This window comes from Pholcus phalangioides, unplaced genomic scaffold (assembly GCF_987345545.1).
Source record: "Pholcus phalangioides strain wild (caught in Gottingen) unplaced genomic scaffold, Ppha-v1.0 ptg000001l_1, whole genome shotgun sequence".
Lineage (NCBI taxonomy): Eukaryota > Metazoa > Arthropoda > Arachnida > Araneae > Pholcidae > Pholcus > Pholcus phalangioides.
In genome coordinates this window covers 1387816-1590722 of record NW_028301594.1, presented here as the reverse complement: position 1 = coordinate 1590722, position 202907 = coordinate 1387816, and the positions used below count along the sequence as shown (strand labels likewise).

General features: G+C 35.9%; 2 protein-coding genes and 1 non-coding gene across 3 annotated transcripts in view; all 3 read left to right on the top strand.

Annotated features, from left to right (window-relative positions):
* Nucleotides 1-43197: 43197 nt before the first annotated feature.
* On the top strand, nt 43198-165145 carry LOC149089642 (follicle-stimulating hormone receptor-like). The gene is made up of 15 exons (XM_089232752.1): nt 43198-43807; nt 111520-111594; nt 122168-122242; nt 125098-125175; nt 126118-126192; nt 129627-129692; nt 140457-140525; nt 141361-141435; nt 141753-142120; nt 145035-145226; nt 145823-146191; nt 149337-149727; nt 158654-159068; nt 162577-162724; nt 163065-165145. The coding sequence occupies exons 1-15, from the start codon at nt 43443-43445 to the stop codon at nt 163370-163372; spliced, it is 3069 nt and encodes a 1022-aa protein (XP_089088878.1). The 5' UTR covers nt 43198-43442; the 3' UTR covers nt 163373-165145.
* TRNAA-GGC (transfer RNA alanine (anticodon GGC)) lies at nt 115002-115073 on the top strand. The gene has a single exon. It is a non-coding gene; the product is annotated as a tRNA-Ala (tRNA).
* A 37327-nt stretch (nt 165146-202472) lies between the features above and the next one.
* Nucleotides 202473-202907, top strand: part of LOC149089641 (uncharacterized) — a 1680-nt gene continuing 1245 nt past the window's right edge. Inside the window, exon 1 of the mRNA XM_089234495.1 lies at nt 202473-202907. This exon is cut by the window's right edge and continues 214 nt beyond it. Coding sequence (XP_089090621.1) covers nt 202473-202907 — 435 coding nt within the window.

Genomic DNA, 202907 nt, shown 5'->3' with positions numbered 1-202907 from the left:
ATGTTATATGCATGAATGTATGTATTTTTTTTTTTTTTTGGTGCTTACGTATTATCCAAAACCCATTTGGTGCCACATTTGAGTGATTGTCTTTTCGAAGATTCAGGCGTTCCTTCGTACGCTCAGAAATACGCGAACGAAAGAATAGCTGACGGTACTGTGGTTGTTTTGTTGGTCAAGAGCCAAAAACCTAGTTTCAGCTGCATTTGTCAAACACGAAAAAAACTGGTTTTTGCTACATTTATCTGACGAAAGAAACCTGGTTTTAAGCTGTATTTGTGTAAAGCCAAAAAACTGGTTTTAGCTACATTTATCTAACGCAAAAAACTGGTTTTAGCTACATTTATCTAACGCAAAAAACTGGTTTTAGCTGCATTTACCTAACACCAGAAAAGCTGGTTTCAACTTCATTTGTCTAACGCGAAGAAACTGGTTCTGGAATTATTCGACAGATGATGGAAAATTGATTTTGATCAAACAATGAAGGTAATTATACGGTACCTCTATTCCAATATCGTAATACTACTGTGTTTTCGATTGCGTTTGGCTGAAGTTGGAAAACTGGTTTTTGGCGAGAAATCTCTGTATTTGTTTCAGGTTTGGATAGCATCCGTAAGTACCATTTTTATTTCTAAATTATATTTGTTAATGGTGGATGATTGTTTTGTAACTTGCATGTATGCATAAATGTGAACTTTGTGTACGCTTCAAAAGAAACAAGAGCGCGTTGGGTGAAAATTTTTCGTATCACGTGATTGTCAATTTTATTTTCTGATTTCTAAAGATTTCCTTTGCCCCCGTGACTTCTAGAAACCCGTTTAATTTTAAGATGGCTATCTCGTAGAAACACCAGACGAAAATCCCACTAGTAAATACACAAATAAACTAATAGATAATTATACAATACAAATTACAAAGATTTGCAGAAGCAATCTCTCATTGGCTCTACGTATACATAACGGCAAATTATTTTTTGCCTGGTACTGTAAACGTATCCTTCTGTTTTATCGTCATTCATGATAGATTACATTCGAAAAATGGTAGCTCTTGTTTTACGCGAGATTGGCTGAAAATCTGTTTCTCGACCTACGCCTAAAGCCAATTCCTTGTTTTGTACATATATAAGGATAAGGTTTGATTATATAAGTCTTTTTCGATATTATGACGTACTCGTACATGATTGTTTGAGTGTACTGTTCTACGATTAGTTTTTACATTTTGCTTGAATCATAGGAAATCTGAGGCTGAAGCTTTTGAGGATTAGCGTATTCAGCCATAACTTTTGGTTTTAAGAGATGAAACGCTCTATCTGCTGCAGTAGATAATGAAACATTCCAAGTGAGAAGTATCCAGAGTAGATAAAATATCTCGAAAACTGATTTATTATGTATATTTTAAAACAGACATCATGCTATTTTCTGGTCGTATAATGGAGCGTCGTCATAAAGGTTGGCGATGCTATTGGTTATTATTGTACTCTCTGAAGTTTCGAATTTCCTCAAAATAATTTTCAAAGTAGTGCTTATTTTCCGTAACAACGTGCACACGACACTAATTTGTCTTAGCTACTACCCTTATAACGTTAGATCGATCGTGTTTCAAGGAAAAAATCTTTGATGGTCTTTCATTGTGATAACTCGACATAAGATCTGGATCCATGGTTCTTAAGAACGACCAGACTTTCTATTATGTTCAAAATGTTGCTGTTTTCTAAACGGCATTGCAACTCTTCAATACTTGCATTTCTTTATGACGATAGACCAGAAGTTTCTGACTTGAGTCTATAAAAGTACAAACTCTCTGATAATGTCAACTTACGACTTTGTTTTTTCAAGTCCAAGAATCACGTTGTATTTGTATTTGTATCTCTTGTCTAGAGCAAAACGCTCCTATGAGAAAACTACAGTTTGTAAAATGGAGATCCTATAGTCTGTGTTCATAAAAGGCATACGAAGATGTATCAAAACAATTACATAACTATATAGAGAATCAACAGAGATGGCAAAAGTTGAATGTTTTGGCTGTGTTTGGGAGCTGAGACAACACCATGTATATCAGAAAGCCTTCGCGCGAAGCTCGTGATGTCAATGAAGAAGGTCATTTCACCTATAGCCATTGGATATAGCAGGTCGACGCATGCGCCATTCTTACCCTTTTTTATTGTGTTTGCAATGGCTATAGGCGAAATGGCCTTCTTCAGTGACGTCACGAGCTTGGCGTGGAGGCTTTCTGCTATAGCTGGTGTTGGCTGAGATTGCTTGCAATCAGTTCGCTAGGTGACGCTAACCTTTTGAGGACTCTCAGTTTTTGAGGGGTTGACGTGAAAATTTGAAAGCGCTAATTTCACGTATTTAATTCCAACACGAGGACCTCTGATAAAGAAGAAGCTCCATGAAGTCCGCCAAGTAATCTGTATGAAGAGAGAGTAGAGCCATTTTAACGTCAGCCCAGCCGGGTTTTTCACGTGCGTAAGTGGGAGGATGATAACATCTGATACTGTAATTTCCTAGAAGGAGGGTGCTTAACTTTTCGCGTTTCATAGACCACTTGCACTAACAAACATAAGGTCATTCCCCCCTTGTACTAACAGAATGAAAGACACAAACCCCCCTTTTATCATTAATATGAAGGAAATCGACCCCTTTTCGGAATAACACTTTCAGTATATACTTTTACAATACACAAACTCCGGTCATATATCGCTATATGGCAATTTCCAACCAACGGAGTTGGGTGGGAAATGAAGGAGCTATCTATATCGGTGGTCACCCCAGGCTCGATAGGTAAAGAATTTGTTTCTAATGTTCTTGTCTGAATTCGATCCAGTGGACCTTGACGGTAACCTTCATAGTGAAAAAGAACATCTTACCACTGCGCCACTCGGGGGCTATTCAGTATATACTGGAACTGAAGAAACCACGAGACACCCAGGCTTTGTCGCAAGAAGCAACGTAACATCGGCCCCAGGCATCTCCGGCAATACCAGAATTTATTGATATGAGAAAGATTACATATAGTGCATCGTCATTAAAATTATGTAAATTATCAGTACATACTAAAAAAAAAAATATTATTAATTATTTTCTTATCCAAGCTCATAGACCCTCTGAAGATTGCCCAAGGACCCCCGAAGAGGTAATAACCCCTCCTCTACATATGTAAATTGGCAGGCAAGTACTTCCAGCCAGATAGAAAAATTGAAGATTTACATATCAAAAGAACAAACATGGAGTTTGACAACCAATAAACGGATTAGGGTACTGTAACAAGTGTAGACATTGAACAATAAAGGATTTATTACGCAATTCTTCAATTATTGTCCAACAGAGCGACGCTTTCAGTCAAACGCACGAAGAGAGAACGCCCACAATTCCTGCTCCTATTAAAAACAGCGCATGGATCCAAGTGCTGCCATATATTATCTCTCTATGGAGATAGTTTCGGAATTTTTCGGTGTATCCTCGTACACATCCTTAACATGCATAGTAATTTAATTTTAAAATTATTTCACAAAAGTCATCAAAATCACGAAAAATTTGATTTTCCTGATACATAACACAGCAGTGCCTTCAACAAATTGGAAGAAAAAAAAATAATCGAAACCTGGTTTTTGGGAGAAATTTTTTCTTATATACAGTAATATTTAAGGGGAAAATATCGAGGGGGTGAAGGGGTAAGAAAAAAAAAGCATAATATCAAAACCACATTCCACGCATAAAATATGTATTCAAACGAGCTTCTTACACAAAATATACCGCGAGTGCTAAACAATTTCTACTTTACAATGTTTTTTCTTAATATAATCAAATACAGCTGTGAAATAATAAAAAAAAGAAAAGAAATCAATATTATACGCGAAATATTTTTGATCTATTATCGATTTTATCTTTGTCAAAAATTCCTGTCATGGAAGAAGAAATTGCGTATTGATGTATATGTAAATATGTGTATAATATGTATAATCTAAATGTCTATTCGAGGGGCCCATATTTTCTTTCATATCCCGCCTGTACAAAATGGTTCTGGATTTTTTTTAAAAGGTCTTGGTTCTTGCGCCATCTATTGAACGCGCAGGGAGATAAATGTTGTGATATCTCATCTAATCCCCCGCCTCCCAATATTTGCATGATGTTCGAATTATTGTCGATTATTCATCTTGAGACTTTTCGGATGGTCAGTTTTTTTTTGTAGAACGACAGCTGCAATTATTATTTTTTAATTGTAATTTTATGACTTGATAAGAGAGCCTACGTCATTACGTAGACCAGAGTTATTCAACCACTGAATGTGGTTGAACATTTTTTTGATAGTCCGCGAAATATTTCACCTAATTCACAGAGTCGTCAGACTGAGCCTCTGAATAATTTTGGATTTAATAAATATTATACTGTTTTTATATTTCGGTCTTAGCCGCGAGAAAGTCATTTTGCTAATCATTTCGCCCATTTATTTATTTTTTGCTGGTCTGCAAACCATCTTTAACATTCATTTTTTACCGGTCCGTAAATTATTTCTCCCACAAATTCATTTTTTTTTCTGCTTGTCCGTAAACGATTATTTCAATTTAGTTTTTTTCCCAGTTCTCAAATTATTTCTTGCACATATTTTTTTTTGGGGGGGGGGGGGAGGAGGGGTGGGGGTGTTCCAAAATCATTTCTTCCATTTATTCATTTTTGACATGCCCGCAAATTGTTTTTCCCCATTTTCATCCAAGAAATTGTTCAACCACTTTCACAACTACGCAGTTATAATAAGGTTGGAGAGTATTGGCGTAGACTACCTCCATAAAGATCACGTTCAAGGTCTGCCTGAGAGCTCATTTTGAAAAGAGGGCTCACGATGATCTTACATAACAGTTGACATGAATTTAGAGAAGCGTCATGATGCTAAGAATATATACAAGCTGTAACCTAAAACTGATGGTCAGAACTGTAAGGGGTGATATAACTTGACAAAACAAACTACTTTCACCATACATTGAGAGGAAAGCAAGTGGCAGGTAGAGAGAAGGCAACAGCGTGGTGAAACAGGGAATACAGTAAAAACGAATGGTAAAGGATAAAGAATCGTGTTATTATCGAAAACTTCACAACAAATGCTCAAATGAGCGACTACCAGCTGCATCGTTTGCTACCTGCCGCTCAGTTTGGAAAAAAGTTTCTGGTAAAGTCTCACCGCTTCTACGGCATTGCCGTTTGCAACCCCGTAAATAAGGTGCATATCGGCATTCGAATAGTGCTGCATCGTTGCCAACGAATAGCAGCTGAATGACGGGTTCTGCGAAAGGTGACGTTTCATCCACTCCAGAGAAAGCGGTGTCTCGCTGCTCACCCCGCTTGCTTTCCGATCCCACATTGAATAGTGAAAGATGTTTGTTTTGGAGACACCTATCACCCATTACAGTTTTGACCATCAGTTTAGTCGCACTCTGTATTTATCATTAATTGAATCGTCCGTTTTAAGAAGGTAATAAAGACAAAAAATACAAAATTAATTTTTGTACTACTCTAAACTATCTCCACGATCTGCACGTGAGTGGTAAGAAAAAAACCAGTCCTAACCAAGGCCCTATATCTGTCTAGGACCTTGAAAAAAAGAGGGGTCTCAAGATATAGGACATTGAAAAAAAGCGTAAGGTTTAAGAAGTTAATGTATCACTGAGGCCGGGATTACACTAGAAAAGTTTTGTAAAGGTGCTTGTATAAAACTTGAAAAATACAACATTTACAAAACTTTTACAGTGTAATCCCGTACTGATGAGGTTTTTTCTTTTCGATTTCTGGACCTATTCCCTTCTCAAAACTAACGATTCAATTGCAGAATAAGAAGGCCCAAGTACACTGCGGCGCTGTAGTTGAAGCTGAAATGATGCTATTACAATATCCGTACCTCCATGAGCTAATTACTCTCTGGAGAGAAAAACTGGATGGTAGCTTTACTCATCTCTGCTAGTTACAAAAAGTGACGGAAAAACTCGACACAAATAAACGACAATGATTCATCACGGAATGCAAATATTGGGGACCAACGTGAGAGTTCATTGTTTCTAATACAATGGATGTTCGACAGATGGCACCACAAAAAATCATAAAAGACGAAAAAAAAAATTACCCAGGGTTTTAGACGGCATATTTATGTTTCATTCGTGGTATTTGTGGCTTTGGAAATATATATATCGCATGTGTGCTCCAAATTTTTATCACTGACGCCATCTTTTTTTAGCTTTTTTTAATGATGTCACGTTTAGCAAAAAAAGTGGCGAATCGATCCAAGTTAGTGTCTTTATAGATATAACGGCAGAATTATTATTGAAGAGACTTTAGCAGATAGACATCGAAGTGTGGAAAAATATAAATAATAGTGGTGATGGAGAAGTTGGTTTACAACAATTGAAAACTGTGATAGTTTTTAGAATGGCTGAAGTTGTTCCAAGAGAGGATGCTATTATGTACACTGATTATAATTGAAGTATTGTCAATTTGTATTCAAATGTTTTTGTTTTGAAGATTATATGAGATGTAAATGTGTTGCTTGTTGATCTGTTTTTTTTATTGTTTCCTCATTGCATGCCAGATAATGTGTATTAAATGCTTATTCGTTCGTACAAATAAACACGATTTCTGTTTGATTGTAAAACTTCGTTTTTGCACTCCGTGTGTAATTTATGTTATTTTTTTATGTCAATCCCATCATAACACTTCAAGTGATTTTCCTGATCTGCATTATAACTGCTACAGTGGAAATAAGTAAATCTTCAAGAAATTTCCACCCAATTTCAAGAAGAATATTTTCACTCGACCTCGGGATCCGATAAGTGTTTTTCCCCGAATACAAAACAATAACAATAAAAATACAAGGAAAAGAGGGCGGAAAAAAACTACCGTTTTCTGTTATTTATGACTGTACGCATAAATCGTATACTACCTCGAAGGGAGAGGAAAAACATCCTTTCTCTCCCCCCCCCCCCCCTCATCTGTTATCAGACTTTTAACAAATGCTGAATCCGCCCACTTTTAGTTGTTTGATAAGACTAAATAGGACGGCGGAGGAAAACATGTTATCAAGGAAAGCTCACTGTACAGAGCTAGATCGGCTCGTGTTTGACGAAATGAGAGGGTTTTATGAAGAAGAGATACTATCTCGGGATTGCCACTGTAAGGGTTAAAACATCGCAAGATGGAGCAAATGATTTCTGTCCATCCTCACCTGACTGGAACGTGTAACTGTCTATTTCACTGTTGAAAGTTGTTGAGTGCGGCGGTGTGACGATTATACTTACTGGGAAAATGAGACAGTTTTTCAAAATCGTATTTCCTTCCGTTTGTCTAATAATTGGTGAAAAAATATACGAACAAGTAAAAGATAGAGTATTTTTCTTATATGCGGGGTGTTGATCCTTTCTAATATGCGGGGTGTTCATAACTTCTTTGACAAAGTTGATTAAAAATAGATAAACACTTTTTTCGGTACGTTTCCAGCAATGAAAAACTAATAATTTTAGTAAATCCTCAAATGACGTTGAAATGCTGAAGCCATTTTTTAAGGTGTCCGACTACTTTTCTTTGCAATTCTTCATAAAATGGTACCGCAGAGTGAACTATAGTAACAGTTTTTGATAAAATGTGTCCAAAATGTTGATAAAAATAATACAGTAGAACCTATCGGTAACGGACACTCATGGATAACAAAAAATTTTTCCGCTAACGGAGACTTTCCGCTAATGGGGAGGTGCGATATACAGTGATACACCTCATTTATATGACTTCCCCATTTATACGACTTCTGATTTATACGACGTTTTCTGTCGCAGTTGTGTGGTTCCTGTATATTTTAATGTAAAAGTGTTTTTGTCACTGAAAGTGATATGCCGATGGTTATTAACCAACGACCTCGACCTAATGACGACATGTGTGGAAAGAAGGATTCTACGGGGGAAAAAAAGTAGTTCCGAATGTCACCAATAGAGGAAAATGTGGTGCTGTACAGCGTAAAGATTCTTCGATGCTTGCAAAAAATGCTTGAATTTTATGTTAAAATTAACATGAAAATTCAAGCATTTATCATCTTTACTTTCAAATATAGCACGCATGCACGCGCGCGCACACACACACACACACAAACCATGTTCCTGCATGTACCGATTCATTAGAAATCTCGCAGAGGAATGTGTACGAGGTACATGTAAGATTAAATAGTAGTAGTATTATAAAAAGAAGTTACGAAGAACCATATAAATGGATAACAAAGACAAAATATAGACCTATCTCAATTCTCCCGATTTTTTCAAAAATTTTAGAAAAATGTATGAAATACCAACTGCTCAATTTCCTGAATCATCAAAAATTCTTTGCAGACAATCAATATGGATTCCAAAAAAAAAAAAAAAAAACCAGAAATGGCAATTATAAAATTAACGGGCTTGATAAACAATGGAATCAATAAAAATAAATATTCGGTAATAGTTTTTTTGGACCTAAAACGAGCATTTGATTATGTGGATCTAAAAATTTTAACCGAGAAATTATATACAGCCGGTATAAGAGGAAATATCTTAGAATGTTTTAAATCATACTACTACACTAGACGACAAGCTGTCATAATAGAGAAAAAAATTAGCAATTTTCAAGAAGTAAAAAAAGGCGTCCCACACGGGTCGGTCTTAGGGCCGATACTATATTTAATTTACACAAATGAACTGAGCAAACTAAATCTAAATGGTAGCATTATATCTTTTGCAGATGACACAGTTTTATATGTTGAAGATACAGAAACAGGTAGTTTGGTTAAAAGAACAGAGAAGGACCTAACAAAAATAAATCACTGGCTAATTAAACACAAATTAAAAATAAATACACAAAAAACTAAATTTATGTGCACGAAAACAAGAAATATAAATGACAGTACAGAAGTCCACGTAAAATTACACACTCACTGCCAATCTCAAACAATATCAGTATGCAATTGTGAAGAAATAGGTAGAGTGTTCAATTATGAATACTTAAGTATTGTTATACAAGATAACCTAAAATGGAACATACATAGTGAAAAAATGATAAACAAACTCAGAATGTATTAAGGAGTCATTTATAAACTTAAATACATAGTTGATAATAACTTCTTGAAAGATATCTTCTATGCGTGGGTTTATTCAAATATAAATTACGGAATATGTGTCTGGGGAGGAGCATATTATGAAAACATACGCAATCTAGACAATCTTTACAATAAATTAAGAGAACTAATAAATGTTCCAACAGAAAACAAAAACATACAGTGCCACATATCGACACTGAGACAGAACTTCATGTACAGAATTTATAAATTTATCATCAAAAACGCGAAGAATGGTTAGTAAAAAATGAAAATAGAACCTCGAATAAATATAAAAATATCTATCAAGTGCCTAAAAGTAACAAAATATCATTTCAAAAAAGTTTTTGTTACACCGCACCAAAAATAATGAACTTCATCTACTCTCGTAATTACATAAATAGTAATAAAAATACAGATTACAATGTCTTTATTTTGATCAAAAACACAGATATTAATGCAGTACTTTGAAATAAATTATTGCACCAATGCATATCTATATATATAAAATTGATTTTCTATGTGTGTGTATGTTCTCTGTACAAATCTACAATTTTAGATCGATCGTCGCCAAATTTTGCATATATACCAAATGTGACCCGACATGAACGATAGGCTACTTTAAAATTTCGTCAGACCAGGGCAAATGCCCCAAAGGGGCAAAAAACTGTCCGGCAACAATGGTTTTTGGGCCTCAACAATCACTTTCCGAACGTTTACTTTGGTTACCGTGGTTCCCTAGCGATGAGTTTCAGACGTGTTTATGTCTTTATAATGGTTTGTCACTTCTTTAATGCTGCCAGTTATGTATAATAGTTTATGCCTTTATAATGGTTTGCCACATTTTCAATACTCTCAGTAATGAGGCTTTTTTAATAGACGTCATAATCATCACCATCATCGCTTTGAGGGTCAGGAAAAGGGTGATCCTCATAGAAATCACTATTAAAATTGCCGATTTAACTGCATAAATACGGAAATTTAGTGAGGGGGGTTTCCTGCCACATCAATAATTTTAAAAATTGAATTGAATTCTCGAGTTTTGAAATATTGAATTCACTTGGAGATACGAAGCCCAGAAAATTAAAAATATGAATAATTTGCCGGATCTACTTTTGAGTTGGATATCCATGTAATAACATTGATTTCAACTTTTTATTTACATCTTCTCAATCATGAAAATTAATGTCTCCGTATTGTCTTTTGATATTTATTTGCATAAGTTCATATAGCTTAGGATGTTTTTAAAATTAGTTATGGGCCCCGTAAAGTGCATCGAAAAAATTCCACAGCTTTAATTAAGCATTTTTGGAAGCTGAAACAGGCAGAGATGGATAACTTGAAGTTCAAAAGGAGGAGGGGGAATCGAAATACCTAACACCCATTAAAAAAAGGGGGGGGGACTATTCATTTCTACGTTTCTTTAAATTTAGATTTGTTTATTTCATGAGTCGCGCAGGACGTCGCCATATTGGTTAACTTAGACACGGTTTGCATGTCCCTCAAAGAAAGAGGGAGATATCGCATGATCCAAAAAGCCTCATTGAAGAAAACCCGGGCAGCGCCGGGTATTGTAGCTAGTTAATTATAAACTAGAATACATCTAAGGAAGAAAAGAGCTGTTGCTGAGGGAGAAAATCATGTAATAAAAATCATATAGGCCTGCTGGAAGGACTTCTTAGTCCCTTGGGGATACATAGTGTATGTATTATGTGTGTGTGTGTTTTGTGTCGTATAACATATGTTTGTATTTGTATATTGTATTATATATTTGTACATTGTAATTTGCTGTTTGGTCGTTTGAATTAAAAAAAAAATTATACTGGAACGTCATGCTTTATTCGTCACGTTCACGTCCCCGGCGAAGTCATCGATCACCTATAAAGCGACTGCCATTATCATGGGTCCTCATTTGTCATCCTGCACACAACATACTCGAATGCTATTAGTACCAGCAATAGTATGTCATGGGTGATGGAGTCACAATATCTGTATAATTATCTGTTTTATAAGCTCCTCATTGTGATGTGGCATTAGTAGGAAGCACTATTGGTGAAGGTATTTTGCTTCCGACGGTGTTGTCATCACGGAAGGTGTTTTACATCACCGGCTGAAGCTTTACAAACGTTTTGGATTCTGGATACAGAAAGTATCGAAGAAAGGTTCAGATTCAATCACTTCTGCCGGACTGTCGTGAAGCGCTTTCTACCGACAAAAATTGGGGAACTTATATATATATATATATATATATATATATATATATATATATATATATATATATATATATATATATATATATATATATATATATATATATATATATATATATATAATATTTTTTTTTTTTTTGGTAAAAGAAAAATTTTCTCTTCGTGAAAATAACTTTTCGCGCAAACCGCATTCAAATACATTCGGCCCCGCTTAATCGCATGACGGTTATCTCGTGGATAAACGGATAAAATCTTCCCTCTAAACAATTTCTCCCATAGAGAATTTCTATGCTTTTCAATTTCTCCGCTTAGTATGATAAATTCATTGAACTTTTTTCCCCTCTTAATCGAATATTACACTTCTCATACCGACTGTTGATGCACATCAACCACTATACGCATAATGTTTCATTGAATGAAATATTTGGAATTAATCGAAAACATGTAATTAGGTTAAGTTTTAAAAAAGTCATTCGAGAAGTAGGTACTGGCCTTCCCCTCAAGAGTATTCAAGTTATCTTTAATAGGTACATTTAATTATTTTATGTTTATTCCTTGTTGAGTCAATAGAGGGCGCTAACAAAAATAATGCAAAAATCTAATGAAAAGTGGAAAATATTATAGGTTTTTTGATCATTGTAATTAAATAATATCTCCGTTTAATTTTTAATGCCTGGTATATTCGGGAAACTTTATTAATATTCAATCTTCGTCAGTTTTCAATATTCAAACTTTTCTAACGTTTTAAAATGGTGTTCGAATTTTTTCCCGCGTAATCGGTTGCCCCGTTTAAATCGGATATTGCGTGCTGGAATCGTTGATATCCCCTAACGCGGGGCCGAACTGTATACCTATTTCTTCAGTTGTTATGAATTTTTAAACCATTTCCGAATTAATGGGACGCCCTGTAGATCGGTATAAAAATGTTTACGAGAAATTTCAGGTCATTCCAACAATAAGCTCTTATTTCAGACCGTTTTGAAATCAGAATTTTAATTTTAATCACCCCGTATATCCATCGAGTATACGTCAACGCTATATTTGTGTGTGGGGACGGAAGAAGCAGCACTTCTGAGGTTTCTGGGGATATCGATCGATATCGCATTAATCCATCGACTCTATTTTCATCCAATTATCTACAGTTTTTATTGCTTTTGATCCTCGTGTTTTGAATTGAATTTGAATGGTTTCCAGTCTCTCTATAGTAACTACAGCAAGGCAAGCTTAAATTAGAATCGTAGTATGTCTACTGTATAATCTAATCACAAATCTGAGAAACGAGAGGATTGATCACAACTGTTTAAGGGCACAACCTCAATTGCTGAATGAATTACTGTGCATCCAATTATCACATCTCGGTCTACCATGACCCGATGACATTTCCAACAACGATGACGTTTTTGAAGGAATGATATTGAATCTTTGATTCCATTTTAACGTTCGGATGTATAAAACCACGTACATACATAACTGTAAGCTTGACAAGCATTTCATGTTGAATTTTTCCTTTCGACAAAAAAAAAAAACAACAACACCAAGCAGAGCTCACTAAAGAATGAAGACGATAAAGAAAGGGTAAGAAAATATCTCACAATGGACCAATGCAATTCTCAAAATTTACCGACATACCCGATAACGTCTTCCAGACGTTTTGTGGTTGTCATCGACATTTTGCGGTTTGTGTCAAAAAAGACATTTTATTACCATCTCCCTCCCAGTGAACGTCTCGAATGCTCTGGTGGGAGTACATCACCCCCCTCAAAAGCTACCTGCACCGTATGCATCTTCAGTTTCGCATGCGCGAACGAGGCTTTCTACAAGCATCATAATCGAAATTCATTCAATCTGGTGTACATATATTTTAAAAATATTTGCTCAAAATTTTCATACAGATGGTCAAGCGCGCTTGTAAAAGAAGATTTAATATGCATGCTTCTCGAGCTTGCAAATACGTGAGTAGCTGCATTGAGTCTCAGTGACCTGAAACCACGCAGACACTCCAAATGGATAGCTAGTTTCACATACCGAGGGAGCATGGCGTGATTTCATTTCATAGCAGTCCAGCGTTGGCAATCTAGAAAAGAATAATAATAGAAAAAAATTAGCTACCCAAAAAAGAGTGGAGTGGAGGATGGATAGGAAGAATGAAAGAGAGACCATATTTCATTGAAACCAAAGCGGGACATACAGCCAATTGTCACCAACTAATCATCAAAAAGGTCAAATTCCCTCTCATCACCAAAACCAAAGTTAGACCACACAAATAAAAATAAAAAATAGAAAAGCTGATTTGAGATACCCAAAAACAGCAAATACTGTATATGCATGTTAGTTCCAAAGGCCGAAGTGGGCCAATTCGAGACCGGGCCGGCAACTTCGCGAATTGGTCAAGAATTATGGCACAAGTCCGAATTGCAGAAGGGATTCGGACATTGGCTGGCCATTCCGCGAATTGGTAGCTGCCTTGAGTCAGCGACCAGAAACCATGCAGACACTCCAAATGGACAGCTAGTTTCACATGCCGTGATTTCATTTCATAGCAGTCCAGCGGTGGCAAGCTAGAAGAATAATAATAATGTAAAAAGAAATTAGCTAGCTGCCCTGGCCAAAGCTCGATGTGCTGATATAACACGGCCCAGTAGGAGACAAATCCATGTTTTTGAATCGTCAATGTGTCATTCATGTCTACAAATAGCAGCTGAATTGGATTAGCTCCATGTAACGAGAGAAAAAAAAAGTGAAATTTGCGAGAAAAAATATAAAAATAATTATATAAACATATAGGTTTCCTTCTAAATTTTGGAGAAAAAAATGACTACAGCATCGTGGATAAGGTTTGATGGAATGCCATATAACTGACGTGGAAATAATTATCACGAAAACATACGCCAACTCGACGATGATCCCGAATCATGCTTTTTTGTTATCGGACTACGGCACTTCGCGAACTGGCCGGCTTCGCACTTTGGCAGTAACATATATGTATCCAACGGTATAACCGCAGTCACGCAACTACAAATATTGTTTGTAGTATAAAACTACAAATATACTACAAACATTGTATTCATTGTACAACTACAGAGTATTGTTTACAAATCTTTGCAAAATGAGTGCTCATCCAGATAAAACACAAGACAATACAGTTGAAACAATAAAGGGGAAAAGTCATAAGGGGAGGGGGGGGGGGGAATTGCGGATGAAAATTGCTACCCAAAAAACCCCAAACATTCTAAAATTTTACACAATCGAGAGACACCAATCGGAGATACAAGTCAAATCCCGTTATAACGAACTCCAAGAGACCGGAGAAATCACTTCGTTATAATGAAATGTCGTTACAAAGGAATTTCGGGTTTTTGCATTGTTCCTATGTAAACTTATCTGGGGGGATTAGAAAAGTGTTCGTTAAAACGGGATTCGACTGTATTTAAATCAATACAAGATTAGATCATGCCAAAATTTTTGTGTAAACAAGTTGAGTTGGCAGTACAGATACTGTAGGACTGGCATCAGTCATATAACTATTCAAGAACGTTAGAGGAAGAAAGTCATTTTGAAGACATAATAGACACCAACAATTCTGTATTGCAATTACATCAATTTAAACATCACATGAATATGATGCATTAACTGTTCACCCAAAAAATCAAATAATCTTAATATTAACAATCAAGAATACGAAAAATAACCGTATTGCTCACATTGCAAAAAGGAGAAAATACAATTGCAAGCTATGCGCAAATAAGGCAATCCAAGAGCAAATCATCAGAAGAAACATGAATAAATGAGATAAATGCGATTAATTGCCAGAAAAATAGAGATATTACTGCCTCTGAATTTGTTTTGTAGAACTAAAGCATGCGCCTATATCGCTGCATTGCAAAATAATGGAGAAAATACACTTCCAAGCTAAAAATAATGCATGAAAAAGAGTAAGCACATGAACGCCAAAAAATTTTTTTTTAACAAATTAATTTGCATTTTGCATTTAATGCATTATTCAAATTAATTTTGCATTTTATGCAAAGTACTTTGCATGCTGATCCCTTGGTAATGCGTGGGGATCACGTTATCATCATTTATCGATACTTTTCATACGTGTACTATAAATATTTTGGTGTACCCAAATATAAATACAGGGCGTCCATAATAAAAAGACGCTATTTTAAAGTGTCCTACAGGCGGAACCAGTCACCATAAACGAGTGTGAAATTTTGTGGAGGACTTGATGAAGTGTGTGATGGGAAATTTTTTCCTGGGAAAAATTAGCTGCTGCGAATGTCTACAAGAAATTAGTTTGTGAGTTCAACGGAACTTTTGCTATTAGATGGCACTACTAACAGTAGGGAAACTTCGTGACTGTTTGTATTTGATTGAATACCCTAAAATTTCCCAGAATGTTGTACTGTACTGTTGAATTACATATATTTTGACATAAAATTAATTTATGGCAGTTAACTGCATCGAAATTTTGGACGAAACTTTCAGAAAATAGTTTTTTTATGTGTATTGTTTATCATATTGAGTTCTTTTAAGATCAACCGTAACACATAGATGGCAGCACTATCAATTCGCTTTTTTTTTTTTCTCTTTTGATCATGGTTACAGACTTTATACTGAGAAAGGACGACAACTGCGCGTGCACCCTTGATGGCGTCATTTTCCCCCAATTTCCGCAATTATGTAAGCAGATCTTCAGCCGTTTTTGACTCCCTCCCCCCGTGTCAGCAAAGGTCAGCAAAACACTGACCCCCCCCCCCATCAGCAAAACCAAAACCCCGCCCCCTTCCCCATCGATGCTGACGTAATACTTGAATGACCCCTATATATATGTTACGAAAATTTGATAAATCCGGTTATTATACATAATCACCAGCTATTATGCATAGTTGCTAATCATTTTTTCAAGTTAAAAAACTTTGTTTTCCACATTTACCGGTGATTATGCGTAATTCCCAGCTCATATTGGTAAATATATATGATAAATCGTGAATAAATTAATTCGATTTACCGGAAATTATGATGAAATTTGAGCCTAAGATGATGGATCCGATCAGTGATGTTGTTTATGTTTAAAAATATTGATAAATGTGAAGAAAATATGCAATTTTATGCATTTGTGTGTATTAATACTGGAAGAAGGTCAAAATATGTGCAAATGCACAAATGCATTAGTGCATATTGTGTATTCATTTCATTTTTTTTATAATTAAATCATGTGTAAGTGAGGAAACTGAGCAATTGAGACAAAACAATTGTTAAAATATTGGTGAAAATTTTTTCCCTATTTCAAACACATATTTATTCATTGACACGAGTGTTTTTGCGTTTTCTCCCCACAACATTCACCAATAATAACCGTTGAAAATCCCATAATTTTTTCTGTGTCCTTTTTTTTTTTGCAGTTCCAGTTTTACAGTTGAGAAATAGTGTTGTGGCTGGTTTCATTGATCACAACTTTAATGCCAGCTATTGTAAAAATCGTGATAAGTGACGTCACTAAGGGTAGGCGCGCAGGCGTGCCCTTTCTTAATTTTCAAATATGGTAACAAACTGTACATATGAATTTTGGGAAATAATCGTGCTGCCATCTATGCCCTAACTTTTATAACATAGATGGATATTTCCTAATATTTTTTCGAATCAAGTAATTTAGGTTCACAATGACGATTTTACACCACAATTAAAAACGCGTACGAATTTTACATTCATTCACCGAAAGTTTTAGAGAGAGAGAATTATTCGATTGCATTATGTAAGTTTATTTTAATTGTTCTAAACAACAAAGATAAAATTGCGAAATTTCTCCAACGCAGATATACAATCATTAGAAATACGTAAATTTCGCAAAAAAAAAAAAAAATTTAAATCTGAAATTTCGCATTTATTCGCAAAAAAATTAAAATCAGAAATTTTTTGCATTTATTCGCATTAATGAATTCCAAATTAAAAATTTCACATTCGTTCCGAGAAAAAAACCTATCGAATAGATAAAACATAGCTGAAATAAAAAATTTCGCATTTAAAAAAAAACCCCGGCCGTATTACTTTTTTGTACAACATTTATTGTATGCGGGCGATATCTTGACGCTTTTTTCACAAAAATACCTAAATTTTTTCAATAATTTTTTCATCGCCGGAATAGTTATATTTTGCGTCAACAGATGGCACGAAATAAGAAACTGTAGCGCTTTCTGTTGAGAATAAATGGAACTATTTTGGCACACACACAAAAACATTTTTGTCATTTAATAAAATCTTGTCTATGCTCAAAACTGTATCGTATATGCTTTTCGAACTATTGGATTTTTAACTTGTTTTTATTACTTTGTGATCTTTTTATTGGTGGCTTTGATTGAAGAAAATTGTAAATCAACTCGGCCACTGTTGAAAAGATTTGCTAATTCAAGTGATTGGTGTTTCAGTTGATTCAGTGATTCAGTTGATTGGTGATATAAAATTCATAGGCATCAGAGGGGTTATTTTTTCTGAAGTTTTTTCAAATTGTACAATACTGTCAACTTCAAAGGGAAAAACCGTTTGCATCTACTCGAAAAAATCATTAACGTTTCCAAAAATGTCTGCATGTTGTTGTATATCTTGCGTTTTCTAATAAATTTTCATGACTTTTCAGGTATCAATCAAAAACTATATTCATGTTATATTATTTTTATTCTAATATTACATATTTCTGTTATGTGTCGCAAAAGCTTATTTTGTTCACGACAATCTCAAAAGGACGCTATTGCTACGCAAACTAACCCCAACGCCTCGCTTATAGCGTACACGTTGATTATTACAAGCATTTCTCGAATCACAAAGTGGGCTTTGTTATAACCGAACTCGACTGTATTCTCATCTAACACAATGTCAGAGAGGAAAGAAGTGACGCTTGTGGTTTTCCTTTCAAGCACGATCACAAGCACTGACTAAAATTACGACTTTCCCACTTGAGACAGTGTAAATTACCTAGATTTCGCTGAAAAGTAGTAAGAAATCAAATTTTAGCAAGGGCGTAGCGGGGGTGGGGGACGTGGGGGTCTGCCCCCCCCCCCCCGAAATGTGAGAAAATGACCAAAAAAAGGGAAAAAGATGGCCAAATCTATTGTTATATCACTTTGGCCCTCGCGAACGAAATTTCTTTCTACGCCTCTGAATTGCAGCGTTTGTTCGTCAAAACGGGCAAATTTCGCATTTATCGCATTTATTTCGGGAATTTCGCATTTATCGCATTTATTTCGGGAATTTCGCATTTATCGCGGTATATTCGTATCCCTAACAATCATCCACACAGAAAGTATATTACCTAACTTTTTAGTCACAAAGACCATCTTAATATGTGGGTCTACGGACATGTTTGGAGGGGCCAATGGAATTGATTGGGAGGGCCCCCTGGGCGGAGATACGGAAGGGTGGGGGGGGGGGAGCAGGGGGCAATGCCCCCAGCGTCAAAGGTGGAGTGGACTGATATAATGTATATGTGTATATAAGAATTGACATCGTCATCATCATGCCCCCCCCAGTAATAATGACCGTTCCCCTCCCCAGCAGGGCCACAACTAGGGGGAGCAGGCGTGGGTCCCGTGCCCCGGGCGCTAGACACGAGGGGGCGCAAATTTCATTCTGAAACCTCTCTCAACATTACAAGGGAGCGTCAAAATGCGCGCTTGCCCCGGGTGACGGAACATCGAGTTGGGGCTCCCGTTCCCCCCCCCCCCAAATCTATTTCCGCCTATGGAGGGCCCTGTGGTACAAGAACTGTTATTTTCAAGAGAAATCGTGTAAATTGGACCTACTCCAGCCCGTCAAAAGAGTGATTCTCTTGCGCCCTGGAATATTCTTGGATGGGAAGCGGGGGTACACGGGCAAAAAACCAAGTAAAAGTGGAGGTGATCAGGGAGGGTCGCAAAGTCCCTTGGAACACACAAATTATAATGAAATATACACATGTGAGTCATTCATGTAAAACACGGGTGCTCAACATTTTTGGGAGTGTGATTATCATTGGTTCGCCAACGTGTCGAGGGTCACTTAGGTGATCTGAAAATGTGCGGCGGGTCGCTTAAAGTCTGTGAATTCATCGCGGGCTGCTCAAGTGATTCGTAAATGTGCCGGGGACCTCTTAATTGGATGGACACACTTATTTGATCTGGAAATGTGCCGTGGATCACGTAAGTGATGTGGGACTGCACCGCGGGTCAGTGCAACGATCCGGTAATGTGCACTCAGGACCGCAACTAGATGCTTGGTCACTCGGAGCAAGCGCAAATTTTGACGCTCCGTTGTAATGTTGAAGGAGAGGTTTCAGAATGAAATTTGCGTCCCCTCGTGTTTTGCCCCCCCCCGGGAACGGGACCCACCTGCCCCCCCCGTTTTGACCTTGGTACCACTTATGTTCATTTTTACTAAATTGGCTTTGAGACCGTGCCACATCAGATGATTCCGCGGGACAAATTTGGCCAACGGGCCATGGATTGATCATGTGTGATGTATAATATAGTGAGGGGGAAAAGAATAAATATTAGCATCCCCGTAATTTTTTTCCCAACATCATGGAGGCTGCCGGGTATTTAGGCCAGGGGTCCAGAGACCAACCCTTAAAGAAACCAACCCCAAAAGAAAATATTGTTTCATAAATTTGCTCAGAAATCAATTTAATAAGTAGGAAGAATCTCGATCGTAGGGGGGTCCTGGTTGACAGACCTAGTTAAGACGTAGATATTGGGGCCCATAAGGAAAAAAAAAATGTCCTGGGAAAGGGGGCACGAACGAAAATATTTTAAGAATACTACCCTGATACACCACTGATGATGGTTTGAGATATGAACTATGATGATAATTCTGATAGGGCCATAATTACCAATTAAACAGCAATATATCATGTATCAAAACCGTAACCACAGGGTAAAACCGAAAAAACACCCCACGGTCCCGTAAATGAGTCAATTATGTGTGGAAAAGTCAACAGCTGGGTCCCTCGGGCTAACAGTATGGCCCTGTAAAGTTTAAGGGTCCATTGCCAATTAATTGTGTATCTTACTAATTACTGATTAACTGAAGAGATAAGTGAGATTGATGAACAGAACAAAAAAAGAAACATATAGAAACGTTTTGTGATTAATAATGGAATAGCTTTCAGTGATGCGATACACTGATTACACGCTATCTGAAATCATTCAATCACTAAATTAACAGCGAAGGTATTTTTTCTCAATGCTCTTATATATAATTACTTTTGAATTGAGTTCCTCGAAATGGTCTGTTTCAGTAGGAATTTAGTCTAATTAGAATGCATACGGATATCATTAATTAATGTGAGGTAATTAAAGAAAACGCAAAGAAGGGACACAAAATATAATTTTAGGGAAGAAATAAAAAAACGTCCATTATCTGATCTGTTTCCCAAGACGAATCAATCGAAATTATTTATTCAATTGAAGTGCCGCCCTTACCAGACGTTGGACCCGGTCCCACAATATTAGCGGGCCCAGACGCGTTTTGATAATTTCGGGGCCCCTTAATCCAGAATTTTATATATTCTGTGGGAGAGGGGAATCGGAAATTCAGAAAACTAAAACCCATGAAGTTTCAGAATAAATGTACGAAATAATTCCAGCATCAATAAATTGATTCATTGAATATTCTTCTCCAAATTCAATCATTGCATAATAATAAAAATCTCGTATTTTTTCCCTTATACTTGAACAAACATATTCGATACCCGTTCCACTATTTTTTTTCATTACCTTTTCGGGGAATCTTCTCTCTGATTGAGCTCTGAGTTTGATGTTGGTGATTTTCCTGACACTTTATTTCCACCTGCTGGTTTTCTTCTGTCTATTGTCCTTGAGAACAGAAAATTGCTTTTCCGAATCCATTTTATTTTCTAGGGAGTATGCGTGAAAAATCCCCCAACGGTTCCGGATACAAACATGCTTGAGTGACTCCCGCTGCTGGATATAGGTTGAGATATTCATCTGGATATCGATGATATTGGACAGATATTGGAATGAATGTAAATAACGAACGATTTTTTTAAGATAGTTTTTGATATCCATTTCTTCTTAGATTACATATACAGTGATATCTCGGCTAACAGAGACGATTCGTTCCGGAATCACGTTCGTTAGCCGAAACGGGATTACCCGTAGGTTTTTAAGGAAAATCGTCTTATTTGTCCCAAGTGGTGCCCGAAATTTAAAGACATGTTAAAGACTGTTAGAGACATGTAAAAAAAAAGAAACAAAAACGGAACGAAGGCCAAAATGGACAGCTTCAAAATTCTATAAAAGTGATAAGATTCTGAAGATCTTTTCATTTTACATGATGATCACCAGCCTAACCAACACCAGCTTTAGTCTATTATAATTCGACACAGTTTACTTGACACAGTCGAGTTCATAGGTGTCCTCATCTGTTTAAGATTTGTTCAGCTCATTTCTAGTCTCTGGTACATGCAGATGGAAAATATAAGCTCCCAAAATGTCCAGACTGTTTAGTTTGATGTTAAGAGTCTTGCCCTGAAAGAACACGTGCTCTAAAAACATTTGCTCCTTTTTTTTAATGCATTTTCTATTAGCTGAATATTTATTTTACATGAAATGATTCAAAAACTTTCAGAAAGAAAAGAGGATGTGCGTATGAAGAAAGATTCCGAGGTTGACGTGAGTTAATTGGACTCGAGTGACAGTGATTCTCTGATGATGGTTTGTGCTATAATTCGCTCACGGTGCTGCTGTTTTAAGTCAGCACAAAATGTTCGTTATCAGAGGCAGAAAAATTACGAGAAAAAATCTTCGTTAGCCGAAATATTTGTCAGCCGAGGTATCACTGTATATGAATGGTTCAACTTTTCAGAGCGTTACATTAAACCAGAGGTTTCCAACGCAAAAGCTTTCGCGGAACCCCTGATTGTTATGAGGCTGTTCCAGGGAACCCAAAGATATTTTCAATATTCCTCTAACATACAGAGTGTCCCGTAAAGTTCACGTCAGTTTTGTGGTTCAAGAAAATTCACTCCTAATAAATTTATTTAAAACAAACAATCGTTTTTATTGCTTGTAGGGAAATATCCCGTAAAATGCGGGTCACATAATCACCCTCATGCTTTCACGATAAATGGAAAATAATGTTCATGGGTCTTACCGCCGCATGAAGCTGGAACCAGCTTGTCGCTTAAAAATTCGGTATCGAAAAAAATCCACCAGTTTAACATTAAACAAAAGAATGATTTGAAAGGGAAAAATTGTATTGCCATTGTCTATGGTTAATTCTTTCAATGGTTTCCATGGTCTGAAATTCGAAAAACTGTTTCGATTTATTAATAAATGTCGAATTCAAGGATGACGTAAAAACAACAACAACACTTTTGAATGTTGAATTCATTATATATGTTTATACTGAGTATGCTTAAAATTTTCTAAAATGGTCAATTCAGTATTTCGCAGATGTAACCAACTAAGATCCTGACGTGAACGCAGATCGACATTTGGAGAGGTTCGCAAGTAATCTTTTCCAGAGAATTTCGAGGTGTTTACCTCGAAAATTATTTTGAATCAACACAAATTAAGATAGCATATAAGGTATCTCTATCGATATTTAAATTTTTACAACAAATATTTTTAATTTTCTTATCGTCTTGGGAAAGAAGCACGGGAAGCACCTCTTACAGGTATATCTATCTCTAGGATGTGTTCTGGCACGGCCCCCCCCCCTATATCCCTTGACGTGTATGTCTCTGTTCTGATAAAAAATATAATTTTGGAGTGAAACTATAAAGTATAGAGTTGGGGGTCTCCCATACTAACTGCAGTATTTCACAAACACCACTTCCAACTTCCTGAGAGGCGTTTTAAGTTTTCCCAAACAAACATTATGGCTTTCGCACAACTCATATAAAATTTACCATGTACGTATAAGTACGTCATTTAGGAAAATCTGTGATGCCATTTTATTTTTCATTCATCGATCGTATCCCGAATATTCTACCCTGGAATGAAGAATCTTGGACATTCGGTCCTGGTTACTGACCTACAGGTGGTCCGGCGGTGACGTGAGTGGCACGAGCCTTTAGACGTAATAAGGATTTATGTCGATCTCTTTCCTTTTCGTGAGGTTGCACGTCCACTCTTAGTCAATTCATACAGAGGGAGAGAGTAATTGCAATCGCGCTAGCACAGGCAATAAACGCCAGGAATTCCGGAAACGGCAGCAATAAGGAAGCAAAACCGGAAGAAGTGGTCACTCGAAGAGACTAAAGAATGGGCCAAGAAGAAAGGAATAGATGCTTTTTTGACTTCGTGATGAGACATCAGTGACTGGAAACTGAAAGTTATGCCATGGATCTTTCAGTGGGGGATTTCCCTGTGGGAGTTTTATCGAAAGATATAAAGTACTGTAGTTTTCTTTCTGAAAATTAAATTTTGCCACGTGATAGCGATGAATTTTAGTTACATCTCGGTTTCAGTGAGTTTTTGAGTGTGCTGACTTTTAGTGACAGAAAAAATGAATTTTCTGTAACAAATTTCGACAGAATAATAGGATATCTTGAATTTCTAGTAACAACATTTGCAATTTAATAAACATATTTTACATGAGTATTTCATTTCCAAAAATTAGAACATCACCATGAAAACAAATTTCTATCCGTATAGTCAGGGCCGTCATTTCAACTTTTTCCGTGGGGGGGGGGGGCAAAGAGCATGTACTAAAGGTACGCATATATATATTTGTATATATATATACCATTTATAGTGTATTTTCAAAAGCCGGGGGGGGGGGCGTTGCCTCCCTGCCTCCCCTCCCAAATGACGGGCCTGCATATAGTGCTGCAAGATTTAGAAACCAATATGGGGGAACAACATATCATTTTCCCCCACCAAAAAAAGTGTGCATAATCTTCATTAGTCAGGAAAAAATCGGCGAAATTCACTTGTTTTATTTCCAACAGGTGACACCACTACAATACACGAATATTCACTTCTATTCCAGTACTATGATTATTGTTTCGTTCACATAACTTTTTTGATCATTAAAATAAAAGAAATTATAAATTATCAGTAATGCGTAAATGGGATTTGAAATTTTTGAATTTCATATTAAGGATTCAGTTTTTTTTCAATCTTTGTATTAAAATGCAGTGCATGACATTCATCTACAATTTAACACAATACTGTATATAAGAGACGTCTGATAACTGAAAAATTAATTAAAATTAACTAATAATGTAGAAAATTCTGAATCACCCGGAATGGGATATTTTTTAAAGAGAAAAATCGTTCCAAAAGTCTTATCTCTCGATGTATGGAGCTGAGATGCAATATTCAAAGCATATTTATACAAAATCACGCCATTGATATATATATATATATACGGGGTGATTATAAAAAACTATCCCGACATATGGGCCCGTAACTATCACACCATTCACAGAAACTGAATGAAATTTTGGCATAAGGTATTTTGATGTATGCACTCAAGAATGATATGGAAAACAACAGTGTCACTCTAACAGTTACGGTTACAGTGAGGAAATTTCGAAAATATCAAATGGCAACACCAAGTTTTTTGTATTGGAATGCGATCTCCATACTGAAAAACACTAAATAGCGTTGGAATGGCACCTGTAGCACGAAAATCCCCGGAGCTAGGCAAGGAAAAAGTAAAAAGGACTTTGCCGTGCACCAGAGCATTAATGTTCGTTTCATTCGTCACACCGTTTCTTCGGCTGAGATCCCAGCCTGATTAGTCCTTCACAAGGTCATGTGGAAAATTTGTGAAACACAATAAAATGCTTTATTTTATGCTGCTTCTCTGTCCTTATTGGTTGTCCTCACTTTTAGTCTATCTACCGCCGGTGATTTTCATGCTACAGTTGCCGTTCGAACGCTATTTAAGGTTTTTCACAATGGAGATCACATTCCAATACAAAAAACTTGGTGTTGCCATTTGATATTTTCGAAATTTTCTCACTGTAACCGTAACTGTTAGAGTGACACTGTTGTTTTCCATATCATTCTTGAGTGCATACATCAAAATACCTTATGCCAAAATTTCATTCAGTTTCTGTGAATGGTGTGATAGTTACGGGCCCATATGTCGGGATAGTTTTTTATAATCACCCTGTATATATATATATATATATATATATATATATATTATTGTTTTAATTTTTTTTTACATACATACAAGATGAGACAAAAAAAAATCAGCCACGGGGTCTAGAGACCCATACTGGATGATATATTGCAAGTTTATAATGAATAATGAGGAACACAGTTGCTTATTAGTGAATCTCTCTCTCTCTCTCTCTCACACACACGAAATGGAGGGTTTCAAATCAAATGCCAAAACAAAACTTTCGCATAATTTGTAGTATTTTTGGAAACAGCAAGTTATATGAGTGCAGTTATGAGATACACATTGCATGATTTTCAGATAAGTACTAATATCAAAAATAAATATAATATTGCAATAAGCATCATCAAATAGATTCATAATTTAACTGATTGAGGAACATAAGGCAAAAGAAACTCTCGATGACATTGATTGAAAAAGAGATATTGCTTCATGTGTCTTTTGAAAGGTAATTAGTAATATTAAGGATGTCAGTTGGTAAAGAGTTGCAAAATTTCGGGGTGAGGTAAGTAAAATGCTTCTTCAGAAGAGTTTTGTGAATAAGTGCTAGAGAGTATATATTGTACAATCTTTTTGAGAAACGGGAACTGTTCAAAGGCAAAGCAAATTGTCGTTTAAGAATAATTATAGTAGATTTGTAGAATTATATGGATATACCGAAGATGCATCTATATAATTCGATCTTCATTCGATGCCGGGAGACTGATTACATGAGAGTTATCAGTGTTTAGGACATGGCCTCCTTTTTTAATGTCATTTCAAGCGTCCTCCTACGTTTCGGAAAATTCACTTTTTTTTGTCTATTTTTTTTCAGGTTTCCAGAATTATTTTTCTCTCATTTCTTCTGGAGAAATTTTTTTTTTGTCCACTTTGAAATATATATTTCTTCATTGACACGAGTGTTTTAGTGTTCTTTTTTCCCCACTCGCATTCACCAATAGCTGCCGAAATTCCCAGAATTGTTTCCTGTTTCTGCATTTTTTTTTACGGGTTCTGTTTTAGAGTTGAGGAAAATTATTGTTGTGGCCGGTTTTATTGGTCGGAATAGTGGCGCTATCTATTGGGGAAGTTGGGATAAGTGACGTCACTAAGGATGCGTGCTCAGATGTCGTCCTTTATCAGTCTTCGGATCTTGGGGACCCTAAAATTATTCAGATTACTTACCCTAAGATTATAGATTACATTATCTGCTTTGTACAGTGTTTGTCAGTGCCATCTATTGTTAAATTTTTGAACCTATTTCACAATTAAAAAATTTTCCCTCTGATCCTACAATTCTGTGATGTCCGGTGAGAATATAACTTCAAAATCACATTTTTGAGAAACAACCATTTTCATTGTCATTAGAAATCAAAAATAAAGCATACACACAAATACAAATTAAAATATCATACATCAGCATGTTGTTTAGCCATACGCACGTATTTGTGCATTTATCTCTTTTCTAATTAGTTGGCAAGACTTACTTTTAGATCAAAAAACAATTTTTTGGAGATATCATGTTCTGACAAATCACCACAGAATTTTTCATCATCATTTGCTCTTTTACAATTAATTTTTAATTTTTAAGGAACTATTGACGCACCTTGCATTTTCACGATAAACCGATCCTCCTCAATATGAAGAAAATTTTGCATTATACTCGCTGGCTGCTTATTTTAAGTGTAGATAGCAGCACTTGATAAACAATCGCTAATTCTGCAGTTACTTAAAATTTGCTTTTCGAGGGTAAAACCGTTATAAAGAGTCTTTTTTTTCTCGTATTTAATGGATGATTATTTTTACGGAAGTTCCACTATAATCAGGTGATAACGCTAACCTGCAGAAGAAAATTGCAAATCATTGCAAGATCATTTGGCCTATATCGCCCAGTCTATGAATTTACTTTTTACCAGGCTATCATGGTCATCAATTGTGACTTTGGGAGAAAATTATTTCATACTTTATATAGTTTTGAGGTGTTACACTTTGAAAACTTTGACGTTGACGAAGTGTGTATAAAATACATATGGATTTTATAAAACTTAGGCTTTATGCAATGCGCTTCTAGGCATTAGTTAAAGCCACTGTAGAACAAATGCAAGTCTTGAGCCCAAAAGGAAAAAAAAATTCACACAACATATCACTTTGAATAAATTCCAATAACTTTACCACCACGAGAAAGAGGGATTCCCGTGACAAGTTAGTTCCAAAAAGCTTCTTCATTTTAACAACATGCGTAGGATAAAATAAATGACACATGGCAACGAGAAGAGATGAATGTGTTTACATGTTCGTAGAGTTAAAAATAAAAAAAAAATTCAACGGAAGCTATAAAAATTGAAATATGAAAAGAATTTTGATTTTCTCTTTTCATTGTTCAGAGTTGTCTGTCTGTGTGGGTTGATGATGCAGTTGTTAGTTCATATATCAAAGTATAATATTTTCCTGGGATTCTTTCAGACATTAAAAAAAAAAATACACCTGCTAATTTGAGAAAAACTACGGCGTTGTTTTGACAGTTTCAGGAAATGAGACAACTCATATTTTTGTAGAAGACAGGACTTTACCCGACACATGGTGATGCCAAATAAAGCAACGTTGAGTGCAAGTACACGCTATTTATTCATGTTTTATTCACTGTTTATTCAATTTATACACCCATGTTTATTCATGTGTACTTACAATCATAAAAGCTAAAAATTATATATATATATGATAAAATATTACACAATGTTCATGTAAATATTTGTGGTTGTCTTATTTCAAGTATGGATAACTTCTCGATTTACCCAAACGTGTTCGTCGTATTTATTTTTAAACGTATCGAAATTGTGTTCGAATTTATTATCTCCGGGGTAAGCTATTACATTTATTAACAACCCTATTAGAGATAAATTCTCTGCGGCAACACAAACTAGAGTTGTCCCTTAAACAATCGATACTGGTGTCCCCTTGTCGAAGTTGATTGATGATGTATTAATAATCATAGGCCATCCTATCCATCCCATTGAAAATTTTGAACACTTCGATCATATCCCTCCGAAACCTGCGTTCTTCCAATGTAAACATCTTCAAATAATGAAGACTTTTTTTCCCCCAATTAAAACGAACAAACAGCAAATTACAATATACAAATATATAATACAATATACAAATACAAACATATGTTACACGACACAAAACACACATACATATAATACATACACTACGTAGTCCCAAGGGACTATGTAGTCCTTCCAGCAGGCCTATATGATTTTAATTACATGATTTTCTCCCTCAGCAACAGCTCTTTTCTTCATTAGACGTATTTTAGTATATAATTAATATGCATTGGTGCAATAATTTATTTCAAAGTACTGCATTAATATCTGTTTTTTTGATCATAATAAAGACATTGTAATCTGTATTTTTATTACTATTTGTGTAATTACTAGAGTAGATGAAGTGCATTATTTTCGGTTGTGTGTAACAAAAACCTTTTTGAAAATGAAACCGAGCATTGTATTCAATTTTTTGACCACCGCTGAACAATGTTCAGAAAACCTAAGCCGCTCGTCAATGAGAATTCCCAAATCAGCAACCTTAGTTGTATCCGGGATAGTGACATCATTAAACTCGTAAGAGTACCGTGGGTTGTTCGAACCAAAATGAGCGACCGTGCACTTGTCAGCGCTAAACATCATGCTCCATTCATTTGCCCATGCTCCAATCCTGTTTAAGTTTTCCTGGAGCAACTCTCTATCACTTTATTCCGGACAACCCCCCATTACTTGATGTCATCTGCGAATTTGCTAACAATCCCATCGATACCCTGATAGAGTTCATCGATGAAAACGTGAAAAGTATGGGACCAAGGACACTTCCTTGAGGAACTGCACTTGTGACGCCTGTCCAATCAGAGAATTCCCTGTTCAACGTAACCCTTTGTGACCTATCTCTTAGCCACGATTCTACCCAACTCAGCAAGTTTCCGCCAATCCCATTCTCGTGCAAACACTTCAAGAGTTTACTATGTTGGGCTCGATCTAATGCCTTTTGAAATCAATGTAAATTGTTATCCGACAATTGTCGTCCATCCACTTCACTAATTGTTTTTGGTAATTTATTATTATTTTCACAATTTTCGAGAAGGAGCTTGTCAAACTCGCTGGACGGTAATCCGACACAGCTTCTCTACTACCTTCTTTAAATATCGGAAACACATTAGCATGCTTCCAATACCCCGAGAGATACCCTCAGAAACACTACTCCTGTAAATCTGTGCGGCCGGCCACTAACATTCATTAGAACATTGCCTGATGACACTAGGATAGATGTCAGGTCCTGGGGGGATTTCCTTTCCCTCTCACATTCATTTTTTAGAAGATTTAGGACCACACATCTTTTACTTCAATGTCTTTGAGGATTTTATTATCCAATGCCACATCCGTACATCGAATATTGTTTTATCTATTAAAAACGGACGCAAAAACGTCAGAGAAAACACTACACATGCCTACATTGCTGTATACCCTATTCCGTCCTATCCAGGGTGACCAACTGTCACCTTAAGTCCATTATTGACACAACTGAAAAATGGGCATTCATTACATGTGCCAAAAAGTTTGCTTACACTACCTTTATGTTAATGTACATACGTAATAGCTTTTTGTGTAATTGATTACAGGGGTATATATAAATTACTTGCGTTGAGTACACATGATTATGAGATAGTGCAATGCTTATCTTTTTCCAAAATGTTCGATATGGCTGACCTTCGAGCGACTCTTTGTTTCTGAAAAATAATTAGAGTAAATTTTTCACTAAATATGTTAATTAGTGAAGCATTAGAAACTTGAAACTTTTCGTAATCCCAACACAAGTCGCTCTATCCTCTCAAAATTTTTTTCGAAGTTGCAAAAACAATTTTTAGTCGTATGTCATTTTGAGGAAAAAAAAGGATTCGAAATTTTCGGAACATAATTTTTTTTCAAATGTTCTTTATTGGTTTTCATTTTCAATGGCTTGCTAAGATGAATCCAACGACACACTCATCTACGGTCGACACTCTCACATACGGTGGTAGTAGGTTGAGTTCCTAAAGTATACTACCAATTTTCGGTGTGCGACACGTTATTTTTCGTACTTTAAGTTTGTGATATATTGCGTTACTTGATGACGTCATACAGAGATTAAATATTTATCAATAGAACTTCTGAATCTTCATCTTTCCAACGAGACATTAACATTTCATTGCATGAGATCTCAAAAGGTATTTGTATTCAGTCTTGCAAATTTTTGTCAAATTTTTCGTAACACTTTTAGTTTGATCATTTGTTTTCGCACCACGATCATTTTCTACACACTAGGGCTCCTGCACGGAATCGGCAATAGTTTGTAAGTTCGAAACGGCGGCTTTTTTGTATACTCATTGAGAGATTGATCCGCTAATCCTTCAATGTGGGGACTCATTGCGGTAGCAATATTTTTCTGTGGTAATGTCACCGTTTCTGTTTTACTTCGCGTCAGGAAAGTTTCTGACAAGGACGAACCGGATATCGAACTCTAGACACCTTTAAACATACTTTGGTACTCTTGTTGGCCATCTTAGAGGCCCCACGCTTTTCGTGACGCTTGAAAAATCATGCCGATTTATATGACGTATTTATGTCAAAAAAAAGGCCTTCTGTGGCGGCGCATATGCAAACTTCTGCCTGTTATTTTATTATCAATGATAATATTAAAGAAATGGAAACCATCACTGGCAGTGTGTTTTGTAGAAAAACGTTGGTTCTTCCACTAACATCAACTCGCCACCAATAAAAATAAATTGTGATTAACGTTTTAAAATTAATTTTCCAGAGAGCTTGAAGAAAAATTTGGAAAGTCGTGCATATACAAGATAAGAAAAAGTCCGTAGAAACTTTAAAAATTCATAAAAACCGGAAAATTATCCAAATAGTTTATTATAGTAGCATGTGTTCCACATGACCACCACCACCACAGCGGATAACACATTGCAGGCGAGTCACAAATCCAGCAACGGTAGAGTGCAACCGTTTCGGATGTATACATGACACCTCTCGGCAGATCGCATCTTCCAATTCAGACAGATTAGATGGACCGGATCGATACACTTTTCTTTGACTTGTGTACGTCAGCGGCTATTTTTTAGGGTTTTTTTCTTGTCTTAAAAATATTCCCGTGACCTAACGATGCTAACCATGCAAACCGTTTTCTATTTTGGTTATTTTTCAGATTTTTATGCATTTTCAAAGTTTCTACGGACTTTTTGCCACTCTAAAAAATTAAAATTATTATTTTTTTTAGTTTACACATTATATACATCAAATTACGATAAACTGACTGTTTTTAAGTTTCAAATTCTAAATGTTTACGTTTAGTGTGCATAGATGTGAAAAGGTTGGAAGATACATGTTTTTAACGTAATTGGGGGGGGGGGAAATTTCAAGACTTCATTCATTTGAATGTTGCATTGGAAAAAACTTTTTTGTTTCACTCGATACATGATGCAATTTTATAACCCATTGTTTGTAACACTAGCTGTTTTTTCTTTCTTTCGTAGCCACATTAGTTTTTGCACTGTCCAGACGAATTTAAGATTTTGATGAAGAATCTACCACACTTGTCAAAACAGCTTTATCTAATAGAATGTTGAATGTTTTTCGTATCTTGGAATTTTTCCTCTCATTTGTAGAATGAACATAAAAGAGGGGAAAAAATTCACTATATTTTCGATTTCAGAGTGTTTTAATGTACCATTTACAATGACATCGTTCAAATGATAAGCCATACTTTATTACGGAAAACACGTATACCTGGTTTGAAAATATGTATTGAAGATGAGGAAGAAAATAAAAATGATAAGAATGAGAAAGTATTTAAAGATACTGGTATAAATAAAAGTATGTAGAAAACTTGGAAAAAAAGAGCTATAAAAATATATGTTGGAAAAAAGGTTATGAGAGTAAGAATAAAGAGTGAAGTACAAGTGTGAAGACGGAAAAAGAGTGGGAAGAGACATAATACTGCACGTGCGAGTAGTTAGGAAAAAAATAAAAGCAAGAAAAGGTTAAAATTATAGTATAGGAGTTGATAATCGTGAAAATAAACAAAAAGAAAAATTCAAAAATCGTGAAGTTAAAGAATTATCCAAAAAAAAAAGAACACAAAACTATTGAAAAAATAAGAAGAGCAAGACGGAAGCAACAACGGAAAATAATAGGTAGATAAGTTAAAATAAAAAGAAAATGCGGAAGAAGGGTTGTTAGTGAGAAATGAAGAGACAGGCAGAAGGAGGAAAACAAAATGGAAAAGAAAGATTAGGAAAAAAGTTAACAGAAAGAGAGTAAAGAAAAGGATTAACTAGGGAGAAAGAATGAAAGAAGTAAAATAAAGGTGACTCAAAAAAAAGAAAGGGGAAGAAAAGAAAGAAAACTATACAACAAAGAATCGAAGACCTAAATGAAGAAACGAGAAAAGCAAAGAACAGAAAAGAAAGGAGAAAGGGATAAAAGAATAATGGAAAAATCCGAATAGAAAAATATGAAAAGAAAGAAAAAGAGAAGAAAAAGAAAATACAAAGCGAAAAAAAAAAATGAAGAAATGAAAAGTAAAAGAAAAAGAAAGAAAGAGATGAGATATGAATAAGGACCAACGAAGGGTAAAGAAAAAGAAGGGGTAAAACTTAAGAAACAAGATAGGAAAAAAAGGGTGAAAAAGAAGAAAATAATAAGAAAGAAACGGGTAAAAGAAAGTGAAGAAATTGATAGAGGGACAAAGAAAAACTAAGAAAAAAATATAATTGAGAAAGAAAAACATGCGGGAAGCGAAAGAAAAAAGGGAATAAGAGAAATGAAAAAAGGAAAAGAAAGGTGCTAAAAAATCTAATAAATGAGAAAAAAATTGACATGAATATAATAATATAATATAAGGAATATATATGAGTATAAATATATAATATAAGGAGGAAAAACAAAATGTGAAAAAAGGAATCGAATGAATTAGAAGAGGAGAATAATGAATTAAAATCTCACCAACTCCTGTGTATGGCATTGCAATGTCAATATCGAACAAAAAAGAAGTTAAGAAAATTCAGATCGTAATCGTTTATCAGTTATAATCGAAAACACGTTAATGGCAATGCGACAAAAAGTGAAGAAAAGATCAAATAAAGAGAATTAAGGGAAGAACGAAAAAGAAATACCTGCGATGAAAAAAAAAGAATTAAAAAAAAGAGAATGAAAAGAAAGAGAGGACAAGAAAACAAATAACCATAAGAAGAAAATAAAAAGTTTTAGTATAGGACAACATGGCAGATCTAAAACAACACTTCCAAGAACACACAGAAAGGAGAAACAATGAAAGAAAAAAAAACAGTAGCGATCAAATAGATGAGAACAAATTTATTGAAAGAAAATGATTCTCTCACGAGTGTTCAGTAAACTTAAAAATCAAAAACGAGATGAAATTCAGTGAAAAAGTTCACTTCTATGTCCATGAATAGATTTTGTTTTTTTTTTAGATCGAAAAAGATAGATACTTTTCAACAAAAAGGATTCTGAAGATTTCGGATGCATCATTTACAATCACAACAAATATCTTCAGTGCTCTCGCATGAAACAAAACAAGATTTATTCAGGCATATTCCATTCCTAGGCATCACCGAGGAAAACATATCCATTCAAATGTCTTATTTCAAATGGCACTTATATAGATATCATTCAAACTCGATATTTTACGTTTATCAATACGTTAGTGACACAAGAAATATTCCATTATATCCCATGTCACTTGTGAAAATATCCCGGAATTATTACGGAATAAAAGTTCCACAAATATTCAATGATATATATATATAATATATATATATATAGCCCTAAGTGCGGCACATTTGCAACGGGCCCAGCCACTTCTCGAATTGGCCAAAGTCCGAATTGCAGAAATGATTCTGACATCGGCCTGGAGATCCCTGGCAAAACATCGATGTGCTGATGTACAACGGTCCGAAAGGAGCCAAATCCATTTTTTTAATCGGCAACGTGTGATACATGTCTATACAGTATATGCAGCTGCTATATTGCATTAGCTCCATATGACGAGAGAAAAAAGTGAAATTTGAGAGGAAAAAACTATAAAAATAATTATATAAATATAGTTTTTTTCTGCTAAATTTTGGAGGAAGAAAAAAAAAGAAGATTACCGCATCGTGACTGCGGTTTGTTGGGGTGCCATAAATAACGTGGGAATAATTACCACGAAAATATACGGCAACTTGACGATGAACCGGATTCACGTCTTTTGTTTTCGGACTTTTACCAGGGATCACCGGGCACTTCACGAAACTGGTGAATATTTAACGACATTTGCCAAACCCGTCGAAGTGGCTGGTCCTGTCGAGAAATGACGAATTTCGGGCTTTGGCAGTAACATATACAATACAATAAGGTAAGTTTGCAGGTCACATTTCACTGGCGTTTCTAGAGGCATAATTCCGATTTGAATAAAGTATTCAAATAACGTGTAGCTGTAGACCTTAGATACGTTATTCATATTGCAAGGGGTTGTATAGTTATTAAAATAAAAAAAAGTTAACTTTTTATTCGAACACCCTGTCTTCGAAAACCCAATTATAAAGCTGTTTCCCTGTCTCTTCTGAGGACAAAAATAAAATCCTCGTTTCAAAAAAAATACAATATTTACTGAGCTATTTGAATTCAAAAATTGGGAAAGCACAGCAACTATTAACATACAAAGCTTCTTTCCCTAATTTTTCGCTGTTCTTCCGCAATTAGTGAATTAAAATATTTCAGTGAATATTGCACATAGAAACGGGATTGTTTTTGTTGGACTCAGAAGAGACAGGACAACTATCTCTAATTGGGTTTTTGAGGATAGGTTTATGAAAATTTAGTATTTTAATTTAATAAGTATACAACTCCTTCCAATATAAATGACTTATCTAAGGTTTATGCGTACACGTTATTTGGATACTTTCTCTGATGCAAAATATGCGTCTATGATGAATGGTTTGCCAGTGAAATTTGGACTAGGGACTTTCCTTACTACTCTGTATGCCCTGAAAGTCATTCTGCTTTACATTGCTCTTTTACTTTTCCTATTCCAATGAGAAACAATTCAGAAATATTTCTCCAATAAATTTCAATATTGAACCGAAATTTATTTGAAGAGAAGTTCATCGAATTCGATTTCAAAAAAAATGGTAATCGTTAGAAAAAATAGAAATACTTGACCATTTTGGAATTTTTTAATACATTTGGAATTAAAAAGAATCTTATTATTTGTGATTGAAGTTAAATAAAAATTCCTAATTTTATAGAAAACTATCCGGATCAAGGGGATATTTAGGATTTTTAATATTACGGACTTGTAAAAATAACCTTATCCATCAATAACGAGACTATTAAAAGATATTGTTCAGAGGAAACTCTCGTTTACGAAATCCTCTTATAGAATATATCCTTTTAATCTAAATGTGAATCTTTAGATGGAAATCTAGATTCCTTTGGAAGATATTATATGAACAATTTTTAGTATTTCATAGTATATTTTTTACAATAATAGATTTATGAGTTTGGAAATGATGGTATACTAAATCGAATTTGACCACGTAATCATTATGTCAAAGGATTTCTATAATATCCACTCGTAAAAAAAAAACCTACTTAGATTTTTTAAGGTTTCCTTTGTGGAAAAAATTTGATTTTTTTTTTCAGTACATAATACTACCTTTGAAATACTTGAAACAAAATAATTATTACATTAGTATGCTACTGTAATTTTCTCGTAAGCGACATGTTAATTAACTTTTGTTGGGATAAAAAAAAAATTTTCCCCCAAAATTGAAGTTAGAAAAATCAGGAAACATCTCATGTGAATTATTTTTTTTTATCCGTGTCTAGATTGTCTTTTGTGTTGTTCGTTTAATTATCATCGTTGGTTACTATTCGTGAGTGAGTCTTTCCGCCCCCCCCCCAAAATGCTGTGTTTTTACTATTTTTTCGAAGAATTCTACTGCGCATGTCTCTACGAACATACATAAGAGATTGCCATTTTTCTTCAAATAAGTATGGAAAAACATGGGGATTGAGGATAATGCAATTTCGTTATGAAAGTGGTTCGTTCATCTTCTCCGAAAAAATAAAATAAAAATTTGAAGTGAAGTTCACAAAATGCTATTTCGAAAATCCAGTTTGTTTTCCTTTATGTAAAATATTTTTAAATCAACATCCTCTTTGCCTATCCACACGATTGTCTTAATAAAATTTTAAGGCGAAGCTGGAAGAAAATTGAGTAAAATATAGGAAAAAAACGCACTATTTTTACATTTTAAGAAAGAACACATTTTTACTTTAGTGTATACGGTGCATGCGATTTAACACAGACGATAATTTGAGGTATCTATTACGTATATATATATATATATAATGGGGTATTGAATTAAATGAAATTTCAATTTGAAATTCGTTACCGATTGTTAATATTGCATTAGCCCCCAAAGGTTACCCCCCGCAAATATGTACTGAAGAACATTTTTTTTAGAAATACGGACATAAATGGGTGTTAGCATATTTTTAATTGAAACAATAAATCAACATAGCAATTTAATAAATTAAAGTGGTATTTTTAATAGTTATAATGGCCCAATAAAGGGAAAATATACTTTTTCGTTATTTTACTGCTATCTATAAACAGATAAAATCTTGCTTATCAGAGTTGAACAGTTGTTAAATTTTGATTTTTTTTTCCATTCCCCTATAGATTTGTTTTAATTTTATATATATCTCTCTATACAAATAAACTTTTCTCGAAAAATGACACCAACAAGCAATCAACTCTTTCTAGATAAAAAGTATTATACTTATATACCCGTATTTTATACTGAAATGTCACAAGATAGAATTTCTAAACTTAGAAGAGAAACTGGTGAAATAGGTATTTGCCGCGTATATTCGAATATACACTTGGACATAGAAGGTTAACCGACTAATTATTATCACAAAAGGTGAAATATAATATATATTTATAATATCTATAATCTATCTATATCTAATCTAATCTAATCTAATCTAATCTAATCTAATCTAATCTAATCTAATCTAATCTAATCTAATCTAATCTAATCTAATCTAATCTAATCTAATCTAATCTAATCTAATCTAATCTAATCTAATCTAATCTAATCTAATCTAATCTATATCTATCTATATCTAATCTAATCTAATATATATCTATCTATATCTAATCTAATCTAATATATATCTATCTATATCTAATCTAATCTAATCTATATCTAATCTAATCTAATATATATCTATCTATATCTAATCTAATCTAATCTAATATATATCTATCTATATCTAATCTAATCGAATCTATATCTATATCTATCTATATCTATCTATATCGAATCTATATCTATATCTATCTATATCTAATCTAATCTATATCTATCTATATCTATCTATATCTAATCTATATCTATCTATATCTAATCTAATCTAATCTAATCTAATCTAATCTAATCTAATCTATATCCAATCTAATCTAATCTATATCCAATCTAATCTATATCCAATCTAATCTAATCTATATCCAATCTAATCTAATCTATATCCAATCTAATCTAATCTATATCCAATCTAATCTAATCTATATCCAATCTAATCTATATCCAATCTAATCTAATCTATATCTATAATATCTATCTATACATCTATTTCAGAATAGGGACCAGAAAGCAAATGTTTAGAAATATGTTTATATATATTTGAAAGTAAAATCTAGAGTTAGGTGAAAAATTATCACAGTATTTTACTGTATTCACTATGAAAGCATTAAAGTGTGTAATTTTTCTGGAGTTGTTTCTGTTGAGCACGACTATTATCAGTGATACTGTACCGAACAAAAGTCGGCAGAATATCTGAACATACAACTGAATATCCGTTCTTCTGAGCTGTCTACAACAGCAACTACTTATCAGAGAACTAAGAAATTTTAGAAACGTCTAATGAAGAGATTCGGAGAAAAATCGGGACTTACGTTAAAAAGCAACCGGTCTTTACATTCGCCTATGGAGGCCGTTTATTTATGCGCTTATTTTTGTTACCACGTGACCCATTTATTAAAACCTGTGAAGGCAGGAAATCCTGATATTTCCTGCAGAACCATTTCCATTCTCAGTTGTTTGCTGATGAAAATAACTAGTTTACACGACAGAGCATCTCTCTGCTGAAGGCGAAACTGTTTTAGTAATACAGATATTCTGCGCCTGAAAACTTCTCGGAAATTTCTGGTCTTTGAAAAACGACTAGAAATTCTCACCATTCCTTTGTAAGGGCGTTCCCAGAGTTTTGAAGTTTTCTGATGGATGGTTGCAACTGTATACAGCTCAGAACATAAACACTTGAATTCAGTAAACAAAAAAATTTTGAAAATGTTTGCGTCCGAAACAACTGTTATCCTTTTTTTATGTATTCGGTTTGCTGAACGAGAATTTGGAAATAAAAAAAAGTAGATTGGCAACGGTGTTTTCAGATATTGCACATTCAATACTCATATAATAAAACAATACAATATATTGAAACACAAAATCAGTAAATAAAAACAAATAAGTATAAGAAGAAAAAACTACATAGAGATATACATAGAAACTTCACCAATATAATTGACGCACGAAATTAACATGCATAAAAACACGACAAAAATACATAGAAACGCATATGAATTACAACACAATAGTTCATTTATCGGCTCTGACATGTAATTTACTTTGCATTGTGCTTGTACTTGGCCATGCCAATTTTTTTTCTCGATTTCCCGTTAATTCCCGTATTTTCAGTGGAGCTCACTTGATTTCTATTTTTTACTGAGATGGTAGTTTCAAATTATTTCACTAATTTTCGAATTATATTTTGACAGCTGTGCTATAAGCATGGGTACTAATGTTTCCGTGTCAGGCTGCCAACACGAGACAAAGTCTAAAGCGGTTATTACGGTTTTTTTAACCTAGAGAGTAATGTGTGTACGTGATATTGCATTGTCTGATTTTTGTTGAGAAGCTGCTGCTACCTATCCGCCAAAATAGAAGTTGATATTCCCAAAATGATGCAAACATTTTCAAACATAATCCATCAATATCAAAAATTGCTATAAAAAAAAGTTGAAAAAAATGTTTTTAATTCTTAAATAAATATATTTGATCCAAATAATTTAAAAAAATAAACTTGTAATATAAAAATACAGTAATATTAAATTTATTTTATATCAAATAAATTATGTTAAAGAAGTGTATCTATTTTAAAGGTAATTTAGTAGCAGGTGGTATCTATGATAACACAACGGTGAAGTTTCTGAGATCGTAACGATAATACCCATTTCTTATGCAACTCGTTGTGCTGAACATGAATTTAACCGTAGAAGATAACTGTATTGACTACGTTTCTCTCTGAAATCGCACATTTAATTCACTAATTTGTAACACAATATACTGCATGGAAACACAGTATAAATACTGTATATATATAGAAAAAAAAACAACGCAAATATATAGAAAGACAGCATAAATATGCATTAAAAACACAAATACATAGAAACGCGAATATGCTACAGCATAATAGTTAATTTATCGGCAACTGACACGTACTTCGTCTTACATTGCTCTTGTACTGGACATTTGGAGCATCTCTCACAATTGTCGAACAGTAGTGGTGTTGCGCACCTTTCGGCACACAACATAACACAGGGTCAATAACGTCAAAAAACATTCCCGTTGTGTAAACACACAAAAACCCAGGCTACCAAAGAGCAGACCCGACCTATGGGTACAGTGACTAGACTCAGTAAACAAAATCATTAGGAGTACCTAGTAAGGGTTTATTCAAATAACACAGAGCATTCTTTCAAACGTTTAACGAACATAAACATAACAACACAAACTCCAAACGTTATTGAGTCGGCTCAATACACTACTAAGCCTGTAAGCTATCCGCGCTCAATAGGCGCCGCCTGTAAACATCTCCCGTAGATCTGGTCATCCATTGCAAGGCACCTCGAGGAGCGATATCTTAGCGCAATAGGGGCAACATGATCTCGAGCATAATCGACGGACCCTTTTCGGATCTCAGAACTCTGCCACAGGAAACTGGAAAAAAATCAGCGCCTCACAAATTTCACATCTCGGTGCGCGTCCCGGCCACCGCTGTCATTCGAGGAAACAAAATTGAGAACCTCAACGAGAAAGAAAATAACTAAGCGTCTGCCAAAACTATCACGGCTCTTTTTATTCCCAAGCAAGACAAAGGGACCAATGGGGAGTTGAACCGATTTCTAATATTTGCATACTTTTAAACGTTTTTCATTTAACTTTCCCTTTCTATTTTTTTTTCTTTTTGGCTAGATGACCCACAGTCGAGCACAACAGTAGGCCAGCATCGGGCACTTTACCTGATAAGGTTGTTCTATGCTCCTTACCACTTTTTCACTATACAATAACGCTAGTAAACCACATTTTAACTGTTAGCAGGGTGATATCTAAAAAAAAACAAGAGTGAATACAACTTTTTCATGGTGATACTCGTGTTCTGCGAGTGAAAATCATTCGGAGTTGTATAATTTCCCGTCGGACGCAGTTTCATTGTTGTCCAGTGTTTTAGATACACATGGACACAAACCATAGACCAGGGGGAGCGCTAACGGATAACGAACTTTTGTAAACAAGTTTGGATGTTCTTAGTTTCGCTACGGTTAAAAATATTTTTATTTTCCCCAGGATGATGCCTAATGTTCAAACAGTAAAGGAAAATTCAAACGATAATTAAACGTGTGAAATTAAATTTAATTTAAATATTAATGTTTTATCAGACCTTGGCCGAATATGTCTAGGCCAAAGACCCCTTTTACACGCGTCAAGTAATTTAGTGTAGTTGATTAAATTTTAAGTCGTCAAGTACTTTAAGATGTATGCAGACGTTAAGAGCCGTTTACACGGGTTCAGTTGTTAAGCTGTTAAATAGACAAGCATGAGAGGATGTGGTTTGTTTCGGTTAAAATGGCCCTGTGCGCATGCACCAGTGGGCGTGGTCTCATATTATCCGAAGAGCATTCACTACTTGATTATTAAAGGCCCGTTTACAAGGCTACTTTAAAAATTCGTCAGAGCTGGGCAAATGCCCGAAATGGGCGAAAAACTGTCGGGCAACAATAGTTTTGAGGCGTCAACAATCACTTTCGGAACGTTTACTTTGGTTACCGCGGTTTACAACAATGCGTTTCAGACGTGAATATATGTCTTTACAATAGCTTGTCACACCTTTAATTATGTTAGTATAACAGTTTATTCCTTTATAACGGTTTGTCACTTTTCCCATCCTACCAGTAATTGAAGAAAACCCGGGGAGAGCGCCGGGTATTTCTGCTAGCCTATATACAGGGTATCCTTAAGTGCTAATGCGGCCTTCATCTCATCAACCGCCCATCATATAGGTATAGTTTCAATTTAAAAAATTCTTAAAAGGCGTTTGAATAATATTCGCTGCACAAGCATTTCACCGAAGAAATGCCATTCACTTTCAAGCGATTACAGTTCCCGATTCGTTTAGCTTTTGCCATGACAATCAACAAAGCGCAAGGCCAGTCCTTAGCAGTAGCAGGTATCAACCTACTTGAGCCCTGTTTTTCACACGGACACCTCTTCGTCACCTGTTCGCGTGTCGGTAATCACAAAAATTTGTACATCTACACACCAGATGGAAAAAGAAAAAATATTGTGTATTCACAAGCGATTGCCTGAAGATTTTAATTAAAATATTTAAAAATAAAAGCTATTTTTTCTTACTTGATGCAGAAATTTTTTTGATTAAGAAATAATTAATAAGCTATACATATATTAATTTTTTACGGGGCGGGCAACGTCGCCGGGTATCAGCTAGTATTCTTATAAAATGAGTTTATTTCAAAAAGACAATTTTTTAAGGCTTCCATAGGAATTCCTTTCTTGAAAGTCGATTTTTTGTCGTCCCACCACTGTCCACAAAAGAGAAACTTACTGTATGTACAGGTTCACAGACAAATAATAGCATAAAAGTCTAGACAAAAATTACACCAGATTGTAGACCTCGATACTCGTAATTTGAACGGCGAGCTTGTTATTTCTTATTGGAAGTTTATTCTGAACTATGTTTAGCAAAATAAAAACAGATTAAAAAAACTAAGGATAAATTATACCTATATTTAAGGAAGGTATGTGTGTGTATCTCAGCTCATTAAGTTTCTCCTTACAAAGCTCTTTATCTTCTAAAGCAACTTACGAAACTCCGAAGTTTCAAAGTCAAAGAAAGGTAATAAAATAGGAAAAGCAAATCTGTCAAATAAATATTCTTAAAGGGAGTTATTTGCAGGCCGGTAGTGTTTTCTAGAGTCAGGTAAGCACTTAATTTGGGCAGTTTTTTTCAAGATGGTAGAGCAGCGATACGAGACCCCCGTCGTTGCAGTGATTATTAAGATACACCAACACACATTCAAGTCCTGATCACTTCCCGTCCAGGAATTCCATTTTCTCTCTTTTTTTTATGTTCCTTTTTTTCCCCTCTATCTCCTATTCTATTCTCCTCACACACACACAAAACATACTCCTGCTGTTCCTATACGCTACTGGAGGAGTTTCGAAATGAAGGCCAGCGCCGCCACTGCACGACGATCCGATGACTCCTCAGAGAACTTGAGAGCTGAACACATGGTTTATTCTGTAGTTCACACGCGACACACACGCGCATATGCCTGACATATTGCATTAGAACACACATCACGTAATTTTATGATCAATTAATAGGGTCGTCAACAGTTCAACACTTTTACGTCCCGGTCCGTGAGCGGAACATGCATGAGAAGTTTAACACGGCCTTATATAAAAGTTTTTAACATGCGAATAAAGTTTGTTTTCGCAATATAGGTAATGTGATGTTTTCGGACGTTTGATGGTGACTTCGAAAATTTCTATCCAGAAATATGAACGTTCTGAAATGTTATGGATATCCACAGGCGTTGTGTGTCCTTGCCATGAAAAATATGTGTTCCGGCTTCATTTTGCTTTTGATTTGTATCGTGGAGAGTCGGAGCGTCACTCATCATCATTCGGGTGATTTTTCTCCTGATAGTGTCGGTTTTGTGAAGAAACCCTCAAATGTCGTAAGTGAGGAACTCGGTGATGAGATGACAGCCGACCACGTTAAGTTTGCGGCAGCTCATTTAAAGATTTCTAAGGATGATGGATGTTCGTGTTATAATGATACACCTCCATATGTGGACTGCCTTTGCTCCGGTATCGGCGTCACGGAGGTCCCTCCGGATTTGGCAGCGGGATGTACTCAAATGTAAGCAGAACTTTCTCTATCGTTACTATTATGTATTTTCATAAATATTATTTTAAAAACTACGACGCTTTATTTAATTGCCGCAGGTTTATTTATCAGTTTGTATTGTGTAAGAAATACTTTGAATTCTATTGGAAACTATATTATGTGCAAGTTAAATTTTCAGATTACAAAATGATATTTGATATTGAAATTAATTAAAGGGGTTGGTGCGCGATCTTAACTTCCCATGCTTTCCTATGAGAAAACTTTCCTTCATTTAAGGAACATTTAAAAATTTTAAATTCACTTTAGGCACTCAATTTTTTCCCCCAAATACTGTGGATGCTATTATACAATTTAACACGAGCTTTTAGGATTTTAATTGTTGGTTATTTTTTTTTCTTGAATTTTAACTTCACACAACAGCATCATGCAACTTTTTCGAATATCACCAAAATTTACCCATATTTCATGCCATAAATGTTTTTTTGTATACTTTTAGTGAACATTCCTCTTGTTAAAGTATGTAAGACTATAGTGTTGAGACATACATAAAGTTTCAAGATATTTGAAAAAAGTTCCTTATCCAACAAAAAACTTAGTTTTGAGAAAAAAAAACATTTTAGTGGAAAACATGAGCATGTACCATGTCTTCCAGCAGTTTATATTAAAATATATTTTTTAAATATTTCTAGTACAGGTAGAACAAAAACTTGAACACAGTTAGACGAAGAAAATTTTCTAATATTTGAAAATTGAAAAATTCGAGAAAATGTGTTTTTTTGGAAAATTTTCGTGCACCAACCCGCTTAAACGTTTAGTATGAATGCCACGAAATGAATTTTAGCAAAAATATTGTCTTAAAATTACTGCCTTATGAAATCTCCTAACTTCATTGTTTAAATTATTGTTGTTTATTTTGCGGCAATATGATTTATACAGGAAGCTTCCTCAATTCCCTTGGCCGCTTTTACTAGTGAACCATTGATCCCAAAAGCATACTTTCGTGTCCTACCACTTCATATACATCATTCACATTATAAGGGGTTGTACAGTCATTAAATTAAAAAAATAGCTTTTTTATACGTACACCCTATTATTAAAACCCAATTAGAAAGTAGTTGCTCTTTCTCTTCTGAGGTCAACAAAAATGTCTACCTTTTCTAAGTGCAATATTAGCTGATATATTTAAATTCAAAAAACATAGAAAAAGGGGGAAAGAACAATCACATAATTTTACATTATACAATTTCTAATTTATGTAAATGATCTACCCGACTCTATAAACTGCCGTATCAGACTCTTCACTGATGATTGTGTCATCTACAAAACAGTGTCGAATTTCCCTTTCCCCCGATCAAGAATCTCTCCAACATAACCTTAGTATAATTGCCGATTGGTGCTCAACCTGAGAATTGCCCCTGAACCCCTCAAAAACAGTTTTTATGAAAGTTACCCGTAAAAGATTTCCCTTACTCTATAAACAATTATTCGATCTCTGAGGTTCCCCATTATAAATACCTGGGCATTATAATCTCTTCCAATCTCCGCTGAAATCTTCACCTTGATTATATTTTTAGTAAATACCTCCAAAAACTCGATTTTTCCTTCGTCGTAATCTGAGAAACTCCACCCGTCATATCCGTTACCTGGGCTACCCTCCCTGCTCTCTCTCCTATGCCTGTGAAGCCTGGGATATGTGTTTTCATAGCTGTTTCCATAGCTTAGTGGGTAGAGAACTCGCCCGGCAAACAAGAGACCGCGGTTCGAGTCCCCATTGGGGCAGAAATGAATTTTCTTCCCTGTAATCTTCATCTCCACAAATAACCAGTCTTTCAATGAATGTTGCATTAACAATTGGAGAGGACATTTCTATATGCATATAGCTTTTTTAATTGAAAACATGCCCTCATATCCCAACCAGCATAGACAAATTAGAATCTATCCAAAATATAAGTCCACTCGCTTCATTTATAGCAGTTCATCTTCATCTGCCTCCATTTCGGAGCTCAAACGCCAACTCAATATCCAACCGTTTTGCTCTCAGATTTATATGCAAATACAAATACAACACCACAACAGGCAAAATGCCCAGCGAGGTGGCTGAGAAAAAGATGCCCATAACAAATATGGATGTCATATATTTTAAAAATAAAGCAACCCAATTAAAAATATCCCAATTATAAATTATCTCTCGTTTAATTTTACTTTTTAAAATCCTCCTTGGGTTCTTTAATATCGACACTTCCAACATTCTAATTAAACCCTCACATTTCTCTTGTTTGACTCAATCATCCCCAAACATTACATCCCATCTTCACTTCTTCGGATTGTCACAAATGTACCTTCTTCCCAAGAAGTATTATCGTCTGGAACATCTTACCACCAAATATTGTAGATTATATTATGATTTCCGAATTTTTCTGTATCATCAATCGTCATTTTCGTCATATATAACTTCCGCATCCTCTTGTATAGGCCTCGGCTGAACAATATTGAATAAATAAATAAATAAATATAATGAGATTGTGTGTCCGTTAGTTTATGCTATTCTTTCCCTTTTTCCTCTAGTTTTGGAATTCAAATATCTCAACGAATATTTCAGTTAGAACTGTGGAATTTTTTTTGTTGGCCTTAAGAGAGACAGGGCAGCAACTTTTTAATTTTGGTTTTTGAGGACTGGGCGTCCATATACAAATTATTATTTTTTATTTCACTAAATATACGCCCCCTTGCAATGCGAATCACGTTAAGTTCTACACACCGAGTTTTACGCGTTGTTTGTATACCCATGTATAGAGTATATATTCGATCTGTTTCCATAGCTTAGTGGGTAGAGAACTCGCCCGGCAAACGAGAGACCGGGGTTCGAGTCCCCATTGGGGCAGAAATGAATTTTCTTCCCTGTAATCTTCATCTCCACAAATAACCAGTCTTTCAATGAATCTTGCATTAACAATTGGAGAGGACATTTCTATATGCATATAGCTTTTTTAATTGAAAACATGCCCCAGGATCAACGGTTCGCCAGTAAAATGCGGCCAAGGGAATTAAGGAATCACATTATACAATACTTATAGCACATGTGGGGAAGACAACGTAACCCTCGTGGCGGCACAGCAGAAATCACTTAAACCCCTTCAAAATCCCATATCTCTTTTTTTTTCTTTTTTAAGGAAGTAGGTTCCCTTCCGATTTTCAGCAGGTGCAAATTATAGGGTCTAGGGAGAATCGCTCCATTAAGAAATCAACTTGACAAAATATCTAGGCTTGTCGATGCTTAGATAATAGGCTTTTAAGAAGATGATAGATGTCTCGAATGCTGCTTAAAGGGTTAAATTATGTCGATATGTATTACTATCATCAATATTTCGGAAATGTTATATTTTTTTTTGGGGGGGGGACCAGAAAAGCCTGTGTGGGGGAAGCTTGAAAAATTTGAGAGGGCGGGCATAAAGTGGGAAAGGGAGGATTTTTTTTCTGGATCGCTATAACTATTTGTGGAGTTTTATTGACAAAAATGCCACCTGGCAGTCGAGGTGATAGCACGCTAGCCTTCGGCTGTGCAGGTCTAGGTTTGAATCCAGGCTCGGGCAAGGATGTCTATTAACACTGACAAATTCTATGGACACATCCTACTGATCTTTTGTACGATCACATTGTGCTATTAATAATAATAATAATAAGGGAAGATTGGAGAAGGAAAACAATTTTCCCCTCTGCCTCCTGGCTCTGACATTCCTGGACAAAACGGTCTGGCCAAAGCAATTGATCAGTAATAAAACGGTCCCGAGGAACTTCTTCGAAATATTTTTTTATCCCTACATCCACGCTAGTAATTTTCAGTGGCGATGGGGAGATGAAACGGGCAGATTAGATGTTTACAAAGAGCCTCCGGGATCACATTTTGTCTCTGCTTGCACCGAAGATGGCTTGTGTAGAGGTAAACGAGAGAGAAACCACGTGGAACAATTTTCTCTGGACCATGACTGTAGAGGGTGTAAAATGTCAAATACAAATACAACGCCACAACAGGCAAAATGCCCAACGATGTGGCTGAGATCCAGTCAGTATACATCCTTTATCTTTTGAACAGTTAGTTTTAAAAACATAGTTTCAGTAGAAAAAGGATCTGAATGACATCCATTTTAAATATGTACTTTTTCCTACGGTCTTTCTTTCTTTCAAACTGAGCACAACTCAGGTCTATCACCATCTATGGACTATTTACTACCTAGTGAGTTGTGCCGGAGAAGTGTAATTGTGTGTATACCCTAACAGTCTCAGTGCGTATGCAATGTTGCGTTTGATTTTTTAGTGCCGCCATCTATATTTCAGAAGTGAAGTGAGTGATGTGCTGTGATTTAATTATATTTGCACTGTTTTTAGGTCTGTTGCTCTCTGTGGCGAGACTTTTTAAAGGAAAGATCGACTCGCATTCGCGCCTTGAAGTTGGGAACCAAATAAAACCAACTTCAACTTTTTCCTACTAATAACCATTTCTTAACTGACGAGAAAAGTATCCCAAGGTGTTCTCAAAGAATAATGAAAAACTTCAGGCGAATTTATCTTACCGAGAAACACATGAAAACCGAAAAATTAGCGGGGAAGAGCAATTAATAAATCAGCAAAAAATATCAACTCTCGAGCTTCACACTCTAGTCAACACCATCTATAGCAGATGGCCTTTGCGCGAAGATCTTGATGTCACTGAAGAAGGATATTTCACCTGAAGGACACCTCCAGGACACCCATGAGACCAAAATGTTTGTCCGCTAATGGGGAGGTACGATATACAGTGAAACCGCGTTTATACGACATTCACATCTATTCAACGTATGGCTTCGGTTGCAATTGATGCCTTTACATTTTATATAATAATGTACATGTTACATTTTAAAAGGGATACAGCGGTAGTTATGCATAGTCACCAATCGTCTCGTTAAAGAAAATTTGATTGTATTTCATTACATTTATCACTTTTACCGGTGATTATGCGTAATTACTAAATAAATTCAGAAAGTCTGATAAATATGGAAAACTTTATAAGCTATTTTCTCTACATCAAACCAATTTATTATTTTTACCTGTACATGATACGTGCACTAACACATATTTTGCAATAAAAATGTAATTAAATTAAAATAGGTATGAAGAGAAGATAAAAACATTCATAACAACATATTAGCAGTCTTATAATGTTGGCTTTCCTCACACGTATCAACAAACAAAACCAACGAATTCACATTCCTTGACCATAGTTATGTTCAGTTAACTAAGTAATTAATTGATGAATAATTAATATTTATCAACATGGTCTTGGAATTAAACATAATCTTAGTTGAATATGATAAATTCCCGTTGTTTATGACCAAAAACTAATAAATTTGCGAAAAAATTAGTTGCCTGACTTTTTACTGCTCGCTATCGAGAGTGTCGGCGAACTGAGAATGAAATATATTAAAGTCCCTATTCAACGGGACCGGGGATGAGAAAAGTGTCTGTTAACGGGGAATGTCCGTTAAGGGAGGTTCTACTGTATTATTAATTTTTTTCAAAGAAATTCGTTATATAAGTGATTGAATCAAAAATTATATATATATTAATTGTCTTCCCACACAGAACGAAATTACCGAGCGGTAAACGTAATACAAAAATAATCCGATCATAAAATATACGAAGCAAAACTTTAAATTTGACAAACTTTGTTTTTAAATTTAATTAGAACATAATATGGGCAATAAATTCCGGAAATACAAGGAGCTATTACTTATTAATAGTATAAAATTTTAGAAAAATGTATATATGTATAAATATCATTCAAATTTATTATCACATTTATATCAAACAACATCGTTCCAAAGAGGAAAGGTACCATTGCAATATCTCGATCTTTTGATCGCAAATGATAATTTTTCCTAGGAAAGCCATTGTTTATTGCCAATTTGAATGATGATTTTTAGAATTACATTATTATCACACACACACATACAGAGAAATGTGTCTTTCTAAAGTTTTGTTTCGGAATTGCTATCGAATACATTCAATGAATATTCAAATAGGAAATTCGGAGAATGTGGTTGCTATCGCTCGACTCTCGTCGCTATGCGAGATAATAGTCACAATTTATACGGATTCACACAGTTCTGAATAGCACATCATCTCATGACTACCGGTTTCATTCGTTACCAGAGATGTCCATGATTACGATGTTCCAGGAATGGAGGGGGAAAAATAACCAGGTCGGAATTACTCCGTCAAAGAAATTAAAGATCTCTTTTGTCTGAGTCACCGAAAAACATTAAGGGATGATTCGAAGTAAGAGGAATTCACTCAATCAGGAAATGAGGTAAATAACAGGAAAGGGAGTTCTTGGATGAGACGTAAGAAAGGAGGAAAAACAAAAAAAGACCGAAACTTGGAAAATAAGAGAAATGACGAAATGTGACAAAAAATTTTAAAAAGCCAGTCTTATTGAAGAAACTCGATGCCTTTCATCCAAAGAAGAACCAATTTTCTCACACGAGTACAATCAGTAAGCACACAGTCGTAATTAAGCAATCCATTGCGATGAAAAACAAGAGATAGATAAAAAACAATCTCTTGTGATAAACACCAGGGGTCACCTCAATCCAGAATAACGACAGTGTGTCCTAAAATGAACCTGACAATTGTTGAAAAGCAATATCAGAAAAACAAAACCATCAGAAAGTTCTGTCGTTATTATATTTGTGGGACAGGCCGCACAATTCATTCACAGAAGATGTCCAATTATTAGTAGAAAATTCCACCAACAGATGTTGCTTATTACCGATTGGCATATATATTCTGGCTTGGATAAATTACCAGAGATATCCAATTTTATGCAAGATGGTGCAAAGCCTTATCGGAAACGGAAACTTGAGAGATTTCACACTTTTTAACATGGTGGAAAACACTGTGCTCTGGTACAGTACAGAGGTTCCCAAATGAAGTCGAACTTGGTTAATTCGAAGTCTAAAGTCATTAAAAATTATAATTATAAAAAATTCGTATTTTCCAATTAATCTATCCTGGCTCCGTATCTACAAATTACTACTATGACTACTACTACTACTATAACACACATGGGCACCTCATCCATATTCCTCTGCGGAAGTTCTAACGAATTTGTACATGTTAGAATGTGCGTGTACGTGTAGCGAATCTAACGCGAAGTTTGTTTCCATGTAACGCTTGTTATGTTTAATGCTACCATCTACCATCGATTTTTCTAACTATGAGTGAAGACCAATATGTGATTGAATAATTGTAGCGATGTAGGCCTGTTGCTCTGTATGGAGAGACTTTTTGATGGGGATATCGGCTCGTATTTGAGCCTAGAAGTTGAAAGCGACAAAAATCAAGACTACTATGCGTGCAAATTGCTACTTAATCATCAAAATTTACAGAAGATAATAATTAACAATAATTAAAATTTTATTATCAGTTACGACAATTGTTGTCAGTTACGATCATTGATCACTTATTGCCGTTGAGCAACAAGCTCAAAAGCTCTGCACTTTGTGAAGCAGTAAGCCCAAAAGTACCACCGAAAAACACCCTAAGAAAGAGCCTATGACACCCAAGCAAAGGATGGATGTAATTGAGGCCAATAAAAAAGCTTCACACACACAAATGCTGATATTACTCCTACCGTAGAAAAGCGTGAAGCCAAAAAAGTATTGGCTAGAAAACCAATGATGGCTAAAATGAAAACTCGTGATAGAAATGTCAAGTCTCTGGACAACGACCCGGTGCCCAGTGCTAGTGGTATCACAATCGAAGAACTACAACATATTAAAAAAAAAAAGTATAAAAGGAAAAAGGCTAAAAATAAACTTTAGTGTTTAAAATTCCCTATCTACCCTAGCAAAGGAAACAATTAATACTAACGGGGCAATGAATGTGTCTCAATCACCCACTGTGGTGGATGGCGGCTCTGTGACTGAGGGCCGCTCCGGCGCCAGCGGCGTTAATCATAGTTCGAGTGGTGAACGTAAGGAAGACACTTCCTCACCTATCAACAGAGATGGAACAGAAATCACTCTTGAGAAGGATACTGATGTCAACAGGGGTTTCACTGAAGTAAATCGAAGACATAAAAAAGCCCCCCCCCCCCAACATTCCTCAAATAGTACATACAAAATGGGGAGATGATTGGATATAAAGTTTAAAAAAAAATAAGAGAACTCTGTGAATTACTCCTGTATCGAAACCGACGTACAAAAATATATTGCTTAATGTTTTTTTCAGTAAATGACCATCGTGCTACAACCAAATTTCTTAATAGTCAGGGTATGGAGCACCACGTCTATCAACTTGAGTTGGAAAGAACGTTAAAATTTGCCATCCGTGGCCTACCGGCTAATGTCAATATTGTTGAAAGAACACAAAATCTGCAAAAGAAAGCGTTCGAGTTTATCAAAATTTGTAATATAAAAAGTTATATGGCAGGAAGAATATTTCCACTCTTTCTCATTGAGGTACCCATTCGTGGTAAAGAAATAGCAAATATTGTCGACATTAATGATCTGCCAATAGAGGTTGAGTGCTACAAGGGAAATAGGTTCCCTCTACAATGCCGAAACTGTCTCTTTTTTGGACATACCTCCTATTATTGGATAACTCCTCAAGATGTGGATTCTGCTCTCTAGGACATAGTACTAGAGTTTGCCAGGACAAAGGTTATAAAGCAGAAATTAAGTGCATACTGAGGGGTGGTCCTCATATGCGCATATTTACTCGTTGTGCGGAACGACCTCTACCGAAGGGGGATAACTCAAGGGCATTTCTTTCGAAAGCCCTCCGGACTTACAAGACTTTCCAGCTCTTAATGTAGACACTGAAGAAAATTTCATGGATATACTTACATTCAGGCCTTCTACCGACAGAATAACTACGCCTGCACAAGTATTTCTATCTCAGCCCATTACAGCCTGGAAAACTAATAATGCCCACGACAATGAACAGAATACACTAGTTGAGAACGTTAGAGAGGAACTACATCTACTGTGCAGAGGAAAAGTACAGCTCTCCAAGCAATAATTACTGTATTAAACGAACTAAATACACTCAACTGTGAAGCCGAAATAATCAAACGTGCTGAATTTCAAAATAGTGATGTGGGAAGGAAATATAACGCAGTCATCCGAGAAATTCTTGAACATCAGATGCAACTAGTAGAGACTGAATATATGCAAGATTGAGGTTCAACTGTTGGAACCCTCTCTAATTACTGACAATACGGAAATATGTTGTGACACGTATATAATTGAAGAGGAAACAGGACCATCAACACCAAGACACATAATTAGAGTTCCTTCAGTGAATCAGGTAAACAGTACTTTGCCTATGGATAACTTAGTGAATATTTTAACACCACTCTTTGGCAGCATGAGCATCCCTGAAGAAAAAATTAGTATAATATTTCAACTTTTGATGGTCATCCTCAGAGCAACGCCCAATAATTAACACCACCAGATTAGCAAGATGCAAGCCACTCAAAATTTCTGAGTGGAATGCCACTAGTTTAAAACCTGATTTGCAAGAATTTAAATAATTAGTAATTGACCTAGAAACCTGTGGCATTGGCCGATCTGTGAAACTTGTAGTAAGCCTTCTCATTCTGTAAAAGTTTTTATTATAAATGTTTCCATAAAGATCGACTCCACGGAAGAGGCGGGGGATTCACCGTTTTTGTTCAGAAAGACATTTTTTTTTAAATGGATCTTCCGACATCCACTGAGATGGAGGCTGAAGCTGTAACTGTTTACATAAACAGACCGATAGTAATAAGTGTAATCTATAAACCACTGAATAATAACTTGGTCAGTAGCTTGCTTAACATCTTATTCAATTCAACAAAACGCACATTCATTGCTCGAGACTGAAACTGCAAAAGCCCGGCCTTCTATAGCAACAGGTATAACTGATGCGGACGCATTCTGGAGGAATATTGTAAGAACAAATGTCGGTGTATACCCCAGCGCTGCTCCTACTAACATCCCTGAAGGAAAAGGTGGGCCTGATATACTTGACTTTGCAATGCAATTTCTAAAAACTTTCCATACAAAATTAAACTTGGTTTAATGCCAGTGCTATATTCAACTCATAATCCACTAATCTTCACCATGGATATTTTAAGACATAAAGAGACATTCCTTATAAATTAGTAACTAATTAGTCCAATTACTGTGAAATTCTCAGCGCCGAAGAAGAACTAACCCTCGTCCAACATACTGTCAAACAAGAAGTCTCTGATATCACTTTAAAAATTAGACGTAATTGATAAATCGACAAGGGAAATTATTGCAACTGAGAACAAATTTGACATCTCCCAAGAGTTGCGAAAGAAGATCAAACTCAAAAATAAGACCAGAAAAATGTGGTAACATAACAGGAGGCGAATGGACAAAGTAGCTCTTATCAGACTGGAGAAAGAAATACGAAAAGAGACTACAGCATACGTCAACGAACGATTTTCCAACTTTATAGAAGATGCCACAGCAGCAGATGGATCACTTGGAAGGGCCTGGAAGAACTGCAAGGTCAAAGGAGGCAACATCAACAAGATCAAAAACCATAGGAATGAATTTGTCTTCTCCGAAAGTGAAATAGCCGAAGTACTGGCCAACAACTACGAGGAACAGTTCACCCTGAACTCCAATCAACCATCTATCATCCAACTTGAACATCGGAGGAAACTTCAAGATTTAATGAGCATAACGAGACCGGCTATATGTGGATTTAGTGAAGCCAAGCTAACCACCTCGGACGAGGTTAAGACACGTATTAATAAACTAGAAACTAATAAAGACCCTGGTTATGACGGAAATCTCCAATTATGCTATTAAAAACTTACCTCCACCAATTATCTCTACTCTCACGAATCTCTTCAACAGCATGCTCCGAATCAACTATTTTCCTCGCATCTGGAAGCAAAAAAGTTTTAGGCCCGTCAACCTTCTCTCTAGCATCTATAAATTATTTGAGCGTATATATATAACTCGACTTGATAATAACTATCTCAATGAATATAGCATTATTCGACCTGAGCTGGATTGGCATATGAAGGAAATTACAAGTTTGTGCTTGCGTGCCAGTAGTGTAGTGAGTGTATGTTTAGAGAAATAAATTTTAATGTCAATCCAAGTGGATGATTTACAGATCTTCGAAGTCATCGCGACAAATATTTACTATATTCTGAAGGAACATTTGTCATTAAATGGGGGGGGGGGGGAAGAAGAATGGCTGATGTTGTGTTACCCAAAAATCTCCACGGATTATATGACATAATTGAGAGATGCTAATCAGAGATTTATGTTTACAGAGCATGAACAATTTTTTTTGAAAATATCGTTCTTTCATTAAATAGTACAATAACTATACACTTTCATGGTTGCACTGTCTGTGAACACCCCTCAGTAGTCAACTCTCTTATGGGTTGTTACTAAATTGAAGACCTTGCAATAATTTACGTATACATTCATAACTATGCATGCAAGACTAATGCCGTTAACAAAATGAATACCAAAAACCAACTGTAATTTCCAGAAATAACAAAATTATAATAATTGCAATATACAACTTTGATTACAATCCACAAATGTGCACAAAATAAAAATAAGTGTTGTATCGTCTAAGTTTGCGAAAAGGAATGAATGAGAATGTATGTGAATATATGCGGTCAACATGAGTAGCCTATATATGGGAATAAATGCGATTACATATTCAAATATATGGTGTTTATCATATTTCAACAGAGTACTGAGATGGTAAAAATATAACACAGATTTTTTTTTAAGGTTCAAAGCTGGTTCATTGTTGAGGTGACATCCATAAATCTGGGATGTGTTGTGGGAACTGTATGGTCATATTCGACGATCTCACGTAAGTGAGGATGTTCGGATGATCTAAGCCTTTCGAAATATCGCGCTTGCGAGTTCTTTGATAAATTCCAAAATTAATGTTACATCCAAATCTTTTCTGATATTCTTTCCTCTCACGTGCATTGACGCTTTGGCGAATTGTCGTAGTATAATATTTTGTTGCCTTTGTAGACTCTTCATGTTTCTTCTACTGTCATATGCCCACACTGGAGCAGCATATATCAAAATGGGTCTGATGATGGTCTTAAACAAGATGACTTTGTTCTGTAGTGAAAGTCTTGCTTGAGGAAACGTAATTCGTGAAAGTATTCCTACAGCTTGTGATGCCTCATTTCTTACGTCGTTTACTTGTGGAGCAAAGGAAAGAGACTTATCCAATATGCACCCAAGATATTTAACAGTGTCGTTTCTCTTTAACGTGGAGTTTCCAATGTATACTGAGTTCCTTGGAAATTTATACCTTCTAGTGAACAAAATGTATTTACATTTTTGATGATTTAGCTTGATGTCATTTTCCTCACACCATTCCTCGACATCTTCAACTGATTCTTAAAGATTTTTGAGGCATTTGGCTCCTTTTACGTGGTTTGCCATGATGATCGCATAATCAGTAAACAATCCCAGCATACCACGCTGGGGGCTGGAAAATCATTAATATAGAGAATGAATAGCAGAGACCCCAAGACAGAGCCCTGTGGAATCGACGCTCTTAACAGCTTAGTCGAGAAAGAAAGCAAAAAGTCTGTCTTTCAAACTAAATTTACTCCTACACAAAAATCATGATGTTTTCGACTCAAACTTCGAATTATGTAAAACATTTGAAAAAATTCGAGTTAAACAAGAAATTTTAATATTAAATTAGATAGAAGACTCAAGAGGGAGTTCGTAAACGTTCGAGTTATTCAAAATTTAAATCAACTATTTCTGCTGTAATTTAGTCATGGTTTCCCGGAAATCTTGATGTCTGCCATGTCACAGCACTATCTGTAGCGTATATTCCGTAAAAAGTTGAAACATTTTATAAGCAAATTTTGTGGGCTATCCCAAAATCTGCTGTCAGAATGATTTATTACATATGAAAAATGCTGTATGCTTTTTAAAAACCGTCTGTCCATTTGAGGAAAAACTTCATGGAGCTAATTAAAAGCATTTCACCCCGAAGTCAGCTTCCGAATGAACATAATTACGGAAAGAAAAAAGAGAGACTAAGAACAGAAGGTGGCAAAAGGTAGCAAACAAAAAAAGGCGTTGTTTTTGTTACGAAAGTTCTAGAACAAATGAAAGAAATAATTCAAGGAGTTAATGAAATTCAGAAAAAAATTAATAATTTGGGAATTAATGAAAATTCAGGATTAAAAAGAAAGAATCAAGAAAAATTCAGAATAAATGAAAAAAAAAATTATATTAATCTGAGAATCAGTGGAACAGTAAATTTAAAAATTTATGAGGATTCAGAAAAAAAAAGAATTAATGTAGGTTCGGAATTAATAGAAGAAAACTATTTGAGAATTGAAAGAGAGAAAGAGATGTGTGGGAAAAGAAAATTATTTGAGAATTAAGAGAATGCCGTGTCTGAGAGAATTAATGGAAAAATAATATAAAAAATCGGAACAGAAAAGAAAAATAATTTAAAAACAATAAAAAATTAAAATTAAAGAAAAAACAATAGATTCAAGGGAATTATGAAAAAATAAAGAAGACAGTTTGAGAATTCGTGAAAATTCTCTACTAATGAAGTGTAAACGTTTGTGGTTCCTTTTTGACGTGGGAAACTGCTCCCAGGCTCGGTTTGCCAATCTGTTGAACACACCACTGAATAAATGAATGAATGAACGCCGAACGAAGTTATACACAAGCGTGTATTATCTAAAGAAAGGGCTGTGTAAAGCTCTAGAAAATTCGATCGGAAAAAGGTTCCTATGAATAAAAACTAACGGAAAGAGACACGATTTTCCTAACAAAACCACCGAAATTGACATTGAACGGAATACGAACTGAAGTACTGCTGGGTAGTTTCGTCTGACTATTGTCTGATATTGAATTCGTCCAGTGTGCTGAATACAAAGATTGAATCGGTTCCTTTTCCAGTATCGTGAAATGAATAACAATGAGTGTTCTTTCAAAATAGCCTCCCACGATGGGTATTTCCATAATTTTCGCCTGCGGAGTGTAACCATTGACTGGTTTCACCACTGACCTACTTCCTTTTCTAGATCTACACACTTTGTTTATTACCAACATAAACTTTCCAACGATGTAGGAGAATAGTATACAGCGAATACGTAAGAAGCTAGGGAAATAGGAGAATCTAACACTACAGCAAAGAGCGTCCATTTTCCGTGTCTCTGGCGTCATTTCCTTGCAGTGCCGAATGTACAGATCTAATATTGCATGTAACATGTATTCGTAAAGTAGGTATGAAGATTTGTCCATTGAATACAGAAGCTTGTTCATTAGTTTTATTTGCAATTGAAATCATTGCCTCTCTCTGTGCTGTCGTGTGGGAACAGTGCTGGACTCTCATCGTAAGGATCCAGGGTCGAACCCCGTAAGCAGCACATGGATAATGGGGTGAAATTCGTTTTTTGAGGTTTTGCAATTTCGAAGCGCTAATGTTAGCCGGGTCGCAAATTTTAACAAGTCTCTAAAGAAGGCAGGCAAACATTCAGCACGATACTTACAATACATAAAAATAAAAATTCCGACATTTGCACTTCAAAATGTAGAAGACAGACAGACAGATATGACCACTAATCTCCCAAAGAGACCATCTTGGGGTAGTATGATCTTTTTCCCAAAGGGTTGGACGGTCTCGTAGATCATTGACCTTTTTGTCGGACCACAATCATTTTCTGTTCACTAGGGCTAATTAGACCGGGACCTACCGGAAAGTTTCTGACAAGGACAAAGCGGCTATCGAACTCGCGACACCTTTAAACATCTTTCGGCACTATAGGCGAGTATCATATGCTATAGCCATGCTCTGGTTAGGAGGAGGCGAGTATCTTATCGACCTGGGCTACCGCACCTGTTCTCGGAGAGCCTGATGATGTCAGATTCGATTAATCGAACCAGAAACTTCTAGATATTCACCAAAATCTAATAAAGCAACGTACTACAAAACAAATGTCGGTTTTTTTCTGCACACCGCAACAACGCACACACATGAAAAGTCATAGCACAGATCACTTCTTCTCGTTGGCGTCTGCCATATTTTTCAATTCCTTTCTTCGCTGTAGACTTGTATAATATCTCGCTTGACGTGGTTCGACGTCGTAGTGCTGTTAGTCACGTGGTTAGACGTCGTTTGCTCGTAATGTAGACGAAAGATGGCAGCACGAGTATAACATGAAGCAAACGTAACTTTAACAACATGACTACATTAGGGGCAAACATACATATATCAATTATACACAGCCCCAATTTGTTAGCTCCCAAAATTCCTCAGAGGTATGTTTACGATTCACATGAACGGTTAAGTAATATTAGTAGCCGTTGTTCGTTCATGTAGTCATGGAGAAATAATTTGAGGTCGACAAAAAAATGAATAAATAAATAAAATAAAATAAATAGATTAATATATATATTAAAGAAAATGAATAAATGAGAGAGAAAATTTGCGATTGGCAAAAGCTGAATAGAAAAAAAATATCTGACTGTACGGTAAGCAATGATTGAGTGAGAGGAGTAATTCGCAGATCTACTGACTTTATTGCACACCATCTCTGGCTATATATTGCCATTCGTAGAGTGATCATACGTCCTGTATTTCCCGGGACAGTCACGGTTTTCTTTCTTTTTCTGGCTGTCCCGACTTTTTGGCGAAAGCATCCCGGTTTTTCCCGTTTTTTACGTGACACCTACTTGGATTTTTATTCTTTATTGAAGTCAAAGATTGAAATTATTTTTCAACTCATAAATTATATTATGATAATTACAACTACAAATAAGAACAGTAATCTCCCACATTTGTCTTGAACGTTTATTTCGTGGAATTCACTTTAATCCACTGCAATTTGCAATAACGCTTCGTTTCCCACCATTGCAATTTTTCGTGATTTCAGCAATATTTGGCAACCTTGTGCACTTTTGGCATTGTTCTTGGCGATTATTGACGATGTCTCGTATTTTGCCGTATTTGGAATTCCAATTTCCATATTTCTCTCGAGAAAATATAGTCGGCCTAGCCATTCGGCAATTTTCCTACCAGTGGAGTTTGGTGGGAAATGAAGAAGCCATCTATCGCAGGATAGATGGTGCCCGCCTCAGGCTTGGTAGGTAGAGAATTTGTTCTTCTGATGTTCTTCTCCGGATTCAATCCCGTGGATCTCGACGGTAACTTCCATAGTGGAAGATCGAGCATCTTACCACTCTGGCGCAGAGATCTACTGACTGAAAAAGCATTGCAGAAGCGGTATAATATGTATTTATTAATTATTAAGTCACAAAATGTAGATGTAGTGGCTACCGAATCTGGTGAAATACTTTGCGGACCAGCAGAAAAGTTTTTCGAACCATGGTTGAAGAATATTGTTCTAAACCACCTATCACTCATCCAAAGAATAGCCTGACCAAGGGCTGGACAAATTTACTTCTAGACGTGTCCGAGGCATGTAAAATTTCGATCGGCATGCATTTTTTTCGACCACATACCCGACGCGGGCATAAAAAAAAAAAAAGCAGCTAAAAATTTAAAAATTTTGTTATTGTTAAATATCTTAATTCCAACATTTTAATGAATTTTGGTTTTTTTAACTTTCTTATAGACGATATTTCAAGTTCCTAGAAACACGCTCCTAGAAACACGCGTGAAATTCCACAGAAATGCTTTCTATAGCAGTCATGATGAAAATGTGTAGTTAATGTATTCTGATCTATTTTTATACACGGTCCGAATATTTAACAGCCCGGTACGATGGGCTGCCCATATACTGCAACTAGGGGCTCATAGACTGAAATTTTTTTCACATTTGTTTTTCTTCATAACTTTGGAACAGGGATGCACGAATCAAAGACATTTGTTAAACATTACTACTAAATATTTGTGAGTGTGTGTGTGTCAAAAGCATGAATTATGTTGCCTTGACAATTGACGTGGGAGTTTGAAGCTTGGAATTATATTATTATAATATTAATAATTATATTATTTTTATGTTTATATTATCTTTTCCGTACCGATAATTTTTGTATGGATGAGAAAGAACTGCTTTTAAATATTTATTGAAATAAGTACTTTTGGGGTCATTCAAGTATTACGCCAGCATCGAGGGGGGGGGGGTGTTTCGGATTTTCTGACTTTTGATGACGGGGGGGGGAGGGGGGGTTTGAAGTTTGCTTACGTCATCAACCACCCTTTTTGAAGATATGAAATATTCTAAGCTGCTGACGAAATTTTGCTGACAGGGAGGGGGGGGGGTCAAATATGGCTGAAAATCTGCTTACGTAATACTTGAATGGCCCCTTTTTGTTAGGAATCTTGCTGCCGTCTATGAAATAAAATCAAAACTAACTGTTATAATTCTTGAACTGAAACGTCTGTTGGTTTTACATCGATGCGCAGTGACTGCGAAACAACATGCGATATGAAACTATATTTTTGTTTCTATGATGCATCCCGTAAATTTTACGCACCAAAATACCGGTTACTATGTTTTTATGTTTGCCACAAAATCCCTTTCTTTAAACACCAAAAAACATAGTGACCGGTATTTTGGCCCATAAAGTTTACACCGGTATGCAGCATATAGATTTCAAAAAAATTAGTTTTTTTAACTATATGTGTGTGTATTTTCATCATCCTCATTGGTTCAAATAACAACAACATTATTTTAAGAACTACAACAGATAGTTTTTTTATTCAAATGCTGGAAGTTGGTGTCCTAAGCTGCGGATCAACTGCTAAGCAACGGAGTTTCTCGCATTTACAATAGCAAAGTACATACGTATAAATATGAAATATTAATAGTTTTTATAGTTTTTATTTACAAATATTACATATCTATACGGAACATTAGGAGAAATTTTTCATCCTAATATTTTTTTTCGTCGGTTCCAAACTTATTTTTCTCAATTAACCGTTCAAGTGCCAGGCTTTTAGTGCCACTAGGTCATTTCATCTGTTGTCTTACAATTCTAGACTATAATGTTCTCAGAAATTTTTTTCTCCCCAAAATATCTAGGTTTTTATCAGGATTTGTCCCGTTTTCGTATGATCTAATCACCCTAATTCAAGCCCACGCTTGTCCAATTCCGGTTACCGTAAATTGAGCTTGATTATATAAGCGAGGTGAATTGTAACTTGGTGACTTTTCGGACGTACACAGCGCGGAAAATAGTAATTAGCATTTTGACTATTTACAGATTTTTTATCCATGATCACATTTCTGCTGGATTTTCGTATCCCTCTGAAAATTTCGATTAAAAGAAATTTATATCACTTTTGATATTACAAATAAATGAAAATAAATCTATTTATATGAGTTTTTACTTTTTAAAGCAAGTAAGTCGAGTGATGAAGTTATTCGGGCAAGTAAAATATTGATTCGGGTATCTATTATTTCAAGTTACATGCCCGAATGGTCAAGTAAGTAGCTTGGGAATTGTTATTGATGCCATCTCTATTTTACAAGTAAAAGTAGTATCTCTGTGTTAGGTATGATTCTGAAAAAGACTTGAGCAAGCTTTAAATTCAAAAAAATCAATCAAAAATGTTCAAAATATTATTTTATAAATTAGACAGAAGGTTCATCATTTATGACACCAAAACCAGCACCATCAGCTATTAATTTTGATTATTTTCTTACAATTTACAGAAAGCTATATAATATAGATTCCGGTCATAATTCTATAAGTGAATTGATCCTCATAAACTTCACGATCGCTTCATTAAGCTAGTACGTATATTCATTGATAAATAAAAAATCATTTTGATCGATTATGCTTTTAATAAAGAAATTTATAGTATAGTTCCACGTTATATTTATTACAAAGAAAAGGGAAAACGATAAAGAAATCCAGTAAAATATAAGCGAGATGAAAAATTGATTTTTTTTCCATAAAAAACTGCGTTGAACGAGAAATTCACAGAAAAAAAACATATTTTTACTCTCCACGAAACGACGCTTCATTTTCCAGGAAAAAAAATGTTGGTGAAATTAAATGGAATTTGTTTTTTCATTTTTTTCATCAAAGAGGGGATTTTTTTTGAAGAATTCTGGAAACAAAAAAAAAATTAAAATAAGTTATATATATATTCAAAATGGGCAGAATGAGAAAATAAAATTTATAAAATCAAGTAGAGGAGGGAGAGAGATTATTTCAATTAAATTAACACATTTAACTGCGAAATAATTGCGAAAATTGTATAAACCGATAGTGCGCTAATATAATCGCAGAATTAATTACTTAATGAAGAAATCTCAAATCTATTTTTATTTTTTTTCGTAAATATCATCTAACGTTCCTTGAAATGATTAAAATAATCTTTTGGGAAATATGAAATTAATGAATTTATTTCAAAAATGTATTGAAAATTGATAGGATTAAGTTATAATTAAAAAATTGAATAGTTATATTATACTAATTGTATAAAAAGTAATGAGCACATCGGAAAATATTTTCCTGTAACTATCAGTTTTTTTTGCAGGGCATTAAAAAGTATTTCATAATTATTTTCATTTTATATTATTTAAAATATATATATATAACTTGAAAAACACAAATTGAAAAAAAGGTATTAAAATTTATGTTTGCAATATAGTAGGATAATTTGTTGTGTTGCATCTACATGCAAATCGAATGATTGTATTTAATATGATATAACAATGTATATTTGATAGGCTTTATCTTATGCATGTTTTCAAAACCTGGTCCGCACTATTTTGCATTTTTCATGTACTTGAAAATTTCTTTAAGGTAATTATTTCAGAGATGATAATAAGTTCAGTAATTGATCGCGCTTGTGTTTTGAAGCTATGACGAAAATTTTATAATTGTTTTCAAGTACGTACGAAGCACGAATGCCAAAACTTCTTTTTTTATGTAATTGAATAATATGAATATTCTTTGCTTTTGGATGTCAAAAGTATGGATGCCTTGATGAACGCATTTCGAATGTCCTGACTACACTGGTGTAAGAAATTAAGAGAATTTGCAGACTTGGTCGATTATCTCTAGAACTACTGTACCGATTTTAATGAAATTTGATAGGTACATACATTGATACAATACAAAACAAATAACCATTCAATAATTGTGTAATACGCACGCATGATCGTGCATAACACTCGTTGGAGTCAGAAGGTATGAAACAGCGGTTGATGAATAAACAAAAAAAATGAGTTAATAGATTGGTTAATAGGGAGTATGGTCCCCTCTTACAGATATACAGGTCTCGCAGCGTGATTTCATACTTGAAATAAGGCAGTTTATCATTTCCTGTGGCAATCGGTCCCACTCGTTCAGCAACGCTGTTTTTATTCCCTGGATGGTTCCCGGAGGGGGATTGCGAGTTGCAATTGCCCTCCCCAGAGCGTCCCAGACATGCTCTATAGGGTTAAGGTCTGGAGATCTGGCTAGCCAATCCATCCGGTGAATATCCTCACTCTCTAGAAAATTATCGAGCAGAAGAGCTCTATGTGGCCTCGCGTTATAGTCCATTAAAATGAACTCAGAGCCAACTGCACCATTGAAAAGGCGAACATAGGGCTCCAAGACCTCATCCCTATACCTCACACCAGCCACAGTGCCTCTTTCAAAGACATGGAGCGGGGTGCGGCCATCCAACATGATGGCTGCCCAGACCATTAAACCTCCTCCGCCATAATGGTCGATTTCGCGGACACTGGAGGGTAGGTAGCGGGTCCCTGGTTCTCTCCATATAAACGTACGGCAAGAATCGGTGCTTAGGCTGAACCGGGACTCATCAGCGAAGAGAACGGTCGCCCATAGATCCATACTCCAATCTCTATGCTCTCTGCACCATGATAAACGGATTCTCCTGTTCGTAGAAGTGAGCGGGACGCAAACAGCAGGTCTTCTTGCAAACAACCCTCTCTCATGAAGTCTTTTGGAAACAGTCACCCTTGATACACGGGTTCCTGTGGCTGCATACAAGTCAGGAGAGAGCTGAGAAGCTGTAGCACTCCTGTTACGCCTCGCTATAATCGACAAATGGTGATTTTCTCTGGCCGTCGTGGCCCTTGGACGATCTTGCCCAGGCTTTCTCTCGATGGATCCGGTATCCTGGAACCGTTTCCATAAGTTACACACGACGGACAACTCTACAAATCTGGACTTGAGATTGACCAGCTTCTAGCCTCCCCACAATTCGCCACCTGATTCCATCATCTAAACGTTGGTGGTTACTCATTTTTACTGTTACAATTTGAAATTAAGCGATTGCTGCAAAATAACACCAAGAAATTCGCCGAGGTGTGCTAGCGAACGAAATGCGTCTTGACTTACGCGCGATTATAAAGCCTGTTTCTCTACTGGCTCCACCTACTTACACGCACGTGTACGCTTACGTATTCGACGTACAAGATTTGCATTTTTGTCTAGAAGCAGTGGTTTTACATTCAGTTCAGTTCTTTTCATGAAATTCGATAAAATATGCAAATTATCTTAATTTATTTCACCAGTGTATGTTACTGCGGAAATATAAAATCCAGTGATACCCGACTTACGTCAGTAATTCATTCCAAGACTGACGACGCATGTCGAGGTGAACTTTACGGATGATAATGCCTCTCCCTCCTAAGAAAGGGAAGAAAGAAAGAAAAATTTGATGATTTTATTTATCCTTTCTTACCTCTTCATATTTTTCGAGACTTTCGCGAAAAACTTTTCTGAAAACATGACGTTAAAGGCCTTCAAAGGCGTTCAATCTTTCGCTCAAAATGAATCATTTTGAAAAAAAAAATGTTAGTGTGCTGAGTCGGGGTATTACTATAGTCAATGTATTACTACGGTTATTGTATAATTTAAGTTTGAAAGTCATCACCTGTACAAACAAAACTCAATCCTGATTGGTACAATAAATTTTATCTGGGAATGATAGGAAAGAATTGTTCACCAAACTTGGAAAGAAAACAAACTTTAACCGTTTAATTGCCAAGCATTTAAATATCCAGAGGAGAAGAATTTTGAGGGGTTATAGCAAGCAAATAAGGTACTCTGAATGCTATTTAACATGACAAAATCTATTGTCAATATTTAAAAAAAAATATGGGATGTTGCACTTCAGAGTACACACTGTATTTACAGGGTGATCAGCGAATAAGCCCTTATTTCAAAATTAAATATCTCTACAACAAAGATCAATAGAATTATGCGGTAAAAGGTAGGTTTATTAACTGTAAAAATGTACAGAAATTTCGAAAATTTAATTTTTTTTTTAATTTTTCAAAATTAAAAAAAAAACAAAAAACTGGAGATTTTGGGGTTCCGAAAATCCTCATTTGTGTGAAGAGAAACCACTGCATTCGCCTAAAGTTACTGCATGGGCTGCGGTATGCGCCATGTGTGCTGACAAATTGTTCCAAAATTGTAACGTAACGTTCAGTAGTAATCGTTTCTCTCACGAAGAAGGAGCCGATAATGCCTCTGGCGCATACCGCAGCCCATGCAGTAACTTTAGGCGAATGCAGTGGTTTCTCTTCACACAAATGAGGATTTTCGGAACCCCAAAATCTCCAGTTTTGTTTTTTTTTAAATTTCAAAAAATTAAAAAATAAATAAATTTTCGAAATGTCTGTACAACATTCTTACAGTTATGCTAATAAACGTACCGTTTACCGCATAATTCTATTGATCTTTGTTGTAGAGATATTTAATTTTGAAATAAGGGCTTATTCGCGGATCACCCTGTAATATGATTTACATAGATTTGAATAGAATTAAAAACGTCATTTACTGTTTGCCAACTCACTATTCTATCATTCTTGAAGAATGCACACAGCAATATTTCTTCTCCACACATGGTATTTCCCTCTAAAATGCAAAGGTCAAAAATCGTTCTTGCTGTTTGCTTGTAAAGAAATAGGAGACGTGTGTACATTCGCGCCATTCTGCTGGTGATTATGGAAGCTTTATAAACAGCTCACAAGTGAAAATCGAATGTTTCGGAGTTGCTTAGAAGCATCAATGGCGAAACGAGCTGAAAATGTATAATGCGTTTACTTCAAAAATATAAGAATATCCATGTTGCTTTACAAGAGTAACATTCCTAAATGAATAAGTCAACAGATACATTTTGCTTATAAAAAAATTATGAAAATGGAACTACTTCGTATTGGCAGTGAACCCTCTAATTATTGATTAATAGAACTTCTCAGAAATTAGGATAGGCTATGACGATGGTCGCAGCACCTCTAAGTTGTTGGGCAAGAATTCCTGCCTTAGTTGCTTGCAATGCGATCACTGTTATTCGGAAATGTAAACACACTTGTTACTAATATGGCAAAACCTGAAAGTCCCAGTTCATATATAATAAATAATAATTATAAATTGTACAATAAAACAAAATATTATCAACATTCGACTAAAGTTTTTCAGAAGAAATAATGCGAGTGTGAGCCAATCTCCTATTTGAAAATAATCTCTCCGCTGAAAGCAATCAGGCCTAAAACAAAAAAAAAATTCGCGCATGTCACAAGCAAAAAACAACTAGCCACTCTGTCTGCTTCCCAAATCGGGAAACAGATGACAGCACTCGACAAGCAATACATGACAATCATTCCACAGAAACACACTTCACGTTAGATTCAGAACACGTACATGCAAAATTCCGACATCTGCTTATTCGTTAGAAATTCCGTAGAGGAATAAGACCGCGGTGCATGAGCGGTTCAGTAAAAGTAGTAGAAATGACAACGACCGAGCGCACTTGTGAATATTCTCTATTTAAGTGGGGAAAAAAAATCTGCTAAAAATCCTCCGAACATAGAACCGATGGAAAATATGTGTGTGTGATTTTCCAGTTCAGTAGTTATTTTTTGCATTAATGATAAGTCCAATTAATAAATTGAGAAGTCTTGAATTAATTTATTTTGAGTGAAGTGTAATGCAAATAAAAACTTATTTCATTAGATTTCTATCAAGATGAATTTTGTAAAAAGTGTCGCAAGAATTTCAATCTTTCATTTTATCCTAGTTTCAAAAATTTTGGAAAAAATACATACGCATGGTCAATTATAACAAGGAGTTTTTTTTCTTGGAGAGAATACAATTTATCTAAAAATAAATACACCAATCAATAAACATTCATAAAAAGTAAAAGCAAATAACGCTTCAACGAACAGAAAAATATAGTTGTGTACCCCCATAGTAATTATTCATCTGTGAATGCATTCAGTTCACCTTAATTCAATTCCATGAAAACTTAACGGTTCGGTGATAAATATACACCCTTTGAAGCGATCATTTATTTCATAAGGATGACTAATTATAGAAAATAGCACATAGGTCAATAGGGGAACTTGTCTTTCCCCATAATTTATGGAAACTTTAAGTTGAATAGAATGTTATTTTTCAACTACGTTTATGTTGCTTATAATGTGGAACATATGCAGAGATCGTTATACACCAATATGCTTTAAGTATTTCATGTTGGGAAGCGGATTTTCTTTCTATAAGTCGAGTGAAATAGGGGAACGCATTGGAAAGAGAATACGTATGTCAGAAATTGCGGATTTTGGTAGAGAAACTGGATAGTCGTTCAAGGAAACGATGCTGTTATTTCTTCTGGGTCGTCAAAAATACATGCGACTGGATAGAACTAAACATGCAAGAAAGATTTTTAAAAAGTCAGGGAAAAATTTCAAATCTTTATAAGCTGGATATGAAGGAAATGAAAGATATCGGATATAAAAGAGTAAATACGACTAAGGCCGATTACACTATGGAATTTTTATAAAAGCTCTTTCATAAAACTGACAAATATAACCTATAAAGGTATAGTTTACATTCGAGCTAATGTAACCAACAGGCTACTATCGAGTTGAAAATTAGGAAGCATCCACTATAACGTCAAAAAATTCTCAAAAATGCTAGTTTTTCCCTTCAAGAATGAGATAAACACGATGACTCTTATCGAGGCACATTGAACTCTTAAAGATTATTCTGAAGTACTTCTAACAGAGAATGGACACAACGTCCAATTTTTCGTTTCACTCGCCATATTTTCGGACTTTTTCGCTACACACATGGACTACGTGATGATTTTGTTAAGTTTTTGTCTCTCTTTGAAACTAAGAGAGACGGGACCGAAACTTGTGCAATTTCAAGTCGTTTCCAAATGACTGAAATACATATATATCTTACTAAAAAAAACCCCTTCCGATCTCCGTTAGCAAGCTGATTAGCTTTCCGATTAGTTGTAAACGTTTACCTCTCCTCCAAGCCTAACTAATGCCAGGATCACACTATAAAAGTTTGATAAAATATTATTGCTGAACTTGAAAAAAAAAACAACAACAACCAAAGAGCCTATTGGTTGTTTTTTTCTAGTTTTGTCAAAGAACTTTTCGAAAACTACTATAGTGTAATCCCGGCCTAAGAAACTACGGGAGATGGAACCAGAACTTGAAATTTACGTCGTTCCCCAATGCCTGAAAAAAATCTTCCAAAAAAAAAAACAACAACAACAAATAAAAGAAAACTTTACGATTAGAGAGAAAATGTAGTCTTGTGTAGTAAATGTAGCCCATGCAGCCACGGAAGTGAACAGTGATAGAATTTTTTAAGAGATTAAGATTCCATAACTGTGTCTTGGAACTGGCTGTGAGACGAAAAAACAGTTTCATGACTTGAGTTCTGTTCATTCGAAATCATATAAAAGTCGTTTTTATGCTGATAAAGCAGCAATTTCCCACAATTTTATAACCTGACAGAGCAAAAACTGTAAATTCGCTCATAACGAAAAGACCGTAATAACAATTTTCCCCGTGTTTGTGAACTTTCGTTATAACGGACTTTTACTGCAGTATTTTTTATTGCATTTTTCTTTTCTGCATGGTCTGTGCAACTTATACAGGGGGATTCAGAAAAGATGGGAAAAACTTTAAGAGGCGATAGTACACACCTATACAAACAATTGTCATTAAAGAATGCATGGGTCTACATGAAACGCAAACGCGCCAGTGTGTTTCGAAACGGCCGCTCCACAACGTTGAAACGGCATTGCTGTTGAAATTTATCGGGAGAGAAAGAACACCATACATGCAAATGTAACCTGGGGAAGAAGAGGAAACCGTACACAAATCTGCGTTACAGTGAATAAAAGGTACGGACGCCATCCCTGTGAAGTTATTCCAGCGTGCAACCGTTCCAACAGTTGTAACGTACGGGACAATGGCGCACTTTAGTAATACTGAAAAAAACAGACATGAATTTCAGTATGAAAATACTTAGCGTATCACCCTGTACACAAAAGTTCAATAAGACAACAAGAACGGGCTCTACATATGTCTGAATAAGATCAGTTTAATTATAACCACCCTGTTACTTCAAAAAGTCTTGACGAAATCTCAGTTCAAGCATGAAATCTGTAACTTGTATAAAAAAAACCTTTTCTTCAGAATTGAAAACAATCTTCTGATTCTTAGAAAAAAAAGCACTAATTCACAAAAACATTTCGCAAGAATTTCGAGTATTTCCTAAAGGAAAATCCAAAAATATATTCATTCTTTTCCATCTATTAATAAAAAAAACAATGAATAATTTTTTTTCTGTGTGATAGCTTTTAAGAACTTTCTCCCTAAAGGAAAAAAGTCAAAAAGGCTTTCAAAAATACTTTTTTGATCCTTATTCTCAAGCAAAATAAATTATAAATTATTTTGCGTAAGAAGGTTAGAACAAAAACATCAAGGAGAATACCATTGAACAATTTTTAGACTCTTAAGCAAAATCCAGTTACATTTTCTTCGTGGGCGGAAAATTCATCGCCAACAATTCACCGCTAGGCAATTTACCTCTGGGAAAATTCATCCCCACACTATTCATGACAATTCAACGTCAAGGAAATTCACCGACAAACTGACATAGCTAGTGAGTGGATAAGCTAGTAAGCAAGTGAGAAAACAAGTGAATGAGCCAGTGATAAAGTGAATGAGTATGTAAACAAGTGAGGGTAGTGTGATTTCACCAACATGGTTTAAACTATAGTCACGATTTTGGATAAGATCGACAGGATTGGTTGAAAAAACCTGAATTTAACCAATCCGTATCGATCTCCTATCTAAAAATTATGACTATAGCTTAAACCATGTCGGTGAATACCACCCTGAGTGATTGATTAATGAGTCAGGGAGTTAGTTAGTGAGCAGGTGAGCAAATGAATGAGTGAATGGGCGAGTAAGTGAGTGAGTTACTATGAGGAGTTACTTACTGAGTAAGTAAGGGGGATGAATGAGCAAGTGAATGGATGAATAGGGAAGTAGGTAAGCGAATAAGCAAGTGAGTGAGCAGGTGAGTCACTCATACTCATGTAGTCACTGACTCTGTTACTCAGGTCCGTAACTAGGCAGGTGCAACAGGTGCACCCACACAGGACCCACTTGGAAGGGAGGGGATTCCAGAATGGGCCTAAATGGGCCAGAAGGGTCTTAAATTCAAATTCTTGCACAGGGCACAGAAATGGCTAGCTACGGCCCTGCACTCACTCACTTATTCGCTCGCTCATTCATCGCCACTCACTCGGTCACTTACTCACTAACTGGTGACGAATTGTTGTCGGTAAATTTTTCTCAGCGGTGAATTATTCGTCGGTGAATTGTTAGTCCTATCGGAATTTTCCGATAGCGGCAAAGTGCGCGGTAGTGAATTCTCTGGAAATCTATTTTATTTACAATAATCTCACGTATATGTCAAGTGTAGTGAATTTTTATGGGTTTATGAATGATAAATATATTTTTCAGGATATCATAGTTTTAATTAAAATTTCAGTTCTCTGAGTGCTGCTACTTAGAAATTTCAACACAAAAAAGATTAAGAATCTTTGTGGTTGAAAATGTGGAGGAAAGATTTCTCTTTTTTATTATATTCTGAAATATATTTACTTATATGGCAAGTGGTGGCGTTACGAAAATTTTATCGTAAATATACTCGTTGAAGCTTCAAATTGACGTTCTCAACAACTCGAAAATCTCAATCAGATAGACTTAACAAAATAAAACTTAGTTAAACATCATTATTCTTTAAAAATCGACCGAACTAGTACCGTTCCGTAAATATCCGGACTGGTTTAATTTCTCCAAACAAATGCATGGAATAGGAATTACACGAACTATTTATTGACTATTTTCAAGAGTTTACTGTCCATCAGATATACAGGAAAAGAAAAGGTCTTTGAGAACTTATTTTTTAAATGTTTTAATTAAAAAATTTAATTACCTTTCGTTTTTTTTTCAAATTTTTGCATCGATGATAATTAAAGTTTCCCTACATACATGCGTGAAATTCCACAAAAACGCTTTCTTTAGCAGAGCTATAATGCAAATGTGTAGTCAACGCATTCTGATTTATTTTCAGGGTCCCTAATTAACATCCCGGAGCGATCATGAGCCTTCATTTGGTCTCATAGGCTGGAATCGTAGGCCCGCTTGGCTTTCTTGAGCAGGAATGTGCGAATAAAAGGCGTTTGTTAAAGATTACTACGAAATATTTGTGCACGTGTGTGAGTCAGAAAAATAAATTATATTGCCTGGAACATTGAATAATAGTATGGAAGGTTTCCCGTACGATAATTTTTGTATAGAAGAGAAATGCGCATAAACATTGATGGATTATATTTATGCGCATTATATTATTGATTGATTTCCATATTAAACTGGAAAAGTTTTCGTTAGAAATCCTGCTGCCATCTATCAAATAAAAACAAAACTATCTGTTATAATTCTTCGAATAAAATGGCTGTTTGTTTTAAACTTATGTGCAGCAACTACTGAACAGATGTGATGTGAAACCATATTTTTTTCTTTCTATTGCATATACCGGTGTAAATTTTATTCGAAATAATTTCCGAGCCGACGAAAAAGAGAATAGTATAATGGGGGAATATTTATACAGAAAAGGCTAGGCAATTCCCCATTATACTATTTTCTTTTTCGTCGGTTCGGAAATTATTTCCCTAAATCATGCCGTTTCGCGAAAATTTTCACCCAATTTCAGTTGTCTCCAATGACAAAAAGGTTGAAGAACTTCGAACTAAAAGATACAAAATCGAAGCTTTTTAGTGCCAATAAGTCATTTTATATACATTGCCTTACAATTTAATACTTCAGCAATGTTCTTTTGATGTGACACAGACAAGACATAATCTTTTTGCTGTTTAATGTATTACCCTTTTTTATAACATAATTTTCTTTTATAATATTTCTTTTATGACAGAACATATTGGATTTAAATTATACACACCATGTTGAATGAGCATTCTGCTCCGGTTTCTAGAGTCCGAAACATCGTCTCCGCACTTGTCGACTGTTGCCAGTCTTTGGTGAGCCGCCGCAAAACTTTAATGGCATTCTGAAATTTTTTTGTTTCAAGATGTCCAGGTTTTCATCAGAATTTCTCTCGTTTTCCTTTGAACTAGCCACCATAGTCTAGGCAAACGCTTATCCAAGTCCGATCCCATACTGTACATTGACTATTATTAGTCTGCAGGGCGTATCAGTATCAGGTTTACAAACTTCTATGAGGGATAGACTATGCCTAAACTACTTGGAATCACGTAGCAATGCATGGTGGGAAATGCTTCCCCGATGAGGTAGGGTACATAAAAAAAAATTAGAAGTGACAGGACACCACTTAAGTGAACGCGTGTTTTAATTATATATATGTATCGAAAAGTATAACAGAGGTCAAAGAAGTACTAAAAGTCATCCAGGAGCTGTAATACAGGTCTCATATTTCAGGCGCATTGAATTTCGAACATTCTGGAAGATTCCGTGCCTGTCTAGGAAATTCCTGCAATGCAGGCATTAAGTTCCTCAGTACTAACAACAGGACTGTCATACATCAATGTCTTCATATGCCTCCAGTCTGAGGCATGATAGATCCAGCGATCGAGCAGGCGAATGCACCAAACGCCCGAACCATCGCTGCCGCACAACGCCATCAATAATGCGTCGTGATTTCGAGTCGTCTAGGTGTACCCTATCCCTCACTTTGTAAACCTGATGCTGAGACACCCTGTATGAGCCAAGTGAACTGTAACTTTGTGACTTCTTTTCCGACGCCAGCAGCGTTGAAAATAATCAGAGGTTGCACTAGTTAGTTATAGGCTTATATAAGTAAAACTTTCAACTATTCTATTTTTTTAAATTCTTGGTTATGACCATACGCACATTTTATCATCCATCTTTTGGTTATCGGATTTATTTTATTTATTTACAATAACCCCAGAAGGCATGAAATGCACTTATACTGGAAGAAAAAAAAAATAATAATAGTCAGTACGGGAAGCACTTCGCATACGGAGCCAGGTCGAAATCCCCAATAGTGGAAGCAAATCTTGCGTAGGAGGCACATACAAGTTAAAATTCTTGCCACACGGCATCTATATCCTTGGAAAAAACAATCCCTTCTAGCCATTGGTATTCTTATTTGGAAGCGATTATTATTATTATCTTATTTGGGAATAGATTTTACTAAATCCAGTGTTTTTTGTTTGGGTTATTGGAATAACAATCTGGATATTTCTGATCTGACGCTATACACGTGTATGGGGATAGCCTGTCGGTCGTAACTGAAGTTTTACCTTCTCATGAAATTAATACATGCAAAGTTCCTGAGGTCTTGAAAATACCGAACGTTAACGTATTATGAATGAATAATGTTCACCTTTAAAATTAGGAACATTACATATCCATTTTTGAGCTAAATGAGATAAGAGTATGAACTTTATGACCCTAGTTTGTCAAATAGAATAATTTAAAAGGACATGACCAAGTGTAAAATGTTTAATTAATTAGCCTTTTATGTACCGACGTTTAATGAATTATTTTTTTCATTTTACAGAGTGGATATTGATGATGATGCAGTTACACACACACGCTCGCGCGCACGACCTCACTTCTTCATATTATCATTCTACCATTCCTCCATTAAGCTATGGATTTTATAAATGAATCGTTATTAAAATTGTGAAAGAAGATAATTTAAAACTCTTAAAAGTAAACTTCCCGTATTTACTTTTGCTTCAAAGCAAAATAAGTTAATTTTAGAAATTGTAGAAAGATCTGTGTTGCATCAAGGAACTGGGTATCAAACGAATTCGATGTCGAATATTTTATGAAAAGTTTCTCAATATTTAGAACATTCAATTCATGCTGCAGATAAGACAACCAATATAAAAAAACTAGATTAAGACAAAACTTTATATACAGGGTGAACGTAAAATTATAACTTGGCCACGTTGTCGCTGTCCCATTTGGAGTACGATTTTATTTCGGAACATGTCACTATAATGTTCGAGCAGTCACCAATATGGACAAAGCCTTTTAGTAATAGCTAGAGTAGTACTATTTAGCAGGAAAAAAACCCCCGAGGTTTTTCTGCTTCGAAATGAGAGGAATTCATATCTACAGGCATAAAATACCATACATCGGATTATTTTGTAATGTTTTTCCTCACAGAGAGAGAGAATCTGTATTTTACTTAACCATAACATGTACCACGTAAACATGTTCCAACAACTGCGTTCTTTGGAGAGTTTCTTACGAATTGGTACAAGTCGGAAAGTGTTGTGTATGACCATGCGTCAACAACAACAACGGATAGATCACCGTCAGACAGGACTAAGCAGTCGTGAAAGGCTACTTTTGACACTCTCCAAGAAATGGACAAATGTCCGAAATGTTCGAAAAACTGTCACGGATTCGAAGAAAACTTCCAGACTGTTTGCTCACATATAACAGGGGTGTCACATAAATTCATGAATAGTTTAAAAATTCACAAAAATTGAAGGAATTAATACATGAATGGGTTTGAGAAAAAGTTATTTTCATAAGGTAGGTTTTTTCGGTACAGAAAAGAAATTAGTTCAAAATTTTGTCGATAGAGGGCAGAGGAAACCTAAGCAAATCATGACAAGATCTGAAAAATTTTCTTAAATCTCTTCTATATCCTCAACTCTCGTAAAGCTTCAGCAGCAGATTCATAGCTAAGGTAAAACGACTTCCCCAGTAGTGCTTAAACCACTAATGTCAACAATGGGAACCTCTTGCAAGTGCCAGTAACATGAAAATTCAGAAAATAATGTTTTAATCGTACACCTTGCATTTTTATAATACTCTGATTTGCATATTCTGTGATTTGCCTTTGTGCAGTGTCGTCTACCGACAAAAATTTGAACTAATTGTGTTTAAAAAAACTCCTTTGTTGGAATAACTTTTTCCAAATTGTACTAATACAGTAAAAAATCTATTTTACGGACACCAGCGGGACAAAAAAGTTCGACTGTAAAAGAGGTGTGACCGTAAATCAGGGGTTTGAAATGCATACTTTTATCATACAAGAGGAAATTATTACTTTTTATGAATTTTTAAACTATTTGCGAATTTATGGGACACCCTGTATGTTATGTGGTTTACATACATACTCAACTAAAACATTTCAGAACTCCCTGTATTCCGAACCTTTCATGAAGTTGAACAAGTTGATTACATTTGAACGTACAAATACAACAGAGCGCAAATTAATATTCTCCGTAAGACGAAATTCAAAAGCATATTCTCATTTGAGAAAAGGTTAAAGAATTTCCCCTTTTTCAATTCTATTTTTCAAGTCTCACAACAGCCAATAACAAGTCAAGTCACAAAAGCCATACAACAAACACTCCAATTGCAGAACTCAACCATAAAAGATATTTCATCATAAAATAAGTGAAAGGGAAAAATTAATATTCTTTTGGAAACAGCTGTTCAATAAAACGAGCGGCCATTTAAACCAAATGTAAAAAAAAATACATTTTTATCTTTAAAACTTTACGTCATGAAATTTTAATACTAAAATATTCACTGAAAATTTTAAAATATCCTTTTTTCTCTGCTATTGAAAAGTGAAGAAAAATTAAATTATTAGCTTGAACATGATTGAGTGAAATGAAATATCAACAAAACAATTAAGTAATGCATTTTTGAAAAAGATGCAACAATCACGAAACAATAATGATTACAATGTTTTTTTCATAAATATAATAAATAATACAGCTTAAACGTCAGCTCATTAATAAACAATAAATTAATTAAATATGAACTTATAAGTTTTCTCCTTATATTTTATTTCTCTTGAGAAATCTGTAAATTGCGGAAAACAATTACTTTAAAAGAATTAAATGTGGAATCAGCAGATTATTGGATGAAGAAGCATTATAATTAGAATAAATTGGATGAACATTGTTTCATCAATATTGGATTTCACATTCTTTATTATTGATTATTCACAAAGAATTTTTAACACATTTAATGTTAAAAGTTCATTTCTTAAAGGCATATAAAGCTTGCTAGAATTGTGTTTTAATTGTACTAAACAATTGAAATCAGTTATATCGGTGGATCAAATCAATCCCATGGACAAAACTGATAGAAAGTAAATTTCTGTGGAGACCTCTTTTCAACCTTCACCGCACAGATGCGGCCAATCATCTTTTACTGCCAAATAATTCGGATTTTTTTTTTCTAATGGGGGGGGGGGGGGGTTGGTGCATGACTTTGGCTTCCCATGTTTTCCTATGGGAAAAATCACGTGCCTTTTAGGAACATTAACAATTTTTCTATTTCCTTTAGGGTGGTATTCACCGACATGGTTTAAACTATAGTCACACTTTTTTGATAAGAGATCGACACGGATTGGTTAAATTCAGGTTTTTAACCAATTTATGTTGATCTGTTATCCAAAAATTGTGACTACAGTTTAAACCATGTCTGTGAATACGACCCATAGGCCTTCAATTCTCCCCCTCAAATTTTGTGAATATTTTTGTACAATTTAACGAGGATTTTAGGATTTTAGTTGCTGGTTATTTTTCTTTAGAATTTTAACTTCAACAACATGGATCACTTTGAAAAATCACAGAAATTTACCCCTATTTTGTACCGTAAAAAAATTTATAAAATCAGTTTAATGAGAAATTCGTTAAAGCACGTAACACCTCATTGTTGAGAGACACACAAAGTTTCAAGACATTTGATCCTGAGGAGTTCTGAAAAACGTTCCTTTTCTGACAAAATACATAGTTTTGAGAAAAGAGCGTTCTAATGGAAAACATTAGCATATATATAATGCTTGCCAGTGGTTTATATTAAAATATTGTAAAAATATCTTTAATGTAGGTACAACGAAAAACTCGAGAGCAGTTAAACCCAGAAAATTTTGTAGTATTTAAAAATTGATTAAATGTAAAAATGTTTTTTTAGTGAATTTGCGTTCCCCAACTCCCTTAAAGCTTCAATAGCAGCCAATTCCTTTTATTTATGCTTACCCTCCAAACTTTTATGTCAAAACTCCGGCTCTTTTCCTGGCCGGATCCAGCAAAAGAGAAACTTTAATATATTCCACAGAGCAACTATAAACGCTGGCAGTAATGCATGGTTTGGCGTGACAGAACAGAATGTTGTCAGCCTGAGACACGAGTGAGGTATCCAGAGGAAAACAACTGCTCAAACTACAAGGTAACAGCGAGAAAAAACTTACTGCTGGTGATAGTGAAAAACTCACTACAATTGACAATGGTGGAAGACAAATGCGTACGAGTAAACAATGCTGAATAATTTCATTCTCATTCGAAGGAGGTTCTACAGCAAATGAAATATTTCGTCAAATGAAAATTGTGCTATTTATTTATTTATTCAATATTGCTCGGCCGAGGATTATACAAGGTAATGCGGTGGTGAAGTTAGACAGAAGAGACGGTACTGTTGTACAATAAATGTTTAATGGGAGGTTGTACCAATCGGTTATTGTTCGAGGAAAGGAACTAAATTTGAAACAATCAGTGGATGCAAAGATGGGTTTCAATTTATCGGAATGGTTAATTCTATTGGAAAAGAGAGAAAATTGAAGTGTCGATATGAAAATGATCATGAAGGAGTTTGGGAAGGAAAGTTAATCGAGAAATATGTCTACGAATGGGAAGCGGTTCACTTATAAATTAACAAGAAAAGAAGTCTCGTATTAATTTATAATTGGGTATACAGTGTGTCCCAGAAGTCTACAACAAAAATGAGAGAATCGAAAGAACGCGTATAAAGAAAAATTCAAATGGAACCACTTACTGTATGTGTGGGATACTTGCATTACTCGGCATCATGTCTCCAAAACATGGAAACCCTGCTCCCATCATGAGGAATGACAGGAAAATTTTGTACATGTGTAAGAGAAAAAAAATTCTCCCTCCACTTATTCAATTTGTCTAATGTTACAATATTCTCTGTGTGTGTGTGTGTTGGGGGTGGGGTATTTTTTTCTTCTCACTCTCAGGGTTCCTGTAGGATATTTATTTTCTGGTAGTAGTGGCCAATTGGCACCTTGGTACCAATGGGTTAAAATGCTTGTTAGGTGGGAAATGAAAGCGCCATATATCATTGGTCGCCTCAGGCTCGTTAGGTAAAGAACTTATTCCTGATATTCTTGTCGGGGACCTTGATGGTAACCTTTATAGTGGAAGACGAGCATTCTACCACTGCGCCACTGGGGCTCTTCGTGGATGCTGGTCACGCGGAATGTCCCCATGGAAACTCATCTTTATCATAATTTATCCAAAATGATGACACACACACACACACGCACGCAAGACGTTTCATCCCCGATCACAAACATGTAACCGTACACACTTCTCGGATTTAACATAACATTTCACTTGCTGAAGCACCTTTTACCAGGAATTGAATTATACTTATACGCATCCGTCATACAACATTGTTACTGAAACGTTCTCCTCCAGACAACTAATGCGTGTCTCACATTGACTACGACATGTGCTGTTACTAAAATCACCAAGCAAAGCAACGGCGCAGCCTCTTAGTCACGGAGTAAAATATTTGAGTTGTTGTCGGTTGTGTGTCTGTGCTTCCTTTGAGCAACTTCACATAGTTTTAAATTAGTAGTTTCACAAATAACGTCGGTGTGTTCAGTTAAAGCAGTTTAATAAATGCTTCTACGAAGAAAATTTTCAAAGGTAAAAACTAGTTATGTATTCTATCTCAAAGCATCATTCTGATCTTGGTACTTGGAATGGGGGAATCCTAATCCTCTTTGTCACGCACAATTATATAAACGAGTATCTGGAGGAATTCTTAAAATTTTAAAATTGTTAAATATTAAGATCTTGGAATGAGTTATTCCAGGACTTCAAACTGTTCTCTGCAGTTTGAAACATACTGCGATCGTTAAATATCATTGCCAATAAATTAAAATTCTTTCCTTTTGGAAAAATTTACGCTGTCATTTTAAGAATGTTGTCATACAGTGAGACGCATGTATATAACGATACTCAAGGGACCGGAGTTTCGTTATAGATGGCATTTATAGAGGCCAGTTTAAAAATTCGTAAATATTGAAGGATTTGGTATATTTAAATACGGTTTCCAAAAGAGTTAGCACAAACTTTCTCACGACATTAAAAAGGTCCAATTTTTGTCAATAGATAGCACTGTGCCAATCACTGGAAATATGTAAGAGTCTTATAAAATGCAGGTGTAGGATTTCCAACATCATTCCTGAATTTCCGTGAAACTGGCGATTAAATGAGGGGTTGTTATTATGATGTTAACTTAACAAAGTAAAAGAGAGGTAAAATGCTATCGGTGGTGTTGTTTTACTTCAGCCACGAATCACCAGCGTTTACAAACGTTTCGCAGACAGAAGAGGTTCAAGAAAGGTCCAGATAGGTTATTTCCTATGATGTAGCGCCCTTTATCGACAAAAAATGTAACTAACCATGGGGAAAAAAAAGCATAACCGATAAAAAAACGATACTCATTCACCTGGTGGTCAAAAATTGAACTATTTTTATTGAAACTTTCTTTCCTCCACCGGTCCATATATCAAAAATACCAAGTTTCATCAATGTACCTCCATCAGAATGAGCGCTACATACGTCTGAGTAGTGTCTGTTTATTTATGTACAATCACCATGTATATATCGAATCTCAAAGGTAAATCAGAAAAAAATGGGAGTGAAAATATATACTGTATTTAATTGATCAAACGAGCTTCTCATAGTGCATTGAAGATTTACATAAGATTGTAGTTATAAAAAAACAATTATGCGTCACTAGCGTTTCTTGATTCAATTAGATGAACATATCGACAACACGCGCGCGACGAATTTATTAGAGTAAACAAAAAAATTCCAGCGTCACTTCACAACATGTTGATGCATTTCCTTATAATACAACAATTTTTTTCTTTGTTTACGAGTTTTTCCCCAAATTTTATTTATTTTCATTTCCTCCACCATAAAAATAACATATTTTGTAAATCCGCTACACGTGACAAAATAATACATTTCTACGAATATTACGGCAAAAAATAGATCGAAGGAAACCAGGGAATATACATGAATTTTTCCGGTTTTTTCCAGTTCTTATTTGGACGCAAAAAATACCTTGGAACAGGAGTGCGTTATTATATTTTATTTCTTTATTAGACTTATTGAGTTTATCATCATGCGAGAGAGAAATTCTAAAGATTTATTTTTCGAACGCGTACGTGCTACTAAATGTATATTAACTATTTCGTTCCCGAGTGATATTTAATGCATGCTCTCCAGCGATTAATCTATTTTATAAAGCTTTTAGACGCAGGTATTTGGTTATACGTCACGTTTTATGCCAATGATTGGTTTGAATTTTATACCCCGAAGAAGAGCTTCTAGCGTAAATGGGGTGCAGCTTTTGAATTTTCAGAGAGAGAGAATCTTATTAAACTTCGCAAAAAAAATTGACGTAAATGGACGTATTTGGTTGAATCCATGTCTTTCTATACAAAGTATCCATTAAGTTCTTATTCGGCCTTTATATCTCATGAACCGTTCGTCGTAGAAGCATAGTGCTAATCTAAATAAAAATTCGTAAAATATGTTCGAAAATCTTTCTGCAGAGTTTCTAGAGTACAGTGTGGAGGGTGTGTGTGTCTGTTACTGCAAAAGTTGGCCACTTCGCGAACTGGCCAGCCCACGAGACACTGCGATGATCCCTATATATTCCTATATCGATCCTTATGATTCGGGATGATCGCCACATTGGTGTATTTTTTTGTGATAATTAGCCATAGCTAACGGACGGCAACCCTAACGATCAAAGGAATTTGAATATTGATATCTTAGAGTGATCCATACATAGTGATCGACATGAAGGGGACGGCCAAAGCCCGGTGACAACCTGAATTTTGGGCATTAGCAGGATGAACTAAGCCGGCCAGTTCGTGAAGTCGAAGCCGAACTTCGGGCTTCGACAGAAACATATACAGTGTGCTACAAAATTAAATATTGTCCTGTCTCTCCTGAGGACAAAAAAATAAAATCCGCGTTTCCAAATGGAATATTCGATGAGATATTTTAATTCCAAAATAGGAAAAGAGGTGGGAAAAAACAGCAAAATCCAATGGACAACATTTCCCAACTTTTCTCCAATTTTTGAATTCGAATATCTCAGCAAATATTGCACACAAACACATGCATTTTATTTTCTTTGCCTCAGGACAGATAGTGCAATAACTTGTTAGTTTTCAGTTAGATGACAAGGGGAGAACGTATAAAAATTTAGATTTCTTATTCCCAATGACACTTTCTTTCTTTCAAACCGAGCACAACTCAGGTCTATCGCCATGGGGACTTTGCTACCTAGTGAGTTGTGCTGTAAGTGCATGTGCTTACCTAACAGTCTGAGTGTCTATCTGGTGTTGTGTGTGATTTTTCAGTGCTGTCATCTATATATTCAGAATTGAAATGAGTGAAGTGGAACGACTAAATATTTTTATCGTTTGTACGCCTGTTCTTCTCAGTGGCGAGACTTTTTAACGGGGAGATCGACTCGCTATTCAGTGACACTGTATTTTTACTCCCGAAACTGGTACAGAGTGATTTTTGAATACATTTTCTAAGTTAGAATTATACCTCGACGACGAACGGTTGATGAGATAAATGGACGAATTAGGACTTACACGATATCCCGTATTCCATCCGAGTACGTACTGTATTCGTCCCACAAAAATCTAAGGTGAGGAGCGCCTAAACTATCAAGAGCTTTCTATTTACTCTAACCCAATGAATCTAACTTCGAATAGCGTGGTCCCGTTTATTATATTTGCAAGGTGTTGGCATTTTGAAGGGCGATTCATTCGCGTATGATTGATGAGGTTGATGGCGATTATAAATTACATCTTGACATAATGTTTCTTCAGCATCCCGTAAATGAAGTTAAGAGGGCCGGATGTTTAAATGGAATATTTTATAGATTTCTATCCATGGCTATATTTAAAACCCTTATTGAACATCGGTCAAAGGCGATGTTCGCACAGTAAAACCTCTCTTTTGCGGACACCGGTGGGACAGAAATATTCATCCGTCAAAGAGGGGTTGACCATCAATCAGGGATTCGAAATGCATGATTTTATTTTGCAAGGGGAAATTACATTATTTAGCCGTAAAAGATGGTGACCGCATCTGAGGAGTGTCCGTTAAGAGGGATTGCTTATCTTAAATTACACATGTTTACTTTTTTCATGTTTTCAAGCTGGAAAATAACTTTTAATTATTGATGGACTGACAGCTAAATTGACCAATTTATGTAGTAACCAAACGGAAATGACAACTTAATTGGCTGTGAGTTCGTGTTTTATTTTATTTTCACCTCTATTAACATAGAAAAAACGAACTTACAGTATTTCAATTATTTTTGTCATTTTCTTCGTAACCTGTTCGGAAGTAAGAATTTAAACTTTTAATTATTAAGTTAATTATCACCGTTCTGGAAGCTTCATACTCCCCGGGAGAGACAATAAACATTTACCGCTGCACATGATCTGCAAGGATAAACCTACCGTGAGACGGTTGAAAGTGGCTTTGACTTCCAGAAGTAAAAGTGACCGCAAAACAAAGCCACAACGAAAACTGTCTGGGGTGAAACATATTCTGCGAGGTCAAAGATATAACGAAGAGAATCAGATTATACAATGAGTTCGGGGAGGGGGGGGGGCTATTTTAGGGTACCTAGAAGACACTATTACAATGTGTATTCAAATACGAGGTTAAAAATAACATATTAGTATGAATATGTACACAAAAGTGCGAGACTGTACAAAATAAATGAGTGAAAATAAAAAATAAATTCACATTCAAGTGCTGATAGCACTAAAAATGTCAATCCTTGTTCCCCGACGCCTGCCAATGAAAAATGAGAAAAATATATTGAGAAAATTCATTATTTTGAAAATATACAGAGCTTCGGGTTATAAGAAAATAGAAACATGAGAAAAAATGTATATAAAATTATAAAATATACAAAAATACAGGGAAATATTACAAAAATTATAAAAATAAATTGAAAAATCCAAAATGTAGTCAAAAAATTAGTCAAAATCGCCAGACATACCTTAAGAAGGGGGATACAGTTGTGATGTTTCGAATGTGGTGGAGATCTCGTTTAAGAAGGCGTTGGGTATGCTGTCGCCAGATGCAGCTTTGGAAAGATTGAGGAGTGCTGTAGTGTGAATTCCTGCTTATTATTACATGTGGCCCACTTACAATACATAATTTTTGTTGAAGCATGTTTTTTTTCCTTAACATACAGTAGAAGCGTGGAGGAAGTTCACATAATGCTTGATAATCTTTTGGAAAAATAATTTTCGATTTAGGTGGCGATGCATCAAGAACTTTTTCATTTCACGTTTAACATTTTCCTTCTTGTGGATATCGAATTTCTGAATTATCATCATTAACTGAAATACAAATGCATATTTGCTTCACATAAAAAGCCGGGAGCTCAATATATTTCAGAGTATGCCTGTTTTTCTGCTGCAGAAATTAAACTGAATATAATTTTCATAAAAATTCACAAGGTAAAATGAGCCATAATTAGATTTCAGTTCTTTTTCCCTTCGACGAATTCATTTCTTCAATAATGTCATGAACAAACGTGACGTGAAGGGTCGTTTGCTCTTTTATCACTGAAGTAGGGTAAAAAAAACTTTCTACCCAACATTATGGCTAAGGATAGCTTTTAGAATAAATAGCAGAAAAAGAGTCTCTCATGATTAGAGAAAAAAGTGAAATAATGAGAGATAGAGTAATGAACTAGATAGGAAATTTGATTAGATATCCCTCTAAATATATCGATAAAAAATGACCGTTCAAAGAAATTATTACGATAGTATGAATATGACATCCGTATGTACACGGATAATACACGGATTTTATTTTCTGACTTGCAGATGCAAATACGATACCTTCATTTTGCATTTATATTCAAAATAATTCTACTCTAGTATCTCCACGTTTTTTTCAAATTTCACATAAAGAAAAATATATATATATAATTAAACTGGAATCGGGTGAAAAACTGAGAGATGCCTCTAAGAAGTACGGTGTTTATTCGAAAACTTGCAACAAAAATCTGATTTTTACATGAGAACTAGTTATAGATATTTGAATGTTCATTTTATGTTGAAAAAAAAACATGCGTTGCGGAAAAGAAGATTATGTATTGAACAAAAATATAGTTAAATCAAGTAATAACAAACATTAAATGAAAAATGATATTATCACAGAGTAAAAGTAATTTTTAATAACCAATAACCACCTACGCTTTGTAAATGTGGTTACAAAAACATAGTTGTTTAGTATCATCATTGATATAATTAATGCCACTCGCAAAAAGCTCTTTTGGTTCGAAAAAAAAAGTTAGCCTATCATCAAAACGCTTGATTCAAATAGAGAATCCTGATTGGTGATGACGCTGGCTTCAGCGCCCTCAAGTGGTCAGGCAATTGAACTGCTTCTGCTGATTTCATTAATATCAATAATTGAAAAAATACATTTTTCCATTTCCTGTGCATTTATTCTCAATTAAAATGAAGTAAAACGCTTTTTTTAGTCAGCGTAAATTAACCCTTTTGGGGAGAGTTTTTTTATTTTCTACAGTAGTTAATGAAATTAAACACTAGAAATATGTAATACCTGGGCCTTACAAATGTGGAATACGATAATTCAGTTTTTTTCATCCCTGAGAGGAGAGGAGTGACCATTGCCTCCGTATAACATATGATACTGATGAATTTTTTCACGATGTGACTTTCACATGAAAAGGATGAACTTTGCGATAATTGCCATTTCATTGATAAATATTAATGGAAAATGAAAATTTTCAAAATCTTTGAAATTATTCAAAAATATACAGATAAATCTAGTATTTATTCATATTCTATTTCGTTTGAATAATTTATATTAACCAATACTGAACATACAAAAAACATACGAAATAAAATCAGGACATACAGAAAGTTATCTATAATTACTCAGACTACACACACTGGTACTAAGCTTAAGGAAATCACAGAAAATGGTAAAAAAACCCCCACTTGCAAGCATATCATATCATAGTCTGGCAACAAATAAATGTCACTTCTTAGCTCTAAGTAGGCGGGGGTTTATCCATGAAACCACTTAAAAACTTTTAAAAAAAAATATAGAAAAATTACCAGTAAACATTTTTTTTCTTAGTTTTATGATTTTAGCAAATAAGGTAGCATGTAACTAAAATTATAAGCTTTGTCCAGGTTACTGATCACAATTTTTCCTGTGATAAAATGCAAAAAGATCTCCCTGCAGCTTGCATTTTGTTCACATTTAAGTCAATACAAAGAAAAAACTATTTTGTCCCGCCATATAGTAGCTTCACTGAGATTTAGAAAACGTATTTTTCTCAACGATCACTCTTAATCGAAGAGGTGGTCTTCTGAGGAAAATTTTTTCGAACAGGTGGTTTTGCAGCGATACTACCACCCTTTATAAGGTTGAGCTTGAAATTCCAATAATGCAAATGTTGAAAATGAAACAAATAAATCCACTTTATATATCTAATTTATTTTAAAGTGTTAAAAAAAGTCTTTCAGCACTGCACATGTTCCAATTCCCAAACAACCATAATCACTCTTATTCATTTTCAGTTTCCCGTTTAAAAATATCTAATTAAAGTAATTCAATGTTGTATAAAAACGATGGGGAAGAGTTTTAAAATTTCCAAAAAGATAAAGAAAATAGTAATATCACATATCTTTTCTTCAATCAATTAATTGGTAAACTAATGATAGAATAGTGTTGAACTTCAATCAAAATAACTATTTCTAAATTTAAATTCCTATTGCGTAGCATATTCAAAATAGACATTCAATGAGATTCAAGATAGTTTGTTATTTCAATAATCTTTTGGTTACAAATTGAGAAATAATTGGTACAATATCAAAGCTGTTTTTAAAGATAATTGTGTATTACAGGTAGAAAATATGATGATAATATGCTAAATTTGGCATAGTTATCATTATTAGTCATTAATGTGTATTTCGAGACTATACAGATAAGTTTATCTGCATGATCCTTTTACTATTGTAAGAGAAAAATGCGTACGGTAGGCAAATTATTTTGAAACTTTTGAAAAGTGAGGTGAATCCAATGCATTAAAAATTGATACAAGTAAATAAGTTTCTAATGTGATATTCATACCAAAGTTGTAATTTATTATAATGAATTCATCCATTCTCATTTATAGCTTTATTTTCTATCAGAAAAAAAAAGGAATTAGGAATGATTCTGGTGCACCCCTGACCCATTCCTAAGGGTATACAGGTTGAAGTTCTGTAGATTCAACGCCGGCCATCCTGCTCAGCACAGATCCCAAATCGGAAAGGAATTGGGGAAATACTTTTTAAGGATATGAAAATGATAATATTTTATTTCTCTCAAGCATAAAAAAATCTCACTTTTTATGAAAATGGAACTCTTGCGAAAGATGACTGAAGTTTTGACCTCTTGTGAAAAGATGACTGAAGTTTTGACCTCTCGTGAAAAGATGACTAATTTTAGTTTCATAATTACTAACTAATATCATTAAAGGAAAAAAAAATATTTTCAGTTTTATTGCACAAGTGTTTTCAATTTTAAAGTTATCATATAGCTTGAAGCAATCTGATGCATAGTTATTTTTTTTACTTTTTTTTTTTGATGAGGCTAATTTACAAATTTCTTTGTAGTAAAAAGATTTAAAAAATTGGAAAACGTTATCTTACATTACTTTATTATAATGAAAAGAAAAAAAATACTGTTTAATTTAGATTTTATTCATTCAATGATCATTTCAATAGTTAGGTTCATACTTCAATTTTTTTATTTATTATCTATTGCGATTGATTTATAATTTCTTTTCGCCTCATAACAAATTATTGTATTAAATTATCATAAACGTAAAGCTTTTGCAAAAATGGTTAACTGCAATCGAGCAAAAAAAAATTTAAGATCGTATTATCGTAAACAAATAATCAATATCTACGTATAAGATATAATTAAAAAAGTGGCAAAGAAATAATTTGGAATGCTATAATTGGGAGATAATTATCGAATTACAGATTGTAAATATGATAATAATAAGCTAAATTTAACATAATTATGTTCAATTAATTTATATTTGGAGACTATAAAAACAAATTTATTTGCATAATAATCATTTTGCAATTGTTGTAAAAGAAATTTACAATTTTATCCATAAAATTTCATTCCCAAAAAATGTAAGAAATGGAAATGTATTTTACCTAATTATTATTCAGTACATCTTGATGTAATTCTGAAAATGGTTCGGTCACGTGGATGCCCGTTAACGAGAGGATTCTACTGTATGTTCATGAATTTATTATTGGGATGCTCAGCCGCTTCATTGGGAGTAGGGCTCAAGTAGCGTATGTGTGTGTGTGGGATCCTCTAAGTCCCTTCACTGTAACCACTGCTTCTCAGATATATTTTAGGACACGCACGGGAATGAATCTACGACACTTGGTCTATTTTAATGTGAGACGCTCCTTATGGGTTCCCTTTGACGTTCAACGGGAACCCATACGCTGGTCTCCCATTTGAAAAAGTCTTTCCGCAGAGAGCAGGCAGGCCTACAACACGATACTGACAAAACATGAAAATTCAACCATTTCAAATTTTACTTCCGAAAATGGAAACCAGATGGCAGCATGAACACGAAGAGAGCGCAACTCAACAACATAAATACGTTAGGGCCAAGCATACACTCAGCACACACATTCCGGCATGTGCCGGTTCATTAGAAATTTTGTACAGGAATGTGTACGAGGTGCATGTTCGGTTAAGTAGTAGTAGTAGTAGGGTACAGTCCACGTTGCTTAATGTAACGACATCAAGACACGGGGTCTCTCATAAGAATAAGCGAATTATAACTATACCAGCAAAAGTTCCGTTTGCAAGTGCGGTGACGATACATCCCGTGTAGTCGAAAGGGGGCGTATGGTAAACGGGTGTCGGTAAAATGAGACAACTATTTTTCTAAACTACATAATTGGTTGTAAAATGTGTTTCAATTTTTTTTTTATTCTATTCCAAAACGGGACTTCTTTTTTTTCCTTTTAAGCAAAAATTCGGAATTTTTGTTATTCAGCCATCGTGAGGCGTTAGAATGGAACTGTCTAATGCATATCACGGATTACGATATACATATATATAATTAATGTGTCCACAATACGTTTCATAGGTCCCTTGAGAAAATTTCTCGAGAAAATGATTTGAATCTTTTGTTTTTCGTCATACATTTCCCTTCACAATAGAAAAGGCCATTGCAAAAGCAAGTCTACTCGTACATGGATTGAAGCAAATACTACGGACTGATTACGACATTATGTACGGAAATGTTTGTCAGCAGGGGGAGGGGGAAGAACACCTTCTACACACCTACATAGTCCTACAGCTTGATAACGATAATTTACAGGGGAAAAAAATTAACTTTGGTTAAACCTTAGCTTCAGAGAGAATGCGTGGAAAAAACCCTTCAAACGGAATTAATAACACTATATATATATTGGTTCGTTCTTTTCCTTGTAAAAATGATAACAATACTTAAATGTGAATGATAACATTATCTATGATTCCAATAAGTGGCGTGTTGATTGTACGCCTGTTTGGGAATCTAAGTTTAATCTAAATCTTGTTGGGAATCTAAGGTCGGGATTATACTATAACAACCAATGAGCCTATTGATTACATTCGCTAAAATGTAACCGGTACGCTTATAGGTTACATTTTTCAAGTTTTATAAAACAACTTTTCTAAAACTTTTATAGTTTAATCCTGGCCTAAGAGTCTAAATATATTACGCTTTTGTGACAAGTATTCACGTGGTACTTATCACCACTTCGGTACGTGGTACTTATCACCACGTGGTATTATTACCACTTCGCGTGGTACATACAATCACTCGTTTAATACAAACAAATAGTTCTAAACGTACGTGAACTTTTTTACATTTTTCTATAATTTACGTGGGATTTGCATATAATATAAATTTGAATCTGTCTATATAGCTTAGAATATAGAGCTGAGGTCACATATAGCAACATAATGTCGAAAGCGGATTTCATGTTCGCATGTGAAATCCGAAACTCCAGTAAAATCAGAGAAGGACATTAAAGGAGAATCGGTCGGAAATTGGGGATTTGGGTCGAGAAATGAGATATTTCCTTAAGAAACGATGCCGCAGTTCTTTGTGATTTTTTTTTTACTGGATAGTCATATATGTTGTCAAGGAAAATAATATAGGAAAGATTTGGGGGGGGGGGAAGTATGGCACAAGAGCTCCTAACGTCAAGGGAAAGTTCCAGATCTTCGAGGAAAAACTGGATGAGGTGGGATATCGGATACAGAATAGCAAACACGACAGAGAGACGTGCTTGAGAAAGAAGATACTGAAAGAAGATACAGCACTGGTCTGTTTCCTCTTCGAACTTCCACCAGGTAAGATGATGACTAAAATCCATGCAAAGAAACAGGAATAATATATAAAAATCACGATGGAACAAGACTAGAATATCAACTCAAACAAAAATGATTGCAATGTTATTTTAACCCATTATATACCATTGCTTATTTTGGGAACTTGTTTGGTCATCCTTTTTTGTGACCGTGACCACTGAACGCCAATCAGAGCACCGAGCTTAAAAGAGCCCTATTCCCCCCTTCATCTTGTAGTAACGCAATACTTTATTACATTAGCATAAAATGACAATATTTTAGGGAAAGAAAAGTAAATGGCATTTATCCACTAGTTTGTCGCACATCCGATGTCTTCGTTCGTGAGATTATCTTAAACAGTGTCTTAAAAGATGAACTAATGAATGTTTGAATACTTACAAATATATACCAGGTGCACAGCAAATAGAGCGTATGGCATTTAACTGGCGAACTGTTGAATATAAAAATTTAGTTTTTTCTTTTTTAAATTTTATGACACACTGTATTTTCAATCTCCAAACTGGTACAGGGTAGTGTTTAAACGCCTTTTGAGCAATTTTTTTAATTAGAATCTACGACGGACGGTTGATGAGATAAAACGCGCATTAGCACTCACAGGACACCCTGTATGTATAAACAATCTCTCTCTCTCATACACTCACATGCTTTTCCAAAATTCGGACACATATTCCGTATGGAGTACGTTTTAGGCCTTGGAGTTTCTCTCTCAAAAGCACGTGAGCGTCATAATTGGAGATCTTCCTCAGGTGTTGGTGGCATGACATTTTCCTTGTATTTCGATCTTTTAACTGTGATGTGTTTTACGAACTCGTCTGTTAAGAAAACAAAAATTGCACATTAAATACATTTAGTTATTTAAGTGGGGAACGTTCAAACTAATTCTGTGGTGCTTGGTCAGAACATGATAACTGAATGAATGAACGCCAGGGTCTCTGCCACCGGACTTATCCCGTTGCCGAGATCTCTTCCAGCCCAGCTTCGTGGCAAAGTCTCGGACAAAGTGAGTGTGCACCTAACAGTCTGAGTATGTAGCTAGTGTTGTGTCTGATATTTCAGTAGTGCTATCTATACTTCAAATTGTGAGTGAAGTGTAATGATTGAATATTTGTAACGTTGTAGGCCTGTTGCTCTCTGTGGCGAGACTTTTTAACGGCTCGCATTCGCGCCTTGAAGTTGGGAACCACAGAAAACCAACTTCAGCCGACCACCACTGTGGGGTTCGAACCCGGATCCTCGCATCGCGAGTCCGTCACTATAACCACTCGACCACCACAGCGGCAGAACATGGTAACTGCGAAATAACATTTTTGAGATATAAGAATTCCCCCCCCCCATTGTCATTTAAAAATTCAAAATCAAGCGTACGCACAAATACAAATGAAAATATCATACATCAGCATGTTGTTTATCCGAACGCTCGGCTCGTATTTGTGTATTTATCTCACTTTTAATTAGTTATAATTAGCTAGACTTACTTTTAGATCAAAAAGTCATTTTTTGGAGATATCATGTTCCGCCCAAACACCACAGAATTATCAGCAACAACTTTTTGTCAACTTGAATGACGCTGTCGACTTCCTTAAGAGAAATACAAAGGATGAATCACTGAAAAAATACTGAATATAAAATTCCAAGTATTAATATTTGATACGAAATTTATTTCAGATCTGGAAATGTTCCATATGCTCTTACTTTAGACAAGGGGTGTTTCAAACTCAAGTTTAGAGTGCGGGCCACTCTATCTTTTAAGTAAGTGACCTTGAAAAGCGCCGCAAGATAATTAAGGAATCTGTAAATGTGCTGCGGCTGCGGTCCACTTGAGAGATCTGGGGATGTGCCACAAGATATTCAAGTAAACTAGAACTGCGCCATGTATAGGCGCAGTTGTAACTGCTAATGTATAGCGGGCCATTCGAGTGACCTGGAGTTGTGCCGTGTGCCACTCAAGTGATCTGTAAACGTGTCATGGGTCGCTTAAGTGTTCTTGAACTTATTGCGATGATCTGTAAATCTTCTGTGGGTAACGAGTGTCTTTAGTGCTCTGGAACTGGGCCGTAGGTAACTCAAGTGCTCTGTGATATGCTGTAGGTCAATCAAATAATCTGTGAATGCATTCGGGGGCCACATCAGTGATCTGGAACACTGCCGCGAACATGTGCCTCGGGTCACTTGAGTGATTCGGGAATATGCTACGAGCCACTCAAGTTATGTTTAACTGCGCTGCGGGACACGTAAGCGATCCGGAAGAGTCATTTTGTCAAAATGCAATAAATAATTAATTAATTTTACAATATTATTTTCAATTAATTAAAATCAAGTTTTTAAAATAAAATCCGATTTATATTTTTACAAAATTAGATTTAAGGTCGTGGGGGCCACATCAGAAGACTCCAAGGGTCACATTTGGCCAGCGGGCCATGGGTTGAGCATGTATTCTTTAGACCAATTCTCTGAGTCTATTGCAGTTTGTCTCTGGAAAAAGATTTAAATTTCAGCTAAAAGTACTTCAACTCAAATTTTCTACAAATTGAAGGAAATTGGGTGAAACAGGAGTGAATACACTTTTATTTGCTTCACGTGGACGGAATTTACTTCCCGCTGGTAAAAATGCATTCCTCCCCGCTACGAAAATGTTTCCAAAAACACATCCGAGTTTTCAGTAATTTGACTTTTCTCGACACACGTTTCACCTACGCGGGGAGCGAAACACATTTATTTCATTTCTTCAACATATTTTCACCTTAAATGTCACTCTCGTCAAGACAGAGGGGGGAGACACATATTGTATCCGCGAGAGAGTGTCACTTACTTTCTATAATGAAGGTTTTGCGTTTTACAAAAATTGTCTCCGTGAGCGATTTAACTCGTTCAACTTGACTTTGACGCCTTGAAAATGGGAGACACACAAGTTCCATTCTCTGTCTTTTCTTTAACGTGTAAATATCCTGCAAATAAAATTTTCGGATGAAAATGATATTTTTCGTAAAGCAGACTCGATCCGGATTTTAAGTAAGCCTATATAATAATTAGAGGTAAGTAAATTTTACAAAAAAATCATTATTTTGCGAAAGCAAATTATCCAAATCCGAGTTTTTTGCTTTATTCGCAAACGAACGAAACTAATGATTACACTGGTAAACAAATTTCAATTTGAAACAAATTCAATTGACATTAGAAAATTTCAATTTTTTCGTGTTTCTTTGATCAAATAGGGTCATTCTTATAGTATTTTCCCCCACTGATCCCGAATCTGCTTTCAGAATTTGTGTGTCAGGCATAGTGTTTGAGTAACATGCGTTTAACATTTTGAAAAATGTATATTTTTCGCATTTGCTTACAACTTAAAATAGCTTAAATTCCAATATTAATGGCAGTTCAAAAGGTATTTTTACATGATTTTCTTCTGTATTTTGCAGCAAGAACATTTCTTTTTAATGTCCAACAGTAATCGGCCAGCGTGTTTGGGCTCCACTTGCCTTGATAATGCGATTACATGATGGATATGTCCTGGTGGAATCGCTTACCATGCTCGTCGCTGACATCACCTAGGCTTTCTGGGAAAAAATCCAAATGTGAATGAAGAAAATGCATCTTCAGTGACATATTGCCACCAAGAGCTTTATAGTTTTGAAGTAATTCCTCTACAATGTCCTTATATTTGTCCGTCTTGTTATTTCCAAGAAAGTTCTGGACTACTTTCTTGAATGACTCCCATGCTGGTGTTTCTTGCTCGTTTAGGGTGGCATCGAACTCGGCATCGTTCATTAATTCTCGAATTTGAGGGCCGACGAATATGCCTTCCTTTATTTTAGCGCCACTGACACGTGGAAATTTGTTTTTTAGAAAGCTAAAACCGTCGCCGTTTCAATTCATTCCTTTAACAAAATTTTTCATGAATCCCAGTTTAATGTATAGAGATGGCAGGTAGACTTTCTGAGGATCCACCAGGGGCTGACTGACGGCATTTTTGGTTCCCGGAACGAGCTGTCTCCTTGGTGGCCATTGTTTATTTACATAATGGTTTTGTCTATCTCTGCTGGGCCACAAGCACAAGAAACAGCAAAAAAAATTTGGTATATCCTATTTGAACACTGAGTACCAGGGCAATGACTTTCAAATCTCCGCGAAAGTGCCAGGCATGTCTTCCATACTGAACCATCCGTCATAAAACTTTCATGATTTCATATGTCTTCTTCATGTGGGCCCCGTAAACGATGCGAATGGAGGGGTTTTTTGTTACCATTGTGCAAAAGTACTGCTTTCAAGCTGGTTTTAGAGGAATCTGAATAACCCCCACTCTAGGGGATTATACTGATGCCCCAATGCAACGTACAGATCATCGACATCATTGCAATAGACTAAGTCGTCTTCCTTCGAAAAAATGTGCTCAAATTGCTTTTGTCGACGAGCAAAGCTTGGACAGTTTGGTCAGGAATTCCCTAAAAAGGGTGAAAGGGACTCGTAATTCCCTTGTCCCCATGGCTAGCACATGATCAGAGGTATCTCAAAAGAATCTTGATGTACTCTTCCATGATATTTTGTCAAATGAGGTAATTTTTTATATTCATAATACCCATTATCAGGCTAAAAATGTTGATCTTCTAAATATAGAGTATTAAGGCTGGTTAGGCTAATCCACAACAATGAAAAATTCAATTGCGGAAAGCTGGTGCCTGATGGACGATTTCTGACGACGCATTCAGAATCAGCATCGAAAAATACATACGAAACAGTACTCAGCGTCAAAGAAACAAAAACCTTGTTTACCAGTGTTATTATTGAAGTACTTGGATAATACTGATATTTTTATAGTCTACATATGTTCCTACAGTTATATTCGGGGGGGAGGGGAGACTGTTGTACCGTGACCTTAGTATACCTTGAAACACTTGAAATAATTTTAATAGAGTATTGCATTTTAGCTAATCTTTTTGGAGTGTAGGAGATAAGAAATACATTAAAAATAGCTCAGAATCGTATGTTGTTTCAGATCTTTGTCTGTGACCGTGACAGAGGTTACGCAATTGGCACATTTTAGTGAAAAAATCGGGTGCTTTGTTTTGCACAACGTTTCTTTTCAACATTGCAAGTTTAGTGAAGAATATTTAGTTTGTAGAATCTATGAACACACAATACGAAGTGCTTAATCATACCAAACATTGTGAAAAAGTTATTAATATTTTTCCCGAATGGTGGAACATCGTGTAAATTGAAACAAAACAGATCGTGTATTTCCTGAACAGTATAAAACTTGAAGTTTTCATAGTCCACCTTGAAATACTCAACTTGCAATAACTTTTAACACACACGATATTTCTTTCCTATAAAAAATTCAGCTATATTCATTTCTTCTGAAAACTGATCGAGGAAAAAAAAGTTTGAAAAATAATGTGCCAAAAAGTTATAACAGTCTGCCTTAGTTCTTCCCATAAGTGAAGGTAAAATTGTAATAACACTGATGCAGTTACTGGAATACAGGGTTTCCTCATAAATTGAACAAATATATTTGTGTATTTGAATACGATTTGTGAAAGATATTCTTACTAAGGGGGGGGGGGGTTTATATATATATATATATATCCTTTTTTTTGCAGAAGAAATAGGAATAAGTTAAAATTTTTGCCGATGGATGACAATGCACGAAAGCAAATAATCGAAGATATGCAAATCAGAGCCCTATAAAATGATGTGTGTACGATTAACAGTTCATTGATGAATTTTCTTTCACTGACGCTTAAATGAGGTTTTCATTTGTGATGTTATTGGTGGATAAAGCACTATTGGCGAAGCTTTTTTACTTCAGAAACGAAATTTAAAAATATAATTCTTTTCAGCAATTATTTTCAGCTGATTAGTTATATATAGTTTTCATGTATAGACTCTCATGTGCGTAATATATAGCTTTACAATTGCATTTTTTATAGGGTTGCTGTACTTTAGAAATATATGACATCCATATTTGTTACGGCCATCTTTTCTCTGCCACCTCGTTGGGCATTTTGCCTGCTGTGGCCTTTTTATTTGTATGAGTTCATTTTTTTTTAGTTAATTTATTTTCCTTAATGCATTGACATTGAAGTTGTATATATATTTTATGAAGAAAACATTATACATAATCATTTTTTTTCATCATTAGTTCGCTTTTTAAATGTATTGCTTAATTGTTTTGTTTATATTTAGTTTCCCTCAATCATGTCTTACCCAAAAATTCAATTTTCTGCATTTTTCAAGAGGAAAAGAAATAATTTAAAAAATTTTCAGCTATTTTTTAATTATTAAAATGAGTGACGTTTTATGACGTAAACTTTTTTTTAAAGAAATGAAAACACGTATTTTTTTATATTTGGTTAGAATAGCCGCTCGAACATCTGTTTCCAAGGAATATTAATTTTTTCCTTCATTGATTTCATGATGAAATATCTTTTATGGTGTCTTCCAGTTTGTATTTGTCGTATATATAAGTGGCTTGAAAAATATAAAAATTAAATGAGAAAATTCTTTATACCTCATTTTTAACTAAATATACTTTTGAATTTCATGACACGGAAAATATTAATTTGTGCTTTAGTGTATTTTATCTTCAAAAGTAATCAACTCTTCCAACTTGATGAACGGTTTATAACGCAGGGAGTTCTGAAATGTTTTAATTGAGTGTGTGAAACCCCAGTATATACAATGGGGTCCCATAAATTCGTAAACAGCTTGAAAATCCATAAAAATTGAAGGAATTGGTATATTTGGACGGGGTTTGCAGAAAAGTTAGTCTCACGAACGCGGATAGTTTTTGGGTACAAAAAATTAGTTAACATTTTTGTCGATAGCGGTTACTGCACGAAAATAAATTACTTGAAATATGCAAATCAGAATTATATAAAATGCAGTGAGGGCGATTAGAGAGCAGCTTATTTCCTGATTTTTTAATTTTACCGGCGCTTACATGAGGTTTCATTGTGATGTCGATATTGGTGGATAAAGCAGTATTGGTGAAGTTGTTTTACCTTAGCCGCGAAGAATTACTGACGTTTCAGACACAGAAGAGATTGAAAAAAACTTCAAATCCACTCACATCAGTTATTTGCTTTCCTGCAGGGAACTCTATCGACAAAATTTGAGCACATTTTTTTACCTACTAGGAAAAAATCCCTCTTCGTGGGAATAACTTTTTCGTTAACCATCTTCAAATGTACCGATTCCTTCAATTTTTTATGACTTTCTAAATTACTTACGAATTTATGAAAGTCTGTGTATATCAGCATCTCGCTATAAACAGTGTTGCGTGAAACATAAAATAATGCCGCATTTTGTAACTAACTAAAATTTATCGTAAAAACCAATGGTTTTGATGAATTTAAAAATGCGAGATGTGCATCGCAATGGCATTTAAAATGTCTCGAAATGTAAGATGATTATGATAAACAACTGTTTTTGCAAAATTCACGTAGGTAGCATCATTATTGCGCGCGCGCGCATCGCATTCTAAATTATGCATGACATCAACTAACGTCTCGATATATTTACCTTTCTCTGCAGTATATCCAATGACTATAAGAGATATAACTTCTTAAGTAACGTCACGAGCTGCTATAGATGGTGTTGATATGCTTGGGGTTGAATTGTTCCGTCGACAAAATGTCACGTGAAAAATAAAGTTATTTAAATTCATCTGGTGTTGTCTTCCGCAAAAAAAAAAAAAAAATGTTCTCTTCATCAATTTCACCATTCTCCTTTGTCAAAATTCTTATGTCTTTTGGCAGAAATAGTCCCCGTCTTTGTGAAAAAATTTCAAATTACTAACTCATTGTATAAATCGTGTTCGAATGGATAGTATAATCTTTCGAAATTGTCGATTAGGTTTATAATTTTCGAACAAAACTCAAAAACGGAAGTCACCTCAACTCGTATTTCACCGAGTTGCGGAATTCAAAAGGATTCTGCTCAACAAAATTGTGACCTGTTTAAAGATCGTAAATTATCGAGATATTGTGAAGAATGTCAAAATTTTTTCATTAATTCATCAAAAGTGTATTTCTCTTTCATCCCATCTGTTTCGTGAATTCGAACAATCGAACAGATTCTCATCACTTCATGAAGTCCTCCACAGAATTTCACAATTTTTTGATAACTGGTTTCGCCTGCAGGGTACTTTAAAATAGGGTCTTTTTACAATGGACGCCCTGTATTACCTAGTCCTTATTCTGATGTAGCCTATTTAAAATTTAATACCACGGGAGAACCACAGATATATAAGACGTTATGTTTAATTAGGACGAATACATAAATTCAATCGAATCATCTGTTATACACAGAAAAATATCGATAAACTTAGTCTATGGCCGTGAACAAATTTCCAGGAAGTTTTTTGTGAAACGATGTATCGAGTAAAAACACCAGAGGGAACGAATGCAGCCCCAGTAACCGTAGAATGGCTGTTTGTCCGAGAGCTGATTAATCGCAACGTTTCCGGAGAACTTCGGTATTGTCATTGTGGTCAGTGGGATGGTGAATGGGAAGAGGACAAGAAGAGCACGTTATCTCCCCATGAGCTGTCGTTTGCGCCCGATAGCACTCAGTTAATGACCTATCACATACAACATTCTGGAGAGAGGAGAGCTTATACTCCGTATGAGAGAACTTCAAGAGATTTGTTGTCTGTGATGTTATGAGACACGTGATCCAGTAGAGATCACCTTGAAAAAAGTATCAAAAACTCCATTTATATTGGGAAAAAAGTGCTCATTATTTTTACACTGCAATTACTGATTACTTATTTCTTAGAACTGGTCGATTGTGATTCGAGAGATTTCTTATAATTCCCACTGAATTCGCAGTAAAATATGCTATCTATTATTTTGCCGGGGGCGGGGGTTATTGAAATATTGCCTACCAATAGTATAGTTACATTGATTTTATTGATTATAGTAGAAGTTGTGTGTAGAAGCTGAAAGAGTAAAAAGTTATTGAACTAATTTGAGCTAAACTTGATGGGAAATATTCTCCAGACTATGTTAATTCAATTTTTATGGAGAAACAATATACAAGTGCAAATTCTAAAGCCACAACATGCAATTTGCCCAACAAGTGGACTCGAAGAAGGAAAAAAAAAATGAAAATACAAGAATAAAATATAAATATGTGCATACGTTAATAAATTATATTGAAAAAAGAAATGCTCTTAAAAAATGTGAATGTCATAGAGCCTGAATAAAGTAACATAGCCCTAATAAAGTGATATTTTGAGAAAATGAACTAAGATAAATTTAGTGATGAGTAAACACATACCATCCTTAAAAATATGGTTGTCACCATCCAATAGCCCGTTTATACGCGTCGAGTAGTTTAGTAGTCAACTAAATTTTAAGTCACCAAGTACTTCAAAATGTATGCAGACGTTGAGGGCCGTTTACACGCCGTTTAGCTGTTAAGTTGTCGAGTACACAAGTAGATAAACCGGATACTTTTGTAGGTCCTACGCGCATCATCTAATGATCATTGACTACTATTACTACTAAACCACACATGCACGTATAAACCACAATTATCATTCACTACTACTACTAAAACACACATGCACCTCGTCCATATGCGGAACATCTAACGAACTGGTACATGTTGGAACGTGCGTGTAAGTGTAGTGAAACCTGACGTGAAGTTTGTTTCTGTGTAATGCTTGCTATGTGTAAAGCTGCCATCTGCCACCAGCGTTTCTAACTATCAGTGAAATTATCATTTACTAGATTACTTACGTTGTGACAGTTTTTTTTGAGCACTTGACGACTTTAAAATTTAGTTGGCTATAAAACTACTTGAAGCGTGTAAAAACAGGCCTTCAGCATTAGTAGCTTCTCGATTTTTCTCACCATGCTGATCGAAAATAGCCTGCTTATCAAAAAAGCTTTTGAAGCTTCCACCAAGTGGCAAAAGAATACTGAATATGTGTCATGTCGTCTTTCCATGGTTTCATAAATTTTACTGATCCGCATTGTAAATGATATATTCCAATTAAAAAAAATGCTCCATCTTTTTCTACTAATAAGGAATATGCGTACAGTACGAACATTTCTCTCCTAAAGGGAAGACAAAATATGTAGACTTAAAACATTAAAGTAAATGAGATGAATCATTGCCAAAATATAGTCTTGTTAGGCAATATATCACGTAAATGCCGGGAAAAAAGATTAATATAACTATTTTCCCGCTAAGAAACGCTGAATTACGCTATTTTCTCCAAGTCCGGATTTACAACTCGTGTATGTGGAATTTTCACGAGCGTTACAGCACACAGGTGAATGCATAAAATACCAATAGTTGCCTGAATAGTAAAAGCCTCCATCTGAGCAGCATTTGATTCTGATTGGAGAGTTGCAATAAAGCCTAAATCTCACAGCTCTGTTTTAGTTGCATTTCAAAAGTTGATCCTCAATGACTTAATGCAAATACAATTACAAGAGTACAGGAGGGAAATTTCATAAGTATGGCTTCAGCAAGTTCGGCTGCTACATAAACTTTGTACACCCCCCCCCCCCAGGGGGTTGAATTTCGAAAAATCCGTTCTTAATGAGTCTACATTACAATACAAAAATGCTGACCACATTTCATATTTATATTTTCAGCGGTTTCGGTTCGGCGTGATTTCCCTATATGCTACCTTTGAACCCCCCTTTTGGGTTGAATTTCGAAAAACCCTTTCCTAGTGAATCTTTGAGTCAAAAAACAAAACTATTGACGAAATTTGATATTTATAGCTTTAATGGTTTCGGCTCGGCAATGAATGAATCAGTCAGTCAGTCAACACATGTTATTTTATATAAATAGATTTTCGGGCATTTTGAATTCTTTAAGCCTCTTCCCAATTCAAAATAATCGAAGCACATTAGATGCATAACCATTATTTTGATAACAAAGCTATACTCAAGTAGAGAGCACGATCATACTACCGTCTATCGAGTTGAATAATAATAATGCTATACTTCAATGAGCTCATAGAGGGAATGAGCTCAATGAGCTGTTGCAGCACTCCACAAAGACTACTTGATAGGAGTAAGAGTACAAGTCAAGGCAAACAATTTTCGTAATGGATCCAAGGGTCACAAGGGTGGTATTTCAGGTAAACAGCACATCAACCCACTTCAGAAAACGCACAAATGTGGCAACCCTGCTCACATTACGAGCAGCGACAGGAAAATTTTATGCAAGATCTGAAAAAGTTCTTCCTTTCAGTCTCACGGTCAAAAGTACCCCGCTATGTTCTCCTTTTCAACGGTAGTATGAGCGTTATATATAGGGGATAGTATCCCCCCTCCCTTTCCCTCTCCGGATTACTTTGGGACTTTTCCCTTCTCTATTTAGAAAGGCTTAATTGCATGTAACAAGCACTAAACAAAAAAGTCATTTGCAACCTAGATTATGTTCGGTTGAAAAATTGTTCGGCTTAGCGTGTATAAATTATCATCCCTCTAATTTTAGCGGTAGAGATCTTATGAGTTCAGTTTCCCTGAAGTTGAAGTTATTCAACATTTCTCGATGCAGATAAAGATACCAGCTGAACATTCAGCGCTATTTCATCGACTGTGGTGGATTCTCTCTCTCTAAATTTAAATCAGGTTTTTCTTTTATTATAAAAATCGAATTCCTATAGTCTGAGAAGTGAATGAACAAAATTTAACGTCATTTAACTGAAATGTTTTATCCAACAAACCCTTAAACCCTCCTCAGTAATTATGGCAACCATGTCTACACTTGGGTATGGAAACACTACACTCTGATACCTTCTGGAATACGTATTTGCATGAATACGTGCATGATATTCCGAAAAAAATTGTTCGTAAAATTTCATGGCTTAGATCGAAACATGTGTGAAACGACCCTACGAAGCGGGTTTAATTGCGTGTGTAACAAAGGAAACGACGCTTTAACTCATATCGGGAAATTGGTTGTTCTCGTGGAAATTATTTCCTGGAAAAGTTTTCGCCTTTCATCCGTCAGTTGCATTCGCTGCATGTGTGCGTGTGAATCTAACCAAACCGCCAATGTCTCGAGCTCGTAAAGAACCAAATGCAAAAGATAAAAAAAATAAGAAAGAAATTGACCGCCGAGAAACCAAAATTTATGGCTGCAATTTGGTTGCCATTCATTTTCATTGACGCGAAACACGTCGTCAGCGCTTGGAGGGATATACGTATAACAAGCAAGCAACAGTTGAATTCCTGCAGCACAAAAAAAAAGTATTTTTCGTGAGCTCTATCGTCTACCCGTTATATTAGAGGTTCATCTTCTGATGCAACACCATCGATCCTTGTTAACTATCTTTTTTTTTTTCGTACTTAGATGGTGTTGATGAGTGATGATCCCACATTCCATTACGTGACTTCAGTAATTTTTCTCCTAGAGCGTTGGCATTTACGTGCATTGGCAGTTACGCGAAAGTCCGTTCGGTGCGAAAAAATTTGCTAAAGTATGGAGTTTCCTGAAACAAAAGAAATATTCGATAACAATAATGTGTGTATGTGGTGCGAAAAGATGTCTATCTACGTAGAGATATTCCAGGCCCGTTCCATCGGGATTGCTAATAGGTACATCATGAGTTCACAAACTCCGGCCCACGTTCCAATTCAAAAACTGTTCATTTGAACTTTTTCAGTTTTTCACCTTATTTGGTCCTGCAGGAAGTAATTGAGTTTTTTTTACTGTTCTCGGGCAATTAATTCTTGATTAATTAATTTTTGAAATACGTATATGACATCCATATTTGTTATGGACATCTTTTTCTCAGCCACCTCGTTGGGCATTTTGCCTGTTGTGGCGTTGTATTTGTATTTGTGTGTATTTGTATAATTCCAATTTTTTTTAACGAATATTCGCGACGCATTTTAAAAATGAATAATGAAGTTCGAAGAAAAAAATTATGAATAAATTTTTTCAACTTGATAATTTTGAACAAGAAAATTCTCATAAAACAGTGCGGTTCGCGCCAAAATACTTATCAAGGTATCGAGATTTGTTTTTTGATAAAAATAAGAAAAGTTCAAAATTTCGCTTACTGATAGCATTGTATATATCACTTATAGCACTAATATCTAGCAATCTATGCATATATAATAACATGTCCTGACTGACAGATTCATCATCACCGAGCCGGAACCACTGAAGCTATAAATATCAAATATAGTCAATAGTTTTATTTCATAACGTAAATACTCACCAAGAAGGGGGTTCTAAAATTCGACCGCTATGAGAGTCAAAAGGGAGGGGGGGTGGTAGTTCAACGGTAACACATTGAAATCACGCCGAACCGGAACCGTAATTACGAAATTTGGTCAGTAGTTTTACTTGATGACGTAAGAACACTTTAAGAAAGCGATTTTTCAAATTCGACTCCTAAAGGGGTCAGAAGAGGGTTCCAAGGTTATGCAGCGAAATCATGCTGAGCCGAAACCGCTGAAGCTATAATTACGAAATTTGGTCAGTGTTAGTTTGTAATGTAGAGGCTCTCCAAAACGGGATGTTTCAAAATTCAACATCAAAGGGGGCTCATATGGGGGTGTTTCAAAGGTGGCGCAATATGGCGCAATCATCGTTGAGTCAGAAGCTATAAATATGAAATTTGGTGAGTATTATATTTTATAATACAGACAATCACATACTACGACGGCATTTCTGAAATTTTACCCCCGTCGTGGTGCAAATGTTATATGGGGGAAATCATTGCAGAATAATTTTCGGATAACCTAATTCAAGCGAGCGAAGTCGTCGGTTACAGCTAGTAGCAGATAAAATGTGACGCAAACAGTGTATAATTAATGTTACGATTTGCGTCACATAGCACTCTCACATTTCAATGTGAACATCCTTTTAACCGTTTAGACACAGCCAAAGCTGGAATGAATGTTCATATTGAAATAGGGTAATTTTATGTAACGCCAATTGAGTAATAAATCATAATTATGCACTGTTTGTGCCGCATTTTATATGTTATATGTAGTTATTTGTGATATAGCGCCATCTGCGAGTGAAATTTCGATCATTTTCGTCGCATCACTGCCATTTTCTGCACTCGAGGGATAATTTTGCCGGGCCCTACAGTTTAATGCCGATTCCGAACGGCATCCCTTTTTATATAATTGTATATTTTTTCTTCTTTAGGTCAATTGGCGCGCATAATCTGCGTAGTAACTTTAAACGCCAAGCGTGCGCGAAACTCTGCCACAGGACTCCCTGCGGTAGAAATCTTTTATTGTGTGTTGATGTCGCCGTTTCTGTTGTACCGCTGTGTCAGGAAGGTTTCTGACAAGGAGGCACCGGGTTTTGAACTTGCGACACCTCTAAACATCCTTTGGTACTTCCAGCGAGTATCTTATTGCCCCTGGGCCACCGCACTCGTGATATTTCGAAATTTTCTGCATATTTAAAATGAAAAATTCGACGCGTTGATAATTATTTTGATGCGTACATAATCCCCACCTTTTTTTTTATGTCGATTAGTTGATTTTTTAATATTTTTTTTTAATGTGCCCAGGACTTTTCGCCTGGACTTTTCTCAAAAATGAACTCACCGGCACATTTACAGATAGCTTAAGTGACCCGTGGCACAATTACAGAGCATTTAAGTGGTCTGTGGCGCAAATTTTCGGATCACTCAAGTAGGCGCATAGAACATTCAAAAATCACTGAAGTGTCCCGCGGCACATTTACTTGAGTGAACCACCGCACATTTACGAACACTCAAGCGGTCCGCGGTACATCTATCGATCCCTTTAGTGACGGGCACACTTTTAGAGAATTTAAGCTGTCCGTAGTGAAGTTCTACATCTCCCGATTAAAAAGTCTCGCCTTCCCCCCCCCCCCCCGAGAGGTGATGCTGTCTTTGTAGACTGCACATCGGTAAGAACCGGCACCAGTCAGCACCTCCTAGAGATAGAAGCCCTCCGCCTCGTAACGTCAGCAATTAGTCCATTTTCCCTCAGAATATCCAGGGAAAAATTCCGCTGCACGTGCCAATATCATCGTTGTTCGGGAAAGAAATGATCGGGTTCTTTGCGATTTCTAAGCCCCCACATCTAGGAAGGTTCTACGCCAAAATAACAAGAAACGAAATAGTATGCTGTGGTTCAAAATGTGGCAACTTGCAAGGTAGTCTTAATGACGTTACAATGAACTTGACAACGCATGCGGTGGCCTTCTATCTCTAGGAGGTGCTACACCAATAGGAGCTACTACTACTAAACCACACATACACCTCGTATTCCGCAGAGGAATGTGGAAAAGTCGTCCGAGCCGCAACCTATCTCTCCAATCAGAAATGCATGCTGAAATAAATATGTTATATTCTAATATTTCTATGACATTCCCTGTGGCGGTGACTAGTTTCGTGTTTGGGCGGAAATTTGATATACGAGTCATTCATGTAAATAACTGTTTCTTTTGCTGAAATTTCCAAGCAGTTATGCTTCATCACAACGTAAACGTAAACGAAAAAAAACTCAAAAAACCTACCGTAAGAATCTTAAACGTAACCATTTTCCTTTTCCTTTTTGCCTGCTATAAGAACATTTGATCCTGTTGTTCTTCATGGCATATCCTGTTTGAGGCAAAGGTCAGATCGCAAACACCTGACGGCTTTCGAAACTATTTCCGTGATCCAAAGTCATAAACACAGAAGCCTTCTACATATATATATATTTTTGTCCTTCGAGCAATTCCCGGAGTGTTTATCTACTGTAAAAAGCTTCAGGAACTCGTCCACTCTGAGACATTACCTTGAAATAGTAACATATTTTTTTCCCCTCCAAAATGACTGACATATTTTTCTCTTAAAAAAATTACGTACATAAAGTTTTTATGTAGCTATAGAATATTTATTTATATTCACATCAATGTTAAGAGACTCAGGAGAAAACTCAATTTAATTAATTGACAACTAATTAATGTAGTTATTAGATTGTCAAGTCTGGGGGGGGGGGTTAATGTTAAACACTTATCAAACTGTCTTTATGTTGGACATTAATTATGCGAAGAAAATACTCACCAAAAATGTTACTGGAAGAGGTCGTTAATGAAGTCCGTAAGTATATTTTGTCAATCTGGATACAGGATAAGTGTCCTTCATTAATTAATAACATGTTGAAAAATAAGTAAGCTTAGAGTCAATTTATATTCACTGTCGCTTGGGTTGGAAATAAGCTGATTTAATCTGATTTCGTTTTGAGATGATGATGATAATAATTTTAATGAGTATATGTTAATATTTTTCCTGCTTCAAGTCATTTTACGTCGTATTAAGGGAAGATAAATATTCTGCGGCTGCAATTGATGGTTTAATGTTATTCCTTCTGAATATTCATGAGTATATTGGTATGGCCCGTTCTCTTTTTAAACTTGCGTTTTCCTTATATCGTGGTTAGATTTAATGTACAATCGGTTTTGGAGAAAAGTGAGTAAGGATTTACGATAGATGTAAGACATCGGACCATTATCTGGACTCTACATCCTTGACCTTGGGCTAGGAGTTTTACCGGGTTTCGCCTACTTTATTTTGATAGGTAGTTTTTTCAATTTGTAACTTTTGACCTTTCACTTAGAAATTCCTGGGAATACGGTAAGGAAGAAGTGAATCTGTAAGAAACCCAGCGACTCGAGCGCAAGTGAGGTCTGTCAGACATTCTTTAACTGCTCCGTCAATTGTAAACTGCGAGTGAATGTTGCCGTGACTGCGGCGATCGCGTAGTTTATCGTCGTCCTCGAGATTGTCTTTGTCGTTACCACCTATGGCAGGCAGTCAAAATTGCAGTTAAACACTTCATTTCGTCTTCGTAGGGACCAGTAGTTGGTTCCGAGCAAACTGAAAATCAGCAAAAACGTGCATCAGATTGCCGCCATTAAATTGTTGTTTTTTTATCAAGAAAAGAATTCATGACCAAAATGTGTACGGACACGTGGTTTTTTTTAAAAGTCTGCATGCTCTCGGCGGAAATTTGGACAGCTGTGAGGTCAAACTTCAAGACTGCTATTTTTCTGCAGTTTTCTCCGACTTCAAGGAGTGATCGCGAGTATCAAAAATGTATTGCCACAACCAGAAATACATTTCGAAAATGTGTTCGTTTCAATAAAAAATAATAATAAATCATTGCTTCAATATTGGTAGTAGATAGAAGCATCAACTGTTATCAGGCGGTATGTAGGCCAGAACCAGATACATCAGTCACCTCTTCCCGGGGTAAAAAAAAACGGCACTGCATTATAGATCGAAGTTGTGAGATACCCAAAACCTCACATGACTAAAAATTCTATATGATTTATATGATAAATACCGATTATACTAGAATTATTAAACTTATCTCATTTTGTAAACTCGAGAAGAAATTGAGGACAATCATGAGTACAAAAATGATGGATTTATAATATTGCTCCGGTCAGTATTTCAAACGCCATTAACGTTCATCATTCTAAAGTATGTATAATCAATCAATATTTCCGTAATTACTTTAACCTTTCATGACCTCGACTCATAAGTCGATGTGTAGTTAATGATTAATATTCGATGTAAACTAATGCATTTTTCAAGAATTTAATTTCAGACAGGAATCCATTTTTCACGAGAATATGAAACCTAAAGATAACATCCACTAATTACCATAAAATTAATAGAAAATGTATAAATTGAGTTCAAAGCTGGTGAATCAAAAATTTTAATGGCTGTAGCTACACAAGCCTGTCTTAATCAGATATCAACGATTACAGCATACAATATCCGATTATGCGGGGAACAATTCAATTGCTATTTTACAACGTTAGTACAGTTTATATATTAAGAACTGATGAAGAATCAACATTAATAAAGCGTGTCGAATAAATCATATGTCAAAAATGAAACGAAGATAATATTCAATTACAATGATCAAATAGCCTAATAGCAATGATTTCTGTTTTTCATTAGGAAAGTTAGCGCCCTCTATTAACTCAAGAGAACAAAAATTAAATTATTAATTGTGCGTATTGAAGAAAAACTGAATAATTATAGTCCAGCACCTACTCTTAAATTTAACATATTTTTCATTCATTCCAAATGATCCATTCAATAAAAACATGTTTGTAGTGGTTGATGTGTATTAATAGTTGACGTGAGAAGCGCAATTAAGAGGGAAAAAGTCGTTCAAATTAGTATATATTTAGCGGGGAATTTTAACATTGTCTTTCTATATGAAGGAAATTTCGGTGCCGAAGGATTTTATACGTTTAAGCGGAGGAATCCGTTTATCCGTTATTCGATTAAGTGGGGCCGACTGTATATGAAAATTTTTCTTCTCCATTTATTTTTAGAACAAAACGGGGAAGACCGGGTTTGTGTGTCTGGAATGCTCTGCATATAAAATGGCTGACCATTTGAGGGAGTACAATCTGATCGAAGACAAATATGAAATTCATGAGGTATTTCTTATCTGAGAGGAAAACAAGTCGTATAAACATGTTTTCGAGAAATTTTTCTTTAGAAAATACGCATACATATTTTATAACTCGTTCATTTATATAACTCGCATACATATATTTCAGCGAGTTTTATCTGAAAAATATATTGATAAGTATTTTCCAAACTCTCAGATATTTAGATATCATGATATTGTTTTTTCCAGGGAATTTTATTAAATCATATTTCTTCGTGTGTTTTTATTTCTCTACACAGAGATTGTTATTTATATCTTTTGATGTACAGGGCGACTTAAAATTCTACAAAAATTTGGAAGGGCTAAAATTAACCATGTGCACTTATAAAAGAATAACCAGGAACTCATTTGAAAGTGTGCAGTTTGTCCTGGATTTTAGACTCACCTAAAACCGCCGTTAGGGGTAAAATTGACCCCCCACCCCTATAAGAAATTCAAGTCCTTTTAAAAGTAACTGTTGTTTCATTGATGACTTATGTTGAAATAACATATATACAGTTATAACGTTGACCACTTTTAACGTCATTTTCTCGAAGCTTTGCTTGCATAATTGACAAAAAGTTTTACGCGTTTTCAAGCAATCACTCCGCTTATGAAGTCATTTTTATTAGGTTCTAGAGATGACGTCATACCCAGGTCTGACTATAAGATTTGGCCTATTTCACGATGTGCGTGTGCACGAGTACAAATTATAATAGAGCAGAAAAGGGTGATTTGGTTTAACACATATTATAAATTAGTACGTGTCTCAGAGCGATATTATGATATGAATCCTCGATATTTTCTAAAGCTTGTTAGACATCAGCACAAGTTTGAACACTATATACACTGGACATTGGTATTCTTAGCAGCTATCAGAAGCCTTATTCTGTCTCTTGCACAGTTGAAAGGTACATTTGTTTCGTTTTTTGGTGTGTAGGAGAATTGGAGGACATTTTTTGCGCGAAGCATCACGCAAGCAGAAATCCTGGGCGTGATACTGTGAAGCCCAAGGATTTCTTGAGAAGTATTCAACCCATTGACTGTGACAATGTCAAGAACGTTGTAAAATACATAAATAGGATGCCTGCGAGTTCCGTACCTTGTAGTGTATTTCCTCGGCATCTCGTATGCCACATTTAGTACTATTGCAATAAGTGGCAGTGTTCAGTTTTTTTAGTGCTTTCATCTGCAGACGCATCGCATTCGTACAAGATGCTAAGAATTACGAAATTATTTTTACTCTTGCACCTATAAATCGTGAGTGTGTTGTTTAGTTTTCTCAATGTCACAGGACAATATTGTGGCTTTGAAGTAACACGTGCAATTGTGGTTTTCTTTACAGAATGGTTCATCTTCAAGTTCCATAAATATAAAACAGTTGGCAGTTGTGACAGTGCGTCCAGACTTTAGACGTGCTTGCAATAATACTACACACTCTAAAAATTGAGCATTTATTGTTCGCTCTTTATCTTTGCCAAAATACGGATAGTTGTTCAAGACATAGTTGAGGATATCACAACAGTTGCTAAACAGAACTTGATTATTTGAGGAACAGGGCTCATTTGCCATGCATTGGATGAATTTGAATCGTTATTTATATGGCAACAATTGCTCATCAACGGTTAATTTTGATCCAGGACTATGCTGTGTTAACAGTTTTCCGTCAGCTTGTACCGAATGTCTGAAGCGAGAACAAATCTATTTGTAGCCAGGCGATCATCTCTAATGCTTTGGACGTCAAGTCTAAGATACCACATTATTTTAAGGTACCGAATTTGGGACATTGTTTCCTTGCATTCAGGTGGCCCCCCTGCGCTTTGAGAATGGGTATCCTGCATAATGTGAGGCATAGCAAGAAAATTATAGCCATTGCCACCATTAACATCAATAATATATGCCGACCATGCATTAAAACAGAAGACCATTTTCTGAAAAACATCTGTATTTCTGGAAGGGTATAGCGAATACAGGATCCATTTTTAGAAGCAACGTCAAAGTTGTTGCTTTAAAACTATTGCTTTAAAGACAGAGGCTAATTTAGGGGCCTTATGCTGCTGTGGGCTGTATAAATTTCTCTGCTCCATCCGTGTTCTAGTCTAACATTCTTCATCATCCATTGCCCAAAATTTCTGGTCATTCGAACTTGTTGCCCTAAGGATGTAGTTCACTTCCCCTCCTCCACGAATGAATTCACCTCACGAAAAAATTGCAAATTACTCACCTCTAGCGATAACGATTGGCGTCACCTATCACTTTCAAGAGACCATTGTTGTTATCATGCTCACCTCTTGTAAAAATACTTCATTTTTATGATTTCTAGTTTCCTTTATAGTGGAATTTCCTATACATAAAACATTTTTTTTTTCTGTTTAGAACCATGCAGTTGGTAGGAATCGAAGTTATCTATAGGGATTCCCTGAAGCCATACGCAGACTCTCTGGAAGAACTGTAAGTAAATAACTCCACTAATACTTCTCGAATTTACCGTCTGAGTATAATGCTAATAATTTATATTGTTTATAATTTGTGTTATATTGTTTATAATTTGTGTTAATTGCATTTTTAATGGGGTTGCTGTATTTTTGAAACATATGACATCCATATTTTTATGGGCATCTTTTTATCAGCCACCTCGTTGGGCATTTTGCCTGTTGTGGCGTTGTATTTGTATTTGTATTTGTATTTGTATAATTGCACATAAAGTTTTCATGTTAAAAGTAATGTTGTTGAAGATAGTCTGAAAATGACGCTGTTCTAGAAACATTTCATTCAAAGGTGCCAACGTTTTCAAATTCAGACGCCAAGTCCAATTATTATCGACCAAAAAAAATCTCAAAAATTACAAAATGCACGTTAATTCTTCTAATATATTACGAAATAGTTGTTATGGTGAATGTGGTAAATCCGGTGATTATAGCTCATATCTCTCATATCAACTCATATCAAGACCGGAATTTTGCCCGGTTTAAAAGAAGTGGCATCGATGACACACCCCTGTATTTTATTTTGTTAAAAGTTCCAGCAAAAAAAATCAGTTTAATGTGCAGCACTGTTGCAAATCAGCTTGAGAGACACTCAACGAGATTGCAGAAACTAGAGTCTGCTTTTTGGAAAAAGTCTTCATGAATATTGCTCCATATGGTAATTTTTAACGAATTTTCAAAGGAAAAAAAAAACCTCCGCAAAGTATTTTCCTAAAATATTTCTTAGAAGAAACTAAACAATAGCATTTTTTAAAAGTTTTGAAAACGTTCTTAATGAAATTCAATGCGATTTTCTAGAAGGAAATAAAGAACAGTTATAACCATAAGATAGACGTGTTAATCTGCTGAGAGGATTTTAATTACAATGGAAAATTGCTGAACTTTTTTGTTTATATTTTATTTTAATAAAATAAGAAAGAATAACTGAAAAAGACGAGATGATATTATAATGGGGAAATTATAAGGTCATATTTTCATGTTTTTTTAGATCCTAAATGCTTGCATATTTTCAAGATTATTACGCCATAAAAGTCCGAGCCTAATCATCATATTAAACTCAAAGTATGATGACGTCAATGACGAAACAGTATTCTGGTCTGAGAGAAGATATGATATTTCAAAAAGACGCAAATAAATAAAATCCATGATGAAAATACACACGTGGTTTATTGCATGTTATTTGATCTCTCCATCCCGATGAAAACATTTGCGTATCAGTTTCAAAAAATGATATTGAAATAATTCATTCATTATGTAGTCGTGATTCGAACGCATCAATATCGTACTTGATCTGGAAACCTTTACATTGCATATGAATATAACTTTTAACTAAATATCAAAGTTTCTCTTCCGGCTAAGGTTTCGAGATTATAATGGCGTAAACCACATTTCTCTATACATAACCAGATTTTCATTGATATCGTCTCATGAAAGCGAACCTCTTCATCATCGAATATTCATCTCTCATCTCCTTAGATTCAATTTGAATTGAAACCAATCGTAGTATCGACATTATTAATCTCTTGTTATAAATGCACTTATATCTTATAATGAAATCAAAACATTCCACTTAAAAGGTGGAATATGAAGCTAACGACGTGTGTTAGAGAAAACTGTGGTAGCGCCTATCTGATTTCTACATAAATAGAAATATATTTTGGAAAATCAAATTTTTTAAACTTATATTTGAATTAAATCTCAATATAAGTGTCATGAATTGAGCTGGAATTCAATACTGATGGTTTACCGTTCTGCGTCACCAAATCGCGTACCTTTTTTATACAGGGTGTCCCATAAATTCGTAAATACTTTAAAAATTAATTGAAAAAAAATGGAAGAAATTGGCATATTTGAATGTGGTTTTTGAGAAAAAGTTATATTCTCACGAAAATTTTTTGTCGATAGAGGGCGCTGTACAAAAGTATATCAAATAAAATGAAGATAGGAGTCCTATAAAATGCCGGGTGTCAATTTACAGCTCATTTCTGGAGTTTCCTGCTGCTGACGCCTTACAAATACAAATACAAATACAACGCCACAACAGGCAAAATGCCCAACGAGGTGGCTGATAAAAAGATGCCCATAAAAATATGGTTGTCATATGTTTCAAAAATACAGCAACCCAATTAAAAATGCAATTAACACAAATTACAAACAATATATACACATGATAAAATATTATACAATGCCCATAAAGAATACTTATGGTTGTCTTATTCTAAGAATGGATAGCTTCTCGATTTACCCCAACATGTTTATCGTATTTCTTTTTAAACGTGTCAAGTGAGTAACTTAATAAGTCAAGAGTAACTTACATAAGATTTTCATTCTTATATGCATATTGGTAGATAAAGCACCATTGGTGTTGTTTTACCTCAGCCACGAATCGCCAGCTGAAGCTTTACGAACGTTTCGGATACAGAATATATTGGAAAAAGGTTCAGGTGTAATCAGTCCCGCCGAATTGGTTCCCCTGGCCCAAAATCAACAAAATTCGCACTATTTTTCATCCTTTTCTCAAAAAAAAATTATTTGTGTTTATGTTGTGATATAAAAAAAAATTCAGTTCGAAAATCTGGATAAAGTTTTTTCGAATTTCATTTTTTTGAAATACATAAACATACAAATTTCTCAAACAAATTTCTAAAAAAACCATTTCACTCTCTCTCCCATTATTTCCAAAAATATTCTTTTTATGCAAAAACTTGTACGATAGTTACGTGAAAGTTAAAAAAAAAACGCAATGTCAAAAATTTTGTTTGTCGTTATTTATTACAGAATTATTATTTATTATGTTATTTATTACAGAACAAGGAGGCATTGTAAATAGTTGACAAGGTTTCCACGGAATTGTATTATCAGGGGCTTTCAACACAAGTTCCGTGGCCGCATGTGGCTGTCGAAGATTTTAGCAGTGGACCGCCTACAAAGGCTCTTATATAGTTACAAAATTTATACAAATGCTGGGGAAAAAAAAAACCTTAATAAGAAATTCGTATTCCACAATTGAAGAAAGAAGCAATTTTAAAACAACTTAATGAAAAAAGTTTAGAATTAATAAAAGAAATGATTTCCTATTTGACGTGAATGTCGCTCTCCACTTGTTAATACAAGATATACTGAAGACTGGATGTTGTGAAGATATTTATTATTTGATATGTTAATTTTTTAAGGAAGGAAAAAACTCATCTCTGCCTCTACCGGGAGTCGAACCCGGTAGAGGTTCGTATTAACAAGTGGTATCTTGTATTAACAAGTGGAGAGCGACATTCATGTCATATATATAGCCCTCTGGTGGCTCGTCGTCCATGAGCTATTAGCTGATCGGTTCCGTTCGGCATATATACGCTCTAGCGAAGGGAAATCTCTATCTCCTCTGTAGCTTAGTGGTCAGAGCACTCGTCCGGCAATCGAGGGGCCCGGGTTCGACTCCCGGTAGAGGCAGAGATGAGTTTTTTCCTTCCTTAAAAAATTAACATCTCAAATAATAAATATCTTCACAACATCCAGTCTTCAGTATATCTTGGATTTCCTATTTACTGAGAAATAATTTCACAATTATAGAATGAAATAATTCCACAATTATTGAATGAAATAATTTTAAAATAATTGAAAAATAATAATTTCAAAATAATTGAAAAATAGTAATTTCAAAATAATTGAAAAATAATAATTTCAAAATAATTGAAAAATAATAATTTCGAAATAATTGAAAAATAATAAATGAAAAATATTAATTGAAAAATAAATGAAAAATAATAATTTTACAACAACTGAGAGAAATAATTTTGAAAACAACGAGAGAAATAAATTCACGATTATTGAGAGAAATAAGTTAAGAATCGGGGGAAAATTTTATTTCACAGCTCATGATAATTCATAATCAGGAAAGAAATATTTCTAGGCTCATGGAATGAAATAATTTCAGAATCATAGAATGAAATAATTTCAGAATCATAGAATGAAATAATTTCAGAATCATAGAATGAAATAATTTCAGAATCATAGAATGAAATAATTTCAGAATCATAGAATGAAATAATTTCAGAATCATAGAATGAAATAATTTCAGAATCATAGAATGAAATAATTTCAGAATCATAGAATGAAATACGTATATAAATTCAGATTGTTTATTTTGTGATACACTGTGTTCTTACTCTGAAAACTGGTGCAGGGTAATTTTTTAACGCATTTTGAGCATTTTTTAAATTCGAATCACACCTCTACGACGGAGAGTTGACGAGACAAAGGCTGCATTAGCACTTACAGCACACCCTGTATATTAATATAAATATATTAAAATTTGGGGAAATAACTTCGTAACTGATGATAACTCCTTAATATTTGATAATAATGATTAAGTTGCAAGGTTTGGTCATTTTTACGGATTCAGCATAGTTAATTGGAAAATTGTTATTTTGTATAATTTTAACTTTTTTCCAGTGACTTTGGACCTCGAATCAACAAAGTTTTGCTGTACTAGCTATTTAATAAATAACTATTTAATCGTATTTGAAAAATGATAAAAGTCATTACGCGGACGTTCTTTTCCAGGCAGGAAACGATATGAACTTTAAATTATGGCATAATATGGTAGAAAAATCATTGAAACGCAGTTCAAGGCTATTACAAATATGACACCTTGTAAGTTTCAGGAAATTCTAAACCACGGCACAGCCTTGCATAATTTGAAAGATTATTAAAGATTAATTATAAGATTATTATAAACTACATGGTTTGAGACAATTATGCTGCCGATCGCATAATGGAGACGAATGAAATGAGCGTAAATCATGACATGATATCGGGATGATCGGAATCATTAATCAAGATTGATCCTTTGTGAAAGAACATAATTGCAAATTTGGATTATTAGATTATTTAATATGATGATAGCAGGACATAAAGTGAATCGCTAATGAATGATATAACCAAATGATATCATATTTCATTCTCCCGGGATTACTTAAAACTCAGGCGGGCACCGGGCATGTCCATCAAATAGTCAGACTTTTGTAATAGCCATTCAGTTCAGAATACAAAGTGTAACCGCTTATTGTAAGCGCGTCATACATGGTTACTAACAAATTTAAGGTGCGTTCAAGAAGGAAACTCCTCAAGTTTATTTCCAGGTTAATAAAGTTTTCGACGTGAGTACCATTTGTCCAAACAGTTCTGGTGTTTGGTAGCATTTAAGGGGTTACCAAATCAACTGCTGCAGACGCTGTTTCACATGCAGGGAGCTTCACATGTGTTATTAAGTTTGTACACTGCATTTATCACGAGTTACTGATTCAAATTCAGCTAGCCTCAAGCATGTACTGAACGTTATGTTGTGATATCCACATGCTACTACTACTACTAAACCGCAAATACACATCGTAATCATTCCTCAAAGAAAAATCTACCGAATTAGTGCATGTCGAAATATGCCGTGTATGCTTTGTGCACGATTGTTAAGCTTATTTCTGAGAAATGTCAGTTATGTGTTCCAGTAGTGCTGCCATCGGCATTCTGAACTCGGCAGTTTATTTTGCCTGTATCACGTACTACGCGTGAATTTAAATGTTGTAAGCTAGATTGTGTGTGTATTCTGTGGAGATACTTTTTATGAATGGGAGATCCACTCTCCTTGCATTTATGCACCTTGAAGTTGAAAAACTTCCAAAAAACAGATCCGGCCTACCACGGCGTTTCTACGCTGGCAGTTCGTGAAAACGCTGCGATAAACATCTTAAAGTAGTTGTTGACATTGCGCATGTGCGAAAAAGTGCATATGTGCGGTGTAAAATCTGAAGAAATTCCCTATCACAGCACTTTTATAACCAAATATGTGTAGTTTTTCCAGTACAAGCCGTTACGTTTTGGCAATTTTGGCCCAGACTCCCTATATATGAGTAACTTACCCCGGCCTGGCGAATATGATTCGTCGTACGGGGGTTCCCCGGAGGGGGAATTTATTTTCTCGATGGGAAAGAAAACATCTTCCCAAGGGGAGCACCATTAACATCTCGCGAGTAGCAATTCCTTGCCCCTGGGACTTGCATTAAGTATTTTAACAGTAAACAAGAAGATTAGCATGATTAGCATATCAGCATATTGTCACACCACATATATATTTTTTGAAGGCGCCGTTCGTGGGGGGAATCCACGACAACAGAAGTGAGCTGTTCCATGCATTAACAACTCTTTCGGTGGAGGAAAAAACAACTTCATGTGACGCCACACAACATGATATGGCCGAATAAATTTGCCCCTATTTTTCCTGAAAATTTCTACATCAAGGGATTAATCATCTTCCTCTTTGAGAGGAAAATGCTGGAAACATTATTTTTACGGAAACGAACTCTTGAAAAATTATTATTTGCTTTATTCAATGTTGGGAAGTGTTTTTTAGATCCTAGTCATACTAGTGTGTTGAAGCTTATTCGTGTTTTTCTGATATAATTGCAGTTTCTTGAAAGACATGTATCAGAGAAATCGATTATTTCCCTGAGCCACTTATTTTATTCTGCAACTTCTGTTTCCTTCGTCTCTTTCAACGTACCTGCGCCATTTACTATATCAGATATATAATTAGACCACGATCACCACTCAGAGCAGATATTCAATAGAAATCATGGCCATTGATGTTCTCACAAAAACTCGAAATCGATATACACATACTCAATGCTGCTCAACGTTGTTGCTTTCGACTTAAGCACCCAAAAGTGTTTGATGCTTGGGTCTGATTTTGTGCTCTTGACCGGCATTTTAATTAAACTATCATATTTTAGCTTCATTCAAGATCTGATAATTATTTTAATGATCTTAATTTGCCAGAGTTGTCATATGAGTGATCTTTAGATGCCGTGCTTAAACGGTGCTCCTTTGAGCAGCTGTGTGCCATAAGATTGGCGAGGACTTGCAAAAGACATTTTGAGGATAGAATTACGCTGAAAATAGTAATGGATAGTAATCAGTGTTGTGCCCAGAAAATTCACCGACAACAGTTTGAAATGAGTGAGTGAGCAAATGAGCGAGTGAATGAATGAGCAATTAAGCGGGATATGAATGAGCAATTAAATGTGAATAAATGAGTGAATGAGCAATTAAGTGTGAATAAATGAGTGAATGAGCAATTAAGTGTGAATAAATGAGTGAATGAGCAATTAAGTGTGAATAAATGAGTGAATGAGCAATTAAGTGGGATATAAATGAGCAATTGAGTGTGGATAAGCGAGGGAATGAACAATTAAGTGAGAATAAATGAGTGAATGAGCAATAAAATGAGTCTATGAATCAGAAATTAAGTCTGAGTGAGCAATCAAGCGATTCTATGAATGACAGTGAGCAATTGGGCAAACGAACGGAAAAACATTGATCAAATACAACGCCACAACAGGCAAACTGCCCAACGAGGTGGCTGACTTAAGAACATAATGGATTCCCGAGCCATTTTTTGGCAGCCCTACCTGCTTCTGCTACACCACACATGCACCCCGCCCACACTCCCCTTGGAACCCCCAACGAATCGGTACATGCGGGAATGTGCGTGTACGTGTAGTGAAACCTGACGTGAAGTTTTTTGTTTCTCAGTACTGCTTGTTATGTGTAGTGCTGCCATCTGCCACCAGTTTTTCTAACTATGAGTGAAGTGTTATGATTGAATGATTTATCGTTGTAGGACTGTTGCTCTCTGTGGCGAGACTTTTTAACGGGGAGATCGGCTCGCATTTGCGCCTTGAAGTTGGGAACCACGGAAAACCAACTTCAGCCGACCACCACTGTGAGGTTCGAATCCGGATCCTCGCATTGCGAGTCCGTCACTATAACCACTCGACCACCACAGCGGCGATCAAGTGAGTTTGTGAGTGAGCAACGAAAGGAACGATTGATTGGTCGAAAGAATTTTCCTGTTACTGGTGCTCCATCACCACTGACTAACCCCTCGATCATTCGCAGACTCACTCACTAATCACTCTCATTCACAGACAGGAGCGTAGCCAGAAATTTCGTTCGGGGGGGGGGCCAAAGTGACAGAACAATGGATTTGGCACTCTTTTTCCCTTTTTTCGGTCATTTGCTTACATTTCGGGGGGGGGACCAGACCCCCAAGTCCCCGCCCCCCCTCGCTACGCCCTTGTTCACAGAGATCGAGCAGGGTGCCAAAAAGTATTTTAAAGATTCTACATTTCTGTCCACGAACATAGAAATTTTGAGAATCAACACAGCGTGTCTCAAAATTAAAATCATTGAATGTAAATACACTCATGTCCATAAATTAAGGATAACACAGAATCACACAGAAATCGAAATCTAAAGTAAAAATTTCACCTGTAGAATTATCACACACATCTGCAAGAATGACATGCAAATTTCAGGAAGCCACCAGATGCTGCCGATAGTACGTCACAATGACGAGAGTGTAAGAGGGGGGTATATAAGGAATGGTGGCAAAGAAGTAAAATTGTTCACAAGAGTTCTATAAGGCGCTCAGTGCCATAAACGAATAGCTATGACACAGAGGACGCATGTGGATGACTTTTTACGTGGTAGAATTATTGGCCGCCTGGAATGTGGGCGTACTCAGATGGAGGTATCCGAGGAACTTGAAATTGTCCAAAGTGTCATCTCTAGGCTTTGGCAACGATTCAAAGATAACGGAAATGTCAGTAGACGCTACAGTACAGCTCACCCCCGAGTTACAACGCTGAATGAAGACCGGTATTTGGGAGTAACTGCCAAAAGAAGCAGACGGAGCACAGCATCCGACTTGTCTCGTCAGCTATCTGCAGCCACGGATATTGGTCTATATGCTCGCAGGCCTGTCAGATGTGTTCCGCTCACGGCAACTCACTGTCGGCAGCGATTAGCCTGAAGTAGAGAACATGCAATGTGGACATCGTCACAGTGGGCTTGTGTGATGTTTTCCGACGAGTCCAGGTTTAGCTTGCAGTCTGATTCACGTCGGACATTCATATGGAGAACGCCAGGTACCCGTTACCACCAAGACAACATCATTGAACGACACCGTTACGGTAGTGCAGCATTGCTCGTTTGGGGTGGAATTATACTGGGTTGCAGAACAGATCTGCATGTTCAAACCGGAACCATGAAAGCCCAAATTTATCCGGACATCATTCTGGAACAACATGTACGTTTGTTTAGGGGTGCCATGAGCGCAGAATTTGTGTTTATGGATGACAACGCCCGTCCTCACCGAGTAAACGAATGCCTTGAATCTGAGGATATAACCCGTATGGAATGGCCAGCATTCTCACCTGACTCGAATCCGATAGAGCATGTGTGGGACATGCTTGGCCGACGAGTTGCAGCCCGTCAACCACCTCCTACATGTGTACCGGAACTTCGGAGAGCATTGCTTGCTGAGTGGAGTGATCTTCCCCAAGATCAGATCGATAATTTGATACTCAGCATGCCTAGGCGTTGTACGGACTGTATTTCATCGCATGGGAGACATACAATGTATTAACCATCATACCAACCATGTAATAGTAAGTTTTTGTAAAGGAGATATTTTTTACAATTGCTCCAGGGAGCAGAAATCGTAGTTTTTATGAATGGTATCATACATACACCATCGTTTTTGTTGTTTATCTTTTGTTTAATAAATGGGCTTTATGAATAAGTAACGTTTATTTTGTTTCTGAACCTTTATTTGCCGGAGCTGGCATTATCCTTAATTTATGGACATGAGTGTATTTGGTGAAAACCATTAGCGTCTATCATGCAAAGGCATTCAAACTAGATTATTCACATCCAGATTAAAATGAAGTGTAAAATTCAGCTCTGAATCCTTTTAAACCCGGTTATTCAGAAATATACTGATATTATATCCTTCTGAAATATACTATTAATAGATTTAATGATTTCAAAAATTAACTTCGAAAAGATTGTGCTTCAAAAATGTATACACAGCTTGAAGCCACCGTAATTAACTCAAATTTCAAAGAGCAGGTAAACATTAATAATTCGGAAAATACGTAGTTGGATTCGAGTATAACAGAATAGACACGTGCCGTCGTGATTGTTTATAGTTTTTTAATGATATATACTGTAAAAGTCAAATTTCAAATATTTGAAATTTTTGACAATAATGTCAGATTGTCAATTTTAAATCACAACAGCCGAATAATGTGCGTGTGTTATTATAATAATGAGAATTCAAATATTTATTTTGCATCCACACACAGTGGCATTAAAATATTTTCTTTTTTTTGGAAGTCATTGCTACTTATAATTTATGTAAATAAAAGCCTCTAATTGTTTTTGTTTTGCAAAAATAATGACAAATATTATTCGTATCCTCAAACAACATTCAAGCTTTTTTTGAGGCTTGAAAATAAAATAAAAATTTATTGTATCAGATGTATTGCTTTTTTATAATATATTTCCCTTTGTTTTTCTTTACCTTAATTTATGAGGAAGGGAAGACAATCATGTCGCTCTTTGAATCAAAAGACAACAAAAAGCGATTGTTTGTCAGACGAATCTGGTTTTATGGCATGTTTAACGGCATTTTGTTTTTCCAGGTTCTTAGATTATATGATTAAATTGAAGAAAATAGAACCCGGGGCTTTTGATGGAATCAACAAACTCAAGACTCTGTAAGTTCTTGCGTTTGTGCACTCTTCTTGTCTTTGTACACATTTAATACTTACTGTGATTTCAATACTACAATTCGTTGGTATTCCATCTATACCAGGGGTGGCCAACCCGCGGCACGCCATGGTATCAGAAGCAGCAAGCGAACGCTTTTCAGAAATTAAAGAAATTGTCTATTCACACACAATTTTTCAGAATCAAAGAAATTTTCACCAACTTTTAAACAATCCTTTTCTTATGAATGATATGGTGTTGAAGGCTGTAAAACCCCTATATTTAGTATTATCATACTAAATATAGTATTCTCTTAATACTCTTATATAATAATTGTATGATGAAATTCTGTTCAGTTTTCGTCATTGTGAACAGTTGCTAGACGTCCCATGTCTAAGAGATTCAGGATCGTCCACATAAGGGGGAGGGCCCATGAACTCTGTAGCTTATAATGCAATTACATATTGTATATCTATGAATTCTTTGGGGGGGGGGGGCGGCTAAGCCCTCTCACAAAGTTCACAGAGTATTAGGGAGGACGAGGAAGCCCAATCACACACCCTTAGTCCTCAGGTCCCGATGTCTATGCCCAACATGGTGTAAAATGAACGTCTAACGATATAATACGCAGTCTGCATTGCGATGATCGAATTTAAGATGAAAAAATAAAGACAATTTAGAATGTGTCAGTATGTTAGAATGTTAGCAATGTCAATTTTATAAACTTTAGTGACAGTTTTAAAGATACACACTCAGAAAAAACAAACAGACAGATCCAACGTTAATATTTCTCATGGGATGTTAAAGAAACTGATTATAATTTATTTTTTAATAATTTTATAATAAATCATGATTGCGAACAAGAAAACTTCGCCTGAGGATGTCATTTGCATCTTCGCTGCAAATGTATTTTTGATGTAAACGGAGTTTCATCAAAAGCACATTCTTAGATTGCCGATGTGCAAGTTGTGTATTTAAATAAAATATATGACAATATGCTAATACAATGCACGTCGTTTGATGTGATCACACTGGAACTCGGGGTTTGAGATAACTATAACCAATTGATAACTATATCCGAAAGAAACACATAAAAAGATGCGATGACCATACGTCATGTTTCGTCAAAGAGGACGTCTGAAACCGTTACAAACGGGCTATATATGATCATTTCGAGGTGGACTCGACATGGGTCCTCATCAGGAAATAGCGGTACTGAATTACTACAATGGCTCCTTACAATAATAGCAAGGACCTTGTGAAATCGGCTTCTCAATAGTTTTACGAAAATCACAAAGGGGCAAACATTCAGGGGCTTTCTTATCGCTGGGGTGGTTCTATAAAGTACGCGCTGTACCAACGAATTGCCGAAAATAACCTTTGGACCGCTAAGGGTTAATCTTGCTTTATATGCTAGAGCTCAAGCGAGGCATTTCCAGAGATAAATTTTTGATGAAAAATCGTAATTTCAACCCTTCTAATCCCACATTAAAATTTTGACATTTATTTTGTCACCCTGTACATACGAAATCCATCACATTCATCATGTCTTTTATCGTTTGTAGCTTTAGTACAATAATTTGTTTCTTTAGACATTCTTACTTTTACCGTTTATTTATCGACGAGAACATATTTTCTTTCTTGATAAGGATGCATCCATATCGGCGATAGCACTTTTTATGTTTCTCAAGAGTATAATAAGTGCTTTTTGTACCAGCAGTTTATGACTAGTATAGGTATTGTTTTCTTTAGCACTGTATCTGCGATGTAAACTGTAGGAGGAAAAATAGCAGTAAAATTTGATGACCATCATATAAGACATTTTTGGTACTTATACCGAAATGCCAATAATAATTGATTAATATCATGTATATCTTGTACAAAGGGCATATTTTTCTTCCAAAAATATCATCCACTGATTCATAAAAATCGTTCATTATTTAATGGAAGCTCATTAAAATTTAATTGGCCTGAATTTTTATAAAAATTGAACGTTATATTGACAAAGAGATTCAAAAGCTTACGTATGAATTGTTAAATACGTAATGAAACGCACATAAAGCGCAGTAATTATATTTTGATGTACGGGGTGTACCATAAATTCATAAACAGTATAAAAATTGAAGGACTTGGTATATTTGAATGCGGTACCCGAAAAAAAACTCTTCTCTGCGAAGGGGGATTTTTTTGGTACAGAAATAAAATAGTTTGAATTTTCTTCGATAGAGAGCACTGCAAAAGAAAATCACTGGAATATGCAAATCAGATTCCTATAAAATGCAGGGTGTGTGATTACCAGCTCATTTATGAATTTTCCTGTTACTGGTGTTTACATAAGGTTTTCATCGTGACATTGACATTTGTACATAAAGAACCATTGTTGAAGTTGTTATACTTGCGAGGCACGAACCGTCGGCTGCAGCTTTAAGAACGTTTCGGGCAAAGAAGAGACTGAAGAAAAAGTTCAAATCCAATCACTTCTTCCGGAACGGTTTTCCTTGTTTTAAATCGATAAAAATTTGAACTAAATTTATTTCCTGCACCAAAAAATAATTCATGGGAATAATTTTTTTCGGACACCGCATTCAAATATACCGACTGCTTCAAATTTTATGAATTTTCAAACCATTTATGAATTTATGGGACACCCTGTGAATCCATAATCTTTTTGAATATTATGGTTCAATATTTTATCCAAACAAAATTATTTTTCATGAATAAGATAATTTATTTGAAAATAAAAGAAAAAAATATTATATTCAGTACCGACTATAAATTATAGATTACTTTCTTACTTCAACAAATATTACCAATATTATACCAATTTGATTCTGAAATTCATACGAAATTTCATATACCTCAGGTACATCAAGCAAGCGCCATTTTTAGTAAGTCTTCCCGAAGGGATATTCGACGGATATTTTCCCGAATTCAGATTATTGTAAGTATTTATAAGTTATAAAAATCTAAAAACATATTACTGTAATTATAATGTTCTTTATTGTTGTATAATAATTCGTGGTTTTCGTTATTAGTATTTTAAAAGAGTAGTTATCATCAATCATAACATTTTTTTTAAACATATGACTGGAATATCGATTTTTTTTATTCATAAATTTGTCGCCAGTAACCATTTTGAACCGTACATAAAATATACAGGGTGTCCTGTAAGTGCTAATGCGGCCGTAATCTCACCAACGTTTTTCGTAGAGGTGTAGTTTCAATTTAAAAAATGCTCAAAAGGCGTTTGAAAATTACCTTGGACCAGTTTTCATAGTGAAAATACAGTGTGTCACGAAATAAAAAATTAAATTTTTTTACGGTTTCCCTGTTCTCAACTTCCAATTAGCAAGTTTTTGTCCAACAAAAAAAAATGTTCAAAGCAAAAAAGTTTCAAAGTGCAATATTCGCTGAGATATTCGAATTCAAAAATTAGGAAAAGGTTGGGAAAAGACAGCATAAATGAGGGAAAGGAGCGTTGGCCGTTAGTTTCTTGCTGTTATTTCATAACTTTTCTCTGATTTTTTTGAATGCAAATACCTCTGCGAATTTTGCACTTAGAAACTTCGAATTTTTTTAGTTGGCCTCAAGAGAAGCAGGGCAACAACTTTCGAATTGGAATTGGGACTATGGGAGGAGGGGGTATATAAAACTAAAATTCTTTTATTTTGTTGCACACTGTATTTTCACTCTCAAAATTGGTAGAGAGAAATTTTTAAAAAAACTCTTTACCATTTTTTTAAAATTGAAACCATATGTCTACGACCAAAGAATGGTGATATTAAGGTCGCGAACAACAACTTACAGGACACCCAGTGTAGTTAAAATTATGAAAATCAGGATTCTTGAAAAAAATCTGAAACATATCATTTTTAATATTTAGAAAAATTGTACATTCTGGACTGCAGATCGTGCCTCACATGGACACATTATTCTCCCAAACAATCATAACGCAAGTGTAAGTATTGAATCTGATTCTTTTTTTTTCATTTTAACGTAGTGTACAGGGAGTCAACGAATGATTGGATCGATTTAGGAGCTTATTCAAAAAAACGAAAAATTTCCAATTTTTCTTTTTCAGAATTCATTTTTCAACGGTTTCTGAATCTTTGGGATGAGCTCTATTGGATTATACAACAGGCATGTCCCCCTCCCCACACACACAATGGTGGGGCATGACACAATTACCTTTTTTTCATGCCTTAAACTCACTATAGAAAGTCCAGTGAAAAGTCTGGTTCTTCGGCCCGCTAAGATCACAAGTTAGGGACCCTGCTCTAGGATGTGGGGGACTATGGCAATTCAAGGTTTATTATAAGGAAAATATTTTTGGCAAAAATTACGATGTGAAGTTAGTCGTTTCTTGCAAAAATTTTACGTGTCATATAACACAGGTGACCGTGTTTTCAAGTTCGCTACAAAATCTCAGCAATCATTTTTACTGGGTACTGAATACAATAATTTTTAATGTCAGGCAGGAGTCTCAGACTCTAAAGAAGACGCTGGCAGGTTGTAATTTAGCGAAGTCGAGTGAGTCTGAGTGGAAACTGAATCATGGCGATGATCATGCCCATACTGTTGCTGCAGACCGCCAGATCAACTATACGTCTTCATCAGTGGCATGGGACCTGGCATGGGATCACCCGGGCACGGTCCGGGGTCCTCACGAAAATGAGATATAGTTTAAATTTTCTAAAATTTACTAGGTATGGTCTCAGAAAACCATTTGGCCCGGGGGCCCATGATGCTCTTAAGACGGCCCTGGCCTTCATGCCCTCCATTATTGGTACCGCGTAAGCGATCTATTAGCGAGTAGACATTAGACCATATCCCATATATATACTATATCCCGTATGCGACTGCGACAGGCATGTCTTAGGTTCATTTCGAGCGGGATTTGCAGAAAACACGAATAGACCGATCAAATAACTCAATTTGCATGCAACTAATCAGACCATTCCTGCAGGCTTCATGCAGGTGTTTTCCGCTAGATACTTTAAGAAGTAAAGAAAAGTCTTTGTAAAAGTTACTATTTTGCGCGACGGGTGGTTGGCATGGTTGCCGATTCAATCAAATGTGTTCGTTTAATCGACAATTAGGAAACCAGTAATGTTTCCAATTTTGCTCACCACTTAGTGCTCCCAAACGTTTTTATTTTTATTTTTTTAATCGTTAAGAGTTGTCATACAGTCAAACCTTGTTAGTGCGTGACCCAGTAAACACGTCACTCCGCTTACCGGATCTCTTTTTGGAAGTCCCAATTATCCTCATGCAGGAATTGGCACAGCTACGGCTTACTCCGTTCAACGAGTGACTCATTAACGAGGTTTGACTGTATATAACAAGGTTACCATAACATTCTGGAAAAATGTCTCCGCTGATTGGTCAGGTGTGAAGACTCTTTTTTCTCGTTAACGGCTAGTGTACTCACCTTCATTCTAACCACAGCGCCTGACTTGTTCGGTCGTACAGTAGAGATATGGTTAACAACCGGGGTGGATCCTTGGTCGGTGTGATATTGTGATAATTATTGTATTATCCAAAAAAAGTAAAACGACGGCATTTGCAGCATTATATTGAGTAAGCTGATGCAATGAAGAAAGTGTTTGCTCCTCTTTTTTATGCCAACAGGCTGTGCAGAACAGTACTAAATTAATGGTTATGTTGGAAAAATGGGTCATGCCGTGGATAGAGCGATAAGTTCAAGAACTTTTTGAATTAATGCTTGTGATAACGATAGATCGGTCGTATTGAGATCAATGACCACTATCTGCTGTAAAGGCCTCAACATGCACCCGGTTCAACCTGTGTAGCACACCAGTAGTTAAAACCAAAAAGTCACCCTTTCAAAGTGTAGGGTCTTATTTATTTATTTATTTACTTATTTATACAATATTGTTAGCCTTTTCCAAGGCCTGTACAAGAGGACGCGATAGATTATACATATGCGTTGAAACAGACAAGAAATCGGAGATCGTGAAGGAGTTGACAATAGTAGAGGGGAGTTTGTTCTATTCAGCTATGGTATTGAGAAAGAAACTGAATTTAAAACAATCTGTAGAGGCAAAAATAGGTTATAATTTTTTGGGTTGATCAAGTCTATTGGAAACATAGGAAGGGCTAGACAAAATACCGGACGCATCGAAATTTAAACTACCATGAATAATTTTGTAAAGCATGGCTGAGCGGGAGATAAGTCGGTGAGTAGCGAGTGGGTGGAGATTAAGTTCGAGTTTGAGATCGGAAACTGAACGAAAAGATGACCAGCAGTCGTGAATAAATCGGGCGGATTTATTTTATATTGATTCAAGTTTGTCGATGTTACGAGAGGTGTGGGGGGTCCCAGACCTCAGCTGCATAAGAAAGAACAAAAAACCATCTTAACTAACTTATCTATGCAAATTTTAAATCTTTTGAAACTACTTCAATCATTTGTAGACACATTCGTAATTACAATTCCTTGTATAATAGCAATAACATTCTCAAGGGAACTGATATCAAGTCCTATATTCACAGCTCCTTGTCTTACTCGAGTAAATTTATTCTGCAGTATCACGTCGACGACAGTATAAATGCTCGGCCCAAAACATTGTTACTGTTATTATCGTCAGATCTTCTTTACTCTGAATCGCATATTTCATATCGGACCAGACAGAAAGAAAATGTGGAGACACAGACTCTATACTAAATGCAAGAAAAGGGAAACCTTTGAAGCTGTCAGAGCCACTCATCGGGGAGTAATCAAATTATTTAGGGAATGTTTCATCGCACATTCTGCAGGAAATGGCCGCCGCACCGGCCGGTCACATGCCGAGTGATAATAATTAACGCTCTTTCAGAAGCAGCCTGAAGGTAATTAACAAAGCGTGACGTTTCTTCTCATTTTGTCACCACGATGTTCAAAGGGCCAAAGTAATTAAAGAGCATTCCGAGGATTAACCTTTCTTCCGGAGAACAAACACACACACACTCGACATATATACGTATAATGTACAAAATACTATGCTAGGTACGTCGTAGTTCCTACGCTCAGCATTTATAGGGAAGGAAAGTCATTCCTATCTCTCGGCAACCAATAACATTCATTCAAATGTACACAAAGAGAGAAGGCAATGATTTAATTTCCCAAGTTTGGGTCTTCTCTTAGCATTCAGTGTCAGACTTTTGAACTGACACAATTCCCTAGTTCTTACCCAAATCATTTTCTTTTCAACTATCAAGCAACAAAGGATTCGACATTGAAGTAATCTAGTTTACTTATATTATTTTTAGTCACATCAAAGATAGTAGTTTCAGTGACATCTATTGCTTATCAAATATGCATATTTAATGCTGATGCTGTTTGTTATGCAAATAGTGTTAGAAACGCAATGTTTATCTTGATTTTTCTAGAGATTTTGACAGCAACAGAATCCGGAAGCTTTCTTCACTTTCGATACGAGTTCGAGCTGAAACTATGTAAGTCGGATAACGTTATTCAATATAGTTAATTTCAGGTGCCATATATATATGGCTGAAAAGAATCAAGGTAATTTATTTTATTTCACTTTGTGTACTTATTTTACTGTGCTTCTTGACTTATCGGCCGCTGGTGCGTACGCGATGCAGTCTAAAAAAAAACACTGAGTCACAAATGCAAGTTGGTCTCTTTTAAAAAAACAAAAACAGCGAATGACAGATTTTAAAGAACATTTAAATTACAATCATAAGAATATGAATTTATTTATATTTTCATATTTCGGAGATAGATGGCCTATCCCGAATACATTATTGAAACCTATAAACGTTTAGGTAGGGCTTCTCTTTACAATAGTTGATTCTGACTCAGCAATCTCTTCGCATGCGAAATGGCAGCCAATTGACTCTGCGGGGATGCAGGATATGCCTACCAAGGAATTATCCTGTGGTTTCTCGCGAATATGACTAAGGATTTGATATATATATCTCAGAATATTCATTTCTTCCAAATATTGTCCAATAAATTTGAAGCCATATAAAAAAAAACTCATCCAAGTAAATTCCACATATCTGTAATATAGTAATACCCATTCTTCATGCTCACTCCCTCCTCTAAGGTTAGTTTAAGTTTCATTTAAAACGCTTCGATAACAATTCCCCCACCCTTTTTTATGCCACCATATAAAAAATAGACTTTTAACTATCTATCTATCTATATCTATATATATATATATATATATATATATAGTTAAAAGTATATTTTTATATATATATTTTATATACAGGGTGATTATAAAAAAACCATCCCGACATATGGGCCCCTAACTATCATACCATTCACAGAAACTGAATGAAATTTTGGCATAAGGTATTTTGATGTATGCGCTCAAGAATGATATGGAAAACAACAGTGTCACTCTAACACTGTAACCGTAACGGTTACAGTGAGAAAATTTCGAAAATATCAAATGGCAACACCAAGTTTTTTGTATGTGGAGGACTAATCAGGCTGGGATCTCAGCCGAAGAGACGGTGTGACGAATGAAACGAACATTAATGCTCTGGTGTACGGCAAAGTCCTTTTCAGTTTTTCCTTGCCTAGCTCCGGGGATTTTCGTGCTAAAGGTGCCATTCCAACGCTATTTAGTGTTTTTCAGTATGGAGATCGCATTCCAATACAAAAAACTTGGTGTTGCCATTTGATATTTTCGAAATATTCTCACTGTAACCGTAACTGTTAGAGTGACACTGTTGTTTTCCATATCATTCTTGAGCGCATACCTCAACATACCTTATGCCGAAATTTCATTCAGTTTCTGTGAATGGTATGATAGTTAGGGGCTCATATGTTGGGATAGTTTTTTTATAATCACCCCGTATATATTTTATATATATATATATATATATATATAAAGTCTATTTTTTATAAGTGAAAAACTGAAAACAAATTAATTATGTGAACTGGAAAGAAAAAAAGCAAAAAATATGAACATTGAAAATTTCAAAAAGAAACTAATTAAAGAATTCAAAAATGAAAAAAAATCATAGCCAATGTCTAGGGCTCTCATCGTGGGGGGGGGGGGGCGACACCCTGATATTGGCTTAACACAGAACGTTTCTGAGAACATTTCTTGGCCTCCATAGCCTAAATAGATGCTCGATCCCCCGACGTTCTGCTGTAGCACCATCGAATTCCAAAATCAAAAGAAAAAGCAAAACAAATGTTTTTTGTCAAGTTGAAAAAAAAAGTAAAGTTGCAGTCAATATATATTGAGTACATGTGCTTTGCTCCCCCCCCCCCCCGGGAAAAGTTGAAATGACGGTGCTGGGTGCAAGTACATACCATGTGCTAGTCCTAGTTATGGCGGTTATATTCAAAGTGAACAGTTGTAGTTATTGGTGTGAGGAAGAAGTAAGTCCCCTATGGAGGAAACCTGTTGCACTTATATACTTCCTCACCAATAATAGCGCCGATTGGCGTTAGTTTTCTAATTTTTGAGTTCGTTATGAAAAATAGTAAAATTATTTAAAAGAATTCTCTTACTCCTACAATAGGTTTACTGATGTTTAGATGACTGGTTTGTTGCTCATAATTGTACATATCACGAAATATAATGAATTGGAAAAATTTTAATCAACTGCAGTAGTCCGTGAAAAGTTTTTTTTTTGGATTTAGTGATTTTTTTGCTTGAACACCGACTTTTTTCGCCGAAATGTTGAATTTGTCTTATTTCTTTGGTGCTCACGCAAATCAGTATCGAATTATTTCTGAATTCGAGAGTATGACGAATTCCTTTACTGTCAGATGCTGCGGAGTGGCTTGATAATTCTAGAATGCTATCCGTTGGATTATCACAATCATCTGACTCAAAATCGGAAAACCCATTCGCATGACCATACCATAGATCAGTAGCGGGTCTTGGGCCGTGTTACAGGTGCGGCCGCACGGGTCGTCACTTTGGTAGGGGTGGCAAGTCTGAATAAATGAGCGCGGGGGTCACGTGAAAGTACGTATTTAATAGACTTGGGGTAAAGAGTGGGTGTCGTATAAATACGGGCCATTGTAAGTGCGTATGTTGTTTGTATCGCTTCTGCGTAGAGAGTAGTAGCAGGTTTTAACCTTTTCAATTAAGTTTTTTTATAACAATTTCACTGAATGACTGAGTTCCCGCGAAATTCACGAAAAACACCCGCTGCGCAATATACCCGCATACATTGTGTTAAAATACAAAAAAATAACTTGGTCAGGGGAACCAAAAATAGGTCCAGCACAAGTAGAGAATTCGCCAACACCAACTGAGCACTGTCAATACTGACGTATCGCTACCCCGGCCATCCATCGCGACCAATCACCAGAATTTTTATTTCCTCCTTAAATGTATAAATGTCAAGTTTCCTTATATAAACCCTGCACATATCGTACAATGATCGCGTGCGAAGCAATGCGCAATTTATCTGTATCTATCCCTTTGAATGCCTTTTCTTAGTAATGATTTCTTTCGGTTACATGACATGTGCCCTAAAGTCGATGCTCGTAAGAAAGTATCGGAAAATTATCAATTTCATCTTATCATTGTACATGCAAAAAGAAAAAAAAAAGAAGAGAAAAATACCGAATGGAAAAGAACAACGTTTATCAATTTAATTTACGAAATACAGGAAAAGTCAGAAACTCATGTTAACGTAATCTGCTCCAAATTACGTTTCGATGATTAATAATCAAATTAATCAAACAAGATCATCGATTCGGAATTTCAAATGCCTTTAAGACAAGGGGCACTCAACGTTTATTTGTGTCTTTGTCAAGAAGTTTTTCCTTATGTGTAATAAGAGACAAATATTTTCTCAAGTTAAATAAGCCCGTCAAAGTCGTATTAATATGTAATGCTAATCGATTTCTCGTGTTATAGAACTTTATAATGGAATAAGATTTTAATTCTACAATAAGTATTAATGAGCTGATGTATTTTTCTTTTGTGGAAAAGAGGATCTTCTATTGAAATTAGGAGTTGAAACACTCATTTCATTCTTTTTTCCAAATTTCTATTAACATTTTTTTTCACTTTTCTGTGTTAATACGTTTGCTCCATTCAGATATGACGCTGAAACTAAAGTTTCTGGATATAATAAATTATTATATGAATGGTAAAGCTGTATTATTAAAGCCTTTTTTCATGTTTACAAGCGGAGACGTTGCTTTCACTTTAATACGTGCGTATTTGCAGTGAAGTAATGTCATGTTTCTAATACTAATTTCTAGTATCTTCTGTATTTTATTCAATATTTGCGTGATTAGTGATGTGTTTTTCTCAGGGGTTCTTAAACTTTTTTTAGCTGCGGGCCAAAATCAACAACATGATCAACTTTATAACCCATAGTACTACTCATTTTTCGAAAGCAGTGACCGCAAAGACAACAATATGTGCCTTTGTAACAGCACTATAAGTCGATTTGTGAGACCTATTGTCAGACGATAGTCTCCTGCAAATCAAGTTTGAGCCCCGTGACCCAACATAAGTCAGTAACTCCTGGCTGTCAGTAGAGTTGTACAGCCCACTTCGGAAAACCCGACAGAATCAATTTATCAAGTTTGGACTGCGACCCTTATGATGAGAAAAACTGTCTGTAACTGGATTTGTACGACCCATATTTCGGAAGTCTTCCCCAAGTTTTGGTCGCGACCCATAGGTTAACTACTGGTCATTGCATAATCCGTAATAAATATGAATAATCGCTGTCACCTGAAATGAAAATTAGCTGATTTTTGGATTTCGTTTTTTAGAAAATTATAATGATTACATATTGAGCATATTTCAATAATTTTCCGCCTCATGACACTTTATGTCGTAATAATTGGAGCTTAATATTCTGCGGCTCGATTCGATGGTTTAATACTATTCCTTTGAATATGCATGAGAATAGGAATTTATATTTTTCCCTTTTATTTGAGATGAATTTCCACTCTATTGATTCTCAGCTTAATAATTGTGTAAGCCTTTACATCTAAAATCCTAATTAAGGGTAGGATTCTTCACTCTGTAAGATTCCGAAGGGAATTTGTAATTTATACTAAAATTCAAAATGAAATTGAGTATTCATGTCTCTCGGCAAGAAAACGTCAGCATTTTTCGGTTCACCCGCGGCACACATCGAAGACATATCAAACATATTACACGCATTACTAAACGCGCATATTCACTTTTTGGGATCCCCCATTATAATTATTTCTACTTAGCTTCATTGGAAATGAAACAGCAATGAATTTTCTTTCTTACTTCGTCGTGTATTGTATAATCCCTTTACGATCACGGACGAAATATTTCGTCTAAACGTCAGTGAAATATAAATTCAATTCATTTCTCTGTGATTTATTTCCTGTCTTCGCAACTTTAAGTTCTAATTCTTTACCATCGTGAAGGTTTATCGTAACCCTAGGAACCGAATTTGCTTTTTGCCGTTCTTCTTATGCTCCTGTTGGTGATTTTTTTACTACATATAATGTACTTTTCTACTATATACATGGAAGAGCGAAAAAGAATACGTGGGGGGGGGGGGAAGAGAAATCTACTCTCTGGTCTTATCTGGTTATACTGGTTTACCCTTTTCTATTTATTTGTTTTTCTTCCTTTTCTTCAATTTACTGTTCTTCCACTATTTTCTTCCCTTTCTTAACGTGCAGTTTGGTTAGGACCAGATTATCAGATTGTCGCTGATTCGTAAATCATCCAAATTTTTGTTGCCACAAGATTGTACGTGAAGGGGTTAGATAAAAGTTGCGATTAATAATTTAGTCAAAGGGAGTTAATACTGACAAACTAGGTTATAAGGACCTCGGTTGTTGCGATGCCTCAGCCATAATGCCAATAAATAGTAATTCCGGTTGATTCCCATAGAGCAGGTGTTCTCAAGCTTTTTCCGCACTTGGTGCCCCTTCCCCTAATCAACGCTTATCCGCGGCTTCTCCGAGCAGTTCAACAAAGAATCTCTTCGAAAAATATTTGTCGGGCGGCAGCTCCGCTGTGACCACTGACAAACGTTGGTAACGCGCAGTTTGAGAACTGTCATAGAGAATAATATTAATGGCCTTTGTTTATAACGTCGATGAGAAGCAACGATCTCTTATATAACGACAAATTTTTCGGCACTTTTGTTTTCGTTGCAATAACGTTTTTCCAAGAAATTCCCAAAATTAGAATCCAGGAAATGTCCTCCTGTTGTTCTATTTATACCTAATGTTGAGGGGAAATATATATATATTTATCGCATGTTTTGCGTTCCGACTTACTCATTAACATGGCCACCTATATGAAATATTTCCGTGTTTCGAACTTCGCGCATACTATTTTTACATAAATATCCCTTTTTTTTCAACGAAGCTAACTTTAATTCTTAATCTTTACCAGAATCAGCAATGGCTATAAATATTCATTTCACATATTTGATAAGTTCATTTTTTCCCTGTGAAATTCATTTTAACAGACCTGCTGTAGCATTGTTTCCCCCCAAGTAGTATTGGTAAACAATATTTGGTCATTTCGTCAACATTTGGCACCATGTTCGGCAAGAATCAACGAAAAGCCGCGTATTATCCCCTTTATAGCCTTTGGCCACCAATTTGTATGATCTGTATTGGAAGTATCGCGATAAAACTGGTTTCCTGGTTCGCGTGTTGGAAATAGAAGGGGCAAAAAGATTAATGGCAGTGTACTCTGCGCTTGTGTTTATATATAGGCTACACATTTCAATTTAACCCTCACCTCTCCTATTTACGCTCCTATTTACTCGGTTACAAATTGTAACATACAATTTAGATAATGATGAGAAAACAGGTTGAAAAAAATAGAGCAAACCGGAAAATGAATTTCTTCCATTTACATTTTGGACGAGATATCTTGTCCCTGATGATTAAGGGGTTAGTTAATTTCTATGAATTGGTTCCTATATAGCAATGTGGTTCGTTTTCGAGATGTTTTCTACCTTCTTCCAAATATTTTACGAGCAATTTTAAACCACGATCATATTCCTTTCTTACATTTATATAGCGTTGAATATTTTCCTTAGATTGTAAAACTGTGCTCGAAATTTTTCAAGATCCCATTTTTAACTCTCTGTATAGAAACATTTATGAACTATAAATGAGCTGTTGCTAGAACTTTAATATTTTGGTCTGCTTCACATCCTTGAAGACTGAAGTGTACTTTGTCGCTGATGAAGAATAAGAGCTCCCGAGCGAATATTAATTGCCAATGAACGAAACCCGTGGCTGGAGCTCGTCTCTTTCATCTCATTTTTGCTGTGAATGATCATTTCCACCACATCTGGTCTACTTCGAGAAATGCATGGCGGAATTCTTGTAGAACGTATGCGGAATAAGATATTCATTTATGAAATGTTGTTTCACGACATAGTTCAGCTGAAAGTTGCCAACACACTCTATAATAGCAGTTTCATTTCTGAAGCATTTTTTTCTGTATTAGATAAAGAATTTCAATAATGCATAAAATAGGCTCATCAAACAATTGAGTAAATAAAATACTTATTATGAGGAAAAAAGTGTGTTGCTTCTTTAAAGAAAGAATTAACATATTTCACTGCACTTACTTGTGTAAGCCTGAGGAGAAAGTGTGATCTCTGGTTGTTTCTGAATGTCAGGAATAGAATCAAGTTACTGAGTGTTTCAGTATTCCCAATGATTGATTACATTTGACCATCAATAGACTTCTCTGAAATCGATAGCATGTTTCAGAATGATTGTGTTAAAATAAATTTGTATCGAACTGTGAGACCTTTGTTGAAAAACACGAAATTTCGTTTGGACATTTGGCTTGTCAAGCATGAAGTTCCCTCTCAAATCTGACCGAGAGAGTATGGAACATATTGAAAGGCAGTCATTTGTCTTTATATGGATTTACAAAGGATCTTGGTGAAAACTGTTCAAATCTGGAAATAAATGTTGAAATATTGCATAACGTCATGAAAATGAGTTTCATGACAAATGCGTATTTAATTTTCGTAAACCCTTAAATTGGCCATTTGCCCTAAAAAAAGCAACACGAGTTTCTTATATTTTTCAAATAAATATATATTTTGAGTTCATTTCAGCATTAATGCTTCTAAGCAACTCCTAAGCATTCGATTTTTACATGTAGGCTGTTAATGAAGTTTTTATAATTACTAGCAGAATGACTCAAGGGTACACACGTCCCCTATTACTTGACAATATAGGTCAGAAAAATATTTAATACGTGCATTTAAGAGGGAAATACCACGTATGGAGGAGACACGTTCCTGTGCATTCTTCAATAATGATATAAAAGTAAATTTGCATTTTGCATTTTTCAAATCCATGTGAATCATAGAAATACAGTTTATTCCCTGAAGTGTAACATCCCATATTTTTTGAAATATTGACAATATTAATTTTCGCAATGCAATATCATTCATGGAGATACTTCATTTGCTTAATATAACTCCTAAAATTTTTTTCTCTTTGGGTATTTCAAGGCTTCTCAATTAAAGGGCTAAACAAACTGTGTGTTAAAGTGTGCCTGTGTGCGGCTGTTTCTTTTGGCTAGGCAGTGTACATCGAAATTCAATGCAGTGCATAAGCGGAGACTTGAAGGACTGCTAGGGGACATGATGATGACGTCAATAAGTGATGACGTCAATTCTTTGGCCAGTCACTTTGCACTTTGGCCGTGACATACACACATACGTACATACTATTAGCCCACGCATCCAGATCTTTGACGCTGGTGGGGGGGGGGGGGCGTATTGCCCCTCCATGACTTCACGTATCTCCACCTAGGCAGCAGTGTGAACTTTAGAGAGACTTGATAGGGGAGATGCTGATTCGAATAGCATTTTACGTCGCTTCTGCTTAATTCTTACAAAATCTCATTTCAACAGCGTCACTCGCGAATTTCATGTATGTACTTGCCTCATACCCCTGTTTTATGAAATGCACAAAATCCATTTGAGGATACTCTAAATTCTCTTCAATAGCGCATAACTGAACACCTTCCCCCGTAAATAAAATGTTTAGAATGGAACTGGAAACATCTCATTTGCATTTAGATGACATATTGATGGACGATTTTCAGTGAAACGAGCAGATGGTGGAACGAGAGAGATAAGCAAAAAGAGTAAATTAGGTTATACCTACAGATCGATTTTTTTCCCCCGTAATAATATGAACAGAATCAGTTTTTAGGAATATTATGAATACAAAATATATACTTATTTTTTGTATAAAAACTGGTAGCGTTGATTAGTTTCCATAATGTTGTTATAACGATGAAGTTTTCCGAAGTATACAAGGTGGCCCATAAATTCATTTACGTAAATTGTTCAAAAAGTCATAAAAATGGAAAGAATAAGAATAATAATTGGTTTTAAAGGAGGTTTGCAGTTATCCTCTCTCTAGGGGAAGGGGATTTTTTTTGTACAGAGAAATAATTTAGTTTAAATGTTTCCGATATCACATAGTTGCCAACTTTGGAGAATGAGAATTCGAGAGGTTTTCGCGTGGATCCAAATTCCGTACAAAAATAATGTAAAAGGGATCTTTTAAAACTTTTCGGGATTTTTCACTACTAAAAGGGAAATTTTTAGGTTATTTTCCCGTTGCAAAAACCAGAGCCGCTGTGGTGCTCGAGTGGTCATAGTGACGGACTCGCCTCGCGAGGATCCGGGTTCGAACTCCACAGGCGCCACAGTGGTGGTCGGCTGAAGTTGGTTTCCTGTGGTTCCCAACTTTAAGGCGTGAATGCGAGCCGTTAAAAAGTCTCGCCACGGGGAGCAACAGGCCTACAACGTTACAAATATTCAATCATTACACTTCATTCACAATTTGAAGTATAGGTAGCACTACTGAAATATCAGACACAACACTAGCTACACACTCAGACTGTTAGGTGCACACTCACTTTGTTCGAGACTTTGCCACGAAGCTGGGCTGGAAGAGATCTCAGCAGCGGGATAAGTCCGGTGGCAGAGACCCTGGCGTTCATTCATTCATTCGTTGCAAAAACCGTTACACCGTTCAAGCCATCGCCAATCATGGCCATCCAGTAGGTTAAAGTCCTTGGGTTTAAGTGTCTGTTACTATCAAAAATCAAATCTCACGAAAACCAAAAAGTCTCCCTCGGGCCCGAAACGGGACATATGGACAAGGCAGATACACGCGATGGTGCCAATTTCGGATTTCGAAAGGCCGGATTGACGGTTGCTGATTGGCGAATTTTATGTTTTCTCCCCAAAAATGAAATATTTTTTTGTGATTTGGGGGAATGGCAACAATTTACACAACGCTTATAATTAAGGTAAACTCCTTGAGAGTAATTTTTTCCTAAATGTAGGAATTTTTTACAATCATGGGCAAAATTTTTGAACATTATAAGAATTTTTCGTGAGCCCGGGAGATAGAATAGAAATTCGGGAGACTCCCGGAAAATCCAGGAGACTTGGCAGCTATACGATATAGACGGTGCTGCATGAAAGTCATGAAAGAAAGAAAAAGAATTTTGGACCTGAACTTTTCTTTAATGTCTTCTGTGTCTAAAACGTTCGTAAAACTTCAGCCTTGGATTCGTGGATGAAGTAAAATAACTTGACTAATAATGCTTTATACACCATTGTCTACATCACAGTGGAGAACGGCTTGTAAGCGACTGTAATAGGAAAATTCAGAAATGAGTTGTTAATCGTATACACACCATGCATTTTATCTCTGATTTACATATTATAAGTGATTTGCTTTCGTGTGGCATCTTCTATCGACGAAAATTTAAACTAATTCTTTTTTCGTTCCAGAAACAATTTCCCCTTCTTGAGAAATAACTTTTTTTCACACCGCATTTTTTCAAATGTATACCAATTCCTTCAATTTTCATAAGTTTTTGAATTATTCACGAATTTGTTGGACACCTTTGTATGTGTTTATTTTTTTTAAGTTTACCCTCCATTTGATTTGCTTGTAAATATAATACAATAATTTCTGATACTCTCTCTCTCCATGCTGTAGCTCAGGGGTTCTCAGACTTTATCCACCCGAGGCTGCCCTTTCTGTATTCCATGCTTATCCGCGAGCTCCGCTGGCTTCCCAGAGCTGTAACAAATAATATTTTCAAAAAACCTTTGTCACGTGGCACTCCTGACGAAGGTTGGAGGCGCACAGTTTGAGAACTCCTGTTCTAACTGATAACCGTTCAAATACTGTTAATTTCATGTTCACTGGATTTAGCTTTGTGTAATCTGTTTCAGGAACTTGGACTTCAATAGCATAGAAATCGTACAAAACTGGGCGTTTTACATGTCACAAATTGCAAGTCTGTAAGTAGATTTTTTCTATCACAATTAAAATAATTCATGCGATTATGCGAGCATTACCACGCGTTCATTACTGTATAATGAATGATGTCCTGTCAGTGTTTACACTGTATTTTTATCAAATAATCGAAATATATGTACGCATTTTTATAAATCACCCTGTACGGGCCGTCTACAGTTAAACTTCCTTGCTGTTATTGACGAGGTTAAAGTCAGAGCGGTGGTAGTGGAAGACTTCTAGTCACTAAATGTTGGTGGGATCTATTTACACCAACATTTAGTGACCATTTCACAAGTAAATCAGACAAACCTGATGTTGTAAGTCACATTTTCAACTATTATAACGTCCAGAAATGCGATGTATAAGGGGAAAATTATTAAAAAAAAAAAACGAATGAACTAAGTCTCAGCTTCAATAGTCCGCCTCTAGCTCTAGATTGTGAAATAACATCTAGAAGAAGTTTTAAACACACCAGACCCTATTCTAGTAAAACCATCTTTTTCTCAAAGTGAGGACTACCCCCCCTTGAACTCCCCCCCCCCCGAAATTACTGTATAATTGATCATCAGAAAGCTAAGAAGTGCTAGGGACGTCTTGATGAAGAAATTCGAGGAAGGAAACACTCCCAAAGCTTTCAGATTAATAGTTGTAACTGGATACATCTCAGAACAGTGGAGCTCAAATTAAAGACACCCTATATATCAATTGGTAGGAAGGGGGGGTAAAATGTCATATTGGTATATAAATTATAACATTGTATTGACACAAAGAAAAACATGGATGATACTTGGAATGACCGTGTTGTATGTCTGACACATATTCCATTTTGATTTTCAGGAGCTTAAAGGGTAATCAACGTTTGTGTATACTGGAACCTGACGCCTTTTCCGGGCTCCAGAATCTTCGGAAATTGTGAGTTTCACTCATTTTAGATTTTATTTGAAATAAAAAGGCAATTTTACGAGAATTAAGGGACAAAGAGCATTAATGTTTTTTTTTGGATAAATCTTAGAAGTAAAGTATCCAGAAATTTTCAGAAAAAAAATTTGTATTTGCATACAGATATAGCTGTTAAAATTAATTTGATTTATTGATGGCCTCGTTCTGAGCAAGCAATTTATAATAGAGTATTAAATGTAATTATTAAGTTGTTTTTGAAATACTTTTTAAATGCAATGTCGAAAAATTGAATTTCTAAAGAATTTTTATTTACAATTTCAATTTTAAAGGGATTTATCGATGACGAGCATCACGAGACTTCCAACGAGTGGACTCGAAAGCCTTGAAGTGCTTCTCATAGTGCACACTTACACGCTGCTCGAGTTCCCTTCAGTGCTGCATTTTCCTCAGATAGAAAAAGCCGAGCTGACGTACCCTTCGCACTGCTGCGCTTTCAAGCATCCGGATACTCACGATCCCATTCAGTTCGCTAAAACCAAATCCTTGTCAAACGATCTCATCCAGAAGTACTGCTCCTCTCAGGCAGAGGCTGGACTCGCTGCTGCTGCTGCAAATGCCAAACACGAAGACATGAAAGAAGCCACTGTCAAGAGAAAAACTCGTTCTTTTGGAGCTTTTCATATTTACGACAGTAACAGTTGAGTACCGATCAGATTTTATTTGGTATTTATATATAGTGGGGCCTCTGTAATCCGGACACTTCTATAACGGGAAGTTCGTTTTTTCTTTTTACCCATATCCCATTCCAAATTTTTTCGTGATACATTTTCCGGAATATTGTTAGTTTCTACCGTGACTTACACAACACGATACCGACCGACATAACATGAAAATGGAAAAATTAAATTAAGAAAAATCTTTCCTAAATATTTCTCGCATCAGCCAGCTGTTAAAAACCATCGTATATATGAGTAGAAAGAGAGATATATTCGTTGCCTTTGTAGTCTAGTGGTCTAGGTCGCTCACCCGGCAAGTGAGAGGACATTGGTTCGATTCCCCGCAAGGGCAATATTGTGTTAGAATTGATTTTATATATCTTCCTAAATATATCTTCGTATCGGCCAGCTGTTACAAACCTTCATAACATGAAGATTCAAGTTATTTCATCTTTACAGCAGAAAATGAAAGACAGATGACAGCACGAACACGGAACGAGCGCAACTCGACAATATAAATACATTAGGGCCGCACATACACTCAGAACACACATTCTGGCATGTGCTGATTCGTTAGAAATTCCGTACAGGAATGTGACGAGAGGTGCACGTTCGGTTAATTGGTGTCATCTGCGGTTTTCGAGTTCCTGGGAAAGTGGACATAATTATGACACTTGCATGTCTCAATGAATGTGATTAATCAGAAATTTCAGCTGTGGTCAAAACAACTTTTCTTTCTTTATAAAATTTCTCCAAACTGTACAGTTACCTTAAGTGTTTTAGGTCATGTCCCGCGCTCTAATATTTTCTGGGATTATCCGAGTATTCAAACATGCCGAAAAGGACAAGTAATATGGCAGGAGTCAGCTGCCGAACACAGCATAACACTTGAACTATATGTGAGGAATTGAACTTTTGAGAAAGTTAGAACGCAGCAAACCAGTTCAAATGTTGCGCGAGGGATGTAAAATAGAAGGGCGCGGTAACCCAAGTCGATAAGATACTCACCTGAAGCGCCAAAGGATGTTCGGAGGTGTCGCGAGTTCGATGCCCGGTTCGTCTTTGTCAGAAAACTTTCCTGAAGCTGGGGTACAACAGAAATGTCGACGTCACCACAGAAAAAATATTGCTACCGCAGGGAGTCCCACATCGAGGAGTTAGCGCACAATCTTCTCGGTGAGTTTATAAACTCGCTGATTAGATTGTGCGGTGAAACTAAGGCTGGAAATAAACAAATTCCGATAATTTAGCTTTTTCTGAAATTTTCAAATTTTTTTCTCCGATTTTATAACTATTGTTAAAAAATAAAAAATTCTAGCCCCCACGTATTTTTCTAAATTACACGGAAATTTACAAAAAGCAAATAACTATTTTATTTCGACTTTAAATTCTAAAAAAAAAAATAGAATGTTCATAAAATTTTAATGAACAAAAATTGTCCCACATGTCATGTAATTTTTATTCTTCTTCATCGCTTTTCCTTCATCTCAGCTGATTCTTATTTTAATTTTGTATTAAAGTAAGGAAATCCATGAGATTAATACTGTCTATTAGATTCAAAGATTTCAAAATAATGTCAGACTTCATTACTGAGAAAATATTTCGTGGCATTTTTTATCGCTTACAAAAAAAAAAATCACATTTTAGCAATTTCCATTGTGTCTGTCTTCCATTATTTTGATAATTTAAATACACGTATCAACTATTTTTGTACCACTAATTTCATTTTTTATGATGGGCATGAAATATCTGATCTGCTCAATCCTTTCAGGTAAATTAAAGAAAATATAAATTCATATGATATTCATAGAAAAACTTCAAAATCGTAGGGATGAATAAAATTCGCAAATGAGTTATCAGAGGGAAATAACTAAATAATTCTCCATTAACATGCAAAATATGGTATAAGACGTCCTGGACAGATTTTAAAAATTAATAACAAATCAACCAAATAACATAAAAAGGTGCGGTTTGCACTAAAATGTTCATTATGGCCTGAATTTTTGTTTCTTGGTAAATGACAAAGTTCAAATTTCACTCCCAAATGGCACTGTAAAACCGACGCAACACACAAAATGCAACATAATTGGTGCGTAATTAATAGCAGTAAATTTCTATAGCGATACCGCCAGAGTTGGTGTTTGGTGAAGTAGTGTTTACGGTTACCATTCTAATGCACGTGATGCACAGGAAAGTCCCTTTATTCTGGAATAACACGCGAACCGTTGATCTTAGAAACATATTTCCAGTTACAAAAATATCCAAATAACGTGTAGAGTCATACGAGAGACACCTCATTCATATTCGCAGGGATAGTATGGTTGCCAAAACATAGAAAAAACCTTTTGAGACGGACACTGTCCTCGGAAACCGATTAGAAATTTTTTGCCCTGTCTGCCAAGAGACCAACATAAAAAATCCAATGCTTTTAAGTGCAATATTCGCTGAGATATTTAAATTTTAAAACCGCTGAAAATGACGAGGAAAAACAGCATACGAAGCGTAGAATGATTTTTTCCGTATGTTTATGCGGTTCTTTTGTTCATTTTCAGCAATTTTGAAATGTAAATATCTCGAATATTGCACTTAAAATCAATTGAACCTTTTTTGTTGGTATCTTAGTACACAGGGTAAAAGCTTTCTAACTGAGCTTCAAAAATTTTTATTACACGGTGTGCGTATAAAAAGTTTTTTTTTTTTTAATTTTAATAAACATATATACTCCTTGCAATATGAATGTCGTGTCTGAGGTCTGCATGTTATTTGGATACTTTTTGGAACTGGAAGTATCTTCTAGGATGAACGACGGCTCGCGAGTTATTCCAGGAAGAAAAAAAAAGACTTTCCCATGCACCCCTGAACGTCTCTCTTGAATCACTCAAATCTGATTTTTAGGTACTGTGGACGACATTTATGGTCATTTTGTCTACACGCCACCACCTCTACATAACGACAACGCCTCCAGCATTTGGGAAGGAGAGCTCGGAAGCTTATTTGGACAGGACAGCAGCTCCATCAACTGGTCAGTTTTTCGGCCGGAATTCGTCGGGTCGAACCGAGGAACAAATTACGAGCCCAATGTGAAAGGTATGGACAAGCCTTGCCTCTTCAGCAAAAATAAAAATTACAGATTTATTGAAAGAAAGAAAAATATTATATATTTTTGTATATAAATAATATATACAGGGTGTTCTATAAGTGCTAATGCGGCCTTCATCTCATCAACCGTCCATCGTAGAGGTATAGTTTCAATTTAAAACATACTCAAAAAGCGTTCAAAAAATTATACTGTTTTGAGAGCGGAAAATACAGTGTATAACAAAATAAAAATCTAAATTTTTATACCTTCCCCTCCCTCCCGTTCTCAAATTAGCACTTAGAAACATGAATGTTTTTTTCTGTTAGCCTCAGGAGATACAGAACAACAGCTTTTAGTTGGAAGTTAGAGGACGGGGGACTGTTTAAAAATTTAGATTTTTTTTATTTTGTGATACACTGTATTTCCACTCTCAAAATTGAAATAGGGAAATTTTTGAGCGCCTTTTGAGCATTTCCTTTTAAGTATAAATTATAGCTCTACGACGAACACTTGATGAGATGGAGGCCGGAGTATCACTTATAGAACACCCTGTATATATATATATATATATATATATATGCGGTTCTTTATTTCTTCTTTCTAGGCGTGTTTCTTTCGAAGCCGGTAGATCTGAGTTCGGGGCCAGCTTTCAAGATCTATTGCGGAGAATTCGCCGAGGCTTACAGGAATGTCACGTGTCATCCGACTCCGGACGCTTTCAATCCATGCGAGGATGTCATGGGACACTGGTCGCTTCGGATAAGCGTGTGGATCGTCGCCTCGGCAGCGATGTTCGGCAATATCGCGGTCATTCTGGTCCTGATAGCGAGTCCGCGAATGACCGTCTCCAAGTTTCTGATGTGCCACCTGGCTTTCGCAGACTTCTGCATGGGGATGTATTTACTCATAATCGCTTGCGTGGACATGCATACCAAAGGCGTCTATTTCAACTACGCCATTTTCTGGCAGCAAGGTAATTTGGCCGTATTCGGAAAATTCATCGCCAACATTTCACCATTCATGCAAAACTCAATGACAACAACGGACAGCCATCTACTTCGCCGAAATAAAAATTTAGCGTTCACCGTCACACAAATCACTGACATGAAGATTTATCGATAAAATCACATAGTTAATGAGTGGATGATTAAACAGCGTTCGAAATCATTGATGGTTCGCTGGTCCGAGGCCACTGATTAAACAATCGGACCACCGAGAAAGAAATTGTGGTGGTCCGTGGGACCAGTAGCGGAAACGCGTCTCTCCGCGGTGATACATTGATCGTGGACGAATCTCCTATGGGAGAATCACCGATCAGTAGTGAATTTCTCATGGCTTTTTGTTCGCCCCCCCCCCCCCGGTGGCATATGAGTCTTATAAATACTAAAATGTTTGAGGAAATTAATTATGATAATTCAAAATATAAACAGCCCGCATGCGGCCACGACAGATACTGTGGTCCAAATGTAAATTGTATTGTTGAAAATAAAGCGACCTGGGGAATGGCGGACGCCAGTTGTGCGGGGAGGGCGGGGGGGGGAGGTGTTGACCAAGGGCACCTGCAGTCGTTTCTTGGGTTCGTGGGTCCGTCCTGGGTTGCCCCGAGCTGGGGGCACTGAAAGTTATGGAGGTAGGGTGCCCGGGCCTCTCATGGCCTGGAGCTCCATTCGTAAAGATCGAGGGCTGGGGGCGCCGGACCGGGGGACTCAGTTCTCTCCAACGTGGCCTAACCTCTTGGGGGTAATGCCATTATATCCTTCACGGGACAGAGCCTGCGTCATGTCTGGCACTACAGTTAGTCATGATGCCTGCGAACTAGTAGATTCCTGTATTCACTGGTCCCACGGACCAATGATTTTTGTTTTTCAATTCCAATGCTGTTAAGGGTGTCAGAAAGTTAGTGAGTTGGCAAATGAGCGAGTGAACGGGAATTTGAGGAAAATCAACGAATGAGTGAGGGAGTTGGTGATTGAGCCGTGGGTGAGCAAATGAGCGAGTAAGTGAGCAAATAAACGAGTGATCAGGTCAGTAAATGAGCGAGTAACTGATCGAAATAACAAGTGAGTGAGCATGTGAGTAAATCAGTGAGTGATGAGCATGTGAGTAAATCAGCGAGTGGTGAGCATGTGAGTAAATCAGAGTGAGTGAGCATGTGAGTAAATCAGTGAGTGGTGAACATGCGAGTAAATCAGCGAATGAATGAGTGAGGAAGTGAGCAAAAATGATCGAGTGAGTGAGAAGTCGAGCCAGTCGCTTATACTGCTACTCACTGAAACGCTTACTCATAATAACATAAAGTTACTCACTCAATCACTTATGAGGTTACTCATTCAGTTGCCCATTCATTAATTATTTCGGTGACTCATTTGCTCACACATTCATTTGCTCACTGGTGATGAACTAATGTCGATCAATTCTCCTATCAGAAATTACGTGGCGTTGAATCGTCGGTGAATTTCCCGTAATTTTCATCTATTAAGCCGGGATTTCCTAGGAGCAGGTTACCTGCAACGTGTGCAGCGTGGAAACGCTGATTGGTTAAAAAACGTGAATTTCAGGTTTTTAACCAATCAGCGATTTCACGCAGAGCGCACCGTAGAAAACCTTTTCCTAGGAAAACCCGGCTTTAACCCGGAGCGCATGCTTTAGGATTAAAAAATAAAGAAAGTACTATTTGATCTTTGTTTTTTCCATCACAAACATAAACACATGATGCACAAACAAATACACACATAATAGTGGATTCACACCTACAGACACTGCCGTGGTTAGACACGATAAATATTATTTAACATAAAACCAATTAATGTATTCATATCTATCGTTTCCGGGGCTAACGAGAATGAGGGCTATGACCCTCGCAGCTAAAACGATGATCACGTGACCAACTGCAGCCTTGCTTTCTTCCCCAAGCACTCCTCGTATAGTGGCTTTCTTGCAAAACATCTTGTGCAATAGCACAAGTTCTTCGACCTTTGCAGACATTCTCTGCGATCTATCGCAGCATATAAATACGCATTCTGTTTGTAAAATATGGCATGTTCTGCTCCAAACAGTTTATAAACAAAAGTAAATGATTTAAGGAGTCTCAATACCTTCTAATTAAGATAGTGAAAAACTATGCTCTAATAGAAATATCATTAAAAATACTATTTACCCATCGATTTATTCCACATTTTTCACACATGTTCCTGATTGTATGTGCTATCTTACGCTGGTATAAAGTTTTACATATCTTAGATACTTAATTTCTTGTAAATTTTCAAAAAAATTCATTAAAAACAGCTTGCGCGCGTGATATGACACCAATGTAATTGAATAAAAATTGATTAAAAATAAAGGAAACTGTTCAATTCATGAAATGGAGCAAAAAAGGTTGAGATTTCATTGACTCAAATGTGATTTAAAATTAAATTTACAAAAAAATCAAACATCTATGATATGTAAAACTATACCAGCATAGGATAACACATACAATGAGGAACATGTGTAAAAAATGTGGAATAAATCGATGGTTAAATAGTATTTTTAATGATATTTCTATTAGAGCAGTTTTTCACCATGTTAATTAAAAGATATAAGATCCTTTAAGGGGGTACGTGCACTATCGTGGCTCTTCCCACGCTTTTCTACGGGAAATTTAAACCGAGCATTTAGGATTTTAACCATTCGTTGCAGGGGCGTAGCCAGAAATTTCGTTCGGGGGGGGGGGCCAAAGTGACAGAACAATGGATTTGGCCATCTTTTTCCCTTTTTTCGGTCATTTTCTCACATTTCGGGGGGCTTTATTAGGGCTACGCCCTTGATTGGTTGATTGTTTCCTGAATTTTAAGTTCAACAAAATGCAATTCCTTATTCGGCTTGATTATTGGATAGCGTGCTTGAAACGCTGAACAATTGACTTGTCCTCTCAGCTAAAGCAAGCAGTTCTCGTTAGCCCGTATCGTTTCGTGTCTGCGCAGGCGCAGAAGACATTTTCATGTTAAAGAACGTTTGAATGTCTGTAGATGTAAATCCACCCACAAAAAAACACTTTGTAGCCTCAAGGAACTGAAATGTCCTTTACGCAGACCTAAAGGAATTCGTTTACTGATATATATTTTTTCCTATCTTTGAAGGCGTAGGCTGCCAAATAGCGGGTTTCCTGACTGTATTCAGTAGCGAGCTGTCAATCTTCACGCTTACGGTGATCACCCTCGAACGTTGGTACGCGATAACGTACGCCATCCACCTCAACCGACGTCTTCAACTAGGGACGGCAGCGAAAATCATGATGGCGGGATGGTTGTATGCCTTCATGATGGCCAGCCTACCTCTATTCGGCATAAGCAGTTACAAGCACACGTCGATCTGCTTGCCCATGGAGAAGGATAAACTCTCTGGATTGGCCTACCTGACGAGCTTACTCACGCTCAATGGATTTGCGTTCGTGCTCGTGTGCGCTTGCTACGCCAAAATGTATCTTTCCATCAGAGCTTCGAGGGGTGCTCACGAGCGAGCCAACTCCAGGTAATAGGAGCTCGTTATTTCACATATGTTAAGCGGAAAATGTGGTGAATCCGTTAATTTTACATAAAAAATCGTTATTATGCATAATCGCCGAGCAGTTTGGTAAGTTTGCTAAATTTCCCTAAGTTTATGACTTTTACCGTCGATTATGCATAATACGCAAGTGTCGTTGGTAAACCTAATAAGAACTGAAAAAATTATCATTTTTGCCGGTGATTATGCACAGTACCCGAGCTTCACGTCGATGTTGAACATGATGAATCGTACTTATATGGTGAACTATACATGATACATAAATACATGTATTGCATCATTATATTCGGGTACGATCACAAAATTTGTTATTATTATATCGGGGTCCGACTATCTTCATCACGCATACCAAACTCTTCTGGAATTTTTTTCATATTTATCAAATTCACCAATTACACTATGGTATTATGCATAATCACAGATAAAGGCGATAAATTCCAAGTATTCATAAAATTCACCAACGAAACTTGGTTGTTACGCATAATCGCCGGTGAAAATGATAATGTTTTCATTATTTATCAGATTTACCCTTGACGTTTTTGGGGGGATTGCTATCAAACTTGACAAGACGATTGTTAAGTATGCATAATTACCAATTTTCCACACTTAACATGGTTATAGTTAACACTTATATGTCACGTTATATAATGAAATTACGTTAATATAATGAATCCGGTTTATTATGCATAATCAATGACCATTTCTGTAAGTTTAATAAATTTCCTTAATATCATCACTTTTACCGTCGATTATGCATAATACGCAAATGTGGTTGGTAAATTTGATTAAAGCTAAAAAAAAGTAACTCTTACCGTCGATTATGCATAATATTCAAGCGTCGTTGGTAAACAGGATAAATGCATAATTAAGTTCGCATCGGTGAACGTGACAGATGCATAATCACCATTTCGTATTGGTGAATATGATAAATTGGTCCTATTGTCACGATAAGATTTATTATTTAGATTACCTTACATATGAGCCAGAGTCTGAACATAATGAACGCTGATTTAATGAGCTTTATTGAACATTCCCGAAGAAACTCTTACAATTAAGTCCTATTTGACCAATTTTGAGATCGGACCTCGATATAACGAACTCCTATTTAACAAATTTTAAGATCGTATTCGATATATAACGATCTCCCATTTAACGAATCTTATGATCCCACCCTGATATAATGATCTCTTACTAAACAAATTATACGAACCTTTCTCGCAATAATGAACTCATATTTAGAAAAAAATTTACGGTCGTACACGATAAACTATATTTAACAAATGTGACAATTGCACCCCGATATAACGAACACTCGTTTGATAAATTATACGATCGTACCTCGTTTTAATAAACTCAAATTTAAAAAAAAAATGAAAAAAATTACAATCATACCCCCATATAACGGACTCCCATTTAACAAATTATATGATTTAACGAATGGGAGTCCGATGAATAGGACTACATTTATGAAACATACTACAAACTCGTTTGGAAATTTTTTTGATGTTGTTATATATTTATAAAATTCACCAATTACTACCCAGGAGTGCATAATCACCGGTGAAAGCTATAAATTTCAAGTACAGTCGGTCTCGATTATAAGGGTTCCAGCGTATAATATGCGATTAAAGGTGTTCGATTATGCGGGGGACAGTTCAACGGCAGTTTAACATCGTTGGTATAGTTTTTTTTGTACATTGAAAAAAATCAGATGAATGATTATTATACATTATTATTACATTCTATTAATAATGCTCCTAGAATAAATCAGAAATGGAAATGAGATGCAAATGCTTATACTGGATTACAACGATCAAATATCTAGCGCCATCTTTGGACTTATTTGTGTACAAAAATAAAATAATGAATTTACGTACTGACAACTTAGTGCAACCTAGATACTTTGATGATAGTAATACCCACAGACACTGTCGAATCTATATATTTTTCAAGCATAACTTGGCAACTTATTTGGCAAATTATTAAAAATGTGTTTCATTCAATAAAAATATTTTGCATTATATTATTATAGATTAGCATCTTAAATTTTTTGTTTAAAAAACTTTTTTTTATCTCGGTGTGTAGCCACACCATTACTTAAATTGATTATTGAATTGCTTTCGTCACTAGAAATAAGCAGTTTGTTAACCAGGAAATCTGCAATTGGAACCGATAACTCAGATAATTATCACAATAACTTAATTTTTTTTTTCACGATGCTTTTACATTGTCGAGGGCCACACAAAAGCTTTTCACGGGCCAGCTGTTGGTCCCACCCCTGATCTAAGTAACTGCAAAAAGGATAAGAGCTAAGTTATTTGCTTTAGGTCCAGGGTAACGGTGGGGGGGGGGGGGGATTCATCTTAATGAATTTAATTTCCGTTTTTTAAGCATTTGTTTTAAACATTTCGTCTATTTTCTTCATTTGTTCAGCATATGCTCTCCGGGGCGGGACGCTTAATGTTTTGCTTATTTTCTTCATTTGTGTATCAATAAAGATTTATTATGAAAGAGTGATGAACAAGTTTAAACATTGTTTTTATTCTATGGAAATGGAAAGTTTTCATATCAGCACTGCTCCCATTGTTTTAGCTTTTTGATTCCACCCGACGAAGCGTTTAAAAGGCGATAAAGCGATTATGTAAACCTGTACCTAAGAACCATACTATCGTATGCCCATTTTTGTCATTATTGTACTCTTGTAGTTCTCATTCTTCAGTTTAAAAACTGAATTACTGTTTTACTACAGAATGAGAACTACAAAAATGGACATACGATAGTATGGTACTGAGGCTTAGCAATTTAGTGGTTGATTTAATATAGACAGTTGTCGTGTGAATCATAATATTTTATTAGACGGCGAAAAATTGCCGAATTTATTCCGTTAATAGGGAACTTTAGCATTTTGCATGTGGTAGTAATTTTGATTCCTAAGTATTTCTTATGCGTTTAAACGGGGCCGACTGTATTTAACCGATTAATCAAATTTATCAAGAGAAGATGGGCATGATAACCAGTTATTATGCATAATTATGCGTACCAGCTGATTTATCAAATCAGCTAGTCTAGTACATGTGGGTAGTACATGTGTGCTAGTACATGTGGTACATGTGGGAATGTGCGCGTACGTGTAGTGAAACCTGACGTGAAGATTGTTTCTGTGTAATGCTTGTTATGTGTAGTGCTGCCATCTGCCACCAGTTTTTCTAACTATGAGTGAAGTGTAATGATTGAATAATTAATCGTTGTAGGCCTGTTGCTCTCTGTGGCGAGACATTTTAATGGGGAGATCGGCTCGAAGTTGGGAACCGCAGGAAACCAACTTCAGCCGACCACCACTATGGCGACGGTGGGGTTCAAACCCGGATCCTCGAGATGCGAGTCCGTCATTATGACCACTCGACCACCACAGCGGCTGGGTCAAAGGCTGCAGGAATAGCGGGGAATGAAACTGCAGACCGATTGGCCGGAGAGGCTCTTAATCTTCCAACGGAAAAACAACTCTTGCTGCCACGCAGTCACATCAAACAGGTGCTAAAAAGTGACTTGCTACATAAGTGACAATTGCTATGGGACAAGAATGCCCATGAAGATGCCTACAAGTTACAGAGACGCGTCCGTTGGAATTGTACCATTGGGTTTAGAGAGAAAGTGGTTATGATAACTGAGCACGGCCCATTGCCGACATATTTAGAACGTTTCAAGAAGTTGGACAAGGCCAAGTGCGTTTGTGGTGAGATTGGATCTTCATGGCATTACCTGACATCCTGTCCATGTAAAAAAAAACTTCATTTTGGTGCTATCCCCGAGAACGGTCGACTGTGTTTCAAACTGAGAGTTTTGAAGAGCCCTATGAACCTTGCCCGGGTGCAGCTGATTGCATTGCTCCCCGATAAGAACTTACACTGCATACTGACTAAGAAGACTGGCAGTTCGCGTCAGAGCGGTAGGAGCAATGACGAGTTCAAACCTGCAAGAGCCCCAGTGATTGATCTCAAGAGGAAATATCATCTCCCAACACGTAGGCGTCAACAGAATTGGAGGGGTCCGAGCACGTTCACCTGTAGAGACAAAGTAAGTCATCGACGACAAGAACGTATCAAGTGTGATTTACTCGATTTAGTAATGTTAATAATTTTGATTGCCCATTGGCTTAAATTGCTCATATATGTATTTGTCCGTTATACGATTCCAGATTGACGATTGCCGGTGTTTCAAGATGATTGCATCAATTTTTTTTTAAATATATATTTTTTATATTTTGCTGCCTTCGTCTCCAACTGTTTCTTGATTTTAATAAAAAAACATTCGATACATCAATCCTTCGGGAACGCTTCAAAATCTCTCCGAATTGGAAGCGGGGTGTTTCCGGTCTTCAAAGTTTGAAGGTGTCATAGTCTATTTACAAGATCCACAGATCAATCTTCCTATTCTGACCCAAAACAGTCAAGGTAGGCCTACAGAGAACAGAACACGCATTATTTCTCGATCTTCCCCCTTTTATCTTACTAAACTTTCCATCTTGAAGAGATACTCCAATCCAATTCAGAACATACTTATAGTATTTCCATATTGACCGACACACCATCTGTGAAAAAAAAATAGCGTTCCATTTAACCGGAGAGAACCGCCAGCTAAAAATGAACCCAGCACAATGGAAAGCAACACTTATGATGTACATGTGCTTTGGTTCAATATATTGGAAAATAGTTTTGAAAACTTCCCTAAGTAAATTTCTGGAAGTGGAGAAGCAAATATTCTCCTATAGCAGCCGTGATGATAGTGACAACCGAGCGATGTTGACTCTATATGACATCATGAAAGCATTTTGAAGTTATAGTTGTCTTGTTCATATCACTGTTCTACTTGGAGGCCATATCTGAGAGCAGAGAAAACCTGGTATTCCATATATTACGCGACTATACTATACACTGGCTGTTTCACCATAATCGACAGGAAGGAATATAAATTTTATGATTCATTTTAAAATTCAACAAAAATGTGAAAAAATGATCAGCAAAGAGAACGGAATATATCTGTGATAGTTGAATTCCTCCAAAGATAATTTATTTGGCCAAATACAGAAATTAATATTCGCGTACAGCCCACAATCTAAAAAATGGCAATTATTAAATTTTGCGTCTTCTCTATGAAACTCAAAGAAATTTACCCCGTAAAATCTGGATCGAAATTCGCCGAGTTATTGAAAAGAAAAACCAGTGATCTTTGGCATTTTTCAAGGGAAAAAAATTTCCAACTCGATTTAGCCTTCGAGGAGCCAAATGCGGAGCATCAATAAATTTATTTTTGCAAAAATGATGGAATAGCATTCCATATAGAAAATTAAAAGAAGAGAGTATATTTTTCTCGTTTTTTCAGCAATAATGCAAGATGGAGTTCACGATTAAAAAGATATACATAAGTGAATAATTTTTATTATTTTTCATTTGTCCAAATGAAAGCACAGGATATTCCGGATGATGACTTGATTTTATACTATCTATTTATAAACTACAAATTTGATATTATGCGTGGGTTTTATGACGTATTTAAAATTTGTTTAAATCGTTCAAAATGTTGAAATTAAATAACTGTACTTCTTGATTCGAATTTTCTTGCATCTAATTTAGAATATTTCATGATCAATGAGTGCGTTTCTTTCCAGAAATGCGTAAAATCTTTCTTCTTCTTAAATAATCATCTTATAATTGTTTACAGTAAAGAGAGAGAGAGAGAGAGAGAGAAATTATCATTAAAATTCATAATTTATCCTGTTCATTCAGCAAAATTCTATTTTTTCCTTTAGTAATGTCTTTATTTTATTTTTGTGTTTCCCTTTTCACACATGGCTTGTCCCTCAAATACGTTAGATGAGAAAAAATAATATCCCGGCAATTTTGATCCAAATTTTGCGAGGTAAAGAATTTTATAGTGAAATCCGCAAAATTTACTAATTGACATTTTTTAGATTGAGGGCTGCATGCGAATATTAATTTTTGTATTACTCCCAATAATGATCTCTGGGGATTCAAGTATCACAGATATATTCCGTTGTCTTTGCTGATCATTTTTCACATTGTTGATGAATTTTAAAATGCCATTTCTGTCAATTATGAAGAAACGGCCTTAGTACATTTCCATTGCATAATCACTATTTATTCTCGTTACTGTCAAGGATTTGTTTTGTTTTCTCCAATGAGAACATGATTTTCATGCCGGAATTCAAAAGTCGAGCTCTTTCTCGCTTCTACTTCTTTCCATGTGCCTCCGGTGATGAGTAAATATAGCAACATATTGCTATCTGCTGAGAGAAAGCGAGGATGGATAATGATGTCCATATCTTAGTTGATATTCAGTGCAACATGGCTCTAGAGATTTCGTATTGGAGATATTCGATGTTTTATTCAGCTTATCGGCCGAAAGTGATATCAAACGTCGTTGAATAAATGATACAGCTTCTCTACGTGCATTTCACAAGGCAGCCTTTTCTTTCCTGAAAGGAAAAGCTTAGTGCTGAGCATTCGAGGTACTGGATCTCTAGGCACTTACGCCATGTTGACTTTTCTCCGGCACTTCCGCAAGAGAGTAACTGAGTGTGTTGTTTGCGTAACTGAAAACTCGTGTCATCGTATTTCATGTGCTCAGCCTGATGTGAAAGAAATTCCTCAAGCATCAAGCCAACTTTTAAACTAACTCGCTCTCTCTCTCTCTCTCTCTCTCTGTTTAAGTTCCTTTCATACCAATTTTTTTACATAAAAGTTATAACGAGATTCAAAGTCTTGCTTGATGCATGAATTAGGCTTATTTTGCTTTGACTACCGTCAACTACTAATTCTTACGTAGAATGCACGCCGCTTAATGTTATAGCAACGGGACTCCAGGTTTGTGATAGCTTAAAACGATCGATATAACTACAATTGAAAAAAAAATCCAGGTTGTAAGTACGATGAAATTCTGTTCTAGAATAATTGAAAGAGAAAAAATGCACGGTTCAGCATTTGAAAACCTGTTACGTGTGAAAGAGGAGCGGAGTTGCCCAGTTTTCATTGTCCAGTTTGAGCAAATAGGACATATGACATCTTACTGCTATTAAACCATACGCGCACCTAGTCCATATTCCTCTGTGAAACTTCTAACGAATGTTGGAATGTGCATGCACGTGTTGTGAACCAAACGTGAAGTTTTGTTCCTGTGTAATGTTTGCTATAATGCATCTGCCATCTATTTTTCGAGCTAAGAGTGAAGTGTAATGTTTGAATGTTGTTTTCAACGGTAGAGAAATATTCAATAATTTTTCTTCACTCACAGTTCGAAAAATAGATGGCAGCACTACAGTAAGCATTACACGGGAACAAAATACAAATACAACGCCACAACAGGCAAAATGCCCAAGGAGGTGGCTGATAAAACTTCACGTTAAGTTCATAATACATACACGTACATTCCAACATGTACCAATTCGTTAGAAAATCGGCAGAGGAATATGGACGAGTTGCGTGTGTGGTTTAGTAGTAGTTTGATGACCGCATGCCCCGTTTGGGGCGAACTGAACAAGGAAAACGGGAAAATTCCGTTTTCATTTCCTACGTAACAGCTTTTCAAATGTTGAATCGTGCATTTTTTTCTTTCAATTATTCTTGAACATTATTTTTAAATTTGATATAAAACATTTAAACCTGTTTCTTTCTTTTTTTTAATTCACAAATTGTGGGGAGTTACAATGGAACTATATAATATGCGTACTACGGTACTTTTCATTATAACGGTACGGTCTATAGATTCCCTTGTGAAAGTCCTCCGGAAGTGCGAGGAAGTGTAGTATGTGGTTAGTTTAAAAAAAAAAAAACCGACCATGAACTGAAAAAACGCAGTGCCGTCTTAACGCATTGGCCCACCCGGACACCTCAAGAGAAGGAGGCCTCACAAAAATGAGATATAGTTGAAATCTTTGGGGAGTATTCCTATACATTTGCCTTGTAAGGCCTCAGAATAATCACTTAGCCCTTGGTCCCATGGTGTTCTTAAGACGGGTCTGAAGAAAGCTACTTTCTATTTGCCTAACACATGACTTTACATGCCAAAGGAGCGCTATACGTATATGGATTATGGCAGCAACTACGAACCAATTAGTACATAATGGATTATGAGCACGGAAATTTTTGTCAATAAGAGATCCTTCTGACCCCCCTACATAATATTGCAGATTAATAACAATGGGGAAAAATGAGTCTGGTTTCCTTTTGCTTGAAAATATCCGAAAAGAAAGCTTTCGCTAAAAAAAAAACCGCAAGGGAGTCCCACATCGATAGGTTAACTCACCAACCTCTCGGTGAGTAAAAGAATGCTGCCGTTCGGAATCAGCAATAAATTGTAGGTCAAGGTCTAATCAGCCCTCGTGTGCAGAAAATGACCATGGTGCGACAAAAATGGGGATTACTAATATCACCCGAAAATCACAAATTATTGTCAAAAGCGATGCGAAATATAAGTAAAATTGTGTATTATTGCTTAGATTGTGGAAAAATTTCGAATGGGTGAAATGGCACTAGAGAAAAGTAAGCTTTGGGAAAAAGTCCCTTTTCATTGTTCTGTTGAAATATGCAAAATAATGCTCGAAAATATGCCATAAATTTCGAAATTCATGGAAAATGTCTCAAAATTACTGAACAAATCATGATAGAATGCTTTATCACTTAAAATAGCGAAATATGCAAAACCATGAAAAAATATGCGAAGTCATGGAAATCCGAGCCCTAGTGATAATAATACCCAAATGATAACATTATCCACGATACTACTATCTAATAGAGATACGACGTCTACTCTATTTGAAATAAGTGGGAAAAAAAAACACGATTCCTATATGTTTTTTTTTTGTTTTTTTGCATTCCAGATCCTGTCGATCAGACACATCTGTAGCCAAGAGAATGGCGATGTTGGTGTTCACAGATTTCGCATGCTGGGCACCAATAGCTTTCTTCGGTCTCACTGCTATCGCTGGTCATCCTCTGATAGACTTGCCGAAATCGAAGATCCTGCTGGTATTTTTCTATCCCTTGAACTCTTGCGCGAACCCTTTTCTCTACGCTATACTTACCAAACAGTACCGAAGGGATATCTGCTTACTACTGTCGAAGCGTTGCCCAAGGCCACATTGGAGTCCCGAATGTCCACCGAGGCTAACTGGAAGGACTCAGTCGACCAATACGCATCATCTGCAGAAGACGTCCGCTACGGCGAATCGATTCTCCGGTAAAATTGCTCGAGCTGGCCAGATATTCAGTCCCGGAAACTGCAATAACATTCAGGTATGAAACTTGCATCTTCGTATATATGCAGAGGGATTTTTTTTAAATTCCCTTTGCTGTATTTAGTGGCGTACCCCATTGATTCCAGAGGAATACTTCCAACTGGGAAAAATATCCAAATAACGCGTAAATCTTTTAAAAAGCTTGAAAATTCCAAGATGTTCCTAAAATGTCGCGATACATCAGGGCACAATACAACTAGAATTACAAAAATGGGGCACGAATGCGTAGAGCATAAAATCTCGAAGAGAATAACGACAAAGACGCCATGTCCGAAATCAAAATCAACGAGTATTACTCTTACGAATGTATAGGGTGATGCCTTAAGTTCCCTTGCAGCAAATTACTGGTGAATCGTTGATCTTAGAGACATAATTTTAGTTAGAAAAAGTATGCAAGTAACGTGTACTTTCAAGAGATACGTCATTCATATTACAAAGGGGCATTATAGTTATTAAAATAAATAAACTTTCTATGCGGAAACTCTGTCCTCAAAACCGCAATTAGAAAGTTGTTGCTTTGTTTCTCCTATGAGGTTAACTAAAACATCCCATGTTTCTAAATTATTCTATTCGGTAAGATATTTTAATTGGATAAAAGTTCGTAAAGAACAGCATAATTAGCTTGTGTGTCTGTTAGTTTGCACAGTTCTCTCCCAACTTTTCTCAAATTTTTAATTGATCTAAGCGAATATAGAAAAACGTTGTGTGGATTTATCATTATTTTTTCTCTATGCCTCAGGAGAAATAGGGCAGCAACTTTTTAAATAGGTTTTTGAGGACGGAGTGTTCGCTTTGAAAAGTTAGTTTTCTAATTTTTATAACTATTACAACCCCTTGCAATATGAATGACGTATATGAGGTCTTCACGTTATCTGAACACATTTTTCTAATTGGAAGTATGATTCTAGAATCAACGATTCACTTGCAAAATGCGACAAACGACATCAAAGAATCACCCTGTATTATTACAGCGTTATTTTTGAAGTATTTCCAAGAGATCTGTGTGATCTGGCTTAGGAAATTGGCTTATATGGATTACCTATCATGTTGTAAAACAGTTAGTAAAAGTGATGAAACGTGCATTCGAAGATGATAGATGATAGCCTGTACACTGAAAGGCGGTGGGGTGTAGTATATTATTTCATTTCCCCGTGCAAGCCTCTTAAGAAGTTTTGTAACGTGAGGTTGTTTCTGTTATTCTGTACTTGGATCAGAAATAAAATGAAGTCGCTGAGCATTTTAACATGGTGAGTGACCGTTTTTACCCATCTCTCAGTAGAGTCAATAGATATTCACTTTCCTAAGTGCGATGGCGTGTCCTAAAATTAACCTTGAAAAAATGAAAAAAAAACTAACTAATTCCATTGCGTGAAAGAATATCAACATTGATATAATTAAAAAGAAAAGTAGAAGTTTTTAAAAAAAAAAATACGAAAATCCAAAAGGAATGCGGTCACCAATAAAAAAAATAATAAATTAACGCGCTTATTATGATTTTCAACGCTGTTGGCGTCAGAAAAGAAGTGACCAAGTTACAATTCACCTCGTTCTTTTAACAATAGCTAATTTACGGTACGGGACCGGATTTAGACAATCGTGGGCCTAGGATAGGGTGGGAGGATCATGTTACTGAAAATACGAGACAAATCGTGATAACAACCTATTTTTTTTCAGAGGGCATTACAGTGTCTAATTGTAAAACAATGGATAAAGTTACCTATTTACACCAAGCCTGGACCTTGCAAGTTCCAGTGTCTTTTTCCCATTGCGCTGAAATTAAGTGGAAATTTTCGCGAACCGAATGGAAGGTGTAGTTTCGAGGAGTTGAATAAAATATGTATTATATTATGTATTAAGAGGAACATTTCTTAGCCTTGTGACCTATTATATTTCATATTTATGCTTTACTACTATAAATAAGGGAAACCGCGTTAAGCTAGGACCCTGCTGTCACCTAATGAGTGTTAACGAAACTATCTGTTAATATTATTCTTCAAATGCAGTAGTTGCTGATTTGTATACATACCTGCAAATGTAAATTTTATACGCAAAAAATAACGGTTTTAGTGGCTAACACACAAACATTGTGACAGGTATTTTGACAAATAAAATTTACACCGGTATGCATAAAAACAAAACATTATACGGTATCATAACATATTTTTGTTTCCATGATGCATGCCGGTTTCTAACCAAGAACTAACTTCACTTGCAAAACCTTAATAGATAGTTGAATTTTTATTTCATAGGTGGCAGCAGAGATATATTTTTGTAACAAATATTTTTTTTTCTGATATGTTTGTATAAGAGAATTGCGTATGGATATTTTCTACAATTTTGGATTCAAGCACAGAATTTTTCTACCTTCCGAACACTTTGCACTGCATAATAGGTTTCTATAATATGTAATTGTTTTTAGAAAAATATATTTTTACGTTTTTATGTAACCTACGAAGCCTTTTTTTCTTCCAAGAATACCATCATGATATAGTATTTTGCTGGAAGTGAGGTTTTCTAGAACAGCCCAGTTGTATTATATGAGGGCCCAATATAACCGCACCGGGCTGCTAAATATGACCATGAAAATAGATCAAAATACACGGACTACACATTTGCATCATTGCTGATAAAGAAAGGCATTTAAGTGGAATTTCACACGTGTGTAGGAACATTTCCATCTACGTCGAGTCGGTGCAAAATCTTAAAAAAAAAACGAAAGTGTTTTAAACTTTTTGTACGTGCCGTGTCGGGCATGTGATCGAAAAAAAATATGTATGTACATGACCGGTGGAAATTTTTATATAGAACGGGCATGTCGGGCAATAGATTTGTTCATCACTGGTTGATGTCATGTTCCAATAAGACGATGTTATAATATATTACTGGGTTGAAAAAACACGCGTCGTTATTCGGATCATACATTCCTTTTTTAAAACCTATGTAACTTAAGATCTGAGGAGAGACTTGGTTTTTCCCGGTTTCACTATGAATATTGGTGCGTATCTGGCTAAAAATGAGTGTTGAGATATTGTGTCATCTCATAAAGATAACGACACAACAAACGTGCCTTCAAAATTTATTAAAGGTGATCCGACAAAGTGTTAAGTTTTTGCACCCTTTCGCTCATATTTTGGTAGTTTATATTTCAGTATAAGTGTCTCATAATTGAATTTCCCGAATGAGGTATCTTAACCTTTCAATAACTTTAACAAGTTTCAGAGGAAATATATTATTATATCACGTCATTCTGAAACAGAATGAAGTGAACTGAAACCTTTTCTACCGGAGAAGAAAATATCCATTGACGGGTATAGATAGTCATTAAGCATGTTGAAATACTCAGCAGACTTCAATCTGAATCAGGTTAGAACAACAGAAATCACCTTGGACAACACTTGGATAACCTCATAAGGCTTGCAGAGTAGTTTACATAACATAGATTACGATCTATTTAGCTAGGCAGTGTATACATATTTTATCTCCGTTTTCTCTTATTTTTCATTTAGTTTCCCGTGAAACATAAAAAGTCAAAGATGATATTTCCTCTGCTTTCGATGTCGTCCTCAAAAGAGAATTCCTCGGCAGACTCCAAAGGCACACGCAAAGACCTTGAAAAAACCAACGGCAAGGAACAGATGGATAAGACTGAAAAAGGTAAAATGCGAACACAAAAATTTAGTATGATCAGTCGTAATCATCATAATATAATTTATAAGTGAAGATAATTTCAATCCTTGATTTCAATAAAGAGTAAAAATTGAAATTGACATCATTGAAAATACGTGAAAAAGTCTATCTTTTTCACACAAAAAATCGGGTTTGCGCCAAAATCACGTGAAAGTACTGGAATAACGGTACTATAATAATAATATTATTATTCAGTTATTCACTGAAGTCCGGTAAATACGGGATGAGCGTATGGCCACAAAAGGTATTAGAATACCTTTCTGCTGTTTTCTAATGACAATCAATTTTTTTATGGCATATATTTCAGGTTCTAGTCCGGCAGCAGTCCGCAAGGGTTCTCCACATCCAATCAAGAATACATTAGCCAAGGTTGGATGTCCGAGTCCCGAACAGGAAGTTATACTCCACAGGATTCTGGACTTTGAGTCATCCCCCATTCGTCAGAATACCAAGAGAGACTACAACAAAGAATTGAGACGCGACTCGTTGCCGTTGGTTATCATCAGGTCATCCAGAGGCAACATCGCATCGGACAATGATGATGATGATAATAATTATGATGGTGGTGAGAGCAGATATCCCTCGCTACACAAGAACAACACTACCGATTTTTGAAATTGCCGCAGATCATAATCAATCCAGGATGCCATCGGGTAAAAGTTTTTGACCAAGACTCAATAATTCAATGATGGTCATCTGAAATGACTGTGTATTTCGTCACTAACTGCTGGTGACTTTCGTCAAATCCCCTAATCAAGCGTTCTTCAACCACTGGACCAGAGACCGGTAAAGGTCCGTGAAAATTTTCTACCTGTCCGAGAAATTTCGGCGAATTCATATATAGCTTGTGCATAATCTTAGAATATGTGGGAATTATAATTCTTATTAATTTTTGCCAGTCAGTGATTCTATTTCTCCTATTATTTATTTCTTGGTGCCCCGTGAATCATTTCTACCACAGTCGAATCTCGTTTTAACGAATACCGTTATAGCGAAAAAATCTAATAAGTTTATATAGGAACAATGCTAAAACCTGGATTTCCTTTATAACTAAATTTCGTTATAACTAAGTGATTTCTCCGGTCTCTTGAAGTTCGTTATAACGGGATTCGTCTGTATTTATTTATTTTTTGTCGGTTCGCAAATTATTTCTCTTATTCATTGTTTTTCGCCGGTCCGTATATTATTTCTCCGATTTATTTACTTTTACGCCGGTCCGTAAATTGCAGTATATCTATTTTTTGGTGATCTATAAACTATTTCTCCCAACTTATTTTTCTTTTTTAGCCGGTCCATAAATTATTTCTCCTATTTATTTATTTTTCCCCGGTCCGCAAATATGTCTTTTTGATACAAAAATATTACTGTTCTTCTTATTAATTTATATTTGGCTGGTCCTCAAATTATTTCTCCTATATATTTATGGTATGCCGGTTCACAAATATCATTTCTAGTGTTTGTCTATTCCTTGGTGGTCCACAAATTAGTTCTCCTATTTATTTATTCTTTACTGGTTCAGAAATTATTCCTCCCGTTTATTTATTTTTCGTAGGTGCGTAAATTATTTCTCCCATTTCGTTTATTTCCGGCGGCCCGCAAATTCTTTCCCCCTATTCATCCATTTCTGCGGCCCGCAAATTATTTCTCCTATTCACTCAGCTTTACGGCCAGTAAATTATTTATCATATTTATTTATTTTTTCAACTGTCCGTAAATTACTTTACCACCGTTTATTTATTTATTTCTTGCTGGCCCACAAATGATTGTTTTTGCCGGTCGGCAAATTATTTCTTCTATGAAGCCGTATTTCACCAGTCCGTACTATTTCTCTCTATTTGTTTTTTGCCAGACTGTCAATTAGTTTTTTTAAACATTTATTTTTTTTCCGGTCCGCAAATTATTTCTTCCCATTTACTCAATTTTTGTCTTGTCCGTCCATAAATTATTTCTCCTTATTTATTTATATTTCCTCAGTCTGCAAACTATTTCTCTCGTATTATTTTCGTCAGCCCGTAAATTACTATTCTCCAATTTATTTATTTCTTGCTAGTCCGCAAATTATTTCTCTCATTATATACCAGCGGTTCGCAGTTTTAAAAAGGTTAAAGAACACTGCTCGCGAATCGGTCTTTCTTGGGACTTCATATAAGTACATGAAGAGATCTTTTTGACGATTAATGAGTGAAAACTTTTAAGGAATCCCGCTTGAGTGTGAAAAAACTTCCTTACGAAGATAATGAGAAATATTTTCTTACGGAATATTTTATGACGAAAGAATGCTATCATATATCAGGACATAGAAAAAGTGACTTTTTGTGTTTTTCATTGAAATATGATGAAACACGAAATACATATTTCAATTGAAAATTGGTTTCACTCGGAAAAGAACGAAAGATTTTCTCAATAATCAAAGAAGTGAAAGTTAATAACATATATATATATATATATATATATATATATATATAAATCAATTAAGTTTGTGTGATTTCTCAATGATTTATTGAATGTATTTATTCGTATTAAAGAACATTTTTTTATAAAATGGTGTTGTTTCGTTCATTTAGTTTCATTCAAATGTGTCTTTGTCAAGGATTTCTTTCAGTATAATACATTAAAAAATTTTTTGATTAGGATTGATGTTGGGTCACTTGATGGATATTTTCTAAAGAGTCGAATATATTTTTAAAAGTAATTCACCATTGTAAGGGGTTTTTCTCAAAAATTTCTCTCAAAAAATATAAAAACTAATTATCTTTGGTGGAATGTTTTCCTATTTAAGGAGTTTTTTAATTGAACGATTTTCAATTAAATTTCATTAGTAAAATTTTTTTCAAATCATATGAATATAACTATTGCGGCATACCAATGTTGCAGCAGTGTTTTGCGCATCAATTTAAGTAAAACTTTTCTTTTTAAGTAATTAATTAATTTTTTTTGAACTATGAAGAAAGCCGCGGACCCCTGGTTGGGAACCGCTGCTCTATAAAAAGGTAAGAAAATAATGAATCAAGAAATTTTTTTTTAGAAAATAATTGTGTTCAGAGTATCACTCAAAATGTATGACAACAGCGAACGCGGGTAAAGAGATGATACTGACGTCACACATTGTACACAAATGACGGATGATAAAATGCCCTGGGGTTCACACTGGATATAAGTCCATTGTGACCGCGCGGTGCAACGTCGAACTAACATTGAACCGCTATGAGGAATTGACTTGATAAATGAAACAATATTTCTCTGATATATTCCGACACCTGATGGATCTTTTTCCATCTTGGAGTGACACACGCAATGTTGTGCGGTTTGCAGAGGCGCATTTGTGGTTTTGCCTGAGGATGGACTACACGAATTTTGCCGCCCATCTCTTATTCTAGTCCGGCGTTTCTCAATATTTGCCAGGTTTAACTTTTTGTCCTCGATTTTTTTGGGAATTTCAATTACGATTCGTGATTGTGCTTGCTTCTGACAAGGTTATTGATGACAATTTGGGATGCCCCGTATTTTACAATTTGTATTTAAGATCCCAGTTTACCGAATTTTATTTCTCCCTCAATCAAATATAGTCATCAGATAATTAGAAGATTTCCTTCGTCAAGCACTTTTTTGTTTATTGCGAATTCTAGCAGTCCTTTACCTTTATTTCCACACCCTTCAGCAATTTTAGTAGAGATTTCAAATATCCCCATAACGAGAAGTCTGCCGGTGTCAAATCTGGAGACCGAAGAGGCCATGGGAACCTGCAACGCCTGCTGATGATTTTGTCATCCCCGAACGTCTGTATCAGGAATGCCTTGACCGGAGTAGCAGTGCACTAGTTGCTCCATCTTGCATAAACGTGACGGTAGAAAGCGTCAATTTCAGACAAACATGGCACGACCTTCTCGCGCAGAAGCGTTAAATAACCCTGCGCATTCACCGTAGCCGTTTTCCACCCATTTACTGGGCACTGCATTTCAAAGAAAGGTCCTATGTTGAATGAACCTGTGAACCCACACCATACTGTCATTTTCGGGGAATGCAATGGTTTCTGCGTGTACTCACGTGGATTAGACGTCGCCGAGATGCGACAGTTACACACGCAGATACGTTAGTACCCGCATCAGTAAAATGGCCCAGAAAACTCGCAGATTTGAGTCACCATAAGTAATTTGGTGAAGAAATGGACAATTTAGTAATTAAAATTTTACCCAAATTAATTCACTTCTTCATAAACTGATGTATATCCATTATTTATTTAGTTCCCAGCTAGTACAGTCGAATCCCGTTTTAACGAATACCGTTATAGCGAAAATTTCGTTGTAACGAACACTTTTCTACACCCCCAGATAAGATTGCATAGAAACAATGGAATTCCTTTATAGAGAAATTTCATTATAACGAAATGATTTCTCCGGTCTCTTGGTGTTCGTTATAACGGGATTCGACTGTATATATATAAGTAGATGCAATGCATAAAAAATTACTGTTTCTTTTGCAAATTAGTCCAGCAAATTATACCCATAGTTTGAATTTTACAGACAAAACATTTTCTACGTTCAATTTTCTGCAATTACCGTTATCCCCTAATCCTCATTTTGCAACCAGTGGGGGCCGCACGGTCGAATGGACGCTCAAGGAATTGATTAAAACACCAGTAGACTTCTAGAAGAGTTTTATCATTGAGGTGGAAAGCGTGCAAAAAGCCATTCAATTGGATAAACATCCAAGTAGCGCAATGATAAGATGCTCGTCTTCCACTATGAAGGTGGTAGCCAAGGTCCATGGGTTCGAATTCAGCCAAAAGACAATCAGAAGCAAGTCTCTACCACCTGAGCCTGGGATGACCACCGATATAGATGGCGCTTTCATTTCCCACCCAACTTCATTGGTTGAAAATTTCCGTATGGCGATATATGACCGGTGTTGTGTGGTGTGTGGCAAAGTATTCAATTGGATAGTATTGACTATCTGGAGTGGGTAAACTAGTGATGGTACCAAGATAACATAGGCTAGCTTCGCAAGGACCAGACAGACTACCTTTAGATGTGAAAGGATGCACATGCGCCCCATTCCCTGGTGATTCTGGATGCCCATGAGAATACACAGAATCAAATTTGAGATACACGTATTCTTGTTAACTTGTTGGAATAGAATATCGATATTTTGGTTTGAGAAAGTCTTAAGACCGAAACACACTACACTATCGCGACGTGATTATCTCGTCACGTCAGTGTAGCGTGTTTCTGCCTTTAGTCTACTTTAACGTGGAATGCCACCAACCTATTTCGAAATTTAGAGATGACTGCTTCCCTGCTTTCGACACAAAATGCGCGTTGGATGCAGAACTCTCTTGTTCAACGACACAATATGAACTAAACAAGAGACATTTTTGGTCTTTGGCATTATTCCGGTCTGCGTAGCCAGTCGGTCGTTGATTCGAGGCGTCATTGTGAGTTGACATCCACTTCGAAAAAGTTTTGTCACTATGAGCAGAACCCCAAATATGCATTCAGCTGCAAATGCAGAGACATTTTGCCAACGAGGTGGCGGAATGAATTGGGGTGAAAATGTCCACAACCATCTTTAAGAGCAAAACGTATCTACGAAAAGGCAGTGTGATGAGAACATAGCTAATTACCATCCTCACTATAAATAATTTCAATTTCAATTTTCAGTGCTACTTCAGTTAGGCATCGAAAGGGGGATTAATAAGTTTTGCAGTTACGGTACTATGTGGAAATAAATTTGAGTATCATTTAGCTTGGATAGTAAATGTAAATAGTCTTTAAATCAAGTGTGTTATGGAAAATTATCGCTTAAATTATGATAACAAGATCAATTTAATGCGCAGTAATATTACGTAGTCGCGGGTAGCACAAAATCAACTCACGGACCGCATGCGACCCGTGGACCAGCTGTAGGCCAACCCTTCACTTATAGGATCCCGGGATTTTGAGTAAAAACATAAATTTCATAAATTAGTTAAAATAATAGTTTTTACGTATTTGAATGTGTCATCTAGAATGATGTGTCTCATAATGTTTCAAACATCATTTGTGATTGAAAGAGTCATCATATTAAACAACAGATACGAGTGAACGACACGCATATAAATAATTAATATTGAAAGGGAATTCTGACACGGTTTCGTGATAAGATTAAATTTATACCGTGGTTAGGCGTGTTATTATTTCCGTATCGTAATGTTACAAGCAAACGTTCACCACACGTTTGGGAATCGATCGTTGCAATTATTACTGCTATCACTATCTAGATGAAAATAATAAGCGACATTAAATTTTTAATTAATGTAATGATGTCGTTCACCCAACGAACAACTCTGCTGAAGAAAGAACGCAAATAAGCCTATTAATGACATCGAGAAAAACAGGTTCAACGCACTAACTTCTGTTCATGTTTTTTGACCAAATGAAGGAGATCATGACGAAAACGTCTCTGAAAAAATTGATCGTCTTCCAAGAATATTGCGGAATTCAACATAATTATTTCAGCTTTTGCAATTTTTCTTAATGCAAATTTATAAAATAATTTTTTTGTACATTTTTAAATTGATTCGTTTTTTTTATACATGGTCGGTCAACATAAGATCGAAAAGCTACCATTTGGATCATAAAAAGTATTCATTATATTCGCGTAATACACTGAAGAGCCAAAAAAACTGGTAACTGCCTAATATCGTGTAGGGGCCCCGCGAGCCCGCAGAAGTGCCGCAACACGACGTGGCATGGACTCGAGTAATGTCTGAAGTAGTGCTGCAGTTAATTTTCGTTGGGGGTTCCGGGAGGGGGGGGGGTTGGGCGGGGTGCATGTGTGGTGTAGCAGTAGTAGGTAGGGCCTCCAAAAAATGACTCGAGGATCCATGATGTTCTTAAGTCGGCCACCTCGTTAGGCAATTTGCCTGTTGTGGCGTTGTATTTGTATTTGTATAATTGACACCATGAATCCTACAGGGCTGTCCATAAATCCGTAGGAGTAAGAGGGGGTGGAGATCTCTTCTGAACAGCACGTTGCAAGGCATCCCAGATATGTTCAATAATGTTCATGTCTGGGGATTTAGGTGGCCAGCGGAAGTGTCTAAAGTCAGAAGAGTGTTCCTGGAGCCACTTTGTAGCAATTCTGGACGTGTAGGGTGTCGCATTGTCCTGCTGAAATTGTCCAAGTCCGTCGGAATGCACAATGGACATGAATGAGTGCAGGTGATCAGACAGGATGCTTACGTACCTGTCACCTGTCAGAGTCGTATCTACACGTATCAGGGGTCCCATATCACGCCAACTGCACACGCCCCTTACCATCACAGAGCCTCCACCAGCTTGAACAGTCCCCTGTTGACATGTAGGGTCCGTGGATTCATGAGGTTGTCTCCATACCCGTACACGTCCATCAGCTCGAAGCAATTGGAACCGAGACTCGTCAGACCAGGCAACGTGTTTCCAGTCCTCAACAGTCCAATGTCGGTGTTGTCGGACCCAGGCGAGGCGTAAAGCTTTGGGTACACGAGTGGGCCTTCGGCTCCGAAAGCCCATATCGATGATGTTTCGTTGAATAGTTCGCACGCTGACACTTGTTGATGGCCCAGCATTGAAACCTGCAGCAATTTGCGGAAGGGTTGCACGTCTGTCACGTTTAATGAGTCTCGTCAGTCCCGTTCTTGCATGATCTTTTTTCGGCCGTAGCGATGTCATAGATTTAATTTGTTACCGGATTCCCGATATTCACGGTACACTCGTGAAATAGTCGTACGTGAAAATCCAAATTTCATCGCTACCTCGAAGATGCTATGTCCCATCTCTCGTGCGCCGACTATAACACCACGTTCAAACTCACTTAAATCTCGATAACGTGCCATTGTAGCAGCAGTAACCGATCTAACAACTATGCCAGACTCTTGTTGTATATATAGGCGTTGCCGACCGCAGCGCCGTACTCTGATTAGTTCCATATCTCTTTATTTGCATACGCATGCCTGTACCAGTTGTTTTGGCTCTTCAGTTTATAAGCTCAGGTGAAACTGCATTAGAGATACCAATTCAATAACGAGTGCAGTCACCTATAATCACTAGTCAGTCAATGCTTTACTTGCATTGATGTTGTGTCGTATTAAGCTGTATACACTGCCAAAAGTCTGTGTCCTTTTTGTTGTTAAGATATTTTCTCGAATTTCTAAAAGAAAAAAAAATACTGGACCAATCGTTCTAAAATTTCGGTCATTTATACCTCATATTAGCACACTCCATTTCCAATGAAAATTTAGCCACGAATGCATTTAGGGGACCGACAAAAAATTAAATAATGAAAAAATGATTTTGATTAACCCTGTACCAGAAAATGCTGCAAATGACTCGCAACTTTGCAAAAAAATTCGGAAATTGCTTTTTGCATTTTCGTGAGAACAGCACGTGAACGCACCAAAATATAAATGCTTTTTAAAAAAATTCCAATTTTCATCGCATGATTTTTGCTTGTAACATGCCGAGTTTCCAACCAATTTCTACGAAATTTTCAGAACACATGACGCTATACATGAGACATACAATATAGGAATATTTAATGTGACGAATTTTTATTCAATAGAATATTAATATTTTTAGTAAATCAGTATTAATTGCCCAAGCGCAAGAAATGTAAATTTAATTTTTCGCAATTTGATTGCCAGATAAATAATGCAACTTATATAAAAATTGCAGGTGAATGTCGTGAAAATGCAGAAAGATATACGTGACATTGTGAATTGTAACTTCAAAATATGCTGAAAGTAACTGAATAATAAGGGATGCGTATTCCTCACTGACGAACTGTTCAAGCCGATGCAGCATTTGAAAATTTTTACTGTAAATAGTGTTCTCCCAATTGTGGGTCCTATAGAAAGACGTGGTGAAACAAATAGTTGTGGTGCCATCTGTTAGTTGAAAACGGTCTTAAAACTTACAGAACCACTCGCTAAAAAATGAATATTCAAAGCCTGTGTGTGTGAATTTGATTTACCTCACGGTTTACCAGTTATTTCACATGTAATTAGCTGATTTATTAATCCTTGGGTCGCTTCTCTTAATCCGTAGAATGCAAAGAGAAGGGACCCAATGCATCAGAATGCATCAGATCCCCTTTCGCCGTAACACATAATGTACGATGAGTGTTATTTTCAGTGTATGGATGTGATGCACTCATGTACCCCCCCCCCTCCCCACACACACACACGCACACAAGGGTTGGATCGGACAGGGCTTCATCACTGTGATCCGGGATAATTATGACCATATTTTTTGCTATAAATTAACTGTGAAACGTCTGTTTCAAGGGGCCCCACTAAATATTTCAGCCCAGGGGAAACTGCTCAAGGATGTGGAAGGCCATCCATGGATGTATAGATCCCTTGCTTTTAGTCTCTATGTATCCTTTTTTTGCAGAAATAATAGTCTAGGATGATAATTATTTATAATTATAATAAAATATAAACTTCAGCACTTTTAGAATCGCTAAAAATTTTCTTTTCTTTCCTATCCCTGTTAATAATGTACAAGGAGATAAGGAGGTGAACTAAACACTGCTTTGTTTTTACCCATTTTCAAGAGCCTTGAGTTTTTTTTTTTTTTTTTTTTTTTTGTGTACAGCCATGTGAAGGAGAACGGGCAACTCAAGTTGAGGCTACAAAAGTTGAGTTTAAATTGAGTATTCCCGTGTGGGGAGGCCCTAAAAATAGGTACTGAAAAATTGATCTTAAGAAATGTTCGAACTCGAAATTTATTTGTCTTAGTTCCGCAAAAGATATAACCTACATATATGCCTCGTGCGTTAGGCAATCGAATATTTCCGAATTCTTTTCGAAAAGTCATCGCTTGCGCAATATCGTTTAAATCTTCCACGCTTATGTGCATTGAATTTTTTCTTTTCTATGAACTCTCGTCTCCATACTTTCATGAACGTTTGATGAGAAATATCTGGAAGAGAGAAGACAGAGTTAGAAAACGGTGTTTTGAATGCTTGCTTCGAATATGTGTGTCTTGAGAAAGAGTGTTTCTACACCGCTCTAGAGAATGCAATAATTTTATCGCGGAGAGAATTTTCCAGTCTATGGAATGAAAAAGAAAGAAGATGAAAGAGTTCCTCTACACACCAACTCATAGCAACCGGAGGATTTTCAATCTGATCTCATAAAGGGACAGGCACCAAACAAGAAGGAAATCCCGACGCATTTGGTCAGGGAAGAAATAGATTGGTTGGATACCTTGATTATCTATACTTTCATGTGAAATGATATATCTCGATTTTGTGTTTCTTCTGGACATGTGGCTATAAACTGAGCAAAATGAATATGTTTAAAAAGTGTCACCGTTTTCTACGTTAAATTTTCTCCACTGACTTATCAGGTTTAAAATATAAAACTTGGGAAAGAGATATTTTTAAAGGTTACTGATGGTCACACAAGCATACTTCCTATGTGAATTGCGAACGAAATCTATAACGTATAGTGTTCATATACCGAGAAGTTATACAGTGAAACTCCCCAGTAAGGGACAGATTAGACTTTTCCGAAGCTGATCGTAGGAAAGGTTCAACAGCTGGCTGATGCGAGGAGGACTTTAGGAAAGAAAATTCAACTGCCTTTGCGAAGAATAGAAACTTTTTTTATTTTTCTTTTTTTCAAACCGAACACAACTCAGGTCTATTGCCATAGGCAATTTACTACCTAGTGAGTTGTGCCGGAAGTGTAAGTGCGTGTACCTAACAGTCTGAGTGCGTATCTAGTGTTGTGTATGATTTTTCAGTGCTGCCATCTATATCTCAGAAGTGAAGTGAGTTATGTGTAGTGACTGAATATTTGTACTGTTTGAAGGACTGTTGCTCTCTGTGGCGAGACTTTTTAACGGGGAGATCGGCTCGCATTTGCGCCTCGAAGTTGGGAACCACAGAAAACCAACTTCAGCCGACCACCGCTGTGGTGACGGTGGGGCTTGAGAAGAATAGAAACTACGTCCTCTCACTTACCGGATTAGCGCGTTAGACCACTACAATATAAAAGCAACGAGCCTCTCTCCTTCTCCTAGCCAGATCATGGCCCGCCGCTCTGTCTCAATTAAGAGAGCTAGTGGTCGAAGAAGACTTGGCCCATTCCGGGTCAGTGTATGTGTCTAACGTGAAGTTTGTTTCTGTATAATACTTGTTATAGTGCTGCCTTGATGGCAGTGTCAGCAATCGTGAATTTCGCCCTGAATTAGGTTTGAACGTCTATGTATGTTCCCATTCAGCGCAAACGAGCTCTAAGGAGAGAGTTTAGTCGCTTTCTTAGCGAAGTTGTGAAGATTTGAATTTTCTTTATTGAAGTCAATCTTCGCATCAGCAAGATGCTGAAACCTTCGTACAGATCAGTCTTTTTGTCGAACCCATTTGTGACTGACGTTTACATTTGCGCAACGCTTTGTTTAACAATTTTTCTATCAATTTTCATTCAAATTTTTATTTGAAATGAACATTTTTGAAAACGTATTTTTAGAAATTTGTATACAAGGAAATTCGGTTTCTCACGACTTTTCAAAAAGCGTGCGAAAACATCGAAGTTTCCAAAATATTCAGAAAACTGGCTAATTTTGTAGAGATACTGATTTTTGAAAATATTTCATCTCTGCCCCTACCGAGGCTCTAACCCGGGCACCGGTCAAATGCTCTACCAACTAATCTATAGTGACAATATTTAACCAATGGAGCGGCGCACATATACATGTGTCTGATGAATTTTTCCAAAAAAATTTTCCTACAAGGTTAGCCATTTTTTCTTTATATCTTGTATTGACAACTGGAGAGAGTATATCTTTCTTATATTGAAGTTTTTCTTCGAGAATTTTTTCTCCATTCTTTTTTTGTCACATGAAGTTTTCCAAAATCATAAGATTATTAATTTATCACGGGAATAAATATTTTTCGATGTCATGCGAAGGTGAACTCGGAAAGAAAAGTCATGTGGTCTCCACCAGCTTCGATCCCCGGCGAAAAAAACACTTTTAAAAATGAAATAAAATTCTTTAGTCTTTACAACTATTTTTATTTATTTAATTATTTTTATTTTACTTTTTAAAAGATTTTTCTAATGTATTTCCCAAATTTAATGGGTTTTTTTTTCTTTGGATTTCTCAAAATCATTTTGAGAAAATCAAATTGATTAAAGTATCAAATTTCATACAATCGATGATCAATATAACGACCTCATGATTTATATTGCATTACAACTGCCGGTATTTAAGCCCCATTTGTTTTCGTATATACCGACTGTCCTGTATGTTTCCTCAACCCAATATAACATCCGTTTTCGACGGAACGATTTAGGTCGTTATAACGAGCGCGTCGAGTGTATTGCGTTTCTGATAGATTTTAGTTACGTATTTTCTTAATCAGCCTTATAAATATCAATCCTGCCATTTGTTTAAATTCTATTTTTTTTCATACAATATAAAATTTCAGTTTTAAAATGTCATTATTAGAAGATGTGAGGAAAGGAATATTAAGTTCTTAGTAAAAGTCACACAATAACAAAAGAGCCTTAATTACCCGAGTAAGAAGATACTGTTTAGGTAGAAGCGAACGGGAGAAATCCGTACCAACAAATAAAAATTTTTCCCCGTGTCAAAAACACGCCTATTGAAATAATTAAGCAATTTTCAGGAATGGAATTACAGGATTTTCAGCTTTTGTCATCCAGTTTCCGGCGTCGAAAGGTAGATCCAATTAAATACCGGGTGAAGTTATAATAGTTGTTTGAAACTTTTCTTAATAAATATACGCAGCAGGATTGCAGCGTGGGCAAATGAATGGCGCATGCCTTCTAGCGTTGACAAGTGCATGGCCGCTCATTTTGATTCGAACAGCCCGCGTTTCATTTACGAGTTGAATAGTATTATTATCCCGGATGTAACCAGGATCACTGATCTGGGTATTCTTATTCATGGGCGGCTTAGAACATTGTCTGAACATTGTTCAGCGGTGGTCAAAAAATCATCTCACGTTCTCCTGAAGCGATCCTTTTACTTTTCGGGGCTTAGTTCGTCCTGGACTGGAGTATGCCGTAAGGTTTTGGAGACCATACCTAAAGAGCGACATATACTTGGTTGAAGGAGTGCAGAGAAGAGCTACGCGTGTCCTTTCTGGCACAGAGGGCCTGAGTTATGAAGAGGGACTTGATTTTTTGAAAACTATGTGGTGAAAAAAAAAGAAGATAAGAACTGACCAGGTGCCACCAGGTTAGCCCCACCCTTGATCAAGCGGGTGGGGAAACTTCTTGACCATACATGCACCTGGGACACATTACTTTGCAGAATTTCTAATGAATCAGTACATGCCAGAACGTGTTGTGTGAGAGTATGTATATGCGTGGCCCTAACGTATTCATGTTGTTAAAATTGTGTGTATGTGTAAGCGTGGCCCTAACGTATTCATGTTGTTAAAATCGTGTGTGTGTGTTTAGCCCTGACGTATTTATGTTGTCGAGTTGTGCTTCTTTCGTGTTCGTGCTGCCATCTGTCTTCCATTTTCAGAAGTAAAGATGAGATGGAAATGTTTGAATTCTCATGTTTGTCAGTGTCGTGTTGTAGGCCCGCCTGCTCTCTGCGGAGAGACTTTTAGAAATGGAACTGCAAAAAAAAACCAATTCAGTGACAATTTATCACTGTAAAGAATGCAAGTTGCGCTTCATATAGATTGTTTTCAAATTTTATGAAAGTAAGATTCGAAAATGATGATGATGCAACCGTGTGTTGTTTCTTTTGTGCCAAAATGTGTCAAACCTAGTGTATATTGTTTCACTTTCCCATAATAAAAATGTAGAGGAAAGTAAATATGCTTTTCATGTAACGTTCTCATACTTTCGTGAGCGTAACATTTCGTTATCATTTTCTTGTCTATCAAATCTATTCAAAAATCATATATCCATGTTTTCCCATGATAACGTAACTCGGATACAAAAAATAGTCGCGATTGCATTATTACATCTACCGTATATACTCGCGTGTAAGCCAAGTTTTTTTGTGGAAAAATTCGTTCCTCAAGGGGGAAGGGGGGGGGGGTCGGCTTATATTCGGGTCAGTTTTTGATGAGAAAATATTGATCCCCGCATTATTGGTATGGGATATGTTCAAACCCCACAGAACCGATAATGTCAAAGCCAAGGCAAAGAAATCGAAAACATCATTGGCTTTGATACCAGGTGGGCTAACGTCATTTGCACAGCCTTTAGATGTGAGCATCAAAAAGCCTTTCAAAGACTATTTGAGGAATTTGTGGATCGAATGGAGGAGTTCCGATGATCAAGAGACTAGAAAAAGTGGTGCCTTGAAGAAACCTGACATTGGCCTAGTGTGCCAATGGGTACATGAGGCGTGGAATTCTGTTTCCGCGATCCTTCAAAAAGTGTTGCATCAGCAATGCGATGGATGGAACTGAAGATGATATCCTCTTTGAAAGTGACAATGGCAATGACAGCCCAGATGAGGATAAAAACAAAGATGCCGCACCCCGTGAGGATCTGATGGATTACGATGAGCTTGCAGACTCAGAAGAATCTGATTAAAAAGTTTGAATCATTTTCTGTTGTAAATTTCCGCAAGAGAGAGAGAGAGAGAGAGAGAGAGAGAGAGCGCGAGCTATTCATTTTCTATGAAGATTTTTTTTTTCTCTAAAATGCACGGATTTTTTGGGGTCGGCTTATACACGGGTTTTCAATTTATTACTGTTTTGGCGATCATGAAGTAGGGGGGGGGGTTGGCTCATACACGAGTATATACGGTATGCCCGGGAACTAATGGTTTAACGTAATAAATTTCAAGTAATTGTCCCAGTTGTTCTTTGAATGTAGCCCTCATTTTCTCCATCCTTGCACTTCCATAAAATTTACTTTAAAAAATGACCATGTTGATAACTAAAACCATCAACAGGAGTGATTCAAATGAATATAGAAGTAACTTTGAAGATAACTGATGCCGTTGCTAGTTGGTGCGAAATACCGAGCATCTCGTCTTCTTCGTCTCGGTTTCTTTACTTCGGCAGACATATTAAGTCAATGACAAGATGGTTGATGGAAAACAACCATCAGAGATTTTTTTATATTATATAAAACCCTTTTCAAGTATGAATAAGGTTTAACATTTGATAATTATATTATACAAAATTAAACTGTGGTTTCCATGCCTTTTTCAATACTTTGCAATAATCAATTCTGTGAGTAAATGTATTTACATAAAATATTCTCACTACTGCAATAGAATATCAGTATAATGATTTACATTTTCGCAATTTGCAAACGCTATAACATCTTTTACCACATTAGTTTTCACATATTTTCGAATAAGTAAATCTCGAAGATTATAAATATTCTGATTATCTACACTACTAAATAATACAATTTTACTAAAGTGATTTGCTTCGTCACAATTTCCAAAAATTGTCATTATTTTACAAGTTTTTGGCTTCTTTTACAGCATATTTCACTTCTCAAGAAGTGAAGATGTACTTAATTTACTTAATTGAATATTATAATCCACGTCGCGCGCGACTTTTTTCATATAAACATTAACCACTATATATATACAAAATATTTCACGACATAAAACATTTGAACGACATAAAACATTTTTGCCGCTGTGGTGGTCGAGTGGTTATAGTGCCGGACTCGTGATGCGAGGATCCGGGTTCGAACCCCACAGTGGTGGTCGGCTGAAGTTGGTTTTCTGTGGTTCCCAACTTCAAGGCGCAAATGCGAGCCGATCTCCCCGTTAAAAAGTCTCGCCACAGAGAGCAACAGTCCTACAACGGTAAATCATTCAACCATAACACTTCACTCATAGTTAGAAAAACTGGGGGCAGATGACAGCACTACACATAACAAGCATTACACAGACACAAACTTTACGTCAGGTTGCACTACACGTACACGCACGTTCCCGCATGTACCGATTCGTTGGGGGTTCGTTGGGGGGTTCCGCGGGGGGGGGGGTGCATGTGTGGTGTAGCAGTAGTAGGTAGGGCCTCCAAAAAAAATGGCTCGGGGATCCATGATGTTCTTAAGTCAGCCACCTCGTTGGGCAATTTGCCTGTTGTGGCGTTGTATTTGTATTTGTATAAAATTATAGAACACGTTTTACAATTCAGATTCGGGAAAAAATTTGGACTTCAGCCTCGAAGTGTCTAAGTTGTCTTCAGTATATGTGATTATTTTACTGCATGGAATTGATCGCCTGTATCTATGATTATGCATAATACCGTAGTGGAATTGGTGAATTTGATAAATATAAAAAAACTTCCTAATCTCTAGTATGTGTGATGAATATAGCCAGACATCGATATAATGACAACAAATTTTACGATCGTTCCCCGATGTAAAAAGTACGCCAAATATAAGCAAATTTGGCAATTATGCAAAAACTGCCCATAAGTGGGAAATGGCGCAAAATGGACACTGCTGCAAATCAAAATCAGATTTAACAATTTGATTACTAACGGAACAGAAATGTTCCTTGAGTGGGCATTTTGCCTGTTGTGTTGTTCCTATTCCTGATGTTCCGATTCGTTAGAAATTCCGTAGAGGAATGTGTAAGAGGTGTATGTTCGGTTAAGTAGTAGTAGTACTACGTAAAAATAATTGATTGGATATATAGTTTTAATCCTTAATATCAGTTAAGAATAAAAATTTAAGTAGGTTTCTTCAAAATACGATAAAAACGGGCCATTTCTATTTTTAAAAAAATCAGGACTGCCATAATTACATTAAGTACAAAAATAGAGAAAGAGAAAGAAATTACAAAATGATGAATGGGTGTGTATAGTTGTGATTGTGCACATACAGTATATGTATGGATAAGTAAGATAGTATATAAATATATGTATGATGTGTAAAAAGTACTGTACTGATCTACTGATCTTCACAATAAGTAATTTAATTATACAACCGTATATATACATACGGTATATAACTCTTAATGAGTTATTTTAACATTTTAATGTATACCGTAATCGTAAATATATAAATAAAAATACAATATAACATATGTCTAATTTCTATAAAAGCTGTTGTCTCAACCATATGTGATTAGACCCCCCCCCCCTTTAGACCTGCTGGAAGGACTTACTTGGGGTCACATTGTTTGTTTTTATGTTTGTATTTGTATATTTGTCTGTGCTTTTGCGCTTTGTTTATACAATAAAAAACAAATGTCCCGGGAAAATACGGGACATATGGTTATTCTAATAATGCCGAAAATAATTAAACAATGTATACTTATATAAATAATATTTGCGACGTTACATATCTGCAAGTATCAATTATATCTTGAATATAATTACGTGCTTATCGGAAAAAAGAAAACGTTTTTTCCCCACTGATTCAAATAGATTGACTCTTTTTCCTTCTACCATAGCATGATCAATATCGAATTTTGACGAAATTGCACACATGAATTTGCTAGAAGTATTAAAAAAGGAATGATTTATTCCAAATTGTGACGTTTCTATCGGTTATTTAGTTTTGAACGTTACATTCTTTTATAGGAAAATGATAAAAAAAAAAAAAATGCCACAGGTAATTTTAAGAATGTCCATGGGTTTTAAGAGGAAATCTATGCAAAAGAACCGAAAATCAGTTCAAAGAAAGTGGATCGTAATGTCTTCTTTTCCCAATACTTTCCAGGATAGCGAATTGCATGAGTTCGAAGCGTTATTTCGCGAATTCTCCAGCATCTACGGAATGGATTTCTTTCATTTAATCAAGTTTTTATTTTTAACCTTTTCTTCGATTGCACCACACTTACGTAAATTAGATCGGAGAAAGGCTATTTCTGACTATTTCGAATTAGATGGAAAAAATAATAATAACAAATGAAAAAAATATATATTTTTTTCCGCCGAGTGAGCGGAAGCATCTTCTTTGGTGAGATTTCAAAATGGTGCTTCAAACGTATCCAATACGCAATTTTTTTGTTCATTTTGAATGACTGGGATGGCATTTGAATGCAAAATCGATGATTGATCTCCTTCTAATCTCAGGCCCGAGATAATTTTATTCTAAATCTTAAGTAGATATATGTCGTGTTAAATCTTTGCGGTACATACGGTTGGTGCCGCTTATTAGCATCATGGATAATATTATCATTCGGGAATTTTTGTCACTCTGCGCGAAGTACAGAACAGACCAATATCATTACATGGGAAACAATTCGCAGGAAGTTATGAGGATTTCGGTTTATGTTATCTTTTGTTTTCGTTGATAGTATTTTATTTTTATATATTTTATATAATGCTAAAGTTGAACAATACTAATTTTTTCCCTACAAGTTATCGATCTGCAATACTGTGTAGAAGAAGGGTCATTGACCCATTGCCCAAATGTGGACTCCGAGCCTCTTGCTGTGGCCCACCGAAGATTTTTAGAAAATAGCTAGTTTACATATAGAAACATCCTCTCCACTTGCCAATACAAGATTCATCGAAAGACTGGTTATTTATGGAGATGAAGATTACAAGGAAGAAAATTCATCACTGCCCCCACGGGGACCCGAACCCCGGTCTCTCGCTTGCCGGACGAGTGCTCTACCATCTAAACTATGGAAGCAGATAGAATATTTCAACCTTGGAGCTTATATATATGTTGAAAGGCACCGTACATGGACGGCGTCAACAATCAACTAATAGTTCGTGAATGACTAAGACCAACCAGATGGCCATATGCATATAGAAACGTCCTCTCCTCTTGTCAATATAAGATTCATCGAAAGACTGGTTATTTGTGGAGATGAAGATTATTACAAGGAAGAAAATTCATCACTGCTTCTTTGCATTCTACTGCATTCTTCCTTGTAATCTTCATCTCCACAAATAACCAGTCTTTCGATGAATCTTGAATAGCTAGTTTGCATAGAAAAACGATTTTGAATTCCAAAAAAAAATTCGTTCATGAGCTCAGGCCACTGCAATCTTTACTGCTCTATTCAGATCTTTGAGGTACTTTCCAAATTCAGTAGTATTTATTTGCATTTGATGGGTTAAAAGGGCCGTAATAACAAATTCAAGGGACCCGGGGCCAAAACAGTTTTTCAGATTTATCATTTCACATAGGCTGCGTATTTCGAGGACTCGGATTCGGCATCAAAAAGATATACATAATCACAGAATTTGCAGAAATGCTAAAAATCACCTGAATGAAAAAAAAAATTTAAATTACTGCATTGGAAAAAATTTAAATTGATGGAAATCTATAATTAATGAAAAAAAATAGTTACACAGTTATTGAAAGAGCAATAATTACAAAACGAATGATGGAAATAATTGCGGAATTAATAAGAGTCATTTCAGAACTGTTCAGATCAATTTTCAGAATTGTAAGTAATAATTCATGAGAAAGAATTTTTGGTAGAATAATTAATGAATAATTAATTTGATGCTTAATGAATAATTAATTCAAATTTAATGAAAATATAAGAATTCAGAATATATAAAAGTGTTCAATAAATTTTTAGAACTCTGTTTGATAACCGAGAATACCTCGGTATATGACTTGGTGGCCCGCGGGCTTCGTGGAAAGTAATTTGGCCAGCAATGTCTGAAAGGTTGAAGACCCTCAGTTTTAGGAGATCAGAGGAGTCCTTTATTGACAAAAAAATTCCATACTTAAATTCAAAATGTCCTGATCAGGCTGTAATAGCCGCTATGATCCATGTACGCGTTGCTGTGCTTTTGCAATGGCTTTCCTTTTGTGCAGGAATATGTAAGATGGGGTAAAAAATGCCCCTTTCTTCACAGTTAATGGTCAATTTTCCCGCGAGAAGACTTTCACAAGGCTATCTATGCAATTTACCGTACATAATAAAAAGGATCGTTATTCGTAATACACATATTTAAGCAGTTTCCATGCCAACTCCTCATAATTTCTGAATTTGGAAAAAACAAAGATTAGCTTAAAGTGGGAGGGGTAAACTGTTTTAGAATAACTGATAAAAAAATTCATAATTTAGCATTCTGAAACTACTTCTGTGGGGCCCTACACCAGTGGTTCTCAACCGGGGGCCATATGGCCCCAGGGGGACCCTAGGATATTCCAGGGGGGGCCATGGATGAAAATCTTGCAAAAGTTGAGCCACAGCTACTGATACGGGGGCCACGAAGAAATTTGTGACATTAAACTTTTTTTAGTCACTCTAACTAAAAAAATTTAATTTCAAACAAAATGTATAGAATATCTTTTTAGCAATTTTTCCCCTATTCAAGTAACATTAACATGAGGAAGAAAATAAAAAAAGTGGTTCATGTAATGAACCACTTCGATGAACCACATCATTTTGAAACGGGTTGCCAATCCATTGCCTCTGCTGAAAAGAAATAAAGTCGAATTCAATTATAACGAACTCCAAGAGATCAAATCAGACATGGGGAAAAATACCCGCGAATTTTAAAATTTTTTAAAACTACATTGCTGTGATAATGTATTGGGACAGGGGCGTCTTAAGCGAGGGTGCAAGGGGTGCGGCGCGCCCGGGCGGCAGGTTTTAAGGGGCGGCAGCGTAGACTTTACTTAAGACAAAATTTAACACAATAAAAATTCACGAGATCACGCTTTTGAGTCATACTATACCTCGACAACGGAAACGTTGAGAAAATAGACAAGGCCTCTGATCGTAATACCGGAAACAAGAACGTAAGCTATCTGGGCGGCTCGAGACAAAATCTGTACCCGTGTGAGACTTATTTTTTGCGCCTCCTACCTATTGCTCTCTTCATAGCCCCTACCTCCTGCGTCAGGGAATCTTTCGTGGTTTTCCACGGGGCCCCTTCTACAATTAATTTATAGAGTGAAAAAAGAAAAGTTATAAGGATTTAGTCCCGTGCCTCAAGCTGTAGCCGTGTCAGCCCTACCCTTAGAAGTCATGCCTCTCCCTCACAATTTATCCAAACAACTCCTAACAAAACATTTTTTTCGGTCCTTCATTTCGGATTCTGCACCTCCCCCCCCCCCCCAGAGCAGACAGTTCGGTTTTTTGTGGCCAATGGAATTTTTTTTACCCATTCACCCCGGATTTAGCATCCTATTAAGCGGTGCCCCGTGTGGCTGCTATGGGTTTCATGGCCAAGCGCCACCCCTGTACTCTATTACAAGGGCCATGTGTGCATTTTGGTTCCCTCACCTATGGCTCCCACAAGAGCCCGGGATAATTCTCATAATTTTTTGACTTTTTCAGGCTATAAATTAACTATAGAAGACCCGCTCAATGCGTCTCTTTGTATCTGTCAACTTAAAATTTATGGTTTTTAGTGTTGATAATACGCATGCAAAACCAATTCAGCGACTAGTTTTCACAATCTGCAAAAACTGCTTGGATTTGATAGTTGAAAATGATGTCTAAATGCCAAAGATTTAAAGTTCGAATCAAAATGAAAATGTGTCAAATAATTGAAATTGTGCTTCGTATAAATGAAATATTTTAATATTGAAAGCTATATATATAGAGATTAATCGTGCCCGTAGTCAAACATCTCATAAATGTTAAATTTTGTCATAAAACTGAGAGTGAGGAACGAATCCCCTTGCGCACAAGTAAAATTTCGAGGCATTTACGCACAACCGAGCCCGTCTTGGCCATTTTTCTTTTTCTCCTCACCCTTTCTTCCTTTTGTTTCCTTCCTAAATTTATAAAAGTAAAAAGGACATGATCATTATAAAAAGGACTGTTTTCAGATCAAATTGCGGAAGCTCAATTACTTCACTGCAAAAATGTCAGATTTTTTTTGGGGGAAATACAGTGAAACCCAAAGCGTATTAAAGACCCTTTATTACTACGCTTTGGTCAAACCCCATTAGACCAGAACTCCAAGAGACCAGAGAAATCACTTTGTAGTAACGAAATTTCGTTACAAAGGAATTCCAGATTTTTATATTGTTCCTATGTAAACCTATCCGAGGGATTAGAAAAGTTTTCGTTAAAACGCTATTTTTCCCGTTATAATGGTATTTGTTAAAATGAGAGTTGACTGTATTTCGTCTCAAATTATTTTTTTACGTGTATATGCAGGCTGCATGAGTAACACGGCGTATGACACTTTACTGGCAGCTGGTTAGTCTTAGAGACATACCCAAGTAGAAAAAGTATCCAAATCACGTGTCCAACTCAGATATGTCATTCATTTTGTAAGGGGTTGTATAGCTATAAAATAAAAAAACAACTTTTTATACCGTCCCCGTGTGCCAAAGAACCCAATTAAGAAGTTGTTGCTCTGTCTTTTCCGATGGCAACTAAAATAATTTCACGTTTCTAAGTGTAATATTCACCGAGATATGCAAATTAGAAAAATTGAGGAAATTTGGGAAAAACAGCATTAAATATAAAATGGTTACCCCTCATTCAATGCTGTTTCTTTCCAACTTTCTTCGAATATCTCAGTGAAAATTTGAACTTAGACAGGTTGAATTTTTTTGTCGGAGACCAGGAAACAAAACTTTCCAATTGGGTTTTGAGGCACAGGGTGTCCGCATAAGAAGTTAACATTTTTATTTTAATAACTATGTAACCCCTGGCAACATGAATCAAATATCTGAGTAATACACATTATTCGGGTACTTTTTTCAACTGGAAGTATGCCTCTAGGACCAATGGTTCGCCACTAAAATGCCATATGCCCCGTTACCTATGCGCCCTGTATATGAAATATAGTACGGACTGTTATGTGAAATATTGTGTTGTGTTTAAGCCAACACGCACGTTGCTTCGTTCGCCTGCGAGAGAGCGGTTACATTATAAACCAAAAAGCTACTTGAAGGTAGATTGTCATCCAATGAAATATCATATTTTCACCGTATCGAAATTGAAGTCAACAAACTGATAATTTTCTTATTTGAAAATCTGATTATTTATATTTTCCGATGGGCTTGAAATCCTGTTAATGAATCATTATTATGTTCACACGAACAGTTTTATCACTGCGTACATGATTTCTCTGGAATGAATGGTTCAAACAAATATTTAAAAAATTTTCACACGTATTTTAGTTCATTTTTTTAAATTCATAGTAGGGCTACAACATGAACCTATATCCTTGATACATGTATTATTGTTGAAAACGATGTGGAAGGTTGAACTTTTCAATTGGGATTCATTTGTGTGGCTACTCCCTCATTGCTACTTTTATCCGCACGAAGAGAATAAAATTAATAAAACAGCTTGCTACCATTTTTTGCGATTTTTATCATTATAAGAATGCGTATTTTGGAAGCTACAACTGACATTTCTCAATGAAACCATAATCATTTACACACAAAAATAATTGATTTGGAAATAATAAAAATTTTATCCAGTACAGTAACTTGACATTGTAACAGACTGAAGACATTGTGCCGTCTTCAAAGCGTAGAGTTTACATTGATTAAAAATATTTTTTTTAATTGGACTGACACAACACATAAAACATACAAATCAAACTGTGAAAAACACAAAACAATAAATTTCACAAAAAGTAACATTACGATGATACAGAACCTTTGTGACCCCAAGGGATTTATTCTATTTTTACTGTATTCTATTATGTTTATTTTGCTTTTTCGTTATTTTCATAAATTAAAAATTAATCAAATTAAATTCAAAAATATTTATACTTCAGACAATTTTTGAATAATTATCTTTCAATGGGAAAACGGGGGGGGGGGAGAGAAAGGAAGGGGGAGTAGAACATTATTCATGTTCACAAGGGGGCCACAGGAATGAGAAATGGTTGAAAGGGGGCCATGGAGAAAAAAAGGTTGAGAACCACTGCCCTACACGATATTAGACAGGTGTGCCAGTTTTTCTGGCTCATCAGTGTATATGTGGGAATGAAAAACGGAGTTGTGTCCCGTTCGCCCAAACGTAACAAATGGTCATCGCTCTTTCGATCAGGATTATTTTAGGATTTTTTCGGATATAGTTATCAATCAGTTATTTTTATCATAAACCCCGTGTCCCGATGTGATCACGTTTAATGGCGTGCACTGTATCAAAATTTTCGAACTTGTGGTGTTATTGAAATTATTTATTACAGTAAAATATCCCTTTTGAGTTCATTTTCGCAGGACAAAAAAAATCGGGAAAGAGCGCTGATCGTTAACCAGGGGCTTCCATTTGTTCATTTTTGTCGCGCAACGGCGATTTTCTGCACACGAGAGCTAATTTGACCGGGACCTACAATTTATTGCCGATTTCGAAAGGCAGTCTTTTTTTTATGCTCATCATGAGGTCGGCGCGCTGACTCCTTGATGTGGGACGCCCTCCGGTAGCAGGTCAGGGGTTTCAAACGCATAGTTTTATTATACAAGGGGAAATTATTGTATGGCCGTAAATGAGGGGTGACTGCATTCGAGGTGTGTCCGTTACGAGGGATTTTACTGTATTTTTTACTAGCAGAAAAATACCTGTCAGAGCGAATATTTTCGGTTTGTTGAATGCGTTCATTATATATAGCCAGGAATGGACAAATTCCGTGCGCCAGTTCGCCTTTTCGACTAAAATATTGGTACTGGTGCCTAAAATTATCTTTGTGCAATTACTAAAGAGCTGGCTGAGAGCAGCACAAAATTTGTAGGAATTTGCAAGGGATTTGTAGGGAAGGTAAGTAGAAAGAGCTGAAAAAGTCAAAAGAATCATTATTTTGCACCTTTTTTTCTATAGGTAAACTGTTTTTCTGGCTCCTAGATTATTTTGCGATTCATCCAGTCCTGCATTATACACATTATCGTTGAAAATCTTAAGAAATACGTCCGAGAGAGGAATACTATCTGCTATTAAACTTCCTTGAAGCTAATATATTCAGTGTCATTCTACGTTGGGGCGAATTCTTAAGATGGTTTACTCAACCGCTTAACGTATTCTTGTGAAACGATATCAAATAAACCATAATAAGTACTTAAGAAAGTTGTTATAGCTTTCGATATTAGAAAGCCATTAAAGAAAGAATTCGAGTCAAATGTTTCTATTTTTGCAAAGCCATGAAGAATTTTTTTTTTTTTTTTTTTTTTGCAGAAATTTGCCACCTGGGAATGCATTTAGAACTAACGAATGGACTTTGGGTGTTTTTAGAACTATTGCAGTTTGAAAAGAACGTGCTTGCTCTCAATCAACTCAAAAGTTACATTTGATCTGAGGAAATGCTTTCAATTTTCCCGAAGAAAATTCTTATGATTCCGTTGTCTCAAGATACATCAAAGACTTGAACTATAAACCACACCCTAAGACGGAGAAAGAGCTCAAAAACACTACCACTTACGTTTTTTTTCTCTGTCACACAAGATTCTTTAGGGATTCCTAGAAAGATTTGAAGCTTGAAGAAAGACTCTGTGTTATTTTAGGGAGTACCGAACCTAAGAAAGAATATTTTATACACTATATTGTGGTAAGAAAAGGTGAACACTTCGAAAGTCCCATTAACTATTGTAATTACACAGGGAGGGCGTAAAACCCATGACACATTTTAATAATTAATAAAAAAAAGTCAACCAATTGGCATAAAGAACAGTGCAATACCCATTGAAATATTTATCATGGCGTAGAGCAGTGTTGGGCAAACTTGTTTTAGAATTGGGCGAAATGATTTAAATACTGCCACGGTTTCATTGTAAATGAGACAATGGCTTATCTTTTACAAAAATTGTTATAATAAATAAGTATACTTAATGACTTCATGCACATGCGTGTTAGAGCGTGTTCAATTGCTTGCATATACAAGTTTTGCAATGTTCAGTTGTTTGCTTATGCAAAACTACACTGATTTGCGACTGTATTTTTCAGCCGGTATATTTTGTATTGCAAATTTGCTAATGATGATCATTCGAATTGGATACACATAGTAATGAAACGTACATGATATTTCACAAGTATTTTTCTTCTGCTAATCAATAATTGAAAAATAAAACCATTTTCATAGTTGAGGGCAGAGCCACTAATCCTCTGTTCGCGGAAATGTTAATAATACTTTTTGTCATAAGATAATAATTAACTGAAAAGAAAAATAGATATTGGATGGATATTATTACCTTTAAAGTAGCTTGTTTGAAATTCATTTAAACAGTTAGCTTTTCTTCTGTTGGACTGATTTGCACCAATATTTTTCATCCGGCAGATTACGAATTACAAATTTTATGCAAGAATTTAAAATATTTAGTGCGACCCTCCACGGTCACTATATTGCTGCTCGTGAGATGTTAATAGTGCTCCCTGGGGTAGGATGTAATGTTTTTTTTCGGAGAGAAAATAAATGCTCCCTTCAGGGAAACCCGTATGATGAATCATATTTGCCAGGTCTTGGAAAGTATCTAAAAAAATTCAAAAGTTTTTGAATCAATTTATATTTAAACTAGCTATAATACCCGGCGTTGCCCGGGTGTTCTTCAATGAGGCTTTCTTGGATCACTTGATATTTCCCTCTTTCTTTCAGGGACATACAAACAGTGTCTAACTTCACCAATATGGCGACTCATGAAAGAAACAAATCTAGATTTAAAGAAACGTAAAAATAAATATATATTTTTTCTGTTTTAAAAGGGTGCTAGGTATTTCGACCCCCCCCCCCCCCGAACTTCAAGTTATCCATCTCTGCCTGTTTCTGCTTCAAAAAATGCTTAATTAACGCTGTGGAATTTTTTCGATGTAACTTTCTACGGGCCCATAACTAATTTTAAAACAACCTAAACTATATGAATTTATGCAGTTGAATATCAAAAGACAATACGGATACATTAATTTTCATGCTTGAGAAGATATAAACAAAAAGTTGAAATCAATGTTGTTGCATGGATATCCAACTCGAAAGTAGGTCCTGCTAATTACTTCATATTTAATCTCCCGGGCTTCGTATATCTCTACGCGACCTCAATATTTCAAAAATAGAGTATTTAACGCAATTTTTAAAATTATTGATGTGACAGAAAACCCCACCAAATTTCCGCTTTTCTACATTAAAATCGGCAATTTTAACACTGATTTCTATGAGGATCACCATTTTCCTGACCCTCAAAGCGATGCTGATGATGATTATGGCATCATTCAAAAAACCTCATTACTGGGAGTATTGAAAATGTGACAAACCATTATAAAGGCATAAATATTATACATATACTGACAGCGTTGAAGAAATTACAAACCATTGTAAAGGCATATACACGTCTTAAACGCATTGCTAGGGAACCACGGTAACCGAAGTAAACGTTCGGAAAGTGATTGTGGAGACCCAAAAAGCATTGTTGCCCGAAAGTTTTTAGCCCATTTGGGGCATTTGCCCTGCTCTGACGAAATTTTAAAGTAGCCTATCGTTCAAGTCGGGTCCCATTTGGTATATATGCAAAATTTGGCGACGATCGATCTAAAATTGTTGATTTGTTTAGAGAACATACACACACACACTATGTAATAAAATCAATTTTGTGTATATAGATTCAAATAAAAAAACCCTGTTTCATTCTTGAGAAAGCGTCTTCGCGTTCACCTAAATTCATTCTTCCGCCTTTCCGAGAATTAATTCACCCTGGACTGGAGTAAGCCGTAAGGCTTTGGAGACAATACCTACAGAGGGACATAGACTTGGTTGAAAGGGCGCACAGAAGATACGTGTGTCCTTTTTGGCGCATAGGGCCTGAGTTATGAAGAGGGACTTGATTTTTTGAAATCTATGGGAAAGAGTGGTGGAAAAAAAAAGGTAAGAACTGACCCGGTGCCACCAGATTAGGGCCTGGCTAGCCCCACCCTTGATCAAGCGCGTGGGAAACTTCTTAACCGTACATGCACCTGGTACATATTCCTCTGCAGAATTTCTAATGAATCAGTATATGTCATGCCGCAACGTGTTGTGTGAATGTATTTATATGCATGACGCTAACACATTGATGTTGTGACGTGCCTGGTTTATAAATTGTTTGAAATAAAATATATAAATAATTTACTTGAAAAAAAAAGAAAAGAAAAGTTTCAATTACATTAATGCACAAAAGCGCCTCTTCAACATTGGTAAACTAGTATGCAGTAATAATATATTATATTACTGCTTATGATTTTTGACAAAAATTATACTTGCGGTGACATTTTTCGATAGGAGTATGAAACGTTGTTCCAGTTCAGTAGATGGCAGTGCTATCACACCACATTTACTAATATTGGACAGAATGTCATCCTTTCTTCGAGAATATACTTGTTGATAGATGGCCATAGTTTCTGCTGCTATAAATGAGTTCATGCAGACACAAAGATTTCCAGGAGTCCACGACTAATAGTGCGGGCCTATTTCAGACACTAAGCTTTCGTGAGGGTTCACGGTCAAAAGTATTTGGGTACCGTTGATCTAAACCAGTGATTCAAAACGTGGGCGTTGACGCCCCCGGGGATGGTAGAATTTTCCGGGGGGGCGGTAGAAGCTACGGGTGTAACATAGGATCCTATGGGTTAGATTGCGTTGGGGGGGATGGGAGAAAAATTTCTGAAGAAGGGGGCGATGGGATAAAAAAGGTTGGGAAACTATGATCTAAACGATACTCAATTTTAGATACGATACTCAAATTTTACCCTCATATCTACTAACATCGATTGCGAAAGAGTCTCTATCACTTCCGTGATTCTTGTCTTCATTTTTTCAATGTTGGTTAAATGGGAGCAGTGAACGTTGACTTACCCATACAATAAAAGACCTAAGCTTTGTTAAATCTGGAGACTAAAATGCAGGTGCGAATCCTGGGAAATGAGTCAGGAGGGATGATTTATTTTGTAGGTTAGTGGGATCGTCTGAATTTTTCAGGATTGACTAATTTTTCTCTTGTAACTAGGCTTGTAGGAGGAACGATCGCCGCCATCATCACTGTCTGGATACGCGCCTTCAGAGGCGTCCATCTCTTTCAATCCATCACCCCGAAAATTCTAGATTGATCTGTTGTGAAATTATTTATGTCACATAGTATTATATCTATGAACTAAATCAAGTTTCTTTAGTAGTGTCATCTGTGTGTGTGTGTGCAAATTTTGACTATTTTAAAACTTTTAAACTATTTTTTTTTAATTTATCAAAAAAAGGAATCTCTATGATGAGTATTTTCGTGCAAATTAGACTCTTTTTTTAATTGATATTTTTTTCTATTGATGTTAAAATGTTTCACACACTAATCGCAAGGCCGTAGAGGTGGGGAGGGAGGGGGAATGATTCCCTTGACAATGATTTCCTTCGATATCAAATCCATGTTTACTAACGTTGATGGACAGATGGGTGGGAATTGCAGACGTTGTTTCAGGAAAGAAATTACACCGCTGATAGGAATGTTAGTAAACATGGATTTGATATCGAAGGAAATAATTGCTTTTGAACCATTTTAAACCAATTTTAGAAGGGGAGGAGCTGGATCCTTATTGAGACAAGTGTATGGTCTATCGTTAATTAATTTTTCAACCGACTCTTGATACATGGATTTATCAAGTACAACAATTTGGCCACCGCAGCATTCAACCAGATAACGCTACAATGATTTGGATCATACATTCACTTTAGTTGATGAGACTGATGTTAATGTCACTGAGTTATTTAATTTTATGAATTCTATTGACCCACATATTGAATTCACCTATGAAATGGAAAAAAATAATATGCTGCCTTTTCTCGACGTGCTCATTAAAAAGACAGACACTGAATTTCATCCATCTGTGTACCGTAAGCCATTCGCTATCTCCATGCCACCTCATGCAAAATCCTTTCATCCTCCCAATCACAAAACTTTCGGCATTTTCTTCTTTTGTTCATCGAGCACTAAAACTTTGCAGTGATTCAGCCTCCCTCCAGAATGAACTCAATATCCTTCGTGACATCGCTTCTAATCGTGGTTTTTCACCTTTTATCATCGACAAGATCCTCAAAAAATTACCCAGACATGCATCACGAACCTGCTCCCAGCTGACTCAAAACAGTTTTCTAATACCGTTGTTCTTCCATTCGATTCTTCAAGTTCCATGATCTATTCTATCTTAAAGAAATTTGACTTCTATACAATATTCCAGCCAACAAATATACTCACCTTTTCAAATCTGAAAGATCCTATCTCACCCTCCAAAGAATCTGGTATCTACTTCATCCCATGCAAGAATTGCGAAAATGGATATATTGGTCAAACTAGGAGAAATCTAAATATTCGAGTTCTCGAACACCGAAAACATGTTGAGAAGGGACAGACGAATAGTTCGGCTGTTGCCCAACACTGTTGGCAACGTGCACATTATTTTGATTTTGATAAAGCGTTTGTTTTTAAAAAAGCAACACACAATTCTGAATTGAATTTTCTCGAGGGATACTTCATCAGAACATGCCAGAATTTCCTCGTTAATGATGGAAGAAACACGCCACCTATTTCGTCAGCTTGGACAGGCTTTATTAACCTCAGTCGTGACAAAACTTTCAACACTTTGCAATAGATGGCTCCCCAATTCGCATCCAAAGACCACTCGGACGCAGCAAATACAAAGGCGAAGTCTTCGGACGACCAGACGTAAACATCACACCCCTCCACGACTGATTCGTGTGAATTCTGACCACGAGGTCCTGATGACGGCTCTCCATTGAAGAGCCGAAACGCGTCGACCATTCGACCAATTGAATTTATTTGTCTTGAAAATGGGCAATTTTTGTCTAAATTAAAACCAGGCAAAGTTTCTAATTTTTGTGATAATTCCCAGATTAGTTAAGTGATCCGTGGCATAATTACGGATCACTTGAGTGAGGCGTGGCACAGTTCCAGAGCACTTGAAGGATCCGTAAAACATGTAGAGATCAATAAAGTCGCTCTGTAAGGTACTTATCAATAGTTAGAATGTTAATTCAGGTGCCCAATAACTATTGAAAGGTTTTCCTCTTTTGGCGAACCGAGTAAGATGCCATTAAGAATATTTCATAGCTTTATAAAGGGTGGTTGATAACGTAAGCACCCCCCTTGTCATCAAAAGTCATCAAATAGGAATCCTCTTACTCCATTATCGATGCTAACGTAATACTTGAACGACCCCTTACAATATTGAAATCGTTTAATCATTACGAAAGTGAAAAATTATTGTAAAAGGATATTTATGTGTCTGTCCTGTCTAGAAACCAACTGTTGCAAAACAGTTTTGACAATTCGGAACATTTATCCAGTTAAAAGAAGTCGCACAGATTTTGAAACAGCAACTTTTGGATCAATATTTTTCTATTATATACTAGAATCTGATCTAATTGAGAAGAAAACGACTTCAGTGATAGCGATAAAAGTTCACGGTAGAATCACTTTCTGTTGTTTTGTTTCTTTTCATGTCAAGAAGAAGCAAAAAAAAAGTAAAGTATCGAATCTGAGGAAAAGTCGATGAGAGCGAATTTCTTTCAATGGACGATAATTAGAGACCTTTTGTCTGAACTCGCAACCACTAAAAAAAGCGAAAAACAACAGCCGAAAGCTTGTGAAGCCAGAATCGAATCTGATATGCTTTGGCAGCAAGCGGATACCGTCCTTGTTGTTCGAACAATTCAATGAAATTTTTGAAAATTTTGTTTCGTTGTCGAGAAATACAAGGAATAACGAAAGGTTCTCCCCACACGTGTATTCATTATCTTTCAGTTATGTATGAGCAACAGAACAATATACTTTTATTGACTGTAAAATCGAACTTGGTGCTTCAACCGCTAAGCTGCGGAAATGGTTGCAAGAACGCTGTTCTCAGAATGGCTACTACTGAACAACACATGCACCTCGCGCATATTGCTGTGCGGAACTTCTAATGAATTGCTACATGTTGCAATGTGTAGCGAAACTGACGTGAAGTTTGTTTCTGTGCAATGATTGTTGTGTGTAGTGCTTCCATCTGCCATCAATTTCTCTATGAGTGAAGTGTAATGATTGAATAATTGTATTGTTGTAGGCCTGTTGCTCTCCGTGCCGATACTTTTATCGGGGGGATCGGCTCGCTTTCGGCCTCGAAATTGAGAACCATAGAAAACCAACTCCAGCAGACCACCACTGTGGCGACGATGAGTTTCGAATCTGGTCAACCATAGCGGCATCTCAGTATGGCTGGGAAAAAAAATCATCTTTCTTCAGTTGTTTTTCGTGAAAGATAGATAGTACCCAAACTCATACGTAGCAAACACAGTGATACCTGATCTAATGAAGATAATTCGTTCTGGAAACACGTTCACTAGCCGCAATTTCTAAAGCTAAAGTATGACCGTGCATTTGAAACCTTTTTAAGACGGACACTTTGTGAGACGAAACCTGTCTTTGACGGAATCAAAAAAATAGCCTCTGCATTGATTATTGCATTTTATATGTATGTGTGCGTGTGTGTGTACACTTATTTGAAATTGGAGTCTGACTACAGTGGAATAATATTTCGGTCTCTTGACGTTCCTTTCATACGGGTATCATTGCATAACATAATCGAGAAAAAAAAGTGTGATACAAAGAAAGAATCATGGGTTCTAACCCACAATCAACAACAAAAGAACGACCGGGACAGGCACTCAACAATGTACAGCCAACCCACATAGTACAAGCAAACCTGATAGAAAACGGCGAAATATGTATAAAAAAACTATAGTCCGTTTCAGGTTAACTTTGCAATGCAGAGAAAGGTAGAGAGTGTATTCCTTCGCCGCAAAATATAGTTCCTATATATCGGAGGCTTACGATGATCATTTATGCAGAATATTTCAATTTTTTGAATGATTGAAAATTAATACTGAAAAAATAGTGTTCTGAATCGATCTTTATTCGTTTAAGAATTTTAAAATAGAAAAAAAAAATGATCACCATTATGCATAAAAAAAAGATTTTTCTCAGTGAGATTGGCGAGAATCAGCTATACCTTACCGCGACTGCGCATCGATACATTGGTTGAAAGGCTTTCGTTGTCATAGCAACGTGTGATGCGGTTCCCTCGTAGCTTCCCTTTCACTGCAAAGTTAACCTGAAACGAACTATAGAACGTACGTCATCTATACGTAATTTCAAGCTCCTCAAAATTTTTTAGAAAAAAAATCCAGATCATCCTGGGACGAGGGAGCACGCTGCTACCTTCATCATCACCTGGATGATGGGGAGCACGCTGAAGGTTAAAGTCTAATTATCGTTATAACGAACATTATAGCGACCATTCCATTACTACGACCGGTAGGAGAAGTGCCAAATGTTTCATATAACGATTAGCCTATATGTTCCCCCCCCCCACCCTTTCGGTATAACGACCTTCAGGAAAAAAATCAGTTTTCGACCTGACGATGGGGGTCGTTATACCAAGCGTCTATTGAACGAAAGCAGAATGCTAAAACATACAAAGATGGAAAGAACTGAAGACGGAAATGCAATCGATTGGTTATTCAAGCTATCAGCGCACAGATATAAGAACTTTCAAGAAGAATAAAAAGTATAAAAGTACATGCCGCTGATGCGAAATACCAAGTATTGAGCTCTCGCCTACTTCGGCAGAGATATTGATTAGTCAATGGAAAAATGGTTGCTTTAAAACAACCATCGGTGATTTTGTTTATATCATATCAAACTCTTTCTTCTCCATGTTCGAATAAGGTTGAACATTTTAAAATTATACTAGACCGAAAAAACTGTGGTGAAAGGTTACAAAATGGTTATATGAGTTTTCAGAGCATTTATATTATGTGTGCCTCTCAAATCTTTACAATTCAGTGAATAAACTGTATTTACACAAAATATTCTCACTTCTACAATACACAATCACTATAGTGATTTATTTACATAGTCACAATTTGCAAAAGTTATAACATCATTTATAAAATTGGTTTGCAACATATCATCAACTATGCAAATCTCGAAGATTATAAATATTCTCCAATATTAAATACAGTAAAACTTCGATTAACCGTCACAGTCCGGACCAGGGCTGTGACGGATAACCGAATAGACGGATGACAGAAATCTCCTTACACATATGTAGAGTAACGGGATTTCACTGCGGGCTTGGGACGAAAATGAAATCCTTTAAAGAGAATAATGCATACATATTGCATTTCATTTTACAAAACGATCAATATGAACTTCAATATAGGAATAGTAAGGTACAGAAATGTATTGTGATACTATAAATCTTCAGTTCCTGGTTAAAACCTAGAACTACACGTTTCCGCTTTTCAGCCATTTTAAAATAAAACCAAAGATTTTTGGCCTTCGTTTTTTAGGCCTAAATATAAGCGGTGAAATCAAAAAAACAACTTAAAAATACAGAATAGTAGCACTATCGTGACGTTATATAGAAAACGTTAATCAGGGCATTATGATCAAGTTCAACTTTTCCGCCACAGACGATTAGTCACTTCCAGCTTTATACAGCAGGGTGTAAAATCTGTATTTCTATCTCTGGAATGTTAGAAAATTGTGGAATGTGAATGGGATGCACATATGTATGCTATTTTATTTCGCATGCATGTATAATTATTTCTGAAATGTTTAGAAATTGTGGAATGCGTATGGGATGAGCATATATGTATTATTTCATTTTGCATCTTAACCATATTGAAAATATGTTTTGGTGATGGCTTTTCGGTTAGAAGTCCCATAGGATATGGACCGAGTCATCACACGGTTAGTTTGTTAGTTAGTAATCCGTAGGCAATTTTAAAGATCTCTGTTTGCTTATGTTGATACTCACGCATTTTTTTTTAGACGATAACGGATAACAGAAACTGACGGTTAAACGAGTGACGATTAATCGAAGTATTACTGTAGTACAATTTCACCAAAGTGATTTACATTGCCACCATCTTCAAAAGTTAGCGCATCTTTTACAGCATAGCTCGATTCAGAAAATGTTCGAATGAATATGAGTGAAAACTCTCATTATCATTAGAATTATTTGATTATGAGTTTTGAACATCTGGCAATTGTATTAGACAATAATGAAATAGAGTGCAGGGTTACAATATGGCTATATTAATTCATAGGGCATTCATATTATTACCTACCATTTAATGTTCTCCAATAATCAAGTATAATTTAGTAAATTATAGTATTATTTGGTAATTTAGTAAATAAATGGGTTTTTTTTTGTTATTTTTTACATGAAATTATTCTCACTAATAAAATATTAGATAATAAAATCTCACTACAGTGGCTTACATATGTAGGTATAGGGTGGACAAAAAGTCCATGATATATTTAAAAAAGTTATACAAGATCAACCGATTGACATAAAAAAATGTAGTTTGCGCCAAAATACTCACTTATCCCCTTCAGACCTTGGTGCAAAAACCTGTGGGTTGCTTTTTCTCACCGTAGAATATATATTTTTTCTTTTAACTTCAGGAAGTTAAGCCTTGTCTTGAAGGATTGTGAAACTTTTGAGGTACAAATATGTTGAATATGAACTTTGGGAGCTTCCATCAGAGGACAACACTCAGTTGACCTTTCAGGGTTTTTTTTAAATGACTTCCGGGAGAAGAGAGATTTATTACATAAAATTTAGCAATACAATTCTGTAAAAAATTGTATGTGAAGATGAATGTACCCCTTGCATCATCTTCGCTGAAAAAATGTGAATGGGGTTAAATATTTCTTCACTGAAACAAAAATTGAAAAAATAAAGTGTCATGGCATTTATGTATTTAATTAATTTATTTACAATAACCCCAGAAGGCATGAAATGCACTTATACTGGAAGAAAAAAAAATAATAGTCAGTACGGGAAGCACTTCGCATACGGAGTCAGGTCGAAATCCCCAATAGTGGAAGCAAATCTTGCGTAGGAGGCACATACAAGTTCTGATGGAAGACTGTTCCATATTCTTGCCACACGGCATCTATATCCGTGGAAAAAGCAATCCCTTCTAGCCATCGGTATTCTTATTTGGAATACATTAATGCATTTTTTGAGTATGAAAAACATTTACATCAATATTTATATCACCATTTGCATCAATAACATTTTGAGAATTACAAAAAATAAATTATGGGGCTGAAAGGGTTATAGCATAGAAATTTTTTTTCTGCTAAATTAAAAGAAAAGTTCAAAATTTTACTTACAAACGGCACTGTATCTTACACAACTCGATATAACGCATAAACTGCGACACAAACAATGATTAAGTTGAAGTTTATTTCTATTTACTTCATATTTCGGTATGAGCACCCTTCATAGGTCACGATGCATCCCCAAACTTTCTTTCTTGAGAAATATTTTAGGTTCCAAAGCCCTCCACTTAAGCCAACACCTTCTATAGTAGAAACCCTCCTCTCGAAGCTCGTGGCGTCACTGGAGTCGTCCATTTCACCTTTAGTCATTGAATATACTGCAGAAAAAAGGAAAGATTTCGCATACGTTGGACTGCTATATCCAATGGCTACAGGTGAAATGGACGACTACAGTGGCGTCAAAGCTTCGCGCCAAGGATTTTCGCTACAGAAGGAGTAGCTTAAGCCGACATATAGGATTCTATATTATATCCATAGCTTCAACCGCCCCAGACGATTCCCTCAACACTCACTCATGAATTTTGTCTTCGGTTCCTCGATGTTGTGAAGTTTGTCAAAGACCGGTATTACAATATAAAAGTTTGATGACATATCTTTTACAAAACTTGATAAAAATAATACACTATCAAAGTTGCATCACGATTGTGAAGCTTATTACAATTTTAAAGTTTTAAATGAATTATTTTATACAACTTGACAAATGCAACCAATACGCTTATCGCTTACATTTTCGGGAATGTAACCGATAAGATTACTAGTTAAATTTTCCAAGTTTTATGAAAGAACTTTTGTGAAACTGTTATAGGGTAATACCGGCATTATGTATAGCCACTGTATCAATCGACAACTGTACGTTGGAACTTATTTTGAGCAACCTTAGTTTTCCACGTATCATTCCTTCTCTGTGCTAAATTCGAGTCTCGGATTTTGGCTTTTCCAGTCTTTGTACATTCTACGCTCGAACGAAGTGAACTGAAGAATTCCAACTTTGTGCAAAATAACGTTATAGTTCATTTAGAGGACGTTAGAATTCCAGAACACTGTCACGTGGCATGCAGTTACAAATCGCGAACATTTCCTCGGATCAACTTCAAGGAATCACGAGAATCTCGTTTATAATCAGGAATTCACAGTCTACTCGATTTGCAGGCATCTCAGATTATAGTCGTCTCGTGTGCAAATGTTTCTAATGAATAGTTGAGTGTATGCGTTACGGTAAATGTGATACATTGGTATTTATACTTGATAACCGGTTATTATGTATACTTAACAATCGTATAGTAAGTTTGATAAATTTATCACATTTCCTGGCGAATATGCATAATACCCCAGCGTCGTTGGTAAATTTGATAAATACTGAAAACATCGCTTTTACTGGTGATTATGTATAATACCCCAAGTATAGTTGGTGAATTTGATAAATATGAAAACAATTTCAAATGCATCTAGTACGTGTGATGAATATAATCTGTCCCCGATATAATGACAACAAATTTTACGATCGTCGTACCCGTATGTAATGATACAATATATGCATGAATTATCTGTATAGTATAGCATATGCTACGATTCATCATGTTTAACAGCAACGCGACGCTTTTGCAATATGCATAACCGCTGGTAAAAGTGATAAGTTTAGGGAAATTTATCAGGCGTACAAAATTCTCAGTGATTATGCCTAATAACCTGTAAGTTGTGTATGTATAAAATACATAATGTGTATTATGTATAAAATACATAATGTGTATTATGTATAAAATACATAATGTGTATTATGTATAAAATACATAATGTGTATTATGTATAAAATACTTAATGTGTATTATGTATAAAAAATTACCAGATTTATCACGTTTACCGTAACATACAGGCTACGTTATGCTATTTCCTACATCTTCATTAAATGACAGGATAAATGCATTTACAATTTTTTTTTATAGCATTAGTATTACTCACCACGAAAAATTCAAAGATAGAAGGGTTTTTACCAAAAGAGTACCTTCACCAAAGAATTCCTGACTTAGAACTTGTATATGTTACAGTAAAAGCCCGAAGACGGTTAAGACATAGGTTTTAACAAGGCGAATTGGTAAAAGCCCGAAATACGCTTGTAAACGTTTTCATTTCAGACATTCATCAGTTAGAAGCCCGTTTTTAATGAATAAATTAGTTCCTGAAATCTTCAGTTCCATCATGAATTCATTAGTTCCTGAACTTGTTAGTTCCTTAGTAATTAATAATTATAATTATTTTATAATATAAACAAATTGATTTACTGCCACGAACTTATTCGTTCCTGACACCAATTAAGTAGTTGTTAAAATTATTTACTTCTGGCATTGATTAAGCAATTATCAGATATTATTAATTACCTAATTAATCTACTACCTACTTCACCAATCACCAACTCTGGCCATATCACTATATTGCAATTTACTGCCATTAGTGAGATGGGTTGGAAGTGAAGGCACTGTCTATCGGTGGTCGCCTCTAGTTCGTTTTTTTAGGGAAAATATCTTATCTATATCCCCATGGGGTCCCAGGAACCTGGGACCCTGACAACAACCTTCACGATGGTAGACGAGCATCTTACCACCATGCCACTCGGGCACAATCTGCTCCTGCCATCAATAATCATCAGGACCATTAATGGTCAATTGGTTCATTGACAACGGGTTTTAACTGTTCAAATTAATTAATTTTCTCTGAACAGCATGGAAAGTTTGAATCAATCAATTAATTAATTAATGATAATTGGACGTTATTTCGTTTGAGTCAGGAAGTATTGAGTTCTAGGTGGTCGATTAATTTATCAGTTATTATAATTATTAAGTAATTATAATTATTAAGTAATTATAATTATTAAATAATAAATGATAGACAGCAACTAATAGCTTCATAATGGTTGATTTATCAATTAAAAATGCACTTTGGGTAAAAGTCCAAAATTAAAACGTTTTCAAGCGCATTTCGGGCTTTTACCAACTCGCCTTGATAAAACTAAAATTTCACCAGGCTTCAGGCTTTTACCGTAACATATAATATAAGGGTCAAAACATCGAAGATATCATGATAATTATTTTTGGTAGCTAAAAACATGAATATGAAGTGTATATGGCGATAAAAAAAAGTATTTTATTTTAACTCAAATTTTATTTTCTGTTAAACGTCCATAAAGGTGATATCTTATAGTTTAAAACAGCGTTCCTGAACCTGGGGCCATATGGGCCCCTTGAGGACCTAAGATACTCCGAGGGGGCCACGGGTGGAAATCAAGAAATCAAGTTGAGGGGGAGTGAACCACGACGGGCTGCTAAGAGGGCCACAAAGTGCAGTGAAAAAAGTCGGATATGAAGAAATTGGGCTTCAAGTGAAGTATGGTGTTGAAAAAGTGCGACAGCTTTTAAAAGAAGTGGAACTCCCCATAGAGTGTGGCGACAGCGTCCACCACTGGATGGCGCTGTCCGCCCAATAGGGAAAAGAGCGCGCCTGCGCGATGGTGGAACGGGACTTAGACTTTGCCGCTCAAACGAGACAGTCACGCGGTTCACTCGTTCTTGTAGATTCTGTTTATTTATGTTTAATCGTTTAATAAATGTTTAATAATATCTCTGAATCGTAGAGGGAAGTGTTTGTCGTCAATCGCCTTATTCCTTCTGCGACAAGTGGTGACCCGACCGATCTCGAACGCTCTTCTGCTCAATTTCCATTCCGCCTCCACCGTTACCTACTGTCATGGCGACGAATGTGAAACTGCCACCCTTCTGGAGCCGCGAACCTGAACTTTTCTTCAGCAGCGCAGAGGCATTGTTCTTCATTCACAAGATCGAAGATGATCTCACGAAGTTCCAACTCATCATCAGCGCGCTTGGCCCAGATGAACTGAAGCTTGCGAAACCGCTACTTCAATCCGCGGACGCAACAGAACGCACCTACAAGAACCTCAAGGATACCTTACTTTCCGAATACGGCCAATCGAAGCAAGTCAAAACCAGGCTCCTGCTACAACTCTCTCTCGGAAATCAACGTCCTACAGCCCTTCTACGAAGCATGCGAGAACTTTCTGAAAATTCACTCGCCGACGATTTCCTGAAATCACTGTTCCTGAACCTACTCCCACCGCACGTGCAGAGTATCTTGTCTATTTCGGAACAGCCTCTCGACGCCTTA

What these genes read in the sequence shown, in the direction of transcription:
- LOC149089642 (XM_089232752.1), top strand. Translation starts at nt 43,443, where the DNA reads ATGAACGTTCTGAAATGTTATGGATATCCACAGGCGTTGTGTGTCCTT. An exon ending in TCATATTTACGACAGTAACA is followed by an intron (nt 142,121 to 145,034) that starts GTTGAGTACCGA and finishes TCTGATTTTTAG; the next exon opens with GTACTGTGGACGACATTTAT. An exon ending in GAAACTGCAATAACATTCAG is followed by an intron (nt 159,069 to 162,576) that starts GTATGAAACTTG and finishes TTTTTCATTTAG; the next exon opens with TTTCCCGTGAAACATAAAAA.